This window comes from Mugil cephalus, chromosome 2 (assembly GCF_022458985.1).
Source record: "Mugil cephalus isolate CIBA_MC_2020 chromosome 2, CIBA_Mcephalus_1.1, whole genome shotgun sequence".
Taxonomy (NCBI): domain Eukaryota; kingdom Metazoa; phylum Chordata; class Actinopteri; order Mugiliformes; family Mugilidae; genus Mugil; species Mugil cephalus.
In genome coordinates this window covers 11,387,153-11,675,510 of record NC_061771.1, presented here as the reverse complement: position 1 = coordinate 11,675,510, position 288,358 = coordinate 11,387,153, and the positions used below count along the sequence as shown (strand labels likewise).

At 41.4% G+C, this 288,358-nt stretch overlaps 1 protein-coding gene and 1 long non-coding RNA gene across 6 annotated transcripts; one reads left to right on the top strand and one right to left on the bottom strand.

The window, feature by feature from the left end:
• Positions 1–54,349: 54,349 nt before the first annotated feature.
• On the bottom strand, positions 54,350–199,887 carry LOC125004125 (VPS10 domain-containing receptor SorCS1). 5 transcript variants are annotated; one of them, XM_047578514.1, is made up of 28 exons: positions 199,040–199,887; positions 135,582–135,649; positions 126,789–126,888; positions 107,076–107,234; positions 95,764–95,837; positions 92,732–92,796; positions 91,235–91,353; positions 90,942–91,031; positions 88,754–88,933; positions 87,267–87,413; positions 86,308–86,410; positions 84,260–84,336; positions 82,253–82,344; positions 81,792–81,899; positions 78,757–78,874; positions 74,979–75,112; positions 72,524–72,637; positions 70,970–71,141; positions 69,326–69,512; positions 68,595–68,728; positions 66,703–66,829; positions 64,362–64,474; positions 62,242–62,376; positions 60,332–60,431; positions 59,769–59,874; positions 59,086–59,243; positions 58,910–58,963; positions 54,350–57,796 (listed from the first exon to the last, which is right to left on the bottom strand). In XM_047578514.1, the coding sequence occupies exons 1-27, from the start codon at positions 199,733–199,735 to the stop codon at positions 58,935–58,937; spliced, it is 3,705 nt and encodes a 1,234-aa protein (XP_047434470.1). In that variant the 5' UTR covers positions 199,736–199,887; the 3' UTR covers positions 54,350–57,796; positions 58,910–58,934. The 5 variants fall into 5 exon arrangements, 3 of the variants coding, with proteins under 3 accessions (XP_047434470.1, XP_047434469.1, XP_047434471.1); XR_007112310.1 differs by lacking the exon at positions 58,910–58,963 and having other exon boundaries at positions 59,086–59,239; XM_047578513.1 differs by lacking the exon at positions 58,910–58,963 and having other exon boundaries at positions 66,703–66,826.
• On the top strand, positions 176,366–180,710 carry LOC125004126. The gene is made up of 2 exons (XR_007112312.1): positions 176,366–176,953; positions 178,031–180,710. It is a non-coding gene; the product is annotated as an uncharacterized LOC125004126 (long non-coding RNA).
• Positions 199,888–288,358: the final 88,471 nt, after the last annotated feature.

The following is a 288,358-nucleotide window of genomic DNA, read 5'->3' as shown; positions in this document are numbered from 1 at the left end:
CTATCATAACCAAAGCTTGTGGGGCCAGGACCACAGCTGAGCCGTATGGAACTCTTTCCAGTGTCGCTCCAGACTGTGGACTGTAGGAGTGGGAAGATGAGAGGACATGGTACAAGCACACAAATGCATGGACATGCATCACAAATTTCCCCCAGCAGGCTAGACCTATATGCCTAGAACTAAAGGAACATTTGACACTAAGAATGACTCTGAAATGTTTATCTTGCCCCATGGTGTCGTCATCATTTCAGTCCTTAATGGAAACTAAAAGCATAAATAAACGTCTCAGCTGTACAGGGATCTGTTCCATTTTACTCATAACTGGACACAGTTTGGACCGAGGTCTCCTTCATCCATGGTCTATTTTGGTGTAGACGCACTAAATAGTGACACATCTGGGCTGTTTGAGCTGAAGTGGTGGACTAATGAGCTCATTTATTTATTGTCAGAATATGACACATTTGTCCAGATTTGACTTCACAAATAAATTGCAGCACTCAATTGTTGCAGGGTTTATGCCACAAGGTTTAATTTTAGTTTTGCATAGTTAATCACTAGTAATGTTGACACAGATGCTTCCTCACAGCTCAAAGACTGTTTCCAAAGACCTAGTATATCATAAGTATATGCTGTATGTCACCAACGGAAACCAGTTTTGTTTTGTTTAACAACCCATTCAGCCATCACAGGTCCCTGTATGCTATTCAGCTGGTGTTGATCATGACATTAAAAAGTAAAAGCCTTTTATTTCCTTTTAAATTTATTTGTCAAATCCTCTTGCATATATGGATTAAAGCCTCTGACTAAAGTCTATTTTATAATCCAAAAGACCAAATGCCTGAAACAGTGCATTTTGTACATTGATCAAATCACTGTGAATGATGCGCACTGATCATTAACATAAAACTCCACATGAAAGGGAATCTGGAGCGGCATCATACAGTGTGAGAAGGATCTTGCCTCGATCTGACCTTCAGGCTGTATCTGATTCTTAGACCCAAATCCTCTGGGTTACCTTGAATTAGCATACTTAACATCCACATATGCATCCATCTATCTTCACAGTTGCTTTGGAAGACGTTAAAACGCTTAATTTCCAGTGCTAAAACTCATAAAAGGATTATTTCTCCCAAGCAGACTTTGGCAATGTTTGTTTAACAGACTGAACAACTGAACAAACTCCGAAAAAGGAATAAAAGAAGATTACATATTGCTTGTACATTTCCTCATCCTGCATTCAGATTCAGAAGCACCTATCCTCTTTAAGTCTGAGTGGTGATGAATGACATGAATATATTTAGAGTTTAAATGTTGCTTTGTTACATCTTGAAAACTTTTTAATTCTGCAAACATTAGTCCATTTATGTTTTATTTTAGGGTACTGGGTCACTTGGCACTGCTCATACCTTATTTATTAGCGGGTGAAACGCCCCTCAGAAAGGTAATATTTAATGAAGACTATACAGTACGGAGGGCACATTATCTATATGCACTCTCATTGTGAACTTAGTTAACAGCAGATCAAGCAGCAGGATATATTCAATATTTGTAACTGTTTTGGCTGTTGCAGTTGTAATTACATTTGCATAAATGCGTATATTTGTGTTGGTGAGAGGAATAAAAATGTCTCTTAAAGTAACAAACAGATTTGACAAAATGCGCAATTAATCTGTGTTAATCACACACCAATGAACTGAATAGTCTTGATTAAATCTCCTGCTCCTTGGTTTGTGTCACACTGTCTCCTCCAGCAGTTGAGATGAAGTTTTGACCCTCCCTTCCCGGGGGGATGCATCATCGTGCCTTCAACACGGGAACTTTCTGGAAAAGTTCTGGACTGACTGACCTTCACGTCTTGAGGTCCGTATGGACCGTTTCTTTTAGTAGCTGAAATTTAGTTAGAACGAAATTTCACTCGTTCGCGTAACTGTACAACATGAAGCTAGGTAACAAACTGAGTACAACTGGGTGCACATGGAGACCAGTGAGCCCACCACCACCCCAGACCAACTTATCCACCAGTATAAGTTATAATGTGAAAATATCACATAACGTTTGTACTGTTGTACATAATTCCCTATTTGGTATTTCCCATCTTTGCTTTTGTTCCTCTGTTTAGAAAATTATCAATTTAAAGAAAAGCCCTTGAATGAGTAAGAGTGTCATAACATTTAACTGGCACCGGAAAGTGACTCCCAAGTCATGAAATGTGAATAAGGCTACATTCACACCTAAAAATTGCTTCGGCTTCGCTTGGTGTGCTAGTCCGTCTTTAAACATGTGTCTAGAAAAGCATAAAATTGAAGCAGGAGTGGTTTGGGTGTTAAAAAGTTACTGCAGTGACGGATGTGCCAAGATATCAAGTCTCCTTTTTAAAACAGGAAATACTCAGTTAAAAAAAAAAAAGAGAGAAAAAGCAGTGGTATTACAGTTGGGTTATATGCCACATGAAACTCATGAGGCAGTAGTTCTACCCCCATGCAATCAACTCATTCTTGTACAGCTGCATGGTTAAAATGAAGAGGCCTTGTCAAAGTGAACTCATGGACTCACTTTGTCTTTATGCATCTCTTTCATCTGGGGGATTTTTGTACTTCAAACAAGCCTAATTTGAGGCTCATTAAACAACAACATACAAAACTTGCACGGTTTCTGTATTGCCTTTGTCAGCTACATTTGCAGTGCATGCAGAGATATTGGGTTATGTAGGACAAAGAAGGTGGATGCAGCCTGAGATGCTCTTTCAGAAAAATATATCTTATCTAATTTTAACTGAAAATAATACAATACTAACTGATGCTGAGATATCGACTTTGAAATCTGTGTTCCTGTTTCAGAAATCTGATGTGGATGTATCAATTATGGGCAAGAAGCCTGACATATAGTTGCCTGTGTCCTGGATCTTAACTTGATTAGGCCCACAACTTAGCACCAGGACATGTTCCCTGTAAGAAATGAATTCTATATTTTTATTTACAGGATGTACTGGTTTTAATGCAGGCACAGAATCTATATTGGAGGAGCTGGGACAATCTTTTCAGAGTAATAATCCTAATCTAAATTACTAGATAAAAGATGCCCAAAACATCACAAAATTGCATAATTGGTCATAAACTGATGGTGTTCTTGACAAATGCCTTCTCTGCCTTAGAGTTATTTCTCTGTGAATTTCTTTTACAATAGACACAGTGACAGACTGGATCACTTCTCTGACAGCAGCCAGTTTACTGTAAACAAATTCAGCTACATGGCGAACAGATGACATGTGACTCTCATTGTTACTTTTTTCTGTCCATCACCACACATAGTTATACTCAGAAATATTTGGACAGTGACCCAATCTTCAGGATCTGGGCTCTACATGCCACCACATTGTATTTGAAATGAAAGGACTGAGATGCAGTGGAAGAACAGACTTTCAGGTTTAATTCACATGGTAAAAGAAAAATATCCATGAAATGTTAAGGAATAGCAACTTTTTTTAATTTAACAAGCTCTCCCTATTTCAGGGGCTCAAAAGTAATTGGTCAAATTAGCATTAGCATGAACATGGACATGACCAAATGCTGGGTTTGTGAAGCTTTCCCTATTCATCCAGTTGTTTCTGGCTGTTTGGATCATCAGCTGTTCCATGCCTCCTGCATACTCCCATACTTCCCATCATTCTCCTACAGGTCGAACTTTGTTTAATTTGTTCAGCAAATGCTGTTCCCTGATGTTTGAATGATTTGATGTTTGAATGATTTGTTTGTTTCGTTGTTGCTGTTGGTTTTGTTTTGTTTTTTTGACAAAGTCTAGTCTGGCCTTTCTATTTTTGAGGTTGATTAATGGTTTGCACCTTGTGATGAACCCTCTGTATTGTACTGTATGAGCCTTTTTGAGTTCACAAGCTCACCAAAGTGCTTTCTTCCAATTTGGATGAACATACCCTCAAATTATAGCTGAGTCTGCACTTTAAGCCCATATTGATTATATAACTGTATCTATGTTTTTTGTTTTGTTTGTTTTTGTTTTTGTATACAGCTAATATAATGACTTGTGTCTGTGTCCCAATATCATAAAGCCTGCCCAAACTATCTGATTTTCCTGGCAGATCTTTGCCGGAGCATAATCAGTTCTCACTCTCTGAGAGATATCTAAAGTCTGGGAAGTTGGTTGGGTTTCCAGGCTAATATTGTATTTCTATGCTTCATTTTATCCATCATATTTTGAAGAGTGTTACATGTCAGGCAAGAGAAAAATAATTGTATATATTTGATATTCGTTCTCTCCCTCTGTAAAGTATGGCAGTTGATTCATGAGTCTGCCCAGTTGTCTCATGAAAAGGAACAGATTGTGGTCATTCATCAAAACAGGGGTACACTAATTTCAAACTTGAATATTTGGTAGCTCAGACGAGTTCTGAAGTACAGACTCTGGAGGACGCAGGGCAATTAATCTAGAATTGTAGCAGCAGTGTTCGCACCCGTCAGATACATTCTAGGAAACTTGACTGTACCAAGTCAACACAAGTTACCACCTCATGCATCGTCCATAAAATGGACGGGGCATGTACACATCCAGGACTATACTTTGGTCACATTTGTCATCTGGGTTTTTGTTCAGATGGCTCTTGGAAATGGAATAGTGGTTGGGTTCTTGTAAGACATCCTCAGTCGCTCCCCAAGCACAGGCTCATATAAATAAACACCATCGCTCTCTTCCTTCGTCCGTCTGATTGACCGCCTGAGCTGTTGAGTGTTAAAAAATTTAACTGGTTTGGTGGAAGGTTGAGGACCGTAGATCAGTTGTGGTGCCCACACCAAGGTAACACTAAGTTGTTGGTTGATGCCACCTGTGTGATTTGGATAACACCTTTTATTATGCAAAACTGTCTTTGTTTTTTTTTGTTTTTTTTTTTCTTTTTAATTAAAAGAAGTGTCAATAGTCAGACCTGGTGGCTCCAGAAAGTGTCACGGAGGAGACATAACTCTCAGTTGTAGCTGAGAAATTTTAGATGTTTATAGTAACAGTTTTGCAGAAGGAGTTGGTGACAATTTATTTTCGTCTCAGTTTTGATTAGAAGTGAAATTATTTTTCTAATCTCACATGTAATGGAGACAGAGACTTATTGTATTTTAAAACTCCCCTCCAATCAGACAAAATAATACATATAGTTTTGGATTGATTTATACCTGCTATGATATGTTGGTGTAGAGATTGTTGCCCTGGGCTCCACAACTTAATTAATGTTAAGTAGCTTTCAAATTTTCTCATGTGTCTGTTTCTTCAAATTCTTAGTGTGTTACCTTGTGTTTTTCTTTCAGCAAATACTTTCATGTTTTCTTTATTTGGAGGATTTTATGGTTCTGTACTAAGAAATATACTGGATGATTAAACAATCTTTCAATATATATTGACAGATTGTCCTCAAGTCACCCAAGGACAAGAGTACAATGCATCTTGATACTTACAAAACTTTAGTTTTACCCAAAACAACCCAAGCTCACAACCTCCCTTTAAGCAGGGCTCCTGTGCTTGTCCAATTGTCAGCTACTATTTTAATGGTGAGTCTGCAGCTTGCTCAGTTTCTGTGCGTGTTTGTGTCACCGGGGTTGACAGTCCCCACTGAAAGGAGGATCAGAGGGATGAAGCAGATGTCTTTGTGCAGGTGAGATCAACAGGGAGGCTCACCATCTGTGGCACCCGGATTCACACAAACTGTTCTCTGTTTCACAGCTTTACACTTAACATGCGCCGGCAGCATCATAAACAGGCCTTCAGCTGCTCACAGTCACTCAACTTCAATCAATATTTATCAGAGACACGTTTAATATAGTTTTTGTAGCTAACAAACTTTTTAATTAACTCATAAAATGGGAAGCAAGTGTGGAGTAAGATAACAGAACCCAAACCAAGTAATCAACAGACATTTATTAGCTGCAAATTCAAGTATGCCACTGTCCTTCTTTCAGCTCCCACAAATACCGTCACAGACCAATGTGCCAAACGCCAACTTTTTCCACGTAGATAATGTATGCAGTAATTGTTACAACATGCTGGACCGATTACATCTGGCGGTTGGGCAACGAAACTGAAGTAATCGCCAATGGGCAGTAGTCATTAACACACGTTTGCTTCTAACTGTTGATGCTTGCAGCGTTGTCATTATTCTACGGCTGTACAAGGTGCAGCAGCAAGCCAAATGGATGTGGTGAATAAAAGCTAACTATTATCATCGAGTACCTCTCCTTACTGAATGGCTATCTTCCCATGAATGTGTCTCAACTGAGAGGTGAGCTTCAAATCCACCAGAATTGGAAAGCATTTTTTCACCACTCCACCCTGACTCATATTAGGGGTTTGATTTGGCTTTGATCCATTGACCGATCCATCACTTTGGTCCAGACTTAAATATCTAAAAGCTTTTTTTTTTTCTTCTTTTTTTTTTTTTTTTTTTTTAATGAGGCAACATTTAGAAGTAAAGTGTAAAATTGAAGTAACAAGAGCTTGAGAACAACTTGGCAGACTGAGGTGGCGGAGATGAAGGTAGCCCCCTCCCACACCCCAAAATGCAGTCAGTAAATTCCCAGTCAAACTGAACAAACTTCATCCACTGATTTAACTGAAATGTCTGGGGGTAGAAAGGTACCGAGTAAACTTTGAATAAGTTGAATAAGACTATATTATATCTAATCTGTGGTGAATCATAATCGTGAATGAAACATTTTTACTGTTTCTATTGAAACCTGTGAGAGGTTGACACTGAACTCATGACATGAAATGCAGAGAAAGTATTGAGATGAGAACGAAAAAGAATCGTCTTGCAAAGATCTGGTGGTATTTATGCAATGATGGACAAAGGAGTAGCAGCAACATAGTCAAACATATCATCTGAGTACTGGAGTTGAATTTGTACACAACTTCATTGTCCTACAACAAATCAGAGCCATTATGTTGGATCAGTTGAAACACGCCCTATAATGAAATCCAAATGTTGCTGAACTCACACATTTGTCCTGATAAGAACCAATTCTGGTGTATCTGTGTGTGTATTTTTCTTGCAATGAGGACATATCACTTCATTACAGGAACCTTTGAAGCGTAAAGGGTTAAATCTATACACAGTGTAATGTATCTACTAATTTCTGGATGTTGGCACTGAAAACAATTTGAATATGAAAAGAGCTTATATGATTATTGGGTTTCAGAATCTAAATATTGTCACAAAAACGCATAAAAGTTTTACAGGCTCTGGTCGCAAGTACATTAATTGTTTTACAACACATATTGTAACACTGCGACAAACTATTGGGCATGACTTTGGAGCAAAGTGACTGGGCACTGATCCAATTCAATCAAGTCAAGAAGTGAGAAGGCATACATATTCATGACATCCCTTTGTTTGCTTCTTCAGTCTCTGAATGGGAAAGACAAACCCAGAGTAATTGTTTTTTGTGCTGAGATACATTTGGAAACAATGACAGTGTCGACAAATTTGCTTACCAAGAGGCACAGAATACAATTCTTTCCTGTAAACAACCAATCAAAAGCCACAAATCATATTCAAGTAAAGAAGTGTAAAGTGTAACTCTGCCATCCACTGGGAAGTTTGGAGGATTGATCAATAACAAGAACTGTTATAGATGCCCTGCAGAGGGCCCATAAGGCCTTTTCAGCAACAATCTGTTTCTTTGCTGTCAAGTGAAAATATTAAATTGAGGAGATTAATCTCTGCTGCCTGGTGCACTAAGAGTTGGGTCACCTGGTTTGTGTTCACCCACTTGTCCCCAAGCAACAAATACATTTAACTGTGGAAAGACATCCATGTTTTGCTCTATTTTTCAACCCTCTTTTATGTTTTATTCAAGGGAGTTTGTATGAACTTATTTTCTCAAAGGGGCTGAAGAGATCCATCAGAGTTACCAGTTCAGTAGCTTCAACATGAGCATGTTAAGCTGCTTTGCTGTCATGTAAACTGTAATAATAAAAAAAATAAATAAATAAATAAAAAGGGGCGCAGATACTAAGACACTCTGCAAATTTTATTTGAGTTTCTCCAACAACCAGACCGGCAATATGAAAAATTTGAAAAAAAAAAATATGAAACTATTTTCACTTAAGCAGATTTTTGACCATGAACCAGTATCTTGAAGTTCTCGCTCCCTCAACTCATTGGGGTTCAAATTACAACTTTCGCTAGGCCACTCTGAATATAATGAGTGACATGACAACTCCCTAGACATGAAGGCAAAATATGCCATCTTTCACTGATCTCAGTGCAGGAGGCCCCATGTAATTTTGATGTACGGAATATCTATGACATTCCTAGACAATCTAGATAGTGGAGGCTTGGAAAGGTCAAGTTTTATTGGTGTCCCTCAATACCACATCTCCACCGCCCAGTCACTACAGCCCAGACATGACTCACAAATAACACTGCTCAGCCACAACATGTACATGTTCCACCCACCTAGACCAGAACAGGCATCCCCACCCCATAGGGTGACACCAACCACCCCCAGCAGGATACAGTCTGACACAGTACACACTCAAATGGTTTAGGAACAACTTAATATGACCAATATTAGGAAGGTGGTCATAATGCTATGCCTGACGAGTAGATGAAGATGGATGAGCCTTACTCCTATTCTGAAGAGTGCTACTACATTTCTATCAACCATACTGCTTCACTGTATGTTCTTTTGAGCCATTTGGAGGGGATCGTCTCTTTGGATGATTGTCTTGTTGCGCTTGAGTTTCAAATGATGGATTCTCATTCCCTTAAACCAGGCTGCAGGAGAAGTAGCACATGTGCCCCTATTGTTAGCCAAGTTCACCGCTCTTGTTTCAAGGTGCTATATTACCTGGCCAGTGTAATCTGTGTCTGGAGTACACATGGCATTCTAGTCAGATACCTGAACCACCTTAGCTGACCTAAGGATTTATGTTCTTATTGTGGGATCATGTGGTGTGATAGGACACTTCTTTCTTTTGATCAGTTGCACTTTGAATGTCTCTGTGGAGTAAATCATTCCAGAAGCTTCGAGCAAATCAAGGGTCATCAAGGTGTGTTTCTGGCAATCTGGAGGTAAGCATTCATGTCCTTCTGGGTTGCAGACTCATGTTTTTGGTAGAGGTCAAAGTGTCTTGCCGTTCCTTGGCTCCAAGCGAAATGCTGAGGTTCATTACTGTGCCAAATACTCTCCATTTACCTAATGTAGTGCTCACTGTGTTCAGAGCCTTGGAAAGAATTGCTCATGACTTTTCCATGACTGATAACAGACATTTTCTGTCATAGTATGTTGATGGGTGAGACCTTTTAACTTTAAATTGCTGAAAGAGTTCAATGTAAGTGACTGTTCAGCTTTTTGTTTGTTAAAGCAAAGTTAAGTTACCCAACTCATTTTGAAATGGCAGTTTGATCTTTTTACATTTCATTCATAGTAAAGACTTCCCCCAGCACGGTCTGTGGATTAGCCTAACAGCTATGTAGACTTTACATAATGCTGCACCTGTGCTATTAGCCATAATCACAGCAGAGTAATTTGTCTCATCTGCACTAATGGCGGCACTGTGTGGTTGCTCCTTTTTAGCCAAATTCTATTCCTATGTAAGGCCACGAATGACATACACACCAACAGTGATGTCCCCATAGTCACACCATTAAGGTCTACAAAATTTAATATACTGTTTCATGTGGTTTTATTTTGCAGCCCAGTGTTCTGAAAGGTGTGCTAATATTTTCTCCTGATTTATTATGGCTACAGTCTGAAGTGTAAAAATCCTTCTTCTTTTCACTTTTGAGCTAATATGGCAAACTTATTTTTATCACCTACTGCCCCCGTTTTACTAAACATGTAGTAAGAAGGTAATGTTACTATGCCGTAAAATGGTTTTGGGAGTTTATTGGAGCTGTTTACAAGAGTTGATGGGATGAGCTCAGTGTGGAACCTGATTACACAAGAGATCCCTAGCAGCCTCATCTTTATGTCGAATACCAATAAAAGGAAATGAAAAGCGGGATTGAATGTAGGAGGAGAGGTGAATAAAACTAACTTCATGGTTAGAATGTCTATAGGGAAGGAAAGACACGGGAAGCAGCAAACGGCAATACATAGTATACTCGTATAGGAGATGCCTAGGTTAACCCTTATTTTTTTCCCTGTTCGTTTTCATGGGTTGGTATTCTTGTCCAGACTCCTTGAGAGCGACAGCTACCAAAGTCCCAAAGTCTGTTGCTGGTGGCCATCCAGCATACTCGCATAAACAATTGTATTACACCACTGATTACAGAGCTCTGTAAAGATATTAAAAATCCAAATACACAGGACGAGTAAATACAATAACATAATAACACCTGTAACCGGAGATTCTGTTTATCGCTGTAGGCACACATCACTTGTGAAGCTCTCTCTTAATGTGTGAAGAGTGTTTGATTCAGAGATCAGGATGTGGCATTGAGTAAACACACTTTGCATTGCTCTGCTCATCATTTGGCACCTATTTACTCTGCATGTTGAGCAAGAAAAGCAAGGGCTGTTCATAAGCAGCACAACGATGGCTGAGACGGCTCTGTATCTGTGACCTTCACAATGACAATGATGTTCTGAATCCCAAATCCTGACTGCCGGATCAAAATACCACTTATTTTTAAATGAATGGCATTTACAAAACCATTTGTCCAATCCACGAGCATACTTGAATAGGGATGGGCATCGGCCAACTGGTTCAATTCATCGATATCATTAGCCTTCATGCTTATCGATTCCCCTTGTCCATTCTTTTCCTGCCAGTCTAGATGGTGGTGGTAATGCAACTAAAAGTTGTTTGCCAACCGTCATTCACATTATGTGGCACTCAGGTGAAGACAAGGCAGACAGGATGGCAGAGAGACTGAAACAGTCCACTTCTCCTGAAGGGACTGTAACAGCGCTACATGCAACTTGTACAGCAATGTAATTTCAAGCAAGGGTGGCAACACCACCAAGATCCTGAAGCTTTTCTCGACAGCGCACAGCATTAAATACCAAGAGTGCCATGTGTTCGACAATCTCTGATCAGAAAGTGCAGCTGCCGTTAAGTCTCAGGAAATAGGTCACTGGGTCCTCACTAGCACTGCTCTGGTATTTGTTTCTTACACAAGTTCTTATCTTATGTTTAGAAACTCAGTAAAATTCCTGTTTACACAAAACCACAAACACCTACTTTTTCTAGACCAAAAATACACAGGAGGAATTGATAATGGCATCGGTATCGATAAAATCTTATTAAGGCCTGTGCCTATACCTGATGTGGATATGGATGGATGGATGGATAACTTCATTCATCCCCAAAGGGAAATTAGGTTGTCACAGCAGTCCGGTATTTGGGTACAATAAAATACTGAGGTATAAAAATAAAGGCAAAGGTAAAAACATAGAATAGGACAAGGACACTTAGAAAACACAAGATACATAAGTGGATAAGGTGCAGTGGCAGGATGAGGGCAGTAGTCCTGATGATATGATGGTAGTGTAATTGTGAATAAATAATAATATATATCATATATGTCATGTGTAAGGTGGCCATACATAATTGCAATATGTAAATATGTATTAATGCATATACACACACAAAAGAGTTCTGTTAGTTCTGTAATGGTGGATCTGACAGAGGTGGATGAGTTGTAGAGTCTTATTGCAGTTGGAAGGAACGATGTCCTGTATTGTCCTTAGACCAGCTGCAGGTGGTTCTCCCCACACCACTTCACAAAGCGGTCAACCAGGTCCCTGTACTCAGCCTCCCTCCCCCCCTTAACACACCCCACAATGGCCGTGTCATCAGAGAATTTCTGCAGATGACACGACTCAGTGTACTACTGAAAATCAGCAGTGTATGTGGTGAAGAGGAAGGGGGACAGCACAGTTCCCTGGGTGTGGAAAAAGACTGTGGAGAAAGCCAGCGGTGGGGCTACACGGGAGTGGTGTGGGGAAGGGGGGTGGGCGGTTGTTGCTCGGAGAAGCAGTAGAGTGGCCAACAGAGGTGTCGAGATGGAGTTAAACCTATTGAAGAACAAGTTCAGCTCGTCAGCACGTTGTTCATCCCCCTCTGCTGCTCCCCCACATCTTCCCTGGAAGCCAGTGATCTCTGGCATCCCTCTCCAGACGTCCCTGGTGTTGTTTTCTTCCAGTTTGTGCTCCAGTTTCCTCCTGTAGTTGTCCTTGCTGTGCCTGATGCTGTGTTTGAGCTCCCTTTGTACTCTTTTGGTTTGTTGTTTGGGTAGCAGTGGACCTCTTTAGTGGGGGTGGTGTTGTCAATGCAGAACCCAATGTACTCAGAGACACAGCCAGTCATGCCATCAATGTCCTCACAATGTGGCTCATAAAGAGCATCCCAGTCTGTGGCCTCCAGTGCTCCACGCAGTGTATCCATGGCCTCAGGAGACCATTACCTCACTGTCCTCACTGCGACTGGTTGCCGCTTAACCACAGGCTTATATGATGGTGAGAGCAGGACAAGGTTGTGGTCTGACCTGCCCAGTGGTGGCAGGGCAGTGGAGCTGTACGCATCCTTAACATTTGCATATAGCAGATCCAAAGTCTTATTGTCACAGGTGGCACAATTGACAAACTTGAAGAAGGTTGGGAGTGTGGATCAGAGTGACACATGGTTAAAGTCACCTGTGATGATTATGAAAGCCCCAGGCTGTTGAGTTTGTAGTCCCGCAGTCACAGTGTGGATGACGTCACATGCTGCTTCCAGATGGAGGAATGTAAACAGTGATGGCAATGACACTGGTAAACTCCCTCGGCAAATAATATGGAAGAAGTCCGACGGTGATGAGCTTGATGTCCGGGCAACAGACCCGCACCCGGGGTGACACCACCTGTTGTTTACGAGCACGGCAAGCCCCCCTCCTTTCTTCTTTTCCGGTCACAGTGGTGTCTGTGGTGTATGATGAGCACCAGTGACTATGCTCCGATTATGTTGTACTGCTCAGGAGGCATTGTTGAGTTACACCTAGCCTTGAAGTCCTCTATGGGTTTGTCACATTTTTACTTACTGTGGACTCATTTTTCACTGCAATATGAAGTCCAAACATCAAATAACATCTGAGTTTGTAGATTCTTTGAATGTAGTGCCATCACCCATATTTTTTTCCCCATGTTCCCTATGCTTGAGGGTACCTTTTATATCGTTTACATTTATGGCTTTTAAATTTTGTTCCCTGCATGGAGACATAATTGAGTTGCATCAGCCTTTACAGAGGAAAAAAATGAGACCACAGTGAGTCAAAATGTGACAGAATCAAAGACTGACTTGGGATTGACCAAAGCAGCATAAAGGATACACTGGTCAAGGAAGGCAAAGCAAACATATACATCTGTATCTGTGAGTTTTTCACTTTGGCCCTTGATTGGCCACAGATTGCAAACCAACTGCAATCAGAGGAAATTGTACATTGTGAAGTTGCATTCAGTGATTTTTCTGGTAATTGTCACCGCCCACATAAGGTGCACGACACCATGATACCATGTGAGCACAACAGAATAACTGGGCTGAGGGGATTGAAAAGTCACAAAGCAAAACTAAATGTATTGATGACGTGATTATGTGTGTGTGTAGTGAGGGCGGCTACTATACTAGGTGGTATAGTAGAGCGCTAATAGCTATTAATTACCATTTTCAGTAGTAGTGATTAACTTGTTCACTATCTTGAAAAGACGTAATGCTAGATTGAGGCTTGATCATTATTCTTAAATTGACGGACACAAAACATTAGCTTGGGGAGCTGAAGGGAGGAGATTAGCATCTATATAAAACTGGAATTAAAATCGCGTTTATTCTGTATACACTTTTTGCAACCATTCCCCGTAGGCATGTGTACCTTGAGGATCAGTGCTCGGTGGTTAGGAAATCCTTCCAAACTCTAGGCTTGCCCTTCATCCCTAGGTAACATGAAAGCACACTGCTGGGTGGAGAATGGATTTATTTTATTTATTTTTTTAGAGGCACCAGCCACAGAAATGCTGATAAATTTACTTTAAGTCATTCACTTGCCACAGCTGTGTCCTTACCTACAAACCTAGAGAACAATCTTTAATGACTAAATCGTGTTGAACCATTTCTCTGACCTTGACCATATGGCTAACATTACAATGTTAACCTTAGACGTTTCAGGTGGTCTGACATGTTTTGTGCAATGCTGTGACAAGCACTGTATTCCAGCGAAACTGAAAATGCTCTAATGAGTCACATATGACCTTTTACAGTTACGAGGGTTGGTTGTTCCACTAGAAAGTGGACTCTGTATGTTACGATAGTAGCATATTTAGCTGGTGTTCGTTGCTCAGCCAACATAATGTGCTGTGCGCGTACACTGAAGACATACAGTACACACGCATACGAACTTAATTGTGTGTAAGAAATAAAATCCATGGCAATGCACCATCTCAGTTTCATGAAAGCCAACTTTGATGTCACATCCATCTCCCAAGTCACGCATGCGTTTAACTACAAGCAAGACAGAGTACAACTGTGCTATAAATGCGCTGGGTAATTGGTGCACCATTTTGTCACCGTATGAATTATTCATTTCTGGTTGTTGCCTCTCCATGTTGTAGTACCTCGTCTAAAACGTTCCAAGGAGAGATTTATCACTTTGCCTGCTGTCAAATGAGAATATATTAAAGTGAGGTTTGTGGATCGCTCCAGAGATAAATGCCACATTTATAATGCCCTAGGAGAGATGATGGCTGCTGATTATTTGCCTTCTTGATATCTGCCCCTTTGCTGACTTTGACTCTGGCTTGCTCAGAGACAGATGTATTTAAAAAGTGGGGAAGACTAGCAGGAGGGCATCGGTGATTGTAAATGAATAATGGAGGTGAAATCCAACCGAGACAGGAGAATATATTGTTTAGGATCGGAGCAGGGCAGACGAGATGCATTTAGGGAGTCAAAAAAAAAAATTCAACCAGAGCGTTCAGACATTTATTAAGTCATTTGTACTTTTAATTTGTCGCCGCTGTCTCACAGATGTGGACTTCCAGTTCACACCGAGGGCATACAAGTTGAATTTGTGGTGACTAATGAACTCTTTCAAAGCCAAAGTTAACAGCTTGTGCTAAATTTAGTGTGCATGGGATCTATTTCCAGATGATGGCGTTGTTTTCCTTTCAGCAGATGAATTTTCTTACCTTTAGACAGAACCTGCTGCATCTGATTCTCTCACATCTGCCAATTGAACGTCATTGACCTGTTTGTTTCTGACAGTTCTGCTCCGGCCAGGTGCCCTTTTGCGTCCACACACGCATAATGACAAAGTTCAGACATTTCTTCGCTTTTCTCTTCATTCTCTGACATTTAACCTATCACACCAACCGACCGGGATCTTTTTCTGCCCTCTTCACAGCAGAAAACATTCACTTTGTTGACTGTGCAACGTTAAAGGTTCTAACCTGCACTCAGGCATTTTTCAAGGTGGTAAAGAGCAAATACAGTTCAGTCAAAAGTTTGGACACGCTTATTGATTCCAAGGTTTTTCTTTATTCTTGCTGCTATAGTGTGAGACAAAGCTCAATACAATACATAAATCCATAATTATCCTCGCTAAAACTATTAAATTACAGAGCTGTTTAACTTGACCACACTGGGATTCAAATTATGACTTTGATTGTCCCTGTCTCCTTCAATGAGTGAAGTTAAACTGCTGCACAGAAACTAGGGAACAGAATCGCATGGAAGGGGACCAGGCCTTTTCTGTTGCTGCCCCTCGGCTCTGGAACAGCCCGCCAGAGGCTATTAGGAGTTCTGACATTGAGGCTTTTAAGAAGCACCTTAAGACCCATCTTTATTCCTTGGCTTTCAATGGCATTTGACCTGTTTTTATTTTCTCATCTGGTCACCTTGGGTGTTAATAGCTTTTCATTTGTTGACACAGCGATGTTCTGTAATTTACATTATGTTTATATGACATGTTGAATGTGAAGCACTTTGGTGCAAATGCTCTTTAAGTTTATTTAATTTATATAGCACCTTTAAAGCGCTATATAAATGAAATAAACTTAAACTCACTCAGCCAAGACAAGCAAACAAGTCGGCAGGTGGTGTTATTTATATTCAAATGCCCACTACTTTCCTACTGAATGTTACTAGTCTAGTCTAATACCTATTTAGTATTATTAATCCTCATTATTTGCTTCACTTTCCACTGTCCACACTCTTTAAAGAAAGAACGATGCACAAGACATGGATCGACTGTGCAGAGTTGTATGAAGCATGGGCCCCTTAGGGAGGCCTCCTACTGTCATAAGAATTTGATTGCCTTTTGATATGTAGCAATTCTGGAGTGCAATAACTAAATAAACATAATGTTCCTTCACTTTGACTTTACACTTGGGGAATGCACCCAGTGTAAAAACAAACAAACAAACAAACAAAACAGTACAGTACAGATACTTTCATATTGACAATATACTTTTTCAAGTTTTTCTGGCATTCTACAGCGTCGACATGTTCCCATAAGGCTTCTTGTAATATTTTAATAGGGCTGTCAGATTTCTTTTAACATTTTTAATTTGTGTAATGTGCAATTCTGTTATTATGCACATTCCGGTATCATGGCCTCGGCCCAAACTGCGGCTTAGGGGATCAATAAGTAATTTATCCCAAAGTGAGGACAAATGAAAAGTTTACCTTAACTTGAAAGCAAGCTGATCTCAAGTACAGTCATAGTAAACAATTTAACACTATGGAAGGCAGTAACGCAGGACTTTTCTGGTTTTGGCACTAGGTTCAGCTTCAGAGTATACACAACTTAGTTTACATCTACAGTAAATGGAAATAAGCTGTGAATGAGTAGGGAGCTTTCTAAACAGCTGTGAGATTGACAAATGGTGACTGAAAAATATCATGCAAAGCAGCCACATCACAGGCTTAATTTGTGAGAGTGATTTCACACATACTGTATATTTTACTCCAATTCAGCAATCAAGACAGTTGTAACACATCCTCAACATGTAACTCTTGCCAATATTTGTGATCGGTCTAGAAAATTTTGATTTCAGGAAATCATCCATTTGAAAATGAAGCATCAACAGTGAGTGTGCATACTGACATTTATTGTCTGTCTGTGGTGTTTTGTTTGTTTTACTGCTGAGAATCTCATGTTTCCCCATCTGCCTAATGCTTCTTGTGAAGTGCTACATTTTTAATCTGCAGCCTTTGTGAGGGGATGAAGGAAGAGCGGTGGCTTTTCTTTTCGCTGATGTGGAACAGTCCTCGCCTCCTACAACATTAATTAACACTAGAGCTCATGATGGATGACTTTCAGCTTTAGCTACCTAGCTCCCATTCATCAAAGCATGTAGGAGGATGGGCCTCCAAATCTTTTATTTCACTCCTTTCTTTGTTCCCACAACACATGCAGAGTCACGCTGTGATTTTCACAACCTAAAGATGACCCACTGTGGTAAAAAAAAAAAGTACAAATAAAAGGCTGCTTCTCAGCATCTCCTTGGTTTATCGTGAGAAATTTGATTCATTACCAGCTATAAATTGTTAATAATTCTTCAGTTATAAATGTGGTGTAAACTCACTTTCTCAAGGTTGAAAGGGTTTGTGTTGCTAGGTTGTAAAACATTTTGCCTTAATAATAATAATTGCATCCTCCAATGTGTTAAAGTGTGTGTTAATATTTCCTCTGCATTCTGGATTTATGGCAGGGTCGGAACGTCTACAACCCCCAGATGATACTTCTATGGACCTCCATTTTAAAATTGAATTATATACCATATCATATTAACACACAATAACAAACTGCCTTTGCATTTGTAACAGGATGCCTCCCTGTGTGTATTCCAGTTTTTTATTGTGAGCTGTCGCCCACCAGTTGCTTTTGCTGACTTGTTCCAGGTTACCTGACCTCCATCAGGTTTCCAGGTTTTCCATGCGAGTCCGGTCCTGTGAAACTTTATTGTTAACAGACCATTACTGGTGACTGTCTGGCATCGGGAGAGGGGAAGCACAGAGGAGGAAGCATGCCAAGTCCAAATACTGCCTATCAGTTGTTTTGGCCTACTAGCCATGCTGGGAGCTACACTGACTGTTGACTCATTTCCACACACTGTTGCTTTGTCTTATTGGCTTTTGTCTTTTCTTTGACTTTGTTAATGCCTTCTTCTTGGCTTGGTAGTTTTACCTGATCTACTTTTGGGACCCATTCGCCTCTGGAATTTGTTGCTTTTTCAACGTTTTAGACATAGAGCAAAGCAGTTTCTTATACACAGCTAATATGTCTTTCATTTGAATTGATTTTGTGTACTCATGAAGGTTACTTTAAAATGAGCAGAATTGTTCTTTCGTATCTTTCTTTTTATATCTTGTATTTCAGAAGCCGACAGCCAGCCACTATGTGGTAGCAGCATCTCATTCACTATACACCTCCTAGGGTTGTTTATGTGTTGCATGGTGTGACCCCACCCCCCGTTGTATTTGTGTTTTCTTTCCTTTTAATATTAAATGCAGGGTATAAATTTAACAATAGCCTGTCAGCATATTGTAATTCAAGTGTTATGAGAAAACACTGGACTTCGGTGCCTACTGGCTGTGTTTAAAGACTTTATAAAAATCATCCCATGACGAAGGCTTTCCAACAAGGCCATTTTATGGAGTGTCACTGTTTGGGTGTTCCTGTTGGTTACTCTACATAAGTCATGTGCGTTCACTGCTGGTGAATAAACATGCTGCATTCATGGGGAGGAGGAGGGAGTGGAACTGTGGCATATAAAGAGGAAGGGGAAAGAGGGGCAGTACAGATTTTACTCTTACATTCAATTACAGCATCCTTGTGTCATAAAAGACACAAATGTAAAAAATAATGTTTGACTTGATTATTTTCAGACTACATCATGTTTTGTGCATTTTGTGCAAAATGACAGTTCAATCTTAACCATCATCTGTTACAAATGTATAGACTGTATATCACTATCCAGCCTGTTCACACTTTAGCAGACTGTGCACAAGTGAGTATTCCATACCCAACCTACTGTGTTTCATTTTTAACCTGTAAAAGTTTCAAACACCATCTGCAGCATTTTCTGAAAATAAACCCTAAGTAATTTTAATTATATTCTGCAGCGTGGATACCATGCTGAGCAAGTTACTGCGGTCCCTGAGTGACATTCTAGCTCTCCGTTTCAGCAAGGCTCTGCAGGGAGTGTGTTTTCCTTGTTGAGAACTACTTCCACGTAGTTTCTGCAAATTAGTAGCTTTTGCTTTCAAATGTTACTTTATTAAATGGCATGTATAATATAATTGTAACTGTGCAATGAGTTTCATAAACATCTGAAATGCATGTTTACCCGTTCCACTCTGTAGGTTCAGGGACCAAGCTGTATTTGTTGCTGTTGTCAGGATCTGTTTTCATTTGTATCCATTTCCTGTTTTACTTTGTAGTGTGTTCTGTGGTATTGCTGTTAGTTTTGATTCCAGTTTTTTTTTCCCTCACCGCCCTAATCCGTCACCTGCGTCTTATTTCCCAGTGTATTTTAACTCTGTCTCATTCCCTTTGTCTTTGCCACATAATGTTCAAGCTCTCTGGTGTTTTTTTTTTTTTTTTTTAGTACTTGTCTAGCGTGTCTACCTTTGGATTTTTCTCATTCCCAGATTTCTGATTCTGCCGGCCTTTTGAATTTCAATCTTCTGCTACAACTGGATTAAAGAACTTGTTTAGTGGACTATAAATTTGCCATAAAGAACAAACAACTCAACTACACAGAAGGCTTAATGTAACATCAGACCTTACTGGTGCAAAAAGTCACCTTCCAACATCACCACCCAGGAAAGGAAGGCTCTAGTGTCTCTGAAAAGGGACCAGGACATCACCCTACCAGCAGACAAGGGAAGATGCACAGTGGTGATGAACATAGCGGACCACCACACCATAATGAGCAGCCTTCTCAGCGACAAGGATACCAATGAGACACTAAGACGAGACCCAACCAACACCTACAAAACCAGAATAAACTACCAAACAACAGTTTGAAAATGATAAGGAAATTGACAGACTCTTTTACTATCGGTTGTACCCAAGGGACTCCCAAAAATATGCAAGGAAGAAGGAAGTCCCTCATAACAAGTGCTTGGCAACCATCCTGTCTCCGTTGGTGGGCAACACTCCTCATCACATACAATTTGTCAGGTTTTGTCAACAAAGTCAGGAACATCATACTGGGTCCAGAAACAAATCATTGTATCCTATGATGTTCAGGTTTATTCCCACCAGAGAAGACACAAACGTAGTATGGGAAAGACTGCAGAAGGATGACACCTCAGCCGGCAGAACCAATCTCACCACAGACTAAGCCTGAGTGTTACTCAACCTGTGCCTGACCACCACCTATTTCAACTTTATGGAGATTTCTACAGGCAAAAACACGGCTGTGCCATGGGTCAAAGGTTGTGGCCAATCTCTACAAGAACACATTCACAGGATCCACTCCCACCCACTGGTTCAGGGGTGTGGACGACACCTGGGCAAAGATCAAGACAGAGGCGGTGGAATCACACAACTCATCAATACAGTAAACGCAACTTTTAAGTTTTCTCAGGAGGACATCAGCGAGGATATTTTGGCCTTCTTGGACTTACTGGCGGACGTGAAAGAAAAACAAAGCCTCAACATTGGAGTATATAGGGAACCCACTCACACTGATCAATATTTATCTGATTCCCACCTCCCCCCTGGAACACAAGCTAGGAATCATCACAACCCTTCAGCACACACCACCAAAAGCCCACTTGGGATATCCACACGTCTTTCCATCCAGTCTTGTGCGTACAAAGGCTCAAGATGATATACCAGAAAGGACAGGGAGGAGGAGTATAACAAGAGGAAGAACTTTATCATCCTCTACGTAGCTGGCATATCAGAGAAACTCAGAATTTTCAGGAAACATCACAATCAGGTTTTTCAAAACGAACAACCCATCCACAAACGCATACTTTGCAAATTTGTCACAAAATATCTCCATCCTTTTGCAACGGTGCAATGTACTTTTCACCTGAATGATGTTACTTGTTGTGTAAACTATACCTACATGTTAGCAAGACAGTTCATATGTTTATATACTGTAGGCATGGCTTTGTAAATCTTTTGTAAATTGGTTTAAGTATGTAAATGAGTGTCCAGCTCCTTCTATAAACACCTACAAAAGACTGCCTGAACAAGACCCTGGGGTCTGGTCGTGGGATAAAAGGGATATGCTATCCAATTTATCTGCCCTATCAGATACACCAGACACCACCATACCACCAGAAAAGGCCAACATAGTCATGTTTTATGTTGTTGTTTTTCTCAGAAAAAAATTGTTTTAATTTGCTGGTGTTTGTGAAACACTTTAAAATTTGTGTAATGTATTTCTTAGTTGTAAAATATATTCTACAATATCTAATATTCTGTTCAATGTGCACATCAGAAACGGTGCCTTTTTATTATTAAGGTATTTTGGGGACAGAGATTGTATGTTTTGTTCTTTCATCAGTTCCGCGCACCTTTTAAGTGCTGGTTTGGCACCGGTATCTGATAAAACCTTAACGATACCCAGCTCATATGGAGGGGCCCATCTGCCAAAGGCTGGCCGGGTAGAGACAGAATAATCTTTTGGATTCCCTGGCTCCCCAGAAAACAGCTGTTGTCTCTCTTTTCTGTCACTTCGCACCCTGGTTTACACTCAAAGTCCATCAGCTGAAGGCCAAAGGACGTCAACTCAAATGCCTCTACAGGAAACCTGGCCTCACCATTCATCGGGGCATGTCTCATAACCACATTCTCCACTACAAGAACATGAATTCTACTGCCAAATCACTTTACAGTGCACCCTCCAGATTCAAGTCCTCCTCACTTCTACTCAAAAAAATCCATAATTGATTTGTAACATAGTCAATTTTTGTATTAAAGGGGACATGAAACAAATGGAACTTACACCAACCAAGTAAAAGTGTAGATATATTAAACATAATGTTGAAATAAAACATCGTAAAAAATCAGCCCTTTTAAAGAAAATCTGCTTTTAAAATGCATTTGATACATTTTGGACCATATTCTCCTCCATCTTTATTTTGTCACTCCTTATGTCATTGGATGAGTTCATTGCTTTGACATATTCTCTCCCTAAACTGCAGCTTCTTCAATAAGGACCAGAGGATGAGGCAGAAAGGGTGATTCTTTTATCAACTAAGCCAGTGGCCTATGCGTTTGAGCCAATGACGAGAAGGAAGCTTGAGAGACCCGATTTTGCGGAGGATGAAGGAGATTCAGCAAGAAGAGAGTCAGCAACATTTCATGGTGGCCATTAAAATGGCTGTGCTGAACGTGCGCTCTCTGTAAAACAAATCATTTACACTTTATGATGTCAATTTAGACAATAACCTGAACTGGAATCTTCTGACAGAGACATGTTCTTTTAACAACCTATACATCATTTAAGTACCACGCCTTTGTTTTATAGCACACCTATCCACCCTGTTACTCCCCTTCTTTTATGAGGCAAATTTTCAGATCTGTTATCAATTATCCATGCATCATAACAGAATTTTAATAACTTGTGATTTAAATTTACATGTTGTTTCCTCAGACTTTATGTCCAGAGAACTTTGAAACATTTTACATTGCCTTGATTTTACCCAACATGTCATGCAGCCGACCCACGGCAGGGGATAAACCCTGGATTTGATCATATCCAATGGCCTGTCCGTGGGTGTGTCCTCTGTCGTGTCTCTGATCTGGATCTTTGTGTTTTTTAACATTGCCAATGGGTGGCCCAGTGAGAACAGTGAGAAAATGCCTGGAGAGGCTGCAAATTTTATTCAGGTTTTACAGAGCACTCCTGCAGAGATCTTAGCAACGCCCAGTGATTATATTGTCTCTGGACTCAGTGGCTCCACTTGTAACCAAAATAATTAAATCAAGATCTACCCCACTGAAAAGAAACTGCAGGAGTACTGAGAGAAGATGGAAAAAATCAAAGCTAACGGTGTATTATAAAAATATGACAGGAACACCTCAAAACCTACAATAACACAGTCAGATAGGCAAGAATTTCCCACTTCGACAAAGTAATTACAGAACATAAAACTATCCCAAATTCCTTCTCTACATAATTGACCATATACAAACACAAATTTTAATAGATCCTCAAATACCTAATGACGCCCTTAGATTTTAACCATCGACGTGCCTGGATAATTGATTTTACCAAAGGAAACATTACAAAGTTTTGCTCTGGTTGATCCTGCCTTTTAGATCCAATTGACACACCGTTTTTTTATAATATTTTATGGATTCCTTTGAGAAACGGCTGCTTTACATGGTGGCAATTATAATGAAGGGCAGGTCTGAAATGCATATGTTGTCAGAATCCACCTGTTCTAGTTTAAGCCACAAATTGTAATCTGCCTCTGGGTTTGTCCATTTAGTGATATATTGCAGCTGATTTGCCAGGTAGTAATTCATAAAGTAAGGTGCATCCAGTCTTTTTTTAAGGGTGATGAGGCTAAATTTTGTCTTTGCCCAATCTAAGTTCTGGAACCATTTTGCTGTGGGTTTGAATGGGACCATATAGAATAGATAATTCATTTGTGGTAAAAGTTTCATTTTAACTGTCCCTATGTGTCCCATCAGAGAGATTGGAAGATTGGTCCAGCGCCACCGGTCATCACAGATTTTCTCCAAGAGTGGATCAAAGTTCAGTTATGGTAACTCTGATAATTTAGGTGAGATACTAATGACCAAGTATTTCATATATCCTGTGGAAAAGGGAAGTTGGGTTTTTTGGTGTGCAGGATCCCATGCATTGCAATATTGTTGATTTGGACCAGTTGATTTTGAGATGCAGTCATTTGCTTCATACAGTGATCTTTGAGGTTGTTGCAATTAGAGTAAAACATCGTCAGCATATACAGTGAACTGATCTTATGTTTAGAAACAGGTGAGTGGATACCATGGATATTGGGGTTCTGATGTATTGGTGATGTGAGCGGTTCAATGGATATAGCAAACAGTAGAGGAGAGAGAGGGCATCCTTGTCTGGTTCCCCTCTCAGTTGAACCTTTGTGATGTAATCACGTTTGTGGTGACTGTGGCCTTAGGTGAATTATACAGTACAGAAACCCAGTGGATAAATTAATCTCCAAAGCTGAAATTTTGAAGAGTGGCAAAGAGGAGGGACCAATTAACTTTGTCAAAGGCTTTCTCGGCATTAAGTGATAAAACAATGGCTTCTGCATTGCGACATGCTGATCAGGTTTAGGAGCCTTGTAACATTATTTTTAGATTGCCGGCCTTTGATAAAACTTGTTTGGTCTTTGAGAATTATTGATTATTCTCTAGTCTAGACACTAATGCTTTGGAAATAATTTTGTATCAGTATTAATCAATGACAGAGGGCGATAGCTTGAGGGGAGTGTTGGGTCTTTATCTGGTTTTAAAAGTAATTTAATTGCAGCCGTATTCATTTGAGATCTTATGCAGCCTGTGTCTTTGATCGGTTCATTTATTGACTTTTGTAACCTATTTGTATTGGGTGTTGGCTCAGTGTCTTGCCATGTCTCATTGAGAACTCTTAGTGTGCATAAGGAGTGGCAGTTCTTGATTTAGTTTTTTATTGTAATATTTTATGATTTTATTTTCTAAGGAAAAGTGCAATAAAAATAAGGTTTGATATGATTTAAAGTTTTATTTAGTTGCTCAATCCTACTGTAAATTGAGCCAACCACTCCAATGATGTCACAACAGCAATGGCAGCGTCCTGTGTTTTAACAGGACTTTTAACTGTGTTTTTAAAACTTACATAATCTTTTTAGTATGAGAGACCTTCTTTAAATTATCATAACTACGTTTATCATGTATCATTGTTTCTGTAACTAACAGCTAGCCCACAGCACACACACCTCACCCCTCCCACATGTCCAAACTTCTCTCTCTACACTTTCTAGCTTCAAACTTCCCTCATTTTCCGACATAACTGACCCCATCAGGAAAGTCAAGCCATTCATCTGCCAGCTCAACCCCCTGTCAACTGGCCCTCTTATAACTGCCTTCGTTCATTACTCTCTCACTTCTGGTCTCGTCCCTTCAGCGCTCAAATCAGCTCATGGTCAGTGAGTCACGCTCATACTCAAGAAACCTGGTGCAGACCACAACACCTTCGTTCTAGCTCCAGTCTTTCTTTTCACCATGATGGCCTAGATCATAGATTGGTGATTGACTTTATAGTCGTATATCTGACTTGTGACCTTATGTTCTGGACACTGGGGTAAAGAGAAGAGCAAAGCTGTCAACTGATCACCACCTGGTGACGAGTTTATTCAGACAGCAGGGGAGGACACCACACAGAACTGGTAGGACCAAACGAGTAGCGAGGGTCTACCTCATTCCAAACCTAAACATGCGGAACGTCTAAACCCTTGTTGGCCCTAACGTTGCTCTGAGCACTGAAGTCAGCACCTCATTCTTCAGACCAAAGGGGGGGATATGTTGGATCTGCAATCCTGAGTGGGGCCTGCATGGTTCCGCTATAGACTGACCACAGGAAAGCGCCTCCTATGGGGGTTACACCTAATTCCCCGTCCCCCGTCCCCCCTCCTCTCTGTCTCTCTCCCACATGCAGTGCTTGGTAGAAGTAGATCATAGATGTAGCAGATGAGTATTATCCCAGTAGTGTCAAATGTAAATTCTGTATAATGATAGTAGCTACTTATTCTGCAGAAAACATTTTTAGATGCAGTTAAGAACGATATGACAAGAGTTAAATAGTTACGGCCTTTCGGACCTTAATTATTTCGACCCAATTATCTACCTCAAGGTTATTGGTCCTTGTTCCAGGGTGGTGCACAAAAGATATAAATTTTATTTTTTGATAGTAATTATTAATAACATTGTGTGTTCCTTCTAGTCCCAACACAGAAAATAGGATATAGATGCTCGGTGTAAGATAGAATTTCCTATAATAATCTGCTTTAGACTGATTTACTATTTTGAGTTTCACAGTTAAAATGATAGAATGAAAAAAAAAAAAAAAAAACAACACTTTTACTGCTTTTTACACATAGTGTCTAAGGTTCTAAGACAACGTCATCCGTATTGGTTGTTGGAAAAAAAAAAAGTTCTTCCTGGAATGGAAAAGCAGCATCCATCTGGTAATAAATTTCTGGATTTTGTCCTCCATTAATTAGTTAGGGGCTAGTTTTATCTGTACAGAGTAGAACAGATGTGATAAATATATTTTACAGCTTATTAGTGTAGAAATCCACATCATAAAATAAACCTACTGAACTGCCTCCAGGCCCAGATATTTGGTCTGCCTTTGTCATGTCCTGGATGCTGGACTGGAGCAACAGAATGTAATGACCACTGCCTCCCAAACAAAGTACCATCGACTGGCTCCTTGCATGTTATATTGTCATCAGAAACCAAGCATCATAACAGATGAGCATCTACCTATCGGTGCCGGTCGTCCCTCAAAGTGGACAGATGCTTTTTTTTGTTTGTTTTTAAATCAGGACAATACAAGGCTGAGCAGCACAAGGATACATGTGATCCCCATGTACAAGTGGAAATAGCCAGTCACTGTTTTTGGTTTCTTCTGTCAGCCTGCTGTATAATTTAATTTAGTATCAAACTTAATGGTCTGTGCATATTTTAGTTTTCTATAATTAATGTATGAATTTTATTTCACGGGAAATCATGTGTCAAGTAGTACAATACAAATAACATTTCAACTATCCAGGTTCAGTATTCCTGGGCAACTGATGTGGGGGGAAAACAAACAAACAAAAACAGTCACAGTGATTTCTTCTTTACTTCTTTTTGGAGCCACTCTCTGAAGCTGCTTCAGAAATGATCTTGACTGAATACCATGCACAGACGGACTGTAAGGAGGGGATCCGTTGATGGCACTTCCCCTGATCAGCCGATGCTGATCGGAGCAGCCCTGGTTTCATCACCAGCAGGATGATCCCATGCACTACTGCTCAGTCAAATTTAGTACCATTTAAACAAATCATAAAGTTTCATCTGTACAGAATTCCGAGTGAGATGTGAAGTTATTTTGTCAGTTAACAGAATTGTGTCATACAGTATTTTACCATGATATCAATGAATGAAGAACCCATATCAGACTTTTAACAAATAATAGTCATCACAGAAGTGCAGACTCTTTCTATTAATTAAATATGAAGTGTTGAGTATGATTTGATTTCCATTACTTGTGGTGATTGTAAAGTGAAATGGAGCTGCATTATTCTGTAGAGGGTCATGTTTCACACCTACAGCCGATGCTGGAACCTACCGTGTATGTCCAGTGTTCTTCATGTGTCTGCTGTGTTTCTTCGTACATGAAGTTATGCATAGCAAGACCCCAGAATGTTACTGCCACAATACTAAGCACTGCTAAAGGTAACATCCACCAACTAAGAGCATAACCTTTAATGGAAATCTACTTTGTTTAGTTTTATAGGTCTATATTAATACAGTCAATCTGCTTCCAACTTGTAAATTAACTGGAAAGCAGTGCTGCAATACTATCCAGTAGCATCTGCTCTGGAGCCTCTGTGGACTTCTTTTCTCAAAAGCAACTGATGAGGACACAACGAGTCCCAGACTCTGATCACCAAACAACAATCGCACTAAATTTTCTGGAATAATCCACATACTCAGCAGCTATGGTGGAAGGCAATTTCAGCAACTTCTTGAGATTTTAGTAGTTTTGATGAACAGGTTTGGTAGTTTGATATACTGAGTGATAAGACAGCTGACTACAGATTAAAATTACTGCAAGTGTCTCACACAGGGCCTCTGCTATAGTGTATTGTCACTGTTGTGTGAAATTGTTTAAACAGAGACCAATCTTTCTCACAGCAACCAGAAAGGACGGTTGATTCCTCTCACACTTTCACATTGATGGTGGCTTGTCTTAACTCATGAACAATAAATTACTCATTCAAAACATGAATTAACTCCCTAGGAGTTCTCACACATAGTCGCCATTGTTGTTTACATCCAACCGTGTGCTATGAGTGAAGTCGTGTGTGATGTCATCCACGAGACTATCGTGAGGATATAGACTCAGCACCCTGATGCATTTATTGTTGTCTCAGGGGACTTCAACCATGTCGACCTCACCACTCACCTCACTGAGTTTGTAAAGTATGTGGATGTTCCCACAAGGGAGAATAAGATTCTTGATCTGCTGTATGCAAATGCCAAAGATGCATACACTGCCACCGCCCTGCAACCCCTCGGCAGATCAGACCACAGTTTAATTCACCTTCAACCACACTACAGACCCTTTGTACTGAGTCAACCTAATATTGACTGACAGTGACACAATGGCTGACCGCGTCACAGACTATATAAACTTTTGTAGGGACACTGTGATCCCAGTGAGAATGGTGCATTGTTTCTCTTACAACAAACCCTGGATCACCAGCAGCATCAAGGTGCTCCTCAGAGGAAGATGGCCTTCAGGGACGGAGACAGAGAGAAGCTTAGGAGAGTCCAGCACGAGCTAAAGGAGAGCCTGAAGATGGAATACAAAAGGAAAGTGGAGAGGAAGCTGGAGAACAACAACAACACCAGGGAGTTGTGGAGAGGAATGAGGACCATCACTGGCTACTCCAAGAAGAGTAGCCCGCCCTTTGACCATTACCTTCTCCTCTTCCTCATCATCACCTCCTCCTTCTCCTCCCCCACACCATGACACCCCCAACACCAGTGCCGCTCCCCATTTCACACCCACTTTCCCCTGTCTCTAGCAGAAGGTGCTGCGACATCCCCCAAACCCCCTCCCTCATGACAGAGGAGGTGAAAGGTGAACTGAAGCAACCGCATCTGGGTAAAGCAACAGGACCTGATGGGGTGTACTCGAGGCTGCTGGAGGTTCGCGCTGCACAGCTGGCTGATCCAGAGAATCTTCAATGTGAGCCTACAAACTGGCAGGGACCCGGTGCTGTAGAAAACATCATGTCTGGTCCCAGTGCCCAAGGTTAGGCGACCAGCTGTTAACAACTACAGGCCAGTGGCCTACAGACACTGGAGAGGTTGTTTCTCCGTCTCCTAAGACCACAGTTGGAACATGCGCTGACCCCCTTCAGTTCGCATACCAGGAACATCTAGGACTGGATGATGCTGTCCTCGACATGCTGCACCGGGTTCAGGCACATTTGGATGTACAGGGTGGATATGTGAGGATAATGTTCTTGGATTTTTCAGGTGCATTTAACACCATCCAGCCCCTCTTTCTCCAGAACAAGCTGGAGCACATGGGTTTGGGGCCTCCCTCACTTCCTGGATCACGGACTACCTCACAGGGAGGCAGCAGTTTGTGTGGCTGAGGAGCTGTACATCATCAATGGCAGTGAGCAACACCGGGGCTCCTCAGGGGACGGCTCTGGCACTGTTCCCGTTTGCCCTGTACAAGCAGACTTCAAGTACAGGTCTGAATCCTCCCACATTCAGAAATACTCTGATGATACAGCTATTGTGGCCTGTATCAGGAATGGGCAGGAGGAGGAATACAGGAACCCGATGAGGGCCTTCAGTGACTGGAGCACTAAGAACTGCCTGCTCCTGAACACCTCCAAGACCAAGGAAATGGTCATAGACTTTAGGAGGTCTAGCCTGAATCAAAGGGACTCAGAGACTGGTTAAGAATGCAGGGTCTCTGATTGACAGGAAGCTGGACTCACTGAGGACTATTGTTGATAGGTGCACATGCAACACAGTGCAGTCCATCCTGAACAACATCAGGCTTCATGACATTTTGGAGGGGCAGCAACAGTGGGAGGCTTCTTTCACCACACTGCAGGACTGAGAGGTTCAGGAGGTACTTTGTCCCCACAGCCATCGGACTGTTCAATGCCATTGTTGTGTGTCGTGTGTGTTTGCAGACAAGCTACTGGACACTTGAATTTCCCCCAGGGGATGAATAAAGTATTTTTCTATTCTAGGATGTAGACACTTTGGATAGTGCTGTTCTCCTCCACAGATAAGGCTTCTTGGTGCCTTGACGTTCTCAACCTAAAATGTGTGAATAAAGATGATATCCATGTTTTATTGACAATTCAATGTTCTCACTGTATGGTCTCTTAAAATGGTTAGTTTCAGTCCTTGTCACAATTCTTTAGACCATTTTATAAGGAAATTAAACATTAACCACAAATATCTGTGACGGTTTCCAGTCATCCAGTTTGTGGTAACCATGCTTCTACTGCCATCTAGAGGCTAACAATTTTCACCCTTTGTCCCAGTTACATAATGCTTGATACTAAGTTTAAATACTGTCTAAATGTTATATAATTAGTGCATTAGTAATTACCACTTTCCCTTTTTGTTTGGTTTATTAGCTTCTTGTTAAGTAGTCAGCTATATCCTATTAATCAGTGGTAGTATTAAAGTACAAGATAGAAAATTGATTAACGGTGGTAATAATGAAATTTTGTTGTAAGTAATTTATTCGAAGCTGTAATTTGCCAGGAAACAGGAAGTGGAATTGAATGGAGAATCGAATATCTGAGTACTCTTTAATTCCCTTTAGTTAGATATATAGAAACATCAGTATGTAAATTGCCTTGAGGCCAGGTCCAGTTTCAACATAACATGCCAAAGGGGTTTATTAACCAGCACACCCCCAGTTGTTCTTGCAGCGTTCTGCATAGTTTTTTATGTCGTCTTTTGAGCTTGAGCTTTGTTTTGTTCGTTTTTGTTAGTTGTGTTAAAGTCTAAGTCCCTTAAAGGACGGTGAAAGAAGCCTCCCACAGAAAGTAGGCTTTTTAACATTAGAATGAATTTGGTGCGCCATATGAGTTAATAGAGTCTCATTTCAATCCATTTAGTCAGTTAAATTAGGGAAATCATTTCTTTGTGCATTCTCCATTTTCATAAACCTCTTCCCGTTATCGTCAAACTCATTAATTTATTATGTGTGTTTTATATCATGTAGTCCTTAATTCATTACATTGACTATTATTCATTGTTTCACTCATTATTATTGTTGTGGAATAAATCAGACACTTCACTTAAGTCGTGGTACGCGAGTTATTCTAAGCTGGAAATGATCACTGATTGGGAGAACTTAGTTTCCAGATATGATGTGTGCTTTTCATCTGTAAGTGGTGCCCCCGTTCGACAAATGCTGTTATTAGACTCAGTGTTTAATAACTTATTCCCCTTACAACACTTACATGAGTAAGAGAGTCCTGGGAAGCAGCACCAATCTTGAGAGCACCATTCAACCCTAAAAGGGTTACAGGTTAAACTCAGGTATCTCTGGACCTAGTTACTAAACAAGCTGTGTGGTTTTGTGTCTGTTTGGTGTAAAGAAATGCTGGTAAAAGTAACATAACCAAACTCTAACAAAGGAGGGGAGAAAAAGAAAAAGAAAAAAAAAAAAACTGTTACTGGCTTGAACTAATCAGACCAAGATCTGACAGATGAGTCTTTGGCTGTGTAAATAATTAAAAAAAAAAAAAAAAAAAAAAAAAACTACATGTTGTCCTGATGGAGGAAGAGGCAACGAGACCTGAGCTTTATCTGTCAGAGGCAGACTCCTGACCAGTTGTCTTTTAAACCATTTTACACATCTCCAGTCCCATCACTCGTCACCTGTGGCTTATTTTTAATATATATCAGGAAATGGGAAACCTGGCCATCACAATTCGCATATCAGCAGGGTTGCAGCATGGTACCAGTCGGTTGTCTCATCATGCATAATTCACTGACATATCCACTATCCAACAGTGTCACTGGAAATATAGACATGACATTGCATAAAAAGTAGTCAAGGCTGGACACGGTCATTCTTGACATTAATTACAAGCATAATGTAGCTATCCAGACATGATGCTGATCACAAGCCTCCTTAAGTCAAATGCTGTTAATATGCGGCATCTTTCTCATCCCTAACAGTGTTATTGTGTCTGGAGCAGGTTTTAATCATGGCCTGCCAGCATGTTGCTCATAAAAACCATCTATAACAGATTTTATGATCTCATAACGTTTCCCTTGCTTTTATTATACTTTGTGTTTTGCGCTAATTAGCAAATGGTGCCAACATGCATGGACATCAAATGACAACAAAACGACATTGTGACCAAAGAATAGCAGCTTTCCTCAACTATTTATATATAATTATGAATCACACGCTTGAGGCTCCCCAGTATCTCGGCTCAGAAAAAGGCTGATCTCTCAGGTAGTTGGTTACACAGAACAATCCTTCAGGGCAAACATTTGGAGAAAAAAAAAAAAAAATTCATCAAACCTGGTCAGGTTGTAGGACCACAAACATAAGGTGTTGGGGAGGTGCAAAACATCATTATTAAATGAAACACCAATTTACATTTTTACATATCATAAAACAAAATTACATTACCATAACACATTTACAAGTCTCAAAATAAATTTACAAACAGCACCATCAACCAGAAAGGGAATATACCGACCCCAGGGTGGAAATGGAAGTCATATCAGGAATGGCCATTAGGAGTTGTTGTCGTCATTGATCGTGACCACGGTGACTACAGATGGACAGCATCAAGTGATGTTTTGCCCATTTTTGTTTTTCGTGTGGTTGGTATTTAGACTTTTTAAATGGCATGGACCAGATCGACAGACCAAATATGTTGCAGCACTGCATAAGATATTTTAATGAGCAAGATGCAATGAGCAACATGGCTGCACTTCAGTGCACCCTACACCACCACCACAATGACTACCACTCTGGAGCATCCAGCCACATGTATGGCTCATCTACATTCAGGATTGAGTCCTGATTATGGCCCATATTTAGAAAGGGAGGGTAAGTGGCCTTCATCAAGTCATTTAATTATGTAAAACATTTGATGTTATTGTGTGAGATTGTGGAACAGTCACAGGACTCGAACAGCATCATGTCCAAGAGGAGTGTCCAATGAGCTCCATTACTTACCACACAGATAATACTTTAGTGACAGACTGATGTGTGTATCATAAATGAAAATGTAATTATGTGTTCTGTTTAACATAGGTTTGGTTCCAGAATGTGGATTTAAAATTCAGACTGAACTGTATATTAAACTAAAGGAAAGTGATCAGCTATGAATGGAAGAGAGGTTTATTGTAATGGTGGGAAATGTACACAAAGTGTCTCAATTTGTCGGAAATATGTGAATAAAACACAAAGCATAATAACAAGTATCAAAGTTCATTAAGTAATGCCAATCCAGTGGCAAAAACAAAACATCCTCGCCTCTGTAATGTGGTTTTCATTTAAAAAAAAAAAAAAAAAAAAAAAAAAAAAAAAGTACAAACCTTCACAGTCAAGGACATAGTCTGCCAAGCAAGCCAAGGTTTGACCTTCTTTTAGTGTTCCGTTTCTCCCTGAAGGCCCGAGGTCAGATTCTAAGAGTCTCTCAAGAAGGCAATGAGTCTCCTTTCAGGTTGGAATTATGGAGAATGTGGTGTCCCTCCATGGTCTAATTTGTGCCATGAGTTTCATAATGAGTCAGACATGACTATAAACTACACTCCAAATCATTACAATCATTACCCAGTTCCTTTGTCAGTGTCTCATCTTGCATGGGAACTGATGTTATCCTGCCCAGAGCGCTGTATGTTCTAAAATCTACGCAGATGCCTGCGTCAAAGATATAAAATTTTACTTTAACTTAATTCAGTCTGTACAATACATCTAAAAGGATACAGATCTGCTTCTGAGTCACTGTATTTGTCGAAACATCCCCCATAAATCCAGATGGATTGTTACCAGACTCCTATTATGATGATAAGAATAGAGTCTGTCTACATCAGGCTAACAAGTTCAATAATGCCTGTTATTCCCAGTTACTATGATATCATGTGTTTTTGTTCATCTCACACGAGGCGGCCTGACATGGTTGCCTTTAAACAGCGACACAGATGTAAAGACGTTTGGTGTCATTACAACTACACTGCACCCACTGAGCTGACACAGCTATGATTTAATAGGAGGTTGGGGGGTTGTGTGTGAATTATAATGTACACATTTGCAAATATGTCCATCCACAAGCCTGTTTGGATTCATGAATCCAAATATTCACAACTGCCACATGGGAATGCATCTCATTAATCTGAATGCATGACAAAAAAAAGGTTAAGATACAGACAGCAGGGCACCTTCCTCTGGGAGACACTACTGAGACATAATAGCTCATTACCAAAGCATTAAGAAAACAGAACTGTGACGAGCATGTGAACTAGTTTATCTTAAGTGTTGATAATTTTCCATATTTTTCCTGCTTTATTAGAGTATATGGAAGAATATGAATTCTTCAGAGTCGAGTCAGAAACCCCTGACAGCAACGAACAATGAAGAGGCTTTATTTGGTTGCTTCTTTTTTTGGTAGATGAAAATTTAATTTAATAAGTCTGAACTTCAGAAGAAGCTTAGTTTTTGATGCCTTAATTTCACTGTTGCGCTCTTTTGGTCAGATCTTTTACTGAGGAAACAATAAACAGGAGAATATTAGACTTGGAAGACATATTTTTAGCATGAATAAGTTCCTTTGAATGTTTTTTTTTTTTTTTTTTTTTTTTTTTTTTTAAATTGAGGCTCTCATGCCCATAGCTCAATGATCAAAGCTTCTGCTAAATTAAATATCCTTGACTGAAGGGAGCAAAATTATGCTGGATGCATGTATGGTACGTTTTCATAAACCTTGACATCTCAAACTATTTCTGATATGGATCATCAACAAATTTCAACAGCACCATAAACATCTTTGCGCACCCACATCATGGGTAACAAAGCCTGTACAAACAGATGAAGCCAAGAATATATGGGTGAACTCTTATTTACATACGATGTCCGGGGCAGTATTGCAGATGTATTGAACAGGAAGCAGCAGCATTATTGTTCTCCAGACAAATATTCAATAGCATCAGTCAACTTGGACCACCTGTTTTCGCCCTTAGCAATTTATACTTGTTTCACTACTGAATGCTTAGAGCAGTGTCTACATTTTAGCACCTCGACTTTGTAACCACAGGTGCTGGTTACAGACCTTCATGTTCATCATATACACAAAAAAATAAATAAATAAATCATGTGAAGATCAAATAAAGTTCTGATAGAACTATCAGTTTTGGAGCATTGACAACTATGCTATGGAAAGGATATACAACAGCAAGACAAGACAATCCAAATAAAAGGAAAAAAAAAACGCATCATTTAACAACAGCGATCTACACACAACGGAAATTGAGATCAGTGTACTCACTTCATTACACAACAAAATGAACCGATTTTCTACTTTCCTTTTTTCCCTTTGGATGATTTAAAAAAAAAAAAAAAAAAAAAGTGGATGCCATTACAGCTCCTCAAAAGTGAACCCATGGTATGTGGTAGGGCTGGGTGTATCGCTCTAAATACCGATAGTAACGTTACCAAGGCCTGTATCAGTTCCGGATCGATACCAGCGTGCTGAGAACGATACTTTTGTTGCAGCTTCTCTTCTATACATTCAGCAAATTACTCGTCACAGAGTTCACGCGAGTGCAGCTTCTCTCCAAGTCTGTTCGCAGCAGGAGCTTCTCCATCCATACCTGCAGTAAAAGGTGGATATAGACAGAGTTTGACACTCAAATCCTAGCATCACAGCACAGCTGGTACTGATGTCGTTATTGAAATGCGGTACTCTGAAGAGAAGACAACTACACATCCTGACATTTTAAGAAAAAGAATCAGCATTGGTGATTCCAACCCAGTATTTAGTTGGTATCGGATCGATACCAAAATTGCCAGTGTCGCCCAGCCCTAGCATGCGGAGCGTTCCCCTTATAGTTGTCTACAGTATCGGTCATAAGCTCCACCTCCTCCATGTTTGGCCAATGGGAGGAAGGAGAACAGCAACGAGATCAGGGACATTTTAGCAGAAGAAAGACAATAGACTCCAATAGCCCTCGACCCTGGAATCTTTAACTATGAAGCACATTCATTAACTGAAATTAGTTATAGTTATGTAATAGAAATATCATGTTTGTTTTTTTTTCCATTGTATTAACCATTTTACTTCTTCTGTGCACCTGGCTCAATTATGAATGTGTGGAAATTGTGCGTTTATGTTTTTATATATATTTTGTTGAGCGACATCTTTACTGCTGTACAGTGTTGTAAGTTGTGTGTCTTGTTGTTAAAGCCAAATAAACTTGTTTAAAAAGAAACGTGTCATTCAGCCTCCCCCCACAGTCTCCACATATGTCCGCATACCGACTACTGCCGCCTGCCGATATGAAGAATTATTCTTTCCACAAGCGCAGCATGTGTGTACCAGCTGTTTGTGTGCACAGCTTGTAAGCTTTGCAATGTGTGCACGTGCAACTTTAGTCCAGATACAGATAGAGATGTGAGGTGATGTCACTGTCAACCCGAAACTTTTGTTTTTTTTGTTTGTTTTTTTGTTTTTTTAATATAGCAGCACCTTGTATTCAAGAACAACACTACAGAGCAATTTGTCAGTTTGTGTGTAGGTCAGCGTTGGCAAAAGTTTCATAACTGTATCTTATGTCTTCTGGCAGCAGCATTAAAGATATATGACCAAACTAACACTTTACAGCCATGTCACCTGTGTAGCACTTTTGTTGTGGGTTTGTGTCCATTTCTCTATGTAATCTGCAGACAAGCTTAGTTCACAAGTCCTCCAAGAAGAATCAATTGCAAAAAGGCAACTTTTCCTCACCATAAACTAAAGTGTGATTTCACAAATGGAATATTATAGTTCTATCTTAAAAAAAATAAAAAATAAACTCAAATTCAATCAGTAACAGCAGGCAAATAGCAAAACAATGCAAAAATAAATGCACAACCTTGGGTATGATGGTTCAAAGATTTAAGGAGAATTTTGAAATACAATATCTTTGCAATTGGTATTGAAACAATGCTACATCCATTTTAATCAGGATCGTGTTCAGATGCCTATATACAGTGGGGGAAATAAGTATTTGATCCCCTGCTGAATTTGTAAGTTTGCCCACTTCCATAGAAATGATCAGACTCTGGTTTTTATGGTTGTTTACTGGTTATGGGTATAGACAGAACATCAGTCGAAAATGCATAAAAAACACACAATCTAAAAGTTATAAATTGTTATGTATTTTATTAAGGGAAATAAGTATTTGATCCCCAAGCACAACACAAGTCAGTACTTTGTAGAGAAACCTTTGTTGGCAAGCACAGCGATGAGACGTTTCTTGTAGTTGGTCACCAGGTTTGCACACAGCGCAGGAGGGATTTTGGCCCATTCATCTTTACAGACAGTCTCTAAATCCTTCAAGTTTCTTGGCTGCCTCTTGGAAACTCGGAGCTTCAGCTCCCTCCACAGGTTTTCGATCGGGTTAAGGTCTGGAGACTGACTAGGCCACTCCATGACCTTAATATGCTTCTTCTTGAGCCACTCCTTTGTTGTCCTGGCAGTATGTTTTGGGTCATTGTCATGTTGGAAAACCCACCCACGAGGCATCTTCAGTGTTCTTGCTGAGGAGGAAGGTTTTTGTCCAAGATGTTACAGTACATGGCTGCATTCATTGGCTCCATAATGCGGTGAAGTTGCCCTGTACCCTTTGCTGAAAAACAGCCCCAAAACATGATGTTTCCACCTCCATGCTTAACCGTGGGTATGGTGTTCTTTGGGTCATACTCACGTTTTTTCATCCTCCAAACACGGCGGGTCGAGTTAATGCCAAATAGCTCAACTTTGGTTTCGTCAGACCACAGCACTTTCTCCCAAGCCTTCTCTGAGTCATTTAGATGTTCACTGGCAAACTTAAGGCGGGCCTGTACATGTGCCTTCTTGAGCAGGGGGACCTTGCGGGCACTGCAAGAGTTCAATCCATAACGGCGCAGTGTGTTGCCAACTGTTTTCTTGGTGACGGAGGTCCCAACTGCTTCCAGATCATTAACAAGCTCCTGCCGTGTTGTTTTAGGCTGCTCCCTCACCTTTCTCATCATCATCCTCACTCCATGAGGCGAGATTTTGCGGGGAGCTCCAGACCGAGGACAGTTGATGGTCCTTTTATGGGTCTTCCACTTGCGAATAATGGCACCAATAGTTGTCACCTTCTCACCAAGCCTTTTGCTGATGGTTTTGTAACCTATACCAGCCTTGTGCAGGTCTACAATCTTGTCCCTGACATCTTTTGACAGCTCTTTGGTCTTGCCCATGGTGCTGTAGAAGTTGGAATGTAAGAAACTGATTCTTAGAGCAGGTGTGCTTTATATACATGACGAGTTAAGATCAGGAGTATTGGTAATTAGTTGACTGAGCACAGCTGTGTGCCACATGCGCACCAGCCAATCTGTAGGAGCCTGAATTCTAAGTGAATTGTTGGGGATCAAATACTTATTTCCCTTAATAAAATACATAACAATTTATAACTTTTAGATTGTGTGTTTTTTATGCATTTTCGACTGATATTCTGTCTATACCCATAACCAGTAAACAACCATAAAAACCAGAGTCTGATCATTTCTATGGAAGTGGGCAAACTTACAAATTCAGCAGGGGATCAAATACTTATTTCCCCCACTGTATATACAGAAAGAGCCACACTCAACCTCCCAAAAAACATGAAATAGGTTAAATTGCACTAATGGGTACAGTTTGCATTTTGTGCTTTGACCTTTGGTGGAGAGAGGGGGTCAAGGCTCAAGAGTAACATGCGTGGTGTGCCATCTCATAGCCAGATTTATGAATATGTAGCCAGTAGAAAAGCTTAAATGTACCATTCATTTGGCTGCTTTCACTCCAACTGGTTATGTTCAATATCAGCATTCTTTACGCACACGTAGGTAAGGTACATTGTTGGCAAAGGGGGAATGTTAAATCTATAGCGCTACAGAGTGAAAGAGTGTGAGAGCCGTCGCAAATCACAGACTCATTCAAGTAGTACTCAGTGTGGGGAAAATACAAACGGACTGTGACCGTGCACTTGACTCAGTGCTGAACAAGAACAGACGAATAAACATGAACCCGGAGAAGCACTGGCTGCCTCACCTCAAGCGCGGTTTAATGCCAGATCTAGACTAAATGTCTCTCGCATGAGACATACAGACTAAGCGAGAAAGGTCTGTACAAATATTGCATTGGTGACAGACAGAAAAACCCAACCTAATTCAGTGATTTACCATGACTGAAATCACACAGACATTACATTTACAGCAGAGATAAATACAGTTCATTTTATTTCAACGTTACTTTTCACAATGTCCCCGAGTCTTGAAGTCAACGACAGATTTTCAATTGGTTTACTTGAAAAGTTACATCCATAACTTGCTGTCATTTTTAGTTATATATTTTTTTTGTCAAAATGACCCTAATCCAGGCCATAACTCATGGCCCAGCTGCACTGTGTAGGAGGAGGCATCCTCATCATGGTGCCAAACAGGTGTTCTGAGCCAGGCTGACATTTTATTCAGCTCCTGGATTACCTGGCCAGCACAGTGTTCAAGTAAGACTTGGCTTATTCAGGACATCAGTTTCCAAGACTTGACTTTTATTACTTGGCTGTATGCCAATGAGAGCTAACGGCTCGGCACCTGGCCTTGGCAGGGACCCCTAACTAATTCACTCTCGGAGTGTAGCGTCATCTTCAGTGACCTTTGCTGACTCAACTCAGCTGTTATATGCATTACAGTGCCTCACATTTGAGACACTGGGTCGGGAGTAAATTACACTGTGTGGATTTGTGCGACCCGTTATAGACCTGTTCCCACGGCAACCACGGCTGTCGGATGGGGTGAAGTCTAAATACAAAACATTGTGTCAATAAGTGATCATAAGGGATGTTTGTGCACTTTGATCCAGTCGCTCCAGAGGACTCACAGCAATGTGCACAGTGCCATCTAGTGCAGAAAGTGCAACACCTTTACATGAGGAGTCACTCTTTGTACTGAGGATGGACAGATACACTGTATCAAGGTAGTATCATTTTTTCCCCTCTTTAACTCCTCCTGGGACTTCCACTATTATGAAATGCTGAATCTAAATATGTTTTTTTTCCCCTACACTGCAGCTTTTTGTTCCCATATAACTCTCCTCATATGCTGGGCCTCATTTTTTCCCGTTTTGCTGGAGTAAGTTCAGATTGAATCAAAAAGGGAAAGAGGTAGAGACGCAAGCATGAGGCAGAAAGATGAGTCATGGAGGCGATGTTTTCAGTGTGACCCACTGGTCGGTTCATCTGGATCAATCAGTGGAGTAATACTCTGGTCCTGTTCCTGTGTCTGCTTGGTTCATAACCGCTTCATCTCCAAGACGGGGCTTCTGTGGTCAGCAGAAGCAATTTATCTTAGATCAGTGCAAAACATACAAAGCGCACCTCTGATTAATGCATCTGCATTAGCTTTGTGCATCACCAGTGCAGTGGCCATGGTTATGAGGGTGGTAGCTTAGATGCATCTTGCGTTACTGTGTGGGTTCTCAGTGTGCCTAGAGGCTCACTCCACGAGTGAGTGAGTCTCCAACAACACCCATGTTAAAACATCAACTTCATAGAAATAAGTGTTTAGAGCTTGGTACAAAAAGCCATTTTAGTCTTTATATCCAGTTTCGTCACACTTGACAACTTTACAAGGGATATTTTATTGAACGGTTTTTATTATATCAAGGCTTAATTATCTATAACTAAGGGTGTGGCTGCTTTGACGGGTCTGTGCTGACTGTGCGTCTCATTGTCTCGCTTCCAATTCAGCTCTACCTTTTTAACTTTTTTTTTTTTATTAAAGGGTTAATCCATGATGGAGACGGCCACAGACACCACGCTGTGCTTCAGAACCCCTCTTCAGGAGGAAGCGGGGTTCATTCATCTTTAAAGTCTCAATGTTTCTGAACTCCACCCATCAAACCAAGACACTTCAGTGGGAATATATATATACATACATACATACATACATACATACATACATACATAATAGTAACCCCCCACCCCTCCCCCTGTGTAAGAAGCCACTTTCCATGAAGTTCCTGCAAATATTATGATCCTGTTGTCGGACCCTACAAACTTTCCAGAGATACCTTCAAAGTTGGCAGGAGCCGAGTATTTGATGCTAAAGCCAGTTTCGGTATTCTCTCAAGGAAGCAGAAACGTATGCACAGGCCTGGTGTAGAATGAGCCGCGTTACCTGTGGCCGTGGCTCGGTCTAAACGAGAAACCAAGACCAACAGTCCTGAGACCGCAGTAGGTGAAAGTAACCTCAGTACACACACAGCTCACAAATACATCCTCCAGCTGTTAAGGCTACGAGGAATCAGACAAGTGTGTGCGGGTACATGTCTGTGTGAAAGTCATAATTTAAATATCAAATGACTCACTCAGGTCATTGAGCACAGAGATGTAGATTTGTTTTTTTCCCATTAGGTCATGGCCCATTTATACAATTTTTTTCCCCATGCCGGGTTCACTGGATCATACGCTTTGTGTGGGCAGCACAAACACAGTCAGCCAGTGCTTTCATTAAAGCAATTACCCATGCTGCCCTATTTGACCTGCTACCCAGCATGTCATGAGCTTTACAGGCTTGGTTTCATTTCATCCAGTACATGCTGTAGGCTCGGGGACCTCTGGCGCCGACGCCACCTACTTTTCATATCTAAAACATATTTAAATACCAATGTTGAGGACCGCCATGCCTCATCGCTGCAGCAGGAGCTTTGACAAAGGCACACAGAATCGGTTTTCTCCTGCTTAGACAACCATGATGAACTCCCAGCCAGCTCCAGGACTACATATGCACACAGTCAGTGGAAGTGACAGGCTGCAGGGAGTGACACATTGCTATGAAAATCCCATTAAATAACATAAAAACAGCAAGTTTAAATCAGATCAGCAGCCCGCGGGTTGTGTGGCAGGACGGCTCCACTCATCACTGTCTGAGAGCCTGTGAGGGGCAGCTCTCACTGACACAGGGCCAATATGACAGAGCCACATCTCCCCCTGTTGAGGAAAAAGTATACCGCTTGTCAAACCTCTGCAGGTGATGCCACATGCTGATGCAGGTAAAACTGAGTGGCGATAGTGTTTGTGCTCGGGGGAACTCATGGGAATGACACTGTGACTGTAAAGTGCTTTGAGTACAAACAAGTAGAAAAGTCTTATACCAATACAAGCCATCAAATCTGAAATCTGATTTAAAACTGCTCAGGTCTGTCAGATAGGGGATGTTGAGGTGAGGACCCAGATGCAGGACTGATTGAGGAGGCAGGGAGTTCAACAAAAAGTATTTAATAATTAACGAAAAGCGCTGCGCAAGGCAGGAAAATACAAAAATAAAAACGAAATCATTGACGTGGAATCAAGGAACATGGCAACACAGAAATGACATTAAATGATGCGACAAGGAACACAGAGAAGGCAGGGCTATAAATGCACATGAGGGCTGAGACACAGGTGAGACGCATGCGGATAATCAACAGGGGTGAAACCAATGTACAATCAAGGGACACACGAGGAAACAGACAGGAAAACCAGAACTTAACGAAATAAAACAGGAAACACCATTTTATTTGTGACCTAACAGGCAGCAGGTTGAAAGTCTTTACTTCAGAAAGCAAGCAAAGTTTAACAATGACAAGGAATGGTGAAGAAAAAGAAAACCACACACACTGAACCAACTGAGCTGTTTCTGACATGAAGTACAAAGATGAAATGCCAAGATGGGAAGGAACCACCGAGACTAAATACCAATGGAAACCAATGAGGCCACAGGTGATACACATCAGGGCGGGGCTAACAATCAAGGACGGCAATCACACAGGGGAAGTGAAGACATCCAAAATCACAGCGAGTTAGTAATATACAAAACAAAACAAGAAATGCCCAAGAAGTATTTAGTCATGTCAGGGTCATGGTCATGTTGACTCACTGGAAGATTTGCAGGACTTATTGCTGCATTCAATGGCAGTTGGCATATCAGGTATTCTGTTCACAACTAGTACAACACACAAAGACACACTATTTTACCCTCTCTCTCTATGTTATCTGTTCCAGGTTGATTGTGCAATTGGATTCCACCTGTGAGGTCTTGTAGTGCCTGCTGATTGGTTGATTCAACCACAGTGAAAAAGGACCCAGCTGGAGGATCCAATCTTTGCTTCTCTGCTGCTCTTTATCTGTTAGATGTCAATATGTGTGCACCTATGTTAATGCTGCTGTGTTGAACACGTTGTTGGTTGATGTCAGCTATGTATTACTGATTACACCCTCTTTGGTGGACGTGTTAGTTTTTCACTTTTGTTTGATGTCTTCAGTTGTTAGTGAAGTCCAGAAAGACTTGTATTGCTTTAGTTTTCTTGTCACAACCACATGGTCCCATCCACCCCCACTGCGTGATTCTCTCTCTGTTTTTATTTATTTATTTATTTTTTAATTAAAATGACTCCCTTAATTTTGACTTTCATCCCGACTCAAAACTTCCTTGGTGGTCATGTGTTCGTGACCCTAAATTCCCCTAGTTGCACACACAAGTGGGGGCTCGTCTGACAAATGTGCAATTTTTCACAGTGAGATTAGTCAAACAACAGGTCCTAATAATGATGGGGATATTGGAGGTGATGGCACAGCATGCAATAAAAAGCCACACCGGGTTATATTTATTAACAGCATGGTAAATTTAAAAGTTGTCCTGTGACGATGGTAGTGGCGTTTTACAATTTGTCCTCAAAGAGAAGGAATTTCAATTTACACTCCACGGGACGCTTTTCTGCTTTGGTTGCTGGATAATAGGGCTTCAGCATGTCACCTAATGTTTTCCATTTCTTCCTCCTTCACATGACTCCAGTTAATTGCAAAGTAACAAAGTAAATAATTTTAAAGGATTAAAACAGGAAATGATTGTTCAATCAGTTGTAAAAAGTGTAGAAGTTTTAAAGGAAGGAAGTTTAGAGAAGGAAGGAAGTTTAGAGATGCTCCAAAATGGCCCACTTCATTTGTCCTTATATGCTGCTGCTCTTCAGGAGCATCACATTTAAATGACACACAGACGACAACAACAGCACCACATCCTCATTGTGCACAGCTCATTCGCAAACCCAGAGTCTTCAACTCAGATGGGGATTTTAATGAAAAGCTGTCTGTTGCAGAGTGCTGCTTTGTTGTTTACATCGCCCCTCACATCTTCATGGTAATAAAAAACACAGATGGACTAAAGAGTTTCAATGAAGTGTGCATAATGTGTGCTAACTTACGGCACAGAAAGTGAAGGTTTGACTATGTTAAACATCTAAATCTAATAATTACACTTGTTATTTAGGGCACCACCTCTGCTTTTTTTTTTTTGGAAATATTGTCAGAATTAACTCTTATTAGACCAGTCATCATCTGAAGTGTCAGCTCTCAATGCAGTGATCATCTATTTCTGGCTTCAGGGGACCTTCTCTGACAACAACTTAAATGAAATGTATGATTTATTTATCATCAATAATAAATGATGACTGATGGTGTGAGCGTGCCCTAAGAGGCAGTTTGGAGGTGTATACCAACCCCTTCAGCCCAGCCCTCTACTGTATACTTTAACAGCAGAAGTAGGAGGAGCCCGGACAAGCCATGCTGGTGGTGAACTGGAGTCGGGGAGCCCACAAGCCCCTGTCCATAGTCACTCAAGTCGTCAGAGTGACAGACGACTTCTGTCCCTTTGCGATGGAGATGGGGTCTGGTTGAAACACGGACGAGGGTTATGTGGTGGAAGCAACTCACCATGTGCACATGTGCACTTCATGGTGGTGGATCACTCCTGTCAAAGCGCATGGGTGTGGGACTATGACGAGGGGGCAAGGCACTTGGGTTCCTGAAGCGAGTAGCTGATGAGTCAAAGACAATGGGGTCCCTTGATACAATGCCTGGGACAAATAAATTCATAGCTGGGGTTTGAACAGTTGAATAGCCTAGCTCACTTTGCTGAGCCATCCTAAGCCTCCAGCCCAATTTGGCTTCTCTGGCCTGTGTGGCTCAGAGCTCAGGGTGCACTTGAGCAGCCCCTGCTCAATAAGGTCTTCCTGGAGTGGGTGCACATAAAGGAGGACCTTCTTCAATTCCGGGAGTGAAGCTGGAGAGTGACTGGTCCTCCCTGTTGGCTGCTGGACTTACCTGGTCAGCTAACACTTCTCCATGCCACTCCAGACAGAGTCCTGTTACCCTCCAGAGTTTGGGCAACTTCTTCCTGCGTCCGGTCCATTTCAACTCTTGTTGGCAGCCTCCATCCACACATGCTCCCCTGCAATGCCAAGACTTGCAGCCGGGATCACTGCTGATGGATCAGGAACATCTGTCCTAAGATTTCCAGGATGATGCTTGCTTGCTTCCTTCCTGACTGGATTGTTGACATAGTCAACCAAATATTGCAATGCATTGTTGCACGCATTCATGTCATAACTCTCGGTCATGCTTTTCCGTCAGGGTGAATCGCAGGAGGGCAGCAACCACCTCTTGCAGGGCCAGGTCGCTTACTCTCTGAGGAGCTTCCGCTTCCTGCGATTGGGACTCCTGCTGTCTTATTTTCCCTTTTTTATTGGAAAGAACCAGGTCCCTGTGCTTATACTATTTCTCTCGCACCAAGCTCCCATCCTCTGTTGTCTCTTTTCTTTCAATTCTTCTCCTCAATGTCGTTGCGTTTTCCTGATCAGTGGAACTGATCTGTCTGATCTTGTCGTGGTCTCCTCAACCTGCCCAGTCTTCATGGCCTGCAGTTAACCACTCCTACCATGTGGGTCATGTAACATCATCAGCTATATTTTGTATTTGTATCGGATTCTATGTGTACATAATAAGATGCAGTATGGGTTTTGTTAAGCATCTTGTGAAAATATGTATCAACGCTATATATAAATGAAATTGTGTTGAATAGTGTGTGTATATATTCACATGTAAGCATAGATTATGCATGCTTCTCTTTGTTACATACAAAGACTGAAAAGCAGTTTACTTGACACACATCATATGCACAGAGCTGCACATGGATAGAAATCAACCTGATACAAAGCCAGTGCGCCTTTTCATTCTAAGCCCATCGTAATTTCTCCTGTAAACTATGTTTCATTGTCGGCTCCTGTTTCTGCTAAGGCCAGGGGACAAATACGCCCTTTGCAGTCTAAACAAAAGATTCGTCTGAGTCAAAGGAAAACATGTCGTGAAAAGCTCTGCTATAAATTAAGGAGCGATCAGCAGAATGCAAATGCTCGGCTGATACGGTGTGCTTGGGCTGCATTTCCATATCAAACACCCTGATCAATTCCTTACCCTTGTCTGAATGCTGAATTGCTTGCACGCATATGTGCAATATTTTAATCTGATGAAAATTCTAAGTGAAGTTGAGTGCTTGTATCTGGGCTGCTGTGCTTTTTTCCCCTTCTAAATAAGCTTTATCCAAATGGACCCTTCTGTTAACCTTTCATATGCAGGAATGTCACTGATCTGTGAAAAGACACATGTAAAGATGTGTAAGAAAAACTCCACAGGCTGACCGTCTGCATGAGCGTGCTCCCTGTACTTTATTGACTTTTCAACATAACAAGGTTATCCTCCTCGGTGCTGCATTCTCCCACTGGGACTTCCCCTCTTTAATCAAATCAAGAATTTCCCAATAGCAATTAATATTAGAGCATATAAATTGCCCGGGAGAGCAAAATGATGTTCCCTTGATGTACACGCAGGCTCCATCTCCTCACTGTGCCCCCCTCCCCCTCCCCACCCCTTTTCCTCAGGGGATGTTGAGAGTGGCGCGCTGGCTTGTTAGCGGTGGCCTTTCTCTGCAACTCTGCTTTTACCATAAATAAAAGCTGCATGGTTGCCCTTGTCGCCCTGCAAGGCTATTTACGGTTAATACAGTTTTTATGTGACTCAGCGTGCTCCTACTTTTTAGTTTTATATTAGTAATTGTGTTGCATTATTAGAAATGTAAACACTGCTGTTAGATTCAAAATTAACTGGAGAATCGACTATTTTTTTTTTGTTTGTTTGTTTCATTGATGACAATATTAGAACACAGGTCTGCTTCTGCAAACTGGAAAGCATTGTAATTTCTGACCACCCCCCCCGTTCTGGGCTAATCCCTCCCTGGCACTGGTCAAGCAAGAAAACATTGACTCAATTCAACTTTATTATCAGATGAAAATAAAGGATTAACGAAGCTTTTTTTTTTTTCTCAACATGAACGCCTCCCCTCAGAAGTGACCAGCCTAATGCTATCCATCCTGTACATCACTCAATATTTGCTTAAAACCAGTAAAGAGAACTTGAAAATAAAGCAAATTAACTGGATTTGAGGTTGATATCACTATGAAACCATGAAAGAAATGCACTGCTGAAGCATAACAAAAAAGTTGTGACTCATCAGAAAATGGACACAGGGCTTGTGAGGAACAACAGATTGAGTGTTGGCCTTTGGGTCCTATGGGTTGAGGAGTTGCCCTGGTCTAAGTGGGTTGTACATGTCATGATGAGCAGAAACACCCTGTTTGCAGCAGGTAAGCCTAGCTAGATGTAACCACATGATGGATGGATGGATGGATGGATAGATGGATAGATGGATAGATAACATTTGTCAAGGGTGTTACATATTAAGAGCCGAACCAAGTCTATCAAATGCGCTTAACTTGATTGACTGCTCCATTTCCCGTTTACCTTCAAACGGATATTTCCATTCATCAGTTTGGACACAACACTAATGAACAACATGCTCTTAGAAATAACTGAGCGTTCTCCATAGTTTCACTTGTTGTTTGTTAACGGCTACAACAAGGTCAGACGATTAAGAGCAGGTTTTTAAAAAAAATAAATAAATAAAATCGATCTTCATTTGGAAGAGCATTTCCTGGATTTGTTGGTAATCTTCTTGCATCTGTCGCCTTGTAATGGGACAACTTGCAGTAACACACCCACAAATGAGACAAAACTGAGCCAACAGTGTGATTTCAGATGGCAGCCCATCGACATTCATTGCAGGTCACACTGATTGATCACACTACTAAAAGGAATGTGGTCACAAGCTGCCCAGATCACCTCCAAATGTGGTCAGAGGGACCAAAGGGATCATTTGTGATCGATCATTCAGAGGGCTGTATAACAATGAGTCATTATTGAACCTTGATATACCCCTGTGTTGTTGGATCTCTAGGTTGCCAGGGGACACCAACACTGCAACTGACAATTCAACAGAGTCAGAGTAAAGTAACAAATGGAGGCTTTTACTGCAGCACTTAAAATTTGTTTCAGAAGCTGTGTAGAAAGAGGGGACAGGCAGTCGTGCCAAAATAAATCATAATTATAATAATAAAAAAAAAAACTAGGCCACAATTCCACTACCGACTATAGAAACACCAAAGGAAAACCTGACTCACTACTTTAACAAAAAGCCTTAAAAATAAATACACGGGTTGGGCCCAGTCGACTACAGATTTTAGACAAAAAACAGCTGTGTGTGGGGAGAGTGTATAGGATACCACAGGCTTACCCAAATCCATAACCTCCCACCATAAGTTTCTAACGAAAACCTGCAGTGCTGCAACAATGCTGCATTCCTTTTTTATCCCAGTAGTTCCAGGCAGCCTCTTCACTGAATGTGCCACAATCTTTAAAAGATGGCAGTGGGATGTCTGCAATAGCAGATATTTTTAAGAATCCCTGATCCCACACTCCCATATGTTCCCTACGTGACTTGGCAGTTCATTTTCATTAGACCTTCCCTGGACTTGATAACTAACTGGTCAAAGGACGACAAGGTGTTGGCCATATGAAAATCTTTCACTCTACTAGGTTGTGCTGCAGACTTTCTTCCCAAAGCTCTTTGAGGACCACACAAGTGATCCTACAACAGGCTTTACAGGCTAAGCAGAATTTACAGCGAATGGTAAATTGACTTTTATATGTAAAATCAATGGCGTGCCAATTAAAGGTGGGAAGAAGGCTGTTCCTCATCATTTCTAAAATAAAATCTAAAAATAACAGTCTAGCCTTAGTTTGAGAGACAGATGTGCATTTGCAAATCAATCTGGAACCTCTTAGTCCATTTAAGAGTTTCAAGGGGAGTTGTCCACAATCTACAAAAAAAGGAGAGGGGCATCTGTGGCATTTACGAAAGTACCAACAGTCTTTAAATCAAACCTGAGCCATTTTGGATAAATGATTGTAACTGAGAACTCGAATTTGAACAGAAAAAGGGACCCATGCTTTCTGCCAGAGCAAGTGGAAAGACAAGACTAATCTAATCAGCAAATGTTATGCTAGTAAACTTGACTGGCATTTAACTTGCATCAGTATTTGCACTCAAACAAGCAGAGGTCCCTACTTAATCTCTCCATCAGTTTGGGGTCCTTGGCCTGAAAAAAACGTTTGAAGACCCCTGATGTAACTTTTTGATGCTACTCTAATAAAATCAATTCGGGCGCTGTTTAACCAGTGAGTGGAGCAAGATGAATACACTGAGAACCTAATAAAAATAAATCCTGACAATGTTTTTGGACATAATTTGCAGTTCAAGGAATTTGTTACGTATCGCACCCTCCCAACTCGTTTTTCACAACTCTCAAAATAAAACCACACTAATGTTGTATGCAAAATATAGTGATAATCTTAATCTTAAAAAAAAATCCCTTGGAGTGGTCAGTATGGACACGTTTCAGAAATGGTGTAAAAGGATCGATGGAGTCTAATGTAAACTATGTAAAATTGTAGCATAATCAGTTCCTGCAGAACCCCAGTGGGGCCTGCACCGACTGTGAATTATGTACATGATAAATAGACTATAAAAAGAATAACATTTAATTTTTTCATCCACTGTTAAAGTCTCCGCCGAAGATTTCCATTTAAGAGGTTGTGTACGCTTCTCGTGAACCCATCCCCCATTTGTAGTAATGCATAATTATTCATTCATTCATTCAGCATGTGAGATTTCTTTCTCTGTATTTGGTCCATTCATTCACACAGCAGTGTGTACACTCGGAGCAGGGGGTGCCACTTAGGGGGTCAGGTGCTCAAGATACTTAAGCCATGGACACGGGGATTAGAAATTGTCCTCCAGATTAGTGCACGGAAGTGCACACCCAGATGAAACGAATCCACACCGACGCACACCAACCAGTACAAGCTGTCAGCATGTTGTGGCACAGCAGGAGTGTGCACGTGCACGCACAACCACACACGCAATGACACACAGCTCATACTTTCACACAGCTTTGAGCTGAAGTACAGAGTGTCCTCCACCTGACCTTCCCTCCCCTGAGCTTCCCCTCTTCAAGTAATTAGGTCTGTTTCCCGCAGTGGTCTCGTCCTCATCGTTAAGTTCAGGTTTTAATTGAACGTGACGTCACGGGCACCACGACAGCTGGCTGAGAACATGTAACATGAAAAGTAAACGGTTCATTATAAACTGAAGGCCTCTAGAAATCAATCGGCAAAATACAGAGACTGAAGTTTTGCGTGATGATTTTGACCGGAATAATTGAAGGAACCTGTCATTTGAGCAGAGGTGGAGCACAGTCTGCTGTATCCAGATAGATCGGGTAGCACCATTTGAGCAGCTGAGTGAGAGAACGCACCACTTGGCATTCAGTGTGAGTTTCTTCAGCTAAATCCAGAGTTAAAGTAACAACTCAGGGCATTTTGAAGGAAATGGAAGAAATGAGTTGATCCCGCTGTGACACTGATCAACATAAAAGGTGGTACACCTTGTCCACACAGTATAAAGTAGATTTCCAACTTCTAACTTCATATTCACTTTTAACAGTTTTAAATTCACATGCTCAATCATACGAGGCAGGCAGCTCAGGTGCGCACATGGAGGAGAGAACGGTTATATAACGTACAGTAGACTGAGGTCAAACACATTTTTTTGTACTTTATTTTTCTCCGAGGTTATCCAATTGAACTGTATATACTCACTGTATATTTAGACGTAAAAATTACATGAAACAATAACTGTACAAAAGCAATTATTCTAACCTTATTAACTTGAGTCCAGGGGAGTCTAGGGATACCTAGGGATACACAATTAGATTTTTTGCAGCTCAGGCATGATTGGTTTGATATGTGGCTACTGTGATTTAGTCACAGTTTCATCACTGCTAATTTCTACTGCTTTTATTATATAAACCAAGCAACTCCAGGTCCTCTAGCCATTGGCTTCAACAGTGAGTCGACATCTTCATGTTAAATGGCCCCACATTGCAGCACAAATATTAAAAAAAAAAAAAAACATCTAATTTCTCCATTAATGACGACTATATGGGGATAATTTTCTGCAGCCGGCAGTGTTACATCAGCCTGCATTGATCATTTGTTTGAACCTATTTAAATTGTCTTAAATTATATTGTATGTGAACTTACTGACCTATGTTTCTACCTCCCAGGGCAAATGAGTGTCTATGTAGCTTCAAATGTTTGGATAGCATGTGACTAGAGGCTGCAGTTTTTTTTTTTGTTTTGTTTTGTTTTTGTTTTGTTTTTTTGGCAGCTTCCAGATTTGGTCCCTGACCAATAGTTTTTAAGCAAATTAGGATGATTTTCACCAATTATTAAACTTGTTGTTGGTGAGTTATGACTCACCAAAGAATAACTCTTTGGATCAATATGACAAACCAACAAAACTGTTCTACTTGGAGAGTGTTACCAACATCAGCATTGCTCGGTCAACTCGGTCAACCTTTTCCACACTTCCTTCCTCCTGTACCTCTTACTCTTAGGCCTCTTCATAAGACCTGTTAACATTATCTGTTATCTGAAATCCAGACACACACTGCAGAGAAGCAAACACTGCAGCTCGCTCCCAAATGTTTTGGAGATTCGCTGTCCAGACTAGAACACATAGTTGGTAGGGGGTCACTTACGCCATCAGTTTGGGGGGTCCTTTGCCTGAAAAATGTTGAAGACCCCTGCATTAGATGCCCGAAGCGCTTTACAATTGAGTACATTATTCATTTGCTCACGCAGTCACATCCTGGTGGTGGTAAACTAGTCACAGCTGCCCTGGGGCAGGCTGACGAAAATGTGCCTATGGCCTCTTCGACCACCACCAAACATCACTCACTCGCAATCATACACCAGCAGAGTTCTCACAGGGAACAATGTGGGTTAAGTGTGTTGCCCAAGGACACAACGGACGACCGCTCTACCACCTGAGCTACAGCAGCCCCGACAAGAACTGGCTGACCTTCCTCCAGAAGGTGGCTGATTCCCTGCTGACCTGGTTTACAGGTTCAGACTCTTTAATGATTTAGTGTAGACTGTTCTTGAGTGGTGAAGTCTCTTCTAGTTGGTTGAGGTTCAATATAAAAAACTTTACCGTAAATGTTCATAGCTTAAGAGCATTGTAATTGGTAAAAGAATACATGCAGCCACTCCAAGTGTGACGACTGGAAGTTGTTACTGCTGCTAAAGAAGCTTATAGAACCAAATGAAGTGTACTTGTGCATGTTCATGACAAAAAAAAAACTCTTCTGTCAGTTTTATCAAATCAATGAAATGAAAAATCAAATCTACTTCGAGGGACTGATATTAGATTATTTACAGATTTTATTTATTCTTTTAAGCCTCGAGCCCCGCTGTGGGTGTGACCTTAGCATTTCATTTAATCCTGTTGCTATTTACCTCCACCCAAATGCTCTCCGGTGGAGCCTCCTTCACAGTAAATCTGCACTAACACCAGCTTGTATCGGCAGCCACGTCCCGTGGGGAACTGCAGTGCACTACCTTGAGATGTCAGCAGAGCCAAGCCTGCTCTGGAATTGATCTCTTGGTAATCTTCTCTCTCCCCTGGGCATCTGACCATCTTCTGGCTGAGAGCCATTAAAGAGTCGGTCACCCACACCACACACACACACCGACCCCCCTTGGTTAGACCCTGCTCCCATCAGCAACAATAGCATCACTGCACATCAGTAATGACACCGCCAAAGGCTGGCCTCTCTTCTCTTGTTTTTAAGGACAACATAAGCCTTTGGATATGTGCATCATGTGAACTGTAGCGACTCTGAAGATGACTCACACACTCATCATCATTGTTATTCAGATCAGACATGTTCCCTGACTGCTTCAGCTGCGCTATGTACTGTACGCTAGCAGCATTGCTCGGGTTCAGTCCAACAATGAGTGTGTTTGTTTCACCATTTGCTGCGGCCGCTGTCATTATCACCGCCACTTCTCCAACCGCAGCTATTTTAGGGTGTGCATAAATAAGAGGAAAAGAGCCAGCTCTAATTACTCCCATCCTTCAGCATCATTATATTCTGCACTGGAACTTGTTAAGGTTATATCCCGGCTCAGATTAACATCTTCATCTTTAATGACTCTCTATTTATAAGAGAATACTCTCTGCTTGACAAACTGCTCTAAATGACCCTCAGCTGAGGAGGGAAGGATGAGCACTCAGCTTTTCTTTATTTGGGAAACAAACTACTACTTAATTTTCGTAAATAAGTTATCATAACAGTAAGGCACATATACCAGCATTGTGGTGAAGCAGTCTGACTTCTTAAGAATTTATTTCCCTGGATTACTGTCACCCCAAAGAAATTCTATTTGTATACACCGATGAGCCACAACATTAAAACCGTTGACCAATGACAACCCGGCCTGATAAAGACACACATATTAAATGGTTTAGGAACAACTCAAAAAAGGAAACAAGAGCAAAAGGCGTTGACCTGAAATTCACTAGATCCCAAACTGATCAAGAATCGGTGGGATGATCCACAGACACACCTACTCTCAACTCATAGGACGCAAAGACCACAATGGTGACACGATGACATTTTGGAGACAATATTAGGAAGGTGGTCATAATGTTATGCCTGATCGGTGTGTTTAATGATAAGTCAATGTGCATTTTACTGCTGTAACATGGTGGGATGGGACTAGTTTTACTACTGGGAAAAGTGACTTTTAAGAGTGCATCATGTGTCATACAATTTATTTATTTTTTTATTTTTTGTTGTGTAAAGTCAGTCTGGACACTCTCTGATGGATTATGCTCTGGTGGAGATCTGGGCCAATCAAATCATATGGACAGGGTTTATGTGATGATGGACAGAAGAGTAACAGGGACATACTCATACATGTCAGCTGAGCGCCGTGGAGCTGATTCTGTTAATAACGAACTGGCTGCCATCAGAAGGGAGCTGTTCAGAGTCTAACAAACGACTTTAAAAATGTGGCAGTTGCCTAATGGGATTATACATGTGTGTGCACAGCTAATGTATTTCCCTCATCAGTTGAAACATGCCGCATGATTAAATTCAAATACATTTTTATGATTTGCAAACAAAAGCAATACAGTCACACCTCAAGTCTCACTTTTGGACTCGGCAGTATGTGTGCAAAGGAAATCCCGACACGTGCTTGTTTTCTCTCTTTATAGGTTGAATATTACTTTTGCAAATACATAGTATTTCTTTACAAATATTGTAAGAAAATGAGAACACAGTTAACAGACGTCTTTCCATTTAATAAATATGATTGTAAATGCATAAAACAATTACACACAGCACAGTTGAGGTCAAACAAAAACACTGTAACACCGTACCGTCTGTTCTGATACAAAAGCTGTACAGTAATAAAACTCTTTTTTTTTATTATCATTATTATTAATATTTCTCTACAAAAATAATAATCTTGCTAACTCTTCGAGGAGGAGAAGGAGGGAGGTTTAGCTCAAATTGCAGCTTGATGCTGTCGTAACCAGGAGGCCGAGATCCTTCGCGTCACTTCCTTGTCTGTTCAAATCGTGAAACTCAAAAGGCAGGAGGAGCTTTTATTGTGACGGACCTCCAGGTCCCGTCTGGCCTGAGACGTCTATTTCTCATCTGCTAAATTTGGGATTTTAGAATTGTACCTGCGGCTTCGATGATCTTCCTCAAAGTAATAAAACCAGAGTCAGACAGAGAGAGGTGGAAATCAATTTTCTAAAACTTAAATATGAACTCTGCATTCCCTCTCAACATTCTTGCACAACTTCTAACTTGAAATGTTCCTAAGTGGAGGGAGTCCAAGTAGTATTCTGCTTACAAAAGCCCAACCACCATTATGTAAAATGACCCACATCCACCATACATGGAGCAACAGAAATCACCTCACAGCTGAATTCAAGCCCTGTCCTGCAGTCACAATGCAGATGAAGATGTAAGCTGATTTGCCCTCCGAAATCAGAGTGCGGTTTGCATGCTGCTTTGAAATATAAACACTTCTCTCCGTACAGATCAGACGGACGAACAGACGGCATCTGTACGACTCTGGTGTCTTTGAGGGCAACACACACAGGCTGCGTATCACACATCCTGATATCGGGACACATTATTTCTACGTGTACGGATTGAAGCATTTATGGGAGTCACTGAGTGAGGGGAAGCTTTTCAAGAGCCGTTTCACAGCTTCAGAGGCAACCGAGAGTGATAAAGGCTCAGCTGAGCTTTAACAACAAATGGAAGAACAATCAATTGTGGTCACTTTGGTTCCATTATTAAAGTGAGGCATGTATTAGTTCGTTTCTTCTCCTCTTAGCGTCTGGGAAGTGATCAATAGGCTCCTAATTCTGTCTGAAATTTTGCAAGCTGAGTCAGAAGAACAATGCAAGGAAACACTGCTTTTTAAACACCCTAACGCAGATAACTGCAGAGGAAATGAGAGAAAAATGTGGCTCTGATGGAGAGGAACGTGAGCTTCAGGCTCCTTGAATCTCTGCACATGAACAGGAGTCAGGAGGCTGTAGGCCGCGTCCTGTTTCCAAGCAATGCATCCAGAAACATTGTTCAGCTGAAGAGCCACTTCAGTATGGTCTTATACACTTATACAGACTCATGTAAATTGGTGAAGGTTAGACCTCAGTAGTTTTTATATTACTCTCTATATCGTTTTTACTGAAATTTTGTGAGATACTCTGTTCAGTTGCAGTGTTAACATGGACATTTGTTTTCTAATACTAATACTACTCCTAATGATAATTCTAACAATCTCTCATGTTCAGTCACATGTAGAGGGGTGGTGTAAACCTTTGATAACCTGTTCAGTAAGAAAATTTGATCTGAGGCAACAACATAATAAAAACTACAAAAACGTGCTTTGTGATGTGCCACCTGCTAACATGGAGAAGGGAGCATGTCACGGTCAGCAACATGCACATAAGAAAGATAGAAATATTAATAATAAAAAAAAATAGTTGTCTTTTTTGTTCTTTTTTTTTCTTCTGGGGTTTTTTATTTTTATTATTTTTGTTCTGTCTCCAGCAGATGTGATGCTGGACTTTGTTAAGTTCTGTGGTGATTACTGTTTTGGGGCATGTAACGCATATCGGATCAGTTCACTTAGCGTCTTGTTTTTCTCGCTCACTCACGTTAAATGAAGCAGCATTACACAAAGCAGCTGGTGTGTGTTGCACCATTAATGCCTCATCATCGTGCCTCTGTATGACCCAAGGTTACATCCTGTTTTAGTATGCAGGTGATCCGCTGTTGGTTTTACGAATGTGCAGCTGGATAGAAACCAACTATCCAAAGCTGACATAAACTCCCTGTGGGTTACACTTCCAAATCTCCTCTCTCTTAACAAAAAAAAAAGACACCAAAATGGGGAAAGTTGCCTCAGAAGATTTGAAAGGCATCAATCAGGCATTTACATCTGTCAGATTCCTTCCACAGAGTACCGGGAGGGGGGGTTCAACTGTCCTCTGAACAAGCTAACCATCCGTGTAGCCCGTAGCATCTGCGCTCTAGTTCTCCCACTCCTACGGTGTGATGTAATGAGCTGCGGTGACGACGGGTGCTTCTCGAGACCATCAGCCTAAATGTTTCACCGACCTCGGCCAGCCTTGAGCCTGACAGGCTGCATTTAGTTTTCCCTCCCATCTCTGTTAACCTCTCTCTGTCTGCCTCGTTCCTTCTCACCGCCACGCTCTTTGGGCTCTCCTGCAAAGTAGCTTTATCTCATTTTGTTGTAGGATTGTTGTAGCTCCAGGCCTGTGGCTGAGGGGCGCGGGGGACAGGGGAGCTCCTGCTGTCCCTCTGTGTCCTCTTCTTCCTAAAAAGTCTGGTCGTATTTGGGGCTCGCTCACAGTCAGAAGTTGTCACACCTAAGCCGTCAAGTGTTTCTCTGAAGCACAAAACATTTTACAAATTCGTATGTATCATAAATAGTTCCAGAAGCATTAGATTAACAGCAAAGTTTAAACCGAACCCTGTTGTATTGTTAACAAATAAAACTCAGAAAAAAAGGAAATAGTTCAGTAGAAACGTGTATTATTGTGCCATAAATCAGCTTTCTGAGAGACAATGGATCAAAAGCTCTGCAGTACCGTATTCGCGTTTTTGTAACAGCATCTCTTTTTAGTATGACATTTGTTATTAAAATACACACATTTCTAACATTGACATTCATGATTTACAAAATAATTGTGTAATTCACCTCGCAAAAAGTATATTCATATGAATAAATAAAACACTACTGCGCTTAGCTTCACCGAATCCCCGTCTCCTCCTCTCTGCTTCATGCTGCCGTTTCTGACTCGTATAAACAAAAGGAACTTTTCAAATGTTTAATTTATTGGACACGTGTCGAAAGAAAATTGGAGGAAAAAACCTGTACACAGTCTCTTCTGGTTTGAACGGAGCACAGTAGTATGTGTCAGCAGGGTCCAACATGCACAGGTATAAAGCTCAAAACCATTGTGTCCCAAATGGTAAAAAAGAAAAACAAAAAAGAAACATCCAGCTGGAGCAGTAATCCAGTCCAGAGTTCAGACGATGTAAGTGGGGAGTTCTGTGGAGAATTTCACATGTACATGAGGTTTCATACATCCTGATGGAAGAGAGGAAGAAACATGGGAATCAGGAGATTTAGTGACCTTGTAAAATATGTCAAACACATTGGAGAGAACAAAAGTATGCATCTGGACCTGTTTCTCTGACTAGGTGACTAATGTAGATTCAACGTGAACAGGTTTAAAAGAGTCTACTGAACAGGAGAAGGTTGGACTTTAATGCCATTAAATCAGAGGAGTCCACAGTCTCCCTGTAAAGGGAATGAAGTCCTGAATATGTGTAAAGAACATCAGCATTCAGGAGGCTTTACACAGTTTCTCTGCTCTGACAAAAATCTCTGTATTCATAAATGACCTTCAGAGACATGAAGTGAGTGGAAGTTGAACAAATCCAAACTTTGAAGGAAGGAAACACCGTCCATACACACCAGATTCACCACATTCATACCAATGTCTAGAGTTCTGACGTTCTTGAACGAGTCGAGTCTTAAAACTAGACAACCCACCATTTCTATTAGTGTGTTATGCAAGTTTGAATGATTCTGATCTGTTATTCTTATCATTCCTACCAGTAATTATTACCTGGATAAAATAAGTTACCCTCACACTGGCACCCTGAAAATAAATCAATATAAATATGAGCCAGTCTTTTGAATGGCTCTTTGAAGAGAGCTGCACCTTGTGGATCCATTCCTCTCACAGAGCGATAAATCCCATCTGTACCAGGCTCGGGGCATCAGGTCAGGTTCATACAAAAGCAAACATTTTCTTTTTCTCATATTCTTTTGTCATATTTTGTCATATTTCCCTCAAAAAACAATCATAGGAAATGATGCAATCACTGTACAGCTGCTTCAATTACAGAGTCAAACATGTCAAGTCTGAACCTGTTCCAAACCCAAAGCTCCCATACTTGTCATTGTGAACTGTCACAACTGACAAACATTAAGATGGACAATGAGAAAAAACCTTTACACATGGATGAGGCTTAATGGCTTAATTATAGAAAAATTGAGATGAAATGAATGAATTCTGAAAATGTTCCCCAGCCAGTTATGGTTGTTTTTGAGCATCTTGTTCTGTGAAAACACATACAAACACTCTGAGGTCACAGTGCGACAGTACAGCGGAAATCAGAGTGTTAACCATACCACTGTTTGTCATGCTCATGTATGTTTAGTTCTCCTGTTGGCTGGACCCCTTCGCTGAGGAACACACAACAAGAAGCACAGGATGAGTGTCGCAAAACAACAAAACAATGTAATGGTTGACAGTGATGACAAACGTGAATGAAACATGTGACACGGACGAGGGGGTGGATATTTACCGATGGGCCGCGAGTTCAACTCTGTGTCCAGAATCTCCAAAGAATGCACCAAGTCCCGCTGTGAGCCGGGCGTGGCCTCCGTTGGATTAGCTGGACTCATCATTTCTTGCTCTTTTTCGTTCTGCATCTGCGCATAGACGTTGAGGCCTGGGATCTTCCTTGAGGAAAGATTTACAGTGAGGCAGACGAGCAGAGAACGGCCTGAACTAACTAACATGAGACGCTACAAAGAGCTCATTCTCTTTAACTTAATTTCTTTGCGTGCAAATGAAATCTGCATGTGAACCGGAGCTCGCCACAAACTCTAAAAAGATTTGGATCTGTAAGTCTGCTTGTCTCTTAATCTTCATGACCCTTTACGTCATTTTCCCTTGGAGCTGCACCTTAGCGAGGAGACATAATTTAACATTTCAGAAAGGTCAACCGCCTGCGTTCAAAGGGCTCGATATCGATGGAGGCCGAAGGCTGACTGGCATTTCTTTTGTAAAGAGTGACGTGTTAAAAATAAAGAAATAAATACAAATTCTACAGGATCTTCACAGATGTGAGGGAGAAGGCCCTTCACTGTGTGCGGCAGTGGCTTGAAAGGCAGCCATCAAGATTCTCTGTTTGAGAAGCCGTCATGAAGCTCACATAGCACTGTGCGATGACTATATAGACATGACATTTCATGAACACTTTACCTCTTGAATTTGTAGATGACAAACACAGCTAAACCAACAACCACTACTGATAGCAGCATTAGCATTGCAGAGCCACTGTGGTTCTCACTGGTGTCCACTAGGGGCGCTGCAGAGACAAGGGAGACATGAGCCACAACATGAACAACAAGGAAGCAAACTGCAGCTGTATTTCCACCCAGATGACTCATGCAACGAGCAGTCAACAGAAATGACACCTATGACAGTCATTTAATGTACAGAAGTATGGACTTCTCTTACTCTTTATCTTATTAGCCCCTTTAGGACAGGAGCAGCATCCCCAATAGGAAGAGGCACACATACTTGTAACGATGCTCACTCTCTGAATGTCTCTGTGTAGCTACATAGTGGGAGCCAATCAGACACAGGGTTGGGGATATTAGTTGAAAATAGTAAAAGTATACCTGACTGCCAACAAATACAGGTCTCCTAAGAGTCCCCATGCTTTACGATCTGTCCCACCCACTACAGGAAGTACTCAGGGTTCCCATGAACACACATACACATACATACACACATACACACATGTGGCTGTACTTTCTTACCTGCTGACAGGTGTGCTGCGTACACGGTGACCTGGACCCCTGGCCTCAACGTGAACTGGACCAGGTTTTGATTCAAGGCGCCGAGCAAAACCTCAGAGAGCTGCGAAGACGGGGTGTGAACAGGATGGTTTTCATTCCGTGACTATAATCGGCCGTCTCTGACATTTCAGAGTTAGTCCTGATCAATCCCTTAATGTCAGACTGAAAAATTATTGAATCCAGAAATCGCTCTGCCCTTCACAGATACTTTTAGGTGGCGTTCTGATTTTTATGTCCATTCAGTCTCAGAGGACAAAACAACAGGAGGGAATGGAGAAAAGAAAACGCTGGAGAGTAAGAGAAGACGCTTGGTAGAAGTACCAGAGAAAACGAAAGTGAACCAAGGCCACACACTTGGCTCTTGTCGTTTCTTAACTCATCTGAACAACCAAATCCACCAATATATCCACAACATAATCATGTAAAATGACTAAACTGTAGCTTATCAGCAGGATTCAGAAGAGTCCACCTTTGTCTCCATACTATGCTGAAGTGCAACGCCTGGACCAAATCATGAAATCAGGGCAAGATTTATTGCTGGGTTGTTGAATTATTTGTTAGAGCCCTTGACCCAAGCAAGCCTCACTGCCTCCAACCACATCTTAGCTTTTCTGTTTACATAAGAGTCTTTGTCTGTGGGACCTTTCACTGTCATGCATAATGCATGCCATGCCGCCTCACTTGATCTCTGCTTTCCAGACGGACGACTAACCTTCTGCACTGACAACATCTAACCCTGATATAAATTGGTCAGATTATCGTGACCCGAAGGTAAACTCCAGAAACCTCAGTTTCCCCACACAGATCCGTTCAGACCACTAGAAGCCTCGGTCCGCAGTCTTCGGCGTTCATTTATGATCTCCAGCTGAAGCCATATTTTCAGCATTCTCTGCATTACAAAACTAAACAGGATCCTCCTTTCCTCTCTACGGGGTCTTCATTCATGTCATCTGCCTCATTTGCCAAATTAATTGTGATGTAATTTCTGTAGTCCTTCATCCTCCCCTTTATACTTCTTAGCCGTTTAAATTTAGACTACGCTATGACTAATTACTACTTCCCTCCGTATACCAGGGTCAGTAAATCTATTATACATTCTAATAAGCAGAGCTCGCTCTACACTTTTAACATGCCAGCCTTGAATGAAGATTTATCGCCGGCTTGTAGGGGAGGGGAACTTTCCAGGCGATCAACCAGGTGTGAGCAGAGAGGGAAGAAGGAAAATCAAATTGATTTCCTTCGCAGTTTCCTCCCTGCACACGCCCGTGGAGTTGTACCCAAGGAGAGCCTCTGCGTTATTATCAGTCATCATCTGTTATGTGAGGCTGAGAGCTAATTCTGTTCATGTTGATTCGCCGGTGATTTAGAGAGCTGATGAACCGTGACGCTTTCTTTGTCTGGGCTTTTAGGCTCTTAGGAGACGCCGCCCCAGCACCTCACACACAACCCACAGGATGTGACTTGAGGGAGTTTAAAAGTCATTCCCCCTGATAACTTGTTAATACTTGTCAGGCTTATTGATGAGTCTATTGCAGAGATTCCTCAGGCGTGTTCCAGAATTAGAGCCATGGAGAAGGGGGGAAAAAAAAGAAGCATGCTTCAGTGGATTAATACTGACATCTGCTGGAGGAAGGAGGGACTTGAAGTTACATTTTTTTTCAGGAAGCAATTACTGGACAAGATGCTGCCAGAGTTGAGGATCCTCCATGAGTCACAGAGCAGACACAGGGGACACGGCACTTCAAACTTCAAATGAGTGTGAGGATAATGAGGTGAAATCTGTCCACCTACACGAATAGTGCTCAGATCTGAGGAATGAGAAGCCATGTGTGTCAACAGAGCGGCGCGGAGGGCAACAGTTGTCGTCTCACCTGATCTAAATGAGCAGAGCTCTTCTCTGGTTTCCCCTCAGTTAGCTGCTTGTCAGGGAGGAGGAAAAACTCGGCCGTGGTGGGTAGACCTGGGAGGACGGTGACCAGGAGCTGCTCCTCTCTCACGCCTGTAGCCTGGAGGAGAATGGGAGGAGGCGAATGTTAAAGATTTCTAAAAAGGCTGTTAATGTTCATATACTGACACAATTCTTGTGACTTTAGGAACATATTCATTATATAACTGTAGCTAAAGTAAAGGCTCAGCAGTCGTCCTTTGAGGGTATCCATCCACTCTGTTTCTGTTGAACTGTTTGGTCATTTTGGTGTCTTGAGCTCACTTCCTGTTTTATTTTGAAACGGTCTTGTTCAGAGTGTAATGACATTTCACAAAAGTATATATCAATGCACCAGCACAATCCAAATATCTGTACGTGTACTGGATCCATATGTTTTATCAAGGGTGCATCAGGATGGAACCATGAACTGGAGGACAGGAGGACACAGGACACCAGCGTTGATGATGCCCATGAATGCATTCTGGGATATCTGGCTGTAACAAGTTCACACAAATAACATCTACCTGCAGAGCCTATACTACAAATTCGGACTTGTGAACCAGAAATTCATGTACCGATAATCACCCTGTGCCATTCCCCAAGTTATTCTGGTAGTTTTCCTTCCTTTGTGTTTTTTTTATTTATTTATTTATTTATTTATTTTTTGGTTCCACACTCATGATCCTCATGTTACGTCTTGTCAACTTTCCTTACATTTGCCTCCAAAAAGGAAAATATGTTGTTGTTATCTGAACATAATGCTGAATAACTGAACCATCACGAAGATAATTTTTGTCATGTTTTCACCATAATGAACTGGCAAGTGAGTGTAATTAAGCCTTTATGTATTGTCCCATGCAGGTTTGTATCTGTTTTTTCTTTCCAGTGTTCTCTCACTGTATTCTCTGTGTATCCTGATCCACCTCGCCATGGATTGTGTTTTTGGATTTACCACTAAATCGGATTACCTGCTCATCACTGTCGACATGACAACTAAGACTCCTCAAAGTTTTCATTAAAGTTCATTTTGTTTCTTCTTTTCGCCTCATTCCCCGGTTCAGATGATTTTGCTTTTGGCATTCCACCCTTTCCCACCTGCTTTCTCACTGTGTTTCAGGTCATTGCTCATCTGTGCTCTGAAGCACCATCTTTGCTCCATTTGTCTGGATCTGAGCAGACGGTCATATCTCTATGAACATCAGAATCCATCCGGCTGCTTCTGTCCTCTGTAATCCCACATTTTCTTTGATGGTTTTCTTATGTTATTTTCAGACAGGCTCGCCCAAAAAAATGTTTTTAGTTTTAGTTCTTACAAAAGTTTTTAACCATTAACGTCACTTAAAAACACGCACAGGGATTTCTGCTGCTCTGTACAGGGAATGTAGAACAGAATTCACTATGTTGCTGTGACTCTGCTTCTTGTACCAGCTGCTACAGTAAAAGTTGTCAATGTTTTAAGAAATCATGTCATATTTTCATCTGAAGTTTTTTTTTTTTTTTTTTTGTCTTCTGTTCTCCTTCGTCAGGGAAAAAAAAAAGAAAAAAATAAGATGTCAATAACAAATAATGAAGCCGACGTGTTGGTGTAGACTGAAGAGCCGAGTATATTTTTGGTGTCCGTTTTGATTTTGCAGGATCAAAAAGTGTGAAAATGTGATGCAAGGTTCAGATTGCTTCTTTCCAGGGAATCAGAAACATATTGACACTGCTGCAGAAAAGTAGCAACTTAATGAGGCAGACTGTGTACCTGACATGTCGTTTGTGGGTTTGAATCATGTACTCGTCTGCGAGCGTCCCTTCAGGTCAGCACAGAACACCCACTAGACCCACACTGACATTTATTCTTGTGTACACTTCAGCTCCTACAACCTTGTTACTGTGCGGCCCTGAACTGTGTGTGAGCCGCAGCAATCAGCACGCTCCTAAACTATACGTTTCCCCCTCTTCTCCCCTTGCCTCGTCATTTATCATCATAAAAGTCAGACTCGAGTCTGAGTGCAACGTGACCTCCCTGAGGCTTGCAGAGGTCCAGTCAAACGCCAGCAGTATTTACCAATGTTTTACCTGGATCAGAGAGTTCTTGATGACTCGGCTCACGTCCAGCCTCCATTCGGTGATGTCGGGGTTGTGGTCGTCCAGGTTTGATGAAAAGGCGAGCAGATGAGATCGGAAATATTCTGCAGAGAGGAATGGAAATATGTGAGATGCTATTGCCTTTCATCTGTCAATAAATGCAGAGTTAAACTAATGAACTTCAGTTTGGATTTAGAAGCAGCGGGTCTATATAGTAATGGGTGACTACAACACTGTGCATCTTAGCTGGAAACACAAGAAGTCAGGTGGTTTACTTTTTCTTTAAAGGATCGCCTCAACAAGTCACTGGCTGAAGTTACGCTGAAGACATCACAATTTACACATTTAATGCATGTATGTGCATGTTCAGCTCAATTCAGTTCAGTTTAAACACATACAAATTTAATTTCTTTTCTAAAAAGAAAAAAAGGGACTCCTACTTCTGAACACTTAAATGAACACATCATTTGCAGTCACAAAGGCCTTCACAACAAAAACACAAAGATGCACCTTCACGCAGGTTTGTCAGCTTTGTGCTTTTCCACTAATGGACAGTTGGGGGCAGTAACACTCAAAGGAATACAGCAATGTACTAAAACAGGAGAATACAATGCTCCGGTCTGTTTCTGATCTGGTTCTAGTTTGTCCAAGTAGAGGCCACTGTGGGGCCGCTGATCCAGTAGTGACAGGCAGCAGAAACAACCAATAAAGATGGAAGACACTAAACAGCGTGTTGGCCCTCACCATGGGAAATATACAAAAAGAAAACAAGATAACCTAAAGTATTATGTACACTCCGCAGGAAGGAGTTTAATTTTCACAGAATCACTTCCGGTTTAAAATACCACATTAATGCGAAGCATACGTTAAACCAGGGATTCTGTTAGAACTTCAGCTTGAGACAAACCAAGACAAGCTGGCAATGCTGCTTTGCTAATATCTGCAAATACCTACAACCACTGTTCTGTGTGAGAGACTGTTCTCAGCTATAGGCAACACTGTAAACAAGAAGCAGTCAGCTCTCCTCTTGGACAATGTCAACAAGTTAGTTTATCTTAGTAGCTGCTGGAAGAGGAGGAACAGGGCCGCATTAAAGTGGATAAATGTTTTTTTTTTTAAAAAAAAGACAAACTTCTTTCAAGGTTATTGTTGAAACAGTGGAAAGTGTTTCATAAACCCGTTTATGTGCACATGTATTCCCTTCTTTCTGGAGTCAGTTTGCTTGTGCAAAATGAAATGCGAGTGATATAGACTAAAATGAAATGAATGAAAATTAATCGTGATTAATCGAAATCGATTCACAGCAACCCTGTGATTAATCTCATTAAAATTTTAATTGTTTGACGCTAATATAATTTTACTCCTTCAAAATTGATTCAGAAACTTAAACTTGGAGCTGAGTGAATCAGACATCCAAGGATTTCACAGTAGAACAGCAGCATGAGGCCCAAATCGATGTTCAGCGGAGACACTAAATTTGACCATGACAAACTGACTGTGTTGTTGATTGATAACATCCAACCAGTAACAAATATGAAAGAATTTCCTCTCAAAACGGTGACAATTCATTCATTTCCTGTAACCACTTGTCCTCTAAAGGATCACGGCGAGGGGGGTTCTGGAAAAGAGGTAGGGTACACCCTGGACAGGTCGCCAGTCTATCACAGGACTAAATGGTGACAATAAACACCATCAATAAAACCTGTGTGCGTTTGTGATCTGTGTGTGTGTGTGTGTGTGTGTGTGTGTGTGTGTGTGCGTGTGCGTGTGTGTGTGTGTGCGCGCTAATGTCTGGATCTGCAGCTCTTCTTTTAAACCCAAAGGAGAGAGCTTCAGAATTTAGGACGTCAGATTTATAAGAGGACCTCAGAGAGTGGCAGTTATTTCACTAACTGACTCTATGAGAGATAACACAAGTCAGGAGGAGGTGATCCTGCTTTAAGTAGACAGCAGCAGAAGAAATTCAAAGTCAGTCTTAAAAGTGTAACTTTAACGACCGCTCTCTAGGAGTAAAACTAGAATTGATCTTACTAAGTGTTGTGTCTCATTGTCCCTGCCTGTAGCACATTCTCCACACTTACCTAATTAAAGGGCTTTAATGAACTTTAACAGTTGATGATGGAACTCCACATTTGTGTAAATCTGCCTCATTTGTAGTCCTTTAATAAAAATAGCTGTTCTTCTAACATATTAGGAAGCGGTACCACTTGCTGAACGCAACAATAACGCTATTATTAGACGGTTGCTGGGTAGCCCGTGGTGACACAGCTTGTCGGTGTGTTTGCAATGCCGGCAGAATCCCGGAGGATCTCGTGTCACAGAGTTGACTCACCATGGACAGCAATGGTTTTTCTGTCCTGCAGAATAGTTTTCCCAGCAGAAACCTGCACGGTGACGGTGCTGACGCCTTCCCGGGAGAACGTGTGTGCCACACTTCCTTCAAGGGTGATTACAGGCTGCTGGGGGAGAGAGGGAGAGGGAGTGGATATGGAGAGTCTGGTGTTTCCCATGAGAGACCCTCATCAACGGCTGGTTAACATCTTACACTGCTGTTATTTACACTGAAAGAGCTACACACACCCATATGCATCTACACAGCAATCTGTGCTATGCAGCCAGCAGTCTGCAGCTCCCCGTGTGACACCGGCAGCTCCTTCCTGTCATTACTCACGTCTCCATTTGTTTTCCACGTAGCCTTAAGATGCTAACGCTGCCACGCTTTATTACCTACGGACTTAAACTGTCTGTGCTTGCGGAAGGCTCCCGCTGGAGCCAAACACACACATTTACACAACTGCAATTATGGAGACAGATAGGGAGAGGGGAACATTTCTACATGCAGAGTCAACCGCAGCTCTGCAGAGATGGGCTTTTTAGGGGTGAATTCAAATGGAAACCGTATGTTTTCTCACATTTCCGTTTACTGTATTCATGCGCGCTGATGTGTCTTCATTCTATTTATTAAACCATTAGTAGACAGCACATGTAGGATTCAGACGTCTTCTGTCTTTTGTTCAGCATTTATTAGTGCTGACTATGTGGTGTGCAGGAGGAGGGAGGTGTTTTTTTCTTCTTGTTCTTGTTCTTTTTTTCTTTTTTTTTTTTTAGATGGAACGTGCATGAAGAAATGCTCTCCAAGGAGGTGCACGTCAGGCTGCGGCATAGATCTATCACAGAAGCTAACATCCAGCTCAACTCCAGATTTATCCTATTTACTTTTTGTTTCCTCTTAGCGGTATTAATCTAACTCCAATAATCCATAATGGAGAGCTAATTAGCTCTTAGTGGAGCAAAATGAACCAAAGATGGCACAACACATTTCTAAAAAATCAACCAGATTCTTAACGGATCATGTAGGAGAATAAAATGACAATAAGGTTCTGAGGATTATTGAGACCAGCCACAGCAACACACCTTGACATACAAGAGTCACTCGTTAGCATCTTTTAGGTAATGTCTAGCCTGCAAGTCAGCTGCAAAGTATTTATTTTATTTATAATTATTTATTATAAGTTTGTCTCTCTGGGAGTTGATTATGGTCTGATGAAGATCTGTAGGGAAACTTAAACTATTTGCTGTCATTCTTCTGTCCATACTCGTAGTCCACATGCCATGGAGTTGAATTTGTTTACATCAAACTGTCTCTGATTGGTTGTAAGACTCCAATTGTGTTCTCTTTGCATTAGTTGAAACACATCCCATAATGAATTCCCAATGGTGTGTTGCAGGCTCATTCTAATAATAATGGAGTTCAATGAGCAGTAATCTAAACTGACTGATTCTGCTTCTAGAAAAACATTTTGTCAACTGTTAAAAATATATATTTTTTCCACAGACTTGAGTGAAAAAGAAAATCCACCCACCTGCACTGTGTTCTAAAACGGATATCTCAAAGTGAAAGTATAAAACAGAAATTATACATTAATATAAAATATATTTTCTGAGCCTTTCTCTGTAGTGTTTTGATCAGCGGCAGCAGGCCATGGTGGAGTAACTGAAGGATGTGCTTCACTGACTGTCAGTAAGCAGCTCTGTGTATGTGATATATTCGCGAGCTCTGCAGTTTTTGTCGAAGCTGATTAACAGGGCTGCACTTTTTGCAACCAGGACGCACCAATTTAGCTGAACACGTAAACGATTCTTACATTTCGAAGCAGAAGAGTCAGCAACCTACTTAATTGCAAAGGTGTAACAGAAGAAATGTGCTCAAAGTCCTCCAGGTACCTCTGTGTTATTTCCGATCCACCAGATGTAGGTGACTGTTCCCACTTGGCTGGGCCACAGAACAGCAGTCAGGTTCACTTCCTTATTCCTCACCGCCACAAAGGGAGCCGAGAGATGGATATACTCCAGCTGACCTACTCAGGCACACAAATACATCACAGAGTGAACTCGCTGCTCCAAAACCACGGTGTGCAAAAAGAAGGGGAAAAAATGAAAGAAACAACAACTTTATTGCTTGAAATAAAGGGGGGAAAAATGAGGGGGATGTGTTTAGGTAGGTGGGGAGGGAGAGTTGCTCGGATTTGTCTCCTGCTCTGGGACCGCTCAACTGCCATCTGTGTGTTATTTTTCATCCGTGGCACTCCTGAGCCTGCGGTGGCTCCATTTGTACGGCTGGCACTCCAAACTGACAGATTGGTGGGGGCAACGGCGTTCCCTGATCAATAAGTCAGCTCTGTTGCATCTGTCAGCCCCTGAATACACCAGGGGTGGTCAGCCCTGTTACGTATGAGGCTGCAGCGGCTTCTGTGGGCTGAGTGGCTACGAAGCATAAGCTGACTTGAGTGGAGGTGCATTGGGATTTGCAGTCTCACTTGTTTGTTTGGTTATGGGAGGGAAGCATGTTGTGTGCACAGATAAAACATGGAACATGGAGCACTGTGTACAATCAGCAGTCCTGGTGATCATGACAAACACAAGAAGAGACACTCTAATCCTCTTCCGTATCTTACATGTCACGTGCAGGTAGAGCGTGGCCGTCTCCGAGCCCAGGCTGTTCTCCCCAGTGGCAGTAACTCTGTAGATCCCCACAGCTTTGTAGATGTGCTTGATTCCGTCCTCGATGGAGCTCACATTGGAGTACGTCAGAGCGCGGCCGTCTCCGAAGTCCAGCGTGATGCTCGTCCTCGCCCCGTCGCCCTGCACAAACAAGCGCCGTCAGGACATCTGCAAATCTGCTCCGTTACCACCAGCTCTAAAACTCGGTCTGACACCTGTTCCGTCGAGGAAAGATGAGCGGATAGCGCTTAATACCCTCATTGTGCGATGAGTGATTGGATTCAAGACTTAAGGATTGGCTTGGCTTGTAAAACAGGTTGCTTGTGCAGTAAAATGTGGCATCACAATCTAGCAAAACTTACCAAAAAAATGATGTCCTGACAACTACATTCAACCACTGATCATACATACGCAACTGGACAGTCCTTCAACCAATCAGAGCAACAGAAACTGACTTGTTCTTTACAGTTACCAGTATTTCACTGCCAATATCTGTTACTGCAGATGCCGACACAAAACAACATTGCGTCATATCTTACCAGTCCAGGTCACCAGTCAATCACAGGGCTACTTTGGTACATAGTCTAACCATATTCAGTAATTTATTCCTGTTTAGATCTCTTCTTTAGTAGTTTTAAAATTGCACCCTACTAATGATCAAATCAGTTACAGTGCTTTTGTGTTTTCTTGCAAACATCCACACTCACTAACACACTTCTACATGATTTGTTTTGATTATACGTCAGTACTTGTAACAACAAATGCCTACTCAAAACATCCTGGGCGTGTTCACACCTATACTTAAACGTGACCACACATCAATCACACTGCTCAAGATGCATTTTACGCACACAGACAAAGAAAGAAGATGCAAACACCACACAGCTAGAGTATTTTCTCTTTGAGGCGTCAGCGCTAACCACTGTATGACCATCTTACAATGAGTCAGTTCACATGTGTTCACAACTTGTCTCTTCTACTCCTTGATCTAAAAGAGCCACATCATATTCGCCAGCTAATAATGAGGCACAGGCTTTCTTTTGCACGCCCTGTCTAACTTGTCAAGATGTTTGTATAAAAGGGTCCTGCTGGAAGAGACACTATCAGAATCAAGGTAGCATTTGTGGAGAATTCCCTAATTGATTCATGTCAACCTGCTTACTTTGATTGGTTGTGGGACTATTCAATTACCCAAAGAGGTGTTTCTTCTCTATATCGGTTCAATCTGTCCAAGCCAGGCTAGCTCCCACTCTGGAACTCTTTTCCCGAAGATGTGAATCTTTATTAATGTTAGTCAAACATTGTATTCTTGATTTGTTGCCATGCTTTAATTGCCTGTTTTTTTTCTTATTTCATGATTTCATCAGTTACCATAAGAAAATGTTTCATATTACTCTTGTGCAAATATAGCAAATGGAGGTTGAGTGTTGGTTTAGTCGCAATAGAAACCATCCAGAGGAGGAGATTTCCTGATGTAGCTGTTGGAATGTGTATGTCTAACCAATTAAAAATAAGGCTTATTATAATCAGAATGAAAACCTGTCTGACCTGTGAGACTGTTGTTAATAATTCAGAGATCTTCCTAGAAAACTGCTCACCTCCTCCAGGAAAACCAGGAACGTGACGTTCGTTCCGAGGGTGGCCATCAACGAGCCCTCACTGGTGACCAGGTGGAGACCTTTGGGTGCTTGGATGGGACACTGCTGCCTCCTGGCTGTGTACTCCAGACTAACTCCAGCAGTGCAGTTATTAGAGATCACTTTCCTGTAGCTGTGAGGAAGAGACGGGATGTGAATTGACACAACTAGAACATTCTACTAGAGGACATGAATGCAGCGTCACAAACGATCCCTACTATGACCAAGCTGATATACGCAACGGTGATCGTTGATATGCTTGGCTATAAGATGAACACCAATCTCAAGGAAGGGTATCCTCCATGGAGGTTGGAAGCCAAGATCAGGGAAACAAGAAGTTATCCAGCTATCCAGGTATGACAAGAAAGGAGATACCTAAGAAGTACAACAGCTGTCCATACCTGAGGCATTAGAGACTGAAAGCAAGACAAAGGGGACTAAGCAACATAAAGTTTACTCTCAATGGCAGGCTGATAAAATTAGAACAGATCCCTCTCAATACTAGGGGAAAAAATATGTGAGAAAGACACAAGATGCAACACTTATGCACCGTAGCTAGTGGACCTCAGAGCAGAGAACATCAGCCTCTTTTTGTACAAATAGAAGCTCCTGTCAAGCATCATAGCTGACGAGATGAGTACAATACATGAACGGAGCAAAGAAAAAAATTGCTCGAACACCAGCAAAGCGGCCGAACTATAAGAAAACCTACAACTTAGTGTCTCACACATGAATCCTGGAATACTTGAAGCTGTACAACATCAACAGGCCTTCATTAAAACCTCAATGGGGCTATGAAAAAACAACCCTAACCCTAGACGCCAATATCAAACCAACTGGGCCATCACCACCAAGTGTGGCATATGGCAAGGAGATAATTTGTCCCTGGCTCCTGCAAAATCCTGAACCCCCTCAGTCAGATCATTTCCACAAGTAAGAAACAGTGCATCAATCAGACACCTCCATACCTCTGTATGAATGACATCAAGTTGTGGGCAAGGAGTGAGCAAGGCATTCACACACTGATCCACACCACCAGTATTTATAGCTGCAACATAGGAATGTCATTCGGATAAATGTGGTGGGCTGATGACATCTACAACTGTTCCTCTAATTGTTAACATCTGCTGTATTTCCTTATGGTATTTTAATCCCCTCTGTTTTTACAAGTACCTTGGAATCACATAAGCCCATGAAAACTGTAAAGAGGCCACAAGGAGCCAGAGCCAAATACCTACAGACAGTGAGGCAATATTTACCCCCTGCTGCCATAATACATTCATTCAGATTCTTGACAGCACTTTCTACTAAAGCAGATCTTTAGTGTTCTAATGGTTTCTACTTGTTGGTCCATTATTGCTTTTAAAAGCACAGATTTGATCATTCGACCCACACTTTCCCCGGCCTGTCCATGCTGTCCCCGAGAAACCAATTAACGGAACCAGAGCAGTTCGGCTCAAATTTATTTCAGCCTCCACTGAGACTGTGTGTGTGTGTGTGGTGTCCTGTGTTTACCCGGTACTGTTCAGGAAAGTCATCCCCGTGGTGCAGCCCCTGGACATCGATGACGGGTGGAACCAGAACGCGGGGGTGCACTTTCCATCAGTCCGTCTCTCAAATCCATAATCACTGCAATGATTCGAATAGACAACACATTCACAGTTGTCTGATCAGTGTTAATTCATATCAAAAGACAGCATCTTTCACATGTGAACCAAGCAAAAGACCCGAAGAATCAATGAATTCATTTTGTTCTTTTTATTGGATATTCTAGATAAGTCCTGAGTAACTGTAGAAGCGGCTCTCTTTTTCTGTGGCGCTTCCTAAACAGCCCACGAGTTGTTTGTGCGACAAATTAAATGGCAGAGCGGTGCCGTGTCCCCAAAATGATGGCGACAAATTGCCCCAATTAGTGCGACATGTACACAGATGCAAAAGTGTTGTGATTGTTAATGAAAGCTATTAGACTCTGAGATTTATGGGCTTGAAGCAGCTCATTGCAGGAGCTGCTTCACTCCAGAGACCTGCAGATTTGGGGCTTAAACGAGGGCAAGGGGGGAAAAAAAAGAAACATTAACAGTCTTGATTAACAGTGTTGATAACTGCTGATGGCAACTTTTTTCCAGATATAATATTAAGAGCCATTAAGCGTCACCACGACAAAAGCAGCTGTTCATTAACATTTTAGCTGTGAACGCTTTGTCCTTCCTTCAGCTCACACTGAGGAAGATTCAACTGAACATCTGGGAATGAATAAAAGTGTACAGTCACATGTTGGAGCAGTCGACTGGTTTCCATTCAGCCACAGCTACTCTACAATTCTAATGCGGAGGTTGTCATCCTTGACGGTGATCTCTTATCCTTTAATCCCACACTTAAACCCAGTTTCCTTAAACCCTGGGACATGGTGCAAATGTATTTCTTCAACTGATAAAAGCTGTGGTTCTGTTTCAGATGAAACAGGAACATCTGGGTTAGCAGTTCATTTCTGATGTCATGTTTCCCTGTTTTTGCATAATTGTAAAATATGGTTTTGTTTGTTAATTTTAATATTAACTGTAATCGGGAATTTGTCTGCCACAATGACTCCCATGGCAGTCCCATGGTACGAGCAAAGTTGGGCAAAAAGGCATTATTACCAAATTTTATTTCATTTTTATGTTATATTGTATATGTTCCAGTATGGTTTATGAGTATTACTTCATTTACACACAACTGATTGCAAGTGCAAGTTCATAATATTCACTTTACTGTTTTTTTGTTTGTTTGTTTTTGACGGTGGTAAAACTGTTAAATAACTACTGCACATTAAAACAAAATGTGTGGTTTGTTTCTGTGGATGTGGGGACTATTTCTTTGTATATTATATAAAAAAAGGCATCAGTATGCAACAATACATAAAACTTATTATAAGACAATACTTTACTAATCCCCAATGGGGAAATTCAATTTTTAAGAAAGTAGAAACTCCCCGTCGGGGCCTCGGACCGCGGTCTTTCATGTGACTGGTGGAGATACTGTCCAGTGTACTAACAAGGATAACACATTAAACACCTTAGACAGAATTGTAAACGGTGAAATTCCAACGTCCTCAAACAAGTACCTGCTTATTTGCAATGTTTTAGCTTGTTACTATTGACAGGCTTTGTAAATTTGCATGTCATATCAAAATAGAAAATTTGGAAAGTTTCAACCATAAAATCTGATGAGGTTTTGTACCTTGTCCATCTTTGTCCCGTGATCGGCTGAAGAATGAATCAGCCCACTATCGTGTTCTGACACTGACTTGCGCAAGGACCCTTTACTACCACTAGATGGCAGACTAAAGCATCCACTTATGAGGACAACAGGCCTAAATGAAACTTAATGTCCAAATATGAGGACGCAGGGTCTCAGGAGGTTAAGTATATTCATTTAGTTTTCAAAATACATTGGCTATGAGTTCACTGGTTGGATGTCCTAAGTGTATTTTCACGTGAGTGTACTATTTTGATTACTGAAAGTACCTACAACTGTAGGACAGACATGCCTTTAATATATACAAGTATGGCTTAAATGCAACTTAAGTGCAACTTTAGGTAGGCTACAGTCATTTTAAATATATCAAAAGTAAACGAAAACATGAAACAAAGTTTTAGAAAACACGTAAGTGTGTTTATTTTTCACTTGGGCACAACCACATATATATATATCTAAGATGAGGGGTCAGCATTACCTGCCTGGGACATTGGCCTAAAGCCACCTGGGGATATGTCCCACTGCCTCATATGGACATGTGAATGTAATACATTGTAATGTGAACACAATACTGTCTGAATATATTGTTGGGTTAAAGGCAAAGAAAGAATTTACACAACTGATACAGATTTGTAAAAAAAATAAATAAATAAATAAAATGGTGGAATCTCCTTTTAGTAACCATTCAGAGGAAATGCAGATGTGACCGTAATGTTAAAGAGTCCATACTAACCACTCAAAGTCGGCCTCTGTGCAGTCGCAGGGTCCCGAAGTCATCGTCACAGAGTACAGCTTTCCCATGACGCACCTGGACGTTGGCTTCAGCTTCCGGTAGATTCTCTTGACTCCCATGAGGCAAGGCTCGCCCTGCAGGCCCGGTTTCAACAGAGAGCCAAGAGGAAAAACACACAGGGGGAGTTTCAAAAATGAGCTGCTTTTGTAACACTTGCCAACATAAATAATTTACACGATACAAGCATCCATGTGTGCATCACGCTGTGTGTGAAGAGCACTACTGCTCGGTCTGCCTCAGCTCCTCGTGCACCCCTGTTCGGTGAATATTTACGGGTTCATGCTGAGTGCTGTGCTAAACCAAGCAACTGTTCCTCTGTGTCACGCTGCAGAATGTGCTGTTTGACTTCCCTTTTTAGGGATTTATTTTTATTTTTTATATATAATATTGAAGTCAACGAATAAGAAGGAGCTTCAATTTCAAAAGCTGCCAGCAGCCGATCCATATTTAGTCGTGCATCTGGGTGTGGGGAGTGAATATAAAGCTGGCTAAAGCACAAAAAATAAAATGTATATTAAATTTATATTTATTATAATTATATATATATATATATTAATATATTAAAAATTTATATATAATATATATATATATATATATATATATATGAGCAGCATGTTTCAGTGCGTCCTTCATCCTACACTGCCGCTCCCTTTTTAACACCAGCACATTCTGCCTTTGTGCATTAGGTGTCAGTAGTGAGACGCTTAAAAAAATGTCCCCAAATAAACTCCAACTACTGAAAATGTCCTAAACTTTCTCAGCCGTCTTCAAACACAAACACGTCCGATGTTTGTAGCTGGTGTTGATTTTTGCAGCAGCAGACGAGGACCCTCGCTGACTCTATGTTTAGGCAGATTAGCCCTGTAATTGGCTTGGACTCTTGTCATCTTCCATGCTATACGTTTTGATCACTGGCCTGCTCTGAGCATATGGTCGTCTAAACCAATTACAGAAGCGGGCCATGAATAAAGGCTCCCTTTAAGTGTCTGGCTCGGCTTCAGGCCCGGCCAGGTTGAGGAGCAGGTTTAATATATGCAGGGAGGAGGGGCGGGTTCACTCAAAGCATGAGGAGGAAATGTCAGCGAGTCTGCGGAGAGGCTTCTAACTTTAGCCATGGGGCTCGGCTCTAGCAAACTTTAACAGGCTCCACAGACTTTCATTTCCCACGGAGGAGCTGACATATAAATTGGAAATAATAAGTCAAAAACGTTAATCCTCTTTAGGGATTTTGTTTATGCAAAAGAATGCAGGTACGTTCATAAGTCAACAGCGCTGACATTAAATAACTGTAATCGCTGTCTTTGATTCAGGGACCAGTGTAATTTAGTTAGAACACAGAGTCTCCTTTCTGACCTTGCATTAACCTCGGCTATCTGAATGCAATTGAACAGTTACAAGTACAGGTGTGAACACACCGAGGATTAGAATGACCTGATCTGAGACCACATTCAGCGGTGGTCTACAATCCTATGAATACACAATGAGTCCTGAGTCATGTTATAAAGACCACCTACTCAATACGGCTCCTCTTGCGTAAGCAGAGATTTGCGTCATTAAAGAAACAAAAAAAAAAAAAACAAACAAAAAACACACAACCTCCATTATAAAGATCATCTAACAAGAACAATGCATCGCAAGCGCCGTCTGTTCATTAATGAGAGCCTTTTAAGATATACTGTCCTTGTAGCTGTTGACTAACTAGATAATAAATGCAACAAGAACAAACAAATATTTTTTGGGGTGGGGGAATTTGGCTGACAAATCTGCATTAAAATATAATGAGCACACTGTGTGTGTGGGAATCTGTCATAAAAAAAGAACAAAAAAACAAAAAACATGTTAGAATGTGGTAATCATGCAATTCAGCTGATGTCCAATGAGCCACATGGAGTGAAGTTATACATTTCCTAAATAACGACCTGTGCCTTTATTTTAATTCATTACCTGAGTTTTTTTTTATTGTTTGTTTTTTTGTCACTGCTTCAAACATCACAGCGGTAAAATCGCGGTACCTATCGAAGCTTCCCAGGTTCACTTACAATCTGAGTTTTGTGAAGGTGTCGTCAAGAACTAACGTCTAGGAGGTGATGAATACTAACGCATGTCATTTCAGCTTTTTAAATAAATATCAAACCACACTCCCAAGTTATGATGCGCACACACATGATTCTGTGGCAGGTAGAGATCCATTAGAAACAGCAGCTGTTATAATATACTACTGACCAAATGACATCTCAATATTTTTTGCCATACAGAGCGTGGAACGGAGATCTGACCTCAAGTGCTGGCTGGGGACTCATGATGACGAAGCATTGTAATGCCAGGTGGGAACACAGACTGGCCACTAGCTTTCAGGTAGCCCATGTCAGATGTTAATGCCTTATTACCAATCAGGAGGAGTTTTCAATCAGAATGGTTGAAATGGTGTAAACCCTTGCTAATCCATTCAAAAGGGTTAGGGTTAGGGATAGGGTTCATACACTTGGAATGGTCAGCGTGCCCCTATGTCCTGTCTTGGGGTTGTTGTCTTCCTATTTTGACATGATTTGAAACCAGAGTCTGAGCAGTTTTTGACGGAACCTGGTGGTGTCTGTATAGTTTTATTAGGCTCTGAAATGAACATCCGTAATATGTGCAATATTATTACTCATCAAGGTTCAACACAATCACCATTCACTACTCTGTACTGTGTACAACACTGTGCAATATCAGGTAATCATTGTCTGTGAAATTCAATACTTTTTCTTTATATGCCAATACTTGTTTATTCTATTCTATTTTATGTCACTGTTTATGTTTTATACAGTCTACTCTTTGTTCTTACCACAGAGCCTCATTCTGATGGTTTGAAGCCAGTGCTGCAACTACTTCCCTGAGGGCTGCTGTCAATCTCAGCAGCCACGATATCATTTTTAATTTTTAGAGGCCACTTAAAAGAAACATACAAATGAACACTTGGAGAGGCAACAATGTAGTAAGAGCTACATTAAACGACAAGAAACTATGATGAGGGAAGCTGAGGTTAGGGGGTTGGAATTCATGACCTGTAATGCAGCCAGTCACAAAGGGAGACGAACATGATTTGGCTTCACTTTTGGGGGCTGTGATGTCACTCACGTTCATATACAGTCTATGGAATAAGTTCATTTGTTGTGTTTATGCTTTCCCCATGACAAACACATACACTATATCTGATCAGATCCTCATATTCAGCACCCATGTAGACCATTAAGTTGGAATCACTAATCAGATTGATTGGGGAGTTGGGGAAATATTGTTTAAGTAAACACAGTCGATGATGGAGAGGTTTGGGCCACAGATAAAAGCAGCACTTCATCTCTCTGATTCTGCTGGGCACAGATCCCAGAGGTCAGTGGGCTTCCAGCTCACAGTCACACATACTCATGGCTTCAGCCACAACATGACAGGAAGAGCCCATCAGTTCAGAACCCGTCTGCTACTCATGCTGCAGTTATAAAATAATTACTTTTTTTCCACATTTTAAATTAGATTTCAGAGATCTGAAATATTGTAACACACAAGAAACGCATCTACAGTATTAAATTGATGCATCCGCCCTTGATCAGATCAAAACAATCACAAGCACATTCATTTTAAAGCTACTACAACAACATGCTGAGCTCGCTGGAGCAGGCAGCGGCCAAAACATTTTTAGAATGTGTGAAAATGTAAATTCCCGTGCTGGCGAGGAGCGTACCTGGTTGTGTAGGTGCCATGTCTGATAATCCGCCTCTGTGCACCTCCTGTTGAAAATGGACCTGAAGTCTATTTTCACCAGCTGCCACTCAGAGCGGTGACTGACGTGGCCGAATATCCTGGAAAACAGCCACACACGCTGAACGTTACACACAAAACCAGCACGGCCGAGCTGAAGCAGAGTTACATTCAGCACTTTGAGATATTTAATGAAAAGTGCTTTATAAATAAAATGTATTATTCTTATTATTATTACAGGATGAGGCTGGTGATGTGCTGTACTGTTTGCCCTGTGGAGCAGTACCCTCCTCCACAATGTTCCCAGTGCTGAGCTCATGTCATGTTGAACCTTTGGTGGGGCACGTTCAGAGTCCAACAACGAGTGTACTTGTACTGCATGCTTTATCATGGAAATTCTTTAGTAACCCAACGCATGTTTACATGGAAATAAGTATTTCATTGATGGCGATACTTCTGGCACCGTTACATACGTCACATACCAAACTATGGCTGCATTGTCACTGATGTCAACTACGAAAATACATTGATTAAATTTGAACTGTTTACTGACGAAGCCTGAACCCAAATACCAAAACGAGGAAATTCATTAAACAAAGGCCCTGATGCTTGAGAGACACTTGTGGATGCAGTAACAGCCAAAATCCCAAAATAATAAGATATTGCACGCTTCCTAAAATTTAATCCACTGAAGCTGAGTCACTAAATATTTGACCATTAAGGAACAAGCAGACCAAAATTTACATTTATCAGTTGTTTGTGCTCAAATAACTCAAGAACAGAGATGCAGTGATGCTAATGACTAGCATTGCAGCACTGCTCTCCAACACTTTGTCTCTGCACGTAGACTCTTATTAAACTGAAGCAGATAGATTTTAATTAACGTTACACTTTAACAGGGTGAAACAACCTTTAACAATGGTCGACATCACAGCATGAAGTTTTGAACCTGCTGGGCGGCTAGCGTCTTCCTCAGCGGAATTCACGTGTTCTCCTTGTGTCTGCTGCGTTTCGCCTCACATAAACAAACGTTTCAAAGTATAATTTATACTCGCTGCCTAGAGTTTTAATGGAGTAGGTACATGTAGTATGAATATTTTCCACAGCGTTGCCCCCTACGCCGTAGCTACGCCTTCAACGAGCCACATCGGTGAACCTAATTGTGGATAATCCAGCTGCACTTTACATTACACTTAATGTTCAATATGTTCAATGTATAAGAAAAAATTCTATAAAAGTAAAGGTTCAAAAGATAATTTTCATTTGATGCAGCCCTAAACCAAACATAAGTGAACATACATGCCTAAGAGAAGTCCACATTTCTGGCTGTAAGCATAAAGAAAGTCTTGGATAACGAGAGGAATTTGGATATGAGCAAATGTCAGTAACATTTTCCATATGGTAGCAGAAGAAATGAAAGCAAGGGGCTGTGTCTTCAAGGTCAAACAATTCATCTGCATGTAACTAATATTAGTGGATTACTCATTTCTCCTTCTTATTAGCATAGGCGGTGCGGCCTATTTAATTCGATCCAATAAAGACTCATAACTTCAAATGTGTATTGATCCACAGCGGAACATAATTCCCTATGCAGACATTACTTCCTTCTGTTCGTTTACAGCAGCCAGCACTCAGATTGAGGGAAGTGGAAGTTAAAGATGCTAGCGAGAGGACACAGAGCGAAGCCTGGTTTCACGAACGTGTTAATAGAGACGAGTGAGTCAGACTCTTCCAGAAAGTCTCTGCTGGAAGGCGCTCGTTGCGTTGATCTTTTTTGGTTCGCGGCAAAAGTGACAGAAACGAGCCGAAGACAAAAAAAAAAGGAAGATTGACGGACAAGTTCAAAAGCTGTACACTTCAGATCACACGCTACGTGAAACATGATGAGAATGACTGCAAGAGGGGGGTAAAAAAATAAAAATGCCCTGCAGAAAATTGCGGACATTGAGGTTCCTGGTTTTGTTCTTTAAGTGGGGTTTATATTGAGAGAGAGAAATGTTCCATGAAACTATAAGTTTGTTTCTCCTAAAAGCTTCAGTTAATCAGAATGAATACCCCTGTGTTTCCAGTGGTCAGAAACAAAACACAGTGAAAGGTTACGATAAATATTCCATCGCAGGCTGAATTGAGTAGGCGTGTGTGTGTGTGTGTGTGTGTGTGTGCGCGGGCGCGCAAACCCCCCCTCCACCACCATCACCATTTATACCACAACATATTTATCACAATCAATCTGTCAATTAGCTTCAGAGGCAACTGACCATGACAGGCACTTACTGTAAAAATGAGTACAAATTGATAAGAAAACACTCCATGATGGTCTTATGAGAATGAATGGTGTGTCTGCCAGCTGAGCGGTTATATGCTCAACAACTTATTCTCACTGAATATCATTTTACAACCCCTCTTCTTGTTAGGGTTTTCTACTCCCCACTCCCCTGCCACGTCTCTCTAGCTGTGCCACTGTCGCTCTCCCGTAGAGCTGCACACACAGCCGCTGTCATTCTGTCATTTATGGCAGGTGTCGTGAAACACTGATGCATTGGCTGCAGGAACCCTTTGGAAACACAGCCCGGACTCTTAAAATCTCTGCTGCAATGAGGGAACGGTGCTGTGTCGTAGCATATGCATGCACTCCATCGCTGGGCTATTCTAATGAGAAATGTGAAAGAACACATGTGGGGTCCACATAAATCTGCCTCCTGCTCATCCCACTTTCTAATGCAGTTAAAACTTTTTTTTCAAGAAAAGTTTTCTTGTCTGTTTTTTTTTTCTTTTTATGTTTTTGATCATTTTCCTCTAATGCTCAGTCACTGGCTGCCAAAGCATTGATCTCCTGTGATCAGAATCTGAAGACGGCCCCGTTCTGATGTTGGGTTTTTTTAATTTGTGAAAACGAAAACAGGAAGTTCGCCGAGTGGAGCTGCGCACGCTGCTCGCACGCACACACCGTTGATGTGTTGTTACTTACATTTTTGCATGTGATTAGACAGTTCTCCATGTCGAACGTTTGACACTCACGTCATGATGAGAGTCTCCTCCCCAGGCTCCCCCAGCACCCCGTCCACATACAGGGGAGCGTTGGTGAAGCTGTACTTGTTCCACTGGCGCCCTTCATCAAAGCTCAACCTGCGAACACAAAACAAGGGACCGGCGCTAATCCCCCGACTGTGTGCACAAGCTAATGACCCGGAGAGTTCTCTAACAACGTCATTTCGTATTCGGCGGAGGACTGAGGCACTCTCTGAACACTGATCACTGAGAGCGAGACTCATTATGGCTTCAAACACGGAAAGGTGAAATTGAATGACAATTGTCAAAGAAGCCATTTTCCACAGCTGCTGGGTTTCTGACCAGAATCATATCGTCCTCACATATCGAAGACAAACTCATTTGCCTTTGTTTGACTAACTTAAGACTGAGCTTCCTCTGAGGGAATTAGTCATGCTGTGACAAATGGCGTCTCTGTCATAATGACTCACCACAGGTGCCGGATGGGAAGTGGAGTGTGTCTTATTGCAACTAGGGCTCCTCCTTGGTCCAGATACAGCACTGCATACTCCTCATCAAAGATCTGCAGGGAGGAAAGAACAGAAATACATGCAGCTTATATTTCTAGCTTTGTGAGGACCTGCCTTTGACTTCATGCATTCATTAGCCCCTCATCTACTGTAACCCTAACCACACCTTAACCTTAATATAAATGTGGCTCCAACTGATGATATTGTATATATTTGATCCGTACAATAACTCTTGAGTCTTTATGGGTCGTGCTTACTTTGTACTGTCCACTTCTGTAGTAACGATGAGGTAAACTATGAGGCACCCAGAATGGAGCAAATCTGAACAAAGAGCGTCTCCCAGGAGATTTTTTTTTTACATAAATCCAATTTGTTTTGGAGTCTGCCCAATGTGCTGACAACATTGTAGATCTCATCAGGGAAAGACTCGCCAGCTGATCCAATAACCTGCAGATCAATCTGCACATGATAGTTTGTTTTCTTGAATAAGGCTGAATTCAGACTGTTGGTGTTTACGGCAACCAGAGGCAACATTTAATTCAGGTCACACTCGGTAAGCGGCCTTCGCTCCGACCTCAGCTATGCACCTGTAAAGCCTTGCACAGATGCAACGATTATTTTTGACATAATCTGCCCACAGGCAGACGAATATGAAATAGGCCGCGCTTTCATTCCTTGCATTTCTACAACAGAGGTGGCGAGTGCAAAACTAAAGCTCGGTTTATACTTTTGCAAAGGATCTACAATATGCAAACACGCCGTTGTTATAACTGTGCACTATTGTGTCGGCATAGTTCTTTAATCGTGGCAAGTGTTGAGTTTCTGTGGCGACTGGAACTGAGCATCTCGTGTTAGAGTTAGGGCTGGAATCGGTCTGTGTATATTTTGGTCATTGAATTGCCCGCTCAGAAAAGGGTATTAAAAACAAAAAATGAGTGGTTATTTGATTTTCATTTTAAAATTCAAAAATTGAAATTGAAATTCAAGGCATTTTTCTTTATCGGGTCCAGAAGGGATAAACAAACTTTAAAAAACCCTAACTTTTTATTTTCTAAGTTTCAGAAGACGGAAACCAAAAAGCCCCCTTTCTTTCACAGTGTGCCACCAGATGATGTCGCTTTCAAAGTAAAAGCACCTATGAGGAGGGCGCTGTGTAACCGAAATTGATGGACACGGATTAGTACGCTGTTTTTTCAAAACAATAAAAGAGCGTCGCAGGGAAGACGACATGACTGCAGAAAAACTAAGCCTCATATTTCAGATAAAAACTAAAAATTACTATATATAATCAGGGAACACTCAGCTACTAGATAACATATGCATGCAGAGATTTTTACAGATGAAAGCCTTGTTTTGTTATGTCAAAAGTCACGTCCAAGGTTCCAGAGACATTTTAGCCTGGGCTAGGAAAACCACCGACACATGTCATGTATTTGGACGCTCTGGCCAGAAACACATTACCGTCCTCATATGTCCTCTTACATTGAGTAACGGCAACTTCTGGTTGCAAAATATGAAAAAACATCCTTTTTTTTTTATTCTTGGACACAGAAAAAGACAATAGACCAGCTTTTAAAGTTTTGTTCATCCCTTCTCAACGCTGGTAAAGAAAAATGCCTTAAATTTCAATTTTAATCAGCTATATTGTAGATTGGGTGCAAATACATACATCTGGCTTCAGCATGACATGAGAGATGCAACGATGCAAACTGGAACAGTCTTTTAAAATACTATGAAAATACGTGGATTTTAACTGACAGTCTCTACACTGGGATCACGCGAAAGATCGTCAGTGAACGCTCGTCACATCTGATTTTCTCGTGTTGACAGTTGACCGAGGCTTCAAGTGTCTGCAAATATTCCATCACCTTGTGAAAAGTAAGCATATTAGCATATCGTAGTGTCTAAATCCATATGTCACTGCTAAGGTAAGCAGCATTCACAGTCCAACGGCAGGACATTACTCACCTGCCTCCATGTGTTCCCTGCGTCCGAGGTGATGAACACACTGACGTTACTGGTGGTCAGCTCTGAGCCGATGGAGCCTGCAAGCGAGACAACAATTCACTGAGCCACTAGAAGTCTTTGGAGAGGGAGCTGAGTGATACAGATACAGGAAATGAGTTCAAATACAGCCCAACTCTGTAAAGATAGAATTTAAAGCAGCGGGGGTGATCCAGCAGGAGGTTCAAGCCTGCAGCTGCAGACTGGGGTTGTAATTACAGTGCTCCAAAAGAGCTACTGTGCAGCGCGACATTTGCCCATACTCCTAAATTAACCAATAAATCCAGATTACTGTATTCATCTTTCAGCAGTTCTGACCACATTAAGACAAGCTTTGCTAACGCCGCGCAGACGGCTGTAATTGCTTTAATTTAGCTTGTAATTGGAGCCAGGTGGCAGTTTTTCAGAGGTACGGTGGCCCCCTCCCTCCCAACCACCCACCCGTCTGAACCCTCCTCGAGAAATAATTTGCTTCACACTTCCAACGTTCAGAGAGTGATTTCACAACAGCAGAAAATTTCACGTTTTGGTGACCTGCTGGTAGTGTTGTCACCCGGCTGCAGAGATGCGAGACAAGAGCTCTGTGAAATGATTCTCCCCTCCGCCGTCCCTTTAGCTCTCCCTCCGAACTTAATGAACACTGGTTACAGTCTAATGTTCGTGTCTCAGGTTTCATGGCTGAACACACATGCATAGAGAGGTTGTAATTTTAAATCAGACATTAATTTCTATTCTAAAGTAGCAGCTTTAAACTAGAGCTATTCTCTTTTTAACAGGCTCTACATCTGGTCATAATGAATGAATTTATCGGTTAAAATAACTCATTGCACAGTTTGTAGTGAATAGGTGTCCTTTTATAAGGACTCATTGCTTGTCTTTTTGTATATGACACGAATCTGTTTGTTGTCCTGATTGTAACTTGATGTTGCACTGTAAGATGTATAAAAAACTGATGCCATTGAACATGTCTGAAAATTAGGGCCCAGGATGAAAACAAAGCAACTTTTCCTTTAATTCCCAGATAGAAGGAACAATATTTTCTTGTGTATAGTTTAACCATCCTGTAACTGGAATGAGTGACGGAGATCAAACGGAGTCCGTCGATTGTGCTATCCCCACTTCATTGAAAGCTGTTTCATTCACAGTGTTTCACAAAAAGGTCCGCGCACTCACTCTTTTAGCGTAATCTTGGCCTTCTCCAGACACCCGAGGCAAGCGCGGATGTGTTATTGACAGTGCTGGTCCATGCGCGAGTAAATATCACTGAGGTGTGAATCCACCCGGGGGGCCGCCGATCTCATATTCCTGCTTTTCTTAGTTTCCTTTACATCGAGTCGGTGCGAACCTCTGCTTTCCTTCCTGTCTCTCTAAAAACTAGAGCCTGAGGATTATGTCTTTTTTTTGTATTTTCTGCCCCTTGCCCCCTTTCCAGAGGTGAGGGTGTCACATACAGATGCAGGAGAAAAACCAAATGCGGCTGCTTAGAAGATTATAGCGAGATGTTAAGAGTCGAGATTTATAACAGGCAGATTTCTTTTAGTTTTATCTGTCTGAGTGGTTTCTGGGGTCTTTGTCTCTTTGAGTTAGCTTAAAGATATTTAATTCTTCCATGGATGGAACATGAAAAAAAAAAGGATGGATCTGTTACTTGAAAACCGTCTTGACAGCCTTGAAGTCTTTTCATGTCTCCTTTGTCGTCTCGGATTGAATTAGAGTTAAGCAAATGGCACTACACAGACATCATCTGATTATCCCACCAGTATGCATTCACTTTACATTCTTTTAGAGTTGGACTTGCTTTCTGCATCATGAGCAAACCAGTTCTGTTCATAAAATGCAAGAGCGGTTAAGCCCGCTGCCTACAAAGCACCTGTGAGCACCTGTTAAGCCGAGGACTGCAGAGAGCGCGCTCATTAATTCCTGTGCAATAGGTCAAACTAAAATGTCAGAAAAAAAATGGGGGATTTGCTTTTCAAGTAAACGTCAGTCTGAAAAGATTCATTCTCACCCACCTGATGCGACGATGATCCCCGGTGCCGTGTCCCTGCTGGCGATGTTTCCAGACGTGTAGGGATTGGCGGACACGTGGAGGTGGAGGTGTAACGAACAGTACGGCTGCAGAAGAAGACAAAATGGATTGCGAAGCCGGTGATCAAAAATTTTCAAGCCAAGCTGGCAGCATCAGTTAAAAAGACAAAAAAAAAAAAGAAAAAAATTCAAAAAGACACTCCGGAATAAAGCGGCTTTTTGCATCGGACTTGGATCCACCACAAGTTTTATCACAAACACCATTTCCCCATTGGCTGGCCTCACCATTAATTTTGATTGGGTTAACCTTTACCGACACAATTCTCATTACCAGCCAGCAAAATGCCAGTGGTGCAGGCCATGTTGTGACGGGCTGTTTAGAGGTTTATTAAAACTTTGACATTTCCTGACAAATGACTGTATAATATGGGCGGAAGGGGAGGCAGGGAGCAGAATCTCTTAATTGGTTCATCAAAAAAAAAAAAAAGGTGATGCTGTTTGTATACATGATGCGTTGGGTTAGGGATGTTTTAAGGTATATGCATTGGCAGAATCAAAGTCTTCTCCTATTGCCCTGCACACAGTTCTAGTCTTCACTCGAAATTTTCTTGAACTTTTGCTCAACTCGACCAGACGATGAGTGGCCCCCCCACAACTTATTTCTGAGGCTTTCGGTGGAGGAAAGACGGATGAAAAAAGGAGCGTCTGCGTTTCTGTCTGACACTTCTTTCTCTTCTGTGTTTCTTAAATGGGAGGTCAGCTTATTGGACTGAATCAAAATGGCTGACCTTTCAGCTCAGCAGCCTCGGAGCACTCGGCTTTGACGGCCGCTGCTCTTTCTGAGTCCGGACTCTCATTGCTGCTGGGATCAGTCAGCTCCTGTCAAGGCCTCTCTTTGACGGACGCGCGCACACGTTACCGAAGCGCATGTACGCACACTCACCAGCACACAGTGGATGCTGTTTCCCCGCAGGTCTTTGCTCGGGGCCTGCAGTAACCTCCAATCTCTGCCTCTGTTGTAGGTGATGTGCGTCTTCACTTGGTTATCTGTCTTTTTGTTGGCCAAAAACATTCCTTTTATTCCCGCTACCTGGGAAATTAGAGAGAGAACAGCTCCGAGTGAAACACGGGCAGGCTTCATATGCCCAAAGAATATTATCATTTTCATATTTTCTAGCGTTGCGGAAAATGAAGGCAGACCACTGCAAAGTAAATCACATGCCTGAGGCCAGTGCAGCCACGTACGCGGGCCTCTTCTATATTCCCAACAACAACAACATCAACAACAACAAAAAAAACACAGCCACAGCCACTGATAGGGAAATGATCGACCGTCTTAAGACTTGTGAGTAATCAATGCGTGTCTTAAATGAATCTGACTCCCTGTCGGAGGCCTGCTGGATAGCTCGGGGATACAAAATTGAGTCGGCGACAGTGGCATCAGGCAATGAAAGTCCACTTTAGTAATTGACAGACACTTCAATCTCTCTTGGAGGAGAGATTTAGCATATCCTATGTTTTGGGTTGCGGCCTCAATCAAGACACTGGATTTGATTCTATCGCTCAGGGCACAGAGAGACATGATCGGCATCAGAAGTGGTTTAATCATTTCATTCAGAGATACACTTTCATCCCACATCTGAAAAAACAAACAACAAAAAAAAACAATTGGTCATGACTTCCAAAGCATCAACCTTGGCTTTTAACAGCTCATCTGGATTACGTACGTTTTGTGAGCTAATATCTGCAGCTATTAATCAAAGAAAGAAATAATCTCAGCCTCGTAACAATCTATATCCCTGGCACAATCCACCTGTTTTGCATTTGCTGATGTCGGCACTTCGAAGCTGCTTCGTATTCACGCGACGTGCTTTGAGCGCTGTAGGCCTGCGGCATTAGGGGTTGTTTGCAAAATGACAAAAGCAGTGCATTTCATCATCTCTGCCTCAAAGCTCAGAAATATTGATGTGTTTGTAATAAACTTGCGCTCATCAAGCAAGGCCTCTTATTTAACAAGAAAATGAAAAACTAAAGCAGAGTCACACCAGGAGCCAATTTTAAATCCTCCTCTTTTTGCAAACATGGCCTTGCTCATGCTCATTCTTATTTATTTATTTTCTGGTGTAATGTGGATCTGGAGTCACTTGGAAACTGATTATGCTTCAGTAAAGATGTCAAATTGTTTGGGCGGGCATTTACGCGGTGATGGACAGAAGAGTAACAGCGACGTAGTCTGAGACATCAACCGAGTGCCACAGAGTTTCATTTGTTAGCAACAAACTGCCTCTGCCTTTAGTTGTAGGACCATCCAGTTGAATTCAGCACTCTGTATCAGTTGAAACATGCCCTATAATCAAACTGTGTGTTACCAGACTTATATTCTGATAACAACCGAGTCTGCCTATGCTAGGCTACCGCAGACGTGTTTACCTCATACAGGTCGACCATGACGTTTCCCTCCAGACCCATGCTGCTGACCACGTTCTCCAGAGCCAGAGTGTAAAAGACGCCCGACGTGTCCGACACGTACAGGTTGTAGGTTTCGTTCTGGTTCCACTCCTGTACGGCCGCCACCACGCGGTTTTCATCTGTGCTGATAACATGCAGGTCCTGGGAGGATGGCGACCATGTCAGTGGTTTGTACTTCTTCACAGAACTCTGATTATTCTATGTTTGTAACTTCATACAATGAGATCAACCAGAAAAGTAAAAATGACATGTGACCAGGTCTGAACTGTAAGAATAACAACATCATCACATGAAATCGATTACTTTTCGGTCACAGTATAGTGACATACAGTACATTGTGTCATCATCAGAAAGTATGATAAATATAAAAATTAACATTAAATATTAAAAGCATAAAATATAAATAGCTTGTTGGATGTGCTGGGAGAGGAAGCTCCAAATAAATCAGGAATATATCTAAAACCGTCAGGTCTGTATCCATGAACGTGGTCCCTACGGATGTGATAAGACTTATGAGAATGTATTTTCAGTGTTGGTTCATCAGAAATGAATTAGCAGCCACATTGTTACCAACAGAAAATGCTCACCCATAGATTGCTATAGATAGAAACACACAAATCCCTTTTAACAATGGTAATTATTTTAATGAGTAATTAGTAGCATTGGTTTTATATAGCACTCTTCCATTGGATGCTCACAGAGCTTACAATCCAATGCATTATTCATTCGCTCACACAGTCACACCCCGGTGGTGGTAAACTACCTCAGTAGTCCCAGCTGCCCTGGGGCAGACTGATGGAAACATGGCTGCCAAGCCTACGGCCTCTCCGACTACCACCAAGCATCACTCACTCGCAATCATACACCAGTGGAGTTCACGCTGGGACGACCGCTCCACCTCCTGAGCCACTTTAATTAACACATGCATGCTCCGTTATTATGACCTCGGCCCGTCTTGTAGTTTAGAGAATCACACTGCACTGGGTGCAGTGGCAGTGCTGTGGAAAGAAGGTAGAGTTTGATGTGTGCCCCTTAGTAAGCAACTTTAGCCTGTGGAAGGTAGTAACATGGCCTGTAGAGCCAAAAGTGACAAAAATACCAAAGAACAAAAAGAAAAAACAAGTTGAAAGAAAGTGAAATAGATTTTTTTTTTAAAAGTCTTTTGAACGACAAGTTTGGATTTAAAATCTTGCCAGATGGTTCTGTGGATAAGAACAAAGTTATCTCTACTGTTGATGTGAACTGAGTGATGAACTGAGCTTTCTGAGCAGCTGAGAAAGTGATTAAGACTAATAGAAACTTGAAACCATCTCTTCTATCTCTCCTCACATCTTAAACGGATATATATAAAAATTACTTTTTGTAATGTGTGTTTACTGTGGAAATCAAATTAGCACTTTCCGTGTATTGACAGCCCTAATCAAATTTAAAAGAAACTGAACATTTTGCTGCTCAACTTACACAAATCAAGCTGCAGTACAACTCAATTTATGGATTATTAGCTATTTTATGTTTTCAATATAAGACGACGACAATCTCTTAAGCGTATTTGTGTGAAATGCACAAAATAAGCCTCTAACCTGAGTACGTGTTTGTGAAAGCTTAATGAGAAACTCTTTTACATTGTATACGTTCCTTTTTCTTACTCGCTGCCGTGTTTAATCATAGTCAATCATCAGAATTGCTTCACGCTCTGCATTCACGTCTTTTAGCGAAGAGGACGCAGTGATCGTTAACTCTCTGTCTGGCTTATTGGGCAGAGATTATGCAGCAGATGTCATGCTGTTTGGTTTTGTGCTTCATCTACCGCTGACTGCGCCAGTAGCACCTTGCAGCGAGCTGATGGCAACCGGGACGCCCAGGGCTTGATTGAATAAAACATGCTTAATTGTCAATGGGGACGTGATAAGCGAGGCCGCGCACACTGAGCGCCAAGGAATAACAATTCTCAATACACTGAGACTTACTTTTGGTCTTGATTTGATCATAAATAACAGAGCAAAGAGATACAAACAGAACTGGAAGCGTACTGTACTTTGAATGTAGGAAACTGTAGTACAAAAATGTGAACTTTTTTCTCAGTTTTTTCATACTTTAGTATTTTTTTAATTTTTTTATTTGAACTGGAATAAGGTTGTATATTTGTTACCTTGGGCAGGGTGTACTTGGGCAGCTTCATCGGTGTAAAGACTTCTCTTTTAGCAGACACATAGTAGATTGGCTTCCCCCCAGTTGACACCTTGAGGTGATGAAACCGTTGAGTGGAAACATTTTGGAAACACATAAAAAAAAAAGAAAAAGATTTTTCACACCACAGGTCCTCACAATCGTCTGTTAAAAACACCTTTCCAAACACGACCTTGAAAAATTTCCTAGAAGAACCTCAGCTCCCGCCCCCCCTCCTCCCACATACGCTGTTGAGTAAACAGGACAATTACCTACCTGGACAAACACATACTCATCTTGCACCACCAGAGAATTGGGGTCAATGTAGCCGGGGAATGGTTTGCCCTTGTTGGCATCTGTGCAGTTCTGCAGCTTGCAGGTGACATACAGCGCCTCTGCTCCCAAACACACACACACACACACACACACACACACACACACACAAACACAAACGTCAAGCCATGGCATCAGGGATGGTATTAGCCAATGAAGAGAGGCAGCCTTCACCCAGAGTCGGGCGGCCTCGTTTGGCCTCCTACATTACTCGTGTCAATAAAGTGGTCCCAGTAAGGGAGGAGTCGGCTGGAGGGGATGACAGATGACCAGAGAGGCCAATTGCTTTCTTTGCCTTCAATCGCAGCACTGGGAGTGAGCCTGTCCCCGCATGTTAGCTTCTGCCAAATATGTGTCGGCTTCCTTCGTGCGCACATGATCAGTAGTGATAGTTTCTGGCTGTGTGACTGTAACATCTAACGACTGGTGTTTGCTCTGCGTGTTTGCTTGATTGGCTTTTCTCTGTTGTGTTGGGCTCAGAGTGTTCTGACAGAAAGGAGACATGGACCCTTAGAGGTAAGAGGGGAAAAACAATGTTTGTAGAAGTAATAAGTGGACATGCCAACAATTTTCCGTTGCTCTTCCTCAAAGTGAGGCCAAATAACAACAAATAATGTTACTTAAGGAGACTGCCAGTGATGTGGTGACAGAAGACCATGAATGTTAATAAAACTCTGAAAGTTGTAGTGATATTGGAAAAAAAATTGAAGATGTTAAAGTGGGGGACTAATCTCAACTTTGAGGAATAATGGAGCAGCCAATACCGTCGATTGACACGACCCTGTATATGACATTGGTTCCCATCAAATTCCCAATAGGGGGCTGAGAGTCAGATGAATCCAGCGGAGGAGCAGTCGTTGACAGTTATTTTATTTTCAGATGGTAGTAGACATGGCAACGTCTATACGATTGCAAAAAAATTTGGGATGGTACACATACAAGAGGGTTATCTAGGTCACCAGAACCTTCAACGTCCTCTAGCGACCAACAGTAAACAACAAACTGAAGCCACTTCATATCTGGATAGGGCTTTAGGTGACTGGATACTACATCTCCCACCATCAGAAAGTCAAACACTGCTCAGGAAGAATCTAATTGAAATGATGAACTAAGTAATTCAATTTAATTTCCTCTAAGGATTCTGACATCCAACAAGAAAAAATACAATAAATGTACTAGCATAACCAAGCATTCAGCGTCATGATATATGTCTGCACCTACACAAGCACGAGTGAGCTAAATCACCTGCTCCTAAAAGCATTCTAATATGCATTGTCATTATGTGTTCCGAGATCCGGCCATTTCCACTGTCTCTGTGCATTATCCCACAACAGAACTGTCCACACAAGTCCCAATTTCAATCTAGTTTAGCACAGTTCTCGCAATGTAGTACACAGACAACAGAAAATGGAGCACCAAACTCAGAATTCAATTACTCACGTCCTTCAGTGACACTGGTTTCCAGGTGAATTAAGCCCGGCTCCTTGTCCAAACCCATTTTCGACCTGAAAGGCAGACAAATGTGTTTCAGGAATATCACTACTGGTCTTTTTGTCTTTGGGCAGATGCCACCTTCTGTAGCTGCTGTCTGACGCGAGTGAATGTGTGCTGCAGATTTATAAAGACAGAGGGGTTAAGTCAAGTGCTATGGTAGTCGCGGTAAACATCAGCAGGAATTGCCTGTCTTTGTCATGTCTTTGTCTTCATTGTGGAAGGCATTTTAACGTGTAAAGAAAAGACGGCCTCAGGTTTACTGTGATCTAAGTGTTCAGAGCACACAGAAGGTCCTTTTTTCCCCGAGAAAGATGGAGGAAGACGTTTCCTGACATCATTAGCAGAGGAAAAGCCATTGATTTTCCCACTACAGTAGGGATACCCGCAGATGGAATAGCATATAATCATTACGGCATTAAATATGTATTAAAAAGACTGGGGGATCAGAGAAGAAGAAAAGATAGCACACACGCAGAGGCGGGAGGAAGAGAGAATGTGTCGACAGGTAGCACAACACACATAAATGTGAAGCAGACGGGAGGAAAAAAAAAGGAGTGTTTGTGCATCACTGTGTCTGCTCCTCATTCCTTTCTCAGAGGCCACCGCAGCTTCTGATCATTATACTTATTGGTAGTATTGGTGATTACCCAGATGAAACACAGCCATGAATACGGTGGCCTACTTATCCGGACCACATTTCCATTTTCACTGAATAATCCATTCGGACGAGAGGCAGGAGAGAATAATACATGGTTTGTTAAAACTTGTATATTTTCAGCACTTAGTGAAATAGATCTACAGCAGCGTCAATGGAAAAAAAAAATGGTTTGGGCCAAGTTGGACCACAGGGTCTTAAAAACTGCATGTCCTATAATGACCATCAGCGTGGCCATACCTTAAAATAGGCATTTTCCAGCCAACCTCTAAGTGTCACTCAACCTCTCATCTCCTGCCCTTTTATTAATGAACTGGGAGTTAAGCCTGGTTTATACTTCTGCAACGGATCTATGCAGACACACGGAGGCGGAACTTTGGACCCTAAGAGTGGCCTATGTGGGCATTTCACTTTTCTGGTGTGTCGCCATTGTTCTGTAATTACTTGGCGGCTGGTCGGTGAGTTCCTTTGTGTGCTTTTAACAATGACAACTGGAGACGAGTTGCTCATTTGGGGGTTGAAGATATTTAAGGACAAAATACGTCCGAGTAGATGACGCGCTGGAGAAAGGGGGAGAATTTTCTTGGCTTGCCTGGCTGCTGAGACACGAGGATGAGGGAATGCATTTCAGACCAGTTACTGAGGTGAACATCAGCCTATGAAGAAGGACACATAAAAATAAATCTAGCTTTGGGAGCAGTCATTCACTGCCAAGAGGGGTTTTTCATCTTGTTATACAGTCGATAGTTTCGACAGGTGTGGTCTCTGAATACACTTAGGGCCAGAACATGTGGAGAAAAAAGTAGTGCTTTGGCGTGAGATGGAGAGATCTCACAGAGGCAGCTCTGGATGTTTTTGCACAGATTTGTAATTAGAGTTGTGACCTTCACGAATGAACCGGATCTATTGACCGGCTCTTTAAAACAAATGACCGGAACAGAGTCATTTGTGAGTTGTGTTTGACAGTTGCTCACGAAGTTCCTGCTTTGCTTTGAGACGGTGTCGGTGATGGAGCTGGTTTAGTGGTGAGCATAGCAGTGGACTGGGTTCGTTGTGTTTACCGAATTTCTGACCCGCTAAACAAAGCATCTGTCTATCTAGAATATATAGTTTAGATAGACTCGGACTTCCATCCAGACAAGTGATTTCTAAGTTATATATCGAAATGAGCCAGTCTTTTGAACGGCTCTTTGAAGGGAGCTGGATCTTGTGGATCCATTCCTTTCACAGAGTCCCATATCATCCAAATCCCATCTCTATCTGTGTCATATTCAATTGACTGCACACACAAAATTAACAAACTGCTTATAGGTGAATGGTGGTTACAGCGCTGTGTCCGTCACTGCTCTTTCTGCCCCAGTGCTGCTAAAGGTCACCGTAAAAACCCTTACATGTTTGTAGGCCATATACGACAGACACAAGTTCCCCCTGCAACCTCATTACCTGGACTACCACCACACCTACTGCACAGTGAGTGTCCCAAAATAGAACTCTGACAGCTTCTGCAGAATCAGCCCTCCAGGCTCCCTTCACTCCTGGCTGCCCAGCTTGTTACTATCCGACAGTTCCTCTGCAGTTTGTTGAGGTGAAAGCTTTTTGTTATGTGTTAGTTACTGCATAGAGGGCAGACATGTTCGATAGCGCTGGGTTGGACAGCACCTGTGGTGAGCTAAAAAGGAAGACCAGGAAGCAATGCAACAACCATGCATCCAATAATTAATTGGGTGGGAACTGGTGGGGGGAAAAAATGCAAGAAAAAAAAAAGTCCACATGAGAACATTTTGATCATGGAGGCCTTGACGAGTGAAGCCATGAAATTACTTAAATTGTCATACTGATTGCTGCTTAAACTGATTCTGAAGCTTCTCTCCGCAGCTGAACACTGCCAGTCACATATTGCAACTGTCAGGCATGTCAGACACATGAATAATGAAAACCTTAAAAACCTCCATGGCTCATCTGCTCCTCACTTTTAGGAGTACCGGTGACGTCAGTACAGGACACTCACAATGTCAAAACTACTCTACACTTGGCTTCAAAATTCAGCAGTTTTCCCCAGTACTTGTCAAGTAATTACTGAAGCTACTATGTGTGCAGAACTGCATAAATTACATGAGTGTTCAAGAATTGACAATACTCGTTTAGTTCATTCCTACACCTCAGAACTACTGATTCTGTGCCGAATCGACCCAAAACGAAAATGAATCACAATCACAGCTGAACAATTCCTCCATTTTATGATGTAATTTTCGTTTCTATTTTAGGTCAAACTGGCACTTCCTGATGATCATTACTTTTAAAATGTACAGAACTGTGTACTTACCAGTAGAAACGATTGGGAGCCACTCTCTCATGGACCAGCTGCCACCGCCTCCCAAACTCCACCGAGCTGTAGAGCTGCAGCAAGACAACCAGACACCCATCTCAGCAACCAGTCAAATGTTCATTTTTCACGACTCGAGCACCTTGGTGTCAAATGTTTTCGTGTTTGCCCTTGAAATTATCTGCGTTTGCAGAAGACTGTACTGTGGGACTGTGTTCACACGTCGATTTACTCAGCACTTTAAGTGCAGCAGCAGCAGCAGCGTATCGACGAGTGGGAGATGAGGTTTCTCACAACATAACAGAAACATACATTCGGCATTCACATAACGCTTTTAAATTAGATTAGAAATTAAGATCTCAACAGGGCAGAGGAATAACCTGGTTTAAGGACATTAGCGAGTCGAGGATTGTCTGCCTTCCCTCCTTCTACAGGATTAAACCCTGCAGACAAGCTGAGGATGGGACTATAAAGACTGATGTGCAGAGTACAGATTTACCTGCACTAAAGAAATGTGTCTTATTGTAACAAGCCTGTGATTGGGAGGAGGAGATGAGGGAAGGAGCTAAAGAAAAATGGGTGGTCTCAATACAGCCATTGTTCACGAGTGAGTGAATGACTGGATGGTTGAGATTTAGCCAGTGCACAGAAAGGGCACAAGTGATGTACATAAAAATAGGAAACCTCAATTTCTTTCCTCTGAGGGCTGCACTTCAGAAGCTCCTGCTTCAGACGCCTCGTCAAACAAATAGATGCATTAGAGCGACGTTAAAGGGTGGATTCAGTTAAACAGCATACGTACAATAAAAGAGCGTTTTCTGGCAATGGGATTGGTTGTCTTTGTCCATCTGTGGTGTGATTTAGGTGAATGGAGTTTCAGTTGTGGCGGTCACAGCAATGAATATGTTTAAAAGTGATTTCTCTGAAGAAAGATTTTTGCAAAACCATATTCATTTTTTTATATTAAACTGTTGTATGTAGCAATCTTTTCAATTCTTTTTCCAATTATGTATCCAGTATTCTCTGTGTAGTTGATTGGAGTACTAAAACATAAGAAAATGTTTCCTAATAAGAACAGAATCGAATAAACTAGAATATCCTTTATTGTCATTGAACATACATGAGAACACAGAACAACAACATTTTGTTCAGTTCTGCAAGATGCTCATTATAAGCAGTGGTTATTCATAATTTCTTAATATTTTTTCAGGAATGTTTGACGATACATGAATGAAGAACCCAAAGTTTTGATTTATTTAGTGTAATTAATTAGAAACGAATCTTGATAAAACATACTGTATTACATATTTTTGATGATAATAGTTTTCATATTATCCTCCTGAAACCCAAGCTTTTGTTTGATATTGCTTTTTTTATTTGCCCAAGGTATTTGAGATCAATGGGACATAAGAAGTGTAAAAGTATGAGCATCATCTTCCAACAGGTAGTAGCAGTTTTTGAAAAAAACAAAAAAACAAAAAAAAAAAACAACAACAACAACAAAAAAAACGATGTCCTCATATGTGGACATTGGGAATATTTCATTATTTATATTATAACAAAGTCACCCAATGTGTGACAAATATAAAACTGTTCATTCTAATACCTGCAATGACCTCAAACGAGTACTTGCTAATTAGGTTTTGCTGAATTTGCGGGTTGCATCAAACTAGAAACATTAATAAGCATAAATAAGTTTTAAAGTTTAAACAAAGTAGAATAACCTGCCATTAAACCTACAACTAAATGTCCCCACATGAGGATGTGGGGCCTCAGGAGATAATAAAAACATTATAATAAAAGAGTTATGCACTAAATCTTCTCTTCATCTGGTTTCTGGTATTCAACATTAGTTTAAAATAACAGAGAGGGCTGTTGATTTACCTATGTTTTCATTTTGAAGGCTGTGGTTTGTAGTAGGGGTTGAACAGTTGGATGGCGAAGTTATTAGACCTTTAGCTACACGGAAAATGTTTTTTTTTTTTTTTCCCCAGCTACATTATCCTATCTTACAACACGCTATGAAGTAATATTAAAAGCTATTGGGCTGAGCCTCAAATCAGAAAGTGATGGTGGTGTTGGTGTGGCCTACGGCCGACAGTACCCCACATCCAAGCTTCAGTTACCTCGCAGAAAAGCCTCCATATCTTCCATTGTGTGAGACACTTATCACATAGCAGTCGACCCAAAGTTGTTCAACCTCTAGTTTGTCGTACTAAAATTGACTTGTATTGTCTTGGTGCGACACATGTTCTTGTTATTTGACATTTTTGTCAGTGGGCTAACAGAAATAACTGCATTTAATTCAGTCCAGTTTAATACCACCAGAGACATCCTTTCAAAATGATCATCCAGTTAAATCAACTCTTCTCTGGTGCTGTTTAAGCATTAGCTAAACATTAGAGCAGTCATGCAGGACTATTAGAAAACATTCACTTGTGTATCTAATTAACTGGCAAGTGAGTTTATCTGTATTCCATAATACCTTCTATATGCTAAACTACTTACTGTTAAAAATCTTTTACATCACAAACAAAAGAAAATATCTAATATGATACAAAATGCTGTCCGTACCACGAAAGCTAAGTGAGGAGATGTTTTTCATAATGAGTTCTTTTTTTTTTTTTTATAACTGATTTAAACTAAAAGGGTCTAACACTTCCAACACCGCCGTTTCTCCTGCATGTTCCGTTCATTGCTCTGTGAATCAGCAGCCTTGACGAACTGATGCATTCACTGACATCCCTTTGTCTCCGAAGCACACCTGCATCCTCTGACAACGCTCAATGACAAATTCATTTGCTCTGCAGCTTAAGGCTGAAATTTAATGAGGCAGAAAACCTATTTCAATGTTTTAGGCTGGACTTTTTCCATTTTGAGCATGAGCAGCCGTGCATAATGTGTAAACAATCTTTTATTAGCAGATAATAAAAATTGCAACTCTGTTTATTTCTATTCATTTATATTCTAATTGTGCTCATTTTCTGCATCCCAAAGGGCGGAGTGGAGGCCTGCATTCAAGGAGCCTCCATGAGGCCACATCCTACACAAATTATCGCTGCTGTCAAATCAATAATTCTCTTTGATTTCTACTGAAGAGGTGTTAAGGTGCGATAGCCTTTCCTTACACAGTGTTTTACTGTGCTTTAACATCGCAAAAAAACATTTCAGCTGTAAGCCAAGGGCTTAAAGGCAAGAATTACTTAGAATATATTGCCCATTAGGGTTAAAACAGAAATCAGCTAAAGACTCAGCAATGCCCGCCTTTGAGGACGGCAGTAAAAAGCAGTGAGGCATGACTGTAATGTCCTGACGTTAGAGGAAGCGTACCTGAATATGCAAACTACAAATTCACCGAGACGGTTGCATCTGCTCTGTGTATATTCTCCTGTTGAACAGGGGGACGAACGGCACGGGTGATAAGACTTCCACGACACCCATGCTAAGCTGTGCTAAGCAGATGCAAGTGAACGGGAGGGGGAAGGGGACAGGAAATCACTTTGACTAATTACCCTCCTACAGCACGTTAGTATGTAGCCAAGCAAGTGACAGTGAAGAGGCAGCGAGCAGGAGGCGGGGGGCGCTGCAGGGGTGGAGGGGGTCGGCGCAGCCTTTACAAACTCCAAAAGGTCTCTCAATCAACAAATGCAGCAGCCCTGCCAAAAAAAAAAAAAGGGAGGCGAGGAAATTGAAAGAGAAGCACTTTCAGGGTGGAGACGATGTGTGCGAGCGAGGGCACGGCTGGGTGAGTGGGTGGACGGGGGAAGCGGGGAGAGTGCAAGTGGAAGATAGGGGGCGGGTAAGCGTGTCCTGACACCTGACGTGCAGCGGGCGAAGACACAGCACACACACGGTGAGCGAACAAGTTCTTATATAATGTTCACTGGTTCCCCAAAAATACTTCAAAAATACAGAATGTTGCATAACACAGGTTGAGAAAATAGTTTTTACTGTTTTAACCTTCTCAGGTCTCAGATTATCTTATGCAGCTACAAGCCACCAGTAGACAAATGTTCACCACTTCTGCATAATCTTTTCTCAGATTTCTTCTCCTGTATGGTTTCCCTAGAAGAGGAGAAGCATGAAATGTTTGACAGCAAAGAACTAATACTGCATACGTATGCAGAGTGTACTCGCATACATTAAATTAATTTAATTATAGCTTTATTATTTTAGGAATCCTGGAGAACGCTACCATGGATGTAGCCTTGCAGGTTCCTACAGGCGATGTACTCCCCCACTGTTAGCCTTACGGTAGTATGTGTAGGAGGTCAAGCAGGGTTGCCAACTTCCTGAAAAAATAAATAAGGGAAACTCGGGGGCGGGCTACGATAAAAAAAAAAAACGTCCCTGGCATTTCGGACCAGACTGGCACACCACATTCAATAACGCACACCTTTTCAGGCTTAGATTTTCTGATAAACAGACACATAGCTGCATCGGCATGATGCTGGCAAAGAACAAAATGATGTCTTTTCAAAAAGCCTGATTTTCTTTCATTCATGGCGTACCCCACATGTTTGAAGTAAAAAAAAGAAAAAAAAAGAAGGAACATTTGAACCTGTGCATTATTTGAATACCGTAATATAGAATATTGAATTGCAAAATGATTATAATAATGCATACGTACAAATAGCTCTAGGTTGTGTTTACATACACATTCACACATACAGTAGATAGGGGGTCCCCACTTAATCTCTCCAGTTTGAGGGTCCCAAACGTTTAATAGCCTAATAATGAAATCAGGATGTTGCCCCCTAACTCACTTTTCATGTTGGTGAGTGGTGACTTTGCATTTACAAATACGCCTAGAATGGATTCTCTCGTAAAGAGGCACACAGCTGCACTGGCATAACACAGGCAATATACAAAATTATGAAATTATTAAAAGTGTGATATATATATTTTTTATTTCTGTCCATCGGCCCTAACTGCCTACATAAAAAACTGCATAAACACACAGTGAGTCATCAGCAGTATCCACTGTGCCACCAAACCGTCGCAGTTCTGGAAGAGTATTTAAGACCAAGATATGTCATCATTTAGACAGGTTATAGAAAAGCTGCATTTGCAGGCGGTGCAGTGAGCCTTGTGCACATTATCATTGCTCCAACTACTGTTGTCTTTTTTTTTTTATAAAGGCTTCTTTTTTTAAAATACACCTTTTTTTTAAAAGACTTTTTTTAAAGGCTTTGTTACAGCTCGTTGAAGGTGTACCGGCCGTGTCAGAGACATGAGAATCCGCTGCGTCAGCGTCATCCATACTGCTTCTTCTTCTGTGTTTAAAGTTTAAAGTTCTGCTTTTCAAGGGACAGTTGGCAACAGTTGGCTGTCGTTCCTGGTACAAGTCGATTGATCCGTCCTGGTTCCTTGAATGGGAAATAGTCTTGTATTTATATAGGACTTTTCTACATGATGTCACTAAAAACGCTTTACATTTAAAATGGCACATCTACCTGTTTGTTCGCACACAGAACTCAAGGTTCAGTGTCTCTCTCAAGGACAAAGTTTGAACTGCTGTACCGGGGTTTGTGGACATCTCGCTGTTCCTCGGAGACTTCGGCCTCCCCGGTGATAAAGTCAGAGCACTGCCTGACACACTGAACTCAAAATGCATTACAAAGGCAGGAACGCTCGCTTCCTGGCAGTGCAAAGAAAGCTGAACCCGCTGTAAACTTCCCCCCAAAGTCAATGTGTCAAGTTGTATATCACCATAAATATTTGAAACATTTAGAGAAACTGGTTTAGAGACTAAAGTCAGAATGATACATGAAAACAGAAATAACTGTTTGTTGTTTCCTTCTTACGTGAGTACTATCTGGTAAACAGACTTCAACCTTTTGTGCAAAAGCACAGTAAGTCACTTCTGCTCACTCTTGTTGCTGCTCAAGGAGACTACTGCTTGGGAAGAAACCACCAGCCTTGCAATGAATGGACATCTTGGTATAGGTTCTCAGCTGCTTCTTTTGGCTTTGAGCAGATCAACAAAGGACCACTACAACCAGCCCAGAGCTTTTTTTTTTTAAAAGAGCTGTACTCAGTCTGTCTCTGTGACTTATTCACTTTAAAATAAAGACATATTTTGGTCAAGTAATGTCTGTTTGAAACCCTCCTGTTACATCATAACTCTTCACTGAATGTAGACCAAGCGTTTCATGGTGCGGTCTTGACAAAACTAAGACCTGGCCCACGGGAACACTTTTACAAGACAGGAGTTTACAGAGCGACCCATCCTCGCTGGAATAAAACACAAGTGGCTGGCTGATGTATGTAGTTACAGTGAATGAAAAACCTCCCTTTCGGGGCAGAACTCGTCCCTGCGGTAGCCAAGAGAGTGGTGGAAGAGAGTTTTGCAAAATCATAGATGTCTCCCTTGTAATATTCGTTCTCTTTTGTTCCAATTAAGGATCTTTTGTAAGCAAGCTCAAATAATCGAACAGCAAGATAATATAAATCAGTCACCCTGCTCTGTCGTTTATGCATGGCGAAAATGTGGACAGACTTGGAGACATTTATCTGAAACGAGGAGTCCCTAATCCTATTTGTCTATATAATTAAATGATAAGCTGATTAAAACTAATAATTGCCTTCTTGTAAATCATTTGTTTTCAGCCTGCTGCTGAATGCAGCGCAGAGTGTGTTTGTGCTTTGCGTTCAACGTGAGTGGGAAGGCCTTAACCTTGACAAGGTTGCGGGCGATCAGATAATTCATTAGTGTCCACAACAGGCCAGCGCGGGGACTTCAAGGGGTGCATGCTCACCTTTGGCCCGCGCAGGAGGATCGACATCAACACCATGACTCAACCATTGGGCACATGACTGCACATGTTTAGTGTGAACATTACTGTTTGTACCACCGACTGGGTGCTGGCAGCTAGTTTTATCACAAGTGTACGGCCTTAAGGAGATGAGTCTCAGATTTAACTCTGCTCAGGGTTTCTTCCTGTTTGAAGGAGTTGTTTTAGTTGGTGCTTGGTTTCGGGGTTTCAGGCTCTGAGTTCTGAAGAGTCTTAGGACCATTATTGATACTGTATAAATAAAACTGAACGGAAGCAAATTGAATGTGGCTGTTTCCTGGAGCCAGTACACACAGCACAAAACCAGTGTAGGGAGGAACTTAATTCAGAAAGCTTCATCTGCAAACACCATCAGTTCATTGGCTTGTTATTTGAGTCCAAACACTTATTTTCATTCTCTTTCAAACAGCCATTACCAGCAATACAGAGTGACAGTCGCATCCCAAGGCAGGTGAGCTAAAGTTAAAAATAGACACAAAATGTAAAGGTTTTTATGTGTTCCTGGCATCCAACACTCATCCCATGTATTAAAGGTGTGTCAAGCTAAGTACTCGCTCCACAGTGAGAGTGTGATGTATGCTCCGGAGGAGACAGACACGTCCACGCGCCTGGTGAGCCGAGCAGAATGCCTCCATTATTCATCACAGACGAAACATTACACCCAAAAGGGCTACGCCACAAGAAAAGCATTTTACTAATGCAAATGGTGATTTTAAAATGTCCGGAAATTGCACCACTCTCTTTTTCTTATCTCTCCGTCTTACCAGTTCACAAGCATAAATATTTCAGCCTACACGCTGACTCCTATATAAGATGGCTATTTACCAAAATAACCATTTGTTCTGTGTTCCGGCTCTGATTTTTAGTTTGTACTAACCGTAAACCTTACTTTTATGTTTTACAGTGAGTTTGAATTATCTGCTAAGAGTTTACTGGAGGCCCTCTTGTGTTGGACTTGTCACAGCAAGACTATTAACACAGTGACATTGTGACCCCTGGGTACTCAGTGCCTACGTCTCCATGGACACTAGTATTCCACTAAAACACTAGATTATCACACTAATCAGGGTAAAAGTGTCCCATGTATCCCCCTCAGCAGAGCCAGTCCTGGGGTGTATTGGGGCCCTAGATAAAAATATCTTCAGAACATGGACATGAGCAGAATAAATGAATAATGTGATGCTAGTGGAATTTATTTTATGTATCTGTCTCCCCCATTCTTAAGGCTAAACTAGCAGAATTAGATGTTTAGTATTATTAATTCTCATTATTTACTTCACTCCTTACCGCTGTCTTGCTTTTTTTTTTACTCCTCGTCTTTATTTATTTACTTACTTTTACTCCCAGGGGGATAACCAATTTTAATCTTAAGTTAGACATTCAATCAGAATAAAAAAATTAAAAAATAAATAAATTGACAGGCGGTTTGACAGGGCATTCACACATTTGAGATCCTGTTTCTGATTATTTATTTATATCCATCTGACTTCTTTTTTGGACTGCAACTAATCCCAAACAATTGCAGCTTTAAATACAGTTCCAGAGCTCAATTGTCAATGTTATGGTTTTGAATTTTGAATATTATCTGTAATCGTATTTGGGTTTCTGTGTTTTTTTTGTTTTTTTTTTGTTTTGTTTTTTAATAGTTTTTTTTCTTCCTTGGTGATTCTTGCCTTGTTGTGGCCCTGTCCTGCTTGATTGTTTGTCTCGTTATGTCAAATGTCTCGTTAGCTCCTCTGCCCATCTAAATAAAGTCCTGCCTTTCCCTTTGTTTTCTGTGATGTTACCTCTGTCTAGCTACCCCTGTCAAGCTGTCGGTCATATTTCCCCTGTGCTGTTACCGCTTTGAATTTTTCCACGTGGGTTGTCCTTCTTTGTTGGTCTTCACGAGTTTCTTTTGGATTTGTGTATTTGGATTACCCTTCCATTGCTGTTGCACCTTAAATTCTGTTTTCTGAGTTTTTATTGAAGTGTTTTTGTTGTCTGCCCCTGCCTCCTTTTGGTGTTTTGTGTGAGTCATCTACCACTTTTGGTGCTAATATCTGCAATGGTCAGTTTCAATTTATTTATTCTATGATTTGAAAAATGAATGGAAGTGTATTTCTGATTTTTAAACATTTATTGTGGCGGAATACGTGCAGCTACACATATTTCACCATCTTTCATTTGTCAAAAATATTTAGTTTTGGTCGGATCAATTTCCAGAGCAAAGAAAGTTAGAGCCTCTTGCAGATTTGCCGGTCAAAAACAATTTCAACACTGATCATACTCTATAATATTTTACTCTACACGCTTCCTTCCTCTGTAAGTGGAACTCACTTCAGGTTTAGTATGTTCAATAGAACATGGTGGCAAATTTGCATTGGGTTCCACAGGAAAAAGAAAAAGTGAGCTATATTTTCCTCTCAATTCCACCAGTAGTTTAACTTGCTGTAGTTTGGTTTACATCCGTGTTATATTAAAATGCTGCACACGGGCTTGTCCAGCTACTCAAGCTCTAATCAACCATACCATAATCACTGTGTATGAGCATTAGCATGAAGGAAAACACTGCCAATGCCTCCACAGCAGTGTGGCCTTAGAAAACAGCAGGCTGCACAAATTTAAGGATTTATATATGTTTGCATACTATTATTATTACTACTATTATTACTACTATTACTATTGCTATTATTAACAATTTGGCAAATTCGGACAGCATATAAAGCTTTCTGGGGTCATTAAAAAATGGACAATTTTTAGATGGAGTTCGGTGCAGCAGCCAGCCTTTGGTTCATTCATTTTTAAAGGCTACAAACCCAGCACTACTGGAGGAGTGAGGGGTGACTGTGTCTGCATGAAATGAGACACAAGTCCTGTTTTAGGAATGTTAAATTTGTCAGTTTGGTGGAAGTATTGAGACTGACAAAATAGTCCATTGCATGCTGTGCTCATGCTGTGCTAGGCACAGGCCTACTGGTGATGTGCTAAGTAGCCCATGCTGAGTATATGTGACGAGGTATAGTATTGGGTATATTAATTTGCTCAAAATGAGGTGATTTCTGGCATGGGCAAACAAGTTTGCGCACCCGGTTGTGAGACAAGTGCGTCGGGACCATTCACAAAGTGCAAGATATATTCAAGTCGCAAGAAGCACTTGCTGCTCATATTTCAGCACAGTTTAGAAAATAGAGCTTTTTCATGTATTCTTATTGTGAATATCATTCAGTATCTCCATTCATATTCACCATAATGTCACTAAGAGCAGCACAAAATTGGAGACGGTCTCGCTCATTTACACAGACTCGTTTGTTGCCACATCAAAGAAAGTAGGTATAAGACTCAATTTCTGTCCAGGTACCCTTTATCGGTCAAGTTACCATATACGGTCACTTGTGCATGTGTCACAAATGACTTGCAATGTGGCCATCTGTTGAAGTCAAGAAGCATGCAGTTTGCACTCTGCCAATCAGCAAAGATCACTCTACGCAATGGAACATGTCATTATAGCATTTGACCAATCAATGCATCCAACTTCGTTGTTTTTCTGAAATCGGAAAATGGCGCATTTTTGGCTCCGCTACTTCCAGATCCACGGCAATAACATAAAAACTAACGGTATGTTGATGAAACTCGTGCATTTTATTTTTGAATAGTTGCGCTAAGTGTTGATTTTGGCAGATTTTGTGAAATGAGTGGAATTATGACATGAAAAATGCAGGCACCATATTTGATCATTTGTACATTATTTGTACACCACGCAGAAGGACAGAAGTGGTCATACTCATTTATATGGGAATTGCTGAGCTTACAGCTTGAAGACTACTGTGCTGTGGAGACCAGCATCCAAGCTGTCAACCTAATGTCATCTGAGAGGTTCAGGCAACATTATCAGGTGTACGTCTATATGAACGCTGAGCATAACTGCTTCATTTGGTACCACAGGCAGAAGCCTAATGTCTATATTTGTACATATGTAAACAATGTTGTACATATGTAAACAATGTTGATATAATGTGTCTGTATCAGCACCTATGTTGTAATGTTCAAAAATGTTTTAATGTTATAAAGTATGTGTTACTTCTGTGTTTTTGTCCTGTATTTCTACATTTCTACATAAATGTCTTGAACTTGGAGTTTTACAGACAAATGACTACGGCGACCTTGATTTTCTACATGAAAATTTAATTTTTTAAAAAACATTTCACAACAGTAAAAAAGTATTTTTTTCACATGGCTCAAAATTCCTGGTGGCGCCCCTGTTCACAGTTCTTCCATCTCTTTTTCTCTTCTCGTGGTGAAAACTCAGGATCTACGTGAACTATGCCATCCACGCTTCTCCGCCTCTCTCTGTGAACTTCGTGAACTCTGAGTGTGTGCTTTGAGGCAAACTCTTGCTTAACAGGATCCACCATTTATCCACCATGCTCTGAGGCGCCGTAATCCCAGACTGTTGTTGCTTATCTGACTTAACACGCGGCCCCTCTCTTAATACCTTACAACCAGTCTCTAAACTAGCCCTGCTTGTTCTCCTACCTTTTGGTCGTGGCTATAGGCCAGAATCCAGTCCTCCTGCTCCGGATGGAAGAGCAGGCTGAGGATGTAGAAATTCAGGCGGTACTTCTGATAGGTGGCTCCTTCATCGGAGCTGATCAGAAGACTGCTCTCTACCTCCGGATCAGTCAGCAGCATGATCTGAGGACAGAATGTGAAGTTGAGTATAATGAAGTTAAAAATGGATTCACTTTGTGGTTTTCAACACAAGAGAACAAAGCAGTATTCACAATTAGACTGATACATTTATGTATCTACTTAATGACAGTGACTATTGTTCTCTGTTTGTGATGAAATGTATCTCCGTTGTCTTCATCCAGTTGTGTGTGTGTGTGTGTGTGTGTGTGTGTGTGTGTGTGTGTGTGTGTGTGTGTGTGTGTGTGTGTGTGTGTGTGTGTGTGTGTGTGTGTGTGTGTGTGTGTGCGTGCATGTGTGTGTGAAAAGGGAGAAACAAGTCAATCAAGGCTGATTACCATATCTGAGATATAAAGCATATTATTACCGCTATAGCTGCGGATTAGCATTTTAAAAACTTGTCAGTCTTCTACTGATGATACAATTTTCTTCAATAATAATTTGTATCTGTTAGGCTTGATGATATAATCAGTATAATACATTTCGCAGTAAATGGGTGTTTGTAGCGCTGTTTCAGTTTTCTGCTTTTCATCTCTCTCTCTCGCTTCGTTCTCGCCGCCTGTGCTCAGTCAGGGCTTGATTTCCCAGGAGCGTCTCGCTTTTCTTAGAGGGCCAACATTTCTCTTTTGTCAAATTCTGGCACAGTCCCCGGAAAAAAATCACATGAAAATAAATAAATAAACCCCGGGATAATCTCGGACGCAAATATAATTGAATCACTGGACCTCAATGCTCACACGGAGTGGTCATCAGCGAGTGCAGAGGGAGTGTACCACGCCACAAAGTCTGCACCCCAGAGAGTGATACCGCATGAAACATGAAACTGTGTGTGCCGTAATTGGCGCCCCCTATCTTAAAGATCACATATACTGACTTAAGGTGGAAGTCATTGTTTAGCAGTCAGCTCATAATATGTCAGGTCAGCATCTTTTATTGCCAAGTCAGGGTGTAATGTATACTGGACATGCCCCACTGTTGTCCTGCTGTCCTGCCACCACTGACAAGACTGGGACAAAAACGAGGTTTTGGTACAAAGTAGAGTCACCTTCAGTTATTACGCTCTATTCACAGCAATAAAAATTGAGGAGCAGCAGCAGCAAGTGGTGCAGATGAGTGCCTGGACATATTGTTTTGCCCTTAGTTTTTTCATCACGGGCTCTATATAGGCTCCCCGGTATGAAAACTGAATGAATGAAGGTTTTATTTCGAACTGCAGCAAGTTTTGGGAGGTGCTTGGATAAACCAACCCGCCAAGCACCTGGGACACTAACTTGGATACTTGAATATTTGGTATCCAGAGTTGTACACAGTTCATGTTACTTGGCAGCCAAGTGTGTATATAAATCTGGTATGTAAATCCAGCACATCCACTTGCCTCAAACCATCTTTGGAAATGAAAGTGTCTGTAAAATAAGAGCGCTACAGTTCCTCTAAATATAGTAGACACATTGAAATGATACAAAAATCTATTGGAGGAAAATGTACAGTTTAATTTTACCTTCCCTGTGTCTGCATAGGATTTCTTTAGCGCCAACCCACTGGCGTATTTAGTGATTCTAAATTGGCTGTAGGTTAGCTGTTGTCACTGTGTTTCTCCAAATGTCCATCCTCTAATGCTCCTTCACGTTTACTTTCAGAAAAAAAGATGTCTTCTAATAACTGTTTGATTTTAAACAATATGTATAAGTAAAGTGACATAAGGTTCAAAAATCCATACAGTACAGTAGAATAAAAGCTTTCTATTCTATTCTACCAATCAAAAGTTTGGACACACCATCTCACTCTCATGGTTTTTATTTATTCAGATTATTTTTCACCATATTGTTTAATACTGAAGACACTGAGACTATGACGGAACACATTTGGAATCACCTGGTGTGTCCAACAAATCAGAACACAATACCACCTTTTAATTTGATGACAGTTTTGCACACATGGTCACTTTCTCACAGTCATCGTCATGAGGTAGTGACCTGGAATGGTTTTCTATTAACAGGTGTGTCTGGTCAGGGGTGCATTTGAGAAATGTCTCGCTTTGTTTGACACCATCACCACATTGTGTTGTACAGGTGTTGGTACACAATTCTCTACGGTGAATATCCCTATTCGACTGCTGTTCTAATCCATATTATGTCAAGAACCACTCAGCTAAATGAAGACAAACGACAGCCTACAGTCACTTTAAGAAATGAAGGTCTGTCGGACTGGGAAACTTCAAAAACTTAAAATGTGTCATGTGCATTCATGAAAACCATTAAACTCCATGGTGAAACTTCAAATTACCTTGGTTTTAGAAATCTCAGATTACAGCCCACTTAAATGTTTCGTAGAGCTCCAGAGGCAGACTCATTTCGGCCTCAACTGTTAAGAGGTGACTGTGTGAATAACACTATCATGGTCAAAGAGAATTGCTTTGGCCAAGAAACACCAGGCATGGACACTACAGTAGACCAGTGTAATTGTGTTCTTTGGTCTGATTAAATTGCTTTTTGCCACGTATTTGAGCGGATGTAAGGTTCCCACAAGACATATTAACCAACACAGCTATCACATGACTCTGTGGCAATATGTCATTCAATCTGGTTTCTGCTTAGCAGGGTCATCATCTGGTTCCCAACATGACATTGACTCTAAATGCACCTCCAGGATATGTGAGGGTTATTTGACCAAGAAGGTGAGCAATGGAATTCTCCACCAGATGACCCCGCTTCTTGTCAGGTATGTAGGTTTTAAGGGGAGGACCCAGATGCAAAATGGAAAAACGATGAGGCATCGAGGAAAGGTATTTAATAATAATGGAAGGAAGCAAAAGGGGCTGCGGAAGGCAGGATAATACAAAAGTCAAACAAAAACACAAGAACGAAGAAAACCTGGCATGGTATGAAAATCACAGGAACACTGGAGGCAAAAAAAAAAAACTAAAAAAAAAAACGCAGGGACGGGACGATGTGGATAAAAACAATGTGACAGAGAACAAAAAGGGTAGGGCTATATATACACAAGAGGGTTGAGGGCTGGCAATACACAGGTGAGACAAATCAGGGCAATCACGCGGGGAGAAACCAATGAGCAATCAAGGACACATGAGGAGCCACAACAGACAGGAAATCAAGAAACTTAACAAAATAAGACAGGAAACTCAAAACAGGACACAGACAGGAACACAAGGAGGCACGGCAGACAGGAAACAAAGAAACTAATGACACTTCTATGTACAATCCTTCGACCTAAACCCATCCAAAGACATGCTTGCTAGGTTCATTGGTGATTCTAGCGTCTCTGTGTTGGCCTCTTGCCCCATGACAACTGGGCTAGTTTCAGACCCCTTTCAGCCCTTCAGTGGACAAGCAGAAATGAATGAATGTTTCCCACATAATTACATTTGTGTCTTGTTAGGCATTTGTCTCTAACAGGTTGATAAAAGTGATTGTGAAAGAAGAGTCCCTCAGTCGCAGACAAAGACTTACTTTTGGTTTGGAAATGGCCTTTAGCATGACAATCTCTGTGTGCCCATTATGTCATCAGACAGCAGAGAGAATGAGAATACACACTGCTCTCACAGTCAATATCCTTCTCAGTGTGGCAAACTGTTCCTGGTCTCTCATACTGTTAAGTCATTTGTCTGCAGTCGCTTGAGTAACGGCTGCCGTGGTGGGCAGACCCACTAACACCAGTTCATCAATCACAAAGGTCTGATATAATGCCACATACGTGAGCCACATGCTGACCAATCCAATCAAATGCACTCAAATGCTGTCTGAGCTCAAAATCCCAATTAACGTGCCCCTCATTCACTGCAACTGCAACGCAGCTGGAGCACTCGACAACTTTATAATTGGCTGTTGTGTTTCTGGAGAATGAGGGATTACAGGAACATTGACCACGCTAGCATGCTCACAGAAATATATGTTTCGCTAGTATACGTCGGAACACTGGGATCGATATACCCCGCTGAGATGTGTAAATGTGGTATGGAAATGACTACAGTGATGCATGGCTTTGTTCTCTTGTATAAAACAATCCTTAACCTTTTCAAACATAAACAAATAATGGAAAAAGTCTACAGGATGGGGGGAGGCTCCTGCGGCATATTACTCTCCAGGTACAGAATATGATGAGGTGAAAACGTGGAGGCTTTTCTACAGTCCATCCATCTCCTCAGTGCAGCTCTGCAGAATGAAAGTACACAGTGATGTGGTGGTGAGCAATGATGCCTCCCAGCGAGACTCTGCGAGACAGAGTTTGCATGTTCTCCCTGTGTCTGTGTAGGTTCTCTCCGTCTTCCTCCCACCTTCCAAAGACATGCTCGTTAGGCTGATCGGTGACTCTAAATTGACCCTAGGTGTGAGTGTGAATGGTTGTTTGTCTCTGTGATAGACTGGAGACCTGTCTAGGGTGTAACCCTCCTCTCGCCCATTGACAGCTGCCATAGGCTCCAGCAAGGGAGGATTAAGCAGTAGTAGAAGATTAGATGAGACAATAATCTAAAACTTTACATGCTTAAATGGGTTCCCATAAATTGACTGTAGGAACCAACACTAATCAAATATTGTGTAATATTGTAATAATGTATTCATGCATTTACTTTAGCCCATTACACTGTGTAAGGACAGAAAACTAAATGCTGTATTTAACATTTACCGAAAAATAGATATTTTTTTAAAAAAAGAGGCTGTGTTGAGTTCAGGGACACCTGTTAATTGCAGCTACTCGCGCTCATTGTAACAGAATTGGTGTTTTTTAATGAGAGCCGTGGCTTACGTGGTTCAACCTACTAATACATTCGCTGTGTTTATTAACCCTTTGTTAAACTTAGTTACAGTTTGCTCTCTCTCTCTCTCTCTAGCATTTCTGGTAAATCCTGTCCAGAGGCAAACGGGACTAAGTCAACAAGTAGCTGAACTTTGAGGTTTTTTGAAGCTGTTTCATGTCCAAGTGGCTTTTTCAGTTCTTCCATGACCTGGATGTCTGGGAATCTTCTGAACAAATATTTATAAAGCTACACAGTTTTCTGTTGGTGGAGAAAAAAAAAAAAAGGTTTAAAATGAAGACCAATACTGCCCCTGTCTTTTCTAATCTTCTCCTTTGTGGGGTGTGAGTACTTGAAATCAAGTTTGTGCAATCAATTCAACGTATTTTATAGTGAGTTAATTATAAGCATGGCTCACTACATGTCGTTTTTATGAACACAAAACAAGGTCAAGGCAAAAGAAGAACCACTGGTGAAACTGTGAAAGCTGCTGCTGTTCTTATCCGCACTGAGTAAGTAATGAAAGACGATGAGTGTGTGAGTGCTTTGTGCGTGCATGCGTGTAAAGCATATATAGCAAAGGTTATTGAAGTGTATGTGTGACGACTGAGGGAGTGTGTTGGGAATATCTGAGTGTGTGCCGTGGCCGCAGCAGCATAAATACTGAGAGAGAATATTAATGAAATTAGCTTCATAGTTTCCATTTCATACAGTCGCGCAGTAATTGAATGGTGAATCCCCACTATAAATCGTTGGCTAATTTGCCAGAATTAATAGCGTTTTGTTGCTCTCAGACTTTCGGATTGGAGAAGCGTTGAATCAGGGGAACAAAGGAAAGTGCTTGAGATTTATTCTCTCTGGGACGAGTACATTTCGCAGCTTTTAAGTGACAGCAGCTTGGCAGTGATTTAATACGAGCTAATAAACCGATTTGCCTCGTTTCCTGTTTGTAGTGATTGCAGAAAACGTGTCGTAATCAAAGAGGGATCCACCTGAGGGCAGGCTTTTGAACTGGGACTGACGGATCAGCAGGAGCCCAGCAGTAAACCACTATCTTTGATTTGAAATCAATGTCACGTGACGGAGAACAGCTAAACTGAGACATCGCGGGGATCAAGGCCGGTTCACATTTATCCTATTACCTGATAAATCCTTTCTTCGTGTTTGTCAGCTTATGAACTGAGACCTGCCAGTGAAAGCACATGAGAGTCCTTGAACTTTCTGCCGTGTTTGTCTTTCTGTAGCCACTGAGAACTGACTCGCACGTTTGAAGCTGTAAATACTACTCAAAGAACCAGCGACGGAAATGAAAATAAAAGAGCACATCACTTTTCAAAATCACTTCCAGCATCCGTTCTGTGTGTGTGTGTGTTTGTGAAGAGATGAGTACTTTGGTTATTTTGTATAAATGCTCCTGCAAGCCAAAGAAGTACCTTTGGATTATTTCACATCCGTATCAGCGCAGGCTACAGGAAAAGCAAAAGTGAGCTTCAGGTCGTACTTAAGCCGTAGAAACTGAGTCTCATAATTGAAGCCAAAGGGCAGTCAAAGGGGGAACAGCTCCAACCAGGAGAGACTAAAGTATTCACAAGAGGTCGATAAATGTCAGCAGTAAACATGTGCCGGAGCGGCTAAAGGTCTCAGCACCTCCTGTTGTCACCGTTGGCCCTTTTAGCCACAAAAAAAAAAGTAAGGCAAGGAGAGAAAACTTAAAGGAGCAGTCCACTAATAAAATAATGTTTTTGTTTGTGGTGTTGAGTACGCCACATAGTTAAATTTTTACGCGGACGTGTGAGAGTTGAGAGAAAAAGAAAACAATGTGTTTTTCCTAGTTAGACAGGATTATGCAGATTAATGACTCAAAAACATGAGAACTGAAAGTATTAGTACCCTGTGGAAAAAAAAAAATAAGGACAATCGCTGCCTCTTAGAGCACTGGAGAGTCTGATCACTGTCTTGAGGAGCTCTCATCGGGACCGGACGGTTAAAAGAATCCACTGGTGCACACTTAAGAAGAATTTAATTTAATGCCGTGCGTCAGTGAAAAACAGTACGACTTTGTGAACGTCTGTCAGGAGAAAAAGTGGAAGGTTTCGCAGCAGCTTGACTGTTACATGAAGTCACACACGAGCTCCGCACTGCAGCCGTAATTGGAGCTTTATCAACAGAGCAGAACAGAAAACACAGTTAAGTCTTTTTATGGCTGTGATCTGTAACAGTTCGTGGAGGCAGCGATACACATTGTCCCCCTGCTGTCGGCAGCTTATGTGGGTCAGCCAAGTTAAGACCAGGGATCTTCGTCTGATAAGTCTTGCATTCATGATCACGTCTGATGATGTCACACCAAGCAATATTCCTGATGAGGAGGGCAACTTTTATGCAGTTTAATTTTGGGCACTTTCCTATTCTGCTGTATTAGTGGTAATGCTGCACTTTGAGTGGAAATGAAGCAGTCCATCAAGCAAACAGAATTCCGTAAATGGACATGCACTTACCAACATGACAAGTGTGGAGATATAAAAGAAAGTAAAGAAGCCCTCTTATATCTTTTCTGGCAATCGCGCCGCAATCTTCCCATACTATAACACGCCAGCGCTGCTACTTCAGGGAGGGTAGGGACAGTATAAGCAGTTTAAGAAGCAGGCGGAGGAGTCACGGGGCGTCATAGGAGAAAAAGAATGGATCTGAAAGAGTTACGGACAAACTGTCCAATTCCATAAATTGCAGCTGAAACCGAGCCCACTGATGGGCACTGATGCTGGGGTATGTTTGTGGAAGAAGATTACACCGAGCAGAAAAGCTTTGAAAGACTAAAGCCTGACGTTGCTCCATCTGTTCTGACAAGAGCCTTGAAAAAAGCATCAGTCCACCGCAAGGTAAAAGATTACTAAAAGGTACTAGTGCAAGCACCAGATATATGTGGCAATATATAGATGTATTTGCTTCTCTAATCCCTATATTTATATGTACCCTACAGCCTACAGCTTGCAGAAGCAAGCAATTTTCTACACCTTTGCAATAAAATGACTCAGTCCTGAAAGTAGACAAAGAGAACCCAATCAAACAAATGAAGCAGAAAAAGTACATTTGTGCATTTATTGCTGCACACGAAGGCCACATCAGATACTTTCTCTAAGTTTTGAGAATTTCAGAAATTTTAAAACTGCTCGTATGATTTATAAAGTTCTGCATGGGCTGCCACCACGTCCATTAAAAGAGTACATGAAATACAGAACCATTGGCCCCACATCTCGGACCACTGGGGCCATTAAAAGCGTCTGTGAGGTGCCCCTATAATAAAAACCCCTATGGGTCAAAACGAACATTCAAAGGCAGCACTTTATGGAACGACCTACCACCTTCAGCCAGGGAATGTTTGACCCTTGCAGCCTTTAAGGGTCACCTGAAGGTATGGCTCAGGTCAGTCTAAGTCACATGCATACATACATTTATGTACATAACCCAAAGAGTTACAGGGTACATAAGATATCTGTGCATACTTCTGGTGCAATAGTAAATGAACTTTTGTATTTACTAATGTTATGCAAATCGAGCCAAGTGCAATTTACACCAACACTTTAGATTATCAATGCGCACTTTCCCCTAGTATTTTGCATCCACGCATGAGCAACAGCTGATATGTTGTTCATTATACTATTATATGTGTGTTCTATGTCAAACATTGTATGTTTTTATTCTATGACTAATGTGTATGTTTCTGTCACTGTACTTTTTTCTTTCTTTTGTTGTTGTTCTCTATAATTTAATTTATATATCATTTTTATATGATATTTTTATATAATCCAAATTCTACATGTTTCTTGTTTTACGTTAACTTTGCGTCAACCTGCCAAGGGACTACAGGTGGAAACTAGCCTCTGGCTACAACCTGGCATAGTTACATGTTTATGTTCATTAATATGTACTCACAGCTTTGTAGAAATTATTAAATGTCTTAGCCCATTCCTTCGAACCGCTTCAGTTCTGACAAGTTTTCTTAAATGAGCTGTTCCTTCAGGTCCTTCCGCAACATTCTTACTGCATTAAGGTCAGGACTTTAACTTGGGCTGTTAACAATAATAAAACAATAATCTTCTTTAATCTTTCTTTTGTAGAACGCCTGTTGCGCTCGAGGTTGTCTTGCTGCATGACCCAGTTCTCTCTTAAGATTCAGCTCACAGACAGAAATGACATTCATCGTGACATTTTCTTTCAGTATTCACTGGTGTAATTAGGAATTCATTGGTCCATCAATGATGACAAGCTGTCCTGGCCCAGTTGCAGCAAAACAAGGACATTGCCGCCTCCATGTTTCATGAGGTTCCTGATGCTGGAATGCAGTGTGTTTTGTGTCCAAACAAGACGTCTCTCGTTTAATACAGAAAATTCTACTTTGGTCTCATCCATTCACAAATTAAATAAAACAGTCATTTGGTTTGTCCACATTATGTGAAGCAAACTGCGGACCGGTAGAAATGTTCTTTTTGGGGAGCAGTGGAGCTCTGCCATGCACACCGTGGCTGTTCAGTGTTTTCCTGATGGTGGATTCATGAACGTTAACATTTGTTGATTCCAAACTCTTTTCAGAGGATTTTGTAACATTTTCCAGTCTGATGAACAACAGCAACTAATTTTCAAACAATTGTTGTGAAGATCAGTCTGTGACATATCCCTGATTTCTTAAACAAAACAGGGCACTGAACATCACCTGAGTGTCCTTACACTGATTAGAAACACTTCTTAGAATTAGTCGTCTTAGAATTAACTTTTTAATCCTGGAGGTGCTTACGTTTGCATTTCACAGACATGTGAATTTGGGTTCTTTTTGTCTGTTTGAGTCATTTTTATGCAGAAATGTAGAAAATTCTGAATGTTGCAAATATTGTATGTACTTTAGGGTAAATGAGACGTTCGCAGTGGAAAAGACTAGCAGTGATGTGCTGACCAGAGACAATTAATGTTAATGAAATTGTTGTAGCTATGATCAAAGACAAAAAAAAAAACTTTGGAGACATGAAATGGCCAGCACCAAATTCAACTAATCTCAATTTTGCAGAAACAACCAAAGGGAGTCCCCCAAATGTTTACCCCCATGGAACCACCATCCACATCATTGGTTCCCACTGTCAAATCCACACTACTCATGGCGGGATGGGAGTGTAGGGTCAGCTCAGATGGAGTGGATGTTGCTACACTAATATCAGTGTTCACAGTTTTTCATGGGTCAGTCTGAAAACCCCTGGACATCTCAGACTCCCCCAAACGTAGCATCTGTCTCCTGTATGACTGCTGTGGGTCGCAGGGCCAGGCCTCCGTGCATTCATGAGGAATCGTTATTACAGTCAACTGTCTGCATTGACAGCACATTGCGAATCAGATCAGTCTCACAGCTTCTGGCCAATGAATATTTATGAGGAACACCAGATATCTGGCCCCATCCAGCTGTAAGTGCAGGACACGAGAGTTGATGCGCTCATTCATAGTTATTCCTTCTCTTCTCCTCACTGCATCGACCAGGTGCCTTCAACGTTTTGATCTATCTCAGTAGACAAAACTCCTGTCTCTTGATCTGATGCACTTAAACCCAGTGCTAATTGAACACTGCCTGACATTTTAGCTTCCCCCAGACCCCAGCCAGACCTGACAAACATGTCACTTTCCTTATTTCAGTGTAATTGGGTTTCCTTATAGTGGTGCAGAAGCCGAGAGGCTCGCAAGCTGTGTGTGAAAACCCTGCGATGCATCCATTACATATGAATGAACGGAGGCAAGACAAACAAGATAAGTTTAGATAATTAACCAGCAGGATTCCCAGTTCAGACATCTTGATCTGTGTTGAGCTACTGAAGAAATGAATTCTTCACAGTGATCACCAATAAATAAAACATAACAACATATGCCACTTGGTGGGTGCTTATTTAGAGGAATTCTAGCTCCTCATTCAGCCGGTAACACACAAGTGTGCAGCCCTCAGTCCCCTGCTGAGAAACTGAGCAATGTCCCGTGAAGGCATGTAAAAGAATATTGATGGAGCATCCCCAGCTCACCTAGATATACCCATCCTGTTTTTTTTTCTTTTTTTACAGCTCCTGCCCTCACCCTCCTCTATCTTAATGTCTCACACTTTGCCAGCCTGTCTCCATCTCCCTCCATCTCTCTCTGTCCGTCCAAATTTGTGTCTCAGCCTGTCTCTCCTCCTCTGTCACTGTGTCTTTCCGCGGGCTCCAGGCGCTTGCCTCTCCGCTTGTCGCAGCCATTTGGAGATCGTGCCTTAGGGCTGACAGATGTTGCATCCACTCCCTCCCTCCCCTCTCACCACCACCACCACCACCACCACCACCACTCCAAACGAAACCACAATTCGTTAGCTCGTCCTCGAATGCGGCACCACCACTGTGCGCAGCAAATCGTGGTTGATTCACTGTGATTCAGCTGCTGGCATGCACCGTGTCATTAAAAAGCCGGTGGACAAAAGGACACCTCTGCTCCTTGTCTCTGCTTCATCTCATGTGTTGACATCAGCAGGTGGTGTCGCTCCAGGTGAGCCTGCTGTAAGTAAGCATCTGTTGAAATGACCCGTTTAATCAGAAGCAACTTCATTACTCTGCTGTTGAAATAATTTTGCTGTTGACTGGTATGTGCGGACCATGAGTAGCAGGACGTGTTTTCCGTCTGCTGCATTTTGAAATAGCAATTTTCCATATATGGGAAGTGACTCTCAGCTCGATGTCTTTAGTCTCAGCTCTCATTGTCAGTGAATCTGCAGCATCCGTTGCGTTTAACGCTTTTCTCAGATACGCAGACCTTTGTCGAGTGACAGTCCTCAACCGATTCATTAGCTGATGTGATGTGAAGCAGACTTGAAACCTAGTTCTCATTAGAGAGCAAAGCCGATTTGCAAATATTACTGTGAATTCTGTCATGTGACAATGATTTTCCACCCCCTGCTACTAAGGAACTTAACACAGAATTTCGACATAAATATGTTCATTAGTTCCCATATTTCAAAGATCTCCCTTCCAGTTGATTTCACAGTCAAGGTCTCATATATATTATCTGAATTACCTGAAAGTACCTGAATTTCTAAGGACTATTATTTCTATTTACTCTTAGTTCTTCGAACAGTGGAACATTTGATTATCTATGCTCAGCTTGTGAGCGGTCCACTGTGATTAATTATAAATGGCCTTTTTGTTTGGACACCTTTGATTTTTAGCACAGAGGAAAGCTCCTTTTGTCTCTGAGCGTTTAAACCCTTTGAGAAACTTAAATCTCTCAGGTTCAAGTAGGAAATTAAACGACGCACATTTTGAACTCCAGCACTTCATTTTCTCTTTAGACTCGAAATTCTTTTTTTCTTTTTACTTTTTTATGGATTATTTCTAAGGAGCTTCCGTTGCTGCAGTAAGCACAGGTGTGGTCAAATGAAGCAGGACAACTGCAAAATGCAGCAGTGCCAGACTACTGCAAACTTCAGCAGACTCTGTTTACTTCAGTTTCAGTTTGCAGTCACAGTCAGAAATTTGGGCCTCTCTTCTGCAACTGCACCTGAGGAAACCACCAGAACCGTGGAAATGGACTGCTCCACATCACTGCTTCACAGCTTGATTTAGTGTACAAGTGCCCCACTTATTTGTCCACAGTCAAGAGCCGTGAAATGCCTGTCGTGTACCATCTAATGCCAAAAATATGCAAAAAAAAAAAACATCAAAAAACAAACTTGAGTTTATTTTTCTTCTTCTTTTTTTCCTGTTTGACTCACTTCCTCCGTGTTAGTTTTAGTTTATTTTATTCGTTTATCCTGTCACCTCAATTGGATTGGCCTACAGTTAATCAGAGCCTTACGCCTCGATGCCGTGTTTTACTATCTACTCTACTGTCCATGAATGTATGAAGCCCTTCCAAAACAATGCGACAGGCAGATCTTTACAGGAGCATAACCAGTTCAAAGCGGAGAGACACAGAAGAATCTGTGGGCGTTGGAAGTTGTTTTGCCATTCAGACTAGTCCACTTATATCTCCAGTAAAGACCTTGGTCTTACTATTTCAAAGCTCAATTCATACTTCTCTTTATTTGTCCATGATCTCAGTCATTAGAAAACTAACATAGCATCATTCGAGCCTATGTATTATTGTATATATTCGCTAACAAAGGTGTGAAAGAAGAAGTGCTTTGATTGCTTCCTGCGTGACACCACTGCAGGGAAACACATCAATATTATATAACGGTGCATATTTATGTATGAAATTCCTTTCAGCATCATGATGCAAGTCTTTGGACTCTGATTTATTCCGATGGATTCCATTGTTTCTTTGTGCCAGATGTTTTTTTTTTGTTTTTTTTCATTGTCATTGCCATTTTGAGGACAGTTCAAGAGTATGAAATATTCACGTTCACTTCTAAGTCTTGACTCACTTTTGTATCCAATGAACAAAAGTCTTTGAAGCTCCACAGAGGGAGTCGAGGTCTCCTCTGAAGTGAAATCTTATTCCACCCACCTGCCTGTTGTTGCCGTCAGAGGCCGTAATTGTTCGTGAAAGCAGTGCGTGCAAACATGTGCGTGCAGGCATTCCAGCCTTTGTCATGAAAACCCTTGAGCCCTGCGACCGTTGTTTCAGTCGTAGCGGCTCTTTCTCGTGAACGTCGCGTGTCCCTGACAGAGAAGTTGCAGAAACTGAGCCCATCTGTCACTCAGAAGCTTCCACTTGAAAATTCTCTTTTGTATTCAAACCATTAGAGGCATTTGTATGACTGCACTGTGTGTGTGTGTGTGTGTGTGTGTGTGTGTGTGTGTGTGTGTGTGTGTGTGTGTGTGTGTGTTTTTAACCAGCTCACACATCCCCAGCCATTTACTGTAATAATGTGCTCTCATACAAAATCTCTGGCTAAAGCCCCACGTTATTTCCCCTAATGTGTGCTACAGCTCTGTTCGCCCAGGCTCAGGCACGGTTTGAAGCCACAATATGAAAATTGATGTAATTGCTGTGTTGTCAGTCTGTTTTCTCCATGAGTGACCCTCGAGCCCTGCCTCTATTTTATTTATTTTTTTGCTCTGTCATCCTTTCTTTTTTTCCCTTTCCACCTCCCTCCGATCCTCCACGCTCACTTGCTCTCAGTGAGTTTATATCTCCTGCTTCGCTTTCTCTCTCCGGTGCGTTTCTCCCTCGATCCCCTGCAGCCACACAGGCCTGATTTACTTCCACTAGTGGGTGAAGAGAGGAGCTTTTGTCTGCCACCAGCAGTGGTCACATGGCACCATGCCGGGGGTGACAGTGAGAGTGACGAAGCTGCAGCCCCTGCTGCTACCCTCCCTCACAAGTGTGTGTGTGTGCATGCTTGGAATTCACAGCGTGTGGGGAAGAGTTTGTCTGCGTATTATAAAGACAGAAGCCTCCTCTTTCTTTGTTTCTCTGCATTAGTTTCATTCGAATTTAATAGGGCTGTCAAGTGATTTCAATATTTAATTGTGATTAATGGTGCGGTTTCCACATTTAAAGTACGATTAATTGCAAATTAAACAGAGTTTAAAAATAAATAAATAAATAAACTGTCCTAAATGTCCCCTATTGGGGTATTTTTCAAATTTTCAATATTCTTATCAACCCATACATGTCCAGAATTTTCGCTAGAATAATCTCAAAGATACTCAACACTCAGATGATCCGCTGTGTCTTCTTTGCGGCCTGTCCGACATGGTCTGCTGTAGTCACTCTGTATGAACTGTGTGCTAGCAGGTGCTTTTTGGGACTTTTCCATTAGTGTTGGCGTGGGTTCGTGTCGCCAGTGAATGGAGGTGGATTTGTTCTTGTTGGAAGAGTCATCTGACAGGGCTTTGGGCCTGAGCTTGCCCTTCAGATGATCCTTGTGTTAGTTTAGTTTCTGCTTTAGCCTTCCACCATTCTGCTCATGTATCTTGTCCAGACTTCCCAAACCCCAAAGTATTATTTACACCAATAAGATGTAATATTAAAACCACTGACAGGAGAAGTAAATAACATTGTTTATCTTAGGACAATTTAATGTTCTGCTGAAAAATAAGTTTAAGAACCTTCAAAAATCATGAAAAAGTGCAAAAGGTGTTGACCTGGCCTCCAAATTCACTGGATCCCAAACTGATCAAGTATCTGTGGGATGATTAACTGAGAGCCCTCCCTTCAACCCATAGGACCAAAAGGCCCCCACTAATTACATCCTGTTGCTAGACACCACAGGACATCCTCACTAGCAGTATAGCAAAGGTATCAGTAAGTATAACGCTACCATTCGTAGTGAAAAACAAATATTTGGTTAGTTGCAATTAACATTTGTCTCCTTGCAAATGGCAGTGATATCTGAGGTGTCATCAGTGGATTGAAATGCTTCTGAGGTCAAGGATCGCCAAGCTAGCTTATATTCTTCCAGCTGGCTATTTTGTTACTTCAGCGCATGTGTGTGTCCACCACCAGCCCCCTCTGGGAGCTACCTTGTTGATCTTTATTGAGTGGAGGGACCTTGTGTGGCAGGGAGGGCAGTGCTACACCTTAGTGAATAGAGGGGGAGAACAAAGGACAGAGACGATGTGGAAGGATGGACGGAGGAAGAGAGGCATGTGGTGCTGGTAGGAACTGGTGGCGTGTAGGGTCCTGTGCTTCCCAAGTCACCTCACTCAGGATTGACTGGGTTCAGGGGGGTGCTGTGTAGATCTCTGGAGAGATGGGAGAGTCCAGGGGAGCAAGGGTGTAGTGGAGGAGAGAGGCCTGCGATAGGTCGTAGAGTAAAAAGGGCAGTCCAGCCCTTATTAGACGGGACTCATCAATCAACATCTTCTGGATGTGACTCAGCACAAGCTGTCAGGTGATATCACACATGCATATGGGCATTCCCCAAATGTGAGTCAGCAGGGCCCGGCTATGTATTATTGGATGAAGCAACTATCGCCAACTTCAAATAATAATCACTGAAACCATACAACACAAAAAGGCACAAGAGCTCAAGATCTTAGAATGCAGCCTAAACTGGCTTACTTTTAAAGTCCGCTAAACTCAGCAGCTCAAACCTTAGCGTGCCTAATGTTAGCCTTGAGCTAAAGCCTACATTAGCTTCAGGTCTACAAGGCCACATTCCATCTGGTCACTCTAAACATGTGTCTACTGCCATGTTCCTGTTTGTAATGTGCATTACAGCCCCATGGGGATTTACAAATTTAATGATGTGACATAGTGATACTACGGATCCCAGAGTGTGTGTGTGTGTGTGTGTGTGTGTGTGTGTGTGTGTGTGTGTGTGTGTGTGTGTGTGAGAGTGAGAGAGAGAGCGAGAGAGAGAGAGAGAGACAAAGACAATTTGTGGTTGTTCCTGTGTGTGAATGTAGTCAGAGTGATGGGTGATAGATAGAAGGAAGACAAAAGCAGACACTCCATGAGTGTGTGTATCTGAGCATGTGAGGGTGTGCATGCCCGACTGTCATTCTCTTTGAATCTTCGGGTGTATATTAGAGAGTGTGCCCAAGTGTTTCTCTACGTCGCTGTGTGTGAGAAGATATTAACAGCCTGTCAAGTTGTTTGCAGGTCTTCATCTGCTCACTGCTCTGTGTGTGCAAACCAAAGCGTAGTGTTGTGGAGCCGGCTGGTTTTCTGGACTCAAAGGTTATTGTGATCTCCTGTTGTCTGCTGTGCAGTGCTGCCTCATTATAAAAGCTTCCAAATCTCTTGCTTTTCCAGGGTCCCACTACTGTGCACACAAAAGCAACAAAAAGTAGTAAACAAGGACATTTCTGACACAACCTGCTGCACAGTTTGATTCCCTGTTATTCACAACATCCTTCTGGACTGCTTGGCCAACAGTCACACTAGGGACTGGAAAGTTTGTTTACATGGACAACATTCCTTCTATCAAATTTATCTCCAACACTGAAAAGATTCGGTCGAAGAAGATGACCGCGTTTTTGTTGTTGCTGTCCTCATGGATTCCAGCTTAGTTCACCTTTTTGAACACTTGGTTGATCAACTGGTTGTTTTGCTACCTCTGTGTTTCTGTCCATCGTGGAAACTCTTCACAAAAGATAAGATGAATATGAGATAGTTTAAGATAAGATAACCCTTTTATTTATCCAAAAGTGGGGACATCTGCAGCATTGCAGCAGCAGCAGACCATTTAAGGACAGTGCACACTGGATATAAAAAGATGTAAATATGATGTAAACGCAAGTTATTGCACAGTCGTTACAGTTTGTAATGTGATTGTCCAGTGTGAGTGTGATGTACTGGGAGCAGGCTTGGTTGTACAGCCACACAGCAGGAAGGAAGGACCTGCAGTAACGCTCCTTCACACAGCATGGGTGAAGCAGTTGGCTGCTTAGAGCGCTGCCCAGTGCAGTAATAGCACCATGGAGGGGTGGGACTGGCTTTCCATCATCCTCTTCTGATCATTCCACACCACCAGAGGCTCATGCTGCTGCCCAACAGACCACTTCACAGTAGATGGCTAATGCCACCAGATTCATGGGTCCTTCGGAGTCAGGGAGGACGTTCTAAGCATCCTTAGCAGGTAGAGTCTGCTCTGGCCTTTGTTTTTAAGTGCATCAGTGTGGTCAGTCAACAGAAGTAATTCTAAGAGTCATCTATGTCGGTGTCCACCCCTGGACTTTTGCTGCTGTGTGTGCATGTGTTTGTGTCTACAGGATTCACCATCTGCTCCTTGCTCTTACCCACATTCAGATGAAGGCAGGTTTCCTGTCACCTATCTAACATCAACTGATTTTAACCCATGTGGAGTAAACATGCTCGGGAAAAAAATGATTTATTCCAAATGGAAACTATGAGATGTAGTGTTTAAATTATTAGTAAGACAACATATTTTTATTATTGAACTGATTTGAAAACTTTACAATATAATACTCAATTTGATTGAAATTTGTTTCAGATCTGAGCAGTCAATTCTGGCTGAGGTGGATAGGTGAGGCATTTTGATTCTGATTACCACTGAATTACTATTGTCAGTGTGAATAAAGTGCATGCTGCTGTTTCGACTTGGACCAAAATACTGATGGATATCACAAATAGCTTGGGCAGACTTATTTAGACTCATGTCTGCGGTAACTGGATACTACACTGTGTGACAATAAGACCAACAGTGAACAGCAGGCTAGCTGTGAATGTTGGGGCTCATATTATATGATATACCCACAATGGCCTTGGACAAAGTAATTATACTAATAAAGCGGTAAAATAAACACTAATATACATAAGAGGTAATAAAACCTAAGTAACATCAACTAGATAGAAAAATGGCACTCACTATGGGTGGGCACCTTGTATTGACCTCAAGGTGCCTTAGTCACTGACAAACCACCAGATTGGATCAGCTGGGTGTCTGAACTAAATGGAGGCTGCACTCTTCTTCATCCATCTGCAGGAGTATGCAGACACAAGGACTGCATACATCAGCAAATGTATGGACAATACGACTACAACAAAAGCCATCACTGTGGGTGCCAACCCGGAAACTATGGCTCACTGACAAGTTCCATTCTCTGCTCAAAATCTGTGATGCCTGGATGGGATCAGTGAAGCAAAACATTAGCACACCCTGAAAATTGAAAACCCCTTCGCAAAAACCAGAGACACAAGAGGCCTGTGGAGGGGAATCCAGACCATCACAGGCTACAAACCGCCACCGCCACCACAAGTTTGTGACAGTGACCCCTCCCTCCTAGACAGGCTGAATTACTACTATGTTTGAAGCACTGAACCATACCACTGTGCTCAAGACCTCCCCAAAACCAAGTGACCAGCTACTCTGTCTTTTCTTAGCTGAAGTGAAGAATACCCTTTCCACAATCAATCCCCACGAGGCTGTGGGACCAGACAACATTCCCAGCAGAGAATTGAAAGATTGTGCAGCAAAATCTAAAGGGGTCTTCACAGACATCCTTGATACTTCACCAAGACAAGTCATGATACCAAAGACCAGCACGATCACGCCAATGCCACAAAAGTCTCCTGCAACATGTTCGAATGACTTCCCCACTCCCCCTTTTGCAATGAACCTGACACATTTTGTCACTACACCTTTGCTCAGCCTCCAGGACCTGAACTCCTACTTCTGTACCTGTGTCCTAGACTCCTAGGCCTTTACCGAAAGATCACAGTCAGTCCCACAAGCCATGATGGACAGCTGAGATGTATGCTTGTATGACAAATATTACACAATTATTTGAACAGTTGTGCACCGTCACTGGTAGCCATCCTAGCAAAAATAATGACCACTTAAACTTGTACCTACATTTAGCCTGTACAATTGTATCTATCGATAGTATATACAGCTATTTTGGATTCCGTGTCATCTTATGTTGTAGAGTAGTACATGTGTGTGTCTTGTCAGCATATATGCAGCACAGTGGGACTGGGAGAAACAGTATTTCACACCTCTGTATGTTTTTAACATCTAGTGGAAGTGACAGTAAGCACAGCTTGAATTTCAAATCATTAGATCAGGAAATTTCCCTGAATAGCATAAAGAAATCCAAGGGAAGTGCAGAGGTAGAGCCTACATAAATGTTTGCACACATTAACCCATCCACGTCTTCCATCCACTTTTGTCAAATTTGGCTGATTCTACAGGCTGACAAATTAGCTGCTGTCCAATGTGTCCCACCGACAGCGAGGAAAGTGACAGAGGAAAGACCGAGATCATCAAACAGAAAACGTTGAGTCAGACGGCATCAATATGTCTGTCTGTGTTTGACACCGCACACTGTGTGACTGTCACGCTAACAGTCAAGGTACTTATGAATTTAAACTCAGAGGAAATGGTGAAAGCAGAATGTTACCTTTCTCTTGTTGTTCGGACTCACGTACAGATAACTGAGTATTGTCTTTGCTCCCACTTTGTCATTCAGCTTCTGGTATGTTGCTCCGTAGTCAGTTGACCTGAAATTGAATCAGAAAGGTCTGATAAACATGTGGTGAATTATTTGTTGCAATTAAAAGTGTCCCCTTGAGAATTAAATAAATAAAAAGGGGGAAACAGCAAAGTTGTGAGCAAGCCAAAGCAGTGTGAAACCCTAGTAGGAAAACACACATCATTAAAGTCACTGTGCAGGGACTTCTGCTAGCTCTTGGGATATCACCGGCAATTTTCACCCAACACAGGAATACGTAATTATTTAATTTTCTTTTAACCCTTTAAGACCTAAACATCCGCCTGGGGATAAAAAAAAGAGCTTGTGGTATTTGAATTACCGTAACACACAATGGTTTGCGCCATCTATGTCTCTGCTACACACACACACACACACACACACACACACACATACACACAAAAATATGTTGACACCTGCATCCATAAGGGGTTGTACCGATTAGTCGACTTCAGTCGACTGCAGTGCCACGACGCTTTAAGCAGGAAGTCAACTAGTCAATCACGTGACAATGACAACATAAGCTTCCCTGAAGACAGGTGAGGAGCCCAGTGGATCACTGCGTCAAGCTAGCAGGAGTTTATCAAGTGTGTGGATATGCTTCGCTAAAGATGACGCCCATTCTATTGTGACATGCAGAATATGTAAATCAGTCTTGACATACAACAAAAGTACTGCTGCAATGCGCATTCATCTGAAAAGGCATCCACTGAAGCTAGCAGAGGAACGGTTGAAATACTCCCAGCAGCAGTCAGTTAAGCTAGTTCCTTAAGTGTCAGGCTGACTGTGTTTATGGTGCTGACGTGGCCTATGGCTGACAGAAGCCTGTGTTCAAGCTTCAATTACCTAGCAGAAAAGCCTCTTTTGTTTGAAATGCTACAATTTGTATTCTGGTCAAGAACATGGAATTCATTCTTGCAAAGCATTACTTTGTACTGTCTTTTTATGTGTGACGTCATTGACAAGTCAACATCAACTTGACTTTCATCACATATTAGTCGACTTTAAAAAATCCATCGTTCAGCACCCATACATACACAGTATATTCTAAACCATTTACAGCATATCACTGCCTTGGCTTATTTTCAATAAACATTTAAGATTTTTTTTTAATCTTAATTGCTAAGCATTGCCTTGAAACCCTAACCCATTTCAGGGTTGCAAGGGCTTTCATTGTCTTTCACAAGGGGTGGTATCATTAAAACCAGGACCGTCAAAGTTAACACAAACACCCGCATATTCTGTTACACAAAATCTGTATTGCAGTTGCAATAAATAATTTCACACTGTGGAAGGCAGTAATAGTGTCAAAACTCCCCAAAGTAACAGAAGAAGAAAGCAGAAACACGCCAGCAGAAATGGATAAAGACCAAAGACATGGGTCTTTCGGATGACAAGCACTGCTTCAAAGTCCTGACACATGGTTCTCTGGACCATAACTAAGTTAAATTTACATTTACAGTCAATGTAAACTGAGTTATGAACTGCAAATGGAGATACCGATAAGAGTAATACAAACTTGAAAAATATCCCTTCCAAGTGCATTTCTCCTTTTCACTGTACAGGCATTCATGTAGAAAATTAAATAAATTTGGAAGCTGAGAGCTTAAATCATGTCGGAGAAATAGCAAAGACATTAAAAAATAAACTTGTGTAATTTAAATATTAATATTTTTGGTAAAGCTACGTGTTAATTATTATACTATGGATTAATTTCATCTTTCCAGTTGTCCGAACAGGGCGTCAGGTGGCTCCCCTTCATACCCACCTTCATACATGAAAGAAACTGAGAAAGACAAATGAAAGAAACACCTACAGAAGTGAAATCCTGACTTCAGACATCTATACTCAGGGGTTCGTGCCACCCTCTGGGTTACATTCAGCTCAACAATCATCTGGGAACAGAGGCAGTGGATTTTGTCTGACATGACTGGCAAGCAGAGACACTTCATCACTTCTTAAACGTCATTTACATAGCAAAGAGGTATAAATCCCTTTTAAACTGTTGAATAAAAGCGCTTTTGGAATGAGGGCTGAAATATCCAAATGTTTGTCTACTGCGAAATTTGTGTTCTGTTTCGGTTTTAGCGTTTGAGACTTTGTCTCGGAGTTTCTCTGGAAAGTTTGAACGACTTATCTCAGTTGTCAGGTCTAATTTATTGTGAGAGCCTCGAGTTTCAATCAAGGAGCTATTCTAATTTCACATGAAAATAGAGAAAAAGCCCATAGCATGCAAATCTTAAAAATGCAGCAAACACGCTGCTGAAGGCCTCGTGTGACTTCAAATGAAGCAATCACTCACATCGACTGATGTTTTCTTCTCTCTGTGTGCCTGTTAAATTCGGGCTGAAGTCCTGGTTTAAAGGGTGTGCAGAGGGCTTCACATCTGAAGTTTACCACCAGCCGTGAAGACTCAGAAATATTCATGGCATATTGCCAATTTGTCAACTCATTCAGTTACACTTTGAGATTTACTTCAAGCTGGTTTCCATGGCGAGAAAATAGTCCAATTAACTATCCTGGGCGAGCTCATTCATCAGAAACCATCCACATCTAGGAACCATCAGGCAATGACATCACCGGGCTATTGATCGGCTCCTGTCACAGATCCACCTGATTTACAGGCCAGTGACGTACTTTTAGTGCCACGGCAACTTTGAACATGACACAGTAAAATGGGCCGTCTTCTAGCGTATCCCTGGAAGATGAAAACTGCATTAAATGTGAAATGATAGTTTCTCAAGGACGATTATTCTGAGTTAAAGTCGTCCGCCTCACTAGTGGCTGCTGAACGGCTGGCCGATGGTTCCGCGTGGGTGGAACAAGCAGCTCCGACCGCGTGGCATTTAGCTGCACAGTTGCTGCAGGTGAGCTTCACGTTGGCTCAAATGAGTTAATGAAATATTGTGATATCGGTCATATTTTACTCTGCTATGACTCGCTGAGGAAAATGTGTTCTGGATGTGGCAAGAGGGCGGCAGAGCTATTCCCCATTACACCGTGAAGCACACACACTCAAGCCTCCTTGATTCAACTCTTTTCTTCCTCTTCCCCAGATTAGAATTGTGTCCACAGTCGCATATTAAAAGACTTATTAAATAGAGTTTCAATTATGATTTTCAGAGCCTACTATATACTGATAGGCAGCTACTAGACGGCGTTTACATTCTCCCCAGGGAGTTTGATTAATCACGGTTTGGAGGATGAAAGCTGAATGCATCTCAGGATAGTTAACGTGAGGTCACCCGCTGCATTATCGTGCGGAGAACACCAGCAGCAGAAATGGCAGCTGGGCTGAGTGTTCCAGGATGAATTTATGAAACCCTTAACACACTCCCACAGTATATCTTTTGAGTAGCAGGCTAAATCATAGCCTTCCCTCTTATCCCCCCTCCCCCATCATATTCCTGCCCATCAAGATTCGGTGGCAAACTTCCATTCTCAAAGCTACACTGAACACGAGGAGCTTTTAAAGAGAGGAGAGTTAGGGGTTGAAGACAGCCATGGGAAAAGCTTCCATGCAGCCCGGGTGGCCACAGTAAATACAGTAAGCACACAATTTTCACGTTAAACCCACTTTAAATCAGAACATAATACGCTGCTGGAATCGAAGTGAGTGAATAATTTACATTGTTCTTCATTATCACCAACAGCCAGATTTTCATTATAATTTGAAACTCTCTGGTTACAGTGAAATTAAATTATTACTTTAGAGTGCTCTATATCATCTTAATTATTTTTAGTCTGATGGTCCAAATTCAGAATGTGCCAACTCTAGTGCCACAATTCAGTAAGTCCACATTACACAGATCCACATTTTATAGTTGCAACAAATACTATGTGGCAGATCTACAGCTGTGACTGGCCTCCAGCATACTGTTAATAATTATTATTAATGAGGTTGGAGATAAAGGTGGAAGAAATACTTTATAGTCATTGATGTTTTGGGGCATATAAACACATACGTCTCATTTGATCATTTTATTTAGCGCTCATCTGAACAGGTCAGCTGGAATCTCCACTCAGACACATTTAACGGGTTGAAGAAATATATGTAGCCAATAATGACGTGTCTGATCAGTTTGCTGTTAATTGTAAATTTCATGGAGTGGTGATTCTTACTGACGCTGTGACGCTGTTGACGTGATGCTGCTCATTAGGTAAGGGGGCTGATTACGCACTGTTGTGTGAGAATATCGGTTCTATATGTCAACATAACATCTGTGTTTCCAGGCTTGACTAGTTTGTTCTGTAATTTCTATATTTGATAGAAAAAAAAATCGTGGAGATTTCAAATCTAAGTCTAGAAAATTTGTGACAACCCAAACTCCATAAAACCCCACATTAATCTTCTGTAAGATATCTGTGTCTTGCAGCAACTACATTTGTAGTGAGTTTCATTTCCTTTTTAAGCCCAGGGCTTTTTGAGGATCCTTCAGCCTTGTGAGGAAAGACCCTGAATAATTAGCAATGCTCTTCTGATTGAGGTGGATTTCATTGTTTCAGTTTTTTACTGGCTTAAACACAGAGTTCCTCAAGCAAACAAAACACTGATGGCTGCTGCCATCAGGAAGTTGTTGTTGTTGCTATGGGGTGGGGGTGTCTGGTCTGGCCTACGTGGGTGGGTGTCTAAGTAACATCCACATGAATACCAGGTCTAAAAGTTTCCCAGCAGAACACTGTATTATCACAAGATGATCAATGATATTTACTTCTCCTTCAGGTGGTTTTAATGTTGTGGCTGATCAGTGTAGATTACAATCTCAACTCATTATGAGATGCAAAACAGTTCTACAACCAGCCAGGTTGACCACACAGATTTAAGTGATTTATTTAAGATTTATTTAGATTTAAGTGTATAAAGGCACTAAAACTAACCTAATTCTATCAAAGTTTACCAATGCAAGATCTTTTTCTTTCAGCTTTGTATACAGCAGTGACAGACACGTTGACAGGCTCATGTATGCAATCATCGCACCACATGATAGGTATTAAAGTTTCAAGCTGTTACCTCATGCTGCTGTTTGGAGTTTAGCTTCAAACTGTCCCTCAGGAGCTCTGGATTTCTGGCAGCCCAGTCTTGAATGCAGTTATATGTCGCTTTACTCCCCAGTCCTAGCTCTAAATTGTCCACTAATGTTCTGCGCTGTCGTTATCTACTTTACTCACTCAATATGTGCATCATCTGCTCATTCATCCGTTTTTTCTGTCAATCTGTGTGACTGATCCACCTGCACCGTTAATCATACGTCCATTACAAGAGTCTACTTTCTCAAAGCATCAGATTTGGGATATAAGTGGGGCATCAGTAGTAGTTGCACCATTAAGGGGGTAATGCGGTAGCATCCTCTGAGACTCGGAGCAACAGCCTCACTTGGTCTTCTATGAGGTAAGAGGAGTCATATAATGGTACATTTACCATGGTGGTGTGTGAGCGCTTGAGGCCCTCTCAGTGGAAATGTGTGTCAGTGAACCTGATGCTTTTTTTCCTCCCTGAAGGATGGAGGAGGAACTTGTAATCAATGATAAACCTGTTTACATGAAAAAGAGAAATACAAGATGGCTTCAAGAGAAGATGGCTTTGTGTTAGTTTGAAGACAAATAATTTGAATGTGTGCCCAAGTCTTTGCAAACAATCTAATGATGCACTATTAGTCCAGGTTTTGATAAAGATATTGTATTAACTTGAATTGATTGCACATTATCAGCCAAGGCCCACTGCTCTTTATTCATGATTTGCTGCAGCTGAGTCAGTGTCTTTACAGCCAAATAAGACGGACACTCATCGAGATCAGAACCAGAATCAGAAAAGATTTTATTGCCAAGTATATTTTCACATACAAGGAATTTGCCTCGGTGTAAAAAAAAACATGCTCTGTGGTTAGCACTGATGCCTCCCAGCGACAAGTGTAAATGGAGTTTGCATGTTCTCCCTGTGTCTGCATGGGTTTTCTAAGGGTACTCCATTGTCCTCCCACCCTCCAAAGACAGGCTTGTTAGGTTAGTTGACGATTCTAAAAATTGCCCATAGGTGCGAGTGTGAATGGTTGTTTGTCTCTGTGTTAGCCTTGCGATAGAATGGAGACCTGTCCAGGGTGTACCCCGCGTCTCGCCTGATGACAGCTGGGATAGGCTCCAGCAACCCCCGTGACCCTAGTGAGGATAAGCGGTAGTAGAAGATGAGATGAGATGAGATGTTCAGGTTCCAGACTGACAAACAGGTCCCGGCTAACCAACCCGACATAGTGGTGGTGGTGAAGTACCGAGGGATGAAAGTGCAGCTGGAACGGATGTGGAAGGTTAAGGCGAGTGTGGTCCCTGTGGTAGTGGGAGCACTCGGGGCAGAGACCCCAAAACTGGGAGAGTGGCTCCAACAGAACCCAGGAACCTCATCTGAAACATCAGTCCATTAGAAGGTAGTCCTAGCAACAATTAAGATACTGCTCAGAACCCTAAAACTTCCAGGCCTGTGGGAAACATTCTTTTGATGAGCTTCACAACGTTGTCACCTGAAATTGTTTTTCAACAGTCCTGAAGGAGTTCCCAGAGATGCTGAGCACTTATTGACCATTTTGAAATCTGGGGTCCATCTCATCACAAACCGTTTCATTTGAGTTTAGGTCGGTTGACTGGCGGGGCCAGGTCTTCTGGTGGAGCACTCTATCACTCTTCTTCCTGGTCAAATGGTCCTTACACAGCCTGGAGGCGTGTTTGGGGTGATTGTCCTTTTGAAAAATAAATGACGGTTTATATTTATGTTTCATGGTGGGAACCAGACACGGCTGGTGGAACCAAACATCTGAAATTTGGATTCATCAGACCAAAGCACAGATTCCACTGAATTCCTTGTGTTTCTTGGACCAAATAAATCTCTTCTGCTTGTTGTCATTCCTTAGTATTGGTCTCTTAGAAGCTATTCAACCATAAAGGCCTGATTCACACAGTCCCCTCTGAACTGTTGATGTAGAGATGTGTCTGCTACTAAGAACTCTGTTCTCTGTTGTTTCTCTTTACTTACCTGAGTGGTTCCTGCCATAATATGAATTCTAACAGTTGTTAAATAGGGCTGTCGGCTGTGTACCCACTTGATTTCCACACAACACAACTGATGGTCCCAACTGCATTCAGAAGACAAGAAATTACACAAATGAACCCTGACAAGGCACACCTGTGTAGTGAAAACCATTTCAGGTGATATCATGAAGAAGGCCGAGGGTTTGCAGCACTGTCAACAAAGAGGAATCTACATATAAAAACGTATTTAACATTTTTTTTTCTTTGCTACATAATTCCACATATCTTGTTTCATATATTTGATGTCTTCATTATATATCTGCAAGGTAGAAAGTAGTAAAATAAAAAAAAAAGCATTGACTGAGAAGTGTGTCCAAGCTTTTGACCGGTAGAGTATATATACACTACCCTTTCACACACTTGTCATTGTACATGCAGCATGAGTATCAGCCAGTGTCAACACTTCATTCAAGGAACACGAAGTGAAAAATTCACACCCACACAGCCATATTTTATATTGCACCGCTTCATCATTGAGATGTTTTGTGCATCATTTCATACGTTTCTCTCTGTAATTCTGAGTGACACACAGTCTCTGGCGTTACTACTGGAATGTAAAATCAGCTCTGCGGTGTTGAATAGGGTAAACAGAACAGCCTTGAACGCAGCAGGGAAAACATGAACCTGCCAGTGGAGCTTAAAAAATCTTAAAGCTGAAAATGAGAACAAAATATTCCACTTTTTTTTTTATTTGATTTTGTATTTCCAACTGCAGCTCTGGTCACCATTTTATTTTTAAGCGATAAATTGTGCAGTTGTTGTTTGATTTAAAATGTTTAAAATGTCACGCTGTCACTTGGTATTTTCTGCTCTTTCTCGACGGTCCAGTGCCAAGGTTTGGTCCTTGAAATTTTAGAATTCACTCAACAATATATGAATATTAAAAATACTTCATGTTCAAACTGGTTTCGTAATAGACCTCATTAAGTGAATAACATCTGACTAAACCATTATTAAACAATATCTTGAATATCCAATTATTCTTCTGCGTTAGTCATTAAGAGCAAATTGCAGAGATGCCTGTCATAAAAAGTATTATTTTCCTAGCAAGGTTTTTTCAGGATTAATTTTCCTGTAGTTAATCTTTCATCCACTGTGTGAGGTCAGGAATCTCATCATAGACGGGATATTTTTTTTTATTATTATTTTTATTTTACAGTCAACCTTTAAATTAAAGAATACATTTCTTAATGATAGTGACTTCTACGGTTATTACTTTGTCTTTCTGAGGCCTCATTTTCTTCCAACAAGGCATCCAAAATCAGATCTGAGGCAGACGCTTTGAGCAAGGCTACACTGCTAACAAGCCTGGTCAAGGTAATTGGCTGGATCACCAGCACACAAGTGACTTTCATGTGAGGAATTACTGGCGCCCGCAGACATTAAAACTAACCGAGGACAGCGCTGTTGAGTATTGTCGTGTGACAGATCTTCTTGTTTTTATGTTTCATTGATTTACATTGTGAGGAATGGTATCCTTTATTCCCACTAGCGGAGCTGGGAGCCGGTCAAACCGCAAGATTAAAAACACCAGAAACCTCCCCTCAGACCAATTTACTGTGTCAGACTCAGACCTGCTCAAGGCTTTTTCTAGACATGTCATGAGCTCATGTCTTGTGATAAGCTTACCTCCATAATGAACTCTCAGTCACACTGTTGAGGTTGAAGTCAAAGAGCTTGGTCAGCATCAGAATCACCTGCAAAGAAGAAGAGAAGGGAAGCGCTGGGTTCAGTACAGAAACGTATTAAACGATGAGCAAATTTACATACAGTTATGATAAGAAGCAGCAGCAGCACAGCAACAACCACACAGAGACGGAGTCTGAAACAGTGTTTTTGACAATTCTACATGGATCAACGGCTACTGATGCTTCTCACTGGGTTCTGGGAGGTCAGTATGTGAAACGACTGACTCCAGGTTTGCAGCATTTCCATTGTAGAGATTCACTCTAACTTCAAGATAATTAATTTGAGGAATTATTCGATTAGCCATTTAACCGTTTAATTCTGTTTCATTTTATTTTAAAATAAATGTAGATCACAGGCTCTAGAATCTCTCTAAATTGCAAAGTTTACAGCCTAACATTTAATATTAGTTCTTGTTAATATTATTAAGTTCTTTGTTTGCAGTTAGGACACATTCTCCTAGCTTCATAAATTTATTCATCTTTCAGAAAGAAGTGACCTCGAAAAAGCGTCTGTTTAGATGATGCCTTCATGAAAACTCGGAAATTCTATAATCCAACAGGGGAATTTCAGATTTCGGACGTCATAACGTTCACGTTACAGGTTCATTCGGAAGAGAAAAAATAAGTTTGGTATATTGTCACCATTTGCTGAACATAAAAAATGTGCAGCAGCTATTTATTCTTATTTGGGAAGCAGTCATTTCTGAGTTTGACAACTCAGAGCTAATTTTTTTCCCACATTGTCTTGAATGCAGAATCAGTTGCAGCTGGATCTCAACTAAGCTTTAAAAGACCCACCCCCACCCTACTTCTGATTGGCTAGTGATGTTAGTTTGTGTAATACTGGTTAAAACCGGTGACCGGTGAAACAGGTGAAAAGTGGTGGTCAGACAAATTTTGTCTCACCCCGTGATCTCAGACACCAGGTCGGGAACCACTGCTGTAGAGAACGTCATTGTGGTTTCTGTTCCTTCGTGTCACTCATTAGATGTTGCACTGAGTGTTTGAAGTCTTCTCATACTTAATATATCAAGTTCCCGTCGTTGAAGTCACTCTGACCTTTTAGAATGCACCACCCAACATTATGGAAACTGAAGACACTTTAAAGCAACTATCAAACGTGGAAAAGTGTAAGAGGATATATTTATGTCGTGAAAAGGAGATTTGTATTTGCCGGAATGAAACTCATTTGAACAGCAGAGACGTACGCCCACACCACCCTGAGCTTCTCTATAGCTGTCAGGGTATATCTTTTTCCTCGCCCGCTGCCGCACACTTTAGGTGCTTAATGCGATCCAACTGTTTCAAAGTCATTACTTAATCATATCAGGTTTAGTATGAACACTCTACTGTAAATTCCTTTAACACCCTGAAGGTGCACGGGATGAAGGAAAGTGGGTCAGTCAAAGTCTTCAGGGAAAAACAGAAGGCAGAAACATCACATTTTGCTCCGAGCGAAAAAGAAGCGATGCAGCACGGAAACTCACAATCTATTTACTTTGTGACTGGAGGTGTAAGTGAAATGGATACAGCTTGGGTGAAGCAGAAGAAAAAGTTTCACTTAAACGGCCGTTTTTTGTTGTTGTTGTTGTTGTTTTTTCCTTGGTGATGACTGTGTGGAAATGCTCAGGGATATTTTGTGGTGACATTAACGGTTATCTGATGACCCATATGCATCATGGATAAACCTCCGGTGTGGTGTGCAGGCGATACAGCATGTGCGATGTCAAAAATGTCTAGACGCACGATGCCTTGCTTGTGACGTGCTGATAAACTCTTATCTTGTCTAGGAGACGGCCGCATGAACCCCTGCGTCAATCTTTCCCCGCCGCTCTGAGAAAATGAACAACCTGAATATGCACGCTTTCACGCCATGCTGCGCACGGCCGGCGTCCAACAGCCTCCCCTCGACCCGACCGCCTTTGACACCTCCACAGAGCCGGCAGCTGAGCCTCCGAATGACTCGTGTGACTTTGCGAAGCACTTTGACTAACACAGGCTTCCTGTGAGTGCAACGAGAACAGATGCACCATGGGTAGCCAAATTACGTTGCGAGGTTGGGGCTCTTGTGATCAGGCTTATTAAGTATGCGCTAACATCTGCAGCCCTCCGGAAAAAAAAAAAAAACACTCGAAACCTGCGGCGCACTCGATCAACTTGAGGCTGGTAGGATTCTGGAGTCTGAGATGGAAAATAAGGACCTGTACAACAGCTGATAAAAAGGCACCGATAAAGAGAAGGTCCAGGAAGTAGTTGGGTGTTTTCAGAGCGGGGAGAATCAGCCGGGGGAATGAATAACCTTAAATGTCCGTGTTAGACCTTCGCATGCTAATGACTGACCAAGTCCATTTAGTCGCCCAGCTGGAGGCTGAATTCACACCCGCGCCACGCAGCTTCTCTTCCACTCTGTACTCGCTCACTTTCTTTCTTACTTTCCCCCTTCCCATTTCTTTCTTCCGTCACATCCCAACATCCCATTTTCGCCTGTGTGTGTGCGAGAGAGTGAGGGACAGACATAGGAGAGGAGGGTGAAGGTGAGGATAATGGTGCGCAGTTATATTTTTAATGCCTGCGAGCCACTTTGCATTTGACTGGATGCAGAGAAAGGTGGGGAGCGCAGTTAAGATTTTACTCAGAGCTCTCCCTTACGGCGCGCGTAGATTGCGCGTTTGCGTGTGCCCGTGCTGTGAGAGGTGGCACTGCGCCTCCAGACTCTGGGTAAAGTCCTCTAAAAGGCTGAGGTAGAAACCCGGTGACTTGGCTTCGTTAGCTGAAGGGCAGTGTGCGCACGGGTCCTTCTGTCGGCCACATATGGAGACTATGTGGGCAGTCGTCAGCGAGGGGCCCTGTCAGATGGGCTCCCATTGGAAAGTGCATATGCTCCATCACTGACCATGCCAATTAGGCTTCTGGGCTTCTCCTACTGTAAATACTCTGATGAGGCCCAGCTCCCCTCCGTCAGGGCCAACGGAAACTGCCTCTGGACGGACACGCTGTCCTGTCTGACGGTTTGGAGGTGTGCAGAGGAGCATGAAGGCATCAGAAAGACACTGGTGCTGCAGTCTGAGAGTCCAGACGCAGTGATTAACAGCTTGTCTGAAACGCTGGTTTATCGCAGATTTGCATTCAACCTCACAAACTTCACATGGCTGGTGAATATCTCTACAGCAGCTGCACTGAGGAGACGTACATGTATATAAGTATATTGTCTAGACATTGTCTAGACTGATGTCCAAGGTTGCTCCATTATTCTGAAAAGACGTCTGAATCACCAGTTATTTCTGGCTGCCTCAGTCGAGATAACAAGGCAAACAAACTTGAACAAGTTACTTAAAGAAAAAATTAAAAATAAACTGCTAAATGCATAGAATCTCCGTGGGTCTTGGTCTTCACAATTAATACCTATCTCCATATGAACATTAATTTAAATATTAAAGATAAGAGACAGCAATGGAATAATGAATAGGATAAAGATATTCAGGAAGCTAACCGAACACTGAATTTGCAGATATCGGTAAACCTATAAACTTTGATCAAATGAGGTTATGGAAACGTAACAGCGTCTTTCAGTTCTGTGTTTTGGTTTTCCTGCCTGCCAAATCAGTCGATTTCTGAAACAGAGCTCTGATAAGCTGACGTGTGTCACCTGTTTTGCGGCCGACAGCAAATAGATGGAGACTAGCTGGTGAATATAGCAGAAATATGGTGAAATATAGCGATTTATCCAGGTATTTTTTAAGGAAGTGTTAATAGAGGTACAAGGAGAATATACAGTACGTATGAAAAAAAAATAAAAATAAAAAAATGCAGCTTTCTAAGGTCAGTCCATATGCAGAATAAAGTTCCTCAATTATACAAAGAAGTCATTAAAGCAGTTTAAATAGGAACATAACAGAGCTGGGTTCAAAGCTTTTCCAATTCGATGTTGTTTGAAAAGATCCGACTTCCGTTCATAAAATCCTTCCATTTATTTTTTAAATCTGCCATTTTCTACATCCACTCTGCAGTCTCACGAGACTGATTTTACACAACAAATCTTGTGAAACTCCCCAACAAGATTAAATCTGGATCCAAACCATGACAGGAACTCCAACTCTGAGAGCACAGCGAGGGCGGAGAGATGATTGGATTTAAAAACTAAGATGGCAGAGAACAACTGCACAAAAGCGAAGCCACACGCAAGATACAAAGCATATAAAGCAGGCGTGTCAAACTCATTGTAGTTCGGGGGCCAGTTTAATCTCAAACCAGCCGGACCACGATGATCACAGCATAATAACCAACACCTCCAGATGTTTTCCATTTGTTTCACAAGTAAATAAGGAAAATGTTTACATTTAATAAACTATCCTTCAAAAAATATAAAATTTCTTCTGGCCAATTGGTGTCTGCTGTTTAGTCCTGGGTCTCAGTCTTGTATTCTGTCCACTTCCCTGGACACATTAGGGCTAGCAGATTTTTTAATTGAAAAGTTGCAGTCTTCTATGGAATTCTCACACTTGGAAAATTGATGCTGTGGGCCAGATTAGATTAGACTCTCTAGTGGACCACTTCTGGCCTTGTGAATCAGAACTGAATTGATTCAGGAAATCATTAGCGATGCCCAACCCTGGATATTGTTTCATTTGTATGATTTAATAGAGTGTTGTTGTTTTACCGTTGGGTGTCTGGCTAAAATAAAACATCAGGTTTACATGGAGCGGATTATACTAATAGAATCAAATAAATGATCATTTCTGTTGGAACTGCTTGCCTTCTGTTTATGTTCAAAGCTAATTTTTTCAGACCGTATTTTAACACATTTCTTTTTTTTTCTTTCGCCTTACGTTGCAGTGCATTCATACTGTTTAACAATGAAATTATCCTTTGCTGAAAAGCCGCGGTTCACGGTGATCAGTTGCCTCCACGTCAGACATGGTTTTCAACTATAAAAACTATAGTTCAAGGATTTGTCTCAACGCACAAAGAGTCTGTGAGTGATTTTGGTCATGCACGGGGAAGCCTTAGCTCGCAGTGAGGATCAGCAACAGACTGTGTCTGTGCAAAGCTTTGGGTGTTTAAAATATCTCCCCATTATTTCCTTCTAATCAAAAGTATGCCTTTGCTGCTAGCAAACACAGTTATCGCCTATGCAGTTTGGTAATTGTCCTTGGATGGAAGAGAGACGAAATCATGGATCAAAATTCCCAAACATGCATATACCAACAATAATTATCATTTCTTGCGGCACTAGAAGACAGAATAAACAAATATGAAATGCAGAGTATTAGCGCACTATTTCTGTGCTGGGTCCATGTTCTGCAGGGCATTATGAACTATTTGTTTTTCTCACATCTCATTTCTGTAATCACGTGAGACCAGATCTCTCTAGGGGACTTTTTTTATTATTATTATTTATTTATTTTTTGCGCTGTTTCATTACCACATGTGGAAAAAAAAAGAAAAGAAAAGGAGGCCATCAGAGCACAGGAGACAATGCACAATCAGAGGGACAATAACCGCACAGATGTATTTAATGAAACTGCTTCTCGGCTTCTTTTTCATCTGTAAATGTGTTTTTCCGTAACGAAGGCTTGGGAGAGGGGAAAAAGCAGCGCAATACGCACGTATAATGATGTAAACAAGTTCTACCTGCCCACATTTTGAGCTACCGCAAAGTGTCAGGCTCAGGGGGAATCACTCAGCCGGCACCGCTCCTCTCTGTGGATTAGCCTGTCACATCTTCCTTTGGAATATGTACCACTTGTGCCTGCCGCTAATATGAAAGTGAAACATGCCTGGGAAATAGGGTTCTGCTGCTTGTCGCATACCTAAAAATAATGTGGCTTCATCGCGATCAACGCCTGTCAAGCTGCACGTCACCGGGAGCTCATGAATACATGTACATATATATCTGTGTGCGTGTGTACACACACACACAATTATATACAATTGTATAGGGAGAGAGAGGTTAGTATGCACCACTGCATACTAATCTTCTTCTTAATCTAGGCTGCTTATTAAAGAATAATTATTCTCGTCTTTGGCCTCATTTCGCCTGATTTCTTTCAGTTATCATTACAGCACGCAGACACTGTAGAAAAGTTACATTCTTATTGCTTTCGCTTCATCCTCAGCCTCTTTTTTTTTTTTTTTTGAGATATCAGAAGACAAACTATTTTCAATTCCAGTGGAGCAGATTATTTTCTTTTTCGCCATGTGATGTTGGCAGAGATGCTTATGGAATGCAGAGCGGCGACCGGCAGTTTCATTTGTCACCTCTTTGTTTCACGCAGATCTGTCACCTCACTTTTTTTTCTTTTTTTTCATTTGAGCTGTCGTAATTTCCTTTATATGTTGCCATTCACGGCTCCTGATTGCCCAATAACCCACTTTGCATCCTGTAAATTTTCTTGTGCGTGAAAATGATTTCAATTAAGTAATCGATCTCGCTGATGCATTTCGAGACATGAAAGGTTCAAGGATAACAGGATAGTAAGCATTAAAGCTGTAATAAGCATTAAAACTGCACAGAGTAATGATTACATAAAGATTACATATAATTCCTATGGCGGTGTGGGGCAACATTACAGAAATACAAGCTCATCATTATAACCCATTATGCATTTTGTTATGAATTATGCATGGGAGAAAACCTGTAGTCTAAAACGTATAGATGAAGATACAAACATATGTACATGCAGATCTCCAATGTGTTTTTCCTCATGCATCTGTACTTGAACATTTAACCCACACGTGTGTGTGTGTGTGTGTGTGTGTGTGTGTGTGTGTGTTTGTTTAAATCACAGTATGTTACAGTGCTTATTTTTTACAGTGATGCTGCTAAAAATAGTCTTGCTTGCAGCTTTAGACACGGCTCAGAGAGCACTGAACACATGCAAACAGAAGCTACACTCTTTACTTTGTGAGAGATTCTTTGGAGAAATGTAGGATCACATTTAAGCTGATGTTTCCACTCCAAAAACCAAAAAAAAAGACCTGGCCCCCGAGAACGGTAATGTCCTCGCGCCCTCCACAGCTACTGTATGCGACTGATGTGGATGTTACAGTCGGTCAGAGCAGAAATGGTCCGTGTGATTTTTGGTATTTTAGGTTCACTTTTAAAAACGGAAACGAAATCTGGAAAAATGGCTCTTCAGTTTCCTTTTTTAAAACAGAAAACTCACCAAAAAAAGGCATTTGTTCTGTTTATTCTGTAGTGAGTATTAGGTGAAATTATGAAGCTGTATATGGATTTGATAAAACCCAGAATTTCTGGCAATCATCACTCTTCTCTCACAGGAATGGATCACTATGATGGCCCGGGTCCATTCGGCACCAAAAAAAAAAAAAAAAAAAATTGCTTTTCTCCGTATTGAGAATGCATTTGCTCCAAGATCAGAAACTTTGTGTCATAAAGTCTGAAATTGCACCTGAATATTGTTCCGAGGCATGCAATTGGTCCATTTTGACCAAACAAAAGGTTTTTTCGTAGAGAGCTACAAAAATCAGTGACTGCTTAAAACCAGTTTGTTGTTCTTCTTCTTCTGGTTTTATATGAACCAAATAATGTCTGTTTTCTCATTTAGTTTTCTCTCTCTGTTCTATTTTTTAATGTATTAAAGGAGAAAAATGTAAATTTACACGTTTAGCATTTTTTGTTTTTGGTATTTCAAGTTTGATTGTAGATGCAGATTTTGGGGGATTTTCATTTTAAAGAGTAAGAAGTACATGGGCCATAAATATGATGTTCTTGTCCCTTGACATTGCTTTAATCATAAATGCTGGTGTGTTATGTTCGGCCTTATTTTGGTCAAAGTCATTCTTATTTGCTGCCCTCATTTAGAGTAAAGTGGTCACTAATGAATTATGAATATTTTTCATAACTACAGTAATGCAGGGAAAGGACACTTTCTGGCAGCAGCCTGATCCTTTACCCACATCCTTGTGGCGTCGAGTACCAAGACGTTAGCAGCAGATCCTTTTATGATCATGCGCGTGGTCTCGAGGTCTCTGCCTCCTGCAAATAAGAGAACAACGACAACCCCAGCCAACTGGTCTCTGCTGGGCCATTGGTGAGCATCTGTAACCCTGGTTTTTACAGTGTGTCCCGTGCCTGTTGGCACTAGGCAGACCACTAGTCAGTGAACATGTGGAATTGGCAGCAGAAGCATAAGCACAAGCTGTAGAACACTGAATCCTAATTATCGGCCCGCCGGCCACATCCAGCCCACAGAAGGCAAATGTCTGGCACGCATATTGTCATAATATGTGAAATAACAGCGATATGTACAATAAAATGCGCACTGCTTTGCTGTGGTTTGGCCTCGACCCGTACCGTGCACTTCATCATCACCTTATATGCGTAGAACGTGGGGTGTTTTAATACATGACGTACTGCAGCTGGGTGTGCTCCTAACTAGCTTAGGTGCCTGTCAACTCATCAATATCTGTAAGTCGTCACCATGGCCTGTGTGACCACGGACCACGACAATGATAAGCCAACTTACCTTATATGCATGCAGATCGTAGCGGTGTGTTGAAAGCAGCTCTTCAGCACTGTGCACGCTACCAGTTCTGATGCTACTTCAAACAGACCAGACCATCTCTGTCATTCTCTCACTGAATTGTGAAAGAAAGTCCATTTATTTTGCATCGTTTGTAAATCTTATTGTGGTTTCATGATAATTCCAACAACAGCACTACAAGCAATTTAATTTGTATGAACCACACTGTATACTTCAACTGCTACAGAGCTCAACTTAAAACAACGAATAGATGCAAAGAGAGAACAGAAAACGTGGAAAAGGCAGGACTAAACCTGATCCACAGAAGCTGCTCCCTCAACCCACAGGACCCAAAGGCCCCCACTAACAATGTCCTGTTACCAACTGTTTTGGAGACACAAGGGAGACCTACACAATGTTAGGAAGGTGGTCATAATGTTATGCCTGATCGATGTATGCAGTATATACAGTATATTAATGAATCCATACACACAAAATACATCAATATATATGTTAGAGTATCCGTGTGTGAGAGTAGAATGAAACAAGAAGGCCTTTCATAGTTGGAAACTTAGTGTGAAAGACAAACTTGTTGGAAGTTTGCTATAAAGAAGGTATACGTAGACAATAAATCACTGGTTAGTACTTTGTCATACCAGGGAGATAACGCTTGACACAATTATCGAAAAATAAATTCACGGACGTTTGTCTTGCTGATAGCAGACGGAGCAATAGTGCGGTATGTGCTCTCTGCGCTGAATGAAAAACTGAGCAACGCCCTTGTTTAACTTGAAAACTGGGTCGTTCACCTCTTGAATATGAGACTTGAATTAAAAGCAAAACATTTGAACGACCACACAGAGAAAATATTAAATCACATGTGCCAATTGTTCCCTGAGATGTTTATTTTCAAATGCAGGAACGGATAAAAGGCATTGATTCGGGTGCCTCACGGTGCACTACCAGCGTCAGGGAAGTTCGTGAGGTTTGCTGAAGGCAGCGTCTCGCCCCGGAGATAGAGGCTTCAGTCCTCAAGCAGCGAAGAGACGACGTGCCATGGAGAAGCGGCTGGAACCAGGAAATTTAAGATAATTTCAGTGCGTACAAGATGCGGCGCCTATAGATAATAGAACAAAACTTGTCAGTTTTGTAAAAAAGAATTAAGGCTCATTGATTTTTTTTTGCTCAGCGTCATCCAGTTTGGACGCTTTCAGTCCGGTTAGCCCGAGGCGGTATTAGATTAAAAGAAGTCCCCCTAGGACTCGCCTGGAGAGTAAACCGATGGTGGTAACTAACAAGCTCTTATGTGTCTTCACGTTTGCCCTTTTGTTCAGGTTAATCTGAATCAAAGCTGCCCCATTCTCATCATTTGCATTCGATTAAAGGTGAATACATGAAACAGAAAGAGAAAGAGAGCGGTTCCCCCACCTCCGCTACAGCTTCATAAACCCAGACATAAACAATAAAGCAGCCACATTGACCTTCCTTTTGCTGTTTGTCTCCTTCATCATCAAAGTCATCTGTAAGTAGGTGTACTGTACATATAGTCTGCTTTTCGGTGTTAAGAAATAAGACGTTAAACTAGATGAAGACATGAGATGTGAAGCCTATTGATGGAGGAAAGTTGACGTGCCTGTTAAGTCGTAGGTACTCCAGAGGAGCGTGAATCACAATCAGAATGATCACGACCTTGTGTCACGGTAATGAGATGATCAAGCGTCGTCCCACGGTAGCCTCAAAGCTGCATTTTTCCACATGTGCAACTGCAGCTGCATCACTGCCCAAGCAATTATCAGGAGTACAGAGGTAAAGGGATAAAAATAGATCCTCAGTAACCTGCAGCACATACATCTGATGTACAGTATAAGCTGCAGCTGTGGCTTTCAAAACCGCCACTCGTCACTTGGACCGAGCCCCTGTTGGCATTTGATCCATCTCTTCATGATACCAGCTCTGACCAAGAATTCAACCTAGCCCGCACAGGAAGTCGTTCAAGGCCAGGCTGTCGAGCCAGCCGCGGCCTTGGCTGCCGTGCTCAAGCGGAGGCAGAAGGCATGCTGGCTGCCTTATTATAGGAATAAATCCAAGGACAAATGAGGAAGTTTGGCAGGACTGGAAGTGAAAAGCGGGCAAATCGGGAGGAATTGAGTCATTGTAGCTGTACGGGCTCAGCGGCTCCTCACCACAGAATCCATCTGCAGTCGGAGCGATTGATCGGAATGGGTGTCATTACCTGCGGGTTAATGTGGAGGACATGAGTAAACATGAATAGTGTCTATCAGTGGAGGTCTGTCAGCGTGACACAGATGGTTGGGGGGCCTTCACTTCACACCTCGGCTCGATACAGGTGATGGGTTTCTAGCACCGGTTTTATCATACAGAGGATTTAATACTGCCGTCACCGCTGATGATAACATTATTATTGATTCCACCGAGGGGGAAATTTACAGTGTTCCAGCAGCTGAGGGAATAGGACCGAACAAATAAAAGGAAGCACAAAACTAGAAAGTTAATAAAAGAATAATTTAAAGCAGGGGCCAAGGACCCCAAACTGATGGAGAGATTGTTGTACCCTGCTTTTACTAGTGTATTCTTTTTTTTTTTTTTTTAATAATATGGTCATCATGTCACTTATCTGTCATATTTCAATCATATTAATACTGTATTTACTTTCTCTTTACCTGCCCAGGGACTACAGGTGGAAATTTGCAATTGTCGCTATAACCTGGCTCAAAGCATCTCTTCTTGTTTTACAAGATTAATGTTTTTGATAAATGAAGTAGGGACCCTCTGCATGTGTTCTATATTAAATTCGGTCTAGTGCTATTTATAACTATACGTTATTGTTATCATGTTGCATTCAATATTAAGCTGTTCAAATAATACATAGGTTCAAATATTCATTTTTTATTTCAAACTTGTGCAACAGTAGGGTGCCCTACTATTACAGCGCGCATCTGGGATTTTACCTGCGGACAGAATGGGCTTTTGGCCAATTGTGAAGAACCTGACAGAGTCAAGCGTGTAACATGCAGCCGTGTGATTGGCACAGCAGTGATAGGGGCAGGGAATAGGAGGCTTAGATTGACAGGTCTAGTGTGGAGCTCTGTGTGTTGAGACGGCTCCTGTATCGCAGTCCTGACTGAAATATGACGTCTTCTGTCTCCATTTGTCCCTTTACGAAAATATGCTGGATTCATGTTAATGTGTATTTAAAGAAATTTAAATTTGTTGAGGGAAACTAAAAACTATATATAAAAATGTCTAATTAACCAAAGATTTTGCGACCCCGCCCCCTACAGTACCCCTGTTGAAGACCTATGATTTAAAGTTTCGAATACGCACAGGTTGTTGGATTGTTTAATTCTTCAGATATTATTTGTATCAAATTGCTCAAATAGGTTTTCCTCTCTACATTACTTGCATTTCACATGTGCACCAGTGACATCCCGATAAAGAATTTTAAAGGTGGAAAAAGCGCTGATTTTAGCCATCATAGGTCAACAGTGGGCTCGACAGGAACGAAAGACAATTCCTGTTTAGATGAAATGTGTGGCGACGTGAGAGTGGTTGCTTGTTGACTTGCTTCTGCCGGAGCCTCATCCGTTTTAATGGTATTCCAAAATGCCCTCCAATTGCTTATCATCCGAACTTGAGCTGACGACCATTCCAACAACTGGAAATCTCACACTGGACCATTTCCAAGTTAATGCATAAATTAAGAAGGGGCTCGGCGGGAGGGGAACGCCGAGTCCATTGCAGAACGTAAGGTGCAGGAGGGAGCTCTAAACACAGCCCTGCCCCGGAGAGTAATAAATTGCAGAGTTATTGGTGAACCATAACTTCCCACTATGTTATCTGCAAGTGTATTTATTGCTTACTGCGGCTTCCAATAGCCACAAAACAAAGGCTGAGCTTTCCTCTGTGTACTAGAAAACAGTAGATTGAACCAAGAAATTCTCAGTGAGCAGCTATAACCGGCAGAGGAAAGGTTTCCTCGGGGAAGCCAGGAGCAGGTCAGCTGAGAGGTGTATAAAAAGCGTTAAGTTTTTATCCATAATGACTTATTGACAAAGCTCCATAACAAAACAGCACGAACTAACCTTGCAGCAGTAATTCCAGTGTTGCTAAAAAAAATGTTGATGATGAGTTAAGGCCGCGATGTGTCAGTAAAACGGCTGAAAGCCTGGAATAAGACAACAAAACCTTTGTCAGACTAATACATTGGCTCAGCTGTTGGTTTCAGTACAGACTTGATGAAATGAGGCTTATCCAAACCACAATCGCACCACAAAGTGAATCTGCAAAAAGGTCACTGTCTAATTTGTCAAATAGTTACGCGCAGATTGATTTGCGGGCTCCGACAATCCCCGACTAAATCTGCTCATTTCTGCTGAGTAAATGACATTTTCAGATCTTCTCGGTGGCTGGAGAGATATGAACGGAGGGGGCTTTATTGTACTCCGGCTTCGGCGTATTCAGTGAAATGTAATTACTGTTGTGTATCCAGGAGATATTGTGATTAGCAGAGGACGAACGTGTGCCTGAAGGGGCCGAGGGCCTGGCTCAATGTTACAGTTCCTCCTCTCAACATATTTGCCTTATCAGCACTTGCATGTAATTTGCCTGATCAGTTTCACTGGCTCCATATGTAGCTTATGTAATTAAAAATGGGCTCGGCGCTAGAGGAGGTAATTGCTCCTCATGCTCGGGACTGCACTGTAAATGAGAACTTGTGCAAGAGAGCAGTCAAATTTTGGAACTCATTTTCTGACAGTTGCAGTCATCGGCTGTGCACAGCTCTCATAGATGTGGCACTTTAGTGGCACCTGACTCTGACAGGGTGCGCAGACAGCATCCCAGTTAACATCTCGCCCTTTGACAGCGACCAGTGCTGTGATTTGTCCGACATTATCACATAGTTTTCTGTTCCTGGAAATGTGGTCTGACTTAAGTCCTGCTTCTGTATCAACCGTCCTGTCCTCAGCTTGGATCCAGACCGAACACATCAGGGTTTTGTGCTGCAGCTCGGTAGGGTCAAGACTTGGTATATTGTCTTTCTGTGCAGAATCTTAAAATATGCCTACATAGAATGCACGAGTGCGGAGACTGCGGCTCGGTTATTTCTGTTTGAGATTACAGAAATAATTAATGTTCCATCAGCAAGCTTCAGCGTGGACCGGAAATGATGACCCCCAACAGAAACAGGCCACACTGACTGAATAATGACTCTAGGAGTATGCATGTAGTTTTGTCAGTCACTTTTTTAACCTTTTGAAGATACGGTGTCGGTTACCCACGTCCCAAATCGATCTTGTGTGAAACTAGTGGACTTATTTGAATCAACACCAGTTACAGTATCTTTTATGTTAAAATAGTAAAATCCAAATGTCAATAAAAGATATTCAATTGTTTCCCAGAACATGTTAAGGCTGAAGGACACATCTGGCGACCAAAAGGTTGCATCTAAACACAAAGAATGCAACCAACAGCCAGCTGGTACATGGACTAGGTTCAGCCACTGTATGTGAGGTAGTATCACTTCCTCCCAACAGGTGGCAGTAGCCTGAATTCATCATTCAAAAAAGGAAAATTGGAAGAGCTACTATTAGCCGCCACACAAACAAAATAAACTGAATGAAGTGAATTGGAACTTTTAAAGCGTTACAGACACAGCCCCGCTCTTTCTAGTTACCATCCTATTCAATCCAGGTCCAGCCTGCCTCCACTCTGCTGGGCCCTTCGATCCCACCCCTGGGACTCCTGATTGGAAGTCCGTCGACCTGCTGTGGGTCTTATTGTCCGAACTCTGCCCAATCCTAGCCCCTAAGGATGTGACACTGCTATAAAAGCCCGGACTTCCTGGCAATTGGGCGAGATGGCATTAGGATTTACAACTGTCCACTTCGTTGCTCCATTTCCCTCGGTATTAGTATATTCCACAGTCTTTTTCTGTGTATCCTTAAGCCTAGTTTTGTCACTGTCATTAAGAGTGTGTTGCCTGAACCAGGTCTTTTGAGTTTGCTCTTTTGTTTAGCAGGACTCAGATCCCCTTTGTTTATTTGCTGTTGTTAAACTCCCCGGTGGGGTGATTCTGATTATTCTGGTGTGATCCTTGGTTTTGAGAAATAGCTGTACCTGTTATCAATTCCCATAGTTTCTATTTACTTTGTCACCTCAAGCAATCGAGTTCCTTTTTTTCTCCTTGTACATTTTCAGGGGAAATTTGAGTTTTGTATTATTTCCACTAAACGCCTGTCGATAAATAACCTTTTAGTTCCTACAAACTGTGTATTGTGTTGCATATCTTTTCCCTGACTATCAACCTTTGATTACATTTACATGGACAATACTTCTTCAACTTGATCAATCAAGTCCTCGTCCAATTTAATCTGCACCCTTTAATTGATTCAGTAGAAAAAGACAATCAAGATGTTCAACATTGCTGTCAACAATGGATTACTACTTGCTCCGTCATTCTCTCCCACCTCATCATGTTACCTGATATATTCTATGTGCGATTTATTCCAACCAGAGAGAAACCATCAGATCAAGCGTTCACATTGTTCAATGAGAAAATCTGATCTTTTAATAACGGGGGTTATGGAGGTTTACACCACCACTCTACATCTGAAACTCCTTCTGATCAGCCCAGTCTGTTCTGACTGAGGTGTTTACATGAGGCCTTTTTATCGTGACTGTCAGTGGGTTTAAATGAATAGTTTATCAAATGATATTGTCAGTTTTTACTGTAAATGTGTTCACCGCACTTTGAAACACAGTCCATCCCCCAGTGGTACAGAATAGATGGGCAGCAGATGGTACACTACAAAAACTCTGAAGTAAAAAAAAAAAATATATATATATGATATATTTATTTATTAAAGTTATTTACTTAATTTTGTTTTGCCCTGTGTTTGTAGAAGGGTTTTGTAGCTTCACGGACTCATCTGCTCTGAGGGCTGAGAATGTCCCTGTGCTCCTGGATGATCATTACAAGCTTGGGGGGGAAGCTGGGGAAAAGATGGAGAGGAAGTCGGTTTCTTTTCTTTCTTCACAGTCCGCTCGTCTCTCCACATCCACACTATGCTCCGCAATCTAGACTCAATCTTCTCAGTGTGTTGCGCCTCATTCTCCCTCCATCCAATTTCATTTAAGGCAGCACCTCTCCTTCTTGTCGCGGAGGCAACTTTCCTTCTGTCCTCTTCCACTGTGCCGACGCATCACCCTCATCTCTTTAAGCAGGGACTCAGTGGAAGGACAGGCCCATTTTTTACACTGATGTTTGGAATTAGGCAGACTTCTGTGGTGAGCTGGGGGCAAGAGCTAACTATAGCAAGCTGAGCACAGCACAGATTGATTGTTCTAAGGACCTCCAGCATTAGTTTCTATGGCAGTTACACATGACAGGGTCAAATGAGAGGTCTGGACATGTCCACGTGTCTTTCAGCTGTGGCTTTGGGTTTTTTCAATATGTCAGCTTTTATTATTATAGATCACCTTACTGTCTGTTTGTGTCAGTCTGCCGTTTGGTGGTTTCTGCGGAAACCAGCTTCATACTAAGGCTGGAAATGTAGGTAAATAGCAACCGATGAGCGTCAAAAGAAAGAGCTCTGTAGAGCTGAGTGGAGCTGCTTTGCAGCAGTTAGATTATAATTTTCTAAGGGTTTGCCACTGTTAGCGACCCCTTTTCAAGAGGTGCATCCTTAACACCAGGAGTCCATGTTAAAGTGAAAGAGTAGCAGAGTCCTGAACTGAAAGAAGAACTCATCAGGTGGGTCCAAATAAATAACATTTATTTATTTATTTATTTATTTATTGAATTCATTCATTCATTCATTCATTTGCTCTACAGTTGTTTTATTTTTGACAAATAAAGTTAAATACACATTTTGTGTTTTTGACTAGAGTCCTGGAAAGTTTTAAATACATCTTCTTTTCTTTTCTGTTTAAATCCAGCATTAAAGCTAAAATGTACTTCTTTCCCACATAGTATGTTGCTACATTCCTCATGTCCTCCATCATGTTTCGCATCTTTACCACAAAAGGTACAATTATACTTTCATTACAATTATATAGAAATATCGCTTCAAAGTACATTTAAAATAAATAAAAGTGTAATTGAGTGAGTGACTCACTCAGGAATCATCCCTGCATAAAGCAGAGATATTATTGTAAAAATAAATGTAATGAAGCTTACAGTTTTTGTGCGGCAGTTTTCAGAAAGATGTGGCATCTAGCCACAAACAATGTGTGAAGGAAAGGTAATGAACCAAATGTGTCCAATTAGTTTACTTAATGACATAAATTAGCTGAATTAAGTGTAAGGCTAACAAACTGTGTTTAACTTTCTCAAGATGAATTTCTCAACGTGGAGGGACTGAGGACAAGGGAAAGGACTGATGTTAATGTCCAGGTTGACATAGTCTCATCATACCTGGTCTCTGTTGTGACCTGAGCTGTTCTCAATGTCCAGAAAAAGAGACGGGTGACTTCAGAAAGCAGAGGAACAATAGGCACATTAAACTATTTTAATCTTTGAATCTTGCCACTTTCCCAATATTGTGTAGGTCTCCCTTGTGCCTCCAAAACACTTCCGCCTCATCAGAGAATGGATACGAGTCTTCTGGGGGTGTCCTGTGGTGTCTGGAAACAGAATGTTGTTAGTAGGGTCCTTTGGGTCCTATGTGTTGAGGAGAGGATCAGTCTTGTTCCAGTTCATCCCACAGATACTTGATCAGTTTGGGATCTAGTGAATTTAGAGGCCAGGTCAACACTGGCTGCTGCCATCAAGGAGTGTCATTGCTATGGGGTGGGAGTGTCTGGTCCATACAAACACAAAGTCCAAAATTTTCCCAGTACAACACTGTACTGTCACAAGATGGTCAATGTTGTTTAATGTTGTGGCTCGTCAGTGTACATGTTACGACCAGCTGCACTGCTTCTTAAGTGTTTTGGATCTGTGTGTGTGTGTCTAAAACAAAAGGTGAGAAGAGATTAAAGAAAAGATTTGCAGTAAGTTTATCTGCGGCTTCTTTTCATTCGTAAAAAAAAATCTTTTTCTTCTTAAAAGACATTTGCTTCCTGTAAGCGAAGGCCACGGAAACGCTTCAGTTCATTACAGCTTCGTGCATGGTGTATTTATTGCAACAAAATGTCATTCGTTTTCTCATTCTTCTTCCTTAACCCTTCGTGTCTATCACTGCTGCCACAGCACATTCTAAATACATGTTAAATCCATTGGCTGTGCTTTGTGCAGCGGCAGACGCTCTCTACTCAGAGTGCCGAAGACTGGCAGTCTGATAGCGGAGTTGTTTCACTGCATAGATCTCATTACTTAAAATCCTCAGCTCTGAAACAGAAGGTCAGGGATCAGCAAATCCTCACTTCTGGCCAGGCTTATGATTCCGTTCTGATGCAATTTTCCCTCTCCAATTCCCTGATTATCACACTCCTGCTCGCCAATTTGATATCTCATCTGTCTAAGTTCAGACACATTCACTCTGCTTCAAATTTCACCAGGCTCCGGCACTGACAGAGAATCCCACCAACTGCTTTTCTAAACATTTCATTTATTTTATTTATTTATTTTTATTTTTTTCAGACTGACCAACACACTCTGAACAAGGACCCTGGGAATCATTCATTCATTCATTTTCTGTAACCACTTGTCCTCTTCATGTTTGCAATATTTCTATATAAAATGGGGTTGGAAATGATGCTGATGTTTGCGTTTGTCAGCAGTCATATGATAAAGATACTGTGATGACACCAGAAATAAATGGATCAATGGTCAGTGGAGACAGAGATCTTTTCCAGAGATGTGACGTTCAAGAACAAACTGAATCTACTGACAGGCTCTTTAAAACAAACAATGGGAACCGAGTTGCAGTTACAAGTCATCTATTGTTTAATTTTTTTTGCTAACCCTATGATCATTATTATTATTTCCCAGATAAAATGAATTACCTTCAAGCTGGTATCTTAAAAATAAATAAATAACAAAATGAACCGATCTTTTGAACGACTCTTTGAAAAGACCAGATCCACAAGATCCACAGGAACTGAGAAATGAACATTACTGGAGACAGAGATCTTTCCGCACTTTTTGTGCCTCTGATGCTGCTTTATACCAAAGTTTTATCACTCTTATGCCCTGGAAGCAATGACACCACAGCCATCGGACTCGGGGGCGAATCCTTCACCACCACCAACCCAACAGCCGCAAACGCCCCAGAGCATGCAACACCTGCTCCCGAACACCAACACCAGTTTTTCAAACGTAAACACCCAAACACTTTCATTATTTGTCCATGAGCGAGGCCGACGCCTCCACTCGATACACTGAGTACGTTTGGGAATGTTAGAAGATAATATGGACTTAAGACAAGTGAAATGTTGTGAATAAGTACAAGGTGTTAAGGAATGCATTATGTCAATGGAAAGTCCTTTCAAAGATAGAAGATGTGTGTGTATATGTGTGTGTCAGTTTAGATTTTTTTGCAGATTAAAATAGAGTTGTGCAGGTAAACAAACTTGAAACTATTTTTTGGATTATTTTGGCATTGCCGTTGTAATTAGCTTTCAGTGCCCTTTTGAGTGTGTGATAGGCCATCTAGCAGATAATGATGAAAAATAAATAAATAATCCCATGGATAGAATACTCCTAACACATACACCAATCAACCACAACATTAAAACCCCTGAAGTGAATAACATTCACCATATTTTGACAATTCAATGTTCTGCTGGGAAATTGTTGGACCTGGTATTCATGTGGATGTTACTTAGACATGTAGCACCCACCTAGACCAGACCCCCACCCCATAGAACAAAACAAATCATGAAGAACAGCACAAGGTGTTGACCTGGCCTCCAAATTCACTAGATCCCAAACTGATCAAGTGTCTCAACAGAGGCCCCTCCCCTCAACCCATATTACCCAAAGGCCAGGACAAGAAGAACCACGTCCATTCTCTGATGAGTCTGAGTGTTTTTGAGGCACAAAGGAGACCTACACAATATTAGGAAGTCTGCGTTTGTCTAACCACCAAGACAGGTGTTATCTTGGACCACTATTTGTTTTAAAAATGCAGAAATATTTCAATAATATCCATTATAATTTCACATTGGTTACTGTTATATGCACATCTACTGGATACAGTGACTAATTAATGTATTTAATACAGAACACTTGATTTGCATTACATGAAAAATCTGATCTGATAACAGAGCTGCTAACAACAGGCTTAACTATAGAATAAAATGCCAAGAGGCTATCTAGAAGACACTTAAAAAATCTGATTCAAAAAGATTGACATTCATGTCAGTTTTATCCAAACAAAGTAAATTACACCCCAGGCACGAACAACAACCTAAAACAAGCACACACGGTGCCTGCTCACAAATCTAATGCAAATCCTGGAAGCCCTTCCAACAATCCCAACGTTTTATCATAAAATAGCATCAGATGAAGCATAATTAGACGTCTCTGAGGTGAAAAATGTCCCTGCAGCGAGACAAACAGGTGGCGAATCTGATTACAACGCTGTCAAGGTGGAGGGAATCTGTATTAGCTCTGGGCCGATCTCTGAGGTGCAGCAGATATGATTTATAGAGGACAGAATGAGGAGGGTTCAAATGATACAAATGAATCCACTGATGCCGCATCAGTTGACGCTCTGCCATCGTTTTAACCAAACCCGCTAAAGTTTGTAAGAGGTAGAGGAGGCCAGACACACAAAGAATAACATTCATTTATCATGTATTACCAGAAAATACAGTGAGCAAAGGTAATGCAGGGTATCAGTAATGGACAGGTGAAAGTTGAGCGTAGCAACGAGTAGTTTAATGGGAGGTTTAAGGGATAGCTTAGCAGCTGTTGTTCTTTTTTTTAGTTGTATCTTTTTTAGTTCATCTATCTTAATCCAAGTTTAAGCAGCATTTTTATCGTCAGTGCACACTGAGAACCGTGTCGTACATGAATGCAACTGCAGTGTTGCTTACTACTCCACAATCTGATACCATCAGATACCGGCCTCCTTAGGGAGCCTCTTGGTGAGAGTCATAAATATTCTCGGCTGAATAATGTCCCTTTGCTTATCAGAGTCGGACAAGCCAGCTGACAAAGTGTTACCAGTACAAACTGGGTGCATTTTTCATGACTTAGCAGAATTGTTAGTGTCAACAAAGGAAAATATGACTACTACAAGAACATGCACAGTCCCTATCTTTAAGACTGTTACACAATTTGTTTTAGGCTTTTTTTCAAGTTCCTTCTGGTCATTTATACTTCATGGGAAACACAAAAGAAGAACTTTTCCACTTCTCTGCATTAACCGTTCCAATATTTTTTCTGGCCAATCACTGAATAGTTGCCAGACCTCATACATGAAAAAAGTCCTGCCCAGATGATGTGTCACGAACAAGCCGAGAGCTCCCAAACGAGGACAACTTCTCGGTTCTTGCAGTGTGTAACAGCTACTGAAGGAATAAAAAAACAGAAGAGTGATACAAGAGCCTTTGAATGGCATGCTCTGTGCTTCTGATGCCTCTGTACTGTATGTAGTGCTAACTTCTTGCCAGACAACTAGGGTATGCCTCCGTTACAGAATCAGGGAAACAGTGTCTAATAGTCTCCAACATGAGGCGCCGTTTGGGGAAAATGTAGGGCATCACTAGAAGCACCTCCCCGTCGTTTCAGCAGCAGTCCAGAAAAAAAAGAAGCCTTTTCCCCGGTGTGAGCGCCAGACGAGACCAGGAGCCGTGCCAAGCACTTGCAAATGCGCTCTGAGCCCCTCAATTGTGATCCTTTAAGCTGCTATCAGCACAAATACAACAGAAAGCCACTGCTTTACATTCCCATTGATTGAGGATTAACTTTTCTTGTGATTAAGAACCCCATTTGAAAGAGGGGCGCCTCAGAGCGGCCATTAGGTACCAGCTCCAGCCGCGGCCTCTATTACTGTCAGCAAACCTATGATATCCATGTGCGGTGGTTCACAGCAAGGTTCTCCCTATACGGTCCAGTGAAGTGCCAACTCGATAGCAGCTTTACGGGATACTGAGTTGATACCACGTTTATATACAGGCAATCAGTTATCTAATCATGTCTGCGAACACATGCAGCTCTTTAAAGTTAGCAGCTGGATTACCTCGCAAAGTGTGCAAACTTCTCACACCGGTTTGCTGTGTTATAAATAAAATATGCTCTCTGGTCCCATAGAGCGAGTGCATTTCCCGAAAAAGGATGCAGCAGGTAACGTATACACGTAACATGTGCAGCCCATTTTATAGTAAGCTGGGGAATATTACCTGATAAATTGGGTCAGAAATTGCAGATATATGCAGAAGGTGAGCAAAATGAGCGTGGCCGAGCTGGTCTGTAGCTGCTTGCTAATCAGCCAAGATACTCTACTAGTTTGTTTTTTTTTCTTTCTCTTCTACAGAGATCTTGCACTAAAAGGAACATGAATTTAAAAAGAATGGCAGTCATGCAGTTAAAATGGATGATTATGTAAGTTTACCTTTGATCATGTGACCTTCGGACATCTTCAATACTGTGCCTCGTTTAATATACGTCATGCAGTTCACATGAAAGTAATCCTTAAAAGTTAGACGGCATCATGCCGCACAAGCGGCGGGCCCTTTCTCTTATATTCCGATTTGTTACCTACGTCTTATTCCTTATGAATTAAACATCGCAGTACATTTATCAATTGAGGGATTATGGCTTAGTAAACATTCTCTAACTGATCCCATAAAACAGGCACTTTAGATGCGCGGTGTGGCAAGGTAGCGACTACAGACAGTGGCTTCCTGTCACTTTGCAATTTTCTGGCAAATGTATAATAAAGATTAATGGCCTGAGTAAAAAGGAAAGCCTGGAGGCTAAACTGCAGTTTTTAGAATCGTGGCATATCATAATGACGTTTTGACTGTCTGCGCCGGCATGCATCGCAGCGCCGCTCGTTAACAATCAGGCATCAAGGAGGTGATTATTGAGGGATAAGTTTGCTTGGTTTTGGTGTAATCCTCGCATATCCTCTCAAATGCCGGAATTACAGCAATTAACAAAGAGCAGGGGACTTGCTGCGCATAGAGTAAACATAAAAGGGAAAGTACAGTACTTAGAGTTATACAGCAGGACATAATCCCTCCCCAATGTAATCAATTTAAGGAGAAACATCTCATTAGGGGCCAACAACACAGCCACTGATCTCCATTCAGCAGCTGGCAGGGGCGCCGTGGCGGGGCCACCTCGGCTGATGCTTCTCACATTAACTTTCAACTTATGGATACCGTGGCTCTTCTCCAGCCATATCTTTTGCCCCACTATTATAACTGCCAAGGTCATATCTGATGAAAACATGATGAGGCAGCAGTTTATCTTTCCACTTTTTTCCTCCCTTCCCTCCCTTCCCTCGGGTGCTCTCCATCTACCTCATTCTCCCCACCTTCCAGTCTCCCCCCCTCTCTCCTGGCACAGAGTTATTGAACAGTGGGGGACTGCCGAGTTTTAATTACAAGAAGATCCGTGGAGTTAATTGAACATAGCGCAGGGCCCTAATTTCACTTTACAGCAAATCAAGATGTTAGTTATGTAAATTCAGACCTGTCCCACTGGGAGAATGTGGACTTCTGCCAGACACCAAAGTCATCCTCTTCCCACCGGCTCTGAGCTGCTGTCTCTGCAACTTACCTGAGAGACTTTTATTAGAATACCCTCTTAAAGATACTTCATATAATACTGATTCCACCAGGCCAGTAAAGAAGCTTCTATATGAATCATCACACTGCTTTTTTTTTTTTTTTACAGTAAATGAAATGAAATCTTGTTGGAAGATGGCAGCCGTGATTTTCGACGTATGATCAGTGATTTTCTTGCCATTTACAGAAAATGTTCCAATTTTGCTGAAATCACTCACACTTGATGTCATTTGTAAAATATGTGTTTTATAAAATCTGGCAAACAGCATTAATACATTTTTCTGTTTTGTATTCTAATCTTAATCATTTACTGAACTAATATTGCATGTTTCTACTTCAACATCACTACACATTTAAATTAGATTAAATGTGGAGTGAAGTTCTTTGTTTTTCTTTCGACACAGACACAGAAAGCACAAAAGGCAAAAGCAATAAAAATGTGGTAGTGTATGTAGTGCATTTTTGAAGAAACTAATGAATGTAAACAATTTAAGCATAATCTGAGTTGGGTTCAGCTCGTTCATCTCTGGATATGGATGGATAATACATTTACAAGTGGACAGATTCAAACCGGGGACATATTGAGGACACGTTTGAATGATCCGCTCTCACATTTGGAAATCTGGGGCACCTATGACCTCATTCCTTTGGTAGTATGAACACACAATGAGTCCTGGGTCACCAGGTGTGTCAGTGTCCTGGACCACCTACTCAACAACGGCGCTCTTGCACAAGCTTTGTTTTGCCACATTCATTTGGAGAAAAGAAACAAAAACTTCTGTTATAAATGATCAACCGAAAAGCGAATTGGATTGCAAGTAATGTCTGTTCATTAGTAATGAGACCCTTTTAAAATATTCTGTCCTTGTAGCGGTTAAATAACTAAATAATGAATAAATCTGAACCAGAATGAACTAATAAAATTATTTTATATGAGCACACCGTGTGATTCTGTCATTTAAAAAAAACAAACATGCGGTTAATTATTGATGTTTATGTATAAGGAGCTGCATGAAGTTCAGTTTTCCTCACTAATGACTGGTGTGCTTATATGTTTCATAACTATTTAGTTAATTAATTAAAATGTGATTTCAGCAAGTAAGAAAGACTTTGTTACTCATATTATTTCCCCATGAGGCACACACAACAAACTCATGCTTAGTAAACATTTGTTAGAAACAGCAGCTGTTATTCCAGTAGTCTAGTAATAATGCCATACTGGACCTCAAATGATGTTGGTGTTTATTTGCATACAGAGTGTAAATCTGAGAGTGGTTCTTAGGTGCATGCTAGGGGTGCATGTGGAGACACATTTTAATGGCAGGTATGAAACCAGGTACTTAAACCTGGATACTTGAGTTCAGACTGTCCAAGATAAATGTTAATCCAAAGTCTTAATGGGACCTCAGTCAGTGTGTTTACATGCACAGCTTAATTGAGCTATGCTCGAAATACGACTTTCTGAATGCGACCCTTTTCCCAGTTTACATGCAACGGAGAAAATTGAATAACTGTTAGGAACATGTCCCCCTCCTGCACACTAGGTGGCGATATGTGTCTTGTCAGCAGGTTAATACGGCCCCCTCTCCAGTTTACCTATTACGTCATATAGTAAACTAAAGTAGTTCATGCGGCATTTCAATTAATCTCATACGTAATGTACGCATCACTTATGGTGCAGAAAAGGTGGCGCTGTCCCTCAGGTGGTTGTTCTTCTTCTGCGACGGCTTTCTTGGATGTTTTTGTTCCAGGATCACACACCAGCGCAGCAGTTGTGGCGCATGCGCATATGTGCTATCCAGTTAAAAGTCCGATTAAACATATACATGGCAGAGAAAATCAATTTCAAGTCGCATCATCTGGGTGTCTTAATCGGATAGTGAGACACCTGATTTTAGTCGGGCTTAAAGTTAAAGTTGGATTAAGACAATAATTGTTTTGTTTTTTTTTTTACGCACATGTAAACGTAGTGACCCATAGACTGTAGATAAATATGGACAATGTGTCCCTACCTCCTTGCATTGGCCAAACTGTACAGTCCGAGAGTCCACGGAGCCACGTTATCGATGACTCGCCCACACTTCCACCAGACTCACTCGCATTTTTGATACTGCACTCTGCTCTGCCTCCACTAGTTACACAGAAATGTTGGGGTTACAAACTATACTTATTTATTTATTCAATTTATTTGACTCTAGTGGCCATATTGGGCGCTCTATGAGCCAGTTGGCATAGCAACTGGTACTCATCATAAAGTCACATCCTGTTTCTTCCATGTTAGTCCCATCCGCTAACACAGAGGAGGTGGAGCTTATGACCTATACTCCAACCAGTCACTAGGGGGAGCTCTACCTACTTTAGCTTCACTTTTGATAAACTGTTCTGTCTATGGTTTGACCATACTGGTTCCTCTAATGTCAACTAAAACTTGGCTCCATATTAAAACACTGAAGTAAACATGTTTACAGCCTGCTACAAAAATAACTTCAGGTCTCTGGAGCTAATTTCTCCATTCATGGCAACTGCAGAGGAGGAATTTTAGAGAACTCGGCTGTTTAAATGATATCAAAGCTTAACGTTAATTAAAGGTGTGGTTAGCTGAGTGACAGTTGGCCGTCCTCACAGGTTGTTAGCCGTCTACTTTGTCTACCCGCCTCAACTCCACTCACGCTCCAGTGCTTTGACCATTCTTGAATTAACTGGGGGTTAGGAGGAGTCAGGCGCTGCCAAGATGGAGACAATAAAACCACTTCAAACCCCGCTCTTCAAAGGAGGGTTCCTCCATATTTATATACAGCCAAGGGTTTTCCTTTATTTGGCTACAAGGAAATTTTACTCAAATAGAAAAAGACCAATAACCAGCCCTTCAGCCAAATCTTTACAAAGTAACTTTTTTTTAGATATTTGGGGCTTTGAGAGAATTACTTCTTCACCCAATGTCTGACACAAACACGCTGCAAAACATTTTGAATGCCATAGAGAGCCAGCTGTAGCATGAACGCAAGCCATGGAGCATTTTAATGAGATCAGATAGATTAGAAAGAATCCTTTACTGCTGACGAGGTGTTAACGGAAGCCTCCGTCTTAAGGCCCTCTCCAGTTTGACTTGAGGGAACAAAGGGAAAGACTGTAAATTGGCAACAATGTGGCACTATTAAATTCATCAGATCATAAACCTGAACAGAAGAGGGGATTACATTTGTCAGGATGATTTGATTTGAAGGCGATGATGAAGTCTAAAGGGGGAAGATGTGTAAATAGAAAACTTCCGCTCTGAATGTAACAGTACGGGGCTGTAAAAGGAGGAGGCCGCTCTGCATGTGTTGATTGAATTAAGCTCTCTGAGGGGCTGATTGGCGAGTGAGATCCAGACAGGTTTGTATTTGAAGTCCCATGACATCGACCTCCTGCTTCTGCAGGAGGCTCATTCACTCACTTCCCCTATAAGGTCTGTTTGCTCTGCAGGCCTCATGGGAAATCCCATACAGCCACGGGCAACGCTTGATAACAAAAGAAAATGGTCTCTCTTAGCCCATCTTCCTCCCTCTCTTCCTCTCTCTCACCATCGCCACTTGAGTCTTATCTTAAATACCTTGAACTGGATGGAGGCGCTGGTATGTTGGAAGCTGTCAGTAGCGCTCCAGTGAGAGGGGCCTCTCTGGGGCTGATAGGACTGTGGGTAGCTCCACACTCAGCGCAACATGAGGCTGTATTACACAGTTGGAGCTTGTACATTTTTCATGTGCTGCGGAGAGATTGCCTTCAAAAAGAGCAGCACTCCAATCCTATAAATATGAAAAAATGCCTAAAGAAATGATGAGGGGACTGAAAGAATAACGCAGGGTTTTCATCGCTGCCTTAGTGTGGACACATCCTCAAGTCAAACAAAGACTCATGAAGCAAACAAACTTCTCATTAGAGGCGTGAGAATAAACAGAAATCGGTTATCAATTTCGTTCTAGGTCTCCGTGTGCCGACTGCAAATTGTGAGAACCTCAGTGGGATCCTTCTAAAACTTCGAGAACTCAACGAGGCAGCGTGAGGCCTCGTGACTCGTCCACAACAAGTGTCTTTACAAATATTTCTAAAAGACACGACTGCCTCTGTGCCACACTGGAGGCAATTTTATCCGTGTGTCGGGGAAGACTGCTTGTATCAGTTTCCAACATAAGCGCGAAAGACCTGGGGAGAGTGAAGTCAAAGGCAAAGGCACGTCACTTACTTAAATGTCATACTGTCTATTTAATTTGCATGTGGGAAGCATTGGGACTGCAGAGACTGCCAAGTCCCAGACAGCAGCGTTCTCTGTATTGGTGACGGGAGGAGAATGCGGATCTCTCGGTAGACGGCATTGGATGAGCTACACGAGCAAGCGAACGCCAGGAACTTGTGCTGCAGATTACAGCTACAGTCAAGCGCGGGTACGATTTCTCGGTGGGTGTCTCACGCAGCCGCGCCTCGCCAGGAATCTTGACAAAGTAGCACATCATCTTGCATATTTGTTGTATCATGTGGGTATTGTGATTCTCGCAAATCGGTTGGCCCAGAAAATATCTGAGAGGGAAATAAACACTCTGTCCGTGCTGTGATATTTACGGTTGCTAAAATCAGAGCAAAAAGCCAAATATCACAAGTAGGAGAAACTAAATGATGCCTGTGTTCTCTGGGAATGAAGGAAAAAAAAAACAACGTTTGGCTCAGATCAAGCCCTGCACTGACAGTGGAGAGCTACTTCACGCTTCATCCCTGTCCCACCCTTGGTTTATTGTTCTCTTCCCCACTCTCTTTCCTACAGAGACTAATTATTTTCTGAAGTTTTACCCATTCCTTCTCTTCTACATTTCATTTCTCCTCCCAACCACATATACATTTTTTTATACATACGTTGCCTCAGGTTTATTTCTGACTCGTATCTGTCACTCATTTTTAAAGAGAGCAGAGGGTGTGGATCTATTAAAGGTTCGTGTCACTCATTTATTGGGCTTTACAACATGTCATGATATTCATGCCAGAGTCGCATCACTTGAGAGCCGATAAGTACTGTGAAAATTACAGTCAATGATGATAAACTGTACTCTCAGGAAAAGTGTTGAAAAGTTTTTTTTTTTCTACCAGCCTTGCTGTCAGCACTCCTCCCAGAAACACGATAAACCCTGAGCCTCGAGCACCCTAACGTGTTTTATTTGACTTATTCGAAGCTCAAAAACCCCCAGACTGCCTTGACAAGACATATGTGTATTCGTTTTTATGAGAGGCACATCTCTGGCTCAATTCTGGGACTAATTTGCACACAGGATCACACGCACTTTCATGGTAATGATTGATAATGTTTTATTAATGTAAAATATTCTCTGCCAAGGATCTAAACTAATTGTGGCAATTTAGTCCTTCAAATGTGTCGCATCAATCATTTCCACCAAGGAATAGTTGTGCATCAATGCCAGTTTCCTGTAAAAGCGGTTCTTAGGTCCGGGGGCAGCAGCTGCACGGAAGAAAATCAAAAGTTTACTTCTGAAGCCTTCAGCAGTTTCTCTATTGTTGGGGCTAAATGATTCACCTGGAGAGCAAGGCTTTTTTGTTATGCATGCAGTAAACGATCAGACAAAGGTGGTCGCGTGGGTGTTTTCCAGCAGCCTAATGAGTAGCCAGCCGAGAAAAAAAGTCAAAGACAGTTTTTTCCATTGAGTAAAAATCTTTTTTTTTTCTCTCAATGTGTATTTTGACATAGACACCATTCAATAGGGAAGTCTTAATTACTGAAAAAGGCGTTGTTTCCAATTTGGGCATTGTTACACTCCCAGCAGAGTGAAAACATGACAATAAAAGCAGCTGCGACAACACCAAATGCCTTCACTGAGCATGCTATGTATAATTAGTTTATAATCAGTCCGTGGCAGGCCTCGAACTGTCACTATAAGCAGCAACGTTATGCAGACATTGGAAACTATTTGTTGGAGGAATTGTTATCTTGTTATTATTAAGTCAGTTTAATGCTCAGCATAAACAACATTAGTAGGATTTAACAACAAATGCATGTGCTGTTTATGTGACACTATTACACAGCTCGAGTGAGACCACAATTATAAATGACGCCACATGTAATGTGTAATGAGTGCAGTGTTGGCAGTAATAATCACAAATTATATATATTATAATCGTGAATACATTTTATAATCACTTGTGTGATATTTCCTTTAATTGAAGTCATGTAAAACTGATATATTTCATATGTGTAGGGTTCGATGCCTTCCAGGTTATGGTATACCTAAAAAACAAAGTTGAAACTAGGTTGAAAGGAGACAGTTTAGACTAAATGACTGGAGTCTGTGCCCATTAACGGACCATTTCCGCAGTGCTACTGTAATAAGTCTGGAAGGTGCTACTCACTGCGGAAATAAAACTTCCTATATATAACAAATTCAAACAATTACAGGTGAGTATCTGGTCTTTATAAACCCTTGTCCGGTTTGGGTGGATGCCACTTACAGATGTTCCTAAAAAAATTGCAATTCCCCAACCGTAATTTAGAACTGAAAAAGCTACTTGGATGAAATAAATTATAGAAACCCAACAAATCCACTTGTGGAACTATATTTAATTTGTCTACAGCTGCAGTAACTTCTCATGGAGTAACCAAACAGTTCAGCCAGAGTAGTAATTACTAATCACAGTACAATGATCACGGTTACTGCACACTAGTTATTGCACACATCTTTCATCAAGCATGGTTGGACAGATCTTTTTTCCTGAAAGTTCTGATTCATGACAAACTATGGCCAGTGGTCTGTGTTCATATATCTTTTGGGTTTATATGAATGGTTTTGTGTCTTTATTAGCTAAAATGAGGGTTGGAGTTCTTCAGAGATCAAGTCTGGGCCCTCATTTCTTTGTATTTCACTGTTTGATTAGACACATTGATCACCACTGTGGCATTCCTGCAACTTACACTAGAATGAAATGACATTTTTCATTAAAGTCAGAGCAGAAAACTTCAACTGATCAATGACACAAAAGTTAATGCCTAAAATGTTAAAGAGTTCCCTCAATCTGCTGATAGAGAGAGATTTTATCAGTCTTTCACACCAGCTCCCTGTATACAAAAGGAATAAGAAACAAGGGAAAACAATTCATGGCTATGAAGACAAGGCAATCTTATTTTAAATATACCAGAACACACTCTGTCCACATGTCAGTAAAGGCTAAAAGTGTTACTCAAGTGTGTGTGAAATACTGGCAGTCACTTGTGAATGATGTCTGCCAGTCTGACCTTCACAAGTCTCCCTGTGTGTTCAGCTGGAGGTGCAGGAAGGAATGGAAATATGTCGTCCAGCTGCCAGTTCAGGGAGATCAATCACTTTGGACAGGTCATTGTTCCTCTCAGTGGTTAAAAGGACAGAGGTCCATCCCTGAAGTGAGGACTTTGCTTGAGGCAGAAGCCTTGGCTGCCAGCCGGAGCACCAGAACTTGGATTAATCACGAAGCCGCACAGCAGGGATGAAACAGAGACGGCAGGACAAAGACTGGACTATTCATTAGTAAAATACAATTTTAACCTTTCACTCATGTTAGACAGGATATGAATAAATGTGTAACTTTTGAAACGTCTGTCAGCTCAGGAAATGTTTCAAACTGTACATCCCTAAACCCAAGCCAGCATTTTTACACAAATATTATGAGATTAGAAAGCTTTTCCCATTCATACATCAAGGCAAAACCGATTACATGTGGGCATAATCAAATCAGGTCTGGTTTATGAGGGGCCAGCTCGCTCTGGGTCCAGTTCACTGAGACACATCTGGCTAGTTGACTAATGAAGGCTGCAACAAAAGTAAATCTCGTATAATTGTCATATTGTAAGACCTATAAGCTACGACTGATTTAAGAAAAAAAAAAAAAGAAGAAGCTTAATCTGGTGAATCCATCAAACTGTCATAAAGGCCCTTTTCCTTTTTAGAAAAGCAACAAAAAACAAAACCATATGTCCACAAAAAAGTTGACACAAATTAAAGGATTATTTTATAAAACTGTAACAAAAAAGCTGAGCACTTGTAAGGTATCAGGATGGAGTCTTCTGTGAGTGGTCCATCGGCATTTACAGTTACTTACTTTATTGGAGAATTAGTTTCCCAGTGAATATATTCACTAGGCTGACTTTGTGTTTTGAAGTTGGTAGTCAGCGTAAATGTTATTATCAAGCAAAAGCACAACCAGTCTACAGCAAAAGATGTAGACGATATGTTTCAAGCATGTCTAGCTTAATAACAACTATTATTAACAATCTAGACAGTCAAGATGGCAGCAGCTGAGCATGTGTTGATATTCACCACATTTTAATGAATGGCTTCTGAAAAACTAGACACCACCAGATATTCCAAGACGGCACTTTATTCTTTTAAATAAACGTCTCTTTGTGGATCCTCCATGAGACATTCCCATGTGTTTTAAGTAAAGGAAGGTGTTTATATCAAACTGAAATAATACTTCAATTAATTAATACAGGGGAGGTGGTCTGAGATATAATCTGCCATCAATTTACAATACAGCGTGAACATCTGCCCCCAGAAATGTTTCACCAAGTTCACACTTTGACTTGGGTCTCTGGACAACAATGGGTCAGATAGACAATAGGATCAGAACAGTTTCCGCCCTCCAATTACAGGTTAGTATGTGGTCGTCAACAGACCCTAGTTATGTCAGTTTCAGGTGGAGGAACCGACTGCTCACCAGTCATTTAGAAGCGCTGAAGTTTCTTGGATGAAACATCTAAAACCCAACATGTCTTGTTGACTCAGTTTTCTTGATATACACAACCTGTATGACCGAGAACCGTCATGCACAAAATATGTAATACTATTAAAAGAATCTAATACAGCCGGTCAGTTTGGCAAAAGCACATTTGGTCTTCTGCAGGGAGATTTGCACTTGAAGACATGACAAAGACTATAGCCTGTATGTGTTCTGCTACTGCTTGACTGGAAATAAGTCTGGAAGGTGGCAGTATCCTGTATTCACCATTCAACATTGGCTCTGTATTGAGCCAACAGTGCTGGAGACACCACAAAAAACTAGGGCCATAAATGCTCACCAATCATCATCCAGTGCCCGACTTTGGGCTTCATATCTCCCAAGCATGAGACAGGGTTTACAATGGTCAGAATATATCTCTATGTTTCACTGGTTTAGAAAGGTTTTAACTGTACTTTTATTCCTTGTCAGATATGTTCAGTATATTCAACAAAAAGAGGATTATTTTTAGTTGAGCTATTTCATACACAGCTAATCAATAACCCCACTGTAGAGTGCGGTGCAGTACGGGATACTAGCAAAAAACAACCTGTACAAAATGAATCGGCACTAAGTGTAAAGACATATACAACATCGATCTTAGATTCAACATTGATCTTAGATACCTCTCTTATCTTAAAACTTAAGCAAACATGTTATTGTTTTAAGCACACAGTATATTGAAGTGGTTTCGGATTGTCATGTCGTCTACCTGTCACTATATTTGCCTCTGCACCGGTGGATGTGAGGGAGACATGGAGGATTGCTTGCAGACATAAATATAATACAATATATAACTACATTGCGCAACAGGCGAGGAAATGGATAGATAGGACTGAATGTAAATAGCATAAGAAAATCTTGGCGTTGTGTCTTTATTCATGGCAGGCATAAGATGTGACAGGTGAAGCGGGAGCTGAGGGACGGAGAGGAGTGTCTTTCATCTGGGAAAATGAGGGAGGAGGTTGGAGAAAGTTGCAGCGCCCCGTAATGCTGTCTGAAACTTGCTTGTGACGGAAACTATTTGTGAATCATGACAGTGTTTGTCACTGATCTGTTCTGCTTGTCACAGGTGATACAGAAAAAGTTTTGTCTCGCACACGGTACTCACAGCAAAACAACCAGTTTCTGGATTGTCATGCCAAAGTAGGCATCACAAGAAACACTGGGCGTAAAGATGCAGTGACAAAATGCTTGAACTGCAAAACAAATAAATAAATAAATTACTGATGATCAAGTGCTCCTCATTATTGACTGAAACGTCCAGAAAGAAGGAGATGATGGAAACTTGCACAATTAGGAGAGGATCGGGGCTAAATCATTCTGTCACAAGTTTAACTAAGACAGTGTAGAAACCCTGGAGACGAGCGAAAGCTCTGCGTCGATAGCCACCGCGCTGCTGAACAGGAACTGCAGCAGTCACATTCATAATGAGAAATATCTAGCGATATTAATAACATGGTTCTTAAGGTCCAACATTTCAAAAATAATTATCATGCTAGCATTTTACAGTCCAGAGGAACTTTTCAAAAATATGATATTTGGCCAGGTCTCCACTGTCCATGCGAGATCAATATGCTGTGAATTAATGGGCAACTTAACAAGGCACTTAAAGCCCTCCTAACAGGACAGATGAAAACCCAGTGAACTTTGAAAGGTAATGAACATTTTTTATCCCCACAAAGCTGTTGGCTTTATTTGCAGAAACAAATGGGGCAGGCACTTAAATCAGATACTAAAATTGACTTCTAAATAAATTAAGGTGGCTGAGTTTTTTTGTTAGTCAGCTTTGCAGGAAAGCCAGGGGTGCGGGAAAAAAAATATGTTTTTTTGTTTTGTTTTTTTTTACGTATTCTTCAGCTTCTTCCATCCAAAGATCTTCACTAAGACTCCTCAAAGGCAGAGGCGATCAAACATCTTTGGTAGCTTCAGGCTACATCATGACGTTTGAGGAATGGAAGTCTAATTCATCATTAATGTGGTTTCCTGTGATGGTTGTAGTCAGCCAATGCTGTCAATCAACCAGTTTCCTACTGGAATCAGAAGAAAAGTCCAGCCATTTCATCTTCCACCACAACAAGCTGCACTAATCAATGAAAGATCTGTTGAACAAAACTGCTGAGCACCAGACAACAGACGGTTGCATTAAAGGAACGTGTATACAAATAGAAATACAATGAGAAAACAGGACTAAAAGGAGAGTAAGTATTGGATTTAAACAAGTCCAAAAACATGCAAGAGGTGCTTAGTTGTTGGATGTGCAAGCAGGCTACTGAAACATGTTTCAGAGAAGCCGTTTATATCCAAAAATGCCATTTGAAAGTCACATATTCCTTTCACAAGACCTTCTAAAGTAGCGTACACACAAAACGAGAATAGCAGTGAGGTGTCAACCAAGGTCATGATGTTAATGAAATTCTGACAGTTGTAGCGAAGATAGGGCAAAAACCCTTTGGTGATGCAAAGTGGGTGACGCTGGTGAATTTTAACTTTCAAGTTACAAACAATGGGAGTGACCTAGAAAACTAATTGACATTTGATTCAAGCATAGAGTTGCACGAACCTTTAACTGACGGAAATATCGCGGGATCAACCCTATGTTCCCCTCTTTGTATGTGAACAGGGAACGTAGGACCCTTTTTTTAAAAAAAGGTTTGGGTTAGGGTTAGGGACAGGATTAGGGACCTGGGGAACATAGGTACGCTCCCAATACCGTCCACCACATTCACCATGGTGATAGTGGGCTTGGAGTGTTGGGTGAACTCAGATGGAACAACTGCGGCGTTTACAGGGTTTTCCTTTGTAACAGATGAAAACTTAGCTACGCAACCACATTCTTGAATCTCCACTAAAGACCAACTGCCAGCTACAAAGAGTTGGGCGGTGAGTTAGTCATGTGGACAGAGCTTTAACCAGAACATCATTTTATTTGCGTGTTCAGCTTGCATGAATGTTCCAATTCCAAATTTCATCATGAGTGTGACCTCAACAAAATTCACCAAAGATTAAAAATTGCTTTGTTTGTGTGACTGTGTAATGCAGCAGACAAACACTATAATGTCCACCAGTGTCAGTGGAGCTGATACAGATGCAGCTCTGATAATGAAAAGCTAGCGGAGCAATGATGAACATGAGAAGCAGTCCATGACAGAAATTCAGAAATCTGTAGAAAGAGAAACTAATGAAACATATTTTGCTCCAGAATAGGTCAATATAACGATATTGTTGTCAATTTCATTCTGATTCATAACTGGTGCTTTCCTGCTGTATGTAGCATACACAGATAGCCATTATGCATTAAATTTGAAAAACTCAGCAGTGTCGGCTTCGTGTCTCACACGTAGGGCAACTCTTCCCGTAATGTGTTCAGAGTGTAAATTAATAGTAGACTAACTAGACATTGGGTTTCGCTGTTTAACTCGGCTAGCCGTACCACTAGTAACCACTTGATGGCTTTTAGCGTACGATCTGCTAATTCAGTACCTTTAGAGTGAACTGATTCAGTTCATCACATCACCCCGCATGGGGTTGATATTCAGTTCAAACAGTGCACTTCATATCCAACTAACAATTTGGCATTACTCTACACAACACTGGTATTGAATGTTGTAGACACAAAGCCTTACTTCCTCCCTTTGGAAAGGAACTGCCCAGTTGCGTCATGTGAAAAACCACTACTAGAACTCAATCCAAGAAATTTACTTTATTATATGGGCCACTTACTTCTGTTTGTATCAGTACTTCTTGAACTAAACCCAGTAAAACCTAGGTCATATCTTTTAGCTGATTATACCCCATACGTTAACAATGATATGTCAGAAGTGGATTTTAAGGATTACAGTAAACTGTACCTGGAACATTCATAAATGAGCCGGTCATATACAGCCACCGTCGACATGCTGTTGACTATTATTCTTTGTAATTCCTCTTACAGTTTTGCTTTGAGCTACCATTTTGTTTGATTTATGGTGTAAAAAATGCAAAACCGTCAACCTTGTTTCTTTACATGGACTCTGTCAGAGCCTGTATCATTAAATTCTGTGAAACTAATGACCCTTCCTTCCACGAGTCCTTCATGAGAGTTTGGTTTACAGGAAAGATAATTTTATTGGGTAACAAACAGCTGTTATGAGGGAAAGAATGAGGAGGATGCTAACAGAAAATATGCTATTAGCATCCACAGGAAGGAGCCTCAGGAAAGCCCTGCGATACAGCCTGTGAATGAGAATCAAGTCAGTCTCCTTCCTCAGTAAACCAATCCAATTTTGAAGAACAGATTAATCGCTGACTCCATTAATTGACTCACACAGAGAGCACCGAGGAGGACCCCATGAAAACATAATCTACATAATATCCATTCACTTGAGATGCACCTCTACTTCTCAGTTCACAAGCCTCTGCTCTACTCCTCTGGACTGCTGATTTTTGATGGAGCCACAAACTTTGTTTGGTAAATTATACAGGACTGCGATGGGAGCCACAATCCCCCAAGCAGATGGCTCCTTTTGCTATAATCAGTGTGCTAAACACTGGGTAATACAAACTTTAATGAGTTCAATGCAAACTTTCTCTCACTCGCTCACAGCTGCACTGCCTTAGAGTCACAAATCAATCCATTATTACAGGTAAAACAACAGCAGAGCGGGAGGGAGGGAACTCTGGTCATTAGCACTGACAAATGAAAGGCCTCGGGATCTGAAATAATTCATCTAGAGCTGCACATTCTGCAGCCAGAGCCAATAAGGAAGAGGTTTAGGACCAATGTTACAGACCACACATCCTACTGAGATTCCCTATATATCCTTGGTGTGGTCCCGTGCTACCTAGAGAACTACTTGATAAAGAACCAAGGACACCATACCCTACGATCGTCTGACTTCCTAACACTGGCTGTCCCTCCCTCGTGAGTCTTCACAGAAATAGGAAAAAGGGCATTTTGCATAGAATTCCTTGCAGGCCGTCTTAAAACTGTCTGATCTGATCTCATTTGACAGCGTTGTTGCAAGTCTCAAAGAGGAAGAACTTGAAAGCTTTGGGGGTTGTCATTGCTTTTAAACCATTTCAAGCCTAACAAGCCTGCTGATTTTACCTGTGTAATGCCGATGAATGACTGTAACTGTAACTGTATTGTAATTTGCTGCCTCTTGGCCAGGCTGCTTTCGCAACAGGGATTCTCTATCTCAAAGAGCTCGCCTGGTTAAATAAAGGTCTAATGAAAAAATAATAATTAATAATGTATTTAGTCCAAAGTAGCCAGAGCAGTCCACTGCAGGTAAGGAGCTGACAGCCTTGTGGTAAAGAGTGTTAACATTTCCACACCAAGATTTAGTTCAATAATCACAGCTGGACCTTGAAAGTGCTACTGATGTCATTCACTTGCTAAAAAAAAACAAAAAAACAAAAAAAAAAAAAAAACAGAAAGTGGTATTCAAGCTAGGCTAGTTTTTCTGCTATAGTAACTCAACTGTGCACCAGATGGTTTGTCACGTTCATCCAGGATCAGCTGCATTTGCGTGGGCCTCATTTTACCTGGGGACATCTACTAATTTATAATACTGACTCAATGACTCAATAACATCAAAACCACCAGAAGAAAAAAAAAAACGCAAAAGACAATGAGATGGATGGGATACGTGGTAGCATGTTTCAACGTGTGACTGGGATTTTATTTAGTGGTGCATTCATGTGTTCATCAAATCCGTACAGGTGGAGCTGACTTACATACCACCAGGTAGTTCAGAAATGCTGTCCCCGCATCGTCATGTTTTATTTTTAGAGATATTAAAGTATCAAGTAAAACAAAGGAACTTAAGCTGTGAATATAAGCATAAAAGTATAGAAGGTGTAATGACGCTGGCAGGTGGTGGGCTGGATGGTAGCAGATTCTTCAGATCCAGGGACAGTGTTTATCCCATGTGAATGAGCCACATGAAACACAGACGTGTGTCCCCAAGTAAAACTAATCCTGTACGAGCGATGATTAAGAATGAACTTCCTGCCGTTAAGCAAGTTAAAGTCTTTGTGTTTGGACCAGGTTCTCAGTCAAAACACACAAATTATTCGTAAAAACAGGACAAACAGAGAACAAAACAATAATAATGAATAAAAACTATTTCTTAATGTTCAAATCACAAAAATCCTCTTAATTCATATGAAGGAGCCTCTGTGAAGCTGGTTGAATAGATCAGCTGACGTTATCATTAAATCTCTTGGCCCCAAGTGATGAATTTATCAACGGCTACTGTTATCTGGGTCTTTATTTTAGTGGATCCCTGCTCGCTGGGACAAAAAAATAAAATAAATAATAAATTAAAAAAATCTGTTAAAATGTGACTTTGAAGTAGTACCGAAAGAAAGCACAGATGAAAAGAGAAGATCCTTCATTTACAAACGGCCGTTCTACATTTCTGTGAGAAATTCAGGACTTTTTTTATTCCATTTATTTTATGTGGCAGCTTTACAAATTAAGACTGTTGCAAACAAAACAAACGAACAGCTCCTAAAATATGTTTTGTTGTGCATTAAATTGCCTAACAGTTGATTTGTCAGCTAATTGGAAGTGAATTGGAACGCAAGTCTAAACACTTCACACTGTTTCAGTTTGTCAGACGTGAGGATTTGTAATTTTTTTACTTCGGTCATGATTTTAAAAATTGGATTTTTTTATGACATTTCATGGCATGTCCTTAACTTTTCCAAACTGAATATTTAATTGAGGAATCAGTAGATGAATCATAATAACATTCACTTGACTTTTTTCCTACGTACTTTCAAATAACTTTTTTTAATGAAATTTTTTTTTATTTGATATGTAGCATTTCAACCAAAAATGCAGAAGGAAAAAAAAGTCCCATTATTCAAGTGGGATGTTGTCATTTCCTGTACTTTCTGACCACCCCTGTTTCAGATCCCAGCCCTCCAAACTATTTTGATTTCAGAAAAGACATAGATCAAGCTAAAGCTATAGACTCCAGCACCCAGGGCCATGAATAATGGACTGTTTCTTTAAATACAACAGCTTTGTGAATATATTAGGCAGATGTAGAGACCGCGTTGGCAGAAATCTCCCCTATTTCTTACATCTTACACCCACAGCCATGTTTAATGAATGCGCTCTAAAATAAGACGGGGATATTCTGAGCGGAGGAGAACAAAGAGTTAAGGAGCAATGCTTATCTGCGAAATGTTGGTGTATTAGTGACAGGCACATAAAGGTATAATATCCTGACTATTCTCACTTTAAGCAGCCGTTCCCTTCGTGAGACCACAACTAAAGCCGCTGCAAATCACTCCAGCGACTTTGTGGCCGCTGAAAGGAGACTTGATATTATTACAAGCAGACAGACTAAACATTTGTCAGACGAGCTTCTCAGCACAAGCTGACAAATGATGGTGCATAATTTGTTCTAATTATGCAGAGTAATGCAGTTCTTCTCGAAGCTCTATTCTCTGCAGCGTGTTGAAAGCAAAACAAACCCAAAGCAGAATCAGCTGTCTGTCTGGGCCAGCTGTCTAACGGGGATAACAAAGAGCCTCCATTCAAACTCTCGCCTAACTGGGCTAAAACTCCTTTTGATTGGCCGTCTCTGTTGAATAGGGAGACATCACATTTAACCTGCTGAGGAAGTGTTTGTATTGTGCCATAGCCAATGGCACCTGCAGCATCACCAGCAACACAGGCAAATAGGTGCATGAGATTTTACTCTCCAACTAGCATCGCATACTGTAGCATGTTTCTGGGAAATGAAAACACACTGACATGCACAAGACATGTTTTTACATGGACGCTAAATATCAACACCAGGGGTCTTCAAGATCCGTTTAAAACCTATTGACAGCAGAAAAACTTTAAAGCACTTAACAGTGAAGGTGTTTGACAGGAACGCTCACTATCCTGACACATACATAAGTATTTTTTTTATCAATAACAACACAAAGCGTCTAAAGGTGCATTACAGAAGTCAGGAAATGGCAAGGAATTCTCCTTTAAACGGTAAGAGGCCAGTGCATATGGGGGTAAACATCTGCTTGAGGCTGGGTAGAAAAAGATAAAGAGAGAGCAGCAGGAGGAACAAGATAAACATAAATCTGACTAGAGCATACATGTACAATCTAATCGTGATACAAGCAATCGTAGCAGATATAGCTGATGCACAGAGACTGAAAATGAACATAAACAAGAACACGGGGGCATGAAACATAACCCCAATGTTCTTCACTGTAGTAATGCATCTGTCTGCAACAGGGAACTGGGGCAAGAAGAAGATGTTTTTTTCTCCAACTTTGTCTCCAACATTGAACTGATTCAGGAGAAGATGATGACAGAGATGTTTCCATGTCTTCAACGTCAATGCCCAAATAGACACTTTGAACTTTGAACAACTGATTGTTTTGCTACCCCCATGTTTCTGTGCCCCGTCTACCCCAGGGGCATACATGGCTACATGGAGCTTCTACTTTCACTACTGGACAAATTATCAAAGGTTTACACCGCGTCTCTCGATCAAGCCAGCCTGTTCTGAGTGAGATGGTCACATGAGGCCTTTTCGTGGCCATTTTAACCCAGCAACTGAAAAGATTCCTTCATGTATTTCTGGCATATGATTCCAAGAACTCTTTAGCTACTAAACACATTTCAGTTTGCTACCTTGGACCGCCTGGGTTCGGATTCAAGATTCAAGATCACTTTATTGATCCCCACAGGGAAATTGTCCCAGGATAACAAAGAACATATATGAACCAGACATAGACATAAGAAAAAGAGTCAAACTAAATATAAGGTAAAATAAAACAAAAATAAGACAATCTTAAAAAAAATGAAAAACAATGAGGTGGTAAGTAAGAATTACAAAAGAAATATACAGTTTAAATGGATGGGGAGGTAGGTGAGGTGATTTATTGGAACCTTTCCCTAAAAACAGATGCCTACGTATATAATAGAGTTGATACGTGTGGTGAGGCTACACAGAATATTCATAGACGCTCAAAGCAGCAACACTGTCCTTAAAGATGTCAAAATGCTAAGCAAGGAACAAACAGCTTGTCACATCCAGCTCTGGTCACGTTTAACTGTTTCTGGGTTTGCTCCTGTTTTACTTTGTAAGTCGCCCTGTCAGGTGTCTTCACTTCCTCCGTGTAGTTGCTGCCGCAATTGTTTGCCCCGTCCTGATGTGTCTCACCTGTGCCTCATTATTTCCTCTACATTTAGTCTCCGTGTTTCCTTCCTCCTTTGCTAGTTCCCCATTGTACTCCACGTCAGTATTCTTCTAGTCTTTTTCTTTTGTGCTTTGAAACTTTTTTTCCCCTCGTTATTTTTGGACTTTGCCTACTTTCGGTAAGTAGACTTTCCGTCCACCACATGAGTTCTGGGTGGTGCATTTCAGTGCCCTTAGAACCATTGTACATGCTACATATTACTACTCTTATTTAAAACTATGGATGATGTTTCAAGAAAGTTTTCTCTTCAATTGTCAATGTGCACCTTCAGTTAATTGTTCATCCTTTAAAGCTATTTCGACATGACATGATTTTTTTTTCCCAAGGGAATTAATTTAGCTTCAAATGCTCAGATGAGCATGTGAGACTATGACCAGATCACCACATAAGGCCAAACCATTTGATTAGCCCAGCACATCTGTATCACAATCTGTTCAGTGGAGTCATAGCGTCTTTAATTGGCATAAAAAATATATAAATATCATTTTTACTTAACTGTACAAGTATTTTTGTATCAGTATATTCAGTATGTCTTCAGTATTGTGGCCCATCAGGAGGTGCACATTCTGTTATCGGACCAGAAGACACAATTTTATTAATAGTCTGTATGAAAATCAGCCGTGGCTTTAATCTTAACACGGAACCATGTGTTCCTCGTTTTATTCTACAGTTTAATCTGAGGTGGTCTATAGAAGAGAATAGAGTGCACGCGCGAGTAACTTTTTTATGTCCTAACGAGACATAAACTGCGTCTAATTATCGCACCTACAGTTCATATTCTGCTGCATGGTTCCATTTCCTCAAAAGCTCCAACAGCTGAAACTGAATTAATTTTTATCAAGTCCTTTAATGAAGCAGTAATTCTGTGAATATTCCATAGACGTGCTCCCCCCCTGGGGACACAGTATTTCAGACCATGACTTGGTAAATGTGCCACACGCTGATTTAATTCAACTTTTCATAACTCTAATGAAGATGGCCGCCGCTCTGCAACCACAGGGATGGGGGGGGGAGAAAAAAGTTTCTCAACCGAGCTGTAGAGCAACATTAATCTTCCCCGATGCAACTAGGAGGTGTGGAAAAAGAATTACAAATTACAATATGGTGCAGATCAGAGCGCTGAAACTCCTACCTGTTTGAAGTAATGACTGCACACCATGAGTGATGGATACACACAACCTGTCCTCTCTTCTAGGTGCTGACAGCTGAAGTCAGGATAAAAAATGCGTCTGACATTGTAAAGAGAGTTATGGTTCTCCGGGGGGAAGATCAGAGGGACGCATCACACGCATGCAGACTGCAGGAGTCAGTACAAACATGCTACTCAAATGACAGCAAAGAGCCGGATTATCAGCCGCACACAGACGAGGAGACGGAAAACAGGAACGTGCCTATATAATGGAGGGAAAGAACTGATGTCTGTCCAATTTGCAGCTAAACAGAGTCAGACTGCAAATTGCTCATTCTCCATTTCACCCAATTTCTTGATTTGTCGCACACGCCTAATTGCGAATCAAAACATGGCGCCGCTAATCACACGTCTCTGCCTGCGTGAGGAGGAGTCACGTCTCTGCACAGAAGTTTGTTGACGGATCGTAACAGCTGGCTTTTCATACTTCAACCCCTCGGCCTGCGTGTAACGCAAACAAACCGCTCATCGTTCTCCAGTGCATCAGGACGCGCCGCGCTAATGTTGTGACACGTCGTCTCCTGCGCTGTAATTACGGCAAGACAACGTCAGCTATCGGGAGTGCAGGTTCACCTCCGCTGCCTTAATGCATAATTCACGCCACATGGTTCTTCATCGGCCGGCTTCCACTTCCTCGCACGCGCGACGTTATCACTTTAATATGCCAAGGCCATGCCATCAATAATGCGAACATAATTGATGCTCGCTGGAAGCGCTGCTGCGGGCAACAAGCAACTGCAACACTTTCGTCTTATTTTCTCTCTGCGCGTTAGCGCGTCTGCCTGAATTCATTTGCTATATTTAGGCGGAGCAGCGCATCGATACAAACCCCGAAAGAAATCAGAAATAGGTTATATATGCGCGCAGTTATTCAAGGATACTGTCTTCATCTGTGTGGGGTTCATTTCACCAAAGTTTTTTTATATCTGGTTCCTGAGTTGAATACAGAAGTGGGCGTGGCCTGGCTTTAACGTTATGGGACAACAAAGACTAATTAAACCGTTATAGTATAGTTCATAGATCAGAATCGGTTAAATGTGAATGAGCCGCACTTAAACAGTATTTAAAAACAAAATAATGATTTACTGTGAGAAACAAAATCTGATGAGACTTTGTTTAAATAGGATAATGGCTCATATTTATCAAAAAACAGTAATTAAATTTAAAAAAAAAAAAACCTGATTATGGAAAAATTAGGTTATTTGTTTATTTCACTGGGTAGTCCTACAACCAACCAGTCATTTTGTTACTGTGTTACTCTTCTCTCCATCACCACATGAACACCACCCCCGGACCCTAATCGGTTCAGCCTAAACGGAGAGACTCACACTGCATACACTTGACGTCGTTTTCCGCATCTGTGACAATCCCCAACTTTCACCCGTCGTTTGGCCCGTTAAAATTTTTGTTAACGGGACAGCTTGACACCTTTTGAGCATTTGCAGCGTGGCAGAATTCTTATTGTTTTTCCAGGTCAGCGGAGCCTCTCTGTGCTTGCATCATTGTTTTGATGTCGTGGTCCTCGTCTGTGACTTTGGTCAGAAGCCTCTGAAGCACAGTCGGAGTAGGAATCTCGTCTGAAGCCGAAGCATCAAAGCGGCTCACTTTTTTTTCTTTTTTTTGCTTAAGTCTTCAAACTGTGACAGCGTCTCTTCTAGAAGTGTCCACTGGTGAGCGCTGTCAGGTGGCTCAAACTCAGACCAAAGTAGTCCTGCCCACTTCAGCTTGACCTTAGCAGTACGGTATTAGCGTGTGGCACATGTTGCTGTAGCATGTTGGCAAGTATTTCTGCCTTTTTGAAGGCTGTGTGAGCTGTACCTGGATGTCGTCCTCATGGGACTGGGCCACGGTATTGTATGTCCACCTGCAACTTCCTTAAGCCAAAATATCCTCGTTACAGACGAATATCTTTGAACTGCTCTGAAGAAGCCACACAGATCAGTAGCTGCTTCTGGACATTTTTGTGTTCCAGTTTGACTGAATAAGTGTCTGAGTGAGTTTGAGGAAGAAAAATATTCCTGCACAAATATGGATGCATCCCTTTCCAAAGTTTATGATCTGCTCATATGGAACACTGTTACGCGCAATTACATCTCTTGCGCTCTTTAATATACTCCAGCTGGTAATTTCTTGAATACTGACTGAGGCGTGTGCAGCTATCATTTATCCACCTCGATAAACTTTTTTTTTAAACAAACATTTCATTTCTGTTCATCATTAAGTCTTCAATTACCCTCTGTTAATGAAGACTTGTAATTATCCATTCATTTAATTAAAAAAAAAAGGCTTAATTTCTCCTTTCTGTGACACGGCTTTGTCTGGGTTCATCCTCTGTGAACTAAATCTGTGTATAAAGATAGGCAGAAATAGCAAAGGAGACTGAAGCCAACATTAATCACTGAAATTAACAATTTCATGATTGATGCTAATGAAAAAACTGCCTCAACTCTCCTCCCCTATGAATTCCATTAGCCAAGTTTAACGCCCTTGTGGATGCTGGAGACATTTATTTATTTATTTTTATTTAAATCTGTAATGTCCAAAACGACTCAGAAGTTTACAGTTTGAAGTTTGAGTTGTGTGGGTTTAGGTTGTGTATCTTGGTGTAAAGAGCAAACTGTCACAGAAACAAAGGAACTGTATCTGCTTTCTGCACTGTAAATTAAATCCATTGATTATAAATAAATGTTTAGGTCTGCGTATATATGTAATGAACTGCTGCATATTTATAGTGGTAATATACATTTCTATAACTATTATTTATTAGTAATTGACATATTTATTATAATAAAATTGACTGATGCTGTATATGGTGTAATTATATACTGTATATTGGTGCAGTTGATTATATATCAATACATTTTACATATTAAATCCATTCCTTATATGTATCTTTTTTTTTAGCTTTTTTTTTTTTTAAATAAACATTCACAAAGATTAATTCAAAGGCAAAATAAAAATGCAGCAAAACCAGAGATTATTACAGAAGAATTTAAAGTTGGGGAGGGATGAGTCGCAAGTTTGGTTCTCATCAACATACCCCGACGTTACCATCTGTCACTGAAAGATATACAAATTAGAGCTGCTCTAATTATGCTTTCCAAGACGGAAAGTTCCATATTCCGTGTAATGACACAACACAACCGTCATCCTGACCGGATCCTCCAGCAATTAAAACCTGCAAAGTACTGGTAGACACAGCATGCCTCCATTTCTCGTCACCTGAGAATGAAGCTCTTACTCTACACTCAGATCAGCTCATCAGTGCACTGCTGAAAGATCAAACAGGCTGGGATCTGCTTGAGGTGTGAATCTGAAGAAGTCCTTCGATTGAGCAATACGGTAATAAGACCTCCACTTGAACTAACCGAGGCTCTTGAAGCCCGCAGGCTAATGGAAAAGCACGAGGAAATCTCATTAGGCGCAATACTTTTTCTATACAGCTGCCCCAACGGAATGTCAAGCCTAAGGAATCCTAGCAGTCAAGTTTAAGGACAGCAAAAAAAAAAAAAAGAAAAAAGCACCAACCGATGAAACAAAGACATCCCGCTTGCCTCGATGTGCCTCGGTGGCACTGAAACAGACGCTTTTTTAAAAAAAAGAAAGAAAAAAAAAAGCTGCCGAGCTGCAGATTTCCCACAATGAGATGAGGTAAAAGTGCTCAAACCAGCAATATTTTCGATTCCCAGGTGGAGGAACGGAAGTGCCTGCATACCAAGCACATATCAACAGAAAAAAAATGTCTCCCCAAGATAAAAATAGCTGGCTTCAAACAAGTCTAGACTTTGTTCAGTCGCTTGCTGAGAGAAGAAACGTTTCCATGAGTCAACTTTTCTGCTCAAGTGTGGAACTATGTTCAAGAAGACGAATGCACTAATGTGCAATGCTGTGCTTTTGTTTTCAGGTGAACGACAAGGAACTTTTCAGTGAATGATTCAGCCCTCTTCTGTAAAAGCTTAATTAATCTATGTCTGAAAGGGTCTCGGTCGTCCAGGTCATTGCATCCAGGTCAACAGCTTGTGCTGTTTTTCATATGTTTGTTTTTTTTTTTAGTTGTTCCTAAACCTTTTGTGTGTGTGTGTCTGTGTCAGGCTGCATCCTCCTGGGGATGACTGCTGCCATCATTGCTATGGGGTGTGGGTGTCTAGGGGTCTGGTCTAGGTGGGTGCTACATGTCTAAGTAACATCCATGTGAATACCAGATCCAAAAGTTTCCCAGCCGAACATTGCACTGTCACATGATGATCAATGTTATTTGCGTCTCCTGTCAGTGGTTTTAATGTTGTGGCTGATCGGCCACACCCTTAATAATAACTTTAAGTCCCACGTTGTCATGAATGGAGGAATTACTTAAAGAGGCCAAAACTGTTTCCTGTACCAAGCTGTAGACATGGTTATTTCTGCTGTAAAGTTGGGTATTTTGACATTGAGGGCTGTGGCAGCTTGACATAACACACTAGTAGGAGCAACTTGACCCAATAAGAAAGAAATATAATCTAATATTATCAATTACCAATGTACTGACTCCAGAACTTCTTTCTGCCACAAGTTGGAAGTTTGTCCGGATTCTCGGCTAGTTCTGTACAGATCGACGCACTTTTAAACACAGCCTCTAGTGGACATTTTAGAAACTGCAGAGTTTTGGAGTTAAAGTCTTCATCCTTCAGATCTGATGCCTAGAATATATCAGGTTTAAATAAGTTCCAGAACTGCAAAACGTTGCCAATTACATCAGCCCAAATGTTTGAAGCTCCACTTCGGTCTTTTCGTTCCAGTTTCCGTCCACCTATTACCACCCCTTTATTAAACCGTGACCCTGAATAACACAAAAATAGATGAACAAAGGCTGTCTAACTATGGATATTAAATTAATTCCAAAAGCCCAGAGTGCAGTCATCAGAAGACAACAGATCATACTAACCTGCACTCGTTGGTGCACTGAATTGCAGAGAATTGCTATGATATTCTTAGTAAGTAAGTAAGTAAAGGTTGAACATGAGCAAAGGAACAGAGGAACAGATGCCAGGCAGACAGATAGAACTCCTTATTGTCAAGACTATCTGTGTTCATTGTGTCAGACGTTATTTAAAAAACAAATCAGTAAATGTCACTGTAACATCAAATAAATTCTCAGTGCCACCAAAGAAATCATATTTGTATTCCAATATCTTTGGGTTTTGTATGTTTCATGTAACACCCAATGTACATTAATGTTTTTAGTCCTTGTTAAATCCGGTTCCCTTTCCCGTTACCCCGTACACCTGTATCACATGTTTGCAGCTCTCATTCCCTCTGTCATTTTCTTGTTTTTTACAAGTTACATAAGCTCAAGTTTTCCTGGGAAGGAGGCAAGTTTGTGCATCTCACTAACCAAAGAGGGTAGAAGCATTGTCATTTTCATCAGCGATGCTTCTGTTTCTGCACCTCCTCTCTCTAACCTGATTCAGTCAATATCTGACAGCAGAGAATGAGATGGGAAAGGAACGGTGGAAGGGGGGAGATGTAAGGAAGGACCTCCACACAAAGAAAATACTGTTACTGTCTTTTTCTCTGCCACGGAGGAATGTGAGCAGTGCCATGCCGTGGGTAGTGGCTGCTTCTTAAACGTGGGTTCAAATACGTCATTATTCTGGTGCAGAATAATGACGTATTTGACGTCTCGTTTGCAAGAACGGAGACGCGAACACACAACTTTTAATAGAAATATGGTCTTCTGCCTATATTTGAATTCTTCCAATTCCATTAGATCAAAATAGAGAGTTTTGAGGGAAATAGAGAGAGTTTTATTGTCTAAAGGCTCATTTAAGGTACTGCTGGACTTGGACGTCATAACCAACGTGGTGTCGGTGTGAGTCATTGATGATCTTATTTTTGTTTCTATTTTCTGCTTCACACTGCTTCAAGACAAGTCAAACAAATGTTTATATCTCTGAACCTCCCCAATTAACCTTTCCTTGATGTGTTCCTTGTATGGGCCCGTGGTGGGGTGGGGAGGGGATAGGTGGGGTGTACATCGTGTGGGATGAGTGGCCAGATCACTTTGAGCCCCAGCTTCCCCCAGCATGCTTTGCTGCATTGCAGTCTGTCATTTAGACATTGGTCGTTCCTTTCTTGATTTACAGCAATCAAGCACAGAGAGTTGTGTTAAAAAAAAAAAAAAAGAGCTACATAACCGACGGTCGGGGCAGTTCAGCAGAGAGCATTGATGCACTTTGAATTTAAATCTACTCTGATTGGTCGCACTGTGAGAAGAATTGCTGGCGTTTCATTTGGAAGCTTGCTAGACTGTGACAGTCTGGAACACAAATGTTATGTTCAGAGAACTTCCATAAATCTGATGTTGATTTTCACATTGAGAATATGTCAGATGTGAGCATTACATGATAAGAGGTGCATGGCGCAGCTCTACAGCTACATTATGCATTAGTTGCCATTCCTAGGGCCAGTGGTATCCAAAAGGTCTCAGTGGGAGGGCAGAGGGATGTAGCCCCATGGAACGGCCATCTGGCCTGAGGAGCTCTACCTGACTCTGGCCCCTTCACCGCGGCCACAGGCACCTGGTAAAGCTGGCAAGCCGCCCCTGGGCAGTTTGCCAAATGTGGAAAGACACCACTTTGATTTGGATGGGCCCGGCTCAGCGTGGCGGCCCTCTGGCTGGAAGGTTACCAAATGGAGCAAAGGAAGTTCAAAGGGCAGCTCAGTGGGAGCTTCATGCTTCGCTCGAAATCCAAATCACAGAAAAAAGAGATGCATCTCGCAAACCGAGGCGCCTTATGAGCAAATAAATCCACAAAATTAACTTCAGGGTCAATGACTCCAAAGTCAAGTAGTAGCTGATCTACAAAAAGTAAAGGAAGTAAACTACAGGCCAATATTCATTGGGAAATATCAAAAATCCTATACTTACAGATAAAGGTCAATGTGTCATTATTGATTATCATTAATGTTTCAACTTCAACAAATACGAAAATGACTAGAATAAAAAATGTAACAATAATAAGAATCTGTTACATCTACCCAGACCATGAGGCAAAGCGTGTCATAGTGGGTAGAGACTGAAATCACAAGACATCACAATTATACAGGAAGATCCCTGTCAGTCTTTACATGAGTCCAGATGGTGGTCCCAGGACATGATCCCATCTCCCATGTTCCCTTCTGATCTCTGCTGTCTCTACCACTACATCAACCCAACCCTAGAGGTAGTGGCTCATCCAACCATAATAACAGAAAATACATTAAAATATTTGGTATTTGACAATGATCACCTAAAAGACATAAGTCAAGGGCAGGAGGAATTATGGAAGCACCTCAACTGCTTAGGGCTCTTTTACCCAAATGTATCTGGAGCAAATAGGAAAGAGAATAAACCACAGTGCCAGATAGTGTAATGGTAAAACACATCTGGACAACAACCGAGCTCTGGAGAACAGATGAAGACACAAAATCAGTCAGTCATCAGTAGGATCAATTAATTTTTGTGTCTTTTCATAAAAAGTGGACCTATCTTCCGAGAGTTTATATTTATTTGTTTTGTTGCTATTATTGTGTTTTAAGACGTGCTGTGAAAAAATAAATATCAACAGTACAATCCATGATTGATTCAGTGATTCAAATAAGTGCTGTGTACTGACAGCTAATCAAACGCTGCCTCAGGCAGAACTGATGACTAATGTTAATTCAAATTCCGTAAATCAGCGGCCTCATTCAGAAAATTAAAAGCCTCTCTCTGCCCAAATGAACAGATTTGTGAAGTGTGTTTATTGCTGAAATGTAAAAACAATTCTTTTCCAGTGCCAGAATATTAGAGGCGGTGACCTGAATACACCGAAGTACTCCTTTCATCTGCCTCCCACTGTCGCACACCTCCACAGAACAGCACTCGGGCAAGTGGTGAGTCAAGGATGTGAAGAGCCTATCACCACTCACACAATGGTAATCACGCCTTATCTCACGAGGCTGAACCCGAGCTTTCTTTCATCCCTTTCTGCAAAGTTTGGACAGTAAAAAGTAGAGTGACGCATGGAGACGGTGCCCAATTAGGGGTGACGGCGACATTTCCATTCGGCTTGAAGTGGTCTGATGATTTCTCAGTCCTTCTCAGCTGAGGTAAGGACTGTGGTATGACAGCGGCTCCCCTCTGATCTCTGGACTAACTGAAAACTGATTAAACTTACATGTCCAACAAGACGACCTGAGATACTGATAAGTCAATGGCTGATAAAAACCCATTCAGCTGCTTTACAGATACATTTTTTTAAAGAAATGTAGCTTCTTTTTAGCTTTGTAGCTTCTCTGAGTTTAATTCTGATTAATCATTCTGATTCATTTAAATTCCTCTTTGCTGTTTATTGTTCAGTGCTAATAACCAGGTAGCCAGTCTGAATTCTCCCCGCCCACAACATTTTAGCGACATAAAGTCATTCAAGGAGACACAGAAAGATCTGCTAGGCCAGTCGAATGTTTTTGCTGTGATGGCCAGACAAGTAACGGCGACATTTTGTTAACAACAAACCAGCTTTGATAGTGCACAGATATTTTCTTCTCTGATGAAAAACAAGCCCATTAATAAAATCCGAATGGTGTGTTACCAGACTCATGTTCTGGAAAGAAATGAGTCTGGATATACCAGGCTATAATGCTATTAACGCAAATAATATTCAACACTTCCCATAGCTCTCTGTATTAAAAGCTTTGCAGCTGCAGAAATGATTGATTATGTTAAAAGATTATGTTAAATCTGGAAGATTTCTGTCCTGGTTCAGTGTAATTACTAATTACTGCTTGTAACAGCAAGCTAAGGTTAATACTACATTTGGAATATTCTGGCGGGGAAAAAAAAACTATTGATGTTTTAATAAAGTGTGAAATTAATTTTTGAGTTTTCTGCAGCACATAACAATCTGTGAAGAGACGACTACGGTGAAAGGAACTGGTTGCATGCCTGAACAAAAGTCAAACTGTATTTTTTCCAGTGAAAGGCTTTTATTGTGAAGTAGCAGGAAATGTTCGGTCTGCCTCCACAGCGATCTCTGAACCCTTCAGCTGTCGTTGGTGATGATGCTTCACGTTACATTCACGTCTGGATGTCTGTTCTGAGAGGCTGCATTAGCTTTATACAGCATCCACAGACGAACGTGTGTATACACACACTGCAATAATTTCAGGCCATGGTACCAAAAGAATTTACGCACTGAGCAGTAATTCTAGCCTTTCTTTTCTCGTCAGTTATATCACCATTTGAGATTTTAAAGCGGTGGCCTACGCACATGTACTGTCAGCGCATCTCTGAGTTGCTGATAGCATGCTCCTCTAGCTGCAGTGTCGACAGCCTTCCTTTGCTGCCGTAATTGGCTGTGATGGCTGGATTCTGGCTTGCAGAGCTGTGACACGGGGAGCTGGGCCGATCAAAGCGTCATGCCAGGTATGCATGGTAATGCACATGGTAATGACAGGGCTGAGGCAAATGTGTTTGGACGTCAGCAGATGTGGCAGGTACTGTATCTCCAGATGTCTTCATCAGTCCCCGGTGTGTTTTTCGAGGATGACGACACACACAGATGGAGCCTGCCAAACAGCAGGAAGTGACTTGTTCTTCTAGGGAAGGATTCCCAGTTCATAAAACACAGCCTACTCTTTTAGGGCGCTGCATGTGGAGGAACAAAGCTGGACCAGTGCCAAAAGGCAACAAGGCTGTAGGAAGGTTTGATTTGTTGTTCTGAACATATATAACGTCCTCATGTGTCCGCTGATTGAATGCTCGCCTCATTTCTTAAATGCCCCCCCATCGTAGAGCTGCAGCATTATTCTGATTCCTGCCCTGTAAATCTTCATTACTGTCGTATTTATGCCGTTCAGACACTTAACTAAGGGCTCATCAGTTATTTGCAGCCGTCAGACTAAAAGCAAACTGAGCATGATCATGAAGCATCAGGATCAGTCCTAATCATCGCAAGCCACAAAGTGAGAATATTTACACGTAGTTAATGGGGTTGCAACACAAATCCCACAAGTGCCCGGCAGAGGAATGCTATCGACCTCTGGCACTGAAGTGATACATTTTCGGATAAAACCACTTGATCCAAGTGTCAAATTAAAAAAAGCTGTGAACAGAGAATTTCATAATAAATGTGCTGATGTTAACCAATCACAACTGTGCACATTGCTTTTTTGAAATCTGCTATTCATGGTTGTTATAGAATTGGGAAAATTATACATTCTACCTGAGTCAGCGGAAGCAACATGGGAACATTTCATTATGTTGTTTTCTTTTATAGTATCAGTACCCTCAGACTCATCTGCATTAATATTAGATTTCTGGAACTTTCTCTTCTATTGATTAATAGATAAATATTCAATGTATTAAATTATGTCTATAAAATTGCATTGCAACATTTGCTCCATAAAGTGCTGCAGAACATTTATCAAAACAAAGACGTCCCAGTTGCTTGAATTTCTGTTCAGCATGTACGGTATTTATAGCTACGGGGAAAAAACTGTAAATAAGTTGGAGGATTCATGGAGTCAGTTCTTCTTTCAGGTTCCTCTGACAGCATTAGCTCACAGAGCTCAAGATTTAAAGCAAGTAAAACAGACTGTCGGCTGATTTAGGACCGATCTGCCGGCGTGCAGCCGCTCTGATTCTAGCTGTGAGACCGTCAGCCTCTCTGCTGTACATCCATCAACACGCATAATTACAGGATCAGCCTTAAGTGTCTCCTTCGGATCGTAGTGTGTCCTCTCACTTTCACGTTACCAATTAAAATTCATTGCGTTGATCTGCATCACTAATGCAGCATTATGCTCCTCCACTAAACAGAGGTGTTAACTCGGCTATTAGTCACACACTGGAATAGGATTTTTTAAATGCCACGTGTTGATGAATTTACAGTCATGTTTCGCTGATCTTAATTATAGGTAACCACAAACACTTTTTAGCAGACAGCTCTGTTTCTATAATATTCATATATGTATTTTTTTTTTTGTCTCTGGCTGGTTACAGTTACAATTTGCTCAGTGGCTCTGGAGCTGCCGCCCCCCCCCCCCAAACGCCAGCCTTTAAGAGCCGTGGCAGCTTACAAATAAGAGAAACACAGTGAGAACTCCACCGCTAGCGAGACGAGGGAAACAAGGAGGAAAAAAAAATACATTTCAGCATATGCATCAAGTCAATACCACTGTTTGTATTAGACTTTGAGAAGCGGCAGCATTTCGTCGCTGGTAGCAGGAAAACGCATTGATCATGGTGAATTGCGGTGAGACACAGACTCATTAAAAGATTTGTGAATTGTGATGTTGGATTATCTTGGTGTGCAGAGCCAGGCAGTGTGAGGGCTTTTGTGAAAGGCAGAAGGGGAAAAAAAAAAGGAAACGGCTCAGCTGCTGCTACTTCTGAACATGAAGTGTTCTGTATGCACCGTGTCAGTTTTAAGAGCATGGGCATTACAAGGTCTCTCCTTCAGTCTTATATGGTTACATAGTGGGACCGAGCAGAAACGAAAAGGCATGGCCGCTTATCAAAAACAACAAGCAGCACCGCTGAAAGAAAAAAAAAAAGTGTTCTTATTACTCAAGGTCTTCCTAAGCTATCTCCACCGCTCTGCGACTCCATGTTACATCAAACTTACTCAATTAACCTGACTGGCCATCTCATCCGCTTCTCTCAGTCAATGCGCTCGGCTCTTGAAAAACACCTCTCTCATCTTCACTTTCTCGTGGTTTACAGATTGCCAGGGATTCAATTTGTGCCACCGAAATGTCCCTCACAATTCTGAACCTGATCAGCAGCTGAGGTACTATGTCTCCTGAAAAAAGGCCTCTGGCTGTCTCGCGGTGGCTTTGAGAATCACCCTTGTCGATCTGAATTGCCACATCGGGGAAGAGGTTTCAAAGGAAGCAGATAATATATAAAAATAGGACTGGCAAATGAATCCTTGTGACTCAGACTGAAAATCTGCAGTCGGAGGGTATCAGCGGTATATCCGCGAACTGCATCCTACAAATCTAAGTTTCCCCGTATACCTAACTTCCATTTAACACACTCTCTGTGCTGTGCAAATTACATTTGGTCCCATAACGTTTGCGGATGTCCAGGCAAAATCTGATTTGCGAGTGCGCTCCACCTTGCGGTTCAGCCTTTAAGCCGCGCTTCAGTACTCTCTTAATCGCGTGCAGGGCTCCTCTCCCCCGCACACCCATCGCCTCCATCACCATCATTCACTTCAAAGTGTCAGTCACATCATAGGGCTGTGGAGCAGCTGCAGCAATGTCACCAGGCGTAGCAGAAAATCCAGACAACAGCGCGGCCGTATGAAGTACACAGCGCTGTTGCTGGCTTCATATGCATCAAGTCCAGGCTAAAGCTCGTAGGTGCTGCTTTAAAGGGTTGGTTCCACTGGGAAACCAAAGATGTGCACAGATCTTATGAACTCTCAAATGATATATTTTTATATAGTTCTGTACAGTACAACAGAAATATGAAGTGGTAACAGTACGACATTTTGTGAAAGTTGCATGTTTTCCCATCAAGTGTTGGATGAAAGCATCAATAAAATCTCAAACAGATAGCAGTAGCCTCTTACTTGGGCTTTCTTATGTCACCAAAATTAAAAGTAGCTTCATTGCCATTTCCATCTCACTGCACACTCACTTCCACAACCTTTGGACCAATCACCACTGGCTTTGATCAGCCATCTCTCCAGTACTTAAAATTCCGCCGCGGGGTAAAGAGAGCTCTTTCATACAGAGGAGGGTTACCCTCTCAGGACAAATTTGCTGTCAGATGTCATCTGGTTAAAGTGAAGCTAGTTGCAAGGTAGTGAAAGATTATGTGAGCGCATTACAAATATTAGCTAAACTAATGAGTCACATGCTCTGTTGAGTGTGTGGCTTAGCAGCTAACTTAACTACGGTCACAATTAGCACTCAGTAGCTTTCATCGCCTTGTGTGATGCCCTGTGTGTTTATACAGCTGGGTACTGTATATGCTGAAAGGCCCATATAATCTAATCAGCATGTCTTTGCAGCACCGACAGAGTGTGTAACACGTATCTTGGAATTCTATTGTGCAATGGTCTTGTATTCGTATAGTATTTTTTTTTTTTGGTACAAAAAGCGCATCACAGTCATAATCTTCCTACTCGCTCACACAAGCACACACACATTCACACCATGGCAAGCACTGGGAGCGGCTTATATCACGGTTAAGTTTGTAACCAGCGATTCTTTTTTCTTTTTTTTTCATTTGATGAGTCAGAGGGATCTGTCTACTACCCCCCTGGTTGTTGGACAACCCCCTCTATCTACTGAGCCACAGCCACCTCAGTGTCATTCGTTTTTCTTATATGCAAGGACTGCAAATGATATTTACTGCTCAGATGTTAACACTGAATTATGTTCCATTCGCTTTCTTTGTAAACCGTCAACCTTCCTTTGAATGCTGAGTTTCTTTTCTAGCTGGAGCAATAAACATATCTCTGAAGTTTGGTCCACACCCATGGTCCATTTCTCTCCTCCATACTCATTGTTGCCGTTGTCTACTTTATTGTTCTAGTCCAGCAGATGTAGCAAACAGCCGGCAGACGTAAAACACATCCGGTAAGGTTACCACATATGTCGGATTTAAGACACTGATATGCTTACACAGAGAGATTTGTTGATTAGTTTAATCAGAGTTGTGTTGATTTTTTTGGAAAGTTCTTTGTGACAGTCGTGCACTGCACCATTAATGTTATTTGATATGTTTGTTTTTAATTTTATTTTAATGAATTTCCATGTCTATTCCATTTAGACAATAATCAGCCATTAAAAACATTACTGTTGTCGCTTAAAATGATTCAGCCTCTCAATAATTACACTGTATATTCTGAAGTAAGTAAATAAACCATACAACACCAGCCTCCTGTATGACACCAGCACTGATCCATGCTGTGTGAGTTTTCTTTGCTTACTGGAAATTCAAGGGGCCCTACGAATTGAGCGGACTGTGGGAAAAACACAGGTTGAAATGAAAACTGAAGAGTGGTAGGGGCAGTGGACTCTCCAGGAGCACCTGAGGGCACTTACTTATATAAAGTGAGCATCCCTGAGGCCTCTCAGGCTTTCAGGCTGAGAGTGTCCTGACATATTACCCACATTTTGTTATTATTATGATTATTTGTGAAGGACCCGCCTCATAGGAAGATTCGGACTACTCAGAGACAGTAAAGGAAATAATTACTTATTTCTAACAGATCCACTTGAGATTTTTGCTTGTAGGAAAAGACAGAGGGACCGGGAACTTTGTTTATGGGTGCATGCAGCCTGATGGCAAGTAAATACTGCTCGGCAGAGCGTGAGAGGGTCCGCCTTCCAATCACTCCCAGGAATGTACCCGAAGGATCACTTAGCCCACACAGTGGATTCGGTTAGGTCTGTTGTTACAATGTGTCTTTTCAGCTTTTTTTCTCTCCGCTCAGCGGGATGTGCTAAGTAACACGTCTGAAAGCACACGGATTAGACTCCGCTCGCATTAAATTTGGATGTTCACAATCAGATTTGGAAGCGCACATTGTAATTGCAGCGTTCCACATGAGGAGTGTGGCTAAGTCACAAGGTGTATGTGGGTGACATGGACTTAAGAAACGGGTTGCATTCAACATACTGATGGTTTATTTCACCGAATTGCATTATAAACCCACAAACACACACACATATTTAAAAAAAACAAAAGAGTTTCTGCAGCTAAAGAGAAGGTGCTGCTCCAGAAATGGCCTTTTCAGGGTGTGGATAAAAGGACATCGCTAAAACATTGGGCTGGTGAACAGAAAATACACTAACTTTGGACTTGTGAAGTGTTAGTTCAGGCCTGATGGATTTGACTTTAGAGTACGGACAGATGGTCTTTCTGGAATCAGAACTGCAACATACTTGATGACACTTCTAAAATGCATTCTGGGATACCGGACTGTCCTAAATCCACACAAGTTACCTCTAGATGCATCCTTGAAAAAACGGCCATGGCAATAACGTATGCATGTATTTGGACCATACTCGGTTAGATGGTACTTTGTACTGGAACAGTACTTGGACAGTGAATAATCATGTTTCACCAGAACACAGCTACAGACAATAACACGTATTGATGGACACACTGAGTTACAGAGGGGCTTACACGACATTCTATGAAAGGGAGATCAGCTAAAATGAAATTTCAACCTTATTGTGTTGATGCATTCACGATTTATTTATTTATTTGCCTTTGGAACACAGTAGTTTCTAAGAACGCGGTCACTCTGCCTTGTAATCACAGACCATTTAAGGCAGATCATGGAGCAGCTCATCAAAAGTGAAGCCAAAGCAAGTAGAGCTCCCCCTGGTGTCTGGCTGCAATATAGGTCATAACCTCCACATCCTCCATGTTAGTGGATGGGACTTAAGCTGAACTAAAACACTGAGAGTGCACTCACCCTAGGGCCTGTTGTCCCCTGCTGGCCCACACTCAAATTACACCGAACCAAGTAAGGTGCAGTTTAATACATCATGTTAACGTTTCGCGCGGGACACACTTGCGTGATGATGCATGACTAATTGTTCCGTGTGCGCTCACACTCGCCATATAATACAGACATTAGGGGTAAAGCAGTGAGTGCGCCCTGAGATACATATTAAATGTTTTTTTCAAGAATAGTTTCTGTCATTTTTAATATATAACAATGATGCAAAGTCAGTCGTCTATTTTTCTGATAAGTTTTGTTTTAGTTCGTTATTAGACACTATAGAAACAATATGTGACATCATGATGACTTCGAGTTGCCATGCAGCAGCTCAGTAAAAAAATAAATAAATGCAGCGTGTAATTAAACTTTTTTTATAACAGGTAGAGCAGAGTAGAGTATTTATCAGAGGAAAACGAAGCGATTCTGGTGGTAGTGTGGGCGGGTCATCGATAACCCATCGCCCCACTTTTGGACAGTACTGCGCAGACTCTGACTATAATATCCCCGGGAAAGTAGTGTCAGTTTGGACAACGCAATTGGAAGTAGGGACACGTTTCCATATTTCTATACAGTCTATGTATAGATAATTCCCTCTGATCCATGGAGCCTGGGGTTGGTTATTTTGGCTTCACAGTCTTCTTCAGTTAACATAGCTTCCGATGTTTGTGCCATCACTACAGTTATTCTCCTAAGCATGCCAGACTGAAAAATAGTTTAATTTTAAGACGACCTTCAGTTGTACAAAACACAAGATAAAACTGAACAGCAAATTACCAATGGTAACAAAAACATTTTTCATTCTGCAGGTCTGCGCAGTTCAGCATATGTCTGCTCTAAATGGTGTTTGATTTCTGCCATCCCAGATGAGCAGGCTGCAGACCTGTTCAATCTACAGCTCCTCCGTGTGACCATTGTCTGAAAACGAGCAAATGATGAGGGTCTGATGGCGGAGAGGGAGATTACCCGCAGAGATGTGACTTGGGTAAAACAAATCTGGGTTTGGCAGTAAAGTTGCTGTTTCCATGGCGATGAGAACGCATACACAACCATAAATAGCTTCAACACCTCAACAGATAGCGTGAGACTGTCAGCTGAGACTGCATGCGAGCGAGTTTCTCACAACTCCTCGAAACGCATCATGTGATCGACTCCTCGTTAAATTAAAATCTCAGAATGTATTAAATGTGTTTGTGCAAGTAGAAGCTACACACTGTGTTGTTTCGTTCTCTCTTCCACTTGGGCGTGTTCCAGCCGATCCACCAGCTGAAGAGTTAACTTCTCACACCGACAGACAATATGTCAGCTCGAATCCATCTGAGTGGCAGGCCAAAGCACTTAATGCGTGACATTTCATAATGTAAATAATTCTGTCCCAGTGCATGTCTTACATCCATCTGAGCAATATGCCACAGGCCCCACGGTGAGACTGCTCTTTACCTGGAAGCTTTTTTCCTCTGAATTTCTATTCCGCTCTGCCAGTGACCAAGTGTTCAGCAGGCATTTGTTTGATCGGCTACATTTCTCTTTCTTTTTCCGTTACTTGCAGATCAAGGTTGGCCGGCTGTAAAATTTGACATGAAAAGGTAATGGAGCAGTACCCAAAAAACATCCAGTAGTTAGCATAACAACGCTTGCTATTCTGACTTATTTTAAGCACTTTAATTTAAGAAGCAAAGACCAAATTATACAATACCTAAAGCTAATATGCTCAAGCTAGCACTTCAACACCGTGAAGGATTGTATTACCCATTAATGTATGGTTTTGATCAGAAATTTCTGTAGCCCAAAGTATTTCAGTATTTTGTAACTGAGTATAAGGCTGGGTATATATATTTTTTTTGCACCAGGCTGTAAACATGTTTAATAATGCTGTAAAGTTGGTCTTTTTAACATGGGCATCTATGGGGATTTGCTCCTTTTTGCAGTCAGCCTCAAGCGGCCACTCGATGAACTGCAGTTTTTTGCACTTCCACGTGGGCTTCGTTGCTCAGACCTCGAGGTTGACGCTTAACACGTTTAAGGATGTTGGTCCAGAAAATGAAGCTGAAACAATGGCAGCTGGATTTGTTGGGTTTTCTTGAATATGTTCCATCCAAAGTAGCTTCTTCAGGTCTAAGTGACAGGTGGACAGTTTGGATTTCAACAGGATCATCTGAGGTGGCGCACGTGTTCTTTTCAAGTGGACATTAAGACCTGAATGTGATTGTCACTTGCTCTTTTATTTGTCAGTACTGTGTATGTAAAAACCATTCTACGTTGAACATCATGAACTTATGGCAAACGTTTGTTTATTCATTGTGCCGCTTGATCTTTATTTATTCCACTGACGAGTCTTGAGTTTGTGGACATATGTTAGGTGCATCATCGTGCATACATATGCGTGATTTTTTTTTTTTTTTTACAATGAGGGAAATTTGAGACTTAAAAGCTGCTGAAATATGACTCGCTGGGTAGATTGATGGATTGGAGGCAAGGACACGGGCTTTAGATCTTTGTTTACCATGGCACCGACGCAGGCCTGTCCACCTACACAACACCATGCAGCGAGTTAACAGCTGAGTGAGAAAGTATGAAACTTAGGGAGAGTCAAAAAGGAATGGGTGGATACACACATACAAAGAAAATCCAACCAAAATAATTGAATAAGTCATTTTTAGAGAAGGTGAATGACTAATGTCATGACTCTGTTGTGCCATGCTGCCATTTAGCCATCCTTGACTGAAATCAGAGCAGCTCTTTATGCTGCACCCTGGGTGTATTTTTACACGTAATGTGTGTGTTTTTCTGTATTTCCCATGTGAGGCCTCTTTGACTCCTGTAGCCAGTGAGTCATAATCATAACCCCCAATCCAATCTGACATACAGGCTTCCAGTAATGCGGGACGGTTGAGAGACAAGCTTTGTAAATGCCTTACAGGTTAAATTTGAAGAGCACTGCAGCCTGTTATCTGTATCCCTTTCACTTCAGCTCCGCGGCACGTTGTTGACTCATCCGTTTATTTATACAGAGGCTCAGATCGTAAAGACCAAGCTCGTTTGTTCCTCCTTATAGTAACAACTCTACATATTTAATGCCAGATTGTCTATTCTCACGCACTCTGACTTACTTGCTTGCGTCAACTGAAAGAATAGGGGCAAATTGTTTCATAGCTGCACAAGTCATCATCAAACATGACTGCTAAATACTAATGGCTGTAGTTTTAGGGTGAACACAAACAAGCTAAAGCAGAGCAGCTTGTAACCGTGTATGACATCTCCAGGATTTTCTCCTCATCCCTGCAGTAGGGTGACTTTTTGTCATGGGCTACAGGAGACTATCCACAGAAAAACTGAGACACGGGAGAAAATGTGTGTTTGACTGTAATTGGTTTTGTTGCAGACAGGACTAAGTGGTGTGGGTAGAACAGTTATGGAGGAGTCAGGCTTCGACATGCAGAAAGCCAAGTTTGCAGAATCACTTTCTTTGAGTCAAAGGAAATAGATTCTGAATACGTGTTAATTATGTTTTGACTGTGGAGAAGAAGAACAAGAACCTGAGATGTCAGTCCTCACAACAGATGAATATACTTGAACTGCATTCCAGTGAATTATATTTTCTTTTGGTAAAGCTTCCCAAAGTCTCTCTTAAAATGTTAATTAGCTATGAAGAAGGCGGCTCGTCTGATCTTGGGACATGATCTTAAGTGCATGGGTACTGACTAAGGCTCGAATTCACGATGTCTCCTCCGACATCAAGGAAGCAAAGATCTTGCACAACAGCTGGCGAGTGAAACGTGTTGCCTGATCATCTGCACATTAAAGCTCAGAGGAACTCAAGCAGAGATTTCATAACAATTCAAACCCTCATGCCCATCTCAGGATGCTTTCACACTTCGGCTGTCGTTCCTAAGCGGCCGAGTGCTTCCACCTCAATTCGGCAACGTAGTCATACAAGTCGCCTGACCGCTGGAGTTGAATTTATCTTATTTAAATGTGATTGGTTGTTGGACTATTCAAATGTATGCAAAACTATTTATTTTCTCTGTATCAGTAGAAACAATAATGAAATCCAGATGGCATGTAAAGACTCATAGTCTAGCTTCACCAACCTTGTCCTCGAGAGTAAGTCTTCTCCTTCATAGGTGTCTGGCAGCAGCATATACATTACTTTTTTTTTTTTTTTTACACTAGATGTAGAACATATTATTCATACACAAAACACCGGCACATCAACCACAGAAGAGCAATTAAAGCCAGCAGCCACACCGACTGCTGACGCTCCACTTTTTGTTTTGTTTGTTTTTCTGAAATCCCAAATTCTTGCAAACCCGAGGTTTCTTGAACCCAAAGTTAAATGCAACACTGCAAAATGTTGTATCATATTACAACCTGAATTAGAACTAAATGTATGTGTGTTTATTTTCCTTTTGAATAAACAGGAACACCTAAACAAAGTATTCGCCAATTTTTCCATTGGTAACTCTTTTTGACATTTTCTTAAACTGTTGCATGGGCGAAATAGGACTGAAATAGGACTGCACTGAGATGACACATATATTTGTGGAATTTTCAATCTGCGGTTGAATTAATAATAAAAATAACCACCAAAATCTCTTGAATACTTTGCCCATCTAGCCTTCCTTGTTATTTATCACATAAACAAACCTTTGTTGTACAAAAAAAACAAAAAACAAAAACAAACTGCTTTTCAGGATTGAAGAATCTCTGTCGTCTTCTTTTTGAACAGTCTCCATCTAAGTCATACACAGAAACTGTAACTGATCCCCATCGTGCTTCACGAACAACTGACCATGCCGACAAAAGCCCTGCCTGCTCACTCCTCACAATACACCCAAGAGTTTAAAGGCCAACAATCAAAAGCAGCTTCAAACTTTGCAGCTCTGGAAACTTGCCAGAGGAAGGAGTAAGATTGAAACTGTTTCACCTCTCCCACAACCTGAAGCGGTGCTTGAAAATCCTGCCCTCTGGTCAGAGATGCTCTGTGCTCAACATGAACAGCTTTATCCTGCCATCAGTGGAGCTGCTCAGACAGCAGCAGCAGCTCCTCAGATAAAGCAACCAGTTCCCATCCCTCTCTGTAGCCTCACACTGGTCACACTCTGTCCGCAACTTCACAAATGAAAAAAAAACAAAAAACTTTGGAGCAAAAGCGTTTTCATTTAAAGCCCTCGTTTTAATTTGATTTGTGAGAACATTATTGTGGCTGGTTGAAATAATAGAATAATTACTAATAACTAATAACTAATTAAATTTATATAAAGGAAGCGAGACACGGATGTCAGGGAGCAGGTTCATCGCATGCTGGATGTGACTACTTAATTAAAGTGTGAGCATGTGCTTCTCGCTGCTCTATATATCTACCCATCTATGGCACATACACCCACACACACACACTCTCATCTTAAACGGCGTTTCAGAGATGTGGTTCTCCTGAGGACGGCGTGCGCCCACCTGACGGCCAGCAGGAGCGCACATTTTCCTTCACAGGGTTTACGCACACGGCTGCGGTTGCAGGTGCACAACATAAATGATCACTTACGCTGCTGTTCTGCCCGGACCAGTGCACCATAGCCTGGTTGTGAGAGGAGTCCCCGGTCAAGGCGAATGTTGAACTGTTAAGTTTTAGCTCCTCCTGCCTCGGACCAGCGGCTCTCCGCTCCTCTCCGCTCCAGCGCAATTCAGAGCGAGTCACTCTGCGAGCAGCCGCCGAGCTGCTGCCACCCTCTCCCGGGTCTTGATTCTGGGCTGAGCCGATGATTCCGACTTTCTCGCCGCCGCTGTCCCTCCTGGCGCGCTTCTTGTAGTCTGCGGTAGAAGCCAAACCATCGCCGCTCTTGACATTAGAAACTTTAATCTCTGTAAAGTCGTCCTCGCCGATTTGTTCTTTTGCGCGCAGGTTCTCCACATTCCGCTCCAGCCTCGGCTCCGTGTACTCCGCCACATCTCGAGCGCACTCAGCGGACCCAGCTGCGCAACGGAGCCGCCGACTTTCGGCACTTGCAGCCCGGGGTCCACCTGCCCCGTCTTCGCTCCTCAAAACTTCTCCCTTTAACCTCGTTTCGGGCTCACCGGAATCAAATTTCAGCAGTAATTCCTGCGCACGCCACTTATTTCCCGACTGACATGACCTGCAGGTTATTTCGGCGTTGTCGGAATGAAAGAAACAGAGCATCATAAAAATCAAAAAACAGAGCGCACTGTGCCACTTTGGGCAGAGCATGACCTCCCTCTCCATTGCTGGCGGCAGAGACGGACACTGAGGATGCTGATGAGTCCTTTCCCGCACTCCTCTCTCTGCCTCTTCGGGGTGTAAACTGACGCTCGGCTGTGGGAGAGGAACTGCTGCAAGTTGTGGCGTTGCCCAAATGCAGTGTTGTAAAAAGTGTGGCTGAGACCTAAATGGTCCAAGTTGAAGGATTTGATCAAATGGAGCCCAGCACGCTTGGGGGAGGAGCTGAGCATCCAGACTGAGAGATGGAGGATACTGTTTCGACAGTCTTTCTCCATATTTGCTATTTTCCACCATATGTTCGGTCCTAATTAAGGCACACTGTCATATAGCCATTGTTTCTGCTGCTCCTTTATTTCTCTCCACTGCCACAATATCACAGACGCTCTTTTCTGGTAGTTTATTTCTCTCCTGTTGCAGATTTCCTCCTTCTGGGGAAGTAAACCTCTTAATTTAGCAAATGAAACCGAATCAGTGTGATGAACCTGTTTAGATGCTCCTCTGTTGGGTCTCAACAGGGGCTTCTGGTAATTGGAACATATTAATATTTTTCCAATTAAACACAGTGTCAGGGAGTCCAGGACTTGCTAGACAGCAATAAAGTATTTAACAGACCACACAGGAGCAGGGGTTTTTACACACCTCCGTCTGAAAGCATGCTGCGACTGATCTGGCCACCTGTGAGCAGCAGCCAAGACCGAATTATGAATATTTAAAGAATTTGTGGGAAAACAAACATTGTGTAGAGTTTTTTGATTCAGCGTCCAGAGTGTCTCAAGACATGGGGATGAGAGTGGTTCATCTCTTTAATACAGACTCTGCAGCTCTGTGTATAATCATCTGAGGTTATGGTGATTGCTGATGAGCACTTAGTAGCACAAAGGGATATACAAATGGTCACAGACAACTAAACAGCTGGCTGCTTTCTACTTCATAGCAGACGGTGCTGCCATGAGGAGGGGGGGAGGGCAGATTGTGCCCAGAGAGGGGATTCATTTTACCAAAAGGAAAAACATCTACGGTATAGGCCACAGGTAATACAGATAACAGAGGAAAGGATAACTGACACTATAAAAAGGAAGGCTTCCTGTTCAGACAAACGTTTCCTCCAGACGCATGTTGCATCATGTGTTCTTGGCTTTTAGAGTCATATGTTGACAACGACCCATCTGTGCAGATTATAATGCAGTCCGGCTCATTCTCACACGTTCATTCCCTTATTGTCAGAGACTGTGACTGTTTCCTGAGAGCAAAGCCGCCTTGAATCAGTTTTACCATTAGCTCCATGCGAAACGACAAGTCACTGAATTACATAAGACATAAGACTTTGTTTATTTATCCCACATATGGGAAATTTCCTCGGGATTAGAGAAGAATCTATACATTATCTATCTATACAATATACATACATGCATACATACACACACATATATATATCATTTAAAAGAGTATACAAAATATATAGAGAGAGGAAATAGAAATATAAGTACATTCTGTATATAATAATTAATTAATATATATATATATATAAACACTTGGTGGAACTTAACACATTTTATATTTTATTTATAAGCTTCTGTCTAATAACACACCCTTAATGTCACAAAACCTATTTATTGAACACAAAATCCTGAGTACATTTCAGCTAACACTCCTAACACACAACTGGAATTTCAGTAAATAACACAATCTTCCTAAACTGGAAAGACAAAACAATGCTCTCAGTAACTCAGTGGCACAGTCTAGTATCTGATCACATCTCAACAGATTGATTTCCACTCTTTAAACACACAGAAAAATATTTAAAGGGGAAAATAATTTGATCAAACTTTTATATTTCAGTCCTGTTTCTTTTATAGGTATTTTGTTGCATCATCTTTATTTACCATTACCCTTCATTATTATTATCATTACAACATTTATTACTGTTTTTAATATTAATTATGGTAATGACAATCATATTATTATTAATAATAGTAGTAGTACTATCAGTACTATAATTTAATTTTATATTCCAGAGATGGGGATCTTAGTGATAAAAGGCTGCCTCGCTGTGGGTTTTTGTGCTGACTTTGGGTATTAATAAAAAGCCACTACCAGAAGACCTGAGGGTTCCAAGAGGTTCATATGATAAGAGCAAATCTGATAAATAGCTTGGACTAAGACCATTAATGTCAAAGGCAATAGGATGTCAGTAAGGAAGGTAATTGACGAATTGTGTTACTATTACATATTTGATCCATCATCTAAAATGTCCCACAGTAAACACACTGTACACACACTTTATATGTATTGTTTGGCTTTATGCTGAGATTCCTGCTTGCTGTTATATGTTTTTGCTTAAAAAATGTCCTGAATAATCCCATTTTGTGTTATCTCCACTTCACATATGATTCTCCCTGCTCTCTACGGCTCACCCTCGATATGTTTTTCTTGTAAGGTGGATTAAACGGCCCTTTAAATGACCCTGTCTCTTTTTTTGTGGCCGATCCTCCCCAGCCATGTCCAACCGGGGACGTTAAAGATGATAAGTGCTGCCTTTCTTCATGGCTAGCAGCATTAAGCAGACATATTGTATTGGATTAATGGCGCTGCAATGGACAGCCCCACATGGCCTGCAGACACTTATCAACCGGCTCGTGTGTGTGTGCGTGTTTGTGTGTGTCCCCTGCGATAACCGTCTCACAACGCATCATCTCCATGTCTGGACTCACCATCCATTCACAGGGAATCAATGTCCTGCCAATAGCACAAATGGATTTGTGGGGATCTTGCAGAAGGCAATATGCAGGCTGGAGCTGTCTGATTTGTATGTGCCTCCTCAGACTATTAATTCACAGGATGGTGGTATGGATCAGAAATCTGAGGAAAATGTTCTTGCAGGCAAAAAGGAGGGCATGGCTCCTTGCTTCAAATGAACTGGACATGGTAAAAGAAGCATGAATGGGAGCCTTTAGGCCTTTCCAGAGGCGAGTGGTGCTTCACAGTTGCTCATTATTACACATACATATACAGTCCAGCTATTTGGACCGGACAGCATGGGCATTACTTTATATCGTAGTGTCTGAGGTTTAGAGGCAAGTGAAAATAGAACTGGACACATGAAGCAAAATGATCACATTTAATATTTCGAGGTAAAATTTTTAGCTGTCTGTTGCTTCAATCCTTCTTCAGCAGGAACGACTGCAGCTCGGTCAGATTGACATACTGCTGCCTAACTTGGCCAGTGTTTCAGTTCTGTTGGCAGGCATGAGCTTGATAGATCTGGTGCTGCTTTCGCTTGTGGGCACTTTCCCCTTTCACCCATTGTGATAGAAGCTTGCTGTAGGTCATATCCAATAAACAAGTTAAAACAAGGGCAACTGAAGTCGTTGGATTTCTTGAAGATGTTTCATCTAATCTGGAAACATGTCTCTGGTTAAGTAGTTGATGCTCAATCAAACTGAACATGTCGTTCATATACAAAACACAGGGACATGAACCACAGGACAGCATTAAAAGCCAGTGCCAACACTAAATTTTCAGTTTGATCATTTCCTGAAATACAAATTTTCCCAGAAAATCAGAACTTTGTCTTCATTGTCCTGTGAAAACAAACTGAACCAAGGTTAAATACAGCACTGTAACAATATAAGCATCAAATATGAGTTTGTCAGTTGTTTCCCCAAAAACATCACAAGGCCGTCACCGAGCACCAAAATCACAGCTAAAAGTCAGCAAACTTTAGCCGCTTCATTTTTTTTCAGTGTCACACCATACGACAAGACAGGGCGTCAGTGGAAGGAAAACAGTGCATCACAATACGAGGGAAGACTGTGGTGGAACTAGACGATGCATTGCTTCAAGGGATCTGTGGAGCAGCAGAACTACACAACCTGACGTGAGCCTGACTGTTCATTTTACTGACGTCAGCTGTGACTGATGCTGTTCTTCTGTGTTGTCATTCTGATGTTCTTTTTGCGCTCAGCTGTGTCAATTTATTATAGAAGACTGTTACATAACTGTAGATTGTAGTGAAAGAGAGCACATTGCATTACGCTGCATTCTGTACAGATTATCATATAACAAAGAAAATCCATGAAAATCATTAATAAAACTTCAATTCAATATTTTGGCTGCATTGTCCAGCCCTCTCTGCCTCCAACGTTTTTTTTTTTTCCTCAAGCCATTTCTAATATTATTTCATCCATTCGACAAAACTCTGAGATTGACTCATAAAGTGGCTTTCCGCTACTTTTACAACATTAGGTTACCCTTAGTCCAGTGAAAGCTTTGGAGAAATACCCCAAACAAGATCTGGACTCGGTGGAACAAACAGTCCGAGCCAATGCATTCACCACAGAGCCAGGGAACAAAGATCCCCAATTAATGTAAAACAAAGCTTGTGTTTCTAAGTGAACAAGGAAGGAAGTCAAGAAGAGAAGCCAAAGCGAGGAAGAAGAGGGTGGAGGTGGGTGGAGACCGTTAAATGGCTCTTTTATAATTCCTGTGTTCAACTCAAAAGCAAAAAAAAAAAAAAAAAGTCAGATAAATAAGCTTTCCTGAAACATACACCTTATTGGTATTCATACACAGCAGAGAGCAGACTTGGGGTCAGGAACAATCAGTTTGCCGTAGGCTCATGGTGAGGAGTCCAGCATCTTTCAATTTTCCAACACTTTTTGTCGTCGCATGTTTGTGTCTCTGTCTGTTGTAACAAAATCGTCCACCCATAATATGGGTAGAAAAAAAAAATAAAAATAGCAAAAAAAAATAGTGTTCCAAACTAGCCAGGCTGCAGCTCTGCTCTGTGTAGTCATGCTGTTTGAAAAGCTGTAATTGGATAATCCATTTTAAGATGCTGAAGAAGCCCCAGACTCATGGCAGAGAGGGATCTCCTAAAATGAACATGGTCGGTGCTGAGTAATGCTGTCCTCCCGAAACAGACGCGTCTGTGACGTAGAGTAACCTTGGCTGGTCAGTCTGGATCTGCAGTGTGTGAATATTGTCCACCAGTGCCACTTCAACTTCACTTCTTGTCCCTGCAGAGATTACTTGTTAGAAAAGAGTGGCTCTTATTTATTCCCCTCACACTGGACTTTATCTTAGAGCACTTTATGTCCCACTGCCCAGTCTCCATTGGCACTTTTGGGGCCAAGTCTCAATCCTTGCTGCACTCTCCTTAATTCACTTTGAGAAAATATAAAAGCTGCAAATTGATGTTTTCTTGCTGGGCACCTAATGGCCCAATGAAGCACTCATTGTGGCTTGTTGAAAGTGTAATTGTCAGTGAACAACAAAGGAAGAAGGAGGAATTTCTGTCTCTATCGAGGGAGGCGTTTCCCCACACACTGACTTCATTCATACTGTTTGGGAAATGTGCATATTTTACACACAAAGGCTGCTCTCACTAGCAGCACTCAGATTCTTCTGCCTTCCTAGAAATCCCCCCATTTCAACATCCTGCAGGGCCGAAATGACTCCTCCATAAAGTGCTGGTGATTGGTGACACATAATCAGCTGCACTTCTGACATTTGGAGCAAAAACAGAGTCCACCTGCTGTTTATTCCCCGGGTTTTTATTCAGCTGCAGATAAGCCATTAGCTTCTATTCAAGCGGCCGGACTTTCGGTTCAGTCTCTCGTGAAGAATAGAGGCAGAGTGGCAGCAGCTGTCACTGCGGTTTCCTGATAACTTTTTGAGTTCCCAGATTGGCATCAATCATAAGAAAGAGAGAGGGAAGTTCGGAAAGGCCAGGTAAAGAAGAAACGCAAGCTTTGTCTTAATCCGTTTGAAAGGCCAAATGAGTGGTGGGTTTTTAAGCTTCTCCACCAGGACTGAAATATTAATATTTGCTCCTCGTGAGCATTCCAAGTATCCTTGGAGTGAGGCAACGATAACTATTAATGAATCTCATTTCCAGGCAACAGTGCTGGATTTTCAAAGTGCCTGCGACCTTGAGAGGGAAAGCAAAGCACAGCGTCATCTTCAATCCCGGAGTCACCAGACTAGAAATGAACAATCTGTTACAGTTCTCTTATTGCAATCGGAGCTCATCTTGCTGATTTGTTTACCTCAGTGGTTGTGCTCAAAATTACTTATTCATGAAGATGTTGAAAACCTTGTCACTGCGGGAGATGCTGCACTTTCATCTGAATACACTTATCAGGGTCTTTTGTCAGTCGCTGGTGATTCAGGCAAAGACGTAGTTTGAATCGGCTCAAAGAAAAACAGTGTTCGAGTAAACACGAGGTCCTGGGGGATTGAAAAGGCCTACAAATGTCTAAGAAACACACAGGCTTTCTTCAAGTGCACAAAAAATCCACAACAATGAAACTATTGCTGAACCGTGATCTCCATGGCAGAAAGTGATGGTTCATTGATTTCATAATTGATAACTGGACACAGATGCCACAAATTACTTGAAAGCTGCTCAAATCCAAATGTTTATATAAACAATACAGGATGGAAATATTCTCCCACTTCTGTGGTTTCCCTGAGACTTCGTTGGAAACTGCAACTTCAGCACTATCCAGACTTAAACCCGGCTTTTATTCACAGCATGTAGCTCTTTGACTCTGCAGGGCATTAAAAGAGCAAACCTACAAAACGTTAGCAATTAGCTTGGGAGCACATTAAGGCACTAATCAGCTGGAGGTTTCCCTCCATAAGTTGGACAAGATCAAACCAGATCTAGAAGTCTGGCTCGTGTGTTTCCATGCGTAAAGCCAAATTCAGCCCTTTTTGAAGAGGCACAGATGAAGGGTGCTGAACCATAGCAGGAAATACTATGAATCGCCAGTGGAACGCGGATCTCTGAGTGCACCTCAATCAGTTTTTCGCTGGTGCTCTGGATGAGTTGGTTTGTGAGCCGGCTGCAGGCCCTAACTAGAAGGACTAAAATAATTCAGCTGCCGTAATGAATTAATTAACTTTATTGTTATTACACATCGACTAATGAAACTGTGTTGGGCCACTCTGTAATTATCAGCAAAGGACATGAGACAGGACAGCTAGGTATATAACATAAAATACAATAAATAAGTCCAACTAAATACATGAATTAGAGCAGCAGTGAATGAAATAGCAGCGGCAGCATAATGTGAAAATGTAGCATTAAAAGGGAGCAGCATGATGAAAAGTGTGAAAGTGGTGCCATGATTGAAAAGCCCCAGAGGTGGTAAAGTGCTTTTAGTGCAGTCCTTGTTAGTGTTTGTGTGGCCTGTCTGTCTGTCTTTCGGTGGGGTAAGGAGTGTGATGGAGACCCCATCCCTGGATTAAAAACAGTTTTTATGCCTGTTAGTTCTGGCTCTCATTGTTCTGAATTTGCGGGATGGCAGCGGTTCAAACTGAGACTGGTTGGAGTGTGTGTCTTTGATTATACAGTTTGCCTACCTACCTACCTCATGAGCTTGGCTCCACCGAAGTGAGACACTTATAGTTGTGCGGTCATCACAAGTTTTCTACTTCCTGCTTCACTTTCAACAATGGCGACTGAAACTTTCATCGAAATTCCACCAAAATTCATACAAATGCTTGTATTTCCAAACCTTCTCGGTTAACTTCTTCTTCTTCTCGGAAGCACACTACAACCAAGCAGACCAATCACAGCTCTTGTGCTCTACATTGCCGCAGTGAGTAGTTACATTTCTGGGATAGTGCACGTCAACTAAGCAAAAAGATCCACGCAGAATCTCTGAAGGCAGTGCTCTCCACTGTCCTCACAGATTTAGGGGAAGCTTGGATTGTTTAAGCTTCCTGAGGAAGACGACCTTTGTTGGTCTTTTGTCTGCCAGCATTTAGGTATTATTGGTTCATTTGCTTTGGTGTGGTGACTTCAAAAAACTTCAGGTTCTTCAAATACTCAACCTACCCTCCATATATGTGAAAAGAGAGAAAAGTGTCTTCTGTTCTGAAGTCTATGATCATCTCCTTTTTCTGATGTTAAGGACTAAGTCATTGTTCTTGCACCAGTTGGCCAGATGATCCACCTCCATCCTGTAGGCACCTTCATCATGGTTTGCAATATGCCAACTATTGGCAATCTATGGAATCAGCAAACTAGATCTTGCATAAAGAAAATATATACATTTGATTTGAATACCAAATGCCAGATCAATACAGCTGACCCTTATGTAATGCAACAAGGAAGTTCACTTCAATACCGACCACAATGCGTCAAATGGTTGCATTAAAGCAGAAATCTAAAATGGTCTCAAATTGGACCACATTCTTTTTCACACCTACATTATTCCACTACCGAGATGTGACCACACTTAATACTTCAAAGATGCTCTTTGCAGCTGTATGTACTGCATCTCCCTGGATTCTACAAGCTGTAATTGCTTCCTTCCAAACAGGCACTTTTGGAAAGGACACTGAACTAATATATTTATAGCTGGTGCATAAGCTACAATATGTTATTCGTCATACCAGATCAAGTGAGGGTGTAGCTATGCAAGTCTACTGATAAAAGAAATTGTGCCTTTTCTTACTTGTGGATTCCAGGAACTCGTACATACCCCCACCTGCCCTACCATCTACTCTCCTTTCTTTCCTTTAGAGTATTTCCTGTTGTCGGCAGACAACTGATTAATTTGCTCCCGAGGATGAAATTTCATTTCACCCGTTACCATGCACCTCCATGCAAATAAGTATATTTATAATTGACCTCACATCTGAGCAGAGCCACCGGCCTAAGAGGATAATTATGAGAGGAGCGGTGCTAATGATGTCTTTAAGTTTCACTGGCCTTCGCCACCCTGTCAACTTTGACCTGAGGAACAGTTTGCAATGGTACGATTGTGAAAAGTTCAATTAAGCTGTAATTTGAGGTAGACACCGCAGAATAATTGCAAGACAGTAAGGGGTCTTTTAGTTCAGTTCGAGCATGCTTAATAAGCAGTCTGTCTCACTTCTCACCAGCTATTAGCATCTGCTCCCCGATGTGAGATGTTGCTGAATAATGACAGGGAGAGGCAACAGAATCCTACTGTTTATGATTTATGTCACTAGAGTTCAGGGGAAAATAATGAAGAACGGTTGTTTACCTGCATTTAAATGGGTGGTCAGATTAGAAACCAACCATTGAAAATTCAAAATGTAGACTTGTTTTGCATCAACTTGAAAAATGGAAAGATGGATGTTTATTGAGGTTTCCTCTGCATGACTGCTTCTGGATCAGTCGCTGAAATACTCCCTGGCACTTGTTAATCAACACCAGAGACATGTCCTTAGTAAAACCTTAACCTTTTTCATATATTGGCCAAAAGTTTAAGGTCTAAACAGCACTGGATATTAGGACACATCTGTTCTATAAAGGGGCAGATGCTCCTGGGGATTTTTATACCAGTGCTTCTTGAACAAAAATAAGATTTGGTGAATGTACTTCACTGATGCTTGAAAAGTATATGCTGTCCTATGAAGTACAATTGATTGTTTTCAATCAGCAAAACAGGACAAGCCATTTCTGCTCTGAAAGCACATGGAAACAATTTCAGAACTGGTGAATGTTACCTCGCACCGTGGATTCCTTCACCTGAGCCAAATAAATAACGGGCTTGTTTCTGAAAGAGGCTCACGGTAAACTGTGGCCAGAACGGCTGTGTGAATAACATGCTGAGTTATTGAGTCCACTCTGCATATTTATGACTAAATAGACACCCTGTCGGCCTTTGGATTTATAGGGGAGAGTTGTGGTTTTGGCAGATGCTCTGCTCTACAATATATGGCTTTATAAAAGGGCTTTAGCAAGCAAAACAGTCAATCTGTCATTCCTATTAGAAGCGGATATATCAGCAGACCAGCTGCATGGTCAACAGATCATGTTTGTGCAGGCAGGGGCTCTAAACAGCACTCTGGAAGGAAGTGATTGCCATTAGGAAAACAGTCAACGGAGTGCATGTAGGAGACATAATTCATAGAAATACACAAAACTCAAGAAATGTAACCAAATTCCATTACAGAATTACAGATTTATGTACTCACACAGATATACAAGCATGATTGTACTGGGTGCAGCCATAGCCTGTCTCCACTTCCTCCCATTGACAACAGTGATGCTTGTTTCCTTGCAATATAGGTGGTCCCATCTTGAGTTTGGAGAAAGAGTCTACTCAGTACTGTCCGAGAGTGGACACTGCACTTATTTATAGAGTTTTTCTACTCCTACTCCTCTAACTCCTACTCCTCCTATTCTGCATCCTTCAGGATTGCTCTGTGGAGTGGTTGTCAATGGCAACTGTCGGTCATCATGGTGTCACATCTTATTATACATCTATCACTATTAACTTGACTCCCAAAAATGAAGAAACAATCCCTGAAAAAACAGTTTGTTGGTACTTTATTGTTTTTGTTTGTTTCAAGTCCACTCCACTAACATGGAGGAGGTGGATCTTATGACATATACTACAAACAGCCAGCAGGGGGAGCTCGCTTTGGTTTCACTTTTGAGGAGTTGTCATGGCGTCTACATTTCTACAGTCTATGGGTGCACAACTCAACATCCGTGCTGGGTCCTTGACTGAGCAATGAGACAAAAGGCATAAACTCAAGAAGCCTTGCAAACATGGTTACCAATACCACTATGCCTAGTACGAAATAACCTCTGAGTCTGTGGGTAAAAAACAGCTTTTATTGGTTTATTGATCAGTTTGACTCATACAGAGAGCAGTTATTTCAAGCTACATTTATTGATTTTTTTCTTTTTTTATATATAGCACCTGTAAACATCGCATTGGCATTTTTTCATTATCTCATATGGTTGTCATGGCTTCAACATTCATGTACAGTAATATTACTGCTCATACAATGGTGATTTGTGTGCAACATTTTGGCATGTTGCAGTGATTATGTTTATGATCCTCGGTTATGTGGGTTCCTGCTACTAGGCCAAAATTACCCCAAAATTCCAAACTTTATCATCAGACATGTGGGAGTTCTTTAAACAGAGACCCAAAACACTCTCTGGGGTATATGCTAATGGTGATGCTAATGCCCACCATGGCGTCATTGCTTTCCTGCAACTTGTTTCTGCACATGTAGACCTATAAAACTCAACAATGTAAATTTCCATTCACGTCCACTAAGTGCATGGGCACAAACTTTAGCAGATGAACAACACTGCTGCATTTCACATTATAGTTAAATTATAGTTTAATTACAGAATATAAACAACATTGTTCCTGATTACACTGAATAAGTCTACAAAACTTAGAATCATTAGGTAAAAAATAAAGTCTGAATCTTTTTCTTTTTTTTTTTCAGAGATATCCAAATATGTAACATAATTTTGAGAGAAAATGTTTGAACAAAAGTTTAGCTCATGTTTTGGTTTCCCATTGGTTTATGATGGGGACCATGTGTCAGTGTTCAAGGGACAAAGGCTGACTTTCTCCAAAAACCTCCCAAAGTCTCTCCAATGGGAAATAATTACGCACCAGCAAAGAGCTGTTGGACCAATCAAATTAATTGGACAGGCTATGTTATTCTGGATTGCGGCATCTTTACTCTTTACCTTACTGACTCTTTTTTTAAAAACCTTCTTAAAAATACTTTTTATTCTTTGCATTTCATGAGAGATGAGAGAGTTGCTTTTGTTGCCTTTATTAGATTGTTATTTAGTGTAAATGTAGTGTTCACTGTGTAATTGTTATACATCACATTGTTCAGCGCTGGTTAACGGGACACTGCATTAGTGTCCCTCCTGAAATGTTTCTCATGTGCTTCTGCAAGGTTACAAATGTGTGTACAATCGAGGACAAATGCAGAAGGATGTTGATGCTGTCATGGTAACAGAATAGAGATATTGAGATGTGCTGCAGTTAAATTCTAATTTTAAGACACTCAGACCAGTTTACACATCTTAGATTTTCATTCCAGCCACTGTAAGCTTCTAAATAAGAGAAAAAGGATAAAATCCAAATAAAAACAATACAAAAGTTAAATTGAATCACACAACTATTACATACACACGTTGTATCCAATGATAATTATCAGAGAATAGACGTGGGTCTTCTGGGGGTCTTCTGGGGGTGTCCTGTGCAAAAGGGTCCTGTGCAAAAGGGTCCAGTCATGAAAACCTTTTTGAGTGAATTAATCAGCCTTCCATCATCGCTACACTACTGTTATCATGTGCAGTATTTCAGGTGTGTCACTGCTATAAACAGTAAATTAATCAGACAGTGCAGAAGTGACACGTCAATAAAACTTTGAGTTCACTGCAGTTAAGTAATTAAAGGAAGGCTGTGGGGAAGACGACGTTAAATAGCCTGGATATGACACCATGACAGTCAGGAGCCCATGGCAGCAGCGATGTGACCTCCCATTGTTTAACAAACATGCTGCATAGAGAGGCGGGGGACTGTCTATACCCTGGAGGCATCGTTAATGTGATGGCATTTACAACTCCTGGCTCAGTAACCGGATCAGAGCAAGAAGAGCAGGGTCTGCTAAGATTTCTTTCCAAACCTCTCACTGACACAACCAAGTGAAAAACACAACATAGCAAGAAACATTAAAAGGTCATTGTCTAATTAGATAACCGTGAATTGTTATCAACTACTTGCCTATTAAACCGATGGAGATGCAATAGGACAAGACGCCGCAGTAAACCTTATCTCTGGGGGTTTTATACATTGTGATGAGACTTTAAAGACTTTCAGGTGATGGGCTCTGCTGACTGCACGCTCTTTTTGTAAGCAGTGCTGCACCTCATATTCAGTTCTGCACAGTTACACACTTTTACACCTGCCAACCAAGCACTTAGAACCTCTGACTACTGACCACTGGGCAGGTACACAGGAGCAATAAGTCTGCTGACGGACAAACCCACAGCAGCTGTGGAGCTGTTTTAATTCATTTTCCAGCTGGGATGTTTCACTTATCTCTCCCCATGCAAATATGACTATGAATAATACCCATAAAATTTCAAATAGCAATAATGGAGAGGGAGCATGATACCATGAAACTACAGCAACTGCCCGCCATAAAATCTATCATTTATTAAAAGGATTGGCGCGCAAGACCTAGTGGCAACTACATAAGCTACAGTGGCCATTAGGTAATATGTCAAGGTGATAAGGTGATATTCAGAAATTGTCTTTAGCTGATTAGTTTTTATAATAAATAAACCAACCAGGGCAGTAACTTGGACTACTCTGTCCTATTTGTGGTGCATTTTGTATTTTTACGTCATACCTAGTCTGTAACCAACCCAATTTCCCCCACCCATAATTTTATGGTGGAGAGTTGGTCTGGAGTCTCTCCGTTGAAAAAACGATTATGCTCTGGCAAAGATCTGCCTGGCAAATTTTATGTGGTCAGGGACAGGAGAGTCATAGCAACAAAAAAAATTGGGTTGCAATTAAATTTGGCCTTGGTGAAATAACCAACTAAATCACCCACCCAGCCGAAAACATTTCATCCTCATCAGCACTCTCCATTTAGGAAAGGCCACCCCAGCGCATATTCTCATCTTCAGCAGTCACCTCCGTTGAAATGAAAGGGCAAGTCACCTAAAAGCATCCATAAATACCCAGGACCAGTCAAAATGAAAAACTAAAACACAGAACCAAAATAAAACCACTGGGTTCCTTTGTTAAAGTGAAAAGACTCAAGCTCCCACTGAGATTTGTAATAAACACAATTTACTTTAACTATAGTTATGGAATATAATTATCTAATAGGCTCCAGCAACCCCCATGACCCTAGTGAGGATTAAGCAGTAGTAGAAGATGAGATGGGATGAATGTATTTATCTATTTAATGTTGTACGTCAAGTGTGATGCCAGCAGTCTAAGATGATTTGCAAATACCTGCCACTAAATGGCCCTTTGAAACGATTCACTAAACTAAAAATATACAAAAGAAAGCACAAAAGAGACAAAGTACAATACATAGCACAATGGAATAAAAACATAATTAGAGAAACAGCTGAATCTTCATCACTAGATCATTGATTTGTTTCCATCTAATCAGTCTTCCCTAATATCTGTGTAGGAGGATGTGTTGATATAATATTAATTAATATAATGCACACCAGCTACATTCTCCACCCAAACTCCAGCCTGAGCTCATTCTTCACCACCCTGCCCGTGTGCCTTCATCTGCCGGCACCAGTCTCCCTGCGATACCACTCTGCACAATAAATGCTCTTGTCACCTAACCTCTGCTTCTGCCTCCTTCCCTGCTCCTGAGTCCACCTACCTGGTTTTGACAGAAACATTCACAATGTACAGAGGTAAATGGTTACAAACCAATTAAAGAGTCTGAAGCGTTAAGAGTGACCAAATACAGAACACGAGAACGAAAGAGGAGAAGTTGAGGTGTGGTCCTACTCCTGCAACTCTTTACTATTTAGCATCTCTATAAAGTTTGATGGCCACGGGCGGGAACGGCCTCCTGTGGCGTTCTGTGGTGCATTTAGGATGAGTCCATTGCTGAAGGTACTCCTTAGCCTGTCCAGTGTGTTGTGGAGTGGGTGGGAGGAGTTGTCCAGCGTGGTCTTCACTCTTGCCAACATCCTCCTGTCTGACACTGTGTTGAGTCTATTAGTGTCTGCCACTCTCAGTCTGCTGCCCCAGCATGCAAAAGCGTACAGGAGCGCGCTGGCCAACACAGACTCGTTAAACATCACGGACCTCAGTCTCCTCAGAAAGTAGAATCGACTCTGGTCCTTCCTGTAGAGTCCCTCAGTGTGCTCTCCCAGGAACCTGTAGTCCTCGGATTGTAACAGGAGCTCATTGGAGCTGTTTTCCTCCTCATGTCCACAACCAGGTCCTTTGTCTTCATCACATTCCACTGCAGGAAGTTGTCCTTGCACCATGTGACAAAGTTTTCCACTGCAGCCACAACAAAAGACAAACACACAACCACGACCGCCACCACCTTCCTAATTGTGTAGGTCTCCAATTTCGTGACTTATCAGAGAATAGACGTGGGTCTTCTGGGGGTGTCCTGTGGTCTCTGGCAATAGAATGTTGTTAGTGGGGGCCTTTCTGTGGGTTGAGGGAAGGCTCCTCTGTGGATCAGACATGTTCCAGTGTATCCCACAGGTACTTCATATATCAGATCAGTTTGGGATCTAGGGAATTTGTAGTGGCGTCCCCACTCTTTTAAAGAGCTACAAAGTTCAACTGGCTGTATCTTATTAGAAATTACATTTAGTAACATTTAAAGTAAGAACCTACATGATAAAAAAAGAACCTCAGGTACATGTTGCGTTGTGCTTTATTAAAATATAGATTGAGTATTCAACCTATATAGTAATCTGTATTTATAGGGTTGATGCAACTGAGAGCTCAACTAAATAAACAAACTCAAAGCATAAAAAAATCATGACGTTAGTAAACTGCAGAGATCGCTGTAATTCATGTATGCAGTTATTCATGCAGAGATTCATCAATGTGATTGTTGATTAAAATTCGGCTACTTGATATGAATGTTGATTTGATGGGAACTACCATCAAGTAGTACCATGGATTTACTCCGGAATATAAAACCTTCTCATTATGTTTGCATTCTGCATTTACCATAAGCACAAATAATTGCATACAGACATAAAATCCAATTGTCCAGAGCAATGTAATCAATTTTAACTTTAATGGTATTTCGTAATTAAAACTATATATATATTTGAGCCCATTTCCTCCAGTTAATGACACTTTAATACTAATAATGTTGCAAGGGTCAGTTGAAGTTTCATTTTATGATTACATTTTGTAACGTCTACTATGATATAAGAAATGTCATACTATATTCTGTTTACAGATGACCTAGACAGGACAGATAATGAGGAGAAAACAATGGCAGACACCAACCAAAAGGAGACGGAAGGAGAAGATAAAACAAACAAGAGGCAACTGAACTGAGTGATTTGGGGAGTGCAGAGACAGCGCCAAGGCAAATAAAACAACAATGCTTTCCTCCCAGCACGTTTGGCAAGGAAAAAAGAACATTTCCATCAACATGGTTTAAAACATTTGAATGAGTGTAATATTCTGTAACTGCCAATGCAGCATTCTGCTTAGTTTGCAGATTATATGGCAAAGCCAAACAAGGGAAGCAAGGGAGCAAAAATATACACTCACCACCACCAGGTAGACAAACTGCACGAGAACATTAGAGTCTGTTAGAGAGCATGAAAAATCTAACTTACATAAGGCCTCAATAATTCACTGGAAGAATTTTAAACCCCGCACAAGTCCGTGGGGACGTCACAGAACAGCTACAAGCTGCACATATGAGTGAAAATTTGGAACATAGGGAGGATCTGACACGCACAGCAGCAGTGACAGCCTTTCTCCTGAAGCAAGGGATTGCTCTTAGAGGACACAATGAAACATGGGAGCGTGACGACAAGGGAAATTTTATGGAATGCGTGCGGCTTCTTGAGAAGTTTGAGCCTTTTTCTACAAATATACAAACCGACCTCGTGCACAACTTACCGTCACGTTCACCGTCATCCCAGAATGAGATCATTCAAAGCACTTCCAATGTCATCATTTCAAGAATAACGTCTGAAATTAAAGAGGCAAAAATGTTCTTGATAATGGTGGATGAAGGAAGGGATCACCGGTCAGAGCAGCGTTTCACCACACGGCTTGAAAAAGTGAAAGAATGATTCCTTGGATTTTTTTTCCTACCTTGATGCATTTGATGCCAAGTCCATCACTGACACCATAGAGAAGCACAGAGAAATGTGTTGCTCAGTCATACGATGGTGCTGCTGTTACGAGTGGAGCAGTGAGTGGTGTACGAGAGACTTTCAAAGGCAACTTGAGGTGGGGGACAGGCAACTTATTCAGTTGTCAAAGACTTGATGGCATGTCAGGTCAGGAGTGGGAATACAAAACCTACCTGCTTTGATCCAGACTTTGCACTCCCCACCATTCAAAGTGTGTTTTCCCTTTCGGACAAGCTTCCTTGATGGTCCCAGTTACCAGCTGCAGTTGTGAAAGGTCTTTCAGTGCCCTCCATTGACTACACACACAGCTGAGGAATACAGTGGGTCGGGAGCGGCTAAGTAATTTGGCTATAAACAGTTGAGAGGGACATGCCGGCCAGTGTTGGTCGCAGGGAGGTCATAGAAACATTTGCAAAGCTAAAAGCAAGGTGTTGCAGCCTCACTCTTCCACCGTCAAAGAACTAAACAGAGACAATACAGCAGATGGTGAAGAAGATAAAAGATGGAAGCAAATGATAGAGAGAGGGAGAAGAGAATTAGCGGATGATGGTGGGAAAACAGGAAGTGACAAAGATTAAAGAAGGAAAACAAGCAATGGAATGGATGCAGTAAACACTATAGCGTGATTGTCTGAAAACTGCATGTGACTGAAAAGCATTTATTTATCTTTTGCATGACATTTGTGACAGAGAGCAAGTCACGGAGAGAAACAGAGGACACACACACTGGATGACATGTATCTGAAAACTGAGCGAAAGAAAGACAACCTAAAAAAGTATTTTTGAAATATTCAGCATTTTCTGATTTTGTTATTAAAGGTACATTTGATTGTTTTTGTGGCAGCAGAAGGTGGAAGGAGTGAGACAAAAGAGCAGCAGACTCTACCTATCTATCTATCTATCTAGTTTTGTACAGCCAGGAGGAATACTAGGCAGGTACATCAGTCAACTTTATTATTGACAAACTCGTCAGTGTCTTACGGTTAACCGTTAAGAGCTCAAACCACAAGCATTAAAGCACTAAATGCTACAATATGTTAACAGATTCTTACACAAGGATGTAGCAGTAGTTAGCAGACAACAGGCTAATCGGTTAGCCTTCTGATCCACGGCGAACAGTAAACTAAACTAACTGATACGCCCTGGTCTGGGGTTGAAGGACAAAACATAACAGAGGCGAGAAATCCAATTAAACACAAATAACGCGATCAGTTTAATTACAACCTGAAAACAACACCAGTGACAAGTGAACTATTTACTAATATATATATATATATACAAAGTGAAGCGCGACTTCTGGGTGAACCAAGGCCAAAAAAACAAACAAAACAAACTAAACCCTGAATACAAAAAGAAGAAATAGAAAGACATTTTATAAATGTAGCTGCCTAATTTAAATAAAAACAGGAGAAAACAGTGTTCAAAAGAAAATGTCAGTTCACCTTTACTGCTTCCTACTGAGTTCAAACAAAATATTCACAAAATCTTCACAGAAGTCAACCCACTGGCTGGTACTACGCAACACAAACTCACAGAGTATAGTACAGATCACATCACATCAAAAAGCCCCCCCCCGCGGCCGTGGACAGACGGAGTATTTTAATTGACGAGCCTTCCAGTGCAGCAAAGATCCTCAGACTATGCAGAGGTCTCACTCGTGAGCCAGAAAACGTGACGAGAACAGCACACAGCTGTTCGTCACACTAACATATAAATGACAACACCCCTACACCTAAGCACCAGTCGGTTAACACATACACACTAATATACAGACACACTGAAAGAGTCCATCAGCTAAGTAACAGCAGCATGTTTAATACGGCCTCAGCACGCTAACTTAGCTCATTGACTGTTAGGGTTCGGGTTAGCCCCGCTAGTCTCTTTTTGTTCTATCATGCTGCCTGTAGGTGTGTTCACCTGTTTGTTTGCGACATGTAACCACCTTAGTCAGTACTGAAGGGCCCAATCAGAAGTTTTTAATCAGATTGAGAGGAGTGGTATAAACCTGGTGTCAATGCCTACATGTTTATGCTGCCTGCAGCAGTCTGAGTGAGTCAGGATAGGAAGATGCTTCTGTTTTGAAAGATTTAAATCCACTCTTTTTTTTCTTCTTTTTTTTTTTTTTTACCAGCCCAACTTTTATCTTTACCTGCAAAATAAGTCAAATTTCCCAAATGGGAATGAAACTGTTCCATCTGGCAGCACTGAATTCATTTTTGTGAGTAAAGTTGGAACAAAAATGATTTAACATCCTTGTAAAAAGTCAAGATTTTTTTTTTCTTTTTCTTTTTTTTTTCCCTTTTTCTAGGGCTTGATTTTTAGTAATTGCTTTTAGGTTTAATTTGTTGGCAGTTTGATCCAAGTGTAACACACATCTAAAGAAAGCTTCCCCTGTACAAACTGCAAACAAACACCTAAAAAACTTGCTGATTTTGACACAGTGTGTCCTCATTCACACTATGTACATCGCATAAGCTACTATAAAACAGTCATTGCTCACTCAGCGTGGCGTTTTTTTGTTGTCGTTTTTTTTTTTTTTTTTTTGAGTGTCTTGACTGGCACGGATCATGGCAGGTTGGGTTTTCATGACTGTAATTAATCAAATAAAATCAGTGCAGGTCTCCCGGGCGGCCCAACAGTTTAGTCCAACAATGTACCCTTGACTGGTGGTGGGGCGCGGGGTGGGGTTTGCAAGGGCAAACGGTCTAACTTCAAACTGACATATATATATACAGTATGTACTTTGAGTCAGTCGTGCAACACTTTTCATTTCATCTGGGGCGCAGACCAAGTGCTCGCGTGCGTGGGAAATTAAAATGCATAATGCCATAGGTGCAGCGCGTTCTCCTTTGCTGCCAAACCGTGTGTCCTCGTCTAAATTTAAGTATGCCCTCAAGTAACAATAAAGAAATATTGGAAACAGAGGAATATGTAATGTGAGCACTATAAATGAGCGACAAAGAAAAATGTTTCGCTCGAATTTCTTTTTATCTACTTCACCATCTCCCTCCCTCCGTCTGGACCGCCATGGTTATGACACTGTGCAACACATAATTTTTTACGCAGCTGCTTTAAATTATTCAACACCTTTGCAATTTTCATGAGTTAGGTGATTACATAGTGAAATGGTACTGAGGGCAAAACAGGAAAAGTATTTCTCCGCAGCAACGGTGGCGGCACGGTGGAAAATGTAGCAGAGGACTTCCAAACACACTCCAAGTAAAAAAATAAAAGAAGAAGAAAAAAAAATTCAAAGACATTTTAATTCAGTGAAAGGCGTCTAAAAATGTCTTCTACTTCGTCTAATGAGGGTCGTGACCTCTGGCTGGGCGCACGCAGCAGAAACTGTTTTGTGTGTGGGCAGTGTGGGAGAGATGCATGAATAATGGAAATCTGAAGCCATTTTAAACAGGGAGTCTTCTGTTGGACGGTTTGACAATCAGTTCAGTTGTACAACACTTTCTTTTACATTTGGCGCGGACCAAGTCTACAGCATACTATGAGCATGGACTGAAAAACTGAAATGCAAACATTAGCATCCACAGAAAATCTTTTATTTTTCTGAAAAAATAAAACTATTGAGTTTCTCATTGAATATGCACTCCTGACTTGACTCCTTATTTTAGAGGCACTGAGTTATCTACACCGACCGGCTCCTCACCAGCAGGGGACAGACTGATTAATGATGGGAATCATATTGGATCACATCAGCTTCTAAGCCTGGTTCAGGACAATAAATTTAGTTGGAAAAACTATGTAGATCCATCATGTCATATATATTATTATACCATATATTTTTATTATTATACCTCGGATGCAAACTGTCACTGTCCCGGAAATTTGGAGTCAGCACAAGCAGAAAGAGACACAATTGAAAATCATTTTTGGGAAGTTAAACATCACAAATGTCACAAGACGTCACAGTGCTCCCAGTAATTTGTATACCGCTCCGTTAATTGAAATAAATTGGAAGGCAAACTATGTATCTCTGTGCAGTTTTGCAGAGTTTTTCATGGTTTCAATTAAAATCCCCCCCTTCAAATACGTGGTGCAGGGATGAAAATCACCCCCAATTCAAATTTTTACTGTGTGTCTGTGTGTGTGTGTGTTTTTTTTTTTTTTCTTTTTTCTTTTTTTGTTTGTTTTTTTGTGCTGATTTCTCCTTGTGTGCGCCACCTGTTGCCTGTTACCCCGTTTGTCTTAGACCAGGGGTCTTCAACGTTTTTTAGGCCAAGCACCACCAAACCAATGAGAGACTATATCGGGACACTTTACCTACTACATGTGTTTAATTTAAATTTAATTGTTTTTTTTTTTTTATTATTATTTTAAACGTGTGTTTGTGTGTGTGTGTTATCGACAGATAAAGAAACTGACACATTCGAGTTTCAACTTTAAACATACCTGAGATATATCTTGTGACCCTGATGAGAAGCACACAACCTTATCTAACCTGGGATGGATGGATGTTGACGGGAGCGAGCTGCACTGCTAGCTTCTCTTCTCTTCTTGATTTCACTTGGGGACTAAAAGACTCTCGGCCAATTGTGGGGAACCTGACAGAGTCGGCATGTAATATGGTGACTCATGATTGGCTCAGCATGGATAGGGGTGGAATCTACTGTGTACAGGAGGCTTAGATTGACAGGTCTCGCTAGTGTTGTGCTCTGTGTGAAACAGTGCGCTGTTGAGGCAGCTCCTGTATCGCTGAATAAGTGAAGTCCTGGCTGAAAGATAACGTATTCAGGCGTCATTTATCCCTTTACTAAAAATATGTCGGATTCATGTTAATGTGTATTTAAAGGAATTTAAATTTGTGGGGGAAAATTTAAAACCATTTGGGTCCAGCTCCACCAGAAACAGTGACAGACCCCTAGATGACTACATACTGGCATATGCACATGCAATGACAATATACATCCCGACCATCCTTGACAATACAGCACACTATATATATATAATCGACAATACATCTAGCATTTCTAGACTGATACTGTTTTCCCAGCGATACACTTCTGTCAGACTCACTCATATTTTTGTTTAATTGATACTATCCTCCACCTCCAGCAGTTACAAGTGTTGGATAACATACTGCACTTGTTTTTTTTTAACTGTGATTTATTTATTTTTATTTTTTCCAGCTCTCACAGTAACACGGGACCACTTCACAGAGAGGTTGACATAGCAACTTGTAGTGATCATGATATCACATTCTGTTTCTACAGTGTCAAATAACTTAGTTTGTCTCAAGTACCATCCACTAATATGGAGGAGGTGGAGCTTATAACCTACAGAGGGTATGCACGTAACATCACAGCAAGCAGAAGTCTCTGTGGTAACAGCCACTGAGTGACAGAAAGTGACAGATGATTATGGAGATCAGCCGTATTAGTTTGACTCATAGGGTTTAATACCATCTAAACTGCTTCATCTCGTCTTCTACAACTGCTTATCCTCACTAGGGTCGCAGAGCTGGAGCTTATCCCAGTCGTAATCGGGCAAGAGGCGAGGTCCATTGCAGGGCTAACACAGAGAAAAACAACTATTCGCACTCACACTCACATCTATGGCCAATTTAGAATCACCAGTTAGCCAAACAAGCGTGTCTTTGGAGGGTGGGAGGAAACCAGACGCAGGGAGAACATGCAAACTCCACCCTGAAAGGCCAAGCCGGACTTGGACCTGGACCATCTCATTGGAAAGCATTAGCGTTAACCACAGAGACATTGCACTGCCCACCATCTAAACTGTAAATCTAAAGAAAGAATAAAAACATTAGGAAGAGCTGTTGTGCGATTGACTGATTTGAAAAGCAGTCAGAGATATCTTTTTACAGGCTCCCAAAACCCAAAGAAAAGAGAAGTAAATGTATTATATGCATTACAAAGAAACGACTGGAATCCAGGCACCAAAACCTGGTGTTGTGGTTCACATTTAGTGTAATAACAGTAAAGCTCTTAGTGTTAGCATCTTTTATTTAGCTACATTCATCATAACTGAAATGAACTAAAATTAACAAAATTAAGTAAAACTGCGGCTAATCCGCTTTTTCTAATACAGGGGTAGTCTTGTACAAAGCCGTTGAAGCTGTGTTGTATAAAGTACCCAAAGTTCATATTTTAGTATAAGTAAAGATGTTGAGGAGTGATGGTTGAGGAAAAGTCTCAAAGTATCGCATAATGTGAATGTCTCTGACTCATATTCACATGACAGGTCATATTTATGAGAAAAAGTTGAGATGAGTATAAAATAGTGTAGGCGTGTCGTCACGCATCCTTACCCGAGACATAACTGTAGACATCATCTGCATGCAAACACGTCTCTCCAAGCCCTGCTATACATGTACAATAAGTACTCAAAACTGCCCGTCTTCTCAACAGCTATCGAAGGTTTCTATGGAGGCTCATTCATTCTCTGACTATGTTTCACCTGCACAATTAATAACTGTGAACGAAGCTAAAGGTTGAATATTTAACTGTTAACACTACATGACAATTTATACCTGTCCACAGACAGCCAGAATATCCATCGTTCTCATCACTTTAATTCCTTCAACAAATCTGACCATGAAGTACGACCAGGCCTCGAGGCTTTTGTATGCTTTCAGGCTGTGCTTTGAGTATTTTCCCAGCATTTAAAATCAGGTTCATATAAATATTAGGATAACGGATTTCTAGCCACATGTCAGTGTCGGTGGACCATTTGTTATTTGGTTGTTTATATGGATCATTGTCAAGTCCAATTGTCCTCAATTTGATCTGATAATCCACACTTTTCCCAGTCTCTCTATATTTACTGCTACATCTCACCATATTTTTGACACTCAGGGGGGCGTGGTCTCTGAAAGTTAATACACAGTCTCAATGCTGCAGCCAGTCACCAGGGGGAGCTCTACTTGCTTTGGCTTCACTTTTGAGGGTCTGTTCAGTCGTACATCATTAAACAGTCTGTGGTTTAGACTTGGAAGATTGCACACTTACAATTTCTTTTTCTTTGCCAGGGGCCACGATCACCACAGACAACAGAAGAGCAGGAACAGCGCTGCAATGTTCAGCTGCCTTCTCAAAATGGGGAACACTGATGTTTAGTATGAAGCCAATAAAATGTTTGCGCCAGGGAAGTGGGATCCCTTTATGGAATGAGTGTAAATTGGAGTTTTCTCTTTAATAACCAAAGTCATGATAGTTTCCTTACCTTTACAAATTGTTTTGTCATCTGACCTTAACCTTAGTTGCCTGGATCACAGTCTTCTCACCACTTTAACAACAGAATCAGTTGTTTCAGCTGGTGTTCCAACATGACACACTGTATGTTCACATTTAAGTAACGAAGCCCTCTGAGGAATAATGATTAGTTGCTTTGGAAATGAGCAGTGTAAATTTTCTTATTTTTGCACAAAACATTCAAATGACCACAAACCTGACAATGATGTGGGGTCTGGTTTTCAGGGCTGGATCCACAGTTTGCTCAGCCAAAGATTTGTGTTTGGTATCAAAATATCACCAAGAGATTGTTTAATAGGTTTGGTTTCTGTGTTCATAGGGAACATGAGGTCTTTGGCAGTAAGATGAATGGATTGTGTGCACTTGATGGGATCCAGAGGAGGTGTGAGAGGTGCTTTAGAGACCTGGGTTCATATGGACAACAGTGCGTCTGTGGCCGACTTCAGGACTTTATGGGCAGATGGAGATGCACTCCTGGGTTTTGAGTTTACATCCCTCCCTCAGTGGACAAAAAGACATGATGCGACACGATCCATGTCACTGTTGCTATGCAACTGGCCAAACAACTGGATCACCTTTGATACCGTTTTGCCAACGGCTAAACGGCTTTTGTTTGTAATGCTAATTCTGAAAATTTTTGATTACACTGTTTATTTTATTTTTCTAGTTAATATTTATTTTTTTTATTTTGTTTTATCTTTCTTTTTACTTGTGGTTTTCAAGAGCTTTTCTTTCATGTGCTAACTAAGCTGCTGTGACCAAGCCTTCTTTCCTTTGTGGACCATTAAAGGCTATCCAAATCAAATCCTAACTCTTTTCTCACTATTACCTTTGTTGGAGAACACTATATGTGTACATGGTGAGTCCTCAGGTTGGACAACGTGCTCAGGATAAAGCAGTAAAGTCCAGAAGAATTAAAGCCTGTGAGCCATGCTCCGTTTGGCCTGGGAGGTCCTTAAAGCTGGTGTATGGAGCCATCCATCTCTGTCCTCAGCCTCGACTAGACAAAGACAGATGCATTCAATAAACATCTTGAAAAATCTGCAGGAAATGATAAACAGTGATAAATGGGGACATGGATTTTGGCAGGATAGTGTTTCATGTGACATCCATTATATCATTAATGGGGGAAAAAATGGCTTTTCAATGTGCGAAAAAATCTCGGTTAACTCTTGCCCCATTTCTGCATTCGTCTTTGGATGAAGCACAAAGAGCATTTTCTTTGAAGCTGCTATCTTTAGAAAAAACAAAACCTGACAATAACAGGGGCTCTACGATCAATGTTTCACTGAGTGTAGAAAAAAAGAAGAAATTTAATTAGGCATCAATTCTTAAAAGCACAGAAAGTACAAATGCTTTTACGTAGGCCACGACAATTAGCAAGTGAACTAGTTATCACAGAAGTTTAATGCAAAATGCTGGGGGCAGCTGACAGCATGAGTGTCTGTTCTACTGTCTTTTTTTAGCCCTATGCACGTGTTGCAAAAAAAAAAAAAAAAGTCTCGCTAGCCGTATATGCAGCTATGCATGAAGGGAAACAGCCTGCATTCCTCTCAATAGTTCAAATGGAGTCTTTGCTGCTGACGATGGATGCCTATAGGGGCACATTTGTCACATAGTTACTTACAGTCTAACTGTGATGAGCTGTTGAGGGACCAAAACGAGCTGTCATATCTCTAGAGAAAGCACAGTACCTGTAGCAAAGACAGCTCTTCAAAGCTAGGCAGCGATTCACTTACAAGGATACAAGTCGGCCTTCAATGTACTCTACTGCTGATGTCTACCTTTTTTTCTTTTCTTTTCTTTTTTTTTATTGAGAAGCTCCTTTGGTTGCTGTGGTACAAAAGAGTGTTTGATTGCCACTCTCTTATCTTACTCTGTTTTAAATAGGCTAATCTTTGTAGTGTTCAACGGGAAAGTCACATACGTGTCACCTCCCTGGGCTTTTGTTAGATTTAACAGTGGTTTTCTGAAAACATATGGTCAGCCTCAGGCTTTATGGGAAAGGCAACGCTTTCTGGGGGACATATTAATTCTGCAGCCCCATAGCTGGGCTTGATTGATTCAGAGTCTATTCTTAGTTGGCATTTAGCTTAGTGCTAAATGATTTTCAGCTCGAACTGTCTCTCTGTCTCCGTTGGCTTCCTTCCCCCCTCTCTTTTCCCCTTTTGTTTTTTTTTTCTCCCTCCATATTTTCTCTATCTTTACTGCCTTCTCTAACCTCATCCTCTGTTACCTGCGTCCTAATTACATCTCTCTCCCCTCTCCTTCTTACCCCCTCTAAGTCACTCATGATTCCCCCGTGGAAAAAGACATTGCTTGCACTCTGTCCAGTCCAGGCACTAACAGATCCCGATACAGAGCCGGACAAAGTACTGCTTCTTAGGTAGGCTGTCATGTGTGAACAACAATTTCACAATATCCTTTTACAAGTTTAGGTCAAAACAGTTCTCCCAGACAGCTTCACTTGTTTGCTCAAGTTAAGAGAACAGCGAGATGTAAAGTTGCATTTTTATAAAGCGAGATGTTGCAAAGAGTTGTGTGGGCTCAAAGGTTTTTTTGGACAACATTTTATTCTCTTTATAGTCTCTTTGGGAAATGAGCCATGTTGCCATATATACACAGTTTACATTTGCAGTGTGCCATTATAATTTTAACATCTTCAATTTTGACAAACTTACAACAAATGTCCAGAGAAATTTCTGGATCCTTTGTGATATCTGGCACCCTCTTGAGAGAGATCGGATGAAAAACATGACAAAAAAAAGTGATCACTTGATCCTAGCTGCTTCACAACAGCAAACTTCCTACCAAGTCATGGAACAGATGGTCAGAACAGAGAGTTCATTGACTCTTAAAGTAAATCTTTACATTACACATGAACAAAAGCCTCCTAAAGCTGTTGCAGTTGGCGAGGACAGATGATCATGACGCGGCGATGCCTGGCTATACATGTCATAGCACGAATAAAACTCGCTTTCTGGGCTGCCGACAATTGGGCTTACGAGTATGTAATCATGTGACGATTGCTGACTGGAGGCAACAGACAATAGCATACCTCAGAATTATTATTCATTATTATTCACATTATTATGAAAAGCCGCATGAGAATGAATCTGCTTCCTTGTGTCAAGAGATAATGTAAAGATGAAACTGTATACATCAAAGTCTGTTTCCAGGTTTTGGGATTGCTATCCCTAATGTAAAGTCCATTTTGTAGCTCCAACATGAGCCACTAAGGATCTACAAAGAGGAGCCTGAAAAGCCTTACTATACCTACACCTACACCCACTTGCCACTTTATTAGGTACATCTGTTGAGTTGCTTGTTAACAAATAACTAATCAGCCAATCAGATGGCTGCAATTCAATGCATTTAGGCATGTAGAGGTGATCAAGACAACTTGCTGAAGTTCAAACCGAGCATCAGAATGGAGAAGAAAGGGGATTTAAGTGACATTGAACGTGGTATGGTTGTTGGCATCAGATGGGCTGGTGTGAGTATATTTTCACTCACAACCATCTCTACGGCTTACAGAGAATGGTCCAAAAAAGAGAAAATATCCAGTGAGCTGCAGTTGTGTGGATGAAAATGCCTCATTGATGTGAGAGGTCAAAGGAGAATTGGCAGACTGGTTGGAGGTGATAGAAAGGCAACAGTAACTCAAATAACCACTAGTTACAACCAAGGAATACAGAATACCATCTCTGAACAGACAACATGTCCAGCCTTGAAGAAGATGGGCTACAGCAGCAGAAGACCACACCAGGTGCCACTCCTGTCAGCTAAGAACAGGAAACTGAAACTACAGTTCACACAGGCTCAACAAGACTGGACAATAGAAGATTGGAAAAACGTTGCTGTTGACATTCAGATGGCAGGGTCAGAACTTGGCTTAAACAACATGACGGCATGGATCCATCCTGCCTTGTTTCAACGGTTCAGGCTGGTGGTGGTGGTGTAATGGTGTGGGGGATATTTTCTTGGCACACGTTGGGCCCTTTAGTACAAACTGAGCATGGTTTAAATGCCACAGCCTACCTGAGTATTGTTGCTGACCATGTCCATCCCTTTATGAACACAATGTACCCATCTTCTGACACCTACTTCCAGCAGGATAATGCACCATGTCACAAAGCTCATATCATCTCAAACTGGTTCCTTGAACATGACAGTGAGTTCACTGTACTCCAATGGCCTCCACAGTCACCAGATCTCAGTCAAATAGAGCACATTTGGGATGTGGTGGAACAGGAGATTCTCATCATAGATGTGCACCGGACAAATCTGCAGCAACTGTGTGATGCAATCATGTCAATATGGACCAGAATCTTTGAGGAATGTTTCCAACACCTTCTTGAAAGTATGCCACCAAGAATTAAGGCAGTTCTGAAGGCAAAAGGGGATCCAACCTTTTAGTAGCAAGGTGTACCTAATAAAGTGGCCAGTGAGTCCCAGCTAATTCAAAAATGGTCAAAGGGAAGGCGCATGAGTGGCACTGAGGCAGGTATGGGCTACATGTAAGGACACCCAACTGTCACTCAAAGCAGCCATGCCCATAATTCTGCACAACTGTAATCCAATAATATAATTTAAACAGGTGAGCTTCATGAAGATTCTCCCTACACATTTGCTATGGAGACATTAGCTACAGAGACTAAAAGAGTTTTTGCACCAGGCTGTAAACATGTTTATTTCTGCTAAAACATTTCAGCATGAAGGTCTGTGGGGATTGAGTGGCTGTTGGGTAAAGCCTCAAGTGGACATTAAAGCTTTTTGGTAATTCAGTGTTTCTAAGTTTTAACAAGGAAAAAGTGCCTGAGCGAAAAGCTAAATCTATGCAGTACAATCAATTCAGCCGTGTCCGTCTGGTTTCATTTGTTATCTTTTAGCCATAATAATTAACATGTATATGTTGGGACTTCATATCCACTCCTTTTTGAAAGAAATGCCTGTCAGAATACAAAAAAAGAGTCTGTTTTCATTTTCCTTCTCTTTTCTGCTGCATAGGAGAAATCCAGAAACCCAGCAGAAATCGTGACTCGAGGCAACAGGCACCATGAGGCGTCCACTATAAAGGCAGGGTACCCGTTTATGCAATTCATCATCAACCTCTTGTTTCTTATGGAAACGTGTGGGGCTTTGAAAGGTCATTTTCCAGTTAGATTGAGGAGGTTGGTGCTAATATCACTCTCTGTGTTAAATGGCGGCAGGTTGCTGGAATGGACTGTGCTGATATTTAGCTCAGAGTCATTACCAGGTCAAGGTCAAACTCAAGCGCCAGCACAAGCAAACACACACACAGCGTTGATTCAGGTGGAACAAACTGGAGTGGAGAGTGCGTATGATTATTTCAATATCAATGAAAACAACTGGTTAGAACAGGAGATGAGCTTCAGTGAACAGACTGCCTACGAGGACTGTGTTACTGTCTTATAAAGAAGAAATCAGGGAGACTATAAATCACTTATGAATCATATCCACATACAGTAAAACTGAATGCGTTTTACCAGGATAGTTAATACATGTGTTTAAGGTGTCCAGAGGCTTCATGATAATTACAATAACAGTAATACTTCCTACAATGGCCATTTGTAATTTATGCAGTGTGTCAGTGCTGCCCACTTTTATATAGGTCATTCAGAGTGGCTGATTTATGAAAGCTCCAAGTGAAACTTCTTATCTGTCCAGCTTTATACCTCCATTAGGCCCTCTTTGGGTGTTATTGATGGGTCTGCCGCGATACATCATTTATGTCGCTGCCTCTGACACGACTCTTCCAGATATGAATCTGCCGGCCTAGACTCTGCATCTCCAGCTCCACCCCACCCCCAGACCGCTCTCTTTATTCCTCTGCACTAGTTCATAAAGATGCAAAGGGATAAAGAGTCATGAATAACAGCAGTTTTAATGTCCAACATTGATAGGCAGTCCTGCTAGGGCTTGCCAACAGGAAAACAGCTGGTGGACAATCTTCAAATCCCAAATGTGCACTACAACATTTGGCATAAACGCTTGGTCGCTTGACAAACCACTTCTATGATTAACAGCAAGGATTGATTATACTCAGTCAGAGGAATCAAATGACTGGGCTTCATTGATTTTTTTTTTTTTAAGATTTAAGATTTTAATTAGATCTTTTTTTGTTTTTGCTGTTAGTTCTGTTTTGTTTATTGTTTTTTTTTTGTTTTTTTTTGAGACCTCAATGCAGAAATCAGTGCTTGACTTTATTTAAAATAAAGTATTAATAATGCTGTTCACACCCTCAAGAGCCTCTAGCGGCTACACACCAATGTGAAAAAAAAACACTTCTGTCAGTGTAGGATCTTTTGACAGCTGCAGCTTGGTTTGCCTTCATTGTTTGGATGCCGCGGACCTCATCTGTGTCTTTGGTAAGAAGTCTCTGAACCACAGTCGCAGCAGGCATTACATCTGAAGCCAAAGCATCAGAGAAGCTCACTTTTCTGGACACTTCAAACCCAGTGTTTACTGTTTAGCAGTCAGATTAGGGAGCTTTTATTTGGACCCAAAAAATTCTAAGCAGGAGTAGGTAGAATGTGATGGTAAAAATCTGTCACATAAACCCATTTTATGAAGCCTTGTTAGCTTGTAAAACTGCCTAGTGCTGGCTTTCTGCACAGCTAATGCTGGCTGCATATGATGATACCACTTTCTTACGTCACTGTGATGTCACGATATTAGCTGGAGGCAAAACAGAGGGAAGCTTGAGGCGAACGCTGTCACTGTCAAGCGCGAAAATATCATGTTGCAGTATGTTTGGGTGTCAAAACCCAAAAAGCAAAAACACTAACTTGAAGATTTATTGCATACCAGCCACTGCCAACTGTAGAAGACTTTGGTTGAACACGATTAAAAGAAAGGATTGGAGTGAGACAATCATGAACAACACTCACATATCAAGTCAGCTTAATATATAATGCATCATCAGTTTCAGCCTAGATAAAGTTATGGGTTGGAATAAATTGTGACTAAAATTACGTTAAATTAATCTAGGATGACCAGATTTGAGTTTGTGAAAAAGAAGACCCTTCAGCGGGGGACAAACACACAGAGAAATGAAGTGCAAATATGATGTGAACATGTTTGAGGCTCTGGTAAAGTCCTTCTCAAAATGTGGAACGCTCCACACTGGTGGGAATGCAGACATGACAGGTGGGGCGCGACACACGGCAGGACATATTCAATTTAATGCACCTTCTTTCTATTTACTATGTTTTCCAGTGATAGACTTCCTGCCTGAACGGTTCGATCTGCTCGTATTGACGCGGTTTCCAAGCGTCAAGACAGAAAAATAGAACAGCCACCTATATTTGGCAGCGCGGCACCATGCTTCTGGGAAGCTTCTGTAACACGCTGTAGGAAACACATTGAATTGACAATCTACACGTCCGGTGGAGATCCGGGGTTAGTGCAGTGGGGCGCAACAGTTTGCAAGTTTGCCAAGCACTGCTCTAGTAGAACAAAATCCTGGACAAGTTTAAAATGATTTCAAATTTTAAGTTTGACACATTTTTTACGTCTCGAAAATAGGACATGTCAGGGAAAAAGAGAACGTCTGGTCACCCTAATTCTTGTTACATGTTAATGCTAAATGCTAGCTTACTCAACGTTATGTGTTTCAGGGGTGTCCAAGCAGAAGTTGCATTTACTACGTTACCCTCCACAGTGGTTCCACTTACTTCTTGTAATATCTTTGTTGGAGAGGCTTCACTTGATAAAGACAGAGCCCTCTATGTCCTGTCAAACTGTCCATCTGGAGAGTGAGAGTGTAGTGGTAGGTGAATTTAGACCCATCATTCAGAGTTTGCCTTTAAAATAACACTCACGATCTCTGGGAATGAGCGTATTAGTATATTTTCTGAAAAATATGCATTTGCCTCATTCATTCTTGCCAGTACAGTCTGTTGAAATGCTAACAGGCATCTACAGGCTATTGTGTTTGAGATGTTTTGCCTCCAGCTAAGCCCCGCCCTTCAAAATACTTCACAATGTTTACAAACTGTGAAGGGGTCTATAGCACAGCACAGTGCCTTAAGGTAAACAAAAGAGCAGATATAAAATAGTGGAAAACAGTGCAAACCTAATTCAATCCTTATCAGAGTGAGTCCAGTAATATTTCAGCAAACACAGAGTCAAAAACATTCAGATTCAGAAAACGTTATTTGACTCTAGGAGTGCAATTTAAGGCACAAGTGAGCCGCATGAAGTGCAAGTACAGGACACTTTTAAGGAACAAAAAAATAAAAATAAATGAAAGCAAAGTATATACAAAAAAAAAAAAACTGCCATAAATGGAACAACTACCTAAACTGTCTATGGAGGAGGTAAACATTACTGTAAGAGTAAAGTGAAAATGTAAACAGGAATAACAGTGATTATAAGGTCACATGTTAATGCAGAGGTAGTAATAAATGTAATAAAAAAATAAAAATGAATAAATATTGAAATAGAAATATAGAAAAATACCTCCACATGAAACCCACCCAAACAACTTCATTGGCTCGTTAGATCTTTACCAGATCATAATCAGCTCCTAACGGGGTGACTCCAGACCAACACACCACCCCGCAGAAGGAGGACCTTTGACATAGCTTTCAGGCTAGTTACTGATTTGTCAGAAATAAAATGTCAGTATATCTCCTTAATGTCTCTGATGTTACACCTGGAAAATACACAGATACGGTTGCTAATAGGCAGTTCATTTTTAAATTTAGGGTTATTAGGATAATTATTTTTCCCAAAAGAAAGAAAAAAGAAAGGGCAGTTTCATTTTTTCTTAGATTCACACTTTTTCTCTGAAGAGGGCAAGCATTGAGGAAACAAGCTTGGCTAATTGATGCCTCCTTTTTTTTTCCTACTAAAGAACATGGCCTATTCTTCTGACTTTACATACGAATACAGTTGGTCCTCAAGATAATTGGATGTCTCTTCCAGCTGAACTACAGCGACCTTGCTACCCGAATTATTCACACATTTTCAGATAATTCACTTACTCAACTTCACCAGAACATGCTTCTGACAGTACCCTCAATGGTAAGGGATAGAAGTCTGTCGGCAAATTAGCACTTCCATTTTCACACAATATAGAAAATCTCCTGGCAAAGCAGAAAGCATGTCCTCACCGCAGAGTGGGCGATGTATACAGTACATAAGTGTTTAGAGCCCTACAATTTGCTCATGGAGCTAATTTAGCCACCATTTGAAAAACAAGCTGTTAAAGAACACCACAGGGGTAACATGATAATTGTGCATGTGCCATCTACATCAAACCCTCTGCAGAGCATTTTCAGGGTCTCCACCCTCTTACTCAGCCAGAAAAGGAAATATTAACTGGACCATCCTACAACACACTTACTAAAGCAGAAAACTGCTAATTATCAAATTTGTTCACGTGTCAGCGGATTCTAAACAGGGCTCATGAAGGGAGGGGAGGGGGGAGCTGCTAGCACAGCCAAGAGCGATAGCAGGGGTAGCTGCGAGCTCAGAGGAGGTGGTCGATCTCGAATAGTCCTCTTCATCGCAGACATGCCTCTGAACAATGCAGGCATGTCAAGAGAATCACTGAGCGGTCAGAAAAAGACAGAACATTATATATATAAATATATATATATATTATTTTTTTTGTCTGAGAGTATCTTTGTTGCCCCCCTAGAGGATCAAGTCCTTGAGCATGGAATGGCACAAACTTGTTAAACTAACGCGCTTTACTGAACTAGAAGAGGCTGTGGAGAGGAGCTGTGAATCTCCCAACCCTGTCTTTGTCCAGGGACATCACAAAACACTGTTGCATTAAGAGCTTTTCAAGGCTGAACATGAATCGAACGAACACTTTTATGAAAAGCAGAGATTATTTGCACATTTCTGCAAAAACAGGCTTGAATCATGTATAGTGTCAGAAATGATACTACAAATGATAGAAATTCACTTGACCATGTGATCTGCTCCCCACAGAGACAATGTCCACTACTTTTTAACTGGATACTTTAGCTATGATAAATCTAATTTACATTTCATTTGAAATGGTTAATTGATTTAATTTGCTGCCTTAGAACAAAAACACAGGAATCAGTGAGACCATTATCTGTCTCTGTGTGTGTGGTTCTGTTTACCCACCATCCTAATAAAGGCCAAGAACTGGCTTAAGGGATCCATCCCAGTGCTTTCTCCTTTAATAAGACAAGAAGGATGCCAATTATGGACCTTTTGCTGTAGTTTCAACTCCCAGACCTCCCCTTTAAATTGGACAGCTGAGCTGTCGATGTGTACGGACTGCCTACCCCGTCCTTTCTTGTCTTCACAGGAGGGTGTGCAGATCAGAAAACAGGTCTGGCAGGAATACAACAAGCCGCTCGTATTTGGAAGGTTACAGTGAAACATGTCGTTGATTCATCATAAGTTGTCAGTGTCAGGGGCCTTGAAAGGAATATTGCGAGAGGAGAGGATGTAATGGATCCTTGCAAACAGGATTAGGAGGACACAAACAAAGTGGAGGAGAGGAGGGGGGAGGGGGTGCAGGTGATCATCTATCACAGAGGATGGAAGTGATTTATGGATGTTGAATGGGTGGATGTTTGAATTTATTGGATAGTCTGTGTGCTTTTACGTGGAGGTGCAGTTTTGAAAGATATTTCGTCAGAAAATGGCTGACGCTCAAAACAAAATGGAATAAAAATCATAAGAAAAGGTCATGAAGGGAGAGTGGCACACCCATTGTGATTTAGTTTTACAGTTCAGACCTCGTAGCATAGGACTGAAATTTATACATTTTTAACTAAAATGTTATTCATTAATCTTGAGTTGAGTTCTGAGAATGAATGGAGATAATAAATGAGTGACACCTGTGATTACAGGACGGTTACTCAACAACATGTGCTTCTTAGTGTCACCTGCTTGATTTTAAAAAGGTTATTGTGTTCAGAATCCAGAGACCCTCAGTATGTTACTGTGTTACTGGCAGGTCCTTTTATGTGATAATGGTAACTATCATAGGTACAAGGCCACCAGGGTATTCTCTTCACACTGTGGAGTAATCATTCGACAAGCCAGCTGTTTTTCTTAGTTTTTTATTCACACCTGTGGAGTCCTCAAAGCCAGTATGGAGACAGAAACCTGAGGGGAAGACAACTGGCATCACAATATACAAGCAAGGCCATAGACCACTAAAAAAATGAAAAATAATAATTATTAAAATGACTGAATTAATGAATTAATTTAGTTAATTATGATTGATTGATTGATTGATTATATGTACCAGCTATTATATTAACAAGCCTCTGAAGGAAGCTAAGCAACTTACACATTACAATGTCACCGTAATCGACTATAACACAAGCTGTTGGTTTGCCTGAACCTAAATTACAAAAGTGGAGCCCAAAACTGACATTAGAATGTTTAACTTATCAGTGACAAAATCCTTGCTTTTGTCTTGTTGGCTGTATCCATATTTGTGTCCATAGAGGCTTAGTTTTTGTGTAAAAATGTAGTTCTGTTGGTATCTCATCCAACCACACATCAGCTTTTGAGCCTTTTCCAGTTTTTTTTTTTTTTTTTTTTTTTTTTGCTCACAGACACAAATGGCATGTTGGCCAAATCGTCGAAGAGAGATGAACTCTTCTCCCCTCCAGTGTGGATATGAATTATTTGCACTCACTACCATTGGCTCTATATAAATAATGACGGACTCTCCGTGATCGCTTTTGAAGTTCAGTGTGGTCTCTCCGGCTGTCTCCATCTTGGTAGAGCTTGCCTCTGCTTAATAGGTGATGATGAGTGTGGATGGGTAGCATTTAGTATTTCTGGCTGCTTCTTCATCTCCACAGTTTTCAAATTGATTGTTTTGCAACAATACAGATGTAGCACATTGAGGAAAGGTTAACCGAGGAGGTTCAGAGATACAAACAATTGTATGAGTTGCCACTATAGACAATGAAGCAGCAAGTGGAAACAAAAATTAACCCGACTGGCAAATACAACACCGTGACGACTAACGTTTAGGAGGCGATATTACGGGGCGAGCCCCGGTGTAAGATATGGCGCCTATGTCCCACAGTACTGTAAAAGAGCCTTAACTCCTAACTCCCATTTAATTCAGAAATAGTCAAAAAGGTGGAGCATGAATGGAGCAAAGGCAGACAGGTGACACTGGGTCACACAGCTAGCAACCTGTGAAGAACTCCACCTGTCACTCAAAGCAGCCACGCCATTAATTAGTGCGACCAGATCGCCCTCTCTGGAGTCCACATCAACTCAGAGGAACTTGTGAGGCTGCTGAAACAGGACGTACAAATAAGCAGCATTGATCACTCTGTGTGTTTTTGTGTGTGTGTGTGCATTGAATCGTTCTGTCTGCACTGAGTTGATCCACACACTGGCATGTTTTCAGTGTGTAGACAGTATTACTAGGAAAGATTAGAATACAGCAAGGATACAAACCACCCAAAGCGCTGTTAAAAATACTTATCAGAAATAACAGCTATCTACAGCCTGTGTACGCAGGGCACAATTACGCCTTTGCTACCCTCTATATATACGTATTTGGAGTCGGCACAGTTTAAAATGTTATTCAAACTGAAACAGATCAGACATAACATTATGACCACCTTCCTGATTTTGTGTAGGTCTCCCCCGTGCCTCCAAAACAGCTGTGACTCTTCAGAGAATGTTCATTGGTTTTTTGAGGGTGTCCTGTGGTTTCTGGTAGCAGAATGTTGTTAGCGGGGCTCTTTGGGTCCTATGGGTTAAACTGTAATGGAAACGCAGCTTGTATCAGGCTGCATCCCGTTGGGGGTGGCTGCTGGCATCAAGAAGTGTCATTTCTGTGAGGTGGGGGTGCCTGGTCTGGTCTAGGTGGGTGGTACATGTCTAGTAACCCACATCAATGCCAGGTCCAAAAGTTTACCAGCAGGACATTGTATTGTCACAAGATGGTTAGTGTTATTTATTTCCCCTGTCGGGATTTAATGTTGTGGCTGATTGGTGTTTCTGTTGAGGTCTTCACAACTCAGTAATAAACAGTAAAATACATGCTACCAAAAACATATGAATCTTTAATACTTCAAGAAGGAGCATCCTTTTCTGTAGCTTAGTAGTTTCTACAGAAACTACTTCTGTACTTACTACTTCTGTAGTAGTAGTTTCTGATGCAGGATAACACTGAATCCAGCTATTTTGTACCTAAAGCAGAGTTGTCACACTTATTGTCGAGCTGAGGGTGCTGTTATGCTGTCCTGAGGTTCAGGTTGCTTTAATTAGTTTTAACTAGTTCTCATCCTGTTCTTGGTTCAGGACTCAAACGCTCTCACTCTCAAGGGCTTACGTTTGGTACAGGATGATCTCAACCCAGGGACTACCTGTGCAATATTACTTTTTTATGTGACCTCACTTCTAGGTTTACAGAATATACATTGATGCTGGTGCTGTGTTAGATTAAAATGAGATCCAGCACTCTTAATTCTGCGCTGAAATTACACGGGAATTATGTTCCCTGGCGCCTCAGTCTTCCACACCTCCGTGAATGGAAAACTCAATTTCACAATAGTATGAGATATTGATTCCATACAGATGCATTCATGTCTGAGCTGTTACTTTAGTACTTGGCTAATCTCAGGCCTGGAGAAAGAGGTGACTGCAGCAGGCGTAAACCATAAATCTACACCTCCCCTACACCTGCAAAAAATCCTCCCACTGTAGCTCCACACTGCTGAGGTATTAAAAGCAGTGAGGCGTAAGCATCTCTTGATCGACTTGGGGAAGTGCGAATCAAACTTCCTTCTTGTTCTGTATGTAAAATCTGTACTGTAGCTTTGAACACAGACCCTGAACTAATCTTTGTCACACAACACAAACAGCTGAGTTAAACACCTGAAATCTCTACAGGGGAGTCTTACAACCGTTAAGACTGCTACAAAAGGGAAGTTTACCATTGCATGTCGACATCTATTATGGGTGTTTAGACTGTTTCAGCTGGGCCAGCAATATCTCTAATAAAAGTGCATTAAGGGATACTGAAGAAACAGGAAGGTAACAGTCTGTTCAGTTGGTGAAAGTCTTGAAGACACCAAACTAACCAAAATTAATTAGTGGTAACCATGGCTGCATCCAGTACATTTAATTAAAAAAAACGTTGTACGACCTTATGATATTCAACTTCCTCCTGATCGTTGGCACGGTTGCTTGTTTCTGTGTTTGTTCGAAGCAGTATGTTTGTATGTCAAAGAACGGACACTCAGCCGAATCTGCAGGAACGCGAGGTGACTACAAAGCATCACTAGGGGACTGCAGGTCAGTGTCACTCATCTGATGAAGAACTTGTGCGTCATGAAAGTTCAATCATGCCTGTCAATCATGATGCTGGTGCACCAGTTTGTTAGTTTTGTTAGATTTTTTTGTCTAAGCTAAGCTGAGCTTGCCAACACAATCCATCCATCATGCCAGACTGATAGACTGTTAACAGGGATCTAAATACAGTACATGTTTGAATGAATTTGATTTATTTTCCTATTATATATGTTAAGCTTATTTTCATTATATATATCTGATATAGCAGTAGTGGAGCAGTTTCTGTTGGCATAAAACTGACATGTCTACATTAGGTGACACTGTGTTCACTCACAGAAACAGACTGAATCAGTCAACACTGATTTCATAGGGGAGGACAGGCAGGAAAAGGTAATGAGTGTAAGAGAAAAAAGAATGGGAAAATTTATTGACATTAGATTTTAAATGTTTTGTGATTTCTGCTGCTCTGTGACTGATGACAAATGGCCATGCTAGCTTCATGTGAGCGATGTTAACTCTCCATACCAGCGGGTGGCAGTAGTCTGTACTCATCGTTCTAAAGTGGAAACAGGAAGAGCTGCTGTCAGACTGGATCACAGAGCTACAGACCTCGTGCAGAGCTGGTGTCTGAATCAAGCTGATCAGTGGGTCAATAATATCATCCGCTGTAGATGAGCATGTTGTTGTGGAAGTGTTAGTTCATTTGAATGTTCAGATGAAGTGAAGGTTAAAAAGAAGAGCCTCTGTCATTTGTTTACCTACGTTCACCACTTTGAATGGCCACCCTTCAACCTTTTCTATATTCATTTGGTAACGTTTTACAAACCTAAACTAGGGAAGGGTATCGCCACTGGTTTGCTAAATTGTTCTGACTCCGATTCACATATATTTGATATATTAGATTTACCCAAAACTGTGGTATTTCCATCACAATATCTCCTGTTCACACATCTGTCATATAGCTTTCCTCTTGGTCAACTCTTCTCTGTTCTCTTCTCGTCATACCTTTTCAGGCCAAAATGATGCCTCACTTCAAGACCTGACGGTGCTCTGAGCTGGAGCTCCCTTCATGCTTGGCCTCTCCCTCACACATGTGCTTATCTCGTTGCGCGATAAAATGTAGAATGTTGAACAGGCGCTATTGTGTTACCCATGCAGGTTTGCGGCCATTAGTGGAACTCTTCAAGGGCCTGAGCCTTTGGTAATGAAATTATTTTCCCCTGTGCTTTTCCTGCTGTGACAAGTCGAAATGTTTAACATGCAAAATGTCACCAAGCCAGTGGAGAGGAGCAGGTAACAATACCTGCAGGAGTTTAAGCATTGCTGACTGCATAATTGCACAGGTTTACGATGTGATTTTAAAAGAAAAAATATGCTCTGTGCAGATGAGGTCTGTCATTAAACCATTTGGACCAGTTTTGATCAATGTTTCATTCTGAGCCTGTTACACGGGCACGCAATATTACTCCTTAAGGTTGTGCGGGTAACAATGTTTAATTGGACAGTGATGTCACTGGAAGTTTATAATGAACAGCTAACAGGAAAACAAGCCTGCCCCGTTGATCCCGATGCATGATAATCGACCGACATGTTCCATATTCAGTAAGCAACAATAATTGCATTACCAATCTGCTCATTAGCTGAGTCACTGACTCCCCTCGCTCTCACTTTTTAAGTGTAAAGTCCTATTCAAATGAGAGCTGCTGCTCCAGACAGTAAGAAGCCTTTATCTAATACTGTGGCATCCCTACCACGCTGTGTGCCTGCCTTTCAAGAGGAAGATGATAGAGCCTATAATCTATCACAGAGAATACTAACCGCTTTCTCCCAGCAGAGTTGAAGAGGTGAGCTATATCCCCCCAAAGGGATCTTTTCAGAAGACTTTAATATAGATGAAAACATTCATCTTTTTTGTGTTGCATGTGGATATGGAGGATATCGATTTGGCCCAACTGAATGGACAGTCATACTGACAATGTCCTCTAAAGCTGCAGACATTTTCCGTCGGCCTCGGCTACAGAACCAACACGGACGATTGCGCGGAATACTGAGCATGTATTTTTTCATAACAAAGAGGAATTAATTAAAGATGTATTGATGATTCATTTTTATTAGTACGACTGTAGATAAGGGAGACATTCTGGGCTTTTGATAAAACTGTGTGACTTACACCGTCTGAGGGTTAATTTCAAAAGTCAAAAACCCTGATTATCTTCCTGCTTTTAATGAGTGGTGTTTCTGGGAGCTGGAGCAGCCTGTTAAATGGCTTTGAGTCTGGGCGACTTTGAACTGCGAGCATGTGTCTGAGTACGCATGCGGCAGGATAGAGGCAGTGAGCATAGAGAATGGTGGGAGTGAGAGTGCAAGGTAAGCTGAGGCCTAGATGGGAGTCAGATGGAATCCATGCAGCTCATTAGAGGTATTTCAGCTCCTGGAAAAAAAGCACAAGCTAAAAAATATCGTAATAGATTCCTACTGTGGCTCACCCAGCCTTCTTTCAATGAATAATTACTCCAAATGAGCACTCAGCTAAGAGCCCAGAAAAGGCTATTTTCAAAAGAAGCATCCATCTATTTTGTTATTTTCTCTGCCTCGTGCAGCTAAGCAAGTGACACAGATATATTCACTCCAGCAGCCCTAACGAACAATAAAAAAGAGGACCTGCTGCAGCTACCACTGTAAATGTCAAAGGAAGACATCAAAAAGTACAAGCGGCTCCCTATTGATCACCCTCTGCTTGATGAACAAAGGCCAGGAAGGAGGCCTTATTAATCACTGAAGTGCTTCTCTTTAGATGAAAGTCTGCAAAGTGCTTCTCCACCTCAAAAATGTTCCGCCACTGTTGTCTTGAGTGTTTGCAAAACACGAGTCCCTGTCTTAGGCTCCTGCAGAAAGGGTCTCCGCCCAGTGGTTTTCAACAGCCTTGTTAAATTAGCTTCAGAATTTGCTTTTGTGCTTATGCAGGAAATGACTATGCGGTGGTTTAAGATCAGTTGCATTTCTATGTTTCTATGTCTCCTGTACTATTTCATATGCCATACATCCTGTCACGCTCAGGTAGACTGAGTTTATAGTGCATCTTGATAAGTCAAATACCATTTTTGCTTCACCATTCAATGCAGCTATATAGCAACTCACCTGTCTGTAACAGATAACTCCTTATCTCATTCATGTCAGTGCTCCCCCATCCATATTTCTGCACCTTAGTTATCCTTCCTCTGTCTCCATTTCTTGTACATACACACATTTGTACATTTATTTCATTATTTTATCATTTTCATATTTTCATATTTTCATATTTTATCTTGCACCTATTTTTCCTTGTACTAGTATTTTTCAAAAGTGTTTATATGTGCAACTTACTCAAGTTTACCTACCAACCTAAATCTAAGCTATATATAATTATATTGCGGTGGAATTCTGGATGGTTTTCATTGCAATAAATCTGGTGCAAAAATCACTGGTGATCCACTGATGTAATGCCGTAATTTTTATATGCAATGGGGCTGTCAAGTAATGCAAAGTAATCACAAGTTTTCAAAATATGCTTTAAATTTACCTAAAAGAGATATTTTTCAAGTTTTTGTGACTGTTATTAAACTCCCAGGCGCTCAGAAAACTCCCTGCTGAGCAGAGAACTCTCTGCTCTCAGCAGTGCTCTTGATCGGGTGGTAAGTCGACAATCAGTTCACATCCACAGTAAATGCAGATAACTTTGTTCTTGTCCAGAGAACCATCTCTCAAGACTTTGAAACTGAAAAAGACCCATTTCTTTAGATATTTCTACTAGTTTGTTCTGCTTGCTTTCTTCTATTTTTCAGATGGGATTTTGGGCACTTTTGACACTACGGGAGGTATTGCTGACCTCTGCACTTCACATTCTGGGCGTTTATTCATTCTTAGCAGGCGCATGTGAACTTAGGACTTGCGCACTTGCTAGTTCAGTTTTGACATGCCTGACTCCGAAGAGTTGCTGCTGCTTTGATCACTTTCCTGATTTCTTGAACTGCTGTTGAGCCAAGGTCAACTGCGTGTGATAAATGCGTGTTTAAAAAATCAACAATGTTAAAAGGAATTTGCCGTTCACAGCCCTAATTTGTATTATTATTGTCAGTGGAGACATTTCTGGAAAAAAACAAGCCCAGTTTCATGAACACCTCTGAAATAGTCACTGTATTTACTTAATTTATTAAAGTTAATTAAAGAAATACTTTTCCCTCTTTCATGAAACATTCTTGAAAATATATCAGTGCAGTGGGCATCTTGAAAGGAAAACTGAAAGAATATGTCTGAACATTTGGTCATAAATCTTAAATAAAATGTTTTTCAGGCAGAAGGTGGACTAAAGGTGACTGATGGACAATTCATGCAAAACACCTAAGAGTGATTTCTGCTAAAGGATGCAATATTAGCTTCTAATTCCAAGGGTGCCTTTTTTCACAGGAGAATATTACATTTTTGTTAAGTAAATGACTGGGAAAGAAAATTTACCTTATGATGTGGAGCATTTAAGCCACTCTGTGTTCAGGAAGAATATGAACACCCACATGTAAGAAGTCTTTTCACAGAAGAAGAGGAAGAAGAGTGCCTTCCAGTCCTAACATTATCATCTCTTTACACCAAACCTCCCCTGTACTACGGGGCCATGGGGTCAGTGCAAGCGAGATTAAAAGCCTGTCCCTGACTGGCATGCAATAAAACCCGACTAGACATTCCTTAAATTCAATCAGGATGGACTGAATGATTCATGATCACCTTACATGATTGATAATGGGATGGCCATTCACGTAGCCAGTGTGAGGCCGGGAAAAGCTTACAAAGGGTCTCTCCTCACAGCTGATTGTGCCCCTAAAGCCTTATCATAAAAAAAAAAATAAAAATGTTCATACGTATCTCTGTGAAAGGATCAATAAACTAATTTGAGACTTTTAAGAATTACTTAAGTTCCTGCAGTCACATTTAAAAGGCATCTCTGAAGTATTCATTGGACAGAGAGTAATTCGTGATCTTTTGAGAGCAGTGATTCTGAGTCAAAGCTGTGACACATAATAACCCTGTGCTCTGATTTAAAAAGAATAATATAGTATTCTCCGGATCAGATGAAGCCATTTACTAAAAAAAAATATGTATATAATGATTCCTAGTGACAGCCTGGTTTGCCAAAGAGAGCCAAAAGAAAAATGAAACAGTTATTGTTTGCCTGACATTTAAGTAAGCAATTATCTAAAACCTAAGAAAATGCTGTTGGCAGAACGTGAAGGAAACTCCTAGAAGTGACTGATGGACAATTAATACGAAACACCTGCATTCACCTCCCATGGACCTTTTGATTCCAATGGTGTTTATTCCCTGGAGAATATTACGTTGAGATCTAGTCTTGTTAACTAATAGATGGGAAAATATAATTTTCCTTGTGGTGGTGTTCCAGGAAAATGAACAACACCAGAGAGAAGTGCATTATCTTTTTCCACTGGTGTTGTCTTTCCATTTGTTGACTTATCTGGGATAAAATGATGATGATGCTTTACTATGGTTTAAGTCATATCTGTCAAGTGTGTAAATGTCAATTGAGTCAGATCCTCTTACCGCAGTGGTCCTGTTGGTGTTCCACAGGGTTCGATCCTCGAGCCTTTGTTAATTTAACTGTACATAGAGTACATAGTTCACCTCCATATATGTCCTATTCTCAACCTTCACATGTATGCAGATTACGCAGTCATTTTCTGACATCACCTCATCCAAATGCTTTAAACGAGGTATAAGACTGACTCAATGACAGCTGCCTTATGATTAAAGCCAATTTTAAATTTTAAATTTTAAATTTTTTTGCTATTATACAGTGCTGTTATGTCTGTATGTTTATATGATGTTTGTGTGAAGAAGACGGATGGATATTCGCTACTAGGTGAATGCAGCACATTTATACAACTTCACATATTCAGACCAAAGTGTTAATTTGCACTGTCCTCACCAAGTAAACAAATGAATAGATAAAAAAAGATACACAGATATTCTGTTGACATGTGCGCGCGTGTGTGTGTTAGAGGCACTCAATACATGAATAAGCATTTTTGCCAAACTGATCAATAGACTAATTGATGACTCAGTTAATTGTACAACTAATAAATTATTAAATTCTCTGCACAGCTCTTGGACAGATGGATGGTTTGAGAGAACCCCTCAGCTCATTCCTACTGCTGTCAGGCACCGCGGTTTGACCTTTCGGAGACCCATATGAAGGCTTGCATAGCCAAACCTTATTAGCAGCCTTTTGTTGGGCAAACATAAAAGTGAAGAGGTGGATTTGTGCAGAGAACAATGCAGCAGGACTGGTAATCGTGTTGCAGAAGTGATGGTGGGCCAGTGGCAATCAAATGTAATGGAACAAGCCTGGAGGATCGATACAAGTCAGTGATCGCAGACAGACAAAGGTTGTTTAGTAGCAGGCAGCACTAATTGAAATCAATGGCTAATCTGATGACAGTTCTTAACCTTTACACCTGCGAGGATTCATAAACGAGTCAGAATCACGACGGCACAGCAGGCGAGCGGCTCTCTCTGTGCAATTACTTTCTCCCACAATGCTTTCATTTTTCTGCTGATTCACACTTTTTCAAGATGCCTAACTAAGACATTCAAAGAGGTTACATCGGCCGGGATCAATACTGAAGAAGTACTAACCACCTGGGTTAATTGGGATTCTGCTATTGTATGGTTTAGTATCACTAAAGGCATACGGGTAAATAAAATATGCATGCGGACGTCTGTCTGAGAGAAGTCCATTCTGACCATGGAAGGTCGTTAAGCTGATAATTGATTCATTCCCAGAGGAAATAGAAGTGTCACATAAAGCCATAGATTTTAAATTTGATTCATAAAGATGTACGGGGGTAAGGTGGACAGGCTGTCTATCAAATACGGTTGAACCCAATTTACATGCAATTACATGTAATGCCCCTAAAAGTGGTGGTTAATTGATCGAGGAGCCGTAGTCCGAAGATGGAGCCACCGGCCGCTGTGACAGCTCGAGAAAGGAAGATGAGACTTAGACCGGACGTTTTAATCACCTAACGTCAATAAGCAATCAGGTGGCGGGTCACTAAAATAGATGTCACGGTGTAGCTGTTCGACAACTTGTCAAAAAGGATCATAAGAAAACATGTGAAGTGCGGTGATGTCACTTTTAATCTTTCTTTTCTAACATTCGGGGCGGCTCACTGAATATCTAGAAAAGCTTCACTCCACAGAACATTTTTACAGTTTCACGACTGCACAAATTGGCATCCCATTACTACATTTTTATTATTCAGCGCTCCTCTTTGGTTGAATTGTTGGTGAGTGGGAGTCCACTACTGAGACACCAAGCGCATTGTAGTGAGATGATGGCCGCAAAAGCTTTAAACTGATATAATGTAGCTCTATAGAGAAACAGCATTGTGTACACTTCACTGAATGATTTATTGTTGACCCTTGGAACTGTGCGCCGGTGGCTGGCTGTGTGGGAGTTAACAGTGTACTCGACATGCGTGAGCCAATTTAATGTGTAAGAAGACAATCCACCGATCACCCTGCGAGAAATTAGCTATGCGTTGGGGTAACTTCTGCACTGTAGCTTGCGGCTGTCGCGTCCGTCGGAATCAAAGCCGCCTTTTAATCAAAGGCCTTCTTTATTTCTTTTCATTCCTTCATCATCTGCGGTGTCATATTTTAAAACAAGACAAGATATGCCACATGTTCCAGTTGTTGCTTGGTGACGGCCACTTTTCCACAAGGTCCTTGCACAAACTACAAAAGAGCGATGTCTATTATACTATCAAAGTGGCTGGTACTTTTTTTTTTTTTTGTCTCATTTGAAATCAGAACAGTGCATCTGTATTTGAACAAGGATTTGATTCATGCACAGACACACTCCCTGATCCCCAGCTTAATCCCTCCATTGCCTGGGACAAGGACACGTTGACAATTTAAGACCTCTTCCCTCAAACTCTCTTAAATAGTCCTGTTGACCGATCACAACACAGTCTCTGGGATTTAGAAACATGTTTTAATTAATCAGCTTGTAACGGGCAACCCAACTCGGTAAATATATTCCCAACAACCTGACATTTCTTAGATCTGACAGGTGATATTTTGGAAAGTTTCAGCTGCAATTAAGTTTGTTTAACTTTGTTTAAACATGTGTTAAATAGCTCCAGGTGGGATTTGGTGGTTGCTATCATTTTCCTTTAATCCACCGCAATAGTTTCTGATAATGGCTTGAATCTGTTATTATAATAATAATTATACTATCCAGATTGTAGTATTTTCTATGAGTACTTTGGAGAAGATAGTGCCATTGTTTAGTCAATAGCAGAAGCAATTAAATGCTACTGCTCCTTTTACTTTTGTTCATCAGTCCAGCTCCATGAAAGGATTTAAAGGTTTCGGCTGTTTAAAATCCCCCACCCACGTCTTACATTTAACACGAGAGGCAGTGGTTTAACACGTAGTCAGCCTACAGCTTAGGTATTCAGGAGGCTGGTGTTTCAAATGCTGTCCTCACACTGAAGCTGCATGATTACCAAATCCACCTCCGAACAAAACCAGCAGAACACAGCATATAAATAAGAAGTGACTGGAGCTTACAGATCTTCTCTTGTGGAGGAGTATGTACCGAAGGAGTCTGTCCGCAGAAAATAGTAGCACATATGTAGTATGTCGATTCAATTCGATACCCAAGTTGTCAAAGGAATGAGGCACCGCTGGGATCCGTGAAGTGTAATCTAAAGGCCTAGACACAACAAAACAAAAGTTGAAAAACTAGCGGCAATGGACGCCGACTGTGTCATCGCTTCACGTTGTCTGAGTCTGGACCAAATGTTGTGCTTCAACACACCCCAAAGACTACAGTCATATAATAAAAAAAAAATAACTCTGCCAACCAGCAGGTGACAGTAGTCATGCCATGTTGACTGATGAACACACACATAGGTCATTTGATTTGTACTTTAATGTTTGCTATTTAACAATTAAGTTTCTGGAGATGAATATGTTTATCAAGAAAATACAGGAAATAATATGTATGAATTCATGGCCGCTTAGGGCTTCCGTAGAATCATGCTGATCAGCTGTTTACAGTTTATTCACTGGAGGTGAAAATGTTGCTGTGGAAACTTGAGTAGATTTGAATGTTTTGAATTTTATCCCTGTCCCAGTTGTTCAGAACTGAAAATGAAGACAAAAATGTCTGAGAAATGAATTGACTTCCCGTCTTGTGACCATCCATTTCCCCAGAAAACTTTTCTAAATGTTGGTGAGTGATGAGTGAAAGGTCCATTGAATCATTCTTGTTTTCTTTTTTATATATATATATTTTTTGGGGGGCTTTTAGCCTTTGATGGAAAGCACGGCAAAGATAGACAGGAAATGGGGGGCAGAAATGGGGGGGAATGACGCACAGGAAAGGTCACCCGGTGCAGAATTTGAACCGGGGCCACCTGCAGCGAGAACTGTAGCCTCAACAGATGGGGCGGGTGCTCTATTCAGTGAGCTGAACACCGCCCCTCATTCCTGTTTTCTGCTATTAGCATTGGTTAAACTAATAGAGTTTAAAACTACCCTCTGAAAACGTGATCCGAAAGGCTGCGTTCCACTATTACAAAACGTGAGAGTCAAACTATACAGAAATGGATAATACGCTATGTCTCAGCTAAAGTAAGATAATTTATATATGATTATATGATCGCCTGATATTTTGGATATCAGATGAATATATGACGTACAATTACCGGGATTTACTGCTGCTCTCGATTTGAAGCTGCCAGTCAAAACTCTCCTTGGCCTTGCAGCATTGACGAATAAGATATATATTATTGAGGTAATGTATCTTCATGGAGATTGTCATGCAAACAATAGTCGACCGTCTGCCTTCAGTTGAAGTTGAACGAGACTCATTACCTGCTGCAGCTGGAATGTCAGTTCTGACACTGATAGCAGCACTCTGCACAGATGAGCAATTCCAAGTGTCAGCATGAGTGCGTGTTTAAAGCGCCTCAGGAGCATGAAAGTAAGCTTTGAAAATCTCAGCACCTGGCAAAGTAATCGTTGTGTCCCTGGTATTGATCAGAAGGCACTATCAACCCCCCACAGATGTAAAGCGGTCATTTGTGATGTGAGATGGTGAAAAGTTGGACTTATTTCAACTTTAACCTTCTCTTAGTGATGGAAGGCCCACTGCGACTCTAGATATGCGCAGCTTTACACAATTATACCTACATGCTGCCAGAGATTTAGAGGATTGATGCCTTGCTCAAAGGTGCCTTAAAAGCTACCGTTTCGCTTTTCCTTCACTGTGACCTGCATGGGTTTTAACTTTAATGCATGATTCTTAAAGTCTCTGACAGCTAATTATCACTTTGACATCTAAGCGAAGCATAGTACGTGTACATTTTTTGGAATTCATTCATTTTTGGAAGACCACAGAGTAGACAAAATATAGGATAATGGGATAAGATGTACCTTTGTTGACCCCCAATGTGAAATATGCAGCAGCAGTAGAACAAAAATAGTAATCTCTATAGACTGTCACAGTAAATATGAAAATACCCAGTATCCGCAGTGAGAAATGCATGTGTGAGGGGATCATATACAGTTTGTTTGATGAGGCAGATGATGATAAGTGACGTCTCTTTTTAGACCACATTATATGAAAAATTAAGCAAGAGAAAAATAAGGCAGATGCTGTTAAGTCAAAAAGCTTGTTAAGTCAAGACTTTTTTACTTTTTAATTTGACAGAAGCCAGAATGTTTGGTTGTTTCAGACTGTTGACTGAAAGTACATTTTTCTATTAGTCAAGGCCGTTCGCAACTTCAAGAGTGTGGATCGATCAGAACTAAAAGTCTTTGTTTCTTTTACAGAGCCGACCGTAAGGGTTTGTGTTGCCACGGCAGACATTAATTCATGGAGACAGGAAACAAGTTCGTAGCATCTGCTGACATTTTTATAACAGATATGACTACGGAGACAGAAAAAGTAAAAATTTGCCAGTAACTACTGCTGATTCTGAGCATCGAGAGCCTGGCATGCATGCTGGCCTCTGACTGGGAGATAACGTGCACAAATATGTTTCACTCTGTCACCACTTAACTGCTTGTTTTATGTTCATTTAAAATCCAAGGGTGCTCTATCAGGACAGGAAAAACAAGGAATAGTTTGGGGACCTGTGACAAAAATGAGAAAATGGCCCCTTAGATGGCAACCCTCTGGCATATTTGGCATTGACAGCTATAAACCCCCTCAAACCTATGAGGGCGGTACAGTGCACTGACAATATTGCTGCGCAAAATCTTTGGTTGATTAGACATTTCTTATATATTTTTCAAACTGTACCCCACAAATTAGTAATGTCTTTAAATACACATTAACATGAATCCAACAAATTTTAGTAAAGTGATAAATGGAGGCAGAAGACGTTGTCTTTCAGTCTGCAAATCATTCAGCGATACAGGAGCTGTCAACACTGTCAAGTTCCCTGCAATTGGGTGAGAGCCTATTCAGTCGCCAGGTGGAATCCCAGACGCATGCTGCAATGTTAGCAGAAGAGAAGCTAACAGTGCTGCTTGCTCCCATGAGACCAAAATGGGTTGCTTTGTTTTATTAACTTTATATGTCAATTATATATACAGTATACACACCAGTTAAGTTTGTCTATGTCAGGTTTGTTTATGTCTACAGCAGCTGCCTGGCCACTCTACTGTTGCACACGTTTGAAGTAAAAAAAAACTGAATATTTGAACCTGTGTATTATTTGAATAGCTTAATATAGAACGCAAAAATTATATTATTAATGTATATTTTTAAATAGCACTACGTAGAATTTAATATGGAAGGTAGGGGGTTGCTACTTAACCTCTCCATCAGTTTGGGGGTTCTTGGTCTGAAAACCCCTGAACTAGAGTGTTAGCAGTTTACGTGCCACATGCCAAACAGTCCTTGACCAAGACACCCCAAAATCAGTTGGCCGAAGTGCTTGGCACTGGTGTGTGAATGTGAACAAATGGCTAGATCAGTCACTCCGACTGCAAAATGCTTTGATCACTTGATTTGCCAACATGAGGTCATAATATCAAAATGTGCATGTGTTCATGAAACATTTGAAAAAGAAACGGCCTCAAAAGGAATTAGTGTTAACGTGTTGTTTTTGACAGCCCTAGAAAGGACACAATGAGTGACACAAAGTGACATCTCTTTGGTGTACAGTATGGCAGAGCCTAGGACCACCACTGGCCCTATAACAATAATAATAATCCCCACACAGGGAAATGCTTTCTCTGCATTTGACCATTGTCCATTCATTCGTGCAGTAGTATTTGCACTCTAAGCAGCGGGCTGCCACCTGTGGGGCACCCATGGAAATGCGCGTTCCTATTGGTGAACATGTAGTATTATTTCATCTACAATCACCTCTTTAAGTGTTTAAGCTGTACCACTCTGTTTAGAAATAAAGAAATCCATTTCCTTCACTGCAAAAAAGGAATTTCAAGAAAGCAAAAATCCTTGTATCAAAGAAATACATCTTAGATTTTGATCAGTAACAGGAACTTTGTGCTTATTTGAATAAATTTGTGCTAATTTTAAGAACTTTTGTCAAGCAAAAAAAAAAACCTTAACTCACTGGCAGATTTTTTTTTCTTAATACAAGATGATTTGCTTGAATATAAGAATATTTTCCTTCTTTCTAGTAAGGCTGTTGTTGCAGTGTTGGAGTAACAGAATGGTGCTGCTGCTGCTCCCAGGCTACAATCAACAGGCTGCAAGTGTAGCCCTCTTTCCTGTGATTAAGAAATTCACTAATGTAACTTCTTAATTCAAAGCTGACATCAAGCGCAGGCTACTGCTGAAGTAGCGCTGCTGTAGGTGCTGGCAGTCCTAGCTCCACGTCTCTTTTCCCTGCGGTTCAGCTCTGCACTTCACATTATCCTTGCTCGATATTCCTTGTCTAGGGTTTGTGCTGATGGTCAGCGTGGAGGAGCGCGTGCCGGGCTTGAGCAATGCTGCCGTCCGTGCTGATTGTTTATCGGGCCACATTTGTGCGTCCAGACTCGGAGTTCTTAGTGAGAGTTAATTGTGAGTTTTGTGGCTGCAGGCACACAACTATGCAGCACACGCTGACGGTGTCAACTGTGTGAGCATCTGCCGCGATGCTTTTGAGCCGACCGCCCCAATAAATCTCTTTGTTGTTTCGGCTTCCATTTTGCACTCGGCGACAGGGGACGGCTCACTTTCCTATGGGAGATACGAGGACGGCTACTGTTTATGTTATCTGGACCACCAGCCCGTGCGAAGAATGAACTGCCTTTGTGTTTTAACAGACAAACAAGTTGAGATAATGATGACATCTCCCAGTGGGGAGAGATAAAGGCGAGGCGGAGCTGGTCTTTTGAAAAAGAACACAGTGTGAAGCACCAGAAGTCATCAGCTGGAATGACACCTCAACTCATATTTCTCTCTGCTTTTAAGGCCTTTTCTGGCAATCACCAATGGTTCCACGAACCTGCACTTCGTCACAATCAAGCATCCGTGTTCTTAAGCCGTGTCAAGCAAGGTAGCTCAGGAACAAGTGGCTTGATTCTGAGCACAAAACATTGAAGACTTGAAATTGGGTGGCTGTGCCCTCGAGGTATAAATCTGTTGCAAATCGTCTGTTCTCTCCTCATTTCATTACAGGCGGTTGTCTGCAGGATGATGCTCACAAAGTAGACAGAGAAATAGGTCACGGTACAACATGGTGACGACTTGAGATGCACTCCAAACATTCACTGCAGGGGAGACGTGATCCCATACGTCCTGCCACACAATTAGTGAGCAATAATTAGTGCAGCTAGATAAACATTTCAATCACTCGTTCACTCAAGACTATCTATAGGGGGATTATCAGTCACCTTTCTGCTTTTATGCTTGGTAAATTTGGGGGGTTTTGGGTGTGCGCATGTGCTTTGGGTGTCTGCGGGAAGAATGCTGGCGGGTATGAAGTTTTTGTGTGGGTGGTTGTTTGCTGCGAGCGCCTCTGTGTCTGTCACCGTCTGCATCCGGTTCACTGCGAACTGAAAAGTTTTGTGTGTGTACACACTCGTCAGATGTGAGCGTCAGTTCCTGGGTGGGTGTGTTGGTGAAGCGTCCCATCAACAGAAACCACGCAGAGATTCAGAAGCCTAAAATAAACCGCAGCGAGGAAATTATAAAACAAAGAAGCAAGAGGAGAAGATTAGGGAATCACACTGGCAGTCACAGAAGAAAGTATCATCACTTATGTCAGAAATGCAAGTAACCATGACTCCTTTCAGGAATGCCTCAGAACTATTTTTTTAAGGTTTCTGTAGTAGTTCAGACATAGTGACTGTTGGACCACGTGAAAGCGTCTGCAGTCCTAGTTTTTCTGGTGTTTTCCACAACATGGTTATTTAGGATTCAACTTTGAATCTCCCTCTCAGATGCCGAAAAGCTGGTCCATGCCTTTGTCTCCTCCACGCTGGACTACTGCTACGTGCTTCTCATAGGGATCCGTAGCCCCAGCCTGCAGAGGCTCCAGTACATCCAAAACTCTGCAGCTAGGATCCTGATAAGAGTGCACAGACGTGAGCACTTTGCCCCCATTCTCCACTCACTTCTCGTTTCCACCAGGATTGAGTATAAGGTCTCCCTCCTCACATACCACTGTATCCATGGACATTCTGTGCTGTCACCTGTGGAATGCTGTCCCTGACACCTGGAGGGCACCACGATCCATTGATTGTTTTAAAAAAAGGTCTAAGCTCTTCTTTTCAGCAGAACGTTTGGTTCCCCTTCTTAGATGTTTTAAATATGTGATTTTTCTTAAAGAAACTGCTTGTTTTGTTTTTATTTCCCTTTTGCCAAAAAAAAGTTTTTTCTTAGTTTTAAAACTTTGAGATCTTTTGATGAAAAGGGCATGGTGAATAAAACTCATTGTTATCTTATCATGATTATAAAACTGTAGACCGACCTGTCAGCATGACTCAGAGAGTTGTTTCTTTTTAACAGGTGCAACTGAAAAAACATGAAGAACAGGACAAGGTGTTGACCTGGTCTCTGAATTCACTAGATCCCAAACTGATCAAGAATCTGCGGGATGATCCAAAGAGGCCCCTCCCTTCAACCCATAGGACCCAAAGGCCCCCACTAACAACATCCTGTTACCCGACACCACAGGATACTCTCAGAAGACCCATGTCCATTCTCTGATGAGTCAGAACAGTTTTGGAGACACAAGGGAGACCTCCACAATATTAGGAAGGTGGTCATAATGTTGTGCCTGATGGTGTATGTACCAGCTGGTTGTTTGTTATTGTCTTTGGGGTGTGTTCAAGTTCAACGTTTTGATCCAGAGATGTGAAGCAACTTCACAGTCAGCCTTTGCCACCAGTGGTTCTTGTGATCTTGGTTTGGTGTGTGCATGCCTTAATGGTACACAACAACAACAACAACACAAAAAAGAAATCAAATTTACAAAATCTTATAGGATAAAAAATGTGCTGTCATGCATACATGGCACAATTTCTCTTCTTGTGTGCTTGCGCAATTGAAGTTCTCTTCTTTGTGTTGTGCTGTCATGGACTCGGTTCTCTTGGATTTGTTGTGGTTTTAAATAAAATACAATAAAACATGAAAAAGCAAATCCCTTAAATCATTCATCCACATGAACACCAGCAACTTTATTCTACTCAATCAGAAGGCTCTCGTTTAATCTTAACAGGGGGTGAGTGTCCAAATCATGTCCAAGACTATGGTTTTGGATTTGTCTCATCAGGGCAGCGGCAGACACAGAGAGAGCTTTTGTCTTAACCCCTGTGGCTCCGATACTCTCAAGTGAAGTAAGCAATCGGTTGACTCCTCTGATCTAAGAATAAAAGCCAAAGAACGGGCCGATATCTTTATTTATCCCTGGGTGTGCGGGTCCCCTTTGTTTCAACCTGTTGTCCCAAAAACTTATGAGGGTGTCTCAACGTGCAGGACACAACATCGATACGCTGAAGTATTGCACTCCTCGCCCCTAGTGAACTCACATGTCTAACTGTATCAGATTCAGAGGGGTTTGAATACCATTTCAGTCAAAGTCACTGGACAGGAAGAATTTCAGATCACGGTGATTGAAGACGATAGGTCAGACATCCGTCTCATTTCTGCGGTAGCACCTACGGGAAGCTTCACGTCACGCATGATTTTTGATAATATCACCGCGTGTCAATCATCAGGGTAGAGAACATCACCTCAGAGCTCTCCTGTTAAATGAGAGACACGCTATAAATCCAGGTGGGACCACATGGGGCGGCCCAGTGCCTGCTTCACCTCACTGGCTCTGAAACCTCATCAGTCACGGTCTGTGCTAATCATCACGGATCAAGTTTTAAACCTAACTAAAAGAAGAGAACTGGCTGGTGATGATTGTTTCGCTCCAATCAGAACTGAAACTATCTGAACATCTTACAGCTGAGTCACAAACCATATCACTGTACAGGCTTTGTCAGTTGCCCCCATCAGACCATAAACACATTTTTTTGTAGGTAGCCTACTTTATAAATAGTTTTTCAAAAGCTACAGCAGCAGAGAGTTTGGTTGGACAGAATTGTATTATTGTGACCCAGCCTGTATCAGTTGAAACATGAGTCATAATCAAATCTAAATGGTTACCACGCTTGTATTCTGATAATAATTTTGTCTGACTATGCTGCCTCAGCTCTGCAGCGCCTATTTGTTGCAAGTTTATTGTTTCATCTTCCCTTGTCTCCTTGTGTGGGTCCGGCAATTGGGTCCTTCTCCTTTTCAGTGCTCACAACTCAGCTTGAGAGCAGCAGCGCTGTCACGTTACATGACTGCTGGACATTTATCCAGTTGGGATTTTGTTATACATTCTTCTTCTTTTACTGCTGCAGTCCATTTTGTGTTTTGGTTACGTCCTGTGTTGCTTTGAAAAGTTTCTTGTACCTTATGTTTTCCCTCATTACTCTCCGTCCTCAACTGGTTCTTTGTGTCTATACCCTGATCAGACATAACATTATGACCACTATGGTCATGTGACCACTCTGTGCCTGAGAATGGAAATGAGATGTAACTTTATTTATATAGTACTTAGCACCTACAAAAAACATAACACATTACAAGAAGCAACAAACTCAAGAATCAAGTTTAAACCCACTTTATCCAGTAAAAATAGCCCATAAGTAATACATGAACACTTGAATATTAAAATAATCTGAAATAGTGGAATAAAGGTATTAAAATATGCCATGAAAAAATACAAGTAACATAAATAAAAATCAAATATGATAAAATTAAAATAAAATAAATTAAAATAAAATAAAATAAATAACGAAATAAATAAAATATAAAATGTGATAAAATTAAGTAATAAGAATTAAAATTATGTAAAAAACAAAAAGGGGGAGGTGGGAGGCGGGGGGGTGTCCTATGGGTTGAGGGGAGTGGTCTCTGGATCAGGCTTGTCCCACTTCATCTCACAGACACTTGATCTACTTGAGATTTTAATTTTTTTTTTCCTGTTTTCTTGAGTTGTTTCTAAACCGTTTTGTGTGTTTATGTGTGTGTGTGTGTGTTTGTGTGTGTGTGTGTGTGTCTATAACATACAGTGTTGTTGTTGTTATAATTCCATTTATAATTGTGTATGTGTCTGTCCTTTAAATAGCCTTCGTTCGCTGCTTATGAAATGGTAAATTGGAGTTTACTTACTGTAAAGCCAAAGTAAAAGAAGTGTGTCTATACAGTAGCTGCTGGTGTTTTTTTGCAACACTGTGTTCCCAGTCTGTAGGACAAGGTCACTGACGCTGTCTTTCTAGATGTACAGTTTGTTTTCCTTAATACACAAATGAGAAGTAGAGGAGAGAAGGGACGGGATGTATCCTAGGTCTGTAAATCCTCGTCACGGTGATTGTTTTTTCTCCTGACAAGCTGGAAAAAAAAAGAAATCAAAGACACCCTCGTGCCAAGAACACGAATAAAAGTAATTAAACGTAGCAACATCATCAATCTCCCCATCACTTCCCCTGCCAGGCTGGTCTCCACACTGAATTAACACCAGGTGGGCTTCTGTCGACCCGGGCGCCTTGCTGTCCGCCTGGTCGGCAACTATTTTACCTGGCGCCGTGCCAGGGTGGGATGCTTTGATTGGGTGGGGGGGGAGATCAGAGCACATCGTTCATTCAGGCGGAAATGAACAGCTGACACTCTTTATAAAGAGATTATTCTGCAACGGATTGATTAACGGAACGCGAGTGTGTCTTCAGAACGGAGGGATTACAGCGACTCTATGGCTCGTTTGTGCTCTGGTGTTGTGTATCACAGATTTTGACTTTTCTGTGAATGAGAAACTGGAGTCGCACTCTCATAGATCCAATGTGGAAAGTGCATCTTTTGTTTTTGATGAAATGTTTGCTGACATGACCAACGGTTCGATCCAGAGGTCTTCATCAGGGTCTGAATGAATGAGACTCCAACATCTGGGTTCCATCTCATCTCATCTTCTGCTACCGTTTATCTTGCACTAGGGTTGCAGGGGGTTGCTGGAGCCTATCCCAGCTGGCATCGGGCGAGAGGCGGGGTACACCCTGGACAGGTCGCCAGACACCTGGGTTCCCTCAGTAAATTTCACATAATCCCATGAACACCATGTGATCATCTGTGTGTTCCTCCTAATGATATAGATGTACCACGACGATCAGCTACTCCACGCATGAAGCCCTGTCATACAACCTACTACACTAAAGCTTGTTTCATGTAATAATAATGTGTCAGGTAATAAACATTAGCCTTGGCTTCTTCTCCCCTCTCCTCATTTAGACAAAGAGCGGTAGATGAGGCCACGCCTCACCATACCCATCCCAGTGAACGTCTGCATGATAAATGTGATCATTTAATGTCACTCAGGTTAATTAAAACGCTGTCGCACCTGACTGGTGATGGAGGGGATGTGATGAAATAGGCCTCGATAACCAATTCTTCCTCTTGCGTGTTATGAAAATGAGCAGATTTGAGTGCAGCCTGCCCTCTCTGATGTAAAGGCCCATTATTTCCTCTCCGTCCTTCACTGTGCAGTGTCACAAGATCCTTAAAGAAAAAATACATTAACGCCACTGTGTGCAGAATTTTTATGCGATAAGAGCCTTCGGAGTGTTTTTGTGGCGCGAGCTGCGGAAGAATGAGACGGTATTGTTGGCGATCCTTTCTTTCAGGTGATTCATCGCAGGGTATTCAGACCCAATCTGGGTCGAACCACACAAAAAAATCATCGGATATTCTTTGCTATTTCATTTAAAAGGACAATTGACTCTACTTGTATCATATTGATCCTGTCCACTGTTGCAGGCAACAAGAACATATCCCAGAATGCACTGAGCTTTTGGTTGCCATGGAGCTGCTTTCAGCTGCAGCTTCATACATCTTTTCAAGCCATCCTCCATGTTTCTGTCATGTCACCTGACCCTACGTAGTGCATACGTAGGGTGGGGAAAGACTGGAGACCTGTCCAGGGTGTGTCCAGTCTCTCCTCCAGTGACAGCTGGGTTAGACTCCACCCCTCCCCAGCGATCCTCCAGGACAAGTGCTGAATAAGACCTTGACCAACAGCGATCAATGATATAGAAGGTTGGTGTAAACCTTTAATGATCCATTCAATGGGAAACCATTAGCTCTTAATGACCATGTAACCACTTAATCATAGGGCTAACACAAAGAAACGGACACACGTGCACACTTGCAGCCAATTTAGACTCACCAATTAACCTAACAAGCATGGAGGAGACTGGACTACCGGGAGAAAACCCACGCAGGCAAACGGAGAACATGCAAACTCCACCCAGAAGGGACCAGCAAGCCGGTGGGTTCAAACCCACAATTGTCCATACTCCGTGACAAACCACTGGTTTATCAAACTCCCTGTCAAGTATTTTTTTCAAAGTGCCTTGTTTCACACTGATTAAAATCACACCATATCACATAGGTCTGTGTAATGAACTATAAGCAGCACCAGGAACAGCCTCTCAAAAATGAAATATTAAATCAACTCTCAAATATTCCAACTTATCTACTCTACACTGTACTACATTCAGAGGAAAGACACACAAGTCCAACTAGTCCTAGTCCAACTAAAGCTTTCGCCTTCTCAGCCATTTAAACACTGCGGAGCACCTGAAAACCAGTTGCACCAGTGTGTTGATTGAAGTTAGGGAATACGGTGAGTGACTAAATTTCATAAAGGGGTGTTAAGCTTTAACAGTGCTTAAATCTTTGTACGGCAGACATTGACCTCTGTCATGGCTTGATAGGCTTTACATGTTGTTGCTTTACAGTTTGTACTCTCTAGTGCCTGTTAGCGTCAATTGATTCCGTTTTTTCCTGCTATTACCACTATTCAATACAGCTGGTCAGGTGTGCTTGGAAGATGTAGTGTTTAAATTACTTGACACATGTGAGACGTGTGTAGTTTACACACAGGATTCTTGTGTTGTAGTAAACAGTGGAATATGTTAAGTCAACACAATGCGTCACTGAGTAATTGTACACCACATGTTTGGACGAGTTTGGACACATTTTCTCATTGAATTGAATGAGAAGGTATTTTTTGACTGGTAGTTTTTGTATTTTATTGTTTTTATTTATTTATTTTTTTTAATCCTTTACTTGTGTTTTTCAAAAGCATTATTGCCGTGAATTTGCCTTCAACTTTGTTCTTTCAAACGTTAATCAAACTTGGAGCTGCCGCTGACATTTAGCTTCCACAACAGCCCTCTTAGGGGTGACACAGTAATCATAAATGCCCTCGTCTTGTGATTTTATCTGTCTTCCTGGGGTGTTGGTTTGAGCCAAATCACCCGCCTCCACCCTATTTTTCCTGAGCGTGAGGTAATTACCGGTGTATGAATTCACTGACAACCAGATCCATGGCAGATATGATAAAAATAGCTGACAGGAATTTTGACATAATAGTCACATTGTCTCATGCAGAAAGGGGCTCCTAATGAATTAGGATGGGGCCCACCTCGATAATTATCTCCATGTCATTCAGATGAGGCCAGGATAAGACATGTTGTTTGCTAAAGCTGCCAGTGACTGCTTAACAACAGCAACTCGCATGTAACTTTAGGACAACCTTGATATGGAGTTTATGATGACTTTGTCCTGACTGTGTGCGAGAAATCCTTGAATGATAATTGAGTTTGGTCCCACGGTTCGTTCATCATTGTGCAAATGTCTGTATTTGGGCATAAAAGCAGCTGTTAGTCAAATTCCCCGTTGTGGGCCTTTTAGAGCTTACAAACAAGACGAGAAACCTCAGATTTGTGAGCAGAAAGCCGCCTTAATCCTCTGAAGCTTTTTTCTTCTGGAGTGCCATCAAGACTGCAAAAAAAAAAAAAAAAACCTGAACCACCTTTCAGTAGTTATTTACCAAACAGCCAACACATTTACAACCCCCCAGAGTGTATTAAGTGGACAGCCCTGGTGATTGTTATCACAGTTAAGGAGTTTCATGTTTTTACTTTATAGGGTCACTCTTGCAGCCAAGGTCAGAGCGTCTCTGAATCGCTCCCACAGGTATGTTCAGCTACATTAATTGCATTCTAACGCTGAACCGAGCTGACCTGTAAAAGCTAAAGTCGTTCAGGAAAAAAAAGAAAAAGAAAAAAGCGTCCTGGGTATTGTGTGGTTCAGGTGAAAAAAAAAGATCGAAAAGAAGCCGTTGCTCGCTGGGCTGCTTACAGTCGAGGCGACGGCGGATTTGTCCTCTTCATGCTGCAGTGTGAATGTTATCAGGGAGGCTGCAGAGATCTGCTGTGTCAGCCTTTTTTTTTGATCCTCCAGTGAGAGACTCTATAATACGCTGTCCCCCGAGAATTTCATTTTGAGAACAAACCTGTAATTATCTCGTCGTGTTGTAACAACAAAGAGGGCTATGTTTCGGTGGCTCACTTGGCACAGCAATAATTGGATCAGAAAAAAAGATGTTTGTCATAATCCCAAATATGAGTTGTTACAGGACGCACAACTGGCTTGTCTTTTATTGAAGCGCAACACTGGAGACGGCACTCTCCCCAAAATTCACTTATCTGTATGGCAGATGCTGAAATGCAAGCATTGGCATCGCTTGGCTCGTAATTTAATTTCTAGTCACTTAAAATGACAACCAGTTAATCTCATCACACCTGTGTCTCCTGTTAACATTTTACTTTATCTGAAATCAATTCTCAACATCAAGTTAGAAAACCAAAATGCATTTTCCTCTGATGCAGTTTCGGGGGTTTAAAATGGGTTTGATACCGAAGGAGAAAAGTTTTCTTCCTTGTGATTTCTTTTCATGATTATGTGTAATGTCTAAAGTCTATTCTGTTTGATCGTTGCTCCAGCCTGAGCCTTCTAACGTGAGTTTCAGCGCCAAAAAAAATCCTAGTAGCTAATTTATTTTCTTCTGTCTCCCTCATTCTCCCTGCATACCATCCTCGATGTCTTTGGTGAGCATTGTAAGATATTTTAAATGCGACTTTGTGGTTATTAAAGGAAGGGAATAGTCCATTTTTCCCTTTTATTCAGTTTGAGGTTATCTAAGCTGTGTGGCTGGATGCCTGTTAGAGCTCTGCTGCAGATGTGTGGCAGCTCTACCAAACCACACTTGGCTTCAGACAAACACATGTGATTCAAACATCCATGTACAGTAAATAAGATCTGATCAGACATACGTATGTGTTTACATGCCACATAACATCATCACCAAGGAATTAGATTGACAAATTAGTGCTGCTGAGGAGAATCAAATCTTGTGGTAATGTAAATCAACTTAACAAACGTTTAAACGCATCCACTGACACCTGCTTGAAGAAGTGGGCAGCCTGGGGATAGAGGGATGTAGAGGGGATTTCAACCAGTGAATTAAGTCCATTTCTCTAACCAGTACCTGGTGAAACATTGTTTCACGTTAGAAATATCAGGCTGACACAGGATTTTTCCTCCTTCTCATACGTCATTACACATCTAAGTGCACCGAATCTCCTCTTCTCCACAGAAGCAGAGCAGCTTGTGGATCCCACAGTCTTGCCAGTGCACTGCCATGATCATTATAAAAGTGTGCCATATCGCGTGCTTTCTCCAACATGACAATTTGTTTGATTGAAATAATGGACAAAAATCTCTGGCCTTAATTTTCCTTTGTTTTTGAGCTGCTCTCAGCCCTGGAGCTTCTACAATGACACAGTTTGACAGGCTGTCCAGTGACAAAATCTGAACGTGAGAGGCAGGTACATCAACGCCATTGTGTAAATTAGCGGGTCAGTGCGGAATTCCTGTTCACATCGAAGCCGAGCTGAGCCGAAAAAAATCCCAGGTCGATTGTAGGGTCATCAGATCCGGGCCGAAAACCTGCGTCGATCCTTTAAAAAGAGGTTTATAACCAACGTTACTGACGACCCTGAACTGATTCAATAGAAGAAGATGTTTCAAACGCCCCGTCCACGCTTCATTCATCTTTTCTTGTTTGAACATTTGATTGTTTTGTTGCTTTCTCTGTCCCAGAGAAACAGAAGAAGACGGCGCACTTCAGCAGCGCAGGCTCACTTCTCTCCTTTGTGTCTTTATTGTTTTAATGAAATAAATCCTTGACGTCTGCCCTTGTGCTGGATCGTAACAACATGGTTATTGGAAGAATATATTTTCCTATTGAATGGACTGTCAGCCCCTCTCAGTCTGATTGAAAGCTCCTTCACTCTGTTCTGAGCTGGTTACATAAGGCATGGGTTTTATTTTGATTATTAGTGGAATACTCAGCATACTTCTACATACTTAAATGGTCTGCTCTAAATGATAAATAGCTTTGTCTCTATATAGCACTTTTTTCTGGTTTTGTATTTCTTTCATTTATTCTGTGCCATTAGTGAGGGAGACCGGCAAGGTAAGAATTTCACTGTATGTTCTAAACTGCTGTTTTTATTGTGGATATGACAATAAACCTCTTGACTCTTGAATCTTTCTCCCTATTGGTACTCAAAGCACTTTACAGTCACAGTGACACATCTACCCATTCGCTCACAAAAGCACATACACACATGCACACATAAATGTCAAGAAGAGGGAGCAACTCAGGGTTCAGTGTCTGGCACAAGGACTCTTTGGCATGTGGATCAGCATGGGATCAAACTGTTAACCGCAAGCTGCTCTACCTATCTTTTTTATTTTTATATTAAATTCATTTAAATTTGAAATGCATTAATTTATGACATAAATAAAGCCGAGGTTTAAAATATATTAAATATATTGGTCTACATCGTCAGCCACTCATGTTTTTTTTTTGTATTGTTTTTGTAAGGTCTTAGTCCCAATGTCAAGCTCAGATAACTTAGCTGAAGTAAATTAGTCCCCTTGAGTTATTAAAATCCACACCAAAGCTTATGAAAGTCCATGTAACAGTTGAGATATTCTACCTTGCACAAGTGGTGACCAACCCAGCCAGCACTGCCATCCCTAGAGCTACGCTGCTAGCGTGGCTAAAAAAAGGATCCAGGAGTTTGTCTCCCTCTGGATAAATAGGAAAAGTAGCACAGATCCTCACAAGCCAAACTTTACTGTCACTGTAAGTTCTGCATTAGAGGTGCAACTCTTTGCACCACTGGCTTCCATAAAACAGACATCAGTTATATGGCCGCACACACTCTTAGGGGCTTTGTTTCTGCGAAGCGGAGAGATGAAGCAAAGATCGCCAGGGGCTAGTAATCCGGATATGTCTCTCTCAGGTGAACAGGGAGCCTGGATCTCAAGGCCTCGGGACATAGAAAAAGGTATGATATGACACCCACAGCCCTCAGGGTCATTTGCTGCACGGCATAATTAATCTAACATGTCACGTTCAGCTTGTTAATGCTGGCGTTCAAAGTAAAACAAACGAGCGGCGCCACGCAGTGTCCACTTCTGCATTGTCAACAAGGATTCCTTTGAGATGTAATGGATAAAAAGGGATTGGAATAATGAATAATTTATCAAGGTGTGTTAATTTCATGGTCTGCTAGCGTCCTGGACAATCGCACAATGTGTAACATCCTGAAGGGACATTATGCAGTTCCCCGTCTCAGAACAAGACCGAGCGTTTTGCTCTGGCTTAAATAAGGACTCGTTGAAAAGTATGTCTGGATTTTATTTGACATCTAACCAAATCTCAGCAATGAGATAACAGTAACAGTGTGACATTAATGTTCATGTTTATTTAACGACTTGTTAATAAGGACCCCGGCTGTGGTTAGTGTTCCTAATCAAATCCTGATTACATTAGTCAAATCAGAATACATAGATGCTATCGTGTTAACGAAGTAGCCGCATAAAACTGTCTCCCAGATATACAGTTTGGTCCCTATGTTTTGGACACATTTGTATTTTGTGTTTGTATTTTTTTTAGGTTCCACACTTATAAAGGTATTAGTATCTCAAATATTATATTAATAATTACTTTCACTTGTCCAATCACTTTTTAAAGCCTGAAAACAGAGGACAGTGTATAAAAAAACTGTCGTAATAGGAGGTTTTGGCTTCTGTGTCAAATGACCTGTGACCTGTGTGCATGTTTCCACTTCAGTATTTGGGCTGCTTCTCCATCTTTTTCGAATCACATTTGGATCAGTAAAGATGCAACACATTGAGGAAGCTTTAACTGGGGAGGTTGAGAGATACAAACATTTGTGCGACTCGTCTTCAGCAAAATTTCAGCGAAAGTTTCAGTCGCCATTGTTGAAAGTGAAGCAGGAAATAGAGACTAAGATTAACGATTAAGTGACAAAAAAGACACAGCGCCAACCAGCGCTTGGGTGGCATCGTTACAGAGTGAGCCAGACAGATGAGCGCACAAGTATAAATGGCTCACACCGGTGTCGGCTATATGCCTCTAGTCCCGCAGAGACATAAATTCCTTTGGCGGTAGAAGTAAAGAATATATGTATCAAACGCAGTCTTCTTCTAAAGTCTTCTCTGCCCTCTCCCCCTACTGGTTTACAGCTGCAGTTCCACTCCCTCCTCCTCCCCATGAATGTGCTGGGGTCTTCAACCTGCTGTGTGTGTTCTACATTAAACTTGGCCTAGTGCTATTTATAAATATCCATTATCATTATTATTTTGCATTCAATATTAAACTATTCAAATAATGCATGCACAAATTTCAAACATGTGCAACAGCAGCGTGGCCGTGCAACTGCCATAAGCATACATACCTTTACATTTAAACATAGCTAAATGTAGTAAGGACAGTGAATCATCAAAACGTTTTGGGCTTAGTTGGCTGATGGCAGCGAGCTGCACTGTTAGCTTCTGCAGCGTGCCTCTGGATTTCACTTGGGGACTGAACAGGCTCTCGGCCAATTGCAGGGAACCTGACAGCGTGTAATATGCTGCCTCCTGATTGGATCAGCAGGGATGAGGTGGGTCCTACTGTGTATAGGAGGCTTAGATTGACAGGTCTCAGCTAGTGTGGTGCTCAGTGTGAAACTGTGCGGTGCTGAGACAGCTCCTGTGGTGAAGTGCTGAAAGAAAGATAATCTCGATTTATGTCTTTACTAAAATATGTTGGATTCATGTAAATGTGTATTTGAACAAGTATGTATATATGAAAATGCATAATAACCCAAAGATTTTGCGACCCCCCTGCAGTACCCTTAGGGGTCACGGTCCGCGGTCCCTGTTGAAGGACGTCCTTGACTTCGGCACGAACATCTCCAGTCGCTTTAACATGCATAAAACGCATCGGCATGGAGAAGTCCGCCACTGAGCCTTCCTCAGCAATGGGACGTGAATGCACATTGACTTATGTAGAGTAACCAATAGGGACACCCTAAACAGAGACACTCTGTAAAATGGCCTGTGATTGGTGGAAAAATACTGTCACGGGGTGATTTTTATAAAGCCTGTCAATACAACAGGCTACTATCGAATTTGGTTAGAATAACGGAAAAAATAAATTACATACTCTGCCTTTAGCTCTTGAGTCAAATAGTGAATGAATGTTGTTGTTTTTTTGTTTTTTTCTCCAATAAGCAGCATTATGTTAATCTCAGTTGTTACAACATACGATTTTAACATCGCAGTTATATTTCACTCTGGTTTTGAGGAGAAACTGTCTTGTTCCACAGTTTGAACGCATTAAGAGCTAAAGCCACTGCATACAAAACAGTTTATCAAAAATACTCAATTATCTCAGATTTATATCTGGTTAAATAACTTGTCCTGTATTAACTCAGCATGTCAGCTACATATTATTAGTACTTAGCGCAAATATTATTAGTAATATTTAATATCATTAGTCATAATTAAATACTAATATAACCATTTTAGTGCTTGTTCTGTCACTGAATTTTAACAAGTGATTTTCACTTATTGAAAACTAGATTTTGTAGTACACTTTCATTAAGCTAAGATGTAACACTGACGAATGGCACTGACGTTTAGGAATTAGAGGACATTGCAGCTTTACATGTTCCTGTTCTCTATGGTTATGTTTCCTCCACTGTCTCGCTGTGTGTTTTTTGTTTGTCCAAAGTTCTCTCTCGAACCACCCTGAATCACACGCACACACACACACACATAATCAAATTCAGAGCAGTAAGCCTGGGCAGTGAGTGTTCTCCTTTATCTGACCACCGACTGAGTCAGATCAAAATCTTTCGACTCCTATCTTTGATTGTACCGGTCTAACGTTTATCTATCAGACGAATAATGGCCATCAGCGAAGTCTTCAACAATTACGGTCTACTGAAGGAACTTTATGCAGATTCCAGAGCAGCACTTTCTTGATGGCATGAACGCAGTGGAATTAAAGTTTAATCTATGACGCATAAGCCTGGCCTTGCTTTAAGCATTCGTCTTCTCCTGTATTATTGAGGGAGAAACACACAAAACTGTTATTAAACTGAGAAACATGTTTTCCTTTAACCTTTGCACGCATGCCTTGACCTCTGCCGCGGGGCCGTTAATGTAACCCATGATTAAGTTCTCCCAATCATGAAGAAACGAGCTCCGCACCGTATGGAAATTCATTTAATTACAATAATACAATGCCAGTCTAGTTGAGAAATCTCAGCCGCCCCTAGCCAGTTCATTTAGCATAGCCGTACCTTAATGAAAGATGGATGCTAATATTGAATTCTTGCCATTTAAGGTTCATTATACTAATAAATCTCCTGTACGGCTTAATGGCACAAAACAGTTTGGCCCAGTTTCCATGACAACCATTTCTTTTTATTATCCTGCGGAATCATAAAGACGAAAAGTAATGAATATCGGAGCTGTACCCCAACGCAGGTGACTCGTATTCTGATTCATAACAGGAAACTTCAGAGCAGCTTGAATACTTTATATGGAGGATCGATGTTTGGGGTCTGTGTGACCTTTCTGCAGATGTGACCATAGCTGTGAATGACAGATGCATTGATTCCAACAGTGCCTTGCTTTGTCCCTACATTAAAAGGCGAAAGCGCTGCTGTGAAAGGAAACAGCAAATCTGAAAATATCCATACGAGCAGCAGATAAAATTTCCAGCCTGCTTTTACAAACTGTTTCCTGTGAGTTATCGGAAGCAAAAATTCTGGGGCTATAATAGTCCTGTGCTTTTGAGATCACATTCTCAACATGCAGGCCATGTTGATTTGTAAATTCATTCTAATGACAAATTTAATATGTGAATTAATCATCCTTATCGCAGCGAGCAAAATGCCTGTCGTGCTGGCTGCACCTACTCCACGCCAGAAGGGCTTCAGGGATACGGATAAGATTGGGGAGAGGGTCTTATTGTCCCACGAAAGATGAAGCAGTGCTGAAACAGACGACATAAATAACCTTGAGCTCTCATTGACAGCTTGTTTGTCAGTTTTCATTAGCAAAAGAAGCCTATAAATCATGTCCTACGAGTGATTAACTCAACATTGGAGCAATGGCGTGTGTCAGCAAGCGAGTCGGGGATACTCAGAGTACAGAGCAGCAGAGCTCTTTTTAGTCTGAGGCAGTGTCTCTATGACACTGTCCAGCATCAAACACCCAGCAGCATGCGTTTTTCTATAAAAATGCAGGCCAGTGTTCCCTCTGAAAACATATTCATGTCACACTTGTAGCTCCTCCTAATGAATGCCCTGTGCTCCACCCTAACTCACTCCCTACCAGATGATTTTTGGGGACCTTGAACGCAGTTCCCCTACAATTGCAGACCTTTCGAAAAGCTCCCCACCTCTGTCTGGCTCCCCAGGGGTTCTTGACAGTGCCGCAGCCCTGGGCATCATCAAAGCCCTTCTGCAAAATATCTGACATTGAAGCACCCCGTGCCATTTTCTGCAGGCTATGCACCCTGGCAATGAGAGCTTTCGAAATGTCTGCCAGTTTAGCGCTGCAGGTAGTAATGGGTGTTCCATTTCACTTCACAAATGACCTGCCTTTACTCTTAGGTTTATATCCTATATGTCATCCTCTTGCTTCCTGTCAGAGGTATGCTGACAGTAATATGGCTAACTAACAGCACCCCATGTGGATCATGGGACTGGACAGACAGTCAGGCAGTAACTCTTTAGGGTGCTAACCAGAGCTGAAAGAGCCTCATACCGTATAACATCTGATTGAGGAACTGCATGTGCTGTTTCCTCAAGCCTTTATATGAAACTTTTTCCTCCTGTTTTTCACAACTTAATCCACAATGGAGGACATCTCTCCCAAAACAGTTAGCTAAACCAAACAAACATAATTAATTTAAATGCTTCATTAGCTGACTGTGTGCCATATGAGACTAGAAATATTTTTTCTAGCCAGTTTGGTCCACCTGGTTCACTCAGTAGCTACGTTTTCATTACAGTTTTTCGCTAATTTCGACTTTGCACACATTTCCATTCAAAGGTGTTTTGCAAATGAGCTGTAACTCCCGTAAAGTCTTGTCTTGCGATATCCCACAATTCTCTTAAATTCCCATCACATCAGACTTCACTTTGAGGAAGTGGACTTCAGGTGAACAGGTCACATGACCCCTGGTCGCCAGAGATGACCAGTCATCTTGGCTGGTCACGGGGAAATGCCATATCCATTACACTATTGCATCGCTGCGTCTGAAAAACCACCCCATGAGAGAATAAAAATGTTTTACCAATAGTTCAGAGGTCTTTCCAAATGTAGGCGTTTCCATTACCAGTTTTTTAATCACGATATTTAGGTTTTGCGCATTTATAGGTGTAATGGAAACAACACAGCAACTGATATAGATCAAAAGCCTAGGCCCCGTTCAGACCTGGTAGTTACGTGCATCTTGAGGAAACATTTGGTGGTCGAGGACGCAGATGTAGAGTGGACACACAGTGTCCTGTGTCCTGGCCACAGTGATGGGCCTCCCACTCAACTGATGTCCTCTGTGGAAAAAGAGTTTCTGGAGTAATTGATATCACCACAAAACAAAAAAAAATGGCTTTATTAGCATGCGCTTAAAGAGAAAACTCATAGGAGCTAACATAATTGATGGATCACCAGAAAAGGGCAATGGCCATTAGTGATGCGAGTCTTTTATTTTATACTCAGCTGCCTGTTCATTATGTACACCATTGAATTAAATCTCATTTAACAGTCCTTCTCTAAATCCTCCTTCATGACTCTTCATATGTTGAGCTAATGTAGAAACGTTGTGGTGATTCATTTTGGAGGATGTAGTTTGTGGAGCTGTTAAACTGGGTTGAATAAAAGTGTTTCTATTCATTATTAAAACACAGTTGAATCAACGGCTCTCTGTTAATTTAAACTAATCACTGTTATATTAGAACAGGTCAATTTTCACTAGTCCAGTCAACGAACTGGCTGTTACTAACCAAACGATGAATACATCTAAATACATTCTTTCAGATGTAATTATTGAATATGTGTGGGCTGTGTGTAATCATAAAAACTGTGTTCGTGGGTAGCTCTCTAACGTTATGTACCTGGATTTAGAGAAGTCTTTCCCTCATGCAAACAGCTCAGCAGAGACAATACTCTGAGTGTGGAGGCTTCTAGTGCTCCGGTTCTAATCTGAAATTTGCAAACGTCAGGGTAGAGATAAATAAAAATGGACTGCAGTTCTAAAGCAGATGGCAATCCACTGTTTAGAGACAGCACAAAATTCTGATAGCAATATTCACAACTAAAAGAAGAGTGTGTGACTCTTACTTTAGAGGAAGTGCAAACACGCAGTTTTGCTGTATGCTAACAAAATGTAGTAATTCAAGATATTATAAGTTCAAACGGTGCCTCGTGGTGTAAAAATCTATTAATGAAGATGTTTTCATATTGTGAAAATCACAAGCATTCAAACATGGAGCCTCAGTACGTTATCTGTTAAACATGCTGGGGCCCTGAGCTCCAGGTCAGAGAAGCCCTTCACAAGTAAGACTTACTTCTAGCCTTTTTTTTTTAAAAAAAAAAAGGATAGCATATTAATTAAACTCAGCTTGTGTACTGCTGTGTGGAGATTATGCCGGGCATTCAGCAACCTGATAGCTGCACTGCTACGCAGATCTGCTTCCCATATGCTCCCGCTAATGGGGTCAAACCGAGTCTAGCACTTTTTGGAGTGGCCCAGCTGCCTTATTATAAGGCTCCGTATTTGTGTCTGGTAATGACCCTGCTGCTAATAATCTCATTTAAAAACATGGCAACATTTCACCTTTTCAAACAGTCTTTTCTCCACGTGCAGCGTCACCATCTCTCCCTGCGTAAACACGCTTGTTAAATATGTCAGAGGACCCGTTAAACAGTACAGGCGAAGAGTCGAGGTTAGCTAACTGGGCATCAGCGGAGTCAGGGGGCAGCTGTTTACAAGCTGAAGGTGTTATGAAGACATACAGGGATTGCGGGGGAAGTTAAGAGGAAGAAAAATATTATACATGTTGGCTTAAAGGCTCTGAACGTATGCGGAGATAAAGCCTTTTGAGCTGTTTCTGCCTCCTTTCAGCTGATACTGGAAATATTCTCATAGTACGAGATAAAAGCCAATGACAGGACCCACTGATTTACGTGAACTCATTTTGAAGACAATCCATACTGGGCCATTAAGACACTTGGCCTCTAACGCCTTGCCGGTGCTAATCCGATTGCCATTGGTACAACAAATGAATGATGAGTCAACAACTGCTTTTATTTTCTTTTTTACAACAGCGCAACCACTTCAGCGGCATAGCAACAATCAATAACGTGTAGAAAAAGAAAACATTTCAATGTGGAAAAATAATAATGATAAAAAAAGAAATGGAAGTCCACATACATTTTGAGTGATTTATTCAACCAATGAAGCGAATGTATCCGGAGACTTTGTTATTTATCTTGGTTGATCATCGTTATGAGACAGTTTAATCTGACTGCAGGATGTCCCCGAGACATGGATGTCATTTCCAACACATAAAGGCTGGACGGCTGGACCACAAAGGGCAACTCTAACTTCAAATTTATATTGATTCATTTCAAATTTCTATTAATAATTCATCGAATACTTTACCTTTAAGAAATTTATGGCACATTTTGTGTGCAGTAATTGTAAAACTGTTGTTACGGAGATGACCTTGACATTGGATCGGGCCCAGTGCGGTGAATAAAAAAGCAAGTGACCTCGGGTTCACCCCTTCAGTCGCAGGAGATTCATGTTCCCTCAGCAGACTGAAGCAGAAACAAAAAGTTTTATTTATGTGCCCGATACTGGTTTGTTTTCTCTTGCTCCCAGGCCAACAAAAAAAAAGCATGTAACTAAATTACTTTGACAACTCTGTATTGATGTTTCTCAAAGCAGCGGACGATAAAGTGATTTAAAAGCGGTACAGTAAGCATGTTTCACTCGAACATCTGATTGGTAGAAAAAGGCAAATACAGCAGGCCATTGAGCTGTTGAAACCAAAACGCTGAATCAGTAAAAAAAATGACTAAGATAGGGGGGGAAAGCCTTTTAAAAGGAGAAGCTGGAAGATGTGGCACGTACAGAAACTGCACTGATCAGGCATAATATTATGACCACTTTCTTAATATTGTGTAGGTCTCCCTTGTGCCTCCAAAACAGTTGTGACTCATCAAAGAATAAACATGGGTCTTTTGGGGGTGCAGTACTTGTAAAACTGTTGTTAAAGAGATGACCTTGACGTTGGACCCCAGGTTCCCCTCTTCAGCCTGTTCCCCCATTCATGTTTCCTCAGCAGACTGAAGCATAAACAAAAAGTTCTATTTGGTATCTGGTAACAGAATACTGTCAGTGGGGGATCTTTGGGTCCTTTGGATTGAGGGGTTGGGCCTTTGCGTCATTGCTATGGGGTGGGGGTGTCCAAAAGTTACCCAGAAGAACACTGTATTGTCACAAGATGATCAATGTTATTTACTTCTTCTGTCGGTGGTCACAATGTTATGCCTTATCGGTGCATTTCCCAAACTGCCATCTCTAATCATAGTGACAAGTATGATTTTTATAAAGGTATGGTTACACTAAGTCCTTGGCTTCTCTCTCTGCTCCTCTGTCCTGTATTTGTACGCAGAAACTTATAGATAATACAGCACTTTTTTCTTTTTTTTTTTTACAGAGTTTTAAATCTCCTCTAAATTACCTACTTTGCTCTAAATGGAGACAAAACACCCTTTCTGAAGGGCTATTATGATGCCAGCGATTAGTTATTTTCCATTTCATGCGCCCTGAACTATTGAAGATGTTCAGCTCCTCATGGCACCACTTCATTTTACTGTCCTTCCTCGGCCCACTCTGATCACCTCATGTGTCACTGGAGCTCATGTAAGCTTCTCCTGGCTATCATTCACCGCCTCCAGGAGGATTATGCCACTTTACGCGATGGGGTCTGAAAAAACGTGACTCTGTGGTGCCGGGAGCTGCAAGGGAAGTGGAGATGATGTCTTGTGAGTGGACAGTTTGCAACTACCCAGTCCCGGAGACCTTCGCGACTTCAGTAGCCACAAAACGAACACTGTGTCTGCTACATGTGCATGGACATCCAGCTTTGTGTGCAGCGTACTGCTGACTACAGCACTCGGGCGTCGCACAAATACGCGAAACTGTGAGCTCTTGAATTATACATGATTTAATTAAACAGATTCGGGACTTGATCAGAGAGCACAAAGGAAATGAGATTCCTAACACGAGATGGCCTGCTGTGCCTTTTCACTGTAAGATTAGCGTTGTATTGTCACTTACTTTAGCCGCGGCCTGCTTTGTCAGTTGGACAATAATAGCTGCAACTCCGTTGTCATTAAATAATGAGTGGTAAGGAGAAAAATGTGCTGAATTCAGAGAATTTCAGCAGAGGCAGTCTGGCCCGCGAAAAACCCAGCTGAACCACCGTCCCAGTGACAGGACTTACACAATGAGCAGATTCAATTATTGTTGATTATGAACAATGAATAATAATTGCGCGGTGTAGTAATTGATATTCACCCTACCTTCCTCCCACCTTCTCCCAAAATAATTTTCCCATTGGCTGGTCGGGGGTGGGGGGGCAGCTCTGCTGATGAGCTGGTACCGTGATGTGACCTTTGCCTCGTCTGAGTAGATGAATCAGAGACTGGGGGAGTCTCGGTGACCCTCATTTCCCCACGGCGGTGTCTCAGGCGGAGCAGCTGATGCCCAGGTATCCGCAGGATAATGTGATTCCAGTTCATTGGCGACACTATTGCCATGCAGACAATGGCGGAGGAAAATGAGGCCGTTTACGAAATTGCTATGTAGGATGCCAGGGCTGTCCTCCTCTAGTCAGCAGCATTCGTCAAATTCAGATTGAATCAGCGGTGTCACACACACACACACACACACACACACACGGACGATTAGGGAAAATAGGCTGTGGTTCGGAATCTCACGACGCCTATACAGCCTCGTATTATACTCATAAGCCTTAAAGGTTACGCGATTCCTCAAATTTATGGCAAATTATTTTGAAAGTATGGCAACTGTTTGACTGCCGCCGCCGCCATCCTAAGAGTGCTCCGCTCTCACGTGCTGCGCTCCGGGTATTTCCAGCCATTTGATATATTGTAAAACAAACAGAGCAGCAACTGAATGTCTGCAAGAACTTAATCCCTGGAACTGAAACTCCTGCTGCTATTGTTCCAGTGCAGCTTTCTCCCTCCATCCACTATAATGAAGTCCCAGCATAATGTATTTGGAGCACTTTCTACATTCTCAACGCCAAGCAGTTCGGTATTTTTTTGTTTTGTTTTGTTTTGTTTTTTTCACACCACCACGGCGAATCCAGCCACTGCCACAGTATAATTTCGAATTGGGGAGTTACGCTAATAGCCGGCCACTGGTTACCCTGACTCATTAGTGGCAATTACACTGTTTGTGTGACAAGTGACAAAAACTTGGAACCTGCCTGAGAAAATGGTTATTTTGCCATTAACCGTTCCAGCACTCAACTCCAGAGCTGGCTTTGCTCTGGAACCTGCGTCATAAAACATCTGCAGAAGAAACAATGCAATTATGGAAGCCATCTGGAACAATAATGTGGGAGAGCAGATTTGATTAACACAAACACAAACAGATGGCAAAGTGTTAGATTTCTGTTCGACAAGCACATAATGGGAAGAAACCTTAAGTCCAATTATCAGTGGCAGCAGACCGGAGCGATAGTCTGCTGATAGTTGGTGCTAGCGCGGTACTCATCTTTCCAGTAAAGTTGACCTGGGAATGTAATGGCACGCTTAAAAAGACGGCAAAGCAGCGCCCAGACACGCATAAAGCGTTCATCAAGTGGTTTGAGTTAGATTGGCCTTTTTAAATGAGCTGTCAGTGTACAGGGCTCTCATAGGGCCTGCAGCAGGTGTTACGTCTTACCTAATGACCGCACAATCAATTATCAATTACAAAGTGCCTTCTTTTGAATCCACTCCATTAGCAGCAGCATCAGTAGCCATCAAGCAATCCTGATGATCATCGTAACGTTGGAGATGTTTCTCTGAGGGATATTTTTACTTCTCTGAGCCTCGTTATTTTTTGAGAAGAGGATTTCTGTGCCGGTGACAGAGTCTGATGTTTCTTAGCGGCGCTGCATCGACTCCCCTCAGTGACGGATCATCCGAGAAAAGACGATGGGGAGATGGATGAGGGTTTCTCACGCTCTCTCGTCCTCATCAGGGACGTATCGTCTCTCTGAAAAACCTAATTTGGGAATGCTGACATGTAATTGCATTCAACAAAAACTAGCCCCGTGAAAATAATCTCAGTTCAACATCTGTTCACTGTGCATGACTCTGATAAGCCATGCACAAAACAAGAAACCCCGCCGCCACGCCGCCGCTCTTCTGCTGCAGCACCACCACCACTTTCCTTTGAGATTCATCAAGAGGCCTTCAGATCCGACAACAATGGGGTTTCTGCAGACAGGCATCCAGGAAAATACACTATTATGATGCTGTTCGTATTTGAGTGTATTTATAAAACCAAATACGGTTACATACACTAATCATCCATAACATCAAAACCAATGACGAGCGGTGACGGGAATAACCTGTTGCAATGCAATGTTCTGCTGAGAGATCTGGTCCTGGTATTCATGTACAATTTATTTAGACACCTGCTGCCCACCTAAACATTGTTGCTGCCCAGGCAACCCCACCCCATAGCAACAACACTCCCTAATGGCGGCAGCCATCCCCAGCAATACAAAGCGGCCTTCCACAGCACACTTAAGAAGGACACCTCAAAAGACATTAAAAATAATCCAAGTTGTTGACTCGACTTCCATACTTCCCACACTCCCAACTGATAAAGTATCTGTGGGATGCACTGGAACACACCTGATCCACGGAGGCCCCTCAACCTAGGTAGAAAAGACCTGTCCTACAAACGTCCTGCTGCCAGACCCCCTCGGAAAGTCTTTGGCCATCTGAACTTGGATGGAAGCAAAAGGTAGAACAGCGATACTTTGCAGGTGGTTTTAATGTTGTGGTTGATAAGTTGATAAGATATTTAGATACATATAAATTAGGTGAATAAACCACCTTGATTTTGCTTAAAACTCGCAAAACTATTAATATATATATATATATTATCTTTTTCACTCCTATCATTATCGCATTCCCCACTATTTTCATTTCTAGTGTTTTCAGCACAAAAAAAGCAGTGAAAACTAAGCAGTACGATACTTGTCCAGCGCCACGACCACCATGGTGCCTTGAACATTAAGCTACAAAAGTGATGCAAATATGACCAAATAACAAAGGTGCAGGTGGATATGTTTGTTTCAACAAACCATTCCATTAATGAGCAGATTTCACAATTTAAAAGGGTACTTTGTCAAATAAAATGGCTTCTTTTTGTACCATGGTTGAAAAATGTTATTCGTGAACAATTAAGTCCAATGTGACCAATGTGAGCAAAGACAGTGCTAAAATAGTGAAACTACCTTCACTGGGAGACCAGGAATGCAACATCAGACACGGTGTTTCTCCCTGCTGAGGGCTGCTGGGGGTGACATGCTCACAGCTCTTGGACCGTGATTAGTTGTGTTGGTCTCTGCGTTTGCACCTCCTGTGTAGTGTGAAACAAACACAAGGACTAGAGCTTCTGATTGGTACGACATTGATGATGCACACGTCCTGTAGGCGAGTCTGGAATTTGAACCACTGAAACTGACAGTTGTGGTAAAAAAAAAAAAATCTAATTTGTTTTCAGATGGAGGCTACCACTGCCATTTTTGATGCCTCTTGTTTTATCAAAGTAGAATCGAATTGGGATTTTACGTTGACACTTTTAACTGCTAAGCTCCCACTGTCAACAGGCGATTATACAGTATATAGAACAGGAGGCAACAAATCAGCAACAATAAAAATGCAAATCTAATAAAGACTCCCAGACGGAGGTGTTTGTTTGCAGAAACACTTCCATTTATGAGCAGATTTCGCAATTTTAAAAGGTATTTTAGGTTTATTTAGAATTCACTTCTCTTTGAGTAAACACGGTGATGCAGAGCCACTTTAAATATTCATTCAAAGAAATAAGGAGCAAATAAAAGTGCAGTTTGTATGCAGATATTTTCTGTTCCATGACAGAAAACTAATGTTTTGTCTTTATTTTCACGCATAAAATGGAGTTCACATGCGAGTGTACGTTCATACAAAGATACGCATATGCACACACAGCGAGAGGAAAGAGGGATCAGAACCCGCCTAACTGCACCCTTGGCATCCATTATTAATCATTGTGTACTCCACAATGTCTGACAGCAAAAGTACCAGTGTTGAACAAGTCAAAAAAAAAATCAAAAAGAAAATCAAACTGTTTTCATCTTCTGCCATGAAACTGGAAGCCGTGAGCTTTTGCAAACAACATTTTACCTTTCCCAAAAGGAAACCGTTATCTGATAAATACAAACAGCAAGTACTGATACACCACAGCTAGTTACACTTGAATGTGTCAGGTCTGTCTGAAACAGAGGTACCTCATTTAAAAGTAAAGGTCAAGCCATTACCAAGTGTGGTCAACTTTGACTTTAACCCACTCGAGCTGCAATGTATTTGGGTGCATTTGCTTAAGCCTGTTGCATCACACCAATCTGTGTTGGTCTCTGAAGGAATATTGAATAACAAAAGTCACTGACTGAGCCGGAGGGAGATTTTATACTGTGAGGTTCACTGAAGGGCTCAGTATGAATATGTAGGTTTGGGGGGAGAGCCGCACAAGATCGTTCCCGTCTCTTAGGTGCAGTCAACTGTAAGAAATGTTTCTGGTGCTTCAGTTCGGCCCTCTATCTTGAGACTTTGTGCATTTCCTGTCTGCTTCTGTAGTTATTTTTGAGTGGAATCTGGAACTCTGTAATATTGTGATTTAAAGAGACACCACACAGAAAACACAGTCTCAACAGTGGTGGGCCTGCAAGGTCTGCTCTGCTTGCCTAAAAAAATATCTGAATAACAGTCTTAATTATATTTTCCATGAATACCTATTAAATAATTCCTGAAGCTATGTTTGCTTCCTTTCATAGCTTTATGTATTTTCATATAAAAGCTCTTATGATTTGTTGCTACGGTCAAAGAAATCTGCCCGGAGGCCTTCAGAATTAGCTCTGCAGGCCCTGCAGCACAAAATAAGTGTTGATCAGGCTGTTGCTTAAACCAATCAGATTTTGAGCTGACGACACCAGGGCGCACAGTGACGTCAGTGTATTCACGCCCTCTCATTGGATAGTCAGAGAGTGGCAAGGCAGAGGTAGCGAACTGCATCTGTTGTGAGCTGGACGAGCAAAAATATAGTCGTGTGAGTGTTACCAGACTCGTATTACATATTACTCATATTATTTAAAGTATTCCAGCAGAATATTAGAATAGGGTTTGTTGAGTTGGGTCTAACACCTGAACACCAACCCATTTCTTCGAATCCAAGTGGACACTGGTGCCACATTTGAAGACATTCTGCTTCAGATATATCGTATTTAACAACTGATTTCTTGTAATGGTACAATATAATGTCAAAGGAGCCTTTGACCTCCAAAGTGTAATGCGTTCATCTTCATCTTCAAGCTCAATTTGTGATGAAAAAAGTCAGTCCAGAGACATGACTAGTGATCGCAAAAATGGGATGGACATGAGGGCGTAGTGTATTTTATCTGGGACCACCAAAATCGAATCAGTGCCTTTCTGGGTTCGAGTGGCTATTGCTGCCACATCCCTGAAGAAATTCCATCAAGGTGTTCCAGAGATACTGCAATCACAAGAATTGGATGGAGCCACAACCTGAGAATGTAATGCCTCCAGCCACGGCTGCCGCCACCACTGAGGCATACAGATGGATGAAGGCTCCGTGATGCCACTAACAGGATTCGCAAACAATGGTTATGAACATCTTAAACTGGTGTGTTAAACAAAAACACACCTCGTGATTTATTTATTAGTTTGAGTAAGTTTGGGATCAACCGAAATGTTGGTGGCAAACCAACGACGGCTGGACTGACCCATGAGGTGGACGCAGGACTAAATTCCTCTGTGGGACAGCACTTCATTTTCATTCAACCTTCATCCCAAAGTTAGTTCAGGATATGATGATTACTTACAGATTAATTTACTACATGAGCGATGTGTCATTTGAAATGTTAAAGATATTTTGAGTAGATGTCGAGGAAGAATTAAAGATTGTGTAATATATTACATTTAAGGGTTAATTTTACCAGACAAACGTGCGACTATTTTGCCACTTTGCCTATTGATAATCCATCCTTGTCGTCCCTGAAGCACTGCGCTGTGAGATCACTGTTATCTGATCTGTTTAACATGCTGGAGGAGGGAAAATGAGTTTTGAGTCACTTCACTTGCTGTGCGTGTACGGCTTTACAAGAGCATTAGACGGCAAAATGGTTTTCGCACAGGGCAGAGCGGAGCGGTGTCGTGGCCTTCCGCTTCGGTATTTATGAGGGCAAATATTTGGAAAGCTCCGACTGCTGTGTGAAAAGAGTCTTGGATCGTGCCATTTGTTTTTGTTTTTCCCAATTAAGTACTTTTGTCAACACTTTGTTGAATAAATGTTTCTAAGTTCTTCTTATCTTTATTGGCATGGTGACGATCTACAAAGACCAGCTCTGTTTAGATGAGCTGTGCAACAGAGAACATCCAGTATAAGTTCTAACCTGCTGAGCTGCTGAATTCAACATGGGTTTAAATCCTGCAGTCACAACATTAGCAATTTGCTGCACTAACTCGGCTATGGATCATGTGTCATATTATACACTGGAAGACAACCAGTTAACCACACAGAATATACTTCAAACACATTATCAACTGCAAAGAGTTGCAAGTGTCTGGGTCATCCATGACATGAAATTGCTTGAAATTGTCCTGTGACAGTTACTAGGGCGACTGAATGTAAAGACCTGATAGTATCCCACAATAACTCAAAAAGAGGAAGTCTCGTATGGTTTGAATCATGGCAGTGTTCGCGGTATCTGCAGCCTGCAGCGAAGAACATTTCACTTCACTTTGTTCCGCTCTGCCTCTGTAAATTACTTTTTTAATTCCTCTACAAGTTCTCATAATTTTTTAAGCCCTCGTTTGTCTTCCCGGGCAAATTCATTCCGTCCTTCCAGGAACACCATTAAAGTGCATCTTTCAGTCTCCAAACGCGGCCTGTGAGCTTGACCAGGCTTGCTGTTCACAGCCACCCCTGGGTTCTAAATTGCTTGTTCGTCTCCTAAAGTGGACAGACATGACCTGGTTATGTTGCCGCACGATGAAGCGAGGGCTCTCCGCGCTTACCTCAGTGGCTATTTTGGGGAGGCGTTGGTGGAAAAGCCAAGTTGGCAGATATTTCTAGACTACATAAATGAGTTATGCAGGGGGCCACGGGGGACAAAGGGGCATAAGACTCTCCGCAAAGTGGACGGGGTGGAGAGCAGAAGATGGGAAAGGAGAGCTACGATCAAGAAAGTTAGTGGTCACATCGAATTCTCCATTAATTTCCAAAGAAGTATAGCTAAAAACAGCTCAGGCTGTTGAGGACCATTTAAGATTAGCCCTTGTAGACTGATATATGAATACCTGGGGTACAGCACCTCACGTAACTGGAGTCTCAGGTTTATTACTGAAATCCATGACAATTTAACCAGCCAAGTTTTACCAAACTTTATACTAAATAAAATGTGGTCCTGCTGCTGTTGAAAATCAAATCTGCAGGAAATACAACAGAAAAAAAAGAAGATGAAAGATGAAAAATAAGAATCCACATGAATTCCAGTCTTGCTCATCATTTCAAACACTTGTTGAACGACTGGTTTGTTTTGCTACCTCCATGTTTCTCCTGGAAACTCATCACCTGACGTTTACTCCATAACATGTTTAGAAAGAACACCAGGGGTCTTCAATATTTTTCAGACCAAGGACCCCAAACTGATGGAGACATTAAGTAGGCTAGAAGTCTATTATTTAGACCACCCCTCTCAATCTGATTGGACCACTTTGTTCTGATTGAGGCATTTTTATTCTGATTGTTAGAGGAAAACTAGCGCCCACTGATATTTTCAGTATTATCAGTAAATGTTAATTTTTGATCAGTATGACTAGTGTAAGGAATGACATTATATTGCAGCTAACCACAATAAAGCTTTACTTTAGATCTGGGAGGGCAGCTTCTATTTGGTACAGGGTCTGGATGAGAGACAGTAATCAATGTTTTATTTCTGCCTAGTGAAAGGACAAGTCATCTTGGTGTGGATGCTGGTGGCCAGAAGTCTCCTTTAGGCCAAAGGGAAGGACTGTTGTTTCTACTTATTCCAAAACTGCCTTAGTGACATGTTATAGGACAGGATATCCCTTCTTAGCTGCCTACTGAGACACTGGCAAGTAGACGATCAGACATCACCTGGGTTTACTTCAGAATTGAAGCTGCACCACAGTAGAACAAGAAGTGAGTTTTAGATATAGTATTATTACATTGACTGACAAAAGAACAATTCCAGTGGGAACAAATAGATGTAGATGTAAAAACTGATCCATGTAACCAATAACACATCCGGTGTCAAAACAGGTGTCTTCTGTCTCAACATGCTTGCAGGACAGTGAAGCTAGTTATTGATTAAATCACCTCCACCACAATGTGTCATCTTCTGATTCTTGGTACCATACAAACAACATCAATTTGGAGGATCTTCTGTTGTTGAGACATTAGGAAACGTTGAAACTCATTTTATAAATCATGATAATAGTGACTGAAGGGTTATATTTTCTCTGGCACTGAAAAAAATATCAATACCTCATATAAACTGACAGAATGACAGAAACATTGTCTCAGAGGGTCATGTGCGTTTAATTATAAATGGTCAGTTTTATCTATTAATCTTAATGACATGTAATTTGTATCTCTCAGATGACGGGAATAATTAAATTAGCCCAAAGGAATTAATTGACGGTGAACATCTATCGTGGCTTCAGGAAGTTTTTTGCTAATTCCTCAGTAGAGAACCAGTTCTGTACATTTTCAGTTCTGAAATGTTGGTGGGTTTCCTCACATGAGCTGCTTGCTTCAGTTCCTTTCACAACAATCAACATTTCGGTTGGATTAAGGGCAGGACTTTAGCTTGGTCATTCCAAAACATTGCTTTTGTTTTTTCTTTTATCCATTCTTTTGTACTGTGTGCTTGGGGTTGTTGTCTTGCTGCATGACCCAGTTTCTGTTAACATTCAGCTCACGGACAGATCTCTTGACATTTTCTTTTAAAAGTGGCTGGTATAATTCAGGAGTCACTGGTCCATCAATGATTACAAGCCGTCCTGGCCCAGAAAAAGCAAAACAGGCCCAGTTGTCTTCTGTCTTGTACACATGGTGTTTGGAAAACTACATAAGTGCAGAAATTTTTGCTTTTTGTTTGTTTTGTCACTTGCTTCTTTGCTTTTTGGAGAGCAGTGGCCTTGTGCTTACCACTCTGCCATACACACCATGGTTGTTCGGTGTTGTGAGACAGGCCTTTAGTTGCAGACAATTAGGGACCTTGCCTTTGGAATGATCTTTGTTGATCAACCCAGAGGTGGTTCTGGGCTGTTTAGCTTCCTGGGGGGAAATTTGGTCATGCCACCAAATACTATATGTACAGCGTCTACGCTAGCTTATACCAACATCCATGTTGGTATCATATCCTTAAGTCAAAATATAAAACCATGAGTTGGGTTTTTACAGCATTATAACATCATTATAATGACACAAAAGAGGTTAACATAGCACCATATATTAGGGCTGGGCAGTATGGCCAAAGTCGTGGGGGTTGCTGGAGCCTATCCCAGCTGGCATCAGGCGAAAGGTGGGGTACACCCTGGACACCATCTCAGGGCTATATTTATTCATATTTAAACTGCTATGTCTGTCGTGTCAATAGCAGCGCAACTGTCTACCGTGATAGTTATAGTCTGCTAGCTATAGTTTGTTTCTCATTCATAAAGCTTAAACTGGGGACACTTTCAGGGACAGCTAGAGCTGCTTTTTTTTTGGAGCCGTCATCCAAAAAAAAACAAAAAAAAAAACAACCGACACAGCAACTTTTTTTTTGGCCCAAGTCCTCATGTTCACCAACTTCATTTTTTGGACCTTTCCGTCTTCACCAGACCTCGCGGTGATTCAGTCTCACCATGCATGTTTACAGGCATTTAAAATGTAGTGTTTCGCTGTGTAATCAGATACACAAACATATGCCCATGTCCCCATACCTAAGTCCACCTCTGGGTCAACCACTCCTCCTGTGGAGGGTAACAGTCGTCTTAAACCTCCTCTATTTGTTCATAAGCTGTCTGATTGTGGATGCCAAACACTTTACAGATGGTTTTGTAACAACAACTCTTTTTCTGAGGTCCTCAGAAAACTAATTTGTCTGTTCCATCATACATGTGCTGTGAATATCAGACTTTGACAAATCCTTGAATAAACCTGAACAACTCTCCTGAATCCATAGGTGGTTTGATTAGCTTTTCTTTGTCTGCATTCAGATTCAGATCTTTTTGGTGTTCCTAATAACTAAATTCCTGGTGTTGAGATCTGTCCTGGAGGTTTTTTATTTTATTTACACAATGGTAAAGTGTTAGGGTGAAGCAGCTAACACAGTTAGAAAAAACCATCTGAACCATATGAACCCAAACACTCCCTTCCCAAAGTAAAGTCCTCTCTCCCCTCACTCCCCTGTGGTCCTCTGATAATACCTTATTAATTTAACAACCAGCTTACTGCAAGTCTTGTGCTTTGTCAGCAGGGGAATCCTCCTCTCCCCACTCAATTGAAACACATCTGCTCAGGGTACTCTGGGGTAACTACAGGCTATGGAGCCGCCTACGGACATGAGGTCTTCAAACCGCAGCCCGCTGTCCCAAATATGAGTTTGTTCCAGCACCAGTAATGACTGTGGTTATCCTGTAAGGGTACGGGAATTGATTTTGAAAATGACATAATTTCCCCATCATGCTGCAGATGCTTTTAGCCAATATTGTGACAGTTGCATCACACTGTTAGCTGAGGCGGCGCCTCATACCTCTGTGCTTTGGTAGGTGCATATTCCATGTGGTTCCCTGTAGGGTAAATGGATCGCTGGTTTGACAAGAGCGTTGTTGTTCCGTTCCATGTGTTCATGAATCTGTTTTACTTTTAAATATGTAACTTAGTGAAATGTTGACAGCTGGATGGGGAGCATGCATCACCAGTCACTGTACAATCACTCGCGTCCTCGCTGAATTTTCAGCACGACACGTATGTTACCAGGAAACCTGACATTTTCAGTGTTCAGCGGGGAGTTTTAATCTTGGCAATACTTTAAGCCTTTAGAGTCGCATTTAATTAATTTACCGTGTAATACACAAACAACTGATACCCTCACTTTTTTTGGCGGTCTCAAGAGTGTGTACAGGCTGTTAGTGACTTTAAGGTTATTAATTTGCTTAGCCAGACCTCATTAGCGGGCTCAATCAGCCTAAACATATTTAGTCAAATGCTATTGGCTACGGTCAGCTTATTTTTGGTGTCTTCTCGTAGTTGTCCCGTCACTGCAGAGGAGTTCATTTTGCTCCAAATCCTCATGTGTCATGATGTCGTTTGCCCTAATTCTGACACAAGAAGATTTACAGCGGTAAATAAAATAAAAAATACGTTTTACATTAACATTACTGTGTGTAGCAGGCAGGTTTCAACAAGGAAGACAACGTAGAATCACACGATAGCCCAGTTAGCAACTTCAGCTTTCAAATTCTTCTCATACTGTTGGAATTCTGCCACTTCAGTAAAATTACGACTGCACTGAAAAAAGTTACTTCAGTCATAACTGGAGGGTTTAAAGAGAAACTCGCCTTCCATCTGTCAAGGAAAAGAAGGTACCCTACGGCTTAATGACAATATCAGAGAGCTAAATGGAAGAGGAAGGATAGACGCCTCTCCTGGGACACCTGCTGCTCTGATGTATATTCAGGAGAACAGGAAAAGGGTGACGAACCTATTGAAAATATGTCAAGTGGCATTCAATCATGGGGCGGGGGAGGCAATCTGCCAAGGGAGAACACAGGTCTGAAATCAGCTCAAGGGCCATCTCCCTTGCAAACCTCTGGAGCAGTGCCCTTTTGGAGCCTGATTCGCTGCGTCATCGAGTTGAGAGCCACGCGGGAGAACAATTTTTTAACACTCAATTTTGCGTTATGTAGCTAAAAAAAAAAAAAAAAAAACGACATCTATACTGCATGCACGTATTGGTTTTAAAAGTTGACACGACAGAAAAACATCCCTCTATTTCAGCTACGTGAGATATCTGTTCACTGTGAGGCAAAGATACTGTGTGAAGTGAAACAGACACACTGCGGAGAGTATTTTAACATTCTTGGCACCTTGCTGCTGCAGTTTGGGTGAAAGTTTGCAAACATATAGAGTCATACCTATGTGTCCGTATTGTCATCTAGGTATATTTACAGAGTTAGGAGCCAGCTGAAGAGTGTGTCTGTATGTCTTGTATGTTTGAGTGCACTGCACACTGAACCTGTAATGGTACCAATTAGCAAAAACACAGTATCATCACTGTCTAGTCCTCTAAAGGCATGGCAGGAATCTGTATCAATTTTGTCTGAAAACTTTGTCATCATCTAAATTAGAGGTGCTGATGCTGAATAAATGGAGCACGGTGTTCCTATGAGCAGGTCTCTGTTCATGTGCACATTATAGCTACATCGTTAGCAGTGATCTCATAAAAAAACGGCAGGGGCTGTCATTGTGTCGAACAAAATAAAAAGAAAATCATATGATCGTAGACATGTGATGAAACATCAGGCAGCCGAGTCACCATTATACCTCAGAGGAAGAGCACACTGAAGTTTTACCTTGACAGAAAAACTGCTTGTTTCCACCGTTGCACATTTTAAAGTATTGCATTAGAAAAGGCTTATGGAAATGGGCTGTGTGTTGGGCCGTAGGTGAGCACCTGTGACCCTAAGCTTTGTGTTGTATCTTGCAGCGTTGACACTAGTCAGACCTCTGACGGCAGCTTTTTTCCGCCGACTCAGCATGTTGAATGAGAGATCACTCTGCTTGGCTGTTCAGCGTAGAGAACCAGAGGACGAGAAGAGGAACTGGAAGGGGTGAAAATTAACAAAATGGAAACATTCAAAAAGGTTTTAGTACGATGGTCTGTGGTTCTTCTTAGTGTTCTTAGTAGCCTCCCAGCTGACACTACCTCCTTCAATTAACCTCTTTTTTGAATGATGAATACAGATTACAGCTTGTGTCGTCAGATACAGCTGATGGTTTCCAGCTCAGAAGTTGCAAAAAACATGAAAACCCCCACAAAATCATTCAAAATATTAGATAGGTTTTGTTGGTTACTTTGACTACCTAAATTGTTACATACTACGTATATGTATTGTGCGCATTTTTCATTTTAAGTTACACTGTACCTATTATTGTGCATTGAATACTAAGTTATAATAATGCATTGGTTCTATGTAGCACTTTTCCATTAGATGCTCAAGTGCATACAACTGAATGCATTATTCATTTGCTCACACAGTCACACCCCGGAGGTGGTAAACTAGTTGTCACAGGTTCTTACTCGCATTCATACACCAGAGTTCACTGGAAACTGGGTGGGTTAAGTGTCTTGCCCAAGGACACACCAGACAGACTAGGAATAGGGCGCAATCAAACCGCCAACCTTTTGGTTGTTAAAATTGTGAACTGTAAAGTGGGCTATTTTGTTTTTTTTGTTTGTTTGTTTTTTTGTTGTTTTGGTTGAGTTACAGAATGATTCATGTTGACTCCATGCATTTGACGTATAGATGCATATGGCTTTTGTGGACAGGTGATGCAGTGTTTTAGCAAGGAATATCTTGAAATAATATTGCAGAGTGCATCCTGTCTAGGATCTTAGTCAGCTGGGGACTAAAAAGGCTCTCATTTAGTGATGTGCAGATCGATACTGAAATATCGATACCTCAGATACCAGTTCTTCTGGCTCTAAAATCGAGCCTATCCCGCTGTCAAAGCACTAACACAGAAAGACAGACAACCATTCACATCTACAGTCAGTTTAGAATCACCAATCAACCTAACTAGCATGTCTTTGGACGGTGGGAGGGAACCAGAGTACCCGGAGAGGGTTTGCAAACTCCACACAGAAAGGCCCCGAACCCAGAGTTTCCAGACTCGAACCTGGAATCTTCTCATCGTGAGGCGTCAGTGCTAACCACCGCACCATGTGCCTGTACTCAGTATGAAATATTAACATTAGACTATCTATGCTCTGCCTTTGTGCTATCAAGCACATTAAAATGTGTCCAGACACTTGTTTTCCTTACCCGTTCTAATGTAGGTAGTTTCTGTCTCTGTCTCCCTGCATCCATGTGTGTGTGTTACTGTGCCACTCTCTGTGTTGTGTGTGTGTGTAATCCCTCCCCTCCCCCTGCTTAGTGTGGACACACAGATGCCACCACCATACATCTTGACCAATCAACAGAAAAAAAGAACAGAAAAACAGAGGGAACAGAAAAAGAACGCAACTTATCGGCTCCCGACGACAGGAACCTACAGTATTTTGGTTGCATGTTGATGTACATTTAATGTATATTTAAAGACTTTTGTCTGATCAACCCAAAATTTCACAACCTCCATCTTTACCCGCTGTTGAAGACCTCGGCTTTGGAAAGAGGCACCAGCAGCAAGAAACTTTGGTTTTATTTCAGATCAGCATTAAGAAGCAATTAAGATAAACACCAAAATGACCCCAAACCTGAGTCAATTTTACTCACCCACTCAACTCTATTTCAACTCGCAGAATAAAATTCAGAACCACCAAGGTGTTGGCAACAATCTTGCAACACTGATTACTGCCATCTGCTTGTATGGAGAGTTATTTCCTTTCACGCAGGCACAGGACGCATGAGCCAGCTGGTCTTTGACTGTAGCCTTTGTGATGGGTTCAAGATAAACTTTTCGGTCCAGACACAGGAGAGGTGAGGCAGTTCTTTGGTGTTCTCGCGCCTTAACTCACATGAATGATCCGTGGTTTCCAGAGGAGAAGAGTCTCTCCCTTGTGTTTGTCGTTCATTGTTGACTTATGTCCAGCGGGCACATTGAAACACAGGAAATAGCCAAAAGAAACTTGGATGTCCTCTCTTCATTTTTCTGGTGACTGCTTCAGTTTTTCCTTCTCTTCTTAGAGGTTTTATTAGGATTTGCAGCCTCTACTCCTTCTACCTTGTGACAACAAGACTGTGTTACCCCACTCAGTGTGAATAACCAGGAACCAACACAGAGACATGAAACTTTTTGTTAGCTAGTGTCAACAGCTGACTGCGAGCTAGAATGATTTATTGCTTCGGCATGCTCACGGATCTAGCTACAAGTCACATTTTTATGAAATATATATTTCATATTTGTCAGTGTGCAGGCTTATTCCCTAATTAGCTTCTCAGCTTCAGCCCTCGAAACAAAAGAACAGCAGGTTGCACGCTCAGATTCACTTTCAGCATAATATGATTTAAACTCTTCACCAGGCAGGCTGGCTTCACTGAATCATCTTTTGGTTTGAAGGAAACATTAACCAGAACTCAACACAAGCACATGGGTCATAACTCTCGGTGACAGCTGTGTTCTTTAACAGGCAGAAAGCGTACAGCGTTCACACATAATGACTACATTTTCTCTAGACTGCAATTCTCCACAGATTGCCGGCAATTCTGAGGCAGCAGAGTCAAAACAATTCAACTTATCTTTATATTAGGGAGACAGAGAACGAGAGGGGGGGATCATGTTTACCAAAATCTGTAGCTGTAGGAAGTTATAGCGTGGCAGAGGAATCACTGAGCCCTCGGATGCTTTCTCCGTAAGCAGTTCAGATAGCGTTCGTGCATTCAGGTCAGCCTGCTTCATGATAAATTCATGAATGAAAATCAACACTTAGAGAAAAATGCCATGCTGAAGTTGTTCATTCTGGTACGGCTGCAAACGTGCTCTGATGGATCCTCACTGAACTCTGCCCTCCGGCTGTCCTGGTGTGATGACGAGGTTTGCGGTCGCTGCTTGAACTCTGACCTTCAAGTCAAAGCAGAAAACACACACGATGTGTCATGTGAAGTACCACTTGTCACGTAACATGTGCAATATTGATGATCTCTTGGTTATTCATTTCCCAGTCCTTGATTCTCTCTCTCTGGGATTTTACACAACACCTTAATTATAAATCAAAAGGGGATTTAATGTATTAACAACAAGTAATACATTTTTTTTATATTTATTCACAGTGTGTCAATAATGAGGAGTTTGTGGTCTAATGGTTAGAGACTTGAGTCAGTGGGTCTAATCCACCTACATCCCTGCCTCATGTACAGTTGAGCAACACACATAACCCTCAAAACTGTTCCACAGACACACATTAAGTTATTTAGTAACAGAATCAGCCTCCAGGACTAGATGTTGATCAGATCAAGTCTCCAGAGAGAGTTCACTTTTGTTGT

Coding starts and splice junctions, on each gene's coding strand:
- LOC125004125 (XM_047578513.1), bottom strand. CDS start 199,735: ATGGAGAGGGAGGTCATGCTCTGCCCAAAGTGGCACAGTGCGCTCTGT. Junction 68,729..69,325: donor GCTCTACCTGCACGTGACAT/GTAAGATACGGA, acceptor GTGCCTGAGTAG/GTCAGCTGGAGTATATCCAT. Junction 57,797..59,085: donor GTTGAACTCGCGGCCCATCG/GTAAATATCCAC, acceptor CTCTTCCATCAG/GATGTATGAAACCTCATGTA.